This window comes from Phyllostomus discolor, chromosome 7 (genome assembly GCF_004126475.2).
Source record: "Phyllostomus discolor isolate MPI-MPIP mPhyDis1 chromosome 7, mPhyDis1.pri.v3, whole genome shotgun sequence".
In the NCBI taxonomy this organism is placed as follows: domain Eukaryota; kingdom Metazoa; phylum Chordata; class Mammalia; order Chiroptera; family Phyllostomidae; genus Phyllostomus; species Phyllostomus discolor.
The window spans coordinates 37,364,887-37,653,244 of record NC_040909.2 but is presented as its reverse complement, the minus strand read 5'-3'; the positions used below and the strand labels follow the sequence as shown (position 1 = coordinate 37,653,244).

The window sequence follows — 288,358 nt, the reverse complement described above, 5'->3', positions numbered from 1 at the left end:
AGTCCCAAATAAAACGAACCTAAAGAGGCCCACACCAAAACACAGCATAATTAAAACACGAAAGTTAAAGATGAGGAGAGAATCTTATAAGAGGCACCAGAAAAGCAGTTAGTTATCTATAAGGGAGCCCCCATAAGACTGTCAGCTGATTTCTCAACAAAAACTTTGCAGGTCAGAAGTATTCAAAATGATGAAAAGCAAGGACCTACAACCAAGATTACTCTACCCAGCAAAACCTTCATATAGATAAATAGCTTCCCAGATGAAAATTAAAGGAGTTCATCACTACCAAACCAGTATATGAAATATTAGTCTTCTTTAAGAAGAAAAAATGATAAAAAATATGAACAATAAATACTTACCTATCAACAAATGAATCTAAAAGAACAAAATAAAGAAGCAGAACAGAAACAGACATATACAGAGAATATTTTGACAGCTGTAATATGGGGGATGGATGGAAAAGGTGACAAGATTAAGAAGTACAAATTGGTTGTTACAGAATAGTCATGAGGATTAAAGTATGGCAATATAGTCAATAATATTCTAATAACTACATACGGTATACATCTCAAACTAATACTGTAAGTCAACTGTAACTGAAATATAAAAAATGACTTAAATAAAAAAACTCCATGTAAGCATTGAAAAAAGTAAGGATTTATATGCGGTCATGATCAATAACTTCCAAGGAAGATTAAGTGAAATAGAAAGGTGCTCAAAAATATTTATAGCAAGATCCCATTCTTTTAGAGATGGTGTATATAGTGCAAACATATACATATGGACATAAATATAAATATATACATGTGAATATACAGAAAAGATCTGAAAAACCAGAGACCCAGTTTTTAATAGTGGTTACCAGCAGAAGAAATGGGATTTCACCTTTTACTCTACATACTTCTGCGCTGTTTAATTTTTTTCCACAAGAAAACACAGATCTATGTATATGTCAGTAATTTAAAGAACATTTAAATAAAAGAATGGAGACACATTATTTGCAAATAGAAGTAAAAAAACTAAAGAACAAATTCAAATTTCTGTTAGGAAAAAATGTTAAAAATATGAATAAATTAGTTTTGACTTACAGAAATACAGGTGACCTTCCACCTTGCTATGTTCTACATTCAAAATGCTCTTCCACAGTGGACATTTTCTACATTTGAAGGGCATGAGAGTAGGGGGAGATGACAAGAAAATCATCTGATTTCAAGGTAATTTAATAAATTTACTTACATGTAATCTACCTCGAAGTTCTCTGTCATTTCTCATTTTCACATAAATTCGCTCATCCAGGCTGAGCCTGATTAGATCCAGGGGCTCTTCTACGGTGTTGGTAGTTTGTTGCTGATAAAAGAAACAGGCTTAGTAATATAATTACTAGAGAGAATGTAGTGCTCAAATCAATGCTATGCTGTGTGCCTGGGCAAATAACCTAACACCTCCATGTAGGAGTCTCATAGTTTGTAAAATGTGGATTACAATAGTACACACCTCATACTGCTTGTTGTGAGGCTTAAATGACACATGAAGAGTACCTAGCACAAAGTAAATGCTATCTATACAAATGAGAGCTGAAACACACACACAAGGAGTTATACAGCAACATAATGACTGGACTTTGTTCCCTGAAAATCCAAACTTCCTGACCCAATTTCAGGGTATAGGGAGTCACTGTCAGGGATGTTAGCCTTATCTCAAATATCATTTAGTAATTCAAAAATATTCACTTAATGATTAGTACACACTAGCCAGATTGCTAAGCAGAGATGGAGGTTTGAGGGAAGATTATGAGTTCAGTACAGGGCAGGCTGACTTTAGGGTGCCAAATGGCCAATAAGAAAAATATATTCATCAGGCTGTATAGAATACTGGCCGAAAGCACTGGTTTGGGAGTCAGGCAACATGAGGGCAACTCCTGACTCTGACATTTATGAATCAAGATTAAAAATTATGCCATCTCTAGTTCTGAGTTTTCTTGGCTATAAAATGAGGAAGCCACAATCTTCCCTTCATGATTCTTAGGATTAAATTAGCTAACACTTAATGTATTTAAAATAGTATCTGGCAAAGAGTATGTATAAATGATTGTTACTGTTTATATTAAAGAATATTTGGAAACAGGTGTCAGATCAGGGCCAGGATGACTTGGGGTCATCCATGTGGATGAGATAGATGGTTGAAGGCAGGAGAGTTGATAAAATTATTCAGAGAGAGCTTCTTCAGTGAGTACAGGAAGCCAATGGAGGAAGGTGACTGAATATTACAGGCTCTACAGCCTTAAAAGGCTAGGTGAGAGGAGGAAAAAAAAAAAAACACTGGACTCAACTGGTCCCCATCCCTAGTTCAACCGGTGTTTGTTAAGGACCAACTAGGTTACAATGATACAGAAGTTACTCCCTGCCCTCAAGGCTCATTCTAGTCCAGGGAGGTATATAAATAATTATAATGCTATAAGAATACACACATGATAGAGGCCTACTGCTCCTTTAGCTTGTCTGGGGTGCCCCCTCTCTACCCTGACCTGTAGCTTTAAATATTCCTTTGCAAAGAAGCCTCCTTGATCACCCAATTCATTCACTCAATAAATGTGCTGAGTGTTTCCAGCCCTGTTCTAAATCCCAAGGACAGGAACAGTGCACAAAACTCCTGTTCTTAAGAAATGCACATTCTGGGAGGCAGGAGCAGGAGACAGACATTACATAAAGCTTGCACTTAATATGAACGAATAACGTCATGAAATTAAAAAAAAAAAAACAGACTGGGGACAGTTCTATTTTATGTAGGAGGCCAAAAAAGTCCTCTTTGATGAGGTGAGATTTCAGTAGAAATTGTGGCCTGAGGCACAACGATCAACAATCTGAGGAAGAGTATGTTGGGAAGGAGGAAGAGTAGGGAGAAGCCTGTAGGACTATCAGTTCTCCTGTAAACCAGTTCCTTGTTTGTTGTCTTCATACCACATCTCAGTTTCTACATATCGCACATATTTGCGTTTACTTTTTATCTGTCCTCCACAGTACAAGATCCAAGTGGGGTCAATGTCGGGGTCCTTGGTGTTTAGAACCGTATCTAACCATACAAAGCTGATGTTCACGAAGTATCTGTTGAAGGAGTAATAACTGTAGCGCTCAGTAATGACAAAACTCCGTAACTTTATTATCACGCTAGTAGAATCCCGACAGTTCTGTGAGGCACGCATGGAGAATTCCCATTCTGTAGATAAAGGTGAAACTCAGAGAAGGGAAAGAGCGGGAGGAGAAACTAGTTTTCAGGCGGACTTCTAAAAAGACTTCCCGGCCTGAGGCAAAATTCAAAGCCGTAACGACCCAGAGACAAGCGGCAAGATAGACTACCTTCTATGAACTTGAAGAAAGCAGCCCTAGTATGCAAAACCGAACAGGGCCAGCTGGGCGTGAGGACGCCGCTATCCTACGAGCAACTCAAGAAGCACTCACCTGGTCCACGTCGTCCGCCATGTTTCAAACCCTGCGCCCTTTCCCGACTCTCGCGTTATCACTCGAGCCTCCCCAAGCTCGGAAACGCGAGAACGCCATGCACCGGAAGTAAAAGTCTGTTTTGCCCCTTCTAGCTTCCAGCAGTTTGCATTGCTTATTAGAGGCGGAACTTCGTCTTGGGGCGTGGCTTAGGATATAAAAGACAGGGGCGTGGTCAGGCATCTTCCCACCTCGGGGCGTAGCCGGACCTCAAGCGGCTTCCCGCAGCCTCGTGCGTCACTCGAAAAAGTAGTTTTGCCTGGGCAAGATGGCCCGGAAGCGGGCCGTCTGCAAAGAGTCGAGTGGGCACGAACCACGCAGCCAAAAGGCCAAGGGTAGGAGCACTGTCCGGCGTGAAGAAAAGGAGGCAGGTGAGAGCGAAGCCAAGCTGGGCTTAAGGGGGAGACGCTGAAGGAGATCCGGCAGCAGGCCTTGGGTTCGGGGAGTGGGGTGATCGACCCGGTGGAGATGTAGAGCAGAGGCTGCGCCGCGCACATCTTTGCTAAGGAGCGGACGTTACCGGAGGCAGGTGTTTGTGCTGCTTCCGGCTCCTCCCCGACGTCGCTCTGCCTCTGTCCTCAGGCAAGGAATGATGCTCTCTGAGCGGTTACTAACCACGAACTTCCCCTGCTATTCTCTTTTCTGGTCTTTGTTTCCCACAACATAAAGCCCGACCTCCTAGTAGATGCAAAGGGCTGAATAGAAAAGGGATTTGCAGCTGTTTGTGTCCTCAGAAAACAGTGGACCAGGACAATCAGTGCTGTTATTGTGCTCACTCCCAGAATAATATCGTCAGCTAAAGCTCACCCCATACTTTCAGATTTGGATCCAACCTGACTTTACGTGGATATCAGATAGGCTTCTTATTCTTATGTTTGTCATGGGCAAAGCAAAACTCTTGGTGTTCCCCTTTCAACTTGCCTCTTCCCCACCTCAATAAATGATCCCATCACCCACTAGTTAAAGCAAACACCTCCTTTTCCTTAAACGCAAACATCCAGTCCATCAGCAAGTCCTATCACTTCAATCTCAGAGCTATATCTCATTTCTCCACTTCTATTTATTTCCATGACCCCGGCCCCTGCCCAAGCCATCACTTTGTTAGTTGAACGACCACAGTTGCCCCTTTACTGGTCTCCCTATTCCCATTCCTCCTCCTGCAATAAATAGTTCACACAGCAACCCAAGTGATGATCTTAAAAAAAAATCAGATCATAACATGCTCCTACTTCAAACTTTCTGTGACTTCCCATTGCTCTTGACACAAAATCCAAATTCCTCATCATAGCCTGCAAGTCCCTGCATGATTTGGCTGTTGCTACCTCAATAATCTTGTTGATTTATTTGCTTCCTTTTTGATTGCCCATGTTACTAGAATTTAAGCTTAAGAAAGCATCTTATTTTTGCTATTGTCTCACCCCACATATACTAAGTGCTCAGTAAATATTGTTAATAATTGCAAAATGCATGCTGTGGAGAGATTAATGAAATAACTAGGTAATGGATTAGACTAGATAACCAACAGGGGTGCAACATTTGAATATTTTCAGAGTACCAGCTGTGTGGTATACACAAACTAGGTGACATGGAAGATTGAGATTTCTTGGAGGAGCTTAAAGTATAATAGTGTTGACATTTACAAAAATACCCAAGGCAGAGTGTGATATCATGGGAGAAGATACAGGGCTTTGTGGCTTCCAAAGGAGTAGTCAGGTGTGACTGAAGATAGTATTGGGAAATGCTCTCTGAAGGAGTTGATCTGTGACTTTAAGGTGGGTAATTTAGCAAGAGGCTGTGAGAGTGGGGGTGGTATGCTAGTAAGAATTCTAAAAGGAATGTATTCTGAATATGTGATAATTCAAAAATTAAAAATCTTAATCTGGCAGAACTGCTACCTGCTTGGGTAGCGTTTCTTTCAGCTATACACTTTACCTGGGCACCAGCTTGGTATAGCTCCACATTCAGTCATTATACGCACTTGGAAAAATTATTTTAGACAAATAATTTAACCTTTCTGAACCCTGTCTGTGAAACATAATACTGTCTTGCAAAGTGGTTGTGATTTTTCAGTGAGATAGTATATACAGTTCTTGGCATGGTCCATGTTAGGTAGTCAGTTGGGCTAGCTCATATTAGTTCAGTTTAAATGTAGGTAAGGATGTATCCAAGCTTAACTCGTACTCTGCTAGCCAGCCCTGGCCGATGTGGCTCTGTTGAAGCATTGTCCTGGAACTGGAAGGTTGTGGGTTCAATTCCTGGTAGGGCACATACCTAGGTTATGGGTTCTGTCACCAGTCTGAGCGCATATGGTAGTCAATCAATGCTTCTCTCTCGAATTAATGTTTCTCTCTCCCTCTCTTCCTTGCTCTCTCTCTCTCTAAAAGCAATGGAAAAAATGTCCTTGGGTGAAGATTAATTTAAAAACAAACAAACAAAAAAAAACCTCTGCTAGCCAAAGGAGCTAGTAGTAATTTCCCAAAGCAGCTTCTAGGATCTGAAGAGCTAGAATCTTTGCTGGGATTGGAGTTTGCTGTGGTTGTGTTTTGGACTGTTATTTCTAATAGCTCAACAGTGTAGGTTTTAATAGCACCTCAGTGCATGCAATGAAATTACAGTAATGAACAAGACAGGCAAAGTTCTTGCATCTCAGGCAGCTTGTAAACTTTGTGGGGGAGGTAGGTAGGACAGACAGTAAGAAGTTAAAAATAAATTTCCATGATGATAAGAGCTATGAAAAAAGCAAAACAGGTTATTGTCATAAAACTGACATGAGGTTGAGGAAGAAGCAGCTAAGTCAGAATCAGTGGTCATGAAGGCTTCTGTGAGGAGGTGACATTTTTGAGCCAGTTATTGAATGTCCTGGAGGAGCCATTCATAGGAAGCTTTGGGGGAAAAGAGATCCAAGCAGAGAGAACATTTAAAGATTCTTAGGTTGCAAAGAATTAAGACTTGGGATGGTGAAACACACAATACAATATACAGATGGTGTATTATAGAATTGTACACCTGAAACCTATATAATTTTAATAACCAATGTCTCCCCAATAAATTCAATTCAAAAAAATTATACAAACAAATATAAATAAAGACTTTTAGGAAGGAATGAGCTTGGCCACTTGGCTGGATCAGTGAGTAAGGGGATAAGGAGCAAGGATTGAGGTGAGGGAGGTGGGCATAACCCTTAGTTTGGAGAGCAAGCTAAGGAATTTGTATTTTATACCAAGTGCTATGAGAGGCAGCTGATAGGTTTAAGCAGGTGTTTTTCTTAAATCTCCATAGATGGCCAAGCAAACCACAGTGGTAATTCCTGCCTTGCTAAAATAACCACATTGAGTTCAAGGGGGCTGCTTATCCATATTAGATAGCCCTAGATCATGGAGAGTCCTGGAAAATAGCCTCTAGAATCTCTGGGACCGAAAAACCCTGCAAAGAATAGAGAGCTCTGGCTGGTGTGGCTCAATGGTTGAGTGCTGGCCTGTGAATCAGAGGTTGCAGGTTCGATTTCCAGTCTAGCGCACATGGCTGGGTTGCAGGCCAGGTCCCCAGTAGGGGGTGCTCGAGAGGCAACCACACGGTGTTTCTCTCCCTCTTTCTTCCTCCCCCTCTGTCTAAAAATAAATAAGATCTTAAAAAAAAGAATAGAGGAAAAAATCATCTTTATTTCTACCATGCAGAAATAACCACCACTAAATAATGGTATTGGGTTGGCCAAAAAGTCCATATGTTTTTCCCATAAAATAAAAGACATATTTTTCATTTTCACCAATAACTTCATTGATTTGGATATTTTGAGTATGTTGGCTATCTCCCAAGTGGTATAACACTGATTGCTCTCAATTAATGTCTGGATTTGATGGCTATCAACTTCAAATGGTCTACAAAACTATGGAGCATCATTCAGCAAGAAATCTCCAGCACAAAACTTCACAAACCACTTTTGACATGTCAGTCACAGCACCTTTTCCATACACTGCACAAATCTTTTTTTGTGTTTCAGTTGTGTTTTTACCTTGCTTGAAATAATAAAGCATAATATGCTGAAAACATTGTGTATTTTTTCCATCTCCAATAAATGGGTACTCAAAAATTCACCAATTTTGGTAAGTTTTTTTAAGTTCATGCTGATATGACAGCTGTCACAATACAATCTAACAAAATTGTTTCGAATGAAGTTTAAAACAAACACTACTAGAGCCATCTTATGGGAAAAAAACAAACTTTCTGGCCAACCCAATATATTTACTTCTGGTTTGTGTTGTTCTGTATAGTAGAATCCATAATATAAAAACATCTTTGCATAGTTAACATTTTGTCCTAGGTCATATTCCTTTGTCTTAACAGATAACCAAATTATATTTCATTGTGTGACTGTACTGGAATTAATGATTATCTCATGGTTAGACATTTGGATTTTTAAAATACTGAGATACTATGAATAATGGTATTATGAATTTTTTTTTATTCAGTTTTTTGTTTCCTTTTCCCCACTTTTGACTCTTCTACCTCTCTCTTCAAAGCACAAAAATACACAGCACCTTTTAACCAATCAGATAAGTTTGGTGAGGAAGGAAGAATGCCTCTGAAGTATCTTCCCGCCTGCATTTTACATCAGTAAAAATGAAGTACTTTGTATGTTTGCTTATTAACAGAGGGCTAAAGACTATTGTAAGAGACAGAAGTCCTGATTTTAAGGGTACCCTACTGAAACTGTCGAGCCATAAACTTTTAAGCAGCTTCTGGCCTTGGACTAGGAAATCTGTTTTTAGATTCTGCATAACTAATTTTGAAATATTTTGTGTTTTCACTGAAATGTTTAAAACATGGGAGTGCATAAATTCCTTCTATGAAACATTTGGAAGAAACAACTGGGTCAGTGATTTTTATCTAGCATTGAAACAAATGCCCCTGTAATGTAAAACTTACTAAAATGAAGTTATGATTTTATCGGGTTTGCCCAAAAGTCCATTTGTTTTTTTCCTTAAGCACATTTTTCATTTTCACCAATAACTTGATTGATTTGGGTATTTTGAGTATGTCAGCTATCTCCTGCTATTGGCATCTAGTGGGTAGAAGCCAGGGGTGCTGCTAAACATCTTCCAATGCATACAACAGCTCCACAGCAAAGAATTATTTGACCAAAATGTCAGTAGTAACAAGAAGTTTTGCTAACCAGTTTTGACATGTTCGGTCAGTCGCAGCACCTTCTCCATACACTGCACAAATATTTTTTTGCATTTCAGTTGTGTTTTTACCTTTCTTGAAATAATAAAGCATAATATGCTGAAAATGTATATTTTCTTCCATCTTCAATAAATGGCTATAGAAAAATTCACCAATTTTGAAAAGTTTTTTTAAGTGCATGCTGATATGACAGCTGTTACAATGCAGTTTAACAAAATTGTTTTGAATGAAGTTAAAGACAGCTAAGCACTACTAGAGCCATCATAAGGAACAAACTTAGCAAACTTTTTGGCCAACCCAATATTTAGCTCAAAGTGGAGAGTCTTTTTCCCATGCAAAGGTATGTTCTTGGGGAATATAAATAACCCAAGAAAGTCAGCAGGACAAACCATAAATGAAAGGAATGAATTGATTTACTATCATAGGTTAATATTGCAGCTCCCTTGGAACCTCAATTTAGGTAAAGTATTTTTGTTTTCCAAAATTAATTGAAGCAGAGTCAGGAAAAGGCAAAGGAAATTTATTTCAGATTCAAGATTTTGTTTTGTATGAATAGATTTGCAAAATAGAAAAGGTCCTTTTCTGCCAAGTTATTTAGAAATTATTTGCTCATTAAAAATTAATATATTAATAGACAAACCATAGTTTAGATACCCTAATTTAACTAAAACCAACATCTTATGCATTTTTATATTTCTCTTCAGCAAAAAAAAAAATAATTATTTTAAGAAAGTAGAGGTAATCACTACTATCTTATTCTGACCCTAAGCTTGCTGAGGTGGTTAGTGTACCAGGTGCCATTTGGGTTAGATTGGAAAAGTTTTTTAAAAGTATTTGTTCTGAGCAGAGTTTAATTTTTTTTTTTTTTAAATCCTCACCAGAGGACAGTTCTTTCATTGCTTTTTTTAGAGAGTGAGGAAGGGAGAGAGAGAAACATCAGTGCTAGAAAGAAGCATCAATTGGTTGACTCCCTTGCACGCCTGGACTGGGGCTCAAACCTGCAACCTAGGCACCTACCCTGACCAGGTATTGAACTGGCCCCACAACATTTCAGGTACGGGACAACACTCCAACCTATTGAGCCACACCAAGTCTGGGCCAGAGTTTGATTTTGAAAGATAGTGGAAATACATATTTGTAGAAATAAGATTGTGGTAAAACTTGGTTGTATTTGTGAGCTCAGAACATTTCACTTAATAGGAGAAGATTATCCCTAAAATTAATAGTCTTCGCAGGTAGTAAATAAGCAAGGGGTTAGTTGATGGATTGGTATATTTTTCTTGTTGGATATTCACAGAAATTTAAGATTTGGAAGTTAGGTTTTATTTGAGTCATATGGGAGCCTCTCTGTGGTCTTAGGAGGAGTAGAATAAAATGCTGATGAAGGAAGATCATCAGGTTTTTGCTGGGAGCACAGTGTAGGCTGGACTGAAGTTGGGAAGAGGCTGAAAGCTGGTTGTTGACCAGACATGGCATGGTGAGCTGGTAATGAAGATTCAGTTTGGAGGGAAGTTACAGAACAGGAGTTTTCATGACCCTGCCCGTGAAACCACTCTGCATCTACCTTTCCTGTTGTCCCTTACCTGTTCTTACTGTCCCTTACCTGTCTCGTGTGGTCATCTAGATGTCTTTGAAGATGAAAAACCCCCCAAGGAGAGTCTGCTCTCAAAAGCCTCACAGGGGAAGAGGAAGAGGGGCCGTGGTGGTCCTGGGGGCCCAGCAGATGCTCCAGCAAAAAAGAAAGTGGCCAAGGTGACTGTGAAGTCTGAAAACCTCAAGGCTGTAAAGGAGGAAGACTTCAGTGATGGGGAAGATTTCAGGTGAGAGGTCTTGATTGTTGCCATCAGGAAAGTGTGATTAATAAAACCTACTCTTTGTGCTCATCACTAGGGTCCATGGACAAGACTGGATCTTTTTTTTTTTTTTTAAGATTTTATTTATTTATTTTTTTAGAGAGGGAAGTGGGGGAGATAGAGAGAAAGATCAGTGTATGGTTACTGGGGGTTATGGCCTGCAACCCAGGCATGTACCCTGGCTGGGAATCGAACCTGCGACACTTTAGTTCGCAGCCCACACTCAATCCACTGAGCTACACCAGCCAGGGGAAGACTGGATCTTTAAACTCTTCTAGATAGAGCTCAGACTGCTAGTAACAGCTAGAAAGAATCTTAGTGATTATAGATTTTTACCTCCCAAACTTTTCAGGTGAGGACAGCGACAGCTTACAGAAAGTGATTTATTTGTGGTTACACAGGTAGTGGGAAAAACCAGGTGAGACCCAGGTCTTTGATTCCTGGTCCTGTGTTCTTCTGTTACTCAAAGATACTACATGTAAAATATATTTACCTGCCATTCCAGCTTTCTCTCATACCACTCTCCTCAAGCACACTCTACCGCCCAGCAGGACTTCTACCATCATTAGACCCATGATCATACTTTCCCATCTCTGAGCTGTGCTCATATACTCCTCCTACCTGAAATGCTTTCTTTCACTTTGAAGGTGAAGATCAGAAGCCATCCACAGACTTAAGATATTTTCTTTTTTTGGAAATTATTTATTTAGTTTTAGAGAGGGGGGAAGGTAAGGAGAAAGAGGGAGACTACATCAATGCACAGGAGAAATATTGATTGGTTGCCTCTCACATGCCCCCAGCCAGGCACCTGGTCTGCAGCTGGGTGTGTTCCCTGGTGGAGAATGGAACTGGGGACCTTTCAGTTTGTAGGACAATGTCCAACCTACTGAGCCATACCAGTCAGGGCCAGACTTAAGATATATTCAACCTAAGATGGTTTTATTGGGAAGCAACCCCATCATAAGATGAGGAAAACCTGTATTGCACACTAGCCACCATTTAGTCTTGAACTGATGTGCAGCTAACTACTTATCTACTTACCTAGCTAGGTATCCTGGTTTATGTTGTTATTTATGACATACCTATGTACAGTCACATCCCCACTTTTCTGTAAATTACACTTCTACTTCAGTCTCCTTATGTCATATTTCCTGGGGCTGGGGGACCTCCTGAGTTGGCCCGTAGTAGGATCAGCAAGTGCAAATTACCATTTCTTCTTTCTGGCACCCGACTGTATATACACACACATCACAGCTTTTACTTCTGGAATTCATGTTATATTGTGTTTTCTTGTAGCTTTTCCTATCCCATTTCCAGACACAGCTAAGTTTTCCTTCACACAGCTCTAGGCTGTAGGGTTACAGGGCTCTTTCTGTTTCGCCAGCACGTCTGTCTCAGACTGACCTGAGCACATCTTGATGAGAATTTGAGGCTCATGCTGATGGAGCAAATGAGGCTCTGAGCTCACAAGTGATCTTTAAATAGTTGCATACAGATATAGTTGCAACAGGTTTTCAATAAATAGAAGTCCTTAAAATTCCATGTAGTTTAAGTGTAATACCAGGATGTTTGCACCTTCTTCATTCCTTCCTGTGGTCTTCATACAGGGACTTTACAAGTGCCTGCAGGAAGGGGCACCATCCGCAGAGAGAGGCGGCCGTGGACAAAGACAGCCACGAAGGAGACGACGAGGAGGAAAGTGAAGATGACTGGGAAGAGGTCGAAGGTGAAGTATCTTTCTTTGCTTTTGGAACCATCTGATCCTAGTTTTCTGTTTAATTCTGTTTGGAGTCATGTCACTGATTGCTATCCTGTTGTTTTCTTTAGAAACTTTTTAAGGTCAAAGATAAGGTTGTAGTAGGGACTTGCTTTTGATATAAGGAAAAATTCAACACCAGGTTACTAGAGCAGGTTGAATATGCTCTTCCTTTGCTGGCTGTTAATGGAGTGGATTATGAAGTAAAGAGGCAATATAGCTCTACAAAGAGTAGAGGCTTAAAAAAAACCACACACACGGATTTTTAAAGAGTTAGACCTGGGGTCAGAGCCCAGCTTTTCCCCTCAAACAGCTGTGCGAGGAAGTAACTCCACCTGTCTGAGCTGGTTTTCTTCATGGTTAGCATTCAATGAACACTGAATGCTTACTATGAGCAGGCTAGGCTCTGGGCTTGTGGGAGGGGTGGGGGAGTTGCAGATGTAACAGGCCTAGTGCATCACGTACTCACATAACCAGCTGACATTATCATCCCTGAATCCTGTTGCCAGGCATGACCTTTTCCCAGCTGTCTGTTTGAAAAATATTCAAACCTACAAGAAAGTCGAAAATATAGTATATATACTCTTCATCTAGATTCACTAACTAACATTTTGCCATCTTTCAGTAAGTATGTGTTGTAGAAGCATTTGAGAGTAAGTCACAGACATTTTGACACTTCATTTCTCAATAAATACCACACCGTGCATTTCCTAAGAATAAGACCTTCCGCTACACTGTAAAATACCATTGTCACTCCTAAGAAAAAGAAAAATCCCTGGCTGTTATAAAAATACTCTTTACAGCCGTTTTCCCCCTTTTGTTCTAATCTAGGATCTGTTCAAGGTGTAAGCCTTGAATTGGTTGTCTCTTTAGTTTCTTTCATTCTAGAACAGTACCCCCGCCCTCCATTAGTGTCCTTTAGTTTTCCATAACACTGCCTTTTTGACTGAAGAGTTCTAGCCTCTTGTTGTGTAGAGTATCTCAGGCTCTGGTTTCATCTGATGAATCATTAGATATCTAATGGTGATGTCACACTTGTTTCAGTGTCCCGTGTATTTCTTATAAATTGTGAATTAAATCCAGAGTCTTGATTGAATTTAGGTTAAACTTTTTTTAAAGATTTTATTTATTTATTTTTAGAGAGGGAAGGGAGGGAAAGAGAGAGAGAGAGAGAGAGAGAAACATCAATGTGCGGTTGCTGGGGGTCCTGGCCTGCAACCGCAGGTTCAATTCCCAGCTCATGTGCCCTGACTGGGAATTGAACCTGCGACACTTTGGTTCGAAGCCCGGGCTCAATCCACTGAGCTGTATCAGCCAGGGCTCAGATTAAACTTTTTTAAATTATGTTTTGTTATGCTATTACAGTTGTCCCAATTTTTCCCCACTCTGTCCCCCTCCAGCCAGCACCCCCACTCCCTCAGGCAGTCTCCACGCCATTGTTCACATCCATAGGTCGTGTGTAGGTTCTTTGGCTCCTTTGTTACCTATATACTGTACTTTACATCCCCGTGGCTATTCTGTATCTATTTGTACTTCTTAATCCCCTCACCTCTTCACCATTCCCACACTCCCCCTTCCCATCTGGCAACCATCAAAACGCTCTCTGTGTCCATGACGCTATCTCTGTTCTCCTCCCTACACTGTTGTCCACATCTGTGTGTCACCCATACATGCATACATGTTCTTTGACTAGTCCCTTCCATTCTTTCCACCGTTGCCTCCCTCCCACCCCCCTCCCCTCTGGCTGCTGTCAGTTCGTTCCATGTTTCCAGGTCTCTGGTTCTGTTTTGCTCGTTAGTTTATTTTGTTCATTAGATTCCTCTTGTAAGTGAGATCATATGGTATTTGTCTTTCACTGCCTGGTTTATTTCACTTAGCATAATGGTCTTCAGTTCCATCCATGCTGTCACAAAAGGTAGGAATTCTTTCTTATTTCTTTCTACTGTATAGTATTCCATTGTGTAAATGTACCATAGTTCTTTAATCCACTCATCTACTGATGGGCACTTGGGCTGTTTCCAGCACTTGGCTATTGTAAATAGCACTGCAATGAACATAGGGATGAATAAGTTCTTTTGAATTAGTGTTTTGGGGTTCTTAGGGGATGTTACCAGCAATGGAATCACTGGGTCAGAAGGCTGTTCCACTTTTAATTTTTTGAGGAAATTTCATACTGTTTTCCACAGTAGCCACATCAGCCTGCGTTCTCCGGTGGTGCCCCAGGGTTCCCTTTTCTCCACATTCCCACCAACTCTTGTTTGTTGATTTATTAATGATGGCCATTCTGACCAGTGTGAAGTGGTATCTCCTTGTGGTTTTAATTTGCATCTCTCTGATGGCTAGTGACATTGAGCCATTCTCCCTTTCTAATAACTATCTCTGGGGTAATGCTCTGATTCTCAGCAATTATCTTGTTCCCCAATAATTTTTACTTAGCTGTTTTAGAATGCATTAATGATCATGACTAGATCAAAAATTATTATATTGAGGATTGCAAAACGATAATTATTGGATTCTATCATTTTATATACATTTAATACCTGAGTGATCTGTAAAGGAGTTGTATTATTAAAGTTTTTTTTTTTTTACAAATTATATATATTACCAATTATCTTTTTAAGCTTCAGGTTGTCCCAAGTTCAGCTAGTGAAAGCCTCGTTAGGGTAGCTTCCCTACCATGCCTTTATGACATGGCCTACTAGTTTTTGAGAACATGTGTGTTTTCTGGCACAACAAGGTGTTCTAGGCTCACTTTATACTTTCCTTGTTCCAGACCTGGAATCAACCTTGTTTCTCTTGGTTCATTTCAAGAAGCCCTGGTTCATTTTAGTGAGGACTGGTATATAGAAACCAAAATCTTATCATTAGGTGTGTTCATTGCAAAACAGGTGTTACTGCTTCTGAGCCCAAAGCTTCTTTATAAGAGCCCTTTGCTACCAAAGTGCACAGATCCATTTCAGCAAATTCAGTTTATTTCAGCTAGTGCTGATGAGCAGTGAAGGGGATAAAGAGATGAAAAAGATGCATTCCTTGTCATTACAAGTTTGTAACTAAGACTGAAAGACACCTAAATCATTACTTCATACAAAGTAAATTGTACTGATATATAATAATGAAAAGATAGGAATTGTTCTCACTTGCCTTTTTTTTTTTTATGAAAAGAGTAAGTATCTACTAAAACACACAAGCGTCAGCTCCTTGGTAGCAGGGGCCTGTATCTAATTCAACTCAATATCTTTGTGACTTTGTTTCCTCCTTCTGTACTCTCAGGACTACTTTTCTCTGGGTTAAATGAAACAAATAAATGTAAAACTCTTAGCACAATGCCTGGCGGTGGGGGTTGTTTTTATTCTTGTTTTTTAGGTATTCAAAGTATAGAAGGAGTACTTATTTTCTCTAGTTGTCAACCTTGCATCTATTTCTCACTTCCTCCTTCCCATCAGAACCTCGATTTTGTTCATTACAGTAGCCATTATTATTATTGTTGTTGTTGTTGACTTTTTAAATTACTGTTGATAGAACTTAGTGAGCCTGTGCCAGGTGGTGTGGGAGAAAATGCAGCCTTCTCTCAGTCTGTCCTGCCTATGAAGCCAGTGGAGATAGAGATTGAAACACCGGAGCAGGCGAAAGCAAGAGAAAGAAGGTAAGATTGGGCACTTGCTTTTAGATTGCTGTCACTTATCATTGGCAACAACTGTTACTTAATGAAAACTTCTGAGAGACACTAGGAAGTCAGGGCTGAGTAGCAAGGTGGGAACCTCGGGTGGGAGAACCCTGGGCTCACCTTTATGACTTGAATGAGAAACCTTCATGTTCTGGCTGGGGCAGGAGACGAGGAGGGAAAATGCCTCTGTATTGAACCACTTCTCTGTGACAAGGTTGTCCTTATCTTACTCAGTCTTTAAAGCAGTATGTGAAGGAGCCAGAGGCCCAGAGAGGTTAAATATAATTTCAGGAGTCATTCACCAGTAAGTGGATGAGCCAAGCTCTAAGTCCCTGTCAGGCTGACTCAGGAAGTCATGCTTTCCTCACCACGTCACTCTCCAAGACTTGAAACAGTGCCCTCTGTGGTAGGGAGCCCCCATTTTACCCCAGTGTCCCCAGTACCTCTGTATCTTCTGGCGGCTTGGGAACATGGAGCATAATACCTGCTAGTTTATTGGTTAAAGGGTTCCACTGTTTGATGGGCATGTTATTAGCCATGTATAGGGAAGATAATAGAAGTCATTCAAGAAGCATCGAATTTTCTTAAAGGTGAGTGGGACACAGACATGAAAGAGATTTTACACCAGAATAGCATAATACAAATGAGTATACATTAACTGAATATAAAGGTGGTGTTTGCTAAGGAGGGACTGGGTAGTTGGAAAGTCAGACAGTCAGAGAAGACTTCCTGGAGGGGGTGAATTTTGACTCATGTTCATGAGTTATGATTTGGGGCAGGTTTAGAGGAGGGCAGTATGGGCAGAGCTAAATAAATTTAATAATAATTAATTTAGTCCTGAGCTAAAATTCGCAGGTGAGAAGGAGCAGAAAGGTATGCAGAAAAAGGGTAGCTTTTTAAAAATTTACTCAAGTATCACAGCCTTGGGTAGGAAAAAAAGGAGAACAATTCATGTGCCATTATAAATAAAAGGAATTAACTGGGGGATGGAGTCAGGTTCCAATTCCCCAGTTCATTCTCAGATTTTTCAATGTTCATTGCAGTGAAAAAATACAAATGGAGTTTGAGACAAGTCTTCGGAGGCTGATGAAGCGTTTCAGTAAGGAAGTCCACGAGAACACACACAAGGTGAGGGCAGGAACGACGGGAAAAGACAGCATTCCTCTGTGTTGGGGCAGGATGCTGTGGCGGGAAGAACTTGGGTTCCCAGTCAGTGAAACCTAGGTCTTATTTCTGAATCTCCTACTCACTATGTGACCTTGGCAAGTTTCTTATTCTCTCTGAGTCTTAGTTCCCTTATCCTTGAAGTAGGGGGTAGCCGTAGTGTCTTTCCCGGAGGGTGGTTGTGAGGATTAAGCAAATGACACGTGTAAGGTGCACAGCGCAGTACCTGGCATGGAGCAGGGGTTAAATAACAGACACAGTCCATCTCTTCTTTCAACTATTTAATAACACTAATTCTGATCTCAGCTGAAGTCTCTGGCTTTTGACTTCATCGTAGTTATTAAACATGTTTTATGGACCTAGCAAGGTTCTTGGCATATGGGGAGAGAGACTTGTATAAAGTTTATTTCCTTCTATTAAAGGGTTTCTGATCTCACAAGATGGAACAAAAAAGACCTCAAAACAGAGAAACTCAAGACTTGGAAGAAAGAAAGAGATTAGTGTGGGTGCAGATAGCTGAGGAAGGCTTTATTTAGGAGAAAGGACAGCATGTTGAGATGGGAGAGGACGGAGTCTAGGAGGATCACTCTCACCAAGTTCCAGAGGGGATGGGGCGTGGGCAACTAGTTTGCCCACATCTTGGAGGATGTGTGTGTTGGAGGCCAGACAAGAGCGCGGCCAGGGAGGACTTTGGTTTTTCTTCCAGTTGGCAGTGGGCAGCAGAGAAGGTGGTGACAGGATGGATGGAGGAGACACTCCACAGCAGCCACAGAAACCTAGAGGTGAAATGTGCACATAGCAAGAACAGAGAGGAGATGAGACGGGAACTGGCGTGATGCCCTCCTCACAGCAGCCTTGGGGAGTAAATGAGATAGCTGTGATTCTCGTACCTCTTGATATTGGAGAAGAAAGAAAGAGACCAACATTTGAAGCTTAAGTGAGGGGCGAAGGGCAGTGCCATTGATTGAAATAGGCAGGCTATGAGTGGGAAGGAAGACCAATTTTGAAGTGAAAATGATGCAGATCTATGTGTGAAAGAAGGAGACGACAGTCACAGGATGATTTCAGTAGGTTGAGGAAGGGTGGGCATGGAGGTCAGATGTGAGACTGGTGCGGGATCAGAGCAGAGCAGGGTGGGTTCAAGCACACACAGAGGTGCCGGCAGCTGTGCAGTGAGCCCATGCTCTCCCCTGGCTTTGACAGTTACTAGCCCATGAGCAGTCCTACTGTTCTTTTCCACTACTCAGTTTCCACTACTCCCTGACACTCCTGAGCAAACCCCAGACATTGCAGCATTTCATCCATAGTCCCTTCGGTATATATCTCTAAAACACAAGGCCTCTTGGAAGAAAAGAAGTTTGTATTTTGAACTTTGAGATTCGGGATTCTTTGAGGGAATGAATCTCTAGATAGAAGAGGGGGGGAGACAAAAATCTTGGGAAATGGCCAATGTTAGTATTTTTACTTTTTTTGTATGTAGAAATGACAACAAATATTTCCTGTCCACAAAATGTCTTTTAATTTGGCAGCAAAAATCCACCTGATTTTTAGCCTTTCTTCCATGTCTTCCTTTTTGTCTTTCTTCCCAGGTTCACCTTCTGTGCCTGCTGGCAAATGGCTTCTATCGAAATAGCATCTGCAACCAGCCTGATCTGCAGGCTATTAGCCTCTCCATCATCCCAACCCACTTCACCAGAGTGCCTCCTCAAGACATGGATATCTGCTACCTGTCAAACCTGGTGAAATGGTATGGCCTCTGGCCTGTGTGGCACTGCCTTTGTGTAGGATTTGTGTCTCTCTCAGAGGCTGGGTGCAAGTCATTTCCACAGATATCCCCTGAGGTGATCCTGTAAGCCAGACAGTGGGCATAGCATTGACCGTAGAGAAATGTCAGGCATGATCTCTGTCCTGGAAGAGCTCCCAGGTTGGTCAAGGTGACAAATACACCCAGTTAATTAGAGTAGTGACCAGTGCTCTGGAAGAGGTATGCTGGGGACTGTGGGCACATGGAGCTGGGACACTTATCTCAGCTGTGGGGTCTGGGAAGCTCCTGGGAAGGTAGAGTCTAAATTGGGTCTTCATTGATGAGTAGGAGTTAGCCAAACAAGGTGGGAAGAGTAGAATAAAGGCAGGGGGGCTCACAGTTCCCTTCCCAGACTTCCCCTTCTGATTTTCTTGGTATAGAGAACAGAGTTCCTCTTTGCTCTGGCCTCTCACATGAAGGAATGCCTGGCTTCTCTCCAGGTTCATTGGAACATTTACAGTTAACTCTGAACTTTCAATCAGTGAGCAAGACAACCTACAGACTACGCTGGAAAGGAGATTTGCAATTTACTCTGCACGAGATGATGAGGAATTGGTCCATGTGAGTGATTCTTCGTGGCAGCACTATTTTTATTAGACCTGTTAGCAAATGACAGTGAAGTCGTGTGCCCGATGTTGTTCCAGGTGTTTTACATGTTTGTCCTTATTCGGTCCTCGTAAAATAAAGAATAAGTACTGAAGCTCAAAGAGGCTAAGGTAAGGAACTTCCTTAGGTTCATTGACTTGGCAAGCATTGGAATCAGGGTTGGGACCAGTGTGAGTCGAAGGCCTACACTCTTTCCTTTCTGTTACTTGGTGGCCTGAAGTGTTAAAGCACTGGATTTTTGGTCAGGCGCCCTAGGATTGTTTCCATTAACTGTTCAGAAATTGTGTTCAGAAGGTCTAAGGAAATGTTTCATATTGGCTGCTGAAATCCTCAAGGAAGTGTTTCCATGTCTTCTAGTTTGAGTGACAGCATTGGCAGGCAGCCAATGCAATTTTGTGTCTACCAAAAGCAGTCCTGGTGAAGAGCCCTTATTATGTAGACAGGCTTTTTCAAATGCTTGAGAATAACCTCAGGTAAGGCTCTGAATGAAACAAAAATAGAGGTAAATATATGGAAGATACATTCCAGGAATCTGTCCCTGGAAGATTCCTGTGAATAGACACATTTGTGCCTGAACCCCAGATTCCCTGTTTGTTTAGGGAAAGAGGCCATACTTCTTGTATCTTCAGTGGCTAAATGACTGGCATCTTTACCCTCGCTCCTTCTAATTTGGTTTGATAAAGTCTGGCCAGTAATTATGCTGTAATACCACCATCTAGAGAGAAACATTAATATCCGTGTACTGTTCTCCAAGATTTGTTCCTGTGCATGTGTTTATATACCTTTATTTTCATTTGTGGTTCTTTTTTTAAGCAAAAACATACAGGTTTTTTTTTAAGTAAACAATTCAGTGACATTTAGTGCATTTAGAGTTTTGTACAACAACCACCTCTATTTCCAAAACATTTTTGCTACCCTGAAAGGAAATCCTATACCCATTACACAGTTACTCCTTATTCTGCCTCTTCCACCCCCTCAGGCACGTATGAACCACCAATATGCATTGTCTAATGGTTTACGTATTCTGGACATTTCATATAAAAGAAATTGTACATGTGATGTTTTGTTTCTGCTTTCTATCACTTAGCATATTTTCAAGGTTCATCTATGTTCGCAGATTGTATGAGTACTTCATTCCTTTATATGGCTGAATAATATTTCTTTGTATGGAAAGAACCACATTTTATTTAATTATTCATTAACTGATAGGCATTTAGATCGTTTCCACCTTTTGGCTGTTGTGAAGAGTACTGCCATATACATGTGTACATGTATTTATTTGAGTGCTTGTGTGTAGTTCTTTTGGGTATATACCTAGGAGTGGATTTCCTGGGCCATAGGGTAATTGTAGGTTAAACTTGACTGCCGCGTATTTCCACAGCAGCTGCACTATTCCACTAGCAATATCCAAGGGTTCCAATTTCTACAAATTCTCACCAACACTTGTAATTTTCCATGTTTTTTTAAAGATTTATTTATTTATTTTTAGACAGGGGGAGAGAGGGAGAAAGAGAGTGAGAGAAACATCAATGTGTGGTTGTCTTTAGTGCACCCCAACTCGGGACCTGTTCTGCAACCCAGGCATGTGCCCTGACTGGGAATCAAACCACTGACCCTTTGGTTTTCAGGCTGGCACTCAATCCACTGAGCCACACCAGCCAGGGCTGCATGTTTTTATTCTAGTCATCCTAATCGGTATGAAGTAGTATCTCATTGTGATTTTGATTTGCATTTCCCTGATAACTAATGATAGCATATTTTCATGTGTGTATTGGCCATTTATATATCTTCTTTGGAGAAACGTCTATTCCAGTCTTTTACCTATATTTTAATTGAGTTTTGTCTTTTTGTTGTTGAGTTGTAAGAGTTCTTTATATATTTTGGGTACCAGACACCAATCAGATACATGCTTTGCAAATATTTTCTCCCATTATTTAGGTTGTCTTTTTACTTTCTTGATAAAGTCCTTTGATGTAGAAAAGTTTTAATTTTGACAAAGTCAAAATTTTCATTTGTTCCTTATACTTTTGGTGTCATATCTAGTACTCCTTTGTCAAATCCAAGGTCATAAAGATTTCCTTCTATATTTTCTTCTAAGAGTTTTACAGTTTCTAGCTCTTAGATATAGGTCTTTTATCCATTTTCAGTTAATGTTTGTATGTGATGTGAGGTAGGTGTTCAACTTTATTCTTTTTGCATGTGGGTATCTAGTTGTCCCAGCACTATTTGTTGAAGGACTAGACTCTTTCAACTGTTTGTTGAATTATTTTTTCTACTTTTTGAAACAAGAAATTTTTCAATGGGGATTGAATGGTCTTGGCACTCTTGTCCAAAATCCACTGGCCATAGATGTATAGATTAACTTCAGGCTTCTCAATTTTATTCCATTGGTCTACATGTCTCTCTTTATGCCAGTACCACACTGATTGCTATAGCTTTGTAGTAAGTTTTGAAATTAGAAGTATGAGTGAAACTTAATTCTTTATTTACAATGTTGTTTTGGCTATTCAGGGCCCCATGCAATTTCACATGAATTTGATGAACTACTTTTTCATTTCTATTATAAATAAAAAAGGCCATTGGGATTTTGATAGGGATTACATTGAATCTGTTGATTGATTTGGGTAGCGTTGCCGGCAAGACAGTGTTAACGTCCTCCAGGTCACTAACATGGATACCTTCCATTCACTTTGTGTCTCATTTCTTTATGCTGTATGTTGGTGTTTTCAGTGTACTTGTCTATCACTTCAGTTAAATTTTTTCCTAGGTATTTTTTATTCTATCATAAATAATACTGTTTTCTTCATTTCCTTTTTAGATTGTTCATTGCAGGTGAATAGAAATGCATCTGATTTTTTATGTTGATCTCATACCTTAAAACCTTGCTAAATTCACTTGTTAGCTCCAGTAGCATTCTTGTACATTCTTTCATATTTTCTATGTATAAGATCTTGCTATCTATAAATAGAGATAATTTTACTTCTTTTACAGCTTGGATGCCTTTTGTTTCTTTTTCTTCTCCAATTCCTCTGGCTGCAACTTCCAGTTCAGTTTAGAATAGCATTGGTAAACACAGGCATCCTTATCTTGTTCCCAGTCTTGGGGGTGGAGAAAGCTTTCACTCTTTAGTGCTGAATATCTTGCTAGCTGTGGGTTTTTAATCAGTTTTCTTTGTTGTGTTGAAGTTTCCTCCTATTTCTTGTTTTTTGAGTGTTTTTATCATGCAAGTGTGTTGGATTCTATCAAGTGCTTTTTCTGCACCATTTGAAATGATTGTGGTTTTTTTCTTTATTCTATCAATATAGTGCTTTGCATTGATTGATTTTCTTATATTAAACCATCCTTGCATTCCTGAGAATAAATCCCACTTTTTTATGGTGTATAATTTTTTTGTAATGTAAACCAAATATTTATTCTAAAATGTATATTAAATCTAAAGAGCACACTAAATTATAAAACACAGAATACCAATATAATTTTATTGAATAAGAAATACTCAAAACAGAATACAACTGTATATTTTTGAAACCTTTTGAATCAGAACAAAACTGGATATAAAATGGCATATTAAAAAAAGGAAATTAAATACAGGTAGACTTTATTCCATATATGTCAACATTCAGATTTACTTGATATAATCCACTATATCAATAGACTAAAGAAAAATAATTGTATGACCATATTAATTGAAATAAAACAAGCATTTGATAAAGCCCAATACCCATTCATGAAAGAAAAAACATGTATGTTGTAATTGAGGATTGGAGGATAACTAACTTAACTTAATGAAGAGTACCTAATAAGAACCTACTACTAAGATTATACTTAATAATGAAATACTAAATAATTTCTTCCTAAGATCAGAAATAAGACAAAGATATCTGCTGTAATTACTCTTATTCCAAATAGTCCTGGAATTTTTAAGCAGTATCATAAGCCAAGAAAAAGAAATAAAAGACACGTTAATCAGAAAGAAAGAAAGAAAGAAAAACTGCCTCTATTTTCAGATGACATTGTTGTATACATAGAAAATCTCAAGACATCTACAGAAAAAAAACCCCGAAAATCTCTTAGAACTATGTAAGTTCTTCTTATGTACTTCTTTTGTACTTCTCTTAGAAATACGTAAGTTCATCAAGGTCATGGTGTACTGCTAGATCAACATGCAAACATCAGTAAATTTTTAAAATATATTTTATTGATTATGCTATTATAGTTGTCCCATTCCCCTCCCCCCCTTTATTCCCCTCCACCCTTCACCCTCCCTCCCACCCACATTCCCCCCCTTTAGTTCATGTCCATGGGTCATACATGTAAGTTCTTTGGCTTCTACATTTCCTACACTAGTTTTAATCTCCCCTGTCTGTTTTCTACCTACCATCTATGCTACTTATTCTCTATTCCTTCTCCCCCCTCTCTTCCCCTCTGCCCTCCCCTGCTGATAACCTTCCATGTGATCTCCATTTCTGTGATTCTGTTCCTATTCTAGTTTGCTTAGTTTGTTTTTGTTCTTGTTTTAGGTGTGGTTGTTAATAACTGAGTTTGTTGTCATTTTACTGTTCATAGTTTTAATCTTCTTTTTCTTAGATAAGTCCCTTTAACATTTCATATAATCAGGACTTGGTGATGATGAACTCCTTTAACTTGACCTTATCTGAGAAGCACTTCAACTGTCCTTCCATTCTAAATGAAAGCTTTGCTGGATAGAACAGTCTTGTATGTAGGTCCTTGCCTTTTGTGACTTGGAATACTTCTTTCCAGCCCCTTCTGGCCTGTAAGGTCTCTTTTGAGAAATCAGCTGATAACCTTATGGGAAGTCTTTTATAGGTAACTCTACTTTTTTCTTGCTGCTTTTAAGATTTCCTCCTTATCTTTAATCTTGGCTAATATAATGATGATGTGCCTTGGTGTGTGCCTCAGTGTGTTCCTCCTTGGGTCCAACTTCTTTGGGACTCTGAGCTTCCTGGACTTCCTGGAAGTCTATTTCCTTTGCCAGATTGGGGAAGTTCTCCTTCATTATTTGTTCAAATAAGTTTTCAATTTCTTGATCTTGTTCTTCTCCTTCTGATACCCTATGATTTGGATGTTGGAATGTTTAAAGATGTCCTGGAGGTTCCTAAGCCCCTCCTCATTTTTTTGAATTCTTGTTTCTTCATTCTTTTCTGATTGGTTGTTTCTTTCTTCCTTCTGGTCCATTCCATTGATTTGAGTCCCAGTTTCCTTCCTGTTACTGTTGGTTCCCTGTACATTATCCTTTATTTCACTTAGCATCGCCTTCATTTTTTCATCTAATTTGCCACCATATTCAACTAATTCTGTGAGCATACTGATACCAGTGTTTTGAACTGTGTATTTGATAGTCTGACTATCTCTTCATTGCTTAGTTGTATTTTTTCTGGTGCTTTGATCTGTTCTTTCATTTGGGCCATTTTTTTTTTGTCTCAGCAATAATAGGAAGAGCCTTAGGTGTTCACCAGGGCAGGGCAACCCACATCACTGTATGTGGGGAAGGGGTCCTAGAGGGAACAATGGCACTTGCTGTGCTCTCTGCCAGTTTTGAGTCACTACCCACAAGCAGATTGGGCCCTTCTGGTGCTGATTCCCCAGTGGGTTGCCTTGTATATGTTCTAGGACCCTGTGGGTCTCTCCAACAAACTCTCCTCTGAGGCTGGGAGTCTCTCCCACTGCCGCCTCAACCCCCCAGGTGTTTTCCATCAGCGGTTTGAGGCTTTATTTCTCTGCACTGGACTTTTGGGTTGCTTCGGTCTGTTTTGCTCCCCAGTTGTTCCTCCCAGTTTATCTGCACATGAATGTGGGACTACCCGCTCCACTAGCCGTTGCCTTGCCAGGTCCGCCAGCTGCAGCGTTGCCCTCCCTGGCCCTCCAGCCACCACCTTGCCTAGAGTCCCCTTGCCTGGCTGCCCGTCTCCTCCCCTCCTACTGGTCTGGATGAATGTTTCTTCTTTAACTCCTTGGTTGTTGGACTTCCATGCAGTTCAATTTTCTGTCAGTTCCGGTTGTTTTTGTTTTTAAATTGTTGTCCTGCTTTTGGTTGTGTGAGGAGGCACAGTGTGTCTACCTACACCTCCATCTTGGCTGGAAATCCAATTTTTAATGTGTTACTAGATTTGGTTTGCTAAGTATTTTGTTGAGGATTTTAGCATCTGTATTTATAAAAGATATTGGTCTGTAGTTTTCTTGTGATATCTGGCTTTCACGTCAGGGTCATGCTGGCCTCACAGAATGAGTTAGAAAGTGTTCCCTCTTCTATTTTTTGGAGGAGTTTGAGAAGGATTCTTGTTAATTCTTCTTCAAATATTTGGTAGAACTCTCCTGGTCCTAGACTTTTTTGATGGGGGGCTTTTTTATTTCTGTTCCAATTTCTTGTTAAAGGTATATTCAGATTTTCTGTTTTTTCTTGAGTTATTTTTGGTCATTTCAGTATCTTTAGGATTTGTCCATTTCATCCATTTATCTTATTTTCTGTATAGGAATTGAATGCCTTTGCATCTTAATTTTTTTCCTCTTGGCACCAATGTACACTGACAGATTACTTATTAAAGGTGATGACCATGCATATTTGTGTAGCGCTGGATTCCTTCTAGAGTGTTATCTTATACATGATCTTATTTGTAATCCTGTGAGGAAGACATGGCAGGGGTTATTACAAATGAAGAAATGTAGGTTTAGAGCTACTCAGCTAGTTGAATGCTCCAGTGAATACTCAGTTAAATCTAGGTAAGTACTCAGTTATCCAGACTTTTACATATGTGCTTCTGTGCCATGCTGTACACAAACTATTATTGGTACAATAATAATTATACCAACTTATTGATTGTATGTTGTCAACTGAACTGTAGCTATTATTTAGATTTTTCAAGGTTTTTCACTAATGCCCTCTTTCTGTCCCAGGGTCTAACCCAAGGTGTTGTGTGGCATTTAATCATCACGTCTCCTCAGTCTCATCCACTCTGTCAGTTTCTCAGTCTTCCCTTGTCCCTCATTACCTTGATGGTTTGAAGAGTGCTGCTTAGGAGTGTTATAGCTTGTCTCTCAGTTTGGGTTTCTTTGATGTTTTCTCCATTCTTACCTCCAGAAAAAACAAGGCAAAAGTAATTTTTTCTTTTTTTTTTTAAGATCCTATTTATTTATTTTTAGAGAGAAGGGAAGGGAGGGAAAAAGAGAGAGGGAAGCACTGATCCGTTGCCTCTCGCACACCCCAACAGTGACCTGGCCTGCAACCCAGGTGTGTGCCCTGACCTGGAATCGAACCAGTGACCTTTTGCTTTTCAGGACAGCACCCAACCCACCAAGCCATGCCAGTCAGGGCAATTATTTTTTTCAATATAATGTGGCTTTTCATAGAAAACCTGCCTTCTTATTTTTCCTTTTCACCTTTGGCTTTCTCAGTAGGCCTGAGAAATGTTGGGAGCCTGAGATCTGTGTAGGAAGATCTTGTTCAGGTGTTTTATCACTGTTGCTGTGTTGGAGGTTAATTCCCTGGAGGAACCTCCCATCCTTAGAAGTTAGCAGAACGTTTAGAAATGCAACCTCTATCTCTGGCTGGTGTGGCTCAGTGGATTGAACACCAGCCTGCAAACCAATGGGTCACCAGTTTGATTCCCAGTCAGGGCACATACCTGGGTTCTGGGCAGGTCCCCAGTGGGAGGGCACGTGAGAGGCAATCACACATTGATGTTTCCCTCTCTTTCTTCCTCCCTTCCTTTCTTTCTAAAAGTAAATAAATAAAATCTTTTTTAAAAAATAATAAAGTATATATGAAAAAGATCTTAAAAAAAAAAGGAAATGTAGCCTCTAGTTGAAAGATTCATTGTGGGGAAAATATAATATAGGAAGTAAACTTTGGTCATCTGATGGTAATGGTGTTTTATATTTTTTTTTCTCAAAGTGGTATTTTATTATTTTAATCACAGACATAACATATGTTGAGTACAGAAAGGTAAGCAGAAAAAACACCACATATAAACAGCCATAACCCAATATATGGGTCCTTTTACAAATACACATATATGTTTATACAATTTTTTTCTTAAAAAATTAACATTGCACATTGAAAACACACTTTTCTTTTTCTTCAATAGATGGTGAACATTTTCCCGTTTTTCTACAAAGACAGATCTCTTCTGCATCATTTTTAATACTGTCAAGGGTTCCAGACTCCTATTTTTAGACAGCTTGGTTGATTCTAACTTTTCCCTGTTATAAATAAGCACCACAATAAGCAACATTTAAGTAAACCCTTAATCCTTCTCTGGGAATAAATATGTAATTCTTTTTCATTATAGATACTGTTACTGATTCTCCGGGCCCTACAGCTTCCAACCCGACTGGTATTGTCTCTCCAGCCAATTCCTCTGAAGTTATCAGCAGCCAAGGTGAGGTTCTTGGGGCTTCCAGAGAAAAGGGTAGTTGGTCAGGGAGAAGTGAGAAGTTACCAGACTTTTAAAAAATTGTTCATTAGACTGTTTTTAAAGGTCAGTATAAAATAGAGCATGAATTCCTTTGCACCTGCCTTGCACATACCCTGTGTTGGCAGATTGGACACATGAGTGGATATTCTAGCAGCCTGATCTCTGCATGTGCAAAAGGGCCTGCAGGAGGTCTTGGCTCCTCAGTGTTGTAGTTTCTGTCCTGGAAAACAGTGGGATGGTGCCTGTCCTCACCAGCAGTGTGGCCGATGATGGATGAAGGGCTTTGAATTCTGTAGTCTTCAAAGAAGGAGGCTGAACACTGTACTTACTGGGGTGTTGGCATTGTCTAAAATTTGATGGCCCAAAAATCTATTTTAATAATTTCTATATTAATACCATAACTTTATTAAAGTCCATCGATATTTGTTTGCAAAATGCATTAAGTGCAAGGTGAATAGTATTGTTGCTGAGGAAGTTGAGGCTCAGAGGTGACATAATTTACCTAATTCATGTAACATGAGAAACAACTTTATTTATTTTTTAATATATTTTATTGATTATGCTATTACAATTATCCCATTTTCCCCCCTTCACTCCCCTCCACCCTGCACACCCCCTCCCACACGCATTCACCCCCTTAGTTCATGTCCATGTGTCATACTTGTAAGTTCTGTGGCTTCCACATTTCCCATACTATTCTTACCCTCCCCCTGTCTATTTTCTACCTACCATCTATGCTATTTATTCTCTGTACCTTTTCCCCCTCTCTTCTCCTCCCCTGACTCCCTTGTTGCTAACCTCCCATGTGATCTCCATTTCTGTGGTTCTGTTCCTGTTCTAGTTGATTGCTTAGTTTGTTTTTGTTTCTGTTTTAGGTGTGGTTGTTAATAACTGTGAGTTTGCTGTCATTTTACTATACATATTTTTTATCTTCTTTTTCTTAGATAAGTCCCTTTAACATTTCATAAAATAAGGGCTTGGTGATGATGATCTTCTTTAATTTGACCTTATCTGAGAAGAACTTTATCTGCCCTTCCATTCTAAATGATAGCTTTGCTGGATAGAATAATCTTGGATGTAAGTCCTTGCCTTTCATGACTTGGAATACTTCCTTCCAGCCCCTTCTTGCCTGCAAGGTCTCTTTTGAGAAATCAGCTGACAGTCTGATGGGAACTCCTTTGTATGTTACTGTCTCCTTATCTCTTGCTGCTTCTAGGATTCTCTCTTTCATTTTTATCTTGGCTAAATATAATTATGATGTGCCTTGGTGTGTTCCTCCTTTGGTCCAACTTCTTTGGGACTCTCTGAGCTTCCTGGACTTCCTGGAAGTCTATTTCCTTTGCCAGATTGGGGAAGTTCTCCTTTATTATTTGTTCAAATAATTTTTCCATTTGTTGCTCTTCCTCTTCTCCTTCTGGTACCCCTATAATTTGGATGTTGGAATGTTTAATGATGTCCTGGAGGTTTCTAAGCCCCTCCTCATTTTTTTGAATTCTGGTTTCTTTATTCTTTTCTGATTGGTCGTTTCTTCCTTCTGGTCCACTCTGTTGATTTGAGTCCCAGTTTCCTTTCCATCACTATTGGTTCCCTGTGCATTTTCCTTCTTTTCTCTTATCGTAGCCTTCATTTTTTCATCTAATTTGCGACCGAATTCAACCAATTCTGTGAGCATCCTGATCATCAGTGCTTTGAACTGTGCATCTGATAGGTTGGCTATCTCTTGGTCACTTAAAAGTATTGGCTCTGGCGCTTTGATTTGTACTTCCGTTTGAGCCTTTTTTGCGGGGGGAGGGGGTCTGGTCTCTCCTGTTATGTACTGAGGGGTGGAGCCTTAGGTGTTCTCCAGGGCAGGGCAACCCAGTCGCTGTGGTGTGATGTTGTATGTGGGATGGGGTCTGAGAGGAAACTATGGTGTTTGCTCCTCTCTCCATTGGATTTCAGTCCCTTCCGCTGCTTCCCCCAAGCTAACTGGGCCTTTCTGGTGCTGATTCCCGTGTGGATGGGCTTGTGTATGTTCTAGGACCCCATGGGTCTCTCCAACAAACTCTCCTGTGATGCTGTGAGTCTCTCCTGGCACGTCAACCCCCACAGGTGTTTTCAATCAATGTCCCGAGGTTCTATTTCCCAGCACTGGGACCCTGAGTTGCGCAGTCTGTCTCACTGCCCATCTTCGCCTGGTTTATCTGCGCGCAAATGTGGCCCAGACAGCCAGGCGCCTTGTGTGCAGTGCCTCACTTTACAGTCGCTGCCTCACTGGGTCTGCCAGCCCCCTGGCCCGCTTCCGTCTTGCACCCAGGATGCCTTACGCACCCAGTGCCACCACTTTTTGTGCCATGACCCCTCTCTGCCCGGCTGCCCAACTGCCCCTCCTGACTCCACCCCTCCTACCGGTCTGGGTGAATGTGTATATTTTAACTCCTTGGTTGTTCAACTTCCATACGTCAGATCTGTTGTTATCTTGTTTCTAAATTGTTTCTGACCTTATCTTGGTTGTGCAAGGAGGCATAATGTGTCTACCTACACCTCCATGTTTGCCAGAGAAACAACTTTAAACCCAGGTTTGTCTGTTTCCACATCCTGTGCTTTTCCTCGTGCCACACTTGAGAGTAAAGAGACTTATATTGTGACCTTACTAAAGGTGCTGTAGATTTTAGCAGATATTTTCCTGTGACCCAGAAGGATAGCCAGTTGATCTCTGTCTGAGTTGGGGACAGCTTGTGTCCACTGGTTCTCTAGCCAGTGACTCAGGCCTGTTAGGTTACAGGGTCTGTAGCCTATCATTAGCAAAAAAGAAAAAGCAAAATTTCTGTTCTGTTTAAGGGAAAGAAACCTAAAGAGAGATCCACAGAGGGTCCTGGAGGCTCCTCAGAAACTTCCAGCCTAGTTTCAGAAAACCAGACCAAACCGAAGAGCAGCAGAGGAACCAGAAAAAAGAACACTTCTTCTAAGGACGCTAGCAGTCCAAGTGCCAAAGGGAAGAGGGGCATGGCAGCCACCATCAGGAAGAAGCAGAGAGAGTCCTCCTCCAGTGGGGAAGAGGAGGGCCAGGCGGAAGAGCAGGAGGAAGAGACCCAGAGACACGTTCGTGGCCGGAAGCTGCGGGTGGCCTCCAGGGTGTCTTATAAAGAGGAGGAGAGTGGGAGTAACAAGGCCAGCAGTGCCTCTGACTTTGAGCTCTCCAGTGGGGAAGCTCATCATCCATCTGATGAGGATTCTGATCCTGGTCCTTCAAAGCAGAGGAGGGCTCCAGCCTCTCAAGGGACAAAGGCAGGATCGAAAAGTAAATCCAGGACCCAACATGGAAGCCAACATAAGCGCCCTGGCTTTCCAGCAGCATCTACAAACTCTTCGAGCACTAAGAGTAAGAGAAGCAAGAAAATGTCCAGCGATGGTGAGGGGACGGAAAGAGAAAAAGCAGCTGGTGTGGACCAGTGGCTAGAGGTGTTCTGTGAGCAGGAGGAAAAGTGGGTGTGTGTGGACTGTGTGCATGGTGTGGTAGGCCAGGCTCTGACATGTCACAAGTATGCCACCAAGCCCATGACCTACGTTGTGGGCATTGACAATGATGGCTGGGTCCGGGATGTCACCCAGAGGTATGACCCAGCCTGGATGACAGTGACCCGCAAGTGCCGAGTTGATGCCAAGTGGTGGGCTGAAACCTTGAGACCCTACCAGAGCCCACTGGTGGAAAGGGAAAAGAAAGAAGACTTGGAGGTAAGGCCTCGGCTGCCACAGGCTCAAACACCCATTGAATTGTTAAAATTATTTCCATATTTGAGCACTGTATGTATGCCCAGCCTGTGTTTGGTATTTTTAGTGTTTATCTCATTAGTTGTTATTAACACTGTAAAGCTGGGATTATTATTGCTTTAATTTTACCAGTTAAGAATTTAGGATCCAAGACATTAACTGACTTGGTATTTAAACCCAGATCTGTCTGGGTTTTTTAAGATTGTATACTTCTGGTTATCGCCCAGTTATAAATTTAGAGCTTTAAAATATTTATGAAGTCATACAAGTCATGCTGAGTGAAAGAAGAAAGAACTCATTAATATGATCATTCCCCTCCCCCATCCTCTTTTCTGGCTGTGTGCACTCACACAAGCACATACACAGACAGCCCTCCCCAGATGTAGAACACTCATCTCCTGGGAAGGGAGGGACTGAGAATGAGGCGTACCTTCCGTCTGTGGAGGGGCCCACTGGGAAGCCAGCTCCTAAGCTGAAACAGAACAGTGTTGTCACTTGGTTTCAGGAGGGGAGGGCCTGGGCTGCTTGTGCACAGCAGTTGTGGTGTTGGTGGTGCTTAGCATCTCCACATGGGAATATGCCCAGATTTGCCAAAGAATTATGCCCAGTCCCTCAGGATGGGTGGAGCTTGGGTTTATTTAGCATTTTCTGTAGCAGTGTGGTTCATCCTGCACTGAGAGTTTCCTCTGGGGCTGTTCCCAGATCGTGTTACTGAAAATGGCTGAAGAAATGGGAATTGTGCAGATGGCATTGTGACCAGCCTAATTAAATAAAGTCTTTGTCCTGGGAGCCAACCCCAGGGAGGGTCTGGCCTACTCCTGGCTGTGCCACATTGCAGGTCCTCACTGATGCATTGGAGGGTTTTCAAGAGCTGCTAAGGGGCAGGGTAGGAGACCTTGGTGAGTAGGATGTGAATTACAACCGCGGAATTGTCCACCGGAAGATCAGATTCCTCAAAGAAGTGCTAAGAGAATATGTATCAGAGGAGACTCAAAACAGTCACAGGGTGTGAACATCATTTTGCTGTCCTGTGAGAGTTGTCAGGGAAACCCACGTTGCAGAATAGTGATGTCACTTTGAGATAAGGCCTCTTTCCTGAAGAAAACTGTTTTTTTTTCTGTGAAGCTCCTTAAAAGGGTGGAAATTCATCTGCTAAGGCTGGCTAAGGAATAGGTTAGATGAGTTTGCAAAGTTGCTATGAGCCACAGAAATACTTGATTTTTCTTAGCTTTGATTTATCTAAAACCTACCTAACACCAGAGCTACAAAGACAGTGTTACAGGGGTGTTTTTTTTGTTTGGTTGGGGTTGGTTTTGGGTTTGTTTTGGGGGGGGGGTTGTTTGTTTGTTTTTAATTTTTTAAAGAGAGGGGAAGGAAGGGAGAAAAAGAAACTCAGTGTGTGGTTGCCTCTCGCACCCTACTACTGGGGACCTGGCCCACAACCCAGGCATGTGCCCTGACTGAGAATCAAACCCTTTGGTTCACAGGCCAACACTCAGTCCACTGAACCACACCAGCCGGGACAGTGTTACAGTTTTGGGTGCTTAAGAAACCTCTGCTCCACTGTCTCTTATCTGAACAAGTTGGTCTGAGGATTGCCCACTTCAAACCTCACTTCCTCTTATAAAACACATGCTCAACATTGTCTCTCTGGCCTTTCCAGTTTCAGGCAAAGCACCTGGACCAGCCTTTGCCCTGTGTCATTGGCACATATAAGAACCACCCTCTGTATGCCCTGAGGAGGCATCTCCTGAAGTACGAGGCCATCTATCCTGAGACAGCCTCGATCATTGGATATTGTCGTGGGGAAGCTGTCTACTCCAGGTGCGTGCGGTGGCCTGGCGGGCTTCGTGATGGCCTGGGACTATCAGCCACCTTCTGGGGCAAAGGGCTGATAATAGCATTCATCCCGTTTGTCATATGGAATGAGCTTTGTTGTGTGTTCATGTGCTGTTGTGCGGGGGTGATGTGTAGAGGAGAGTAAAGCTTGGAAATTAAAACAACAAGGATTAAAAGATAAGTGGCGTGGGGGTGTTGTAGGGGAAGTATAAAAAGTGGACAAACAAGGTTTACATAGGACAATGTAAGCACACCCCTCAAATACAAGCTAAAAACATACAAAAGGAAAGAAGAAAGGATTTGATGAAAGTTAGTTATTGGATATTTTAATGTATGTATAGCTTCTGTTTGGGAAGATGAGAAAGTTCTGGAGATGGATGGTGGAGATGGTCGCACAACAAAGTGAGTGTCCCCAGTGCCACTGAGCTTAAAAATAATTATGATGACACATTTTATGTTGTGTATATTTTATCCAGAGTAAAAAGTAATTACCAAAGAAGGAGTGAAGGAAGTAAAAGTAGAAAATGAATATAAAATACTTATAAAATTAAAATGGAAAAATTTGTAATATAAATTTAAGGTGAGGAAAAAATAAAAGTAGAAGCAGAACTTTTAAGAAATAGCAGTAGAACTCTGGCTAATGTAGCTCAGTAGATTGAGTGTTAACCTGCAAACCAAAGGGTCGCTGGTTCGATTCCCAGTCAGGCCATGTTCCTGGGTTGCAGGCCAGGTCCCCACTGGGGGACACATGAGAGGCAACTACACATTGATGTTTCTCTCTTTCTTTCCCCATCCCTTCCTTTCTCTCTAAAAATAAAATGAAAATTTTTTAAATAGCAGTAGAAAGAAAACTGATCTTTTTTAAAAACATTGGAATACAAGGTGAAAAAATAGATGTTCTTAAAAAAAATGGGAAAAGAAGGAGGAAAAAAAGCAAATAGAGGAAAGTCCCCGTGAATAGATGGTTTGAGTCCTGTGACCCTGGACTACTTTCTATATGTCAGTCCTGCAGGACTCAGGCTAGGTGCCCTGTCCAGGGTCTCTGCGGGCGCTTTCTGGTCCACATCAGAAAGCATCACGCCGGTCACGGGCCTCGGCGGCCCACAGGCAAAGCCTCCAGAGCCCAGGCCGCCTTGATAGAGGAAAAGGCACAGGCTTACTCAGGGGGGTGGGAGACAGGAAGTCTGGTGGGAAGAGAATGCCAGGGTGGTTCACAGGGATCAGGTCAGTCACAGGGGGAAGCATTATAGGTGAACATTTTTGAATGTAGTAAAACATGTAACAAAATTTACCATTTAACTATTTTGTGTGTACAGTTCGGTGGCATTAAGTACACTGGCACTGTTTTGCAACCATCGCCACCACCCATCTCCAGAACTTCATCTTCCCAAGTAAAACTCTGTGCCCATTAATCACTAACTCTCCAAAATTCCCTCCCCCCACCCCCTGGCAACCACCATCTCTCCTATCTCTGTCTCTGTGAATTTGGCTGCTCTAGAGACCTCATGTAAGTGCACCCACACAGTGTTTGTCATTATGTGATTAGTGTCCATGGGTGGACACTGGTACTGCCTTTTCTTTTTGGCCATCGTGAGTAACGCTGCTATGAACACAGGAGTATAATATCTCTTGGAGACCCCGCTTCCAGTTCTTTGGGGTATATGCCCCAGAAGTGGAATTGCTGGATCATAGGTAATTCTGCATTTTACATTTTGTAGAACTGATGTACTGCTGCTCACTTTATAATTCTACCAGCAGAGCACAAGGGTTTCCATTTCTCCATATCTGTAACCAACACTTGCTTTCTGTTTTTCTGGTAATAGCCATCCTAATGGGTGTGAAGTGATTAGAAGTGGAGATTTACTCTGAGAGGTGTATGTCCACTTGCCTGCTGCTTTCCTGGGGGATGTCCACTCCTCCCTGACGCCCATAATGTAATTACTGGTTTGGGTGATCAGGCGTGCAGTCTGCAGTGAGAGCGTGGCTAGGGTGCTCAGCTTGGACAGTGAGGCTGTGGGCAGAGAAGTGCTGCTCCAGCACCTGGAAAGAGTCTGGTCCTCCCAGCAACCTTGTGAGGCAGCAGGACGGAGCTCATTATCCCTGAGTGTAGAGGAGGGTTCTGAGGCTTCAGAAGGGAAAGTGACTTGTCCATGGTCACCCCACTAGGAGGTGGCACAGAGGTGGTTCACCCAGGGCTGTGGTATTATGCTGAACATCAGCCTCAACTAGCAGGTAGGTGAAGGGCCTGATTTCTGCACTAGCAGGAAATTTAGTGCCCGTGCTCCATGGAGCCCTGCTCTCTGGGCAGAGAGAGTTCAGGGCTACAACCTAAAGAGATGGGTGTGCAAGTAGAATTGCAAGGCTGGGGCATATCTCATAGCTGTGGAAGGAGAGTAAAGCTAGAGAATCTTTCCCAATAATCACAGGGTGGCAGGAATTACTTGACCGTTCCATGAACATGAACCTTAGTTCCATGATAATTTACTAATGTAATTATAATTTGTATATAGTCTTTTGGGTTCACACCTCTTCTCTGGACACTCCACAGTATTTAGCAGCAGACCACACCTGGGCAGACACTTGCTCAATGGTAAGGATCTGTGTCTGCACTGCTGTGACTTTTACCTCTCCCCCTGCAGGCTGCGGAGGGACTCTTACTGTGAGGGGGTGAGGGTGAGGGTATGGCATGAAGCCCAAGACAGACACAGTAACTCCATTTAGGTCAGGGTTTCTAAGTGTACTCACACCTGCAAAGACAGGAAGTCCCAAGTTAACTGTCTGAGGCAGGTTCTCTGGTTCCCTGAGGAGCAGAGCCTGCTCCAGGGTGTGAAGCAGAGCCTCAGAAGAGTATCCCAGGCTGTGCTCTTCCTTCTGGGAGGTCATATGAGCACCCGGGTACTTGGGATTCCTCCCCATACTGTGCTCCATTAGGCAGGGTATGAACTGAGTTTGTCCTTTGTCTCCCTCTGTTGGCTTCGGTAGGGATTGCGTGCATGTCCTGCACTCCAGGGACACATGGCTGAAACAAGGAAGAGTGGTGAGGCTTGGAGAAGTGCCCTACAAGGTAACTAGAGCTGCGGGTGGGGGGCGGTAGGGGCACCCTGAGGGCAGTGGGGAGGCTCGGGACCAAGGCCGAGTGGAACAGCTCAGGGAAGAGGAGAGGGGACTAAGGATTGCCGAGTATGTGCCCAGGATAGGAATCCAGGTCTGCCTTTTCTAGCTTGAGAAGGATAAAGGAGAAGGAATGCATATAAATTCTTACTTTAATAAGGAATTTGTAAGAAATGGATATTCCAGAGCATGCCAGAAATCAGTCAAAAAGCAGCCCTCAAATTCCTGGTGTGTACTTAAGCCCTGTGTAGGTAGGAGCTGTGTTACTGAGTTGTTTTAAGAGGCCGCAGCCCTGCTCTTTGTGGACACAGTTACCAGTCGTCAACATCATTCCACTTCGTAACTTACCATGCATTTTGCACGTATACATTCTCTACCGAGTCTCAACAGCCATAGAGTTAGCATTATGATGCCTATTTTACATATGAAAACACGGGAACTCAGAAAGGGGAAGTCACTTGTCCAAGGTCTTACAGTTAGGGGACTGGCAGCACCCAGACAACAGTCCCAGGCCCTGCCTCTGCTCCAGTGTTAGTTCTCTCCCACTGTACCACTGCGCTAAGTCAGGTCAGCTGCCCACAGGACATGATTCAGTACAGTACCACAACAGCTTATCCCGGGACACCCAGCCCTATTTAACCAGGGGAGAAAAGTGGCCGGTCACAGAGACACATTTGTTCTTTTTTGTCAGACCCCAAAAGGAGTCCTTTGGGTGGTAAGGCTCCGGGACGGGAGTAGAGAGGCCTCAGTTGGGTGGGCAGGGGCTGCAGGCATTGGGCGCCGATCATGCCGGAAGCAGGTTGGGTGCTTTGTGCTGCCTGCTTGGACCTGGAGGACCGCTGGGGTTTCCCACAGACCTTCTCCTTTCTTCTGTGCTCCTCATCAATAACCAGTCTCTTCATCCCGGAGTGGCACTGTCTGATTGAAATACAAATTTAAATTTTTTACTAGCCACATTAAAATCTTAAAATAGAAACAGAATTTTAATATGCTCACATATTTTCAAATAGATCAAAATTACAACTAAAATATTGAACAACCTCACTCAAAACCGTCAGAAATCTAGTAGAAGTCTGACAACTGCAGAATTAAAGAAACCACACCCATCCAGACTGGCAGGAGGGGCGCAGATGCAGAATGGGCTGATCCCATGCCCACATGTGGTGGATAAAAATTCAGGAGGGATGTCTCGGGAGTGAGGAGTCCCAGCCTCACACCAGGCCCAGGTTCCAGTGTCAAGAAGATAAGTCCCCATGACTTATGGCTACAAAAATCAGTGGGGACTGAGTGAGTGGAAGAAATTTCTGAAGCCCCAAGCAGTACCTCTTGAAGAACCCAGACATGTACTTACCTGCTCAGACTCACGCCGTCTGAGCTCTATTATCAGGGTAGCAGCTTGAAAGGCACCAGGGGCATACAGGGTGAAACTGAAGTGTGTGGCATCGAGGCAAACAGAGGCCAGTGTCCCTTTTCTAAACACCCCACAGAATCGGTAAACTGGTGCCATATCTGAGACTCCATCAACCTGGTTAACACTGTTTGACCCACCTTGTAGATCCCTAGAGACTCTGCCCCACCCAGACTGCTTGTCCGTATGAATGGCTGGTCTTGGCTCATGCTTCACAACTTCCTAAATCCTATCAAACAAGCAACAGCTGGCCTCAGTGAGCCCCAGGCCCGGCACTAGCAGCAGCCAGCCTAGATTCACAGCTTGGCTTCCCCTGGGAATCTCCAAGCCAAGCACAAGTAGCAGCCATCTCAGATTGCTTTATAACTAAGGCAGGGTGCCCCAGGCAAAACACAGGTGGAGGCTGACCTTGGTCTGCACCACATGAGAAACCCCAGGGCCAGTGCATCAAGGGGACAGCTACAGACCACATCAGACCATGACCACCCTGCCCCTACACAGCTGAGCCTCCATGGAGGGCAGAGTTTGGTGGTCAATGGTCACAGCTAGCCCTTACAGCTGACTGGCCTGGGCAAATCCCTCCCATTAACCTGCCAGCAGCAACCAAAGCTCAACTATAAGATGGGGGAGTACTCAGCCCACACAAAGGGCACACCTTGAGTACCCAGCCTGGGTGATGGGAAGGCTGTGGCCTTGGACTCTACAGGACGCCTACTACATTAGGCCACACTACCAAGACACAGTCACAACAGATCTACCTGATACATAGAAACAAACACAGGGAGCCTGCCAAAATGTGGAGACAAAGAAACATGACCAAAATGAAAGGACAGCTCAAAACTCCAGAAAAAGCTAAATGAAATGGAGGTAAGCAACTATGAGATGTAGAGTTCAAAACATTGATTATAAGGATGCTCAAGGAGCTTAGTGAGGACCTCAGCAGCATAAAAAAAATCCAGTCAGAAACGAAGGATTCACTAATTGAAATAATTTACAGGGAAATGACTGTAGAGTGGATGAAGCTGAGAATCAAGTCAATGATTCGAAACATAAGGAACCAAAAAACAATGAATCAGAACCAGAATAAAAAAGAATCAAAAAAACAGGAGGATAGTATAAGCAGCCTTTGGGATAACTTTAAGAGGTCCAACATTTACATTAGAGGGGTGCCAGGAAGAGAAGAGAAAGAGCAAGAAATTGGAAATCTATTTGAAAAAAACTTCAAAATCTAGTGAAAGAACTTTCCTAATTTGGTGAAGGAAGTAGGCATGTAAGTTCAGGAAGCACAGAGAGTCCTAATTATGATGGATGCAAAGAGGCCCACTCCAAGACACATCATAATTAAAATGCCGAAGGTTAAAGAGAGGATCTTAAAAGCAGCAAGAGAAAAAGCAGTTACCTACAGGGGAGTTCCCATAAGACTGTCAGCTGATTTCTCAAAAGAAGCCTTTCAGGCTACAAGGGATTGGCAAGAAATAATGCAAACCAGGACCTACAGCCAAGATTGCTCTACCTAGCAAAGCTATCATTTAGAATAGAAGGGTAGATAAAGAGCTTCCTAGACAAAAAACTAAAGGAGTTTATCATCACCAAACCATTATTATGTGAAATGTTAAAGGGACTTAAGAAAGAGGAAGATCAAAACTGTGAACAATAAAATGGCAACAAATACATGTCTCTCAGCAGTTGAATCTAAAACACAAACTAAGCAAACACGAACAGAGACAGAATCATGGATACAGAGAGTGTTTTTGATGGTTGCCAGATGGGAGGGGGCTGTGGGGGAATGGGTAAAGAGGTGAGGGGATTAAGAAGTACAATCAGGTAGCCACAGAAGAGCCATGGGGATGTAAAGTGCAGCACAGGAAAGGGAGTAGCCAAAGAACATACACATGTGACCCATGGACATGAACAATAGTGAGCGTATTTCCTCAGGGAGTAGAGGGTGCTGGGTGGAGGGGGGCAGAGGAGGAAAAATCAGGACAACTATAATAGCATAATCAATAAAATATAATTTAAACATTTGTCAAATATATTTGAAATATTGTCATTTCAACATGTAATATTTTGGAATGTTAAGATGTTTTACATATTTTTCCTTCTATTAAGGCTTTGAAATCTAGTATTTTACTTTCAGTGCATCTCATTTGCTGTCAGGCACATCTCAGATGTCTGGTGGCTATCATGTTAGCACAGTTCTGGTATAATCCCCAATCTCAAGTCTTCCTCTTGTTCTGAAACCTGCTGTCACAGCTCCCAACTCTTGCCTCATCTTCTCTTGTTTGAATTACAGCCACCTGCAGCCCTTCAGTTCATATCCAGTATGGCCATCATGGGATCTTTCTGAAACACAGAGTGCATGTGACACCTCCCGGGTAGCCCACCTCACCCCACCCAGAGTCCCACATCTTGCGTGTGTCACGGGACCTGCGGTGCTCCATTGCCCGAGTTTCCTCCTGAGTGCCAGAGCTTCCACTGTCCTGATATGCACAGTACCAAACACCTCACTTGCTCCATAGCCCATTTCACTTGAACAGCCAGTCTTAACCTCCCCATCTCAGGGTGGTGAACATCCTCCTCTGAAGAGTAAAGGGATGAGCCCTTTACTCTTCACTCTGACTTGTAATCTTGTCTCTCTTGGCGCTCCTTAAAAACAAAGACTGCCCCTGTGACTGGTGTCGTTGTGTGGTCTGTAGTAGGTACACATTGGGTCTTTCCTGAACAGCACTGGATGGATGGCTCCCTTAGAAAGGGACTGAGCCGCACAGTGGTGACAGGTGGTGTGCCCAGAGACCGTGGCAGGAATGGCCCCTAGAACAGTGGCCAGAAGTGTACAGCTCACAGGTCACATCCAGCCTGGGTCTTGTTTTCATGGGGCCCTTAGTCTCAGAATGCTTTTTCCATTTTTTAATGGATTTTAAAAAGAGAGAAATAAAGAATATGCTGCATGTGACCCTGTGACCCTTTACAGAAAGGGTTTGCCAACCCCTGTGCCAGAGGCAGCTTAGGCCCAGGAGCTAGTCCGTAGCCCACGCTTGTGCCATGCCTCCACGTAGAAGTTCCACCACCTCCTCCTCGCCAGTCCTCCATCCCTTTTGCCCTTCACTCCCCAGGGAGAATTTTGGCATTGGCCGTCAGACAGCTGTAGGGGTGTGCTCGGCATTTCAAACTGCCAGGGTACGTGGCACAGTTAGTTTTCTGGAATGGAACCCTGGCCCTATTGCTCACCTGGCCATGAGATCTTAAGTGACATCATTTTCGAGTGTCAGTTTCCCTTTCAGTGATGAAAGTTTAGAACAAAGAACCGTAATCTCTCCTTGTCTGTTGTTTTGCTTTCTGCTGTTTCATTTACCTGCAGTCAGCCGCAATCTCAAAATACTAAATGTGGAGAGGACTGAAAACCGAGCCTGGGACAGGGAGCACTCTTGTCGATGTCAGCTACAGCGGGGCACTAGCTGGGGGTAGTAGCTCTAGTATTCATAAAGGGAATAAAATGCGCCCCCATCTCGGGTTTGTCTGCTGTTCATTTTGTAACAGGTGCAGAGCACTGAGCACAGTGCCTGCCATACTGTACAGTCAGCACTCAGGACGTGGTAGCCTCTGTTGTAAACTGGCTGTTCCCTCTGGTGTAGATGGTGAAAGGCTATTCCAACCGGGCCCGGAGAGCCCGCCTTGCTGAGCCCCAGCTGCAGGACCAAAATGACCTGGGCCTGTTCGGCAGGTGGCAGACAGAGGAGTACCAGCCACCCGTGGCCGTGGGTGGAAAGGTAAGGGCAGCGCTCAGTGGGGGCAGGACCAGGCAGCTTTATTCTGCAGCTGGCCAGACCTGGCATGCTACCCTCTGCAGGTCCCCCGGAATGAATTTGGGAACGTGTACCTCTTCCTGCCCAGCATGATGCCCGTTGGCTGTGTCCAACTGAATCTTCCCAACCTGCACCGTGTGGCTCGTAAGCTGGGCATCGACTGTGCTCAGGCCATCACTGGCTTCGATTTCCATAGGGGCTACTCCCATCCCATGTGCGTGAAGCGTCTTCCATGGAGGCTGGAAGGAGGGGCGGGGAGGTGATGGTGAAGGGGGCGGGAAATTGATGTGGGGTTGGTGGGAGTTGAGGCCCAGTGGGTCTCATTTTCCAGGTTTTACTCTGAATTTGGAAAATGAGCCTTAACATTTTACCTTTTACACTTTTGACACCTTTACTCTGGCTTCCATTCAGAGGCAGAAGAACCAGTAAAGCCATCATCTAATCATGTTAGATTAAAACACTTTTCTGGGGGTGGTCATAGGTGACCTAGTAGGGTCAGCATTATTCTTGGTTAGTGACCTTTGCCTGCGTGGGGTGGGGGTGGGGAGGGGCTCATCCCAGTTTGCAGGCAGTGCCAGTGTCCACAGGCCTGCCTTCTGCATGAGCAGTGTCTGTGAGCAGCCGTGTCCAGGACTGTGGACCAGCTGACACAGGGAATCCTTCAGAGCTTAGGTGCGGCCCACTGTCCTCCACAACGGGAGGAAGAGAGGCCAGAGCAGCAATCAGGCTCGAAGAAGACCACCCATGTTGCCTCCCCACAGAACTGACGGGTATGTAGTCTGCGAGGAATACAAAGATGTGCTCCTGGCTGCCTGGGAAAATGAGCAGGCACTCATCGAAAAGAAGGAGAAGGAGGTGAGCAGCCTGGCCAGGGCTGGCCTGGGCGGGGCTTGAGGTGGGGAAGCAGAGTGGCTGGGGAAAGTGGGCACTCAGGGGAGACAGGTGCCTCACTTGGAACTGCTATAAAAGGAGAGAGTCCATGTACTCCAAAGCTCGCTCTGGCTCCGTGACTGCACGGAAGGCACCACAGAGCACCAGCACTGGATAAGATGGCCCCGCCTACACCTCAGAGCCCACTGTCTACCCACATCTATTGCTTGTCAGCTGTCTGGATCCCAGCTGCAGGGACAGCTGCCCCACTGCTGACACCTGCCTCTGTTAAAAGGAACTGCCTGTGGTCCAGGTGTGGAGAACCTCTTCCCCTAGGAGTTTTAGAGTCGGAAACAATTACAAAGAGGCTTTTGTCTTTGATGCCTTTCATGCCTCTTATAAGTCACTCAAATTTTAAAACTGAGACTTGGTATAGTTAAACTTTCTTTTAACCTAAAATACTTTATATAGATATATATGTACACAGGTTCCATCTTGATATTTTTCCTGAAAATGGCAGTACTGAACATTTTATGCCTAACCTGTTTCTGCTGCAGAAAAGGGAGAAGCGGGCTGTAGGGAACTGGAAGCTGCTGGTTAAAGGGCTGCTCATCAGGGAGAGGCTGAAGCTGCGCTATGGGGACAAGGTCAGTGTGCGTCCTTTGTAAAGAGGACAGCCTGGGGTGGGGAGGGCACGACTCAGCAATCCTGGCCCACATTCTGCCTGGACATCGCCGTAGATCCATCAGCTTTATTTTTGAATGCCACAGACCTGTCCCTCCCAGGCTCTGTGTCCTTACTTGTTGGCAGAGGTGTCCCTGGAGTCAGCCTCAGCTGCCGCTTCTGGCCCCTGGCCCTGCCCCAACACCCCCTTTTCTGCCTCTGTCTGCCATGAGTGAGTGAGTGCCTAATGTGGCACTAACCCTACAGGAAGAGATGGGTTCCTGTATTTCTGTGTTTGACCCACCATTCTTAGCCTTGTGGTGTTCCCAGTGCCTGCGATCATTCCTGACGCCAGAAATACTCTCACAGCACCTGCCATTTGGCAGGCCAGCCTGTGGACACAGGCATGAATTTTTCACATAGGCCTCACACAGAGTGATCGGTACGGGGTCAGAGACAGCAGAAATGTGTTCCAGAAGCAGCTGTGACCACACCTCTCCAATGCCACATGGTGCCTGTTTGCTTTTAAAAAATATGCTTGTCGTGCTCCTCCCCCAAATCCCTTCATTGACCCCTTCACTTGGCTTCATGCCTCACTGTTCCTTTCACCCTCTGCATTCAGCTTCCCCGCCCCAGCCGGCCCAGGGAGTGCCTCCTCAAAGCACTGGGCACAGTGATCTTCTCGATTTGATTGTACACTCCTGGAGGGTAGTTTCCTGCCTAGACATCTTGGCATTCCCTCAGCTTGTAAGTTACCAGTACCTGCTTGGGTGAGTGAGTCCCCAGTCTAAGGAAGACACGAAAAGACAGGCCTTGGATCTCCTCCAGCCCCACGCAGTGTCCTTGTCCTTCCAGAGCCACACACCTCCAGGCAGGCCATTGCTGGGAGAGTTAATGTCTCAGGTAGGTGCTTCCTCATATCTGCTGAGTCACTGACCTGTGGCCTGTGTTTTCCCTCCACTGTCCTCACCTCTTCAGAGTGAGGCAGCAGTTCCCCCTGCAGCAGAAGGTGGACTCTCTTCTGATGAAGAGGAAGGAACCAGCTCTCAGGCAGAAACGGCCAGGATCCTGGCTGCTTCCTGGCCCCAAAACCGAGAGGTTAAGGAAGAGCAGAAGGCAAAGTGCCCTAAGAAAACCAGAAGGGAAAAGGCGGCAGCTTCCCACCTGTTCCCATTTGAGAGGCTATGATGAGTGGCAGCCTCGTGATAGGCTCTGCCCCGCGGGCCCCACACGTGCTGCAGGGAATGCCCAGGCCCAGAGCTGGCGGCATCTCCGCTGAGAAGGCAAACAGGCATTGGGTGGGGCAGACAAGGATCCGAGAGACAGAGGGTCAGATTGAGGTGGGGCTGCAGGTCTGGTCTGAGCCTAGACCTTATAACCACTCTTGATAGGGCGGGCCTTCGAAGCTTTTTGTCCCGTACCCTATGCCTTGAGCTACAGAACACTACCCTGGAGAGACCCTCCTGCACCTAGACTTGGTTTTTCCCATTTTTGGAAATGAGGTTTTTTTTAGAAACAACTGGGAAATTTTCAGACCATGGCCCATGAGGAATGCACCAGTCCTTTTTTCCAGGCAGATCTTCATCTGTCAGATGTTTGTGCTCTTGCCTGTCTTGCAGACTTCGGACCCTCTCTCTGCAGGCCAGGCCACTCGTTTTCCCTTGGTCAGGTGCACTAATATTGCTGAATGCTGTCCCTTATAGTATGGCGAGCACAGGTCATCTCAGATTGTGGCATTGTTGGGACCTACTTTTCAAAGCTACATTTCATGACAGAAGACTAGAATTAAGAACCAAAATCAGGAAGATCAAAAAGGCAAACCTCTCAGAATTAAAGCAAAGTACTAGTAAAAGTGGATCATTGTTAAAACAGAATCTGTTCATTACTGGATCAATTTCATAAAGCTCTATGCACTATGGATATTCAGGAGAAATAACATTTTGAGAAAAAAATAAAGCATTTATCTAAAAAGGCTCAGCTGTACATTTTCTTTCAGATTTTATGTCAGCTAAGAAAACACGATAGTGATTTGTACACACATTGAGACTACATTAAAGATAAGATTTTGTTTTCACGTAGGCTGGGAGCTTACTATACACACAGAGGTTTTTTTTTTTTCTTCTTCTATGTTTAAGCAAGGAGATACTATTGCATCATCGACAGGAGCCATTATGAATCGGTTTTATCCCAGGGAAACAAACAAAACACTTGGGGTGTGACTCATGCACAGAAGCCTGGCTGGACGCTCTTGTTGAGAAACAAACGGGTTGCCATGGAAACTGCAGCACTCACTCTTCCTGCACTGGAACCCTTCTAGAAATAAGCGACTTGTTTCCTGCGAGTTCAGTCGAGCATCACCCTGTCTGCAGAAATAACTTGTTTTTCAGGCAGATGTCAGCCCTAGGGGGCAGTATTGAAGTCAAATAAAACATTGGGTTTTGAGAAATAAAAGAATAGGTTTTGGAAAGTTACCACCTGCTTCAAATCTTGTAGCAAAAAAAAAAAAACTATTCAAATTGCTAGTTTGAGTGGACGATTAGCAGCAGTTCACTGCTGCAGAACAGGAGGCGAAAGGAATGAAAATGTGTCACGTGTGTTTGGCGTTTCATGGGTTTTCTCCCAGTTAGTCCTCACAGCAGACTGGTATGAGCAGGATGGCACTGTCCTCATTTTACAGGTGTGGAAGCAGGCTCAGAGAGCATTGATGTTCCCAACATCACACAGCCCATGGGTAGGGGGCTTGGGGTTGGAATTCAGGTCTGCGCCAACCCAAAGCCAAGGATGCCGTGTGCGCCACACTGGACAGTGGTTCTATCCCACGCCTTTCTTGTAGCACATTCTGAGGATGGGTGAACTGTGAGTCATTCACTTTAACTCCATCCAAAACACAGTAGACTTTGGTATTTAAGACTTCTAAATGCTAGAAACATCGAGTTGCCTTTTTTTAAATCTATTTTAACCACTAAAAACAACTTACAACTGAGTCAAATTCACACAGTTTTTACTAAATTTTATGGCTGAATTCTTTACAGTAGAAATTTCAGAAAGAATACAAAACCAAAAGGGGTAATGACAAGGTCCAATAAAAGACATTTAGAAGTTTATTTTGATTTCCTATCAAAAATACAAAGGGAATACAAATTTCACAATTTTTCAAAGGCATCAAATATTAACATTATTTTGCTCCTGAAGAACACTTGAAATTGGCAGTAACTTGGAGCCTGTGCTGGGAAGAATCACAAAGACCAAATCCCACGGCTTTGTGTGCAGCCATCATCTGGTTTCCAAACGCAGCCTGTGAGGACTCAGAGATGCACTGAACAGGCCGTGGTGAACAGCAGTGGTGCTATTTCAGTCTGTAAACACAGAAATCATCTCTGGGCCCTGCTGTCTTAGCCACGAAGCATCTCAGTTTGTGGCCCAGATACACCAGGACAACAGGAGAAAGTATTAGGTTGCTATTCAACTACCAAGTACTTGCTAAAGCAACCACTCCCAGCAAGGCAGAACAATTTCCAAATAGTGAAAAGATAAAAGATAATACAAAGAACCTTTCAGGACATCAAGGTTACAATATAATCTTCCAAAGGATATGAGATTAATTGGGAAACTTAGGAAATATGTGAATTGAGTGTGGGTAGGTTTTGCTTTGGAAGAGCAATATGGTGGACACGACAGATAAAACAAATCCCAGAAGCAGCCCCTGGAGGCCTGGCTGCTCCTGTCAGAAGTACTCTCCCGATGAAGGGAACAAGGCCAGACAAGCGCATTCAAATCCACAGCAAGCCTGAGGCTGCTAAGTCTTGATTTTGACTGGGGGTCACTAGGAAGGAATGTAGGATAAGATGCTTCCAACCTTTCCCCACCCTTTTTTCCCAGCCTTTTCCTTTGATGGTTGACTAAAAACTCAAAACTATCTTCAAGTACATAAGTATAGTGTCTGATGCCAGAGGATGAAAGGAAACACTTTACTCTGTAGAGATTCCCCACCTTCTCCCAGAGGGAAAAAGCCTTTTGCTAACACTTGTTTCAAAAGCGTCTTAAAGCTTCCCAGTGACCCAGAACACTGACAGTGGTAACGTTTTCTCGTATTTAAGCCAGATAAGTCACACCCCCATTTAACACTTCTGTGATCTGAATTAACTTCAGCTAACAGGTTAAAGGGTGTCTTTTTCTATAACAGTCTGAAATGTTCATCATTCAGGTTTTCTGTTTTGCTTTTCAAATCTTATTTCAAACGACTCCCTCTTAGGGTAGACGAAGCGACCCTGAAGCACACACGAAGTGAAGCCACGAAAACTCAGGGCCTTTGGAGATCCCGTACACTGAAAAGATTCTGCCAAACCATAAAAAGAGTATAAAGCCGACAAATGTCCAAGTTTTTCCACATCTCCAGTGGATTTTCTGTTTGAAAAACCGAATCAAGTTCTGCCCACACACTGGCTTTGGAGGACATGGGCTTAGTCTCCCAGCAGTCCAGCACTGACTGGAGACAGCTGATGACACAGGTGGCCCTGTAGCATCCAGGGTGCAGCTGGCAGCTGTGGCAAAGCCCCAGCACTCATCTCGGGTGGGGGCAGTAAGGAGTAAAGCAGCAGGTCTGTGTCGTCTTGACATCTGCAGACATCAGCTAAATGAAGCACAAGAACCAGCCACACACACAGTCCCCAGAGAAGGGGAGGAAACAAGTAGGAGAACACTTGTCATGCTGCCAGAGAGAAGCTGCCTTCTGCCCATCGAAGCTGTTTACTGGCAAGAAAGGGGGTGAAGAGACGTTAGCAGATGGACACCAACCCAACATGAGGGCACACCGCCAAGGCTGGCTCCTTGCAGAGCAGAGCAGAGCAGGTGCAGAATCCAAACCCAATGTGCACTCGTGTGCTGGTGTGCAGCAGGGTCAGGGAAGTGGGGGGCACGGCAGATCCTGAAGCTCACATGGATGTTTGGTGGGTGCCAGGTCCTGTTTCACTCGAGCTTTTTGGCTGGCACCCGTGTCCGAGCAACGATGATGGGCACCAGGGCCAGGCAGCCAAGGAAGAGGGCCCACAGGGGCCGGTAAAAGAGCCAGCCGGCAGCTATGGTCAGCAGGGTCAGTGAGGTGGCCATGCAGAAGGCAAAGGCCTTCAGGCCAATGTTGACCAGGTCGCGGAAGACAGGAAACCAGTCCACTGTGGGAAAGAAAAAGGCAGTGAGATTTCCGAGAACACCATGCTCTACGTCTCAAGTCACCAGATGGTCCCTCTCTCTAGACAAGGGTGGGCCCTTGCTGCCAGGTGAGGACGGAGAGAAGGTCAGTGGTGGGTGGCAAAAACACCCTGCCGGTGAGGGCTGGGAGATCCAAAAGGCCAGGAGCGCTCACTCCTGAGCTGTGTGGCCGTGCACCGCCCCAGGGAGAAGGCATCTGCAAGTGCTTGGGAAACGTTAAACTGTACGGCAAAACCAGCCTGAGGCCAATATAAAAACATTCGACTACAGCAGTGACAAATGCCATTTGCTGTACACAACACAGGAAATGGGACAGACCATTCTACGGATGCCTATTCGGGCCCCTTGGCCATTCCTGGAGGTGTTGGTTCATCCAAGCAGCAGGTCATTACTGATTTCCTACGTGCCAGCTCTGTGCAGGGACGGAGGGAAACAAATTAGCCTCAGCTGCACCACCCCCCCAAGGATCTCACAGGCCACTGGCCCCACATGAGGAAGTCTAGGATCCAGGTGGATCCACTGCTGTCTCTGACCTGTCTCACCTCCAGGATGGCACCCCGTGACTGCTGTCTGCTGGGGAAATCTTCACTCAGTTCTCAGGAGGCCCCAGTGGGCTGGTGCCATTGGGTTTGCAAAGCAAGCCCAGGTGCCCTGCTGTGGCTCCAGCGCCCTACAGGCCACGTCATAGCTCACCTTTGTCTACTCAGGGAGCAAGCACCCCACTTAGCCCTCGTACTGAGCAGAATTCGTTTTTGAGGGGTGACCAGGTGTCAGACACTGTGTGCACCGTCTCATTAAACCCTCAGGCCCATTCTGTAAGGCCGATGCTATTCTTCATCTCATTTTACCCACAAGGTCACCAAGGCCCAGGGAGCTCAACTCACCCAAAGTCCTACAGCTAGAAAGCACAAGAGCCAGAATTTAAACTCAGGACTGTCAAAGCCCAAGGCCTGAGCTCTAAGCCATTGCTCTGAGCCCTGGAAGGACAGGGGCCTTGTCCGTCCTGCTCACTGTGTGGTCTGCAGGGCTCAGAGCAATGCCTGGCACGCACCGGGCATGCAGTAAGTTCTTACTGAGTGAATGGGTGCTTTCATTGCAGGTTCTGAGTCACTCAACCTGCACTTCGGGGCTCCATGCTCTGAAGTCTGTTCTGAGTCTGGAATGTCAGCATTCCAGACAGGGGAGAATCAGAGGATCTCAGGCAGTCAGAGGTTCAGAGAAGGGCCATCTGAGATAGACTCCAACCTCCTCATCTTAACAATGTGGACGTGAGTCTCCGAGAGGGGAGACAGTCTGTCCAGATCACACAACCGAGATGGGCTCAGCGCAGAGGAAAAGGATGGAGGCTTCTGTTCAAAGTCAGATCTCCCAAACGGTGCCCAAGATATAGCTGCCCTTCCTGAGCACGGTTCAGCTACCCAAAGAAAACCTCGGGGAAGTGTCCTTCCCTTCCCTGCACCTCAGTTCTCCCATCCATAAAATGAGGCGGGTGGCCCTCCCAGCTCTGAGAGTCTGGGATATGTGTGGCCGGACCTCTCCCCAGCTGGCATGGGTAAGTGGGGGAGAGGTTTGTTGGGGCCCAGAGAAGGCTGACAGGATCACCTGACTGGGCAGAGACACAGTGGGGTAAAGGCTCAAATGGAAAGTCCTCTGAAGCCCCAACCTCCCGTTGCAACAGTCTCACCCAGCCCTTACTCAATCAGCCTGGACGCTCAGTCCTGAACCAGCCCAGGGCGCTTGGGCAACTACAGGGCTCACTGGTGCCAACCTCGGGCCAGGGGAGCAGCCCAGCGAACTCTCCCTTGTGCCCCAGAATTGCTGGCTAGCCCAAATCTAGCCCAGTTTTTCAGGTGGGGAATGAAGTATAACAATTTTTAGTGATTCCTATTTGCCAAACCTTTCATATCAGGTGAGATAACTGAAGCTGAGACAGGACAGAGGATGGCCCAAGGGTTCAGAGCTCTGACGTCAGATTTCAGGCCCGGCCACTGCAAAGGCTGGCCAGCCTCCTCACCGTGGCTACTCAGCCGTGGGATGAAGGGAGGCAGGAATGAGCAAGGGAGTGGACAAAGCAGAGCCAGACCCCCAACTCCAGGGCGAGGCCAGCCTCACAGGATCGGCATCCACTCAGCCCTCACCCCTGAAAACATCCTGTCTCTCCTGCCTGCCTGCCTTTGCTCATCCAACTCAAGGCTACGGAGTGGGGACTGAGATGGACCAGAGGCCCAGTTGGGGCCGCAGAGCGCACGCCATCGGGGAGAAAGGCTCACAGAGGATGGTGTGAGAAGCCTGGAGGACACCCGGGGCACTCACAGAGAGCGGGTGAGGCTCCCCGCCCGTCCCTTCACGCCTACCCAGGGTGTAGAGGATCCGCGTCATGAGGCTGAGCCCCGTGAACATGGCCATCCAGCCGGCAGCCCGCAGGCCCCACGTCTTCATGGAATTGCTCTTCTGTTCTCTCAGAAACACCTCCTGCAGGACAAGGCAGGGAAATATGGTGTTACATCTCCTGTCTGAGGGGGTCACTGGCCTACCCAGCTGGCAGGCCAGGTGGCTGGAGGCCACGCCACCACAGCAGACACTGGGCATTTCTGAACAGACCAGAGGAAGATAAGGGCACAGCTCCCACCCAGGTGTATGTACCCCCCCAGCCTAGCACAGGAGGGCAGGGTGTGCACACAGATCGTGGAAGACATGGGCCCTCCTCAGATCGCAGCCCACCTCCTTCAAGAGCCCTTAGCCCAACATCTTGTCCTGGCTGGTGTGGATCAGTTGGTTGGAATGTCGTCCCATAGACCAAAAAGTCATGGGTTCAATTCCCAGTCAGGGCACATACCCTGGTTGTGGGTTTGATCCCAGGTCAGGGCATGTATGAGAAGGCAAACCAATCGATATTTCTCTCCCTCCCCCGCCCCCCTTTCACTCTTAAAAGCAATGAAAAAATGTCCTTGGGTGAAGATTAAAAAAAAAGTCTTTAGCAGAACATCTGGAAGGAACTTAACTCTCCCTGACACTACAGCAGTACCTTTCTGGGGTCATTGACCAACATCTATGACTGCAGGGACATCTGACTGTGTCTGCCAGGCGCTACGGAAACCGCTTCGAGTATGGTACCCGACTTAATCTGGGACGCTGCTCGTGGCATGTGGGATGACCCTCTCCTGTTTTCCCTCCTACTTCTCAGACTGCTCCTTCTTAGTCTCCAGGGCCACTCATTCCCTATTACTGTCCCCTAAATGCTGAAATTCTCCAGCTGCCTCAGTCTACACTCTCTTGCCAGGAAATCCACCCATACATCAGTGCCTCTCTTAGGCTGCTGCCATGGCACCTCCCTGGTCGTCCCCCCTGTGCCCCACCCCCCGCCTGTGTGACATCTCCACTTCATGTCCTGGCACATCCAACACTGACTGACACTGGAGCTTCCACCCCAACCTGTTCCTCCATGCCATCTCCATCTCGGCAGATGGTAGCACCCACCCACCTGCACAAGCTGAAATCTGGGTGGCAAATTTGGCTTGTTCCTCCCCTCACCACCTCCCATCTAGGCCATCGGCAAGTCCTGTCAACCCTGGTCCCCATTTCCTCAAACCCTCTCTCACCACGGTCACCGCCTCTCACTGGGACCTCTGAGGCAGCCTCCTCCCCACTGGCCTCCCTGCTGCTGCCATCGCCACCACCTTCTTCACGCAGCAGCCTGCCAAGCCCTGTGCCCCAGCCCCATGGCTGCCTGTCGGAGACCAAGTCAAGCATCCTCCTGCCTCGGGAACTTTGCGCATGTGTCCACTGTGCTGACAACACACGTGCCGACAGCCATGCCTGGCCAGCTCCTGCACATTCTGCCAGCATGGGCTTAAAGGACATTTCTTCAGAGAGCCTACCTTACCGTCATCTGTGGTAACAGCATGAGAGCTAACATTCACTGCTTACTATTTATCAGTCACTGTCCTAGGTGCTTTATAAGTAGTATTCAATCCTCGAAATGACTTGAGGTAGGCAACTTACTTCACTGTACAGATGAGGAAACTGAGGCTCTGAGGGGATAAGTAACACACCTTGGGGTCTCACCCCAAGCAGTTAACCAAGCTACAAGCCTGAGAGCAGGGATCACGTCTATTCTGTCCCTAGGTCCCTGGTGCTTGGTAAAAACACGCAGAGTGGATAATCTTCGCAACAACCACATAAGGTAGGGATAATGGCAATAATCATCTCTCTTTTAATCTCCAATTTACAGAGGGGGTCAGGCTGAGAGGATAATAACTGGCTTGAGGTCCCACAGCCAGCAGAAGGCAGAGCAGGGCTTGAGCGGGGGCTGTCTCCAGTGCCCCTGCTTGTCCACAGGGCACTCTCCTGTCCCCAGGACTGAAATCTGGACCTCCTGGCTCACAGGGTTGGGGTTTCACAGGGCCCTGGGCTGCCTCCGTGGCCCCTCACTCGGCAGAGACCCCGGAGCCTGGGCTCGAGGCGCAGGGCGATCAGGAAGCTCTGCCCATCTGCTCTGTCACAGCCTCCCCTCCGGGGGAGGGACCTAAGCCATGAGCACCGCCATGCCTTTCCAGGGGGACAGCTCTGAGTCTCAGGCCTCTACCTGCAGGAGGATGGAAGCCTGGGGATGGAGCTCGAGCTCTGGGAAAGAGGGAAAGGCCTGGACAAGGCCTCCTAATTTTAGAAATGCCCCAGGTGGCCCTGAGAGCTGCTGGAGGGAAGGGTGACTCATGCCCTGCCAGGCTGGGAGGTGGCAGCCCCACCCTGAGATTGGCAAGCGGGCTCCTGGGCTGCAGCCCAACCATACTCTGGTCCTGCCTAGAGAGGGCTGGGCCCAAGCAGCACGCCAGGGCTGGGGGCTAAAGTGAGAGGGATGACTGCTTGGGGCCTAAGAATAGGGTCAAAGGGTCCCAGCTAAACCCTGACACGTCTGCTGCCCTTACCCATTCAAACCCTTCTGGATGCAAAGCCCAGCAATCCTATTGAAAGCAAGCACAGAATGTACCACGAGTGGTACACTGTGTTCACCAACAGCGTAAAAGTTGTGTGTTTCTATAAAGGGTTTCCTGCCTGGAGAAAGTGGCTAATTTTAGGCATGCAATGGAGCTAATTGGTACATCTTTGTACCCCTTCTCCTTGCAACTCAGGTGATGTGTGACCCTCCCTCTCCCCTACAGACGGGAACAGGGGTGCCCACCCTCACCCGGTCCTGGGACTCTGCTCAAATCCCTTTACTGCCCCCCAAATGCTGAGGGGCCCCTGCCCGCTCAGCAGCCTTGCTTCCCAGACCCCTCTCTCTGGGCAGTGGCCACACGGACACTCCTGATGCCCCAACAAGGCGAACTCTGACTTGCCTGGACTAGTTCCAGCACTGGCCCCTTCTCTTCACTTGGCACTCAGCAGAAACGTTACTCAGAGAGGCCTTCCCACTGCCAGCGCAGATTTCCTATGGTCATGCCTGTTTATCCCAGATCATCCGTCTCTCCTTCGTGACAGCCAGTGCAAATGCCCTTACCTGTTTTACTGCTGAGTGTCTCTCCCCCACTAGACCGGAAGGAAGCCTTTTGCCCACTGTTGCGCCCAACACAGCCTGGCACACAGGGAGATGCTTACTCCTTCTTCTTCTCCTTGCCTCCTAGCACTGGCTATGACCGCTAATAGTAGGTACATATTAAATAACCACAGGAGGGAAGTGCCAGGGAGGGAGACACCAGTCCTCCATCACAGAAGTTGGCAACTCACCTCTGGTGAGAAGTCCCCGTGGTGCAGGAGAAGCAAGGTGTCCCCAGACTTGGTGGAATATGGGACTAGCTGGTCGCCCCGCTGCCGGGCAATCACAGTGACCTGGTCAGGGAATTCAGCGTTAGAGCTGAGGGGGTGACCAGCCCACCCAGTGCCAGCACCCCTCGACACTGTGTGTCTGACAGGGAAGCAAGTGAGAGGCCCAAGCCATCCCTGAGCCTCTCACTCCACACATCGGCCTGGGGTGCTACAGCTCCTGGAGCTCCCACAAAGTCGCTCCATTTGCAGCCCCACGAAGGGCCCTGGGCAGGAGCAGGGTCTGGCCGGGGTAGAATGTACTCAACAGGGTCAGGAATGTGACAGCAAGCGTGTAGAGCAAAAACTGGGGGCTAGTGGAGGAGGAGCTACCTGTGAATGGGAGAACTCTCATCACACATCATTATGAGGTCCCCCAGAACTACAGTTCTTAACGTGGGGTCAACTGATACCCATGGATGGCTTCAGGGGACACACCTCTCAAACTGCCTAAGGTCACGCCTAACTGGGTGAGTACGAGCACATGAACACTGCTCCCAGAGGGAGGGTCCAAAGCAACGTTCACAACACCATCCCATGTCCCTGCCCAGGAAGAATAGGAAGCCCTGCCTTGGCCTGCGCTACAGAGGCTACATACCACATGAGCCGGGCCCAGGTCAGGGTCGTCGCTGCTCAGCCCCGCATAGGAAAAGGAAACTCGCAGGTCTCCGACCTGGGGGTGGAAGAGAAGCGGGCGGGTGAGGCCAGGAGCAGCCAGCCTGTGCCTGGGTCCATGGCACTGTCGACCCCCCTACGCCTACCCCTCTTCCCACCTCCACAGCTCTGCCCGGGTGGTTCCATCACCTAGAATGCCCCCCCCCCTCTGATTTCACTTGGCCAAGTGCAGTTGTGGGCTCCACTGAAACAAATCAGAGTCTTAAGCCAGAATTTGACCGCTGTGTATGCTGGGGAATGGTGCTCTGAGGGGCCTGACTGCTCTCCAAACTGCCCAAGCCCCTCGGCACCTCGGGATACTTGGGGTTTTCACTATGGTAGAAATAGTCTCCCCGGCGAATGATGTCCACATGCGGGTCCTCCAGCTTGGACAGGCTCAGTGGCTTGAAGTTGTCGACTTTGTCAATGAGGCCTAAGGGGAACAGGGTGGTCAGAGACAAGGTGTGCAGTCTGAGACACCCCTGACCTGCAAACCCCTCAGCCTGGCATCCTTCCCACCGCACCCTCCTGTGGAACTGCGCCCCTCCTGGTTCAACCCCCTCGGGGCCTTCACACACACAGCCACACACACAGTGACCTTCTACAGCTCCGTTTCCTCGGCTGCTCCTGTGCCAGCCCCACTGCAGTCTCCACCTCCTCCAGGAAGCCTTCCCTGTCCTGTCTCCATCCAGTCAGGGAATAGAGACCACGGCTCTGGGAATGGTCTCAGCCCTGCACCCATTCTACCTTGGGTCCGCTTATCTGTGTGCAAGCCTGGCCCTCAGCTGCATGGAGACCACTTGAGGCCAGGGCTGGCTGGCACAGCAGGCACTGGCTGAGCCACAGAGCAGATGGCAGACAGGCCAAGCTCTGAATCGCCGGCCTCTACTCCCTCACCTTGGCTGTTTGGGCCCTTAGTGTCTTCTCTCCCACCTTCCTGGGTCAAGTTCAGGGACAGAGCCCTAGGAGGTCCTGTGGCTGGTGATACTGCATTGTCCCTTGACTTTGAAATAACTTGGGGGGTGGGGGTTAGAATGAACCACCTACTACCTGACTCAGGCTAGATGCCATACGGGGCTCAGCAGTGGAACCCCAGGGGAAGCCTTGTCTCTACAGCTGGCTCAAGGGGCGCTGGAGGAAAGGCCCTTGGTTTTGTCTGGTCAGACAGGGACCAGCACCCCAACAGTGACTGGCAGTCATTCTCTGGAATAATCCAGGTGTCAGAGGAATCTGCCCAGGGCAGGGGTGTTCTACATGAGTCCCTGCCTCCTAAAGATTTGCCTTCCCTCTGGTCCCAGCCCAAAACATGATCCTTGGAAAGCTGCTGGCTGATCCCACACCTGGGGCAGCGGGGCCCCTGTACCCACATAAGGGCTGAGTACGAGAGGCACCAGCTGCTGGGAGGTGACCAAATGGAAGCACAAAGGCTCTGGGTTGGCAATGGCTCACCTGAAGGGGCCAGAGACTTACCTGCGGAGAGGAAAAACCTGCCAATCTGGACAAAGGGGGCAGTTGCTGTGAACGACTCCACTGCCATCGCACTGTGGGCGAGAGGGAGCTGTCAGTGAGGCAGGGCCCCAGGTGGGAGCTGTGTGGGTTCCTCTGGGTTGTGCTTGGCTGGGTCCCTGCCCAGGGGGATGCTGCAAGTCCAGACCAGCCCAGGCACTGCAGACGTCTTGTCGTTACGGCAACTCCTTACCCTGAGTGCTGGAGTCCCTCTTCCCTGGATGGCGCACCCTCATTCTGTTTCCTGTCCCCAGAGCTTTACACCCTCCTGCCCAGACCCCTACCAGCCTGTCCACCCCACCCTCAGGCATCAGATGGGCCTTCCATGGACCTCCCGCCTCCCTGACCCTTCCTGGCTTCAGGCAGTACTCAAGCCCCCTGTGTACATTCAAGGCCCTTGGGCACACACAGCCCACCCTCCAGGCATGCTCCAGCATTAGGCCTGCTCCAGCCCCATGTCCCTGAGTGAACCTCCCTCTGCCCAATTCTTACAAAGGCCCAGATCAAATGCCACTGCCTGCTGAAAGACCTTCCTGATTATCCTCCTGCCCCCACGGCAAACTGCTGCCAGATGCTTCCCTGGTGCTGTACACGCACACCCCTGCAGGCACTTGGTCCAAGCCTTATATTCGTGACTTGTTTGAGGGTAGCATGGGTCTTGCCTCTGTGTTCCCGGCACCCGACACAGGAGCTACCCACCCCGCATCCAGACTTGTGCCAGGGAGAGCGTGGTCATCACAGGCCATAGTGTGGCCCACACATCCAACACTCTAATCAACTCATAAAGCAGGAGTAGCTCAACCCCATTACACAGATGAGGAAGCTGAGGCTGTATGTGGGCCTGGGGCGAAGCCCTCACCTGGGGTTTTTGTGGCCAATCTCTCGGTCGAAATTTCTGCTGTTGACGATTTCTGACCTCCATTCAGGGTCTGTTGTGGGAAAAGGGAACAACTCAGCAACCGTGGCATGAGTGGTCACATGTCCAAGGCCTACCGGCCCCTCATCCTCTTATCCAAGCCCATGACCACTCCATGGCTGAAGGGGCAGCTCCTGGAGCCTCACTGGATGGATGGGAGAGCAGGGCTCTGCAGACCAGCACCTGGGGACCCCAATACCTGGTCCTGTGCCCTTCTCCACTGCAAGGATGTGCCCACCATCTACCCACAGGCCTGGGGCGTGGCCCTTGAGGATGGGGGCCCATACTCACTGTAGGAGTACCTCCTCTCTGTCTTCACCTGGCCGTCCTCAGTATACTCCCTGCAGGGAAAGCACAGCAGCCCAGAGTCAGCCCATCACTCCTGAGGCATTCCCATCTCAAAGCGTCTCCAGCTGGCAGCAACTTGGGACTGCCCCATCAAATGGTCCAAATGGCTCAGGCCTTATCTACACCAGCCCAGAGACACGGTGCTCACTCCCTGGCAGACAGCCAGCTCCAGCCCTCGAAGGCCCTGATTGGAGAAAGTGCTTTCTCCTCTGGAGCTGAAATCTGCCTCCACCTGCTTGCACAAAGGATAGCAGCCCGCACCCTGGGCTCATAGATCTGGCTGTGCCCTCTGCCCCAGGACAGCCCCATGGGGGCCCCTCTGCAGCTGCCCTCCTCCAGGGTGAGCTGCCCTGGCTCCGGGGCCACCTCCCCACCCCTCAACTCATAGTCCATGTATCTCAGGTGGGGCTGACCCCACCCTGGCCAATAAGAGCCTCCCCTAAGAGGGTATGCAGGGTGGAGGGGGATGGTGGGGGAGGTATTGGGACAGCTGTAATAGCATAATCAATAAAGTATTAAAAAATAAAAATAAAAAGAGCCTCCCCTAAGACTTGTTAGAACTGACAGAATGTAAACCTGGAGGCCACTTCTGTCCCCTTATGGGAGAAGAGGTGGAATTAACACACGGGAAAAAATAGTGGCCTGGAACCAGTAATATCTAAACTCAGGCATCTGTGGAACTTTCCAGATAAGGGAGCTAATCAATCCTCCCTTCCTTGGGCCACTGTGCATTGGATTTCTGCCCCCTTCAAACAAAAGATCATTCACTAATAACTTCAGGATAAACTAGACATTTCTCTGACAGTAAGATTTCATACTTGAAATTTCAGAAATGTCAAAACAAAAGCCACCTGTGTTTTATCCCAACATCTGCACCCCCTCTACCCCCAGCTGACTGCCACTCTCTGGCACCTCACCTGGAATCCTCGGTTTCCACCCACTGGTACATCTCCACTTGCCGCCGCAGCTTCACAGCTGGAATGTGGACCCCATAGTTTGGGTCAGACAAGAGCTTCAAAAAGAATCAAACAAACCAAAACCAAATAAATAAAGAACAAGACTCACACCAGCACAGAACGCCCAACTCAGGGGAAGCTGGACTAGAAAAAAACAGGTACAGAGGACAGGGGCAGGATGGAGAATATTACAGCCACTTCATGTGGGAGAATCAGGAGAAGCTGCTTATCCCAAGTTCTGAATACCCAATGCCTGTGACATGTGCCTCCCAGGGCAGGCTCAAGCTGCAAGGCCCAGTGGCACGGTGGCATTGGTGCTCAGTGCCACATTTAGTGCTCAGACAGGAAAGGTTGAATAACCAGAGTACCTTTGTACCCTTGAACTAGACCACATGCTAATCATAATCATTAATGCACCTATTTGTAAAGCTCACGCCACATGCCAGGCACAAGGCCAGGATTTCAGCTACTTAATCCCACCAAATCTTCAAAACTGGCCCCCTAATTTGTTACAATTATTCTCCCCATGAAGACTTGAGATTTACGAGTTACAGGTTCACACAACTTCTGAGTGGTGGAGACGGTAATCACAGCCCTGTGTGTCCATCTCCTAGGTCCATGTTTTCAAAATCCTCAACCAAACAAAATCTAGTGACGTGCTCCGAGCCTCCAGCAGGTCAGCGACCATCGCCAAACACACCTTGGATGTCCGCAGGGCCCCAATGATGTGCACCAGCTTCCCCTCGTTCTCAGGAGCCACAGTGTGGATGCTGTCGGGGGACACCACGAGTGAGAGCCCCTCCGCCAGGGAGGTTGCCGTCTTCAATGCGCGACCCTGTGAGCAAAGGGCAGTGAGGGTTTCAATAAGTCAGGCACAGCCTGACACAGTGTCTCAGGGCAGAATGGGCCTCAGAGAGCACTGAGACCACGCTTCCCATTTTACGGTTGGAAAACTGAAGTCTAGCAAGTGGCAGAGTTAGGACCGGAACCCAAGATTCCTGCTTTCCCAGGCAGACCTCCCCCCATCACCCCACTGCCTCCACACTGGACTGGCTGATGTTTTGTCTGCCCTGTATCCCCTCCCCAATTTTCCTCTGTCTTCTCCTCCCCTCCCCTACTCTCAGTCCATGTGATTTATATGGGCCAATCAGTACTTTGGTCCAAAGCATATGACCCAGGGCCTAGCCAATCAGTACATGTGTTCAGTGGCCACAGGGACTGGTTGAGAGGAGTGAGACCCAAACCAGGACTCAGATCTCCCTGCAATTGTTGCTAAATTCATTTAGAAGGAGATGGTTCTTTTGTTCTCTGTGGCTGCTAAGCTGATTGGATATGATCCTGGAATTCCTTAACCAACAAAAAGAGTCTCCCAAAGGAAAACCCACAACAGAGAAACACAGGCAAGAGATGGAAAAATGGAGATTTCTGGTGACCCAACATGAATGCGTGGATCCAACCATACCTGAAGTTGGTGTTACCCCCAGAATTTCAGGTGTGTTAACCTATCCACTCACTTCCCATTATTTCACATAGTTATATGTGTATGTGGGGGGCGGGGGAGGAGTCACAACAGAAAGATTTCTGATTAATTCAGCATATCCCTCTCTCTTTTGTAAAATCTACGCCCTTATTATTAAATCCAGGCTCTGGATTCAATAGCCTTTGCTCCCTGGCGCTACAGGGACCCTCATTCTGCACAGTGGGACCCTAAACATTTTACCTCATTGGTAAAAATTAAGTAGAAGGCGAGCAGGAAGGTCATGAGCCCCACAACCATTCCACCCGAGGTCTCGCTCAGCCGCTGTAGGAAGCCTGGCTGGGGGTCAGTCGTAATTTTGACATGTTCTCTTCTGTTACTTGTATTAGAATACTGAAGGAAAAAAAAAAGGAAATTAGTTTCTTTAAATAAATTAAATTTCACTATTTATATTGTTTTCATTTTAATTATATGTGGTAAAAACACACAGATGTTAAGTGTGCAGTTTGATGGATTGTGACAAATGTAGATCCCGCCTGACCAGCATCCTGACCAAAGCACAGAACATGTCCATCACCCAGAACTTTCGGTTCCCCTTTCCTGCCAACACACCCCTCTCCACCTCCCAGAGTTAATAGCTATATCAGTACGATGGGTAGTAGCAGGACACACCCAGTCCACATTCTGAACCAAATTCCCAATAAACAGGATGATGGAGACTCCCTCTGCCCGTTCCCCACTACCCACCCTTACACCTCCCCCAGCCCGAGGGGCACCCTCCTGAACCTTTCTTCCTTCCCTTCAAGGCCATCTTGATGTTGGCTACATAATGTGTGTTGAATACCTTTATGTGTCCCCAGTGACACGTACCCTCCCAGTCCCAGCACTCTGGGCTCAAAAGTAGTAAGAGGTGGGAACAGAGGTCAACCCATAGGCCTGAAAATCACTTGCTGTGAAACCCTGGGTAGTTAGTTGCTCTATCTCCCTGATCCTGTTTACTCACTTATAAAATGAAGACAGTAAGCTGTGCCTGTGACAAGACAGTGATTACACTGATTAAGAATTCTGTCACCTCCCTGCTCCCCCACCACCAGGGCTGGGTGGCTCCTCCCCTAAACACACACCCAGCTACTAGATGAATCAACAAAGACTTGGCAACAGAGGATACCCAGATTCAATTGCATTCCTTGGCAAAGATCAGGTCCCAGCATCCTAAGATGGTCTCTGCCCACCAGATGGACCATCCATGTTAGAGTGTGAAGATGTTTTTCATGTATTAAGTACCCACTACACACCAGGTACTGCTGAAAGCACAATTTCCCTTAAACTTCCCATCCCTCTAGAGATTAGAACCACACAACTACAAAGAGGAGGAAGTGGATTTGCCCCCAGGTCTGCCTGACTCCCACAACGTAAGCTGCCAACCTGGCTGCAAGACCTGGGCAAGTGCCTTCCTCTGCTAGGGAAATACCCCATCTGTAAAACAGGGTGGTGGTGTGGAGGGCAGACAGGAGTTCACCTTTGGGAGCAAGCCAGTCTCTCCTGACTACCCTCTCCCCTGGCAGACCCTGGGTCTCGTGGACCACCTCTGAGGCTTTTCTAGGTGCAGCAGTCAAGGCTTTCAGCCCTCCAACACAACTCGAACCTGGGGCAGAGTGCACTAGGGCTGTGGGTGACACAAACTCTGACTTTTGAAGGGTGTGGGAGGCAAAGGGGACCCTCAGAACAAAGAAGGGGCCTGGAAAGAGGGTTTAACAAGACAGGAGAGAGTGAGTAGAGCACTCCACCAAAGCGGGAGGGAGGGAGGGAGTGTCTGGAGCTGGCAGGGCTCCCCAGCTGGCTCCAGAAGCACTTTCATACAGGAGGGGAGTGGTGAGTCACTGGCTTCTCCCATATACAGCACCCTGGTGAAAAGGGCTACTCAGTTTGCTAAATGAATGTTGGGCTTAAGTTGAAAGATTCCTGAGAAAGGCTAGCTTCAGGGACAAGAAGCCAGCAACCTTTTGAAAGAAATCACCTTCAGTCAAGATCTCTCTAACCAAAACCACGCTAGGAGGATGAGAAGTCCAGTAGTAGGTAAATGTTTACAGACGTCCTAACTCTTCCTCTCCCAAACAAACCTGAGCCCCTTACACACCCACCTAGGGCGGGGAGTTCACTGACTGCCCGGAAAGCCCTGTCTGTCCCCTGCTGGACAGCTCCACCTGGGCGGTATCGGCTTCCCCCAACTCCCACGGACTGGCCCCCTCTCTGAGGTTATGTCCAGCTCCGCAAATTTTAAAACTCCAAGGGCCTAGGCGGTAACTGGGAATGAACGGAAGGGCTGCCGACAGGTGCCGAGCACAAGTAAATCCCATGTCCGGAGCAACACCTCCTGAGTCTCCCTCTCCACAAATTAGCGACCCGAGGAACAGGTGGACCAAGGAATACGGACAAAAGGAGTCTGGACAGGCTAAAACAAATTAACAGATTAGCTGCTAAAAGGCATAGACACAGCATGCAGAGGGAAGCGGGGGGGGGGGGGGGGGCAGCCGCACGGACGTGGGTCTGACCAGCAAAATAGACCTAGGAAGCTCCGAGGGGAAAAGGAGGGCCCGAGATTTGGGGAAGCCTGGGTGTGGCCCGCCAGACCAGGAGACACTCACATTCGCGGCCATGGTGAGACCCCGCTGGCCGGCCGTCTTGCTCTACTTAGGGACGAAAGGAGTTTACGGCCAGAGTGCGGAGAGCAGGGCCCTCTAGACTGCCTGAGCTGCGAAAACCCGCGCGTTGCCCAGAACTACAGGCGATGTGCCGCGACAACTCCCTGCGGTCTCCAGCTGCTCTGCTCAACCGCGCCGCAAGGTCTTCTGGAAAATGTAGTATATGGTTAGGTGCTTTCTCCAATAAGTTGCAAAAAAAATCCGGTGTATGTAACTGATGCGCCTGCGCATTGCAAGACTTTCTGGGAAGCGTAGTCTTCCTGAAGACTGCCAGATGAGCAGCCGGGCGGAGCGCAGCCTGTTGGGAAATGTAGTTCTTTGCTGAGGGGGGTCCCTAGGCTGGAAGTGGGAAGGCGCTGAGGCAGGCGCGCGGCGGACAGGCCTGGAGGGGGCGGGTTCGCGCGCGCCTTGGAGCCTTCCGCCCTGCCAGAGGAGAGGTCACGGCGTGGAGCCGCCGCTGCCGCCGCTACCACAGCGAAGTGTGAGCCCTGGACTGCGGTCATGTCCTACTGCCGGCAGGAAGGTAGGGAAGGTGAGCTGCCATGGAGACCGGCCTACGCGGGCCTCTGTGGGGTCTCTGCTGCCCCGCAGGCTCCGGCAGTCAGGGGCCCCACTGCAAGTGTGGGCAAACCGAGGCAGCCCGGGGTACCTTCCTTGGGACCTTTGGAGCCGGCTAGGCGGCGGGGTTGCCACCCCCGTTTTGCAGATGAGAAAACTGAGACTGAGAGATGAGGCTGGTCTAAGGTCATGGTGAGGCGCGAACCCGAACCTCAGAGGTACCAGCTCATGGTAGAGTTTATGAACTAGACCGGAGCCGGTAAGGGAAGTGCTGAGCACGTTTCCTCTAGCTCGCAATTTGGAATTTATTGACACTAATTATTACCGTCGCTCTTCCCACACACCACGTGTTACGATTTGCACGCACCTTGTAACTCCTGAAAGGTTGCCACTCGGATTAGGTGTTGTGCTAGAGCGGTACAAATACCAACAAAAAGAACATTTATTGAGTCCCAGCTACTTCTATGAGGCACTCTTCAAGGAGTTTTACAGGGCTTATCATTGATCTCATAGAGACCTTTGTAAGTCAGGCCCCGCTTAAGACCCAGAGTGACTTGGCTAAAGCCACGCGATCCGGTAAGTCGTGGAGCTGGGGTCTGAGCCCTAGTAGTCTAGTTCCAGGACTGCACTATCCAGTCTGGCGCCCAGTGGATTCCAGGGAGCAGCCCTCTTTGGGAAGACCCCGCCCCCCACCCCACAGACACACACAAAGTTGGGCTCGGTTAGTTCAGAAGCTTCCAGGACTCAGTTTCCAAACTTGTAAAATGAGAAGTTAAAAGTAGTTGGTCTTAATTCATTCAGCAGATATTCTTGAAGAACTTTCTGTGTTCCAGGTAGCAGGGATAGTGGACCCCTGGGAAGCTACCTGAGAAATTCTTGGCTGAATAGTCCAGCTCCCTGAATTTAATTCAGGCAATCTGAAGCCCAGAGAAGATGACCAACCCAAGGTCATACATCAAGTTAGGGAAACAGCTTTCTAAAATGCTAAGCTTTTTCCTCCACCCAACCTTGATTTCAAGATTTCCTCTTTCTTTCCTGGGTCATAAATCCACCATACTTAATTAGTTGCTAATGAGTACTGTTTATGTTGATTAACACTTAATTGTGCTGTGGACAAAAGTCTTCTGCCCTCTCCACTTTGTCAGTCAGTAGGTCTCTTGTTTTTAATTTTCTTTCTCTGAGTCTCTAATTTACTTTGTCATTTAGCAAGTAAATTTGAGCCTTTGGGGTATAATGAGGCTGTGCAGATAAATAAGACTCTCTCCTTGCCCTCGGGGATTTCTAGGCGCCGCAAGTTCTCTGGGAAGGAGAGGCAGGCCCTGTCTTCCACCAAAGCGTGGATCTTTATCTTTTCCTGGTTCAAAGATCTTTCTCAGTTTAAGGATGAGATTGAAGTGCTCACTTTCAGACCTTCCCTAGTTTTCATCTTATCCATACCTTCTGTCCCCTAAGTCCCCAACTTTTTGTTTTTCTACCCAGTTTTTTTTATGTTTCTCATGGGACTTAGAAAAATTATCACAAACCCCTTGTCATGTAAGGAAGGGCTTATATAATAACCCAGCTCCTGCTGGATCTGGCTCCAGCCTGATCTCTAACCAGTCTGTCGTTGCTCAGCCACACTGGACTTTCGGCTCTTCCCTTTGCCTGGTGCATCCTTCAGCTTTGCCCACGGCTGGCCCTTCATCCGTGAAGGTTCAGCTCACACGTCACCTCAGAGAGGTCTTCCTCTCCTTTGGTGTCTTTCATATCCTAAATTTTCTGACATTACCTTGTTTATTTTTTTTAAGTTTTATTGATTTGAGAGAAAGGAGAAATATCAAATCTGTTGTTCCACTTGTTTATGCATTCATTTGTTGCTTCTTTTTTTTTTTTAACTTGCTATTTGTAGTTATCAGAATATGGTGTTTATTGGACTTGGGAGATAAAAGTATTTCAAACATTTTCAAGTTTAAGATAAAAATCTTAGTAAAATTTTAAAAATCTGATACATCCTTTGCCTCATTCCTAATTCTATTGTTCCTTCACATTGGTTGCTTGTATGAGCCCTGGCTGGAGATCAAACCCACAACCTTGGGGTATCAGGACGATGCTGTAACCAACTGAGCTACCCGACCAAGGCCACCTGGTTTATTTTTGTCATCATATTTCTTGTCTGTCTTCTCCCGCTGAACTAAGAGAACTAGATGAGCCATATTCCCAGGATCTAGCCTACAGCCTGGTCTAATGCGCACTCAAATCTTTGTCAACTGAACTCACACACATACCTGAACTCTGTTCTGCTGGAATCACTTGCCTGTGTAAATTTAGCTCAGGGGTCCACCCACCACCCAGCCTCAGGCTAAAGGTCTTAGCTCAGCATTCAAGGCATTCCACAGCAGGGCTCAGCCTTGCTCCCTGGTGTTGGGCTACCCACACTTTCCTATGTCAGCGTTTCACTGTTGTGCCTTTAGTTTCCTCCTTTTCCGATGCTGAGCCTGCTCTCTCCTATTCAGTCAACAAACATTTATTGAGCACCTCTGACATGCCATCCACCATGCATATTATTAGTGAGCATAGGCGACAAAGGCTGCCCTTGTGGCATGGTGGACACTCCTGGGTTGTATGAGCTCAGAGATTCTGAGGGGTAATGACCCCATGCACGTTCATGTTCTCCTTTCTGGGGAAAAAAAATGAGACCACCCATCCAATAGCATTCTCTAACACGCTTAATGGTGATAATCGTTCCGTCTTCCTGCCCTTCTGCTGTATGTTCCCATCCAGAGTTGAGTTTCTCCACTCACTTGTCCAAAAGATATTGATTACCCACTATGTTCTGGGCACTGTTCCGGGCTCTGGGGATACTGCAATGAATGAAAAAGGCAAACCCTTGTCTCTAAGGAGCTGACATTTCAGTGAGGGAGATGAGCGGTAAATAAATACATAATATGTTAGGTGAGAAGTGCCTTGGAGAAAAATAAAGCAGGGTGAGGGAGATGCCGAGTGATCCAGGAAGGAGGCACCTGAGCAGGTGGTGTGAAGGCACCTGAGGAAGAGTGCTGCTGGCAGAGAGAGCAGCCTATGCAAAGGCCCGAAGGGAGGCATATGCTCGGCATGTTCAAGTAGATGGAAGAAGGTGCTGGAAGGGTGGGAGCAAATAGTGGAAGATAGGGTCCTGTGAGGGATACAGATCCTTCTAGACGTATTTGAAGCTGGAGCCAACCTGATTTGAGGGTGACGGTGTGAGAGAAGAGGATGGCTGTACAGAGAATAAAACTTCAGAATTGGGGGTGTCTTGGTATCTTGCTGCTCAATGAGTCCTCTGTCCTCAGCCCCACTCCAGAGTCTTTCCCAGAGGCCTCTGGGGCCTTGGATGCCCACCCTTAGCAGGGTCCTGGGTTGGGACTGATCTTCTAGTTGACGTCCCCTCCTTGAGTGCTTTGGGCTCAGCATTCTCCATTTGTTATGTCAAAGGGCACTCTTCTGTCGGCCTTCCCCCTTCTATAACTTGATTGAGATCTTTAGCCTCTGGTTGTCTCTTTTCTTGGCCATTTTATCCTTGTCATTGGAGCCATTTGAGCAGGATTTCAGGACAGAGCAGAAATTTGTTTCACTTTCTTTGTGTACCGTGGTAGGCAGGCTGAGCTGGTGGGGGACCTATTTTTCTGAGACCTGAAGAAGGTGCCTGATTACCCCACTAGCTGGCGTTCTTAGGACTAGTTCTTTCCTTCACAGTTAGGTCTTTTAAGAGTAGATGAGCATTGTCTTTCTAGTCACTTTTTTTAAAGATTTTATTTATTTATTTTTAGAGAGGGAAGGGAGGGAGAAAGAGAGAGAGAGAGAGAGAAACATCAATGTGCGGTTGCTGGGCGTCATGGCCTGCAACCCTGGCATGTACCCTGACTGGGAATTGAACCTGCGACACTTTGGTTCACAGTCCACGCTCAATCCACTGAGCTACGCCAGCCAGGGCTCTATTCACTTTTTTTTTTAGGTTTAAAAAATTTTTTTATTTGAGAAAGGGGAAAGGAGGAAGAAAGAGAGAAAGACATCAATGTGAGAAAGAAACATCAATTGGTTGCCTCTCATATACACCCCCAACCAGGGATGGAACCTGCAACCTAGGCACGTGCCCTGACCAGGAATTAAATCGGTGGCCTTTTGCTTTGGGGAACATTACCCAACCAACAGAGCCACAGCAGTCAGGGCCTTCTCTTCACTTTAAAATATTTCAGGAAGCAAAGGTGTGGGAATATGTATATTTCTTATTATAAATCACAATATCACATTGTCCATCAAGTATAACCTCTGTAAGAGGGATGTCCAGGAAGGTACTTGAGAAGACTCAGCTCTGGGAGGGACCTGGAGCATTCTCAGTGGGATTGTGCCAGGCTTGTGATTCCCACACCTGGCTGTGTATCACAGCTATCTGTGAAGCCAGTGAGCAGTGTGAACATACCAGAGAGCTTGATTTAATTTTGGAGTGAGGCCAGGCCTTTGGGCCTCATCACTGGTCTGGCCTAACTGGGATTTTGGTAAACTCAACTGTCAGAGCTGAGCTGAGAACTTCCCTGTCGGCTTACTCTGCTTAGCATGCAGCATTTTTGCAGATTGCTTTCGAGTTCTCTGAAACTGGCCAGGATCACCAAGGTCACTGGTTACTCGGACGTGCCCTGGCTGCCTGGCCCAAATCCTTGCCCAGGCCACGTGGGGAAAGCAGTCTTCCCTGAGGTAAAATGTGCTTCCTGGGGGCAGAGACCAGCTCCGGGCATGGAAACCTCAGATGCGCTGGAGGTCTGGTCCCTGTGCATGCTGACGGGCACCTGTCATTACCATCGCCCAGTGTGGAAAGGGCATGAAGCACCAAAGTGACTTCTCTCTGCCCCTTGACTGTCCTTTTCACTGGAGGCATCATTCTGGTTTTTGCTGTCACCCCCATGCTTTCCCCAAGCTGCTTCCTTCAATAAGGCAGCCCAAGCATGGGCCCAGCATTTTTCCCTTGGTTTCCATTAGCCATACCTGTGACTGAGCTATCTTAAACACAAAGGGGGGCGGGGAGTATGAAATAATAAGAGAAAACAGTAGCAGCTCTCAGCCACACTTCTGCAGACCTGGCCTCTGCTCCCCCAGCAGCTCATTCACTCCAGGCCACTGACTAAGGCCCTGTTGAAGGGCACATTTGGATGGTGCCTGGAGAAGCCTTAAATACCAGGCATCTCCCAGCCCCTTCTAGATGAGAGCCCCATCATCCCAGATCTCCTGGGTCAGAGAGGGTGGTTAGTAGGGCTGTAGAATGTGTCTTTCCCTTCATGAGGTAGGTACCAGTAGCTTAGAAGAAACCTTCTGTTGATGCACTCAGCAAACATTTCATTGACTTAATTCTAAGCTGCTTGGTCAGGGATTGGGTCAGTATGTATTACACAGACCATTTATTCCTGCCCAAAGCACACAATAGTGTCCTACTCTGTGTCAAGCTGTCATTATTATTTGTGTGTGTGTGTGTGTGTGTGGTGGGGGCAATGTGGGGGTGTGGGGAGGATCTCCGTAGATGGCCTTTGCAGTCTCCGAGCTGGGTTCAAATTCCAGCCCTGTGTGAGCCGCCCTCTTTCCAGAACCTCAGGCTCACCACTTAAAAGTGGGTCTCCTGCTGTCTCCTGTGAGAGCAATGACCAAATGGCAGGAGCTAACTGACACACAGGACCCAGAGAGGGCAAGCCCTTTAGGGACTGCAGGGGGCACTGACGACCCTGTAGCATGTGTGTTGTTGAGGAGAAGGTGCTCCCACCCACAGTGGGAATATCGTGCACATACCTGCTGTGCGGTGAGCTGATGGCCCCAAAGTTTAGGAAGCGAAAGTGTAGGGGAGAATCCAGGAGGGAATCCAGTGGGTGAGGTGCCCACTTGCATTTCCAGTGGGCTGATTTTGAGTCACCACTCTGGGCCTTGTTCTTTATGCTGTGTAAATGAGGGTGATAAGACTTTAGAGGGTCACTGTAAGGTTAGATGTAGCGAGCTGTGGAATACATCCTTCCTGGTTCATTCAGTACTGATTCCATTTTCCCTGCCTCCTATGAGGAGAACCTCCTCATATAAAATGCATCTGGCGCCCACCACCTTGCTTTCCTGGAGGCCCCGAACCCTCTAGCAGCCAGGAACATGGGGCTGTGGGCGCTTGCCCTGGCTGCGCTGCCTTCCTGATGCTGGTCTTTGGAGGACAGCAGTCCTGACCCTGATGCCCAGCCTATTATTCTAAAAATAAGAAGCTGCAGAAGTTAATGACACCAGCACTTTGGTGAAATACCCCTCCTCCCCCAGGCGCACTTGTTGGGAAATTGCCCCCAGCCCTCATGGACTCTTGGGAACTTCTACAGTGTTCCCCACCATCTTGATCTCTCCTCTCTCCCAGCCACAATTATGAGCCCAAGATGCCTAGAGGGAGTCTTGACCTGGGGTACTGTCAGACCACCTGCCTTCCAGAGGCAGGTGCCTGGGATGTTTTCCCACAGGACAGCTTCTTGGACACACGGAAGTGGCTGCACCAGCTGAGCGGCTGCAGTGGGCTGCTGGCCGCACTCACACCGCCATGCGCTTCTCCCCTCGCACAGTGCTCATTCCTGCTCAGGCTTTGTGTGCGTTTTGAACCCTGCGGGTCAATCCCTGGAGAGCTGGAAGTCATCTTTTTTTTTTAATTAAATTCAATTAAAACAAACATAAAAAAACGCTTAACTTCTTTCACCCCCGTCTCCCCTGGCAACAACAAATCTATTCTCTATATCCATAAGCTTTTGTTTTGTTTCAGATTCCACATACAAGAGAGATCATACAACATTTGTCTTTCTCCATCTTACCTCAGTTAGCATATGCCCTCAAGGCCCATCCATGTTGTTGCAAATGGCAAGCTTTCATTTTTATGGGTGAATAATATTCCATTGTATATACACTACAATTTCTTTATACATTCATCAACAATAGATACTTAAGTTATTTCCATACCTTTGCTATTGTAAATAGTACAACAAACATAGCATATATCTTTTCGAGTAGTGTTTTTGTTTTCCATGAATAAATGACCCAGAAGTGGAATTGCCAGATCATAGGATAGTTCTATTTTAATTTTTTGAGAAAACTCCATGCTGTTATTTTTTTTTAATCCTCGCCAGAGGACATGTTTATTGATTTTAGAGAGAGGGGAAAGGAGAGAGAGAGGGAGTGAAACATCAATGTGAGACAGAAACATTAATTGGTTGCCTCTCGTACATGCCCTGACTGAGAATCGAACCCTTGACCTTCAGTTTACAGGACGATGCTCCAAACAACTGAGCCACACCAGCCAGGGCATCACTGTACTGTTTTCAGTAGTGGCTGTAGTAGTTTCTATTCCCACCAACAGTGCACTAAGGTCCCTTATCTTGATATCCTCATTGACACCTGTTATTTCTAGTCTCTTTAGCAATAGCCATTCTGCCAGGTGTGAGGTGATATCTCATTGTGGTTTTGATTGCATTTCCCTAATGATTAATGATGTAGAATATCTTTTCATATACTAGTTGGCCATCTATACATCTTCTTTGGAAAAATGTATATTTAGATCTCCCCATTTTTTATCAGACTTTTTTATGCTATTTGTATATCACATTGACATATTTTGCATATTAGCCCCTTGTCAGATACATGATTTACAAATATTTTCTACCATTCTGCACCTTGCCTTTCATTTTGTTGATGTTTTCTTTTTCCAGGCAGAAGCTTTTTAGTTTGATGTAGTCCCACGTGTTTACATTTGCTTTTGTTGCTTTCGCTTGTGGTGTCCAACTTTAAAAATCATTGCCAAGACCTATGTTAAGGCACTTACTGCCTGTTTTCTTTTAGAGTTTTGTAATTTCGGATCTTATGTTCAAGTCCTTAATTCATTTTGGCTTAATTTTGTGTGTGCTATAAGGCAGTGGTCCAGTTTCATTCTTTTGCATGTGGCTGTCCAGTCCCCCCAACAGCACTGGTTGAAGAGGTTGTTCTTTCCCCATCGTATCGGTATTCTTTTCTTTTTAAATATATTTTATCAATTATGGTATTTCGGTGTCCCATTTCCCCATCTTCATTCCCCTCCACCCTGCACACCCTCTCCCACTCACATTTCCCCCCTTTAGTTCATGTCAATGTGTCATACTTGTAAGTTCTTTAGCTTCTCCATTTCCCATACTATTCTTACCCTCCCCTGTCTATTTTCTACCTACCATCTATGCTACTTATTCTCTGTACCTTTTTGCCCTCTGTCCTCCTCCCACTCCCCCTGCTGATAACCCTCCATGTGATCTCCATTTCTGTGGTTCTGTTCCTCTTCTAGTTGTTTGCTTATTTTCTTTTGGTTTTGCTTTAGGTGTGGTTGTTAATAATTGTGAGTTTGCTGTCATTTTACTATACATTTTTTAAAATCTTCTTAGATAAGTCCCTTTAACATTTCATAAAATAAGGGCTTGGTGATGATGAACTCCTTTAACTTGATCTTATCTGAGAAGCACTTTATCTGCCCTTCCATTCTAAATGAAAGCTTTGCTGGATAGAGCAATCTTGGATGTAGGTCCTTGCCTTTCATGACTTGGAATACTTCTTTCCAGTCCCTTCTTGCCTGTAAGGTCTCTTTTGAGAAATCAACTGATAGTCTGATGGGAACTCCTTTGTAAGTTACTGTCTCCTTATCTCTTGCTGCTTCTAGGATTCTCTCCTTATCTTTAATCTTGGCTAATGTAATTATGATGTGCCTTGGTGTATTCCTCCTTGAGTCCAACTTCTTTGGGACTCTCTGAGCTTCCTGGACTTCCTGGAAATCTATTTCCTTTGCCAGAATGGGGAAGTTCTCCTTTATTATTTGTTCAAATAACTTTTCTACTTGTTATTCTTCCTCTTCCCCTTCTGGTATCCCTATAATTTGGATGCTGGAACGTTTAAAGATGTCCTGAAGGTTCCTGAGCCTCTCCTCACTTTTTTGAATTCTTGTTTCTTCATTCTTTTCTGGTTGTTTGGTTGTTTTTTTCTTCCTTCTGTTCCACTCCATTGATTTGAGTCCCAGCTTCCTTCCCATCACTATTGGTTCCCTGTACATTTTCCTTTATTTCACTTAGTGTAGCCTTCATTTGTTCATCTAATTTGTGACCAAATTCAACCAATTCTGTGAGCATCCTGATCACCAGTGTTTTGAACTGTGCATCTGATAGGTTGACTATCTCTTGGTCACTTGAAAGTACTGGCTCTGGGGCTTTCAATTCTGTTCAAGCCATCTTTTTTCTTTCCTTTGGTCTGGTTGCGCCTGTTATGTATGAGGGGCGGAGCCTTAAGTGTTTCCCAGGGCCAGGCACCCCAGTCGCTGGTTTGTGATGCTGTGTGGGGGGGCGGGGTCCGAGAGGGAACAATGGCACTTGCTTCACTCTCCATGGGGCCTCAGTCCCTTCCACTGCTTCCCCCAAGGAAACTGGGCCCCTCTGTTGCCAGTTCCCATGTGGGTGGGCTTGTGCACCCCGTGGGACCCTCCAAGGACCTCTCCTATGAGGCTGGGAGTCTCTCCCTGTGCCTGAACCCCCACAGGTGTTTTCAATCAGTGTCCCAAGGCTCTATTTCCCAGCACTGGGATCCTGGGTTGCATATAGTGCCTTGCTTCACAATTGCCACCTCTCTGGGTCTGCCGGTTGACACCCCTTGGCCAGGGCCTGCCAGCTGCCGCTTGCGCGCTCAGGATCCACCCGCTGTGGTCTTGTGCACTCCGGATGCCTCCCGTGCCCAATCCCAATACTTTCTGCTCTCCGCACCGCAACCCGCGCCCGGCTGCCCGAGTCCACCCCTCCAGCGCCCAACTGCGCCCCTCCTACCGGTCTGGATGAACACGTCTATTTTCTTGGTTGTCCACCTTCCATTCAGATCAGTTTTCTGTCAGTTTTGGTTGTTATTCTGTTTCTAAATTGTTGTTCTCTCTATCTTGGTTGTGCGAGGAGGCACAGTGTGTTTACCTATTTCTCCATCTTGGCCGGAAGTAGCATAAATGGGTGTTGAATTTCGTCAGCTGCTTTTTCTGCATCAATCGAGATGATCACGTGATTTTTATTCTTGTGTGTTAATGTGGTGAATCACACTGATTTGCAGGTGTTGGCCCACCCTCCCACCCCTGGAATGCATTTCATTTGATCATGGTGTATGGCCCTTTTAATACATTGTTGAATTTGGTTTACTAGTATTTTGCTGAGGATTTTTACATCTATGTTCACCAGGGATGCTGCCTGTAATTTTCTTTTCTCATGGCATCCTTGTCTGATTTTGGTATCAGGGTAATGCTGGCCTCATAAAGTAAGTTTGGAAGAGTTCCCTCCTCTTCAAATTTTTCTTCTTTGAATGTTTTGTAGAATTTACCAGTGAAGCTGTCTGGTTCTGGACTTTTGTTTTTTCGTAGGGTTTTGATAACTGATTCAATTAATGATGTTAATATGGTAATTGGTTAGTTCAGATTTTCTCTTTCATCATGATTTAGTCTTGGTAGGTTGTGGGTTTCCAGGAATTATTCATGTCTTACAGGTCATCCAATTTGTTGGTGTATACTTGTTTATAGTAATGTCTTATGATCCTTTGTATTTCCATCATATCAGGCATATAACATCCCCTCTTTCATTTCTGATTGTATTCGTGTCCTCTCTTTTTTTCTGGGTGATTCTAGCTAAATGTTCATCAACTCGGTTTTTTGAAAGAACCAGTTCTTAGTTTCATAGCTCTTTTGTATTGTCTTTGTAGTCTCTATTTAATTGACTTCTGCTCCAATCTTTGTTATTTCCTTTCTTCTACTATCTTTGGATTTCATTCTTTCACTAGTTCCTTGAGGTGTAAAGTTAGCTTATTTATTGAGACTTTTTTAGTTTCTTGAGGTAGGTAGGCATTTACTGCTGTGAACTTTTCTTAGAACTGCTTTTGCCGCATCCCCTAAATTTTGATACTTAAATTTCCATTTTTGTTTCTCAAGGTGTTTTTTTATTTCTCTTTTGATTTCTTCGAATCATTTGTTGTTCAATAGCATATTGCTTAATCTCTACATGTTTTTGAATTTTTCATTTTCATTGTGTCATTAATTTCTGATTTCATACTGTTGTAGTCAGAAAAGATGCTTGATATGATTTTAATTCTCCTAAATTTATTAAGACTTTTTTCAAGTATATTTTATTGATTACGCTATTACATTTGTCCCATTCCTCTTTTTCTCCCCTTTATTCCCCTCTGCCCAGTACCCCCATTCCCTCCAGCATTCCCCCTACTTAGTTCATGTCCATAGGTTGTACATGCAGGGTCTTTGGTGAACTCCTTTAACTTGACCTTATGTGGGAAGCACTTTATCTGCCCTTCCATTCTAAATGATAGCTTTGCTGGATAGAGTAATCTGGATTGTAGGTTCTTGCTTTTTACAACTTTGAATACTTCCTTCCCTCCCCTTCTTACCTGTAAGGTTTCTTTTGAGAAATCAGCTCATAGTCTTATGGGAACTCCTTTATAGGTAATTGTCTCCTATTCTCTTGCTGCTTTTAAGATTCTCTCCTTATCTTTAATATTGAGTAATTTAATTATTATGTGCCTTGGCATGTTCCCCTTTGGGTCCAACTTGTTTGGGATTCTGAGCTTCCTGGACTTGTATGTCTATTGCCTTTACCAGATTGGGGAAGGTTTTTTTTATTATTTTTTCAAATTTTCAGTTTCTTGCTCTTCCTCTTCTCCTTCTGGCACCCCTTCTGATTCGGATGTTGGGATGTTTAAAGTTGTCCCAGAGGTTCCTAAACCTCTCCTCATTTTTTTGAATTCTCGTTTCTTCATTCTGTTATGGTGGAATGTTTATTTCTTCCTTTTGTTCCAAATTGTTTATTTGAGTCCCAGTTTCCTTCCTTTCACTGATTGTTCCCCACATATTTTTCTTTATTTTACTTTGTACAGCCTTCACTTCTTCCTTTATTTGGCGTCCATACTCAATCATTTCTGGGAACATCCTGATTACCAGAGTTTTGAACTCTACATCTGATAGGTTGGCCATCTCCTTGTTGCTTAGTCCTTTTTCTGGAGTTTTGATATGTTCTTCCATTTGGGCCATATTTGTTGGTCTCGGCATGCCTGTTACGTTGTAAGGGGCACGGCCTTAGGTATTTACCAGGGCAGGGCAACCCACAATCCTGGGTTGTGGCACTGTTTGTGGGTGAGGGATCAGAAAGGGAACAATGCTAATTGCACAGCTCTCATCCCATTTTCAAGAGACTGGCAGTTTTTCCCACCACCACAACCTCCACAGGTTTTTTACAGTCAGATGTTCTGAGGCCTTATCTTGCCAGTGCTGGAACCCTGGGTTGCATGGTCTGACTCACTCCCCAGGTGTTCCTCCCAGTTTATCTGCACACGAATGTGGGACCGTCCAGTCTGCACGTGCCACCTCACCCACCCGGTCCGCCAGCCACCACTGAAACCTTGTGTCCTCTCCACCCCCACTGCCCATCTCTGCCCCTCCTACCAGTCTGGATGGATATTCCTTCTTAAACTCCTTGGTTGTTGGACTTTCCTACACTTGAATTTTCTGGCAGTTCTTGTTGTTTTTTGTTTTTAGATTGGTTGTTTCCTTCTTTTGGTTTTGTGAGAAGGCAAAGTGTACCTACCTACACCTCCATCTTAGCCAGAACTCCTTAAATTTATTAAGACTTGATTTATGGCCTAACATATGATCTATCTTGGAAACTGTTCCATATGCACTTGAGAAGAATGTGTATTCTGTTGTTCTGGATAGGATGTTCTGTAAGTGTCTTTTAAGTCCATCTGATATAACATGTTGTTTGAGGCCAATGTTTCCTTAATTGATTTCTGTGTGGATAATTTGTTTATTGATGTAAGTGGGGTATTAAAGTCACCTGCTGTTACTGGATTGCTATTTCTCCCTTTAGGTCTCGTAATACTTGCTTTTTATATTTAGGTGCTCCTATGTTAGGTGCATAAATAATTATTGGTAGGTTTGTGCTTACTGCATTTTGTTAATTGTTTTCTGACAGTTTTGTAGTTTATCTCTTTCTTCTCTTGCTCTCATGGTTTGATGACTTTCTTTAGCAATTTGCTTATATTCCTTTCCCTTTATCTTTTGTGTATTTGCAGCAGGTTTTTTCTTCACAGTAACCATGAGGAATACATGTAACAACTTACATATATTGTATATAAAGCTATTTTTAATTTGATAACAACTTACAAAGTTTGATCTCATTGTAAAGCTCAACATTATTATTCTCTCTTCCCTACATTTTGTTTTTAATGTCACATTTTACATCTTTTTATTTTGTGTATCCTGTAACTAATTATTGTAATTGTAGTTTTTTTACTTTTATCTTTAAACTATCTACTTGCTTCTGTAAGTGTTTAATCCACTACCTTTGCTATATATTTCCCTTCCCAGTGAAATTTATTCTTTCATATATGTTCTTGTTATTAATTTGCACCCTTTTTCCCCTCAACTTAAAGAAGTCCATTTAACATTTTTCATAAGGTCAGTTTAGTGGTGATGAACTCCTGTAGCTTTTGCTTGTCTGGAAAACTCTTTTTCTCTCCTTTATTTATTTTTTTTTAAGATTTTATTCACTTAATTTCTGAGAGAGGGGAAGAGAGAAAGAGAGGGAGAGAAACATCGATATGCAAGAGAAACATCAATCAGTTGCCTCCTGCACACCCCCAACCCGGGACCTGGCCCACAACCCAGGCATGTGCCCTGACCAGGAATCGAACTAGGGACCCCTCGGTTTGCAGGATGATGCCCAACGCACTGAGCCACACTAATCAGGGCTCTCGTTTATTTCTGAACGAAAACTTTGCTGGTTATAGTATTTCTGGTCGGAAGTTATTTTTCTTTTAGTACTTTGAATGTATCATTCCACTCCCTTCCAACCTACACAGTTTGTGAAAAAATCTGATTGTCTTATGGGGCTTCCCTTGTATTTAACAAGTTTTTCTCTTACTACTTTTTATATTGTCTCCTAATCTTTAATTTGTGACATTTTAACTATAATTTGACTTGGTGTGGGTATCTTTGGGTTCCCCTTATTTGGACCTCTCTGGAAATCCTGGATCTGGATATCTACTTCCTTCCCCAGGTTAGGGAAGTTTATTTTGGTTTTGTTCTTTGTTTTTTCCTGAGTTTTAGCTGGGTTTTTTTTGTTGTTGTTCGTTTTTAAAACATGTTTCTTTGTTTCTTTACACTGCTTGACTCTCTGTGTAGGTTTCTATGCATTAGATGAAACAACCTAAGCCTTGAAGAAGTGGCCTCATGTAGGAGGTGAAACTTGTGGTTCATCCCTGCCCCAGCCCTTGCATGTCAGTTTTTGGACTTGGCCAAGCAGCCTGTTGTATTTGCAGTAGCTCCCAGTAGTGGAGGATGTGCCAGAACTGGCCGTGTCTGAAAAGGGAAAGTCTTAGCACCTAAATTCAGGTTTGCTGAAAGATAGATACTTAGGCATCAACTTTTTGTTTTTAAAGGTTTTATTTATTCATTTTAGAGAGGGGAAGAGAGAAAGAAAGGGAGAGAGGGCAACATCAATGTGTGTTTGCCTCTTGTGTGCCCCCTACTGGGGACCTGGCTCACAACCCAGGCATGTGTCCTGACTGGGAATCAAATCGGTGACCCTTTGGTTCACAAGCTCGCACTCAGTCCCCTGAGCCACACCAACCAGGGCTCAGGCATCAACTTTTAAAAGTTTACAAATCTCTACAGTCTTGTGGGACTACAAGCCTATAGCCCACTGGCCACCAAAACCAGGCAATCTGGAGGCATCCCTTGGGTGACAGTCACTGCAGACAAATGTATAAGCTATTTTCTAGGTGACACCAGAAAGCTGGAGTATGGCAGAGGGAGAACACCAATTTGGCCTCCACAGTCTACATTTCTGGAGAGCAGTCCCATAAGCCACTAGATGTCTGCCCGACCTAAAGTCTGCCACTTACGCCAAAATCTAAACGAGTAAAGACCTCCTTAACAGAAAGACTCTCGGGTGGGAGATGATTACCTTAGTCCACTGTCGGTGCAGTTCCATGGGGATGGCTGCCTCCCAGGAGCCATCTCTTTGCTTGCCACAGCCTTGTGGGACACCAGAATATAAGCATCCTCACCAGAGCCAGGCAATCAAGGGGTGTACCCTGGGTGGCAGCCACAAAATCCAGGGCACCACACATATGGAATCCTCTCTGAAATGCACTGGCTGTCTGGAGCACAGCAGAGAGTAAGCTTGAAGATCGCACCCGCCCCCTGAGGTCTCTGAAAAGGACTGCTCCTTTCTTGATGGAAGGAAGACAGACTCATTGCACCAGTGGAATGTCAGCAAATCTGGGAACTAAAAGCAGCTGCATTTGGTAGAGCTGGGAATCTCATCTCCCATGTGGAGGGTACATATGGTGGGCAGAGTGTGCTGTCATCCTACTCACCTAAGACCTCGGTGGAGTTTTCGTTCCAGCCACAGGCGCTCAGTGAAAGTGGCGGCTAAACCGTGTATCACGCAGAGTCAGGGATTCAGCCCAGAGAGGGCAGTTTGATGGTCACCTCACTTTGGGATTTCACTTGGGACAGTCTTCAAACTTGGTTCATCTTACCGTTTTGGCTTTAAGGCTGATTCACTGCTTTTAAGTGAAAGGTATCTTCCTCTGCCCTCTAAACACTAGGGAAGGATCGAATCATATTTGTGACCAAAGAAGACCATGAAACTCCAAGCAGTGCTGAGCTGGTGGCCGACGATCCCAATGATCCTTACGAGGAGCATGGTAAGTGACATGGGGCCTCCCAGGGGCCCACAGACATGAACTGGGGGAAAAGTTCAACATTCACATTTTTTTCCCCATTTGGTCCTTGATGAGGCTGGGTTTTCAGTTATGCATCTCAGCCATAGACCATCTTTCAGGACAGTGAGTTTGTCTCCCTCAGAGGTGTAAGGGGCTGTTTTGAGGCCCTCATTCTGATACACGTCCCTGGCCATGTGGCTAGAACCTAAGAGGTTCTCCTTACTGAAGTCTTCTGCCTCTTTTTCTTCTGAATTTTTGCATTGGCTTAAGCTGCTGGTCAGGTGCTTCCCAGTGATGAAGGAGGCTGTCAGTGGACCTGAGCAGTTCCAGATAAGGTAACAGGGATCCTCAGTTCAGTCAAGTTATGGGACATAATTCTGCCACATCTGCAGACTATCAGTAAGCAGGCACCTAAGAGCCACACACCTTGTTCTGTGAGGTGCTTCCTCCTTGTAGTTCTCCAGCAGGCACCTTGCAAGAAAAGCACTCACTTGAGATAGAGGGAGTCTTCTAGCAGCAGGATTCAGCTAACCTAGTCAGAACTCACAACAACTCAGTTAACAGTCACCTGGACCTAAGGCACCACTGCAAAGGCTTTGGACTGTTGGATTCACTAGGAGGTGCCCGGCCTGTGCAAGGTGGCCGCATGTATGCAGTGTTCATAAATAGTCCATATGTCGTAAACAGTACTGCCTTCACCAGTAATCTAAAGACTTTTCTGACATCCATGATAATAACTAACAAGCCTTCTGGTGCTCATTGGTAATTAATGTGGTTGAAACACCTTATAGGAGCTGCCTATAGAATATGGGCCCCTGGTTGAAATTCTTCAAATGATAACTAAAGTGTATATTCTTTTTTTTTTAAAGATTTTATTATTTTAGATGGGAAGGGAGGGAAACATTGATGTGCAAGAGATACATTTGATCAACTGCCCCTTGCAAGCTGGAGACCTGGTGCACAAGCCAGGCGTGTGCCCTGTTGGGAATCAAACCAGTGACCTGGTTCACAGGCCAGTGCTCAATCCATTGAGTCACACCAGCCAGGGCTAAAGTGTATATTCTTAAGTAGGACACTGTCTGCTGCTCATAGGGATTAAAATAAAGCTCAAAAGGCATGTGTAGCACTCTTCGGAGGACAGTGGGAAGTGCAGACGTTGTACAAGTGTTGGATTCCTTAGAAGGACGGCTACAGGAGTGATCTGTAATCAACACTCTTAAAAGAAAAGTAAATCACATGGAAATTCTAGTCCTTTACCTGCCCTTAAGTCCATAGTAGCTAAGCACGTTTCTTTAATGGGTTGAGACTGAGGCCTGCCGGACAAATCGTCCCTCGTTTTGTCTGCCCTGTCCTATTTTTGTAAAAACTGAGTGTGTTTGCCTTGAGGCTGTGCCTTCTCTCCATTTCCTGCCAGTCGTTATCATTCCTCTTGATTTTTCTCCTACCTGCTTCTGTCACGTACAGTGTATCTGCTTGGACCTTATGGGCATTTGCCTTTGCAGCCCCTTCTTGTGAGTGATTATAGTGGAGAAGCATATTAAACAGAACTCTGGGACCTAGGTTCTGAACGCTCAATTGCAAAATTACTAGTTTTAAGACATTCTGCATCTGAGCTTAATTGTTTGAAGCCACCATCGTTGTGTTTTACATTGTGCCCCTCAAGTGCAAGCTGGCTTCATAGTGTTCTCTGTGAGGAACTGCCGCTTTCTCACTCACCTTCCTCTGATAGATAGTGACACAAGGACTCCTGCAGATCTGAACTATTACTTTTAAATGTTAGCATTACAATGTTAATTCTTTTGGAAACTGTTTGTGCAGGTGTATTAGCAGTGTTGGGCCTCCAGGGGGCAGCATTTGCAAATGCTTCCAGCACTGAGATGGGTTGTGAAGTTGGGAGAGATGGTGAGATGTGGAGCAGATGGGCTCTGGGAATGCTGAGGGTCCTGGCTATAGTCCCAACCTGGACCCCACTGAACCCCAGAAACCTCATTTGTAAACTGGGATTAGCAATACCCACTGCAGAAGGCTGCTGAAAGGATTACATGATTTACCACACACAAGGATGCACGAGAACGGGCATTGCAGTTGTCAGCGGCACCAGTGGGGAACTGCCTGCCCGTCTCACCAGTGAGTGACCGCACCAGCGGATTTGTCGATCCCTGAAGCTTCCTAGGCTGGAATGAAGGGACAGGGTTCAGCCCAGGCCGAGGACTTTGGACGCTAGCTCAGAATGCCAGGCGCACATATTTCCTGGGGGTGAAAAATCACGTGTAATTTCACTAGGCACTTAAGAGTCTTTCTTTCTTTTTTTTTTTTTTTTTTTTTTTTACTTTACTACATTTTATTCTATCCATATTCTTTTTTTTTTTTCAATTTTTTTTTTATTTCAATCATTGTTCAAGTACAGTTTTCTGCCCCCTACTCCCGTTCCAGCCCCTCCACCCAACCCTCCCCCCTTCCCCCCATTACCCCCCACCCTTAGTTTTTGTCCATGTGTCCTCCAAATTTGTTCCTGTAATCCCTACCCATTCCCCCCTGAAATTCCCTCTTCTCTCCCCTCTGGCCACTGTCAGACTATCCCCTATTTCAGTGTCTTTGGTTATATTTTGCTAGTTTTTTGTTTTGTTTTGTTTTGTTGTTTAGATTCCTGTTAAAGGTGATATCATGTGGTATTTGTCTTTCACTGCCTGGCTTGTTTCACTTAGCATAATGCTTTCCAGCTCCATCCATGCTGTTGCAAAGGGTATGAGCTCCTTCTTTCTTTCTGCTGTATAGAATTCCATTGTGTAAATGTACCATAGTTTTTTGATCCATTCATTTACTGATGGGCATCTAGGTTGCTTCCAGCACCTAGCTATTGTAAATTGTGCTGCTATGAACATCGGGGTGCAAAGGTTCTTTTGTATTGGTGTTTTAGTGTTCTTAGGATAGAGTCCCAGCAATGGAATTGCTGGGTCAAAAGGCAGATCCATTTTTAGTTTTCTGAGGAAGTTCCAAACTGCTTTCCATAATGGTTGTACCAGTCTGCAGTCCCACCAACAGTGCACTAGGGACCCCGTTTCTCCACATCCTCTCCAACACTTGTTGTTTGTTGCTTTGTTTATCATGGCCATTCTGACTGGTGTGAAGTGGTATCTCATTGTGGTTTTAATCTGCATCTCTCTGATGGCTAGCGATATTGAACATCGCTTCATGTGTTTTTGGATTTTCTGTATGTCCTCCTTGGAGAATTGTCTGTTCAAGTCCTTTGCCCATTTTTTAATTGGGTTACTTGTCTTCTTAGAGTGGAGTCGCGTAAGTTCTTTATATATTTTGGAGATTAAACCCTTGTCTGATTAAGAGTCTTTCTTAAAGAGTGCGCTCAGTCTCTGTGGTCGACGTGTGTTAGAGAATTCTATGTGAATCATATTTCCATCCACGTCTGCCACAAAGCTGAACATGAGCCATCTTAAAAGCATTTTAGAAAACCGGGAAATACTATGTGGATGTGGACAAAGTTCAAAGATAAGAAAAAGTGTAAAATTCGAAAGGTGGGGGCCTATATAACATTGAAGTGAAAATCCATCTGAAAGCCTAGCCCCTCCCTAACACATATGTACAGTGTAGCACTTGGGTTGACATGGTTAGTCTCCTTCCAAATTTTTTGTTTTTATAAGAATGGAACCACACCACTCCATATGCCATTGCCTTTTCCTTGTAAACATGTCTTGGACATCTTCCTCAGCAGCACAGAAGGTCAGCCTCCTCGCTCTCACCAGTCTTCACACTGTGTGGCTTCTGAGAGCAGCTGCGGAGCTCGAGGGGCTTGAGGAGCAGGCAGGCAGCAGAGGTTGGAAGGAGGAGATGGATACCTCAGCTTCTTCTTTTTTTTTTTTATGTTTAATGATTTTAGAGAGAAAGATAGAAGAAAGAGAAAGGAAGGGGGAGAGAGAGAGAAATATCGATTGGTTGCCTTCCATACACACCCCCGACCAGGAATGGAACCTGCACCCTAGGTATGTGCCCTGACCAGGAATCGAACCACCACTATTTTGGTGTGTGAGACAGTGCTCTAACCAACGGAGCCACACCGGCCAGGGCAATACCTCAGCTACTTCAGGTGTTTGGGCTTTAAAAAGGTTCTTATTAACCATCCAAGTGATGGCTTCTACTTTGGACTAAATGGATTCCAGCCTGTAGTCCTTAGGACACAGTCAGAGCACTGGGAGGCAGTTTAGAATATAAATCAGTGTTGCTCGTGGAGACAGTCGCCAGTGGGGGCTTCTCTGCAGTCGAGCCAGGAATGCTGGCTGTTCCAGGCACCCGAGCCCAGTCTAAGGGGTAGGTCCACAGGCAGGTGCTTGCCGGGCAGCATTTCATACTGTTCACCTCTCAAGTGGCCCATGAAAGCTGGACTTTGTTTTGCTTTTCTTTCAGCATTAGACAGCTCCTCTCACGTTTTCCTCGCCCATCTTCCTATTCCAGGATTGATCCTGCCCAATGGAGACATTAACTGGAACTGCCCCTGCCTTGGGGGCATGGCCAGTGGCCCCTGTGGGGAACAATTCAAGTCGGCCTTTTCCTGCTTCCACTATAGCACAGAGGACGTCAAGGGGTCAGACTGTGTGAACCAGTTCCGGGCCATGCAGGAATGCATGCAGAAGTACCCCGACCTCTATCCCCAAGACGAGGAGGAGGAGGAAGAGAAGAAGAAGCCAGGAGAACATTCGGAAGAGGCCGCTCCTACCGAGGTCACCGCAACCAAAGAAAAGGAAGGCTCGAGCTAATAAAGGCTGAGCTGCCGCACCAGGCTCTGGGCCTTTCCCCTCAGAGTGATATGGACCTTCAGCAAAATGCCTTTCAGTCACTCTCCAAGAAAGCGTCTTTTTCTCTATTGTTCTGTGCACTGTAATACAAAAGTAACTTATTTTGATGATCAGGGGTTTTGGCCCTTTGACATATACACTGAAAAAATAGGGTTTATATGTATGTGTGTCTTACATGATTTTATCGGTGAATGTAGCTGCCTCTTTTGAAATCTCTTCTTCAAATAACCTCAGATTTTGCCACTTTGAAATAATGTGCTGAATATTCTCAGCAACCAAAAATCATTATCTAGGAGTGTCTTTTATGAGTGAGCTGATTTATTCTGATTCATTTTCTTCCTTTTAGTAGATTTTATATCTGTTTGGAAATGAAATAGAAACAGAAACATCTTCCTGTAAAAATGCTGGAAGGGGGCCATTCCTAACACAAGAAGCCAGGTAATCAGATACTTATTTCTCAGAAACCACCTTCACCTTGAGTATATGAGGAGGGTACTATGCTTCATTGCTGATACATTTTGGTTTCCATTTTTACATTGAGCTCCAGGTTTTTCTGTTTAGAAAGTGGAGCTTTGGACCCTCCGATTCATAGTCCCTTTCCCAAAGGAAAAGCTGGGTTTTGCTGTTCTTCCAAAGGCCCTGGTTTGGGGCTTGGTGTTCACACTGGCTCTGTCTCAGCCTGCCCAGATGCAGCGTTCTTGAGAGGTGGGACCTACTTCTTACCAAAGTAGCAGCCGAGAAGGAAATGTGAATTAAGTAGTCAATTAAAAGAAAAACATGGTTTTTACCTGAGTTTGAAGGTGTCCTTTCATTTTACTAATTAAAAATGTTTTGTGTAAGGAAATTGGATCACATTTTCTATGTTGTGTCCACGTCAAGCTGTTGTTTGGGAGCAGGTGCCTTCAGACTGACATCGTAACCCATGAGGTGGGGAAGGCTCTCCCCACGTGAAGGGAAGGAGCTGAAGCCCTTGCAGGTTAAGATACTTGCCCAGGGGAACTGCTAGACAGTGCTTAGGCGGTGATGTAGTGATGCCTCGTTTGTCCCAGGTGTACTGGTCCTCTATTGCTGTGTAAAAAGTTACCTTCACACACAGCAGCTTGAAACAGGCGCCTGTTGTCTCACAGTTCCTGTCAGTCAGGATTCCAAGCCTGGTCTGCCTGGGCCCTGTGGCTCAGCCTCTACACTGTGAACATGGTGCTGGCGGGCTTTCCAAAACCACTCGGGTGGTTTCAGTTCCTTGTGGTTTGTTGGATTAAAGGCCTCAGTTCCTCACTGGCTGTTGAACTAAGTCCTCCCTCAGTTCCTTGGCACGTGGGCCTCTCCCTAGGTCAGCCCCCAACATGGCGGTGGCTTCCATCAGAGAGCAAGATGGAAGCCAGAGCCTTTTGTAAATTAATCTCAAATGACATTCTCCCCGTTTACCAGTCTATTAGCAGTGAGTCACAGTCCTCACTTGAAGTGGACTCTGACCGGCGGTGTCCTCAGTGTTGTGGATGCGAGGAACGAATTCATACGGACTGCATAAGTCCTGTGGAGAAAAAGGGATGGCATGGCCACTCTCTGAATGAGAGAGCGCCCTGACCCCTGCCTGGACAGGCTTTTACTGCTTTTCTGGGAGCATTACCTCAGGGAAGGCCCTCATTCATCATTGTCAGGCAGTAAGGATCAAACAATAGATAACATTCAAACAACTCTGAGGGCCTATTTTGAGTCAGGGTCAGATAGCTAAAGGGCCATAAAACTTTGGAGAATGAACTCACTTCACGCTCGGACCTTTATCGTTTAAACTGAGGGTATTAGCAAAGCAGATTTCACAGGATTTTATGCATTCCTTCTTAGGCCTGATTGCCCTAGGAAACCCGCCCTTTCCAACACAGGGCTGAACCGCCCTCTGGCATTGTTTCAGGCTTAAGTCAGGCAGGGGAAGTAAGGCAGCCAAGAGATTAGGAGACTTCTCACAGACAGAATGAGGACTCAGGCCATGTTAAAGAAGAGAGGCGAGGGTTCATCACCCCCTTTTTCTATAGCCCCCCAAGTCCTTATCTGAGGGCCCTTTCATGACCGTGCCTGTCTTAAGTCATCCCTCCCTCAAGGAATCTTACCCATCCTTGTCTAACCAGTCATCCACCCGGGGCCAAGCAGAGTGAAGTAAAAGGGGGCAGAGGAGGTGCTCCTGCCAGAAAGATAAGCTTTGTCTCCTTAGTGGGTTATGGTCCTAAGGTCTCTTACTCAGCCTTAGCCATGGGGGGTTACAGCTTCTGAAACCAGGCAGGGCGGTTCCCAACACTCACTCAAGAGAAGGGGCTCTAGGCGTGAGAACCAGGAGGCTGCCTGCAGCACCAGAAAGCAAGGTGACGGCACATCAAAGCAGGAAAGCACGCTTAGATGTGAGGGACTGGGGTTCTGCAGTGTGAGGGAGGCAGAGAACCATGGTGTCTATAGACCAAACTTGGTAAAAACCAAGAACCTGGAGCTTCCCGAGTTTGGGAGCTAGGACAGCCCTGTGAAGGTCCCCATGGCTTCGTTTAGCCTCCTAAAGGGCCTTGCACATTCAACAAACATTTCTCAGTTGAAATTCTGATCACAACCAAGGTGCTACTAATTCGGGAACATGCCGTGGATCCCGTTCATCTGACGCATTTAGGAACTTATGCAATTCCAAGTCCTAAGGCCAAGGAAAAGTGAGTCATCCAGGTAACCATCTGCGTGAGGTCAGCATGTACCAGACAGCAGGAGCGGGCGGGCGTCACACGACGGCGCTGGATTCTCAAGGTGAACTACTTTCCTGTAGCAGCGGCCACTCTTAAAACAGAGACTCTCCGGCCAACTTTGCCCAAGCCTGGTTGGTTAGACAAAAGTTTCCATCATTTTCCTCTTTTCACTGGAACAACAACTTGGTGATAAGAAAGTGCCCCTACATAAGCAATGGCGTGTAGGTGAAGGTTATGCATTAGAATTGAGGGGTTGAATAATTCTCTCTTTTTTTTTACTTAAAAATGTTGATTTATTTTTATTTTAAAATTTTATTTATTTTTTTAGAGTGGGGGGAAGGGATGGAGAAAGAGGAGGGGAGAAACATCAGTATGTTGTTGCCTCTTGCACATCTACTACTGGGGACCTGGCCTGCAACCCAGGCATGTGCCCTGACTGGGAATTGAACCTGGGAGCCTTTGGTTCTCAGGCCAGCACTCAATCCATTGAGCCACACCAGCCAGAGCTGATTTATGTTTTAATAATTTTGAAGATTACAGTTGACACTATTATTTGTTTCAAGCGTACAACACAGTGGTGTGACACACAACTTTCGGAGTGACCTCCCCGTTTAGACTGGTGCCCATCTGACCCACACATCAGTATTACAGTATTATTGACTGTATGCCCTAGGCTGTGTTTTACATGCACGTGATTTCTATAGCTGCCAGTTTGTACATCTTAATCCCCCCCCCCCTTTTCCCTCCCAACTCCACTCCCATCTGGCAACCATCAAAATGCTTTCTGTATCTATGAATTTCTTTCTGTTTTGTTTGTTCATTTGTTTGGGATTTTAGGTTCCATGTATAAGTGAAATTATATGGTACTTGTCTTTCTCTGCTTATGTCACTTAACATAATACCCTCCAGGTCCTTCCATGTTGTCACAATGGCAAAATTGCATTCTTTTTTTTATGATTGAGTAATATTCCTTTGTATACATGTACTGTCTTTTCTTTATTCACTTGTGTATTGATAGAGACTGGTCTTTTTATTGGAGCACTTAAACCATTTACATTTAAAGGAATTATTGATAGGTGTACAAGCTGGGTGGGGGAGAGCCAGTGAAAAAAACAGTGGCTTCTGCCCACACTTCTGTCTGGGAGGATGCTGCATCTCCAGCCCTTGCTCTGAAGCCAGAGAATGCAGTTCCTCCCCGATGTCCCTGGTGATTTGCAAGCTCCTGCCCCAACACTGCAGCACCAAGCAAGTGAGTCTGCCAGTGAGGAAATCCCTGCACTGGCCCCTCAAGGGGAACACCTGGAACTCCAGCAAGTAGCCCTCCCACCCAGCCAAACTCCCTGCTGGCTTTCACAGCCAGAAGTTCTGGGGATTTTCTTCCTGGCCCTGGGATCCCTCCCTCCCGGGTGGGGGGCACTGCAGCCCAGATACCCCACCACCACTCTTTCTTAACTGCTACACTGTGAGTATGGCACCTGCCCCTTCAGCATCTGCAGACCTCCTGCCAGTATCAATGTGGCTTCTTCTGAATATCCTTAATTATATGGGACTTCTGTTTAGGTAGACTTCAGGCTGTTTCCAAATGGGGTGGTTCTGCAGTCTAGTTGTAAATTTTGACGCACTGGGGGAAGGTGAGCATAGCGTTTGCCTGCTCTGCTGTCTTGATGAAAATTTCTCCCTTGCAATTTGTGTGTGGGGCGGGGGGCGGGGGGAGGGGCGGGAATCACATCCTTTGTCCTTTAGTTTTGTTTCAGAATTTGCTGATTGCATTCCACAGTGTCATTTCACATGTGACTTCACAGAGTGGGAATGATAGGCCCTTTCTAATACAAAATTGAAAACCAATTTATATCAAAATGACATAAAATGGCACCAATTAACACACTCCTCTCCCCCTTTAAAAGGCAATAATGACAATGCTAGCACCACGAAAGGATAAGATGTGGGCACAGAAGCAGCCCAGGTGGATAGCATGTCAACACTATGGAAAGGTGTCATTAAGGGATGATGTGGCCCTGACCAGTGTGGCTCAGTTGGAGCATCTGCCTGTACACCTAAAGGTTGGGGGTCCTGTTCCCAGTCAGGACACACACCCAAGTTGCAGGTTCAATCCCCGGTTGGGGTGCTTATAAGAAGGCAACCAATCAATGTTCCTCTCTTACATCTCTCTCTCTCCCCCTCTCCCCACACCTCCTAGAAAGAAATTACATTTCGGGCTCCCTTTGAGACAGTGTCTCCTAGAACTTCCTACCAATGACATAACTTTTTAAGGAGGCGGATCCCTGTTGCTGGCCTTTAATAAGCAAAGATGGGACATTCATTTGCTGAGGCTGCTGCAAGGCGGATGTGCCCAGTAGGTGGATTTCCTACACTGCTATTTTACAAGTTGGGTAACCCCAGCTGAGAACCATAGCACCTTCTTTTGCTCCTAGGTTGTCTGAATTAGCGTGGTAGGTGTTAGGACAAAGTCAGAACTAATTAGAGATCACTACCTTTGGGGAGAGGTAGGAGGTAAAATGTGGGGAGGAGAGGGGTCTGGAGGAGGTTTGTCCTGGCAGGTGGGCTGGCATGAGACCACTCAGATTCTGCAAGGCTTCAGGGAGATTACTTGTCTGGGGGCATCTCTCTGATCTGGTGGGGGTACCAATACCTCCTCAGGACCGGGTTGGACCTCTGAGGAAGTCAGAACAGCATAGACGAATGATTTATCCACTTTAGAGGGCTTTTAACTCACCAGGTGATTTCACAACACAATTTAAAAATACCTGACAGTGAATTCTTGGGCCAACCCTCACACAGCATCGGATCTGGGGTGGAGCTCACACGCCTGCCCTTTAACAGGCTTCCTGGGCAGCTCTGACCCAGCAGTCCATACAGAGTGACCAAAGTACTGTCTAAACTGAGTGGCTTTTGAGAGTCAAAGTGGGCAATATGAACAAGTGTAACAGGCACAGCTGTGAAAAGGACTATTCAAGGAAAACAGAGATACATAGTGGTTCCATAAATGAATTGCGATGGGCAAGCTCGCATGGTGGTGAAGAACATAGCCCTGGACACAGACAGACCAGATTCTGACCTACTTACCGTGTGACTGAGCAAGTCCCTCCATCCCTCTAATCCTCAGTCTCCTCACACAAAAAAGCGAGCTTCGCTGTACATTTAGTGCAATATTCTCTTCTGGCAAAGGTTTCCCTGGGCCCACTGTTCTCTACAACCTGACCCTTTTCAGTGTGCAAGTATTTCCAAGTTGTTTCGTGGACTGTGATATTTGACCCTCAACTATTCGTTACTTCAGGCGGAGCTTATATAATGTTGCAGAGCCTGGAACCTAGGAAACAGTTGGAGGATGCTATAGGCTTATTTTGCTAGTGTGGTAAAACACTGTAATCCTCTCTCCTCTTTCTCCATCACCAAGAGATGGGGAATAAGGCAGAGGTTGGAAATGCTCGCCAAGCAATACTTCTGTGTCAGTCAGCCTTTCATTCTTTTGCCAGTTCTTCCCAGACCGATTCCATCAACGGTGCACAAGCTTTCCATGGGCAGTTTTGGTGAAGGAAATTTCTCTCTACTTGTAGTCACATCCCCTTTCCCTTCTCATGGGGTCTGAAAGGATGTTTTGAGGGCAGGAAATAATATCTAAATGTTTACAAATTGAAACATCAATTGAAAGAGCCTTTGTCTTCTGTCTTTGGTGTGGTAGTTTGGAGTGCGAGTTCTCTCAATCCAGTGAGTGCTGCAGATCAAAACCACAACACGATGTCACCTTAAAATGTTAGATATCGCCTCATACCTGTTATTTAAAAAAAAAAAACAAGAAGCAAGAATTAACAAGTGTTGGTGAGGATATGAAGAAAAGGGAAGTACCCTATGATCCAGCAATTCCACTTCTGGGTATTTATCCTAAGAAAACAAAACACTAACTCAAAAAGATATATATGCACCCCCACATTCAACACAGCATTGTTTACAATAGCCAAAATATGTAAACAATGCATCTGCCCATCGATGAGTGAACGGATAAAGAAAACGTGGTATGTATGAGGCCTGTTCAGAAGGTATTCAGCCATGTAATATGAAAAATAGAGACTTTTATTAAAGAAGATACAAAAAAACATTGTACATAGGACAATGACACTTCAGTACCTTTCAAAGTAGACACCTTGGGACCTCACACAGTTCTCCCAGTCACCATCAGCTGTCTTGTCATATTTTCCTAAATCTCATCGATGATCTGAAATTTCTTCCCTTTCAAAAGCAATTTTAGTTTTGGGAAAAGCCAGAAGTTACAGGACATCTAATCTTGGCTGTAGAGGGCTGAGTCACCTGGGAGATTTGATGACATTTTGCCAAAAATCTCTACATGAGATGTGATGCATGAGCAGGTGCATTGTCACGATGAAGCTGCCAATCACCAGTTGCCCATAACTGTGGTCTTCTGAGTCATCCGAATAGTTTCAAGAGAGGAATGTTCAAGCTTAACACAAAATGTGATGCAGATTTGTTGCTCTACTAGCTCAGTCATTTTGAAGGTGATGGCCACACAGTACACATGCTCACTCAATAGTGTATACGACCCCCACTGACTAGAACAGTGAAGTCTGCATTGTTCACACGTATGCGTTCTCCTTGGCTGCCAGGGTTACATGGATATTATGCAACCCATTCTCGTTGTGTTAACAATGGCTGGACTTTTTCAATACAGACCGCGTATCCTCAGTGGAATATTATCTAGCCACAAAAAGAAGGAAATCTTGCCATTTGTAATGTGACTGAATCTTGAGAGCATTATGCTAAGTCATACAAGTTCAGACAAAAACAAATACCACATGGTATCATTTCTATATGGACTCTAAAAATGAAAAACCAAAAAGGAGCTCAGGATACAGAGAACTGATTGGTGGTTGCCAATGGGGTAGGAACAGGCAAAATGGGTGAGGAGATTAAAAGGTACTAACTTCCAGTTATAAAATAAATAAAGCATGGAAAGTAATGTACAGCAAGGTGACTATAGTTAATAATACTGTATTGTATAGTTGAATTGTAATGTTGCTAAGAGTAAATCTTAAAAATTCATCATAAGGAAAAAAATGTGGTAAGCTTGTATGGTGACAGATGTTAACTAGACTGTATCGTGGTGATCAGGTCACAATACATACAAATACTGAATCATTATGTTCTATACCTAAAACTTATATGTCCAGTATACCCAAATAAAATAAAAATACATACAGACAAATCACTTCCCTACCATCCTATTATGGTACCTCACAAAGTCAACAATATCATAAATTACCTATCATGTTCAAAATTCCCTGACTGCCTGATTTTTAAATAATTGATTTAAATTATGTAGGTAAGACTCCACACACACACTCTATTTGGTGGTTATATCTTTTAATTCATGGGTTGGTCTTCCTTTTTTTTCCTTGCTAGTCTTTAAAATAATTTTTTATTTTTTAAAGATTTTATTTATTTCTATTTAGAGAGGGGGAAGGGAGGGAGAAATAGAGGGAGAGAAATATCAATGTGTGGTAGCCTTTTGTGTGCCCCTACTGGGAACCCAGCCCACAACCCAGGCATGTGCCCTAACTAGGAATTGAACTGGTGACCCCTTGGTTCTCAGGCTGGCACCCAATCCACTGAGCCACACCAGGCAGGGCATAAAATGATTTTTTATTTTAAAATACAGTTGACACATAATATTACATTAGTTTCAGATGTACAACCTCTGTAATCTTCCCCATAAGTCTATCACCCATCTGACACCATTCAGAGTTATTACAATATTATTGACTATGTTCCCTAGATGTACTTTATACCCCCTTGACTAATTTTATAACTGGGACTTTCTTCGTTACTTCTTAATCCTTTTACCTTTTTTCCCAGTACCCCTCCCATGTGGAAATCATCAATTAGTTCTCTGTATCTATAAGTTTGTTTCTGTTTTGTTTATTTATTTTGTGTTTCAGATTCCACATATAAGTGAATCATATAGTATTTGTCTTTCTCTGTCTGACTTATTTCACTTAGCATAACATCCTTTAGGGTCATCCATGTTGTTGAAATGACAAGATTTCATTTTTCTTATGGCTGAGTGAGCTCTGTTGTGTATATGTACCACACTTTTATCCACTCACATATCAGTGGACACTTAGGTTGCTTCTGTATTCTTGGCTATTGTAAATAATGCTGCAATGAACAAAGGGGTGCTTATGTCTTTTCAAATTAGCATTTCAGGCTTCTTCAGATAAATACCCAGGAGTGGAATTGCTGAGTCATATGGTAGTTCTATTTTTAATTTTTAACAAATAGTGGCTACAGTTAGAGTTTAATATATTTTTAAGTGGTATAAAAACATCTCAACAAAATTGCTGCTCTCTGTGGCTCCTGGACTACAATTGTAAGACCCCTCATTTCTTACTATATCGGAGATCTCAGGTACACACGGGAGACCAAGTGCTAACATGGAGGCGTGAGTGTTTAAGTGAACGCAACGAAACTAAGAGGTGGAGGAGAGACAACTATGAAAACTTCCATTGCCAGCCTTGAAACTAGGCAATCATCAGGTGAAATACAATTCAAAATCCTTTAGTTAAATAGGTCAAGTAGAGCCCTGGCTGAGGTGGCTCAGTGGACTGAGCGTCAGCTCGTGAACAGAGAGGTCGCTGGTTCAATTCCAGGTCAGGTCACCTGCCTGAGTGGGGGGCTGGTCCCTAGTTGGGGGTGTGTGAGAGGCAACCATTTGATATTTCTGTCCCTCTCTTTCTCCCTCCCTTCCCCTCTCTCTGAAAATAAAATAAGTAGGTTTTAAAAACCTTTTAAAAAATAGGTCAAGTAAATAAAGAAAGGAATAACATACATAAAAGCAAGAAACTTGGCAATGGATCCTTAGACTTGACACCAAAAGCAAAAGTAACAATCTACAGAATGTGAGAAAATATTTCCAAATCATATACCTGACAACAGTCTAGTATCTAGAATACCTGAAGAACTCTTACAACACAGCCCTCGCGGAAAAAAAAAAAAAATGACAACCCAAATTAAAAATGGACCAAGGTCTTGAATGGTCTCCAGAGGAGATATGCAAACAGCCAAAATGAAAAGGTGTTCAACATCAAGTGGACAGTAAGGAAGCGCATGTCAAAACCACAGTGAAATATTACTTCACCCCTACTGGGATAGCTATGATGTTTTTTAAAGGGGAGTGTGAGTAAAGATATAGAAAATTCTGCAGAGGTTTTTCAAAAAATTAAACATGTACGGTTAGCAGAGCCGCAGTCCAGAAGGCAGCGCGTGCCCTGCCCCCCAGCCGGAGGCCGCAGAGCCCAGCCCGTGCCTGCCCCAGCCGCACAGCCTGGCCAGCTGGAATGCCTTCACGGACACCCCCTGGGGGACCTGGCCTGTCAGGACATGGCCATCGTCGGCTATAAGGCCTTATCCTCTAGCTGGGCCGTGGTCCCCAGGAAAACCTTCCTCAGCTTCACGCCAGCTGAGGCTGGTGCCTGGTTGGCAAAGACTGGTCAAAGCTCTTTTGTGAATGGTCTGACCCTTGGGGGCCAGAAATGTTCTGTGATCCCGGACTTACTGCTACAGGATGGGGAATTTATCATGGATCTTTGTGCCAAGAGCACAGTCGAGGCCTGCACCTTTAACATCGCTGTCACTGTGAATGCCAAGACGCTAGTCGCACTGATGGGCAAAGGTGCCCATGGTGGTATGGTCAACGAGACACATGATAAAATGCCTCCCCTCTGTGGCCTTCCCAATTCTGATGCTTGTGTTTCCCTTCCTACTACCACCCCCGCAACTGGTTTGCAACCCTCTCCTTCCCAAACATACACACATACACCATTTTTATTGGGGGACCATCACCCATACCCCTTATTGCCACCAAAACCACATGGGTTGGGGACAGGCCTGGATGGACAGGCACCCCCCCCTACCCGTAGCCCTCCAGTGTGGGGTTGGAAAACTTTGTTGGACTTTTTTCTGGATAAAAAAAATTCTACAAAAAAAAAGTAAACAGGCAATTGGCGTATTACCCCACAATTCCACTCTTAGGTATATACCCCCCAAACTGAAAACAGGTAGTTACTTATTCATGAATGTTCATGGCTGCATTCCTCACAGTAGCCAAAGTTGGAAACAATTCAAATGCCAGTCAATGGATAAACAGATAAACAAACTGATATATATATATATATATATATATATATATATATATATAATGAAATATTACTTAGTCATAAAAAGGAATGAAGTACTGAAACTGTATGACAGGGACAGACTTCAAAAACATGCTCAGTGAAAGAAGCCAGACCCAAAAAGGTCATGTGTTGTGTGATTTCTTTTACATGAAATGTCTAGAAAAGGCAGATACAAAGAGTAGAAAGCAAATTCGAGACTGCCAGGGGGAGATGGGAGTGATTACGTAATGGATACATGATGTTTTGGGGAGACAAAAAGTTTTGATGCTGGAGACAGAGGTGATGTTCACACAACATTGTAAATTCACTAAATATCACCAAGCTGTGCACTTGGAAACAGTTGTGTGTTATGTGAATATTACCTTAATTTAAAAAATAGAATTACAGAAAGAAAGGAATCAAGTATAAATAGTGCATATTCAAAATGGTACAAACATTTTGGAAAATAATTACATAATTTTTTAGAAAGTTAAATGTATACCTACCATGGAACCCAGGCATTTCATGCCTACCTATTTATCCAAAAGAAATAAAAGAATATGTCCCTATAAAAACTTGTACATAACTTTTCATAGTAGCTTTATTTGTAATAACCAAAAAAACCTGGAAACCACTAAAAATCCACGAACGGACAAATAGACAAACAAATGAGGGTGTATCCACACAACAGAGAACTCGGCAATGAAAAGGGATGAAATATTGACACACAGGACATCTACAAATATTGCCTGAGTTGAAGAAGCCAGATAACAAGTAGATTCTATGTGATGCCATTTCTTTTTTTTTTTAAGATTTTATTTATTTATTTTTAGAGAGGAGAAGGGAGGGAGAAAGAGAGAGAGAGTAACATCAATGTGTGGTTGCTTCTCATGTGGCCCCCACTGGGGACCTGGGCTGCAACCCAGGCATGTGCCCTGACTGGGAATCGAACCTTTGATGCTTTGGTTTGCAGCCCGCACTCAATCCACTGAGCTATGCCAGCCAGGGCTGATGCCATTTCTATAAAGATCGTATGGAGTGTAAACAATGACAAAGAGCAAATCAGCGATTGCCTGGACGCGGAGTTAGATCAGCAGGGAAGAGAGGATTTGGGAGACTTTTGGAGGTGTTGATATGTTCATTTTTTTTTTTAGATTTTCTTTATTTATTTTTAGAGAAAGGGAAGGGAGGGAGAAAGAGAGGGAGAGAAACAACAATGTGTGAGAGATATATCGATCATTTGCCTCTCACACGCACCAAAGTGGGGACCTGGCCCAAAACCCAGGCATGTGCCTGACCGGGAATCAAACTGGCAACCTTTTGGTTTGCAGGCCAGTGCTCAATGTACTCAGTCACACCAGCCAGGGCTGTTCATTTTTAATTGTGATGGTTTCATGGGTGTATATAGATGTCTAACATGTACAGTTTATGGTGTATCAATTATACCTCAACAAAGCTAGGATTTTTTTTACAAGATATTTTCTCTTAGTAAAGAATAAAAACAGACAGAAATAAATCAAATACACCTAGATATTTTTTAAATGGAACACTTAGAAATATGAAAAGATAATTGAAAAGAAAAACTCAAAATTTTGGGATCAAGTTTAAACTGGTCACATCACCAATGGCCAATGATTTAATCAAGTGTGCCTACATACTGGAATCTTCATAAAATCTCCCAACAGTGGAGTGTGGGGAGTTTCCAGACTGGATGAGCTAGGAGGGTGGCTCTACCCAGCTCCGTGGGAACTGTAGCTTCTGTGGCTGGGACGCCTTCAGACTTTGACCTATGCACCTCTTCATCTGGCTGTTCCTTGTTATCACTTATAATGATAAAATATCCTTTATAATAAATTAATGGCAGTAAGTTTTTTAAAAAGTTTAAACTGTTTACAATTGAAGGAAATCAATTTGAAGACAGTACTTTACCAAAATGCAGCATAGTTAGCCCTGGCTGGTGTGACTTAGTGGATTGAGCACTGGTCTGTGAACCAAAGGGTCACCAGTTCGACTCCCAGTCAGGGCACATGCCTGGGTTGTGGGCCAGATTCCCAGTAGGGGGTACACTAGAGGCAACCACACATAGAACTTTCTCTCCCTCTCTTTCTCCCTCCCTTCCCATCTCTAAAAATAAATAAATAAAATCTTTAAAAGAAGAATGCAGCATAGTCACATACACAAATATTTTTAGAGAACTATTAGATATTGAAAATATAGTGGGCAATTTCAAAATAAGTCTAATATGGACCTAAAAGAAATTAGAGAATAAATAATGGGGAGAAATATACAGAGACAATTGCTGAAAGACTTTGTCCTCAGGTAGAAGCCGTACCCAGTGGAGAAGCTACAGATAAATCAGAGATAAAGGAAAAAACACTATATAGCTATCTACCAGAGAAAGAGACAACTTTTCTAAAGTGAATGTGTTTCATTTTGTTACAGTAAAATTGTCACTGGATCCTCATCAGCAAAACAGATGACAGGAAATAAATTGAGCAATACCTTCAAAATGCAGAGTATGTGGTAGTCCCAATAGAACCTATATAATTAAACTACTAGGGACAAAAAAAAACCCAAGAATATTTGCAAATATACAAATAATATGAAATCTTACTCCTTATAGAGCTTGTTAGCAATTTAAAAATAAATTTTAAAGGACTTTTTTCAACAAAAAGAAAAATTTATTTAGTTAGAGGCAGCTTCTTAGCCTGCATGTAAGTCTGTAAAACTTCGTGGCTGTAGTTTAGAGCTGGCTCTTTAATGGCAGATCAAACCACCACCAACTGTGCAGTTTGCCACCCGGTCCCTCCAGTTCCGTGTCACACTGTGGCACTAGGTGCGGGGATGTGATCTGGCCTGAATCCACTTTGGCTTGTTGCATCCTTATGGAAGGCTGACTGTGGGGGTATGGGAAGCCAACCTCACAGCTGCAGGAGTGACCCCGGCGACCCTGCGATCCACCATGCTGCTGCTTAGGGAATGCTCAACAGTGGGCAATAAAGAATGACAAAAGGTTATTGTAAGTAGAATCATGTGGTGATGAAATTTGTAACTACGATTCCAGGCACCAGGGTCCTGTGTGCAGGTGACCGCCAGTGGACCTGAGGCAGCTGTAGAGTGCGGTATGAGGGTGTTTGATCCAAGCAGATGCTTTATTCCAATTGATAATAAATTTTTTTGTAAGTTTGCATTTAGATGGCAGGGTTGATGATTACCTTTCCCATCTGGCCTTATGCTATATCCACTCTCCTCCTCTCTGCTGTAATATAGTCTGGGTGAACTTGATCACCTTTATATACCCCAGATCATTACATTGGTTCCTGACACCTTGCTAATGGGATCTGGTGAGCAGATATTAGAAGCACTCTAGCTGTCTTATTGAGACAATTGACTTCCAGTCAAGATGGCAGCACAGGTAGACATGGCTTGCCTCTGCACAACCATATCAAAATTACAACTAAAACAGAGAACTACCATCACTCAGAACCATCAGAAATTTAGTTGAATGAAAGTCTGACAACTACAGAAGTAAAGAAACAATATCCGTCCAGATTGGTAGGAGGGGCACAGATGTGGAAGGGGCTGTTCCCATACCCACATGTGGTGGATAAAAATTTGGGAGGGATAGCTCTCAATTGAGGAGTCCCAGTCCACACCGGGCCCTCAGCCCAGGATTCCAGTGTCAGGAAGATAAGTCCCCACAACTTCTGGCTCCAAAAACCAGAAGGGATTGAGGTGATGGAAGAAACTTCTGGAGCTCCATGCAGCTTCTCTTAAAGAACCCATACATGGGCTCACCTACTCAGATTTATTCCCTCTGAGCTCCAGCACTAGGGTAGCAGCTTGAAAGTCACCGGTGGCATACAGGGGGAAACTGAAGTGTCCGGCACCAAGGCGAGCAGAGCCCATTGTCCCTTTTTTAAACCCCCCCCCCCAAAAGAGCTGGTAAGCTGGTGGCATATCTGAGACTCCATCAACCTGGTTAACACTGTTTGACCCACCTTATAGATCCCCAGAGACTCTGCCCACCCAGCTGCTTTTCCATATGACTGATCTTAGTTCATACTTCACAACTTCCTAAATCCTATCAAACAAGCAACAGCTGGCTACAGTGAGACCCGGGCCTGGCACTAGCAGCAGCCAGCCTAGGTTCACAATTTGGCTTCGCCTAGGAATCTCCAAGCTCATCACAAGTAGCAGCCATTTCAGATTGCTTTACAGCTCAGGCAGGGTGACCCAGGCAAAACACAGGTGGAGGCTGACCTTGGTCTGCACCACACAGGAAACCCCAGAGCCTTCGCACCCAGTGGACAGCTACAGACCACACTGGAGCACTCTGACCATGCTCCAGTAGAGCTGATCCTCCACAGAAGGCAGAGACTGGTAGTTAAGTGGTCAAAGCCAATGTTTGCAGCTGACTGGCCTAAGTAAATCCCTCCCATTGACCTGCCAACAGCAACCAAGGCTCAACTACAAGAGGAAGGTGTACTCACCCCACACAAAGGGCCCACCTTGAGTACCCAGTTTAGGTGATATAGGTGAAGTTTTGCCCCTGGACACTACAGAACACCTACATTAGGCCACACTACCAAGATAGGGAATTTAAGCAGCTCTACCTAATACATAGCAACAAACAGAGGAAGTCTACCAAAGTGAAGTGACAAAGAAACAGGGCCCAAATGAAAGGACAGATCAAAACTCCAGAAAAAGAGCTAAGTGAAATGGAGATAAACAACCTATTGGATGCAGAGTTCAAAACACTGGTTATAAGGATGCTTCAGAAACTTAGTGAGGACTTCAATAGCATAAAATAGATCTAGTCAGAAATGAAGGATTCACTAATTGAAATAAAGAACAATTTACAGGGAAACAACAGAACAATGGATGAAGCCATGAATCAAATCAATGATATGGAAATAAGGAACCAAAAAACAATGAATTGGAACAACAAGAAGAAAAAAGAATCCCCCCAAAACAAGGAGTATAAGCAGCCTCTGAGACAAGTTTAAGAGGCCCAATATTGGCATTATAGATGTGCCAGAAGGAGGAGAGAAAGAGCAAGAAGTTGGAAATCTAATTGAAAAAATAATGAACAAAAACTTCCCTAATTTAGTGAAGAAATAGACATGCAAGTCCAGGAAGCACAGAGAGTACCAAACAAGATCGATGCAAAGAGGCTCACTCTAAGACACATCATAATTAAAATGCCAAAGGTTAAAGATAAAAAGAGAAACTTAAAAGCAGCAAAAGAAAAGAAATTAGTTACCTGCAGGGGAATTGCCATAAGGTTGTCAACTGATTTTGCAAAAGAAACTTTGTAGGCTGAAAGGGACTGGCGAGAAATATTCAAAGTCATGAAAAGCAGGGACCTACAGGCAAGATTGCTCTACCCAGCAAAGCTATCATTCAGAATAAAAGGGCAGATAAAGAACTTCCCAGACAAGAAAAAACTAAAGGAGCTCATCCTCACCAAACTATTATTACATGAAATGTTAAAAGGACTTATTTAAGAAAAAGAAGATCAAAACTATGAACAGTAACATGACAAAAAAATACATATTTATCAACTATAAAATCTAAAAAACAAACTAAGCAAACAAGAACAGAAACAGGATTGTGGATGCGGAGAAAGTTTTAATGGTTGCCAGATTGGAGGGGGTTGGGGTAGACTGGGTGAAGAGGTGAGGGATTAAGAGGTACAGATAGGTAGTTACAGAATAGCCATGGGGATGTAAAGTACAGTATAGGAAAGGGAGCAGTCAAGGAACCTATGCATGAACCATGGATATGAACAATGCTGAGGGAATTGCCTGAGGCAATCGGGGGTGCTGCGTGAAGGGGAACAAAGGGGAAAAAATTGGGACAACTGTAATAGCATAATCAATGAAATATAATTAAAAAAGACAATTAAGTGTGGCATATAGATCCTGTAAAAGTTCAGTGACATTGTCAAAGATGGTTGGGGCATCTAAGGGTCTCAAATTCTGGAGCATGTAGGATAGTCCTGAGAGATCAGTTGCTTCATTTCATTTTATCTGCAGCAAAGAAAGAGACATAATCCGGGTGGGCCTCTTGAGGCTTTGGAGGCAACATATTTCACTGGGGGACATGCAGTGCTGGCAGTGCTGACCTATTTACCAGGTAATCTGCAAGGCTGCCAGTTTGGAAGAGCACTCAGAGCAAGCAAGTTCTCTGCAATAGGAGCATGCCGTGCCAGGAAACCGAACTGTCTTAGAGTTGCCTGTGGCCGACAGACTGCTGCAGGATTACGATGACAAATCATACAACAGAATCATAGTGTAATGCTGGCAAACCATGAAAATCCACTTATAAATCAGGCCCTGGGCTTTTCCCCTTACCGTTCGCCGAGCATAAGGAACTCCCCATGAGACTCTCGGTGTGAACTGACGAACAGCAAGTAAAACAGGTAAGATATGAGAAAGAACCACGATTGTCTGAGCTCCCAGCCCAGGAAGTTTACTTATGTCTTTCAGAATGGCATGGGCCCAAATTCGTACATGCCGAACCAACTTGTATTTCTTTGACACGCAGTTTTGTGGTTCAGTGGATCCCATCATACCCATTTCATGACGAGAAGTTCAGGTCACCACTTTCCCATGATCAGGCACTTAGTCCCTCCCAGTGTTCACAGGGAACAGTAACGACTTAACATGCAGAAGAGGGGACAGCAAAGAAAGGCTTGCTCTTTGTAGTGGGGAAAAAGATGATATAATTTGTCACAAAAATATACCATCTTTTAAAATATTTAGATTTAGAATAACTGTGGGAAAGATAATTTCAAATATGACTATGATGGAATTAGCCTGCAGCTATTAAAAATCCCTTCTGAAAATTATCATATAAACTTGTTTGGGAAACTACAAAGAAACAGTGAATGATTGAACTATATGTATTGTGTATAAAGCCATTTTTTTCTGATGTGTTTCTGCTCACTGCTTTGGGCTTGCACAGACACAGTGCCCTCCGTGTGGTAGAAGCTCCAGTCAGACCCTGGGATTCTATTCCCTGACCGTAGGGGAGCCTATTACTGTCTCTAAGCTCATGGTATCACTCCATAGTAGGGAATCTGAGGGACCATAAATATCAAGTTACTAGATGAGAGAGATGGTTTTGGTTTTTATATTAGTTGAAAGTATATTAGTCTAGCGAGAAGGACAAGGAAAAGGGAGGTATGATGGAGATACTGTGGAGCTGACTTTCCTGAAATTTACCTATCTAATAGCAATATTGTAAAGAATCTGGCTTATGTAAAAGCAATTGTAGGAAAAAGGAAGTGGGGATAATATGGAGTAATACTGGATTTTTCACTATTTAGAAAAATAAACAGAACCTATTAGGAGGTGGAGATTTTGCCATGGCTGGTATGGCTCAGTGGATTGAGTGCTGGCCTGCAAACTAAAGGGCTGCTGGTTCGATTCCCAGCCAGGGCACATGCCAGGGTTGCAGGTGGGTCCCCAGTGAGGGGTGCACGAGAGTCAACCACACATTAATGTTTCTCTCTCTTTCTCACTCCCTTCCCCTCTCTCTAAGAATAAATAAATGTTTTATTTATTTCTAAAAAAATAAAAAGAGATTAAAAAATATCTTTAGAGATCAAAGGTGGAGATTTCAAGGCACATACATTTGCTAGGTTCCCTTCCTCCCCCCACCACCACCTGACCAAGAATATTAGCTATTGAATCCTAGGGAATTCTCATTTCATCCAGCCAGTCCTTGTCCTATCTCTCTCAGCACCCTAGCTTCATCACTAAACACTGTAAAAAACTGACAGAAGTCTGAAAGTTTACTCTTCTTGGAAACTAACAAGTTAGCCTTCCGCAGTTCCATGGGCCCTGGCAGAAGATATGAGACTCCTGGACCAGAGATGAAGGACGCAGTTACTCATGGCACAGCGAACATTAGGATCTTCACACTTGCCTTGGTTCCCCTTGCCTCTCAACTCCTACCCAGAGCAGTCCAGGTTGATGCTATGCACACAGTAAGTCTGCAGTGCAGCTAAGAAATCTCAGGCTTAGGAAACCTGAGTCTTTTGTAGTGGACTGCAAGTTAACCTGCCCAATGTTTGCTACAGAGGACATTGTTTTTATTATGTTGGACAGTAAACAAAACTGCCTTCTACTCTGGAAGAAGACACTATCTCTATTTTATGAGAAAGGCCTCAGAGCCTCTGCTTTCAAGACAAACAGAAATGAGAGAGCCATGTGGAGTTGTCTCTCAATAAATTTGTTATCTTGATTGTGGTGATGATTTCATGGATATATGCATATGTCAAAATTCATCAATTTTTTCACTTTAAGCCTGCTTACTTTATTGTATGTCAATTTCACCTCACTACAAGGGGAGGAAAAAGAGTCTTCCTACTCAAATTCCTGCTGTTGGGCAGTAGCCTCACTGCCATCAGAGTGCTTTTCAAAAAAGCAGTATTTCAGGCCTCATTCCAGAGCTTCTGAATCAGAACTTATGTTGTTGTTGTTTTTTTAAATTTTATTTATTTTTATAATGAGGGGAAGGAAGGGAGAAAGAGAGGGGAAGAAACATCAGTGTATGAGAGAAACATCGATCAGTTGCCTCTGGCACCAGCCCATCCGGGGGCCTGGCCCACAAACCAGGCATGTGCCCTGACTGGGAATCAAACCAGCAGCCTTTTGGTGCACAGGCCTGCACTCAATCCACTAAGCCACACCAGCCAGGGCAGAATCTGTGTTTTAATAAGATTCCCCTGTAGTTAGTTTTTACATTTTTTATTTTGAAATAATTTTAGACCTACAGAAAAATTATAAAATAGTACTCAGAAATTCCCCTTCATCCAGCTCCTCCTGATTGATCTCTTACACCACCACAATATAATTACTGAAACTAGGAAATCCACATTGATACAACAGTGTTAACTAATCTATAGACCTTATATAAATTTTGTTAGTTTTCCAACTAGTGGCCTTTTTCCGGTCTAGGAGTCAATCAGAATCCCAAATTGCTTTTAATTTTCACATCTCCTTAGTTTTCTCCAGTCTGTGGCCATCCCTCAGTCTTCCTTTTATGACGCTGGCACTTTAAAAGAATACTGGCAGCTCTTTGATGGAATGTCCCTCCATGTGGGTTGGCCTGACATCTTCGTGTGATTAGGTTAAGGTTCTGAATTTTTGTGAGAAAACCAAAGTGATGCTGTGGTCTTCTCCGTGCCTGTTGGAAAGACGCACCAGTATGTCTTCGTATTGATGATGTTAACGTCGAGCCCTTGATTCAGGTGGTGTCTGCTGGTCATTCCATCTTAAGGTCACTATTTTCTACTTTCTGGTTAATAATGAAGAGACATTTTTAGGCCATATAAATATCTTGTTTTCCATCACACTTTTACTCACTAGTTTTCACATCCATGGATGCTTCTTGCCTGCAGCAATCATTCCAGTACTATTTGCCTAATGATGGCGATTTTTAATTTCTATTCTTTCTTCACATTTATTCCCTGGAATTCTACTGCAAGGAAAAGCTGACTCTCTCTTATCCATTTATTATTCAATTATTTATATCAGCGTTGGTCACCTCTCGCCCCACTTTACATCCTCTTGGCCCAGCTTTTTATTCCAGTTGTTGCAGTAATCAGAAGCTCAGGTGACACCTGACAGCAGCTTCTCTTTCAGTGGCTCCTGTTTTCTGAGCTGGCATTTCTCTGCCTCCCGTTTGGAATACTCATTGGAACCCACTCTGTCATTTTCACCATTGTTCAGACCTGGAAGTGCTCCAGAGTTGATACCTGTGGTGTGACTTTTAGACGATGGGAATGGGAACCAGTGTGTAAATGCAGCCTCTTCTACTGCTTGAATGGCCGATACTGAGGTGTGCTCTTCATGGCTCCTCAGAGTGTCTCCTGCACCAGGAAGCCTCAGCAGTCTTCAGCAGCGATCATTTCAGCAATGTGTCCCTGGTTTAGCTTTTCCGCCTGCATGCTTCACTCTGTCTAGCACCTACTCTTGTTCATTGAAATCACTCTCCCAAGTGAACTACCTGCATGTAAGAAGTTGCCTCAGTCTCAGTGGGGAAGGAGAACAAGCAAAGATTGTGTAATTACCAGCTGTTAAATATTTTGATTCCCATCGTCGTACATGACTAAGATCCTATGGAAACTTTCACATGTACAAAGGGGAGGTATACGAGAATATTCCTAACAGTGGGCTAGAAACAAACAAACAAAACTCAAACTTTACCAATAAGAGAATGGACTATGTGGATTTTGTTATTTTTACATCAGTGACAATAAATGAACTATATCCATCAAGACAGATGATTCTTTCAAACAATATGTTGAGTGAAAAAATAGTTTGCAGCCCTGGCCAGTGTTGCTCAGTTGGTTGGACATCATCCTGCAAACCTAAAGGTCGCGAGTTTGACTCCCAGTCAGGGCACATGCCTAGGTTGCAGGTTTGGTCCCCAGTTGCAGTGCCTATGAAAGGCAACCAGTCAATGTTTCTCCCCTACATTGATGTTTCTCTCCCCTTTTTTCTCCCTCTTTCTAACCCCTCTCTCCCTTCCTCTCTCTCTTTAAAAACAAGCAATGAAAAAAATAAGAAAATAATTTGCAGGTGAATAATAAAGTTTGAACCCAAATATATGTAGTATAAAAACATGCAAAACTAGGCTTGGCTGGTGTAGCTCAGTGGATTGAGAGTGGGCTGTGAACCAAAGTGTCACAGGTTCGATTCCCAGTCAGGGCACATGTTTGGGTTACAGGCCACGGCCCCCAGCAACCGCACATTGGTGTTTCTCTCTCTCTCCCTTTTTCCCTCCCTTTCCTCTCTAAAAATAAATAAATAAATAAAATCTTTTAAAAAACATGCAAAACTAAGCAATATATTGCTTAAAGTTACATACACGTGTGTTAAAGTTATAAAGAAATCCAAGGAAATTATAATTTAGGACATGGTTGTCTGGGGAGAGAAAGGCAGAGAGGCACGTTGGGAAGAACACCCAGAGCCCCAGCGGCATTAGGATTCTATTTATTAAGCTGGTACTTGAATGTTTATTCATTACTCATTCCATATACATTTCCTTTATGTTCTTAGGATAAATAAAATATTTTATCATAGAAGGGTTTTAGATTTGACATTAAAAAGAGGTTGCTTTTATTAAGGGTGACTGTGAACCCTTTTCACAACCCTGACAAAGTCATTCCCATGATGAACTGAGGAGAAGGAGGGTCCCTTGCTGAGGAAGGTCCCAAGCTTTGATTCTTCTTTGCCCTACTGATGTGACTCAGCTGCACACAGCAGGACTGTCTCTGGAAGACCAGGCCTTGATTACACACAGTTTTCTTTCTTTTTTTTTAAGATTTTATTTATTTATTTTTAGAGAGGGAAGGGAGGGAGAAAGAGAGAGAGAGAGAAACATCAATGTGTGGTTGCTGGGGGTTATGGCCTGCAACCCAGGCATGTACCCTAGCTGGGAATCTAACCTGCGACACTTTGGTTCACAGCCCGCGCTCAATCCACTGAGTTATGCCAGCCAGGGCTTAGTTTTCTTTTTAAGTATTATTTCTTTCTTCAGTCACTGGATGAATTAGGTGTGAAAACTGGAGGCTTTTTTTTTTTCTGGATGAATTAGGTGTAAAAACTGCAGGTTTTTTTTAAAAGTCACATATATAACTCTTTGGATAACTACAGATTGTTTTGTTTGTATGATAAAAAATGCCACTAACCATATGATTTCATTCATACATGACATATAAAACTAAAAGCAACAAATGAACAAACAAACAAACACACATAGAAGAACTCATAGACACAGATGACAGCGTGGTGCTCAGCAGAGGGAAAGGGGGTGGGGGCAGTAAAGGGTAAAGGGGGTCAAACAAATGGTGACGGAAAGAGATTTGACTTTGGGTGGTAAACACACAATGCAACACACCAATGATGTATTGTAGAATTTTACACTTGAAACCTATATAATTTTATTAATCAATGTCACCCCAATGAATTTAATTTAAAAAGTAAAAAAAAAATTCAAAGTGTGCCATTAAGTAAAGGTGCTAGTAAGGACTTTGTTACTCAGACTGTGGACAAGCAGCACCAGCACCAGTTGGAAGCTTGTTGGAAATGAGTCTGAACTTGAATAAGATCTCTAAGTGACTGCTGTGCATGTTAAAGTTTGACAGGTGCAGGAATCCAACGGCTTCACCTACAGAGAGCAGCATTTGGGCCCAGCAGAGCGGCAGCACGTGGAAATCCCTCGGGTTTTAACTACAACAGATCTTCATGGCCCTCTCTTTGTAGGCCTGCACAGTTACAAGTAGAGACTTTCTCCTCTCTCCAGCTGTTCTGGGCTGTGGCATTCTCATCCATTCAGTAAAAACTTACAGAACTTCTCATAAGCACTGAGGACAGTGAACAGGATGACCTGGCTCTGGATCTCGAGGAGCTTGCAGTCTCACAGGATACAGATACCAAATGAATAACTACAAGCTTGATGAATGTTAGAAAGGCAAACACAATTTAATGGGAAAAGAGCTGGCGATGGAGAGTGAGAGGATGCGTTTCTGGAGAAAATGTTGTTTAAGCTCATGTAAAAGCACATGTCGGTGAGGTGTGGGTGAACTGGCAGATTGTTCCAAGCACAAAGAACACCACCCAAGAACAGAGTTCTCTGGACGTTTATGTTTGTATTTCCAATGCCTTGCACTGTTCTTGGCATACAATAAGTGTTTGCTGAATCAATAAGTGTTCTGTCGTGTTTCAAACATCTACTCTCTGGCACTGGAGATGGTGGGAGCTTTCTTTTTCTATTCAAAGGAAATAAGATCCCTTAATGGGGAAATAAGAAGGAAGAGAGAAAGCTGACTATTGTGCAAATTGCTAAATTGGAACTGTGAGTGGGAATGAAAAATTGATTTACATAAATTTTCCTCCCTGAAGCAACTTGACAATTTATTCTGTTCTGGAGTAGTTTCAGTTTTTTACTTCAAAACCAAGCTGTTTCTTATTCTAAAATTCTTGGCCTGCTGTGAAACTAACATTTAGTGTCTTTTACAGCATGCTCTGATTAGGTCATGGAAATTCACAGCTAGATCAAACTGGAAAACATCTAAATCAAACACAGCTAGATTAAAATAAAAATTTGGAACTTTCACTGCCCATTTTACTTGGTGCATAGTGTTGGAAGGTATTATAAAACACTGGCTTTTAAATCATTTTTTCAAAAGAAATATCAAGTTATAATAATTGCCATCATTTATTGAACACTTATTATATGCATTACATAGCAAAATCCTCATGTTAACTCTAAGAGACTAAGCTGAGTCAAATGAAAATTGCCAAGTATTAGCAATTTCATATGGTTCAACCGAATATTATCCTCAGACTTTCACCTTAGAAACTTGTGAGAGGTCAGAGAATCCCTGATAGCGTAGCCTTACTCCAATATTTAGTACTGAATTTTCTTTATAGACAAAGAGATTCTGAGAAAATTATAGCTCCTTAATAACACCCCTTACCCCCCTACCCTTATTGGCTCAAGTGCTGTGCCTACTTCTATTATGGTTGCTTATACTTGTACTCAGGTGGTTTACAATCCATCTCCCTTGCTAGGGTTGAGTTCCTTGAGGGTGGAGGTTTTGTCTGTCTTGCTCACTTATGTATCTTTGTCCCTCGAGTGCATGAACAGTAGTTGTTACCATAAAACCTTAACAAAATTTCTGTGGAAACTAAATAAATCCTATTGATTTGTAACTGCACAATGTAAGGTAATCAATTATTTTAGAATCAGTGGGAAAGTGCTGCATCTGGCATTCTTGAACTCCTAGGAACTATTTACATACAATGATGCAGGAATTGTCTCTCCACCCACCCCAGAGAAAGGTCCAAAGGTGCTTTCTAAGACTCCCTCATCCCCTTTAGGTATTTACTTAAATGGTACCTTTTCTGCGCCTTCTCTGAGCACCCTATTTAACAGAAGCCATCCCTCAAACACCCTTTCTGCTTACATTTTTTTCCTATCAAAATGTATCATAGTTTCTATTTTACGTATTTCTTTTGCATATTGTCTTTTCCACTCCACTAGAATGTAAGCTTACACAAGATTTTTCAGAGGCACATAATTAGTAGACACGCATTTTAATATTGAACTAACAGACAGGTATTGGGGTTACGTGTTGCGATTTTTGGTTCAGCTTCCACGTGACATGGTAACTTGGCCTGGTTTGGATCTTACTTGCCTGTCCAAGAACCCACATCCCCAGTGAGTTCTAATCCATTTTTTGAATAATCACAGGATGCCCCACACGTGGTCTCACAGCCACTTGTTTCCGTTCCGTTTCTAGTTGCTCCCAGGGGGAGGCGCATCAAAGGCCTGGGGACCAAGAGGTAACCGCCTAGTTACCCTCTTTCAAAAGAGATGGGGTTTTCCTGTTTCGAGCCTTAGCGATGGGGGAGGATGGAAAAGTCAAGCCTGGGGGAAGGGAGAATGCAAAGGACTGGTCTATAAATTTTAGGCCTAGGGCCTGCAGCCCGCCTTGCAGACGGCTGGGAGGCCAGGTGGCAGGGGCATTGCGGGGCACTCCTTGGGAATCTCCGCTGAACATACCCGGGTTGCAGCACAATACCCCTTCACCTCACGGCCCCGCCCCTTCACCTCTGGGGCCCCCTCCTCTCTTTGGAAAGCCTGGAGGCGGGGTTTGTTTACTCCTTGCACGCACTGCCGACTCGGCCAATCCGCGGGGGGAAGCGCCTTACGTTATTCATTCTCGGGCCAATCGGTTCTCACTGTGCTGCTCCACCGCCAAAGCTAGCGCCCGGGAAGCGGGACAGTGGCTGGGCCGGGTGCGGGCGGACACAGCCGCTTGCGATTTCGCCTGGGGCGGCTGCCACTGCTCGGCGCCGGGTGTGCCCCGACCCTTCCTCTTTGGGCAGCGTCGAGGGCGCACACACAGTCGGCGTCCTGGGGCCTCGAACTCCAGGGCCTTGACTCGACAGGCCGCGAATCTCCGACCCCTGCCCCGCTAGCGAGTCCGCCCGGACCGGGCCGCCGCCAAGCACGGGTGCCCCAGGCTCGGAAGAACACCGCTGCCTGCCCACCTGATCTTCTGCAGCCTTGTGGGGGTAAGGTCTGGGGGAGAGGGCGCGGGCACTGGTGCCGAGGGCCTTTAGACCCTCCTAGGCAGATTTCCCTCCCTGCGCCTGGGGGGGGAGGGGGCCCTTGTCACCCCGAGTCATATCTGTTTATAACCACGCATCCTTCCAGACCTGGCCAAGTAACCCTTGATTGTGTAGAGGAAAGCATCCCCCCCCCCCCCCGTCCCCCCCCCCCCCCACACTGCACTTTGCCGGGAGGCAACGTCCCTGAGTCAACCTCGTGCAGAAGAGGAAAGGCTAGCTGCTTTCAACTCTCCCTGTCTCTTAATGGGGGAAGGATGGCTTCTAAGTCTTGTTTTCTGTCTTGTCTTCCTTTCAAGATCCACACATCTCCATCAGTCTCTACTAGATGTTTTTCAGAGTTACAAAGCTTTGTGCTCTTGGAAGAATCTCATAACCTCCATAAAGGAACTTTGCTCTAAGTCTAGGCTCACTTTTTTGGGCCTAGACTCCTGTGAGAAATTCCAGAGAGCCTGTCCCCTCTCCACAAAAAATACAGAGGTTTTTGTAAGCTCTCGCAGAGAGACAGTTTAGCTAAGTGGATGAGCGCTCAGCCAGCTTGTGTTACCTTGCATTGTGTGTGGTCTCAGTTTCTGCATCTGTAAAATAGTAGTATCTGCCCATTCGGGCTGTTATGAGGAGTAATGGACAAATCTGTGGGACGCATGTGGAGCAAAGCTCACAGCATATTAACTGCCATGCATCAGTTTGGCATTTTTTTCATTGACTACCGTGAATGCTGGTTAAGGAAAGTGCCTTGTATTGTTTCTCTTTTCTCTTGAAACAGTTAACAGGCTCATCCCTTTCCATATTTACTGCTGAAGCTCTCTTTAAGCATTTGAATACTTTTCTCTTCCTCATTCTATCTCAGAGGGCTCAGAGTCCTGATCCTACATATTTGCTCTCTTTTTAGTCAATAGCTCATTCTCTTCCTTTCCCCTTCTCCCCTAAACTATAGTGTTGGGTTGTTTTTTTTTTTCATTTGACTTCTACAGTCTAGTATTTCATGGACCACTTTTCTCTTAATGTCTTGAAATCATCTTCACTTGATAAATATAGCTGAAGTTATTCATCTGTTCTCTACATGGTGTAATCATGAACTGTCCAAAATTAAATATAAAATAATTCAGCTGAAAGGAATTCACCATCACCAAACCATTATTATACAAAATGTTAAAGGGACTTACTTAAGAAAAAAAAGATAAAAATATGAACAGTAAAATGGCAATAAATACATATCTATCAACAATATGAATATATATGTATCAAGCAAACAAGAAGAACAGAGATAGAATCATAGATACGGAGAACTTTTTGAAGGTTGCCAGATGGGAAGGGTTGTGGGGGAATGGGTGAAGAATTGAGAGGGTTAAGAAGTACAAATAGGTAGTTATAGAATAGCCATGGGGATGTAAAGTACAGTATAGGAAATGGAGTAGTCAGAGAACTTATACTCATGACCCATGTACATGAACAATGGTGAGGGGATTGCCTGAGGGAGTGGGGATTGCTGGGCGGAGGAAAGCAAAGGAGGAAAGTTTGGGACAGCTGTAATAGCATAATCAAGAAAAAATAAAATAAAATAATTTAGTTGGTCTGATAGTGCATGTTGCTTTTCCATTTCATTGGTTAGCCTATAATTTAGCTAAATGTTTATCACTATCCTATGACTAGAATAAACTTTTAATAGCAGTGTCCACTTTGAAGTAGCACCAAAGGGAAAAATCAAATGTGTAGAACCTGGATTCTCTCAGGCTTGTGCGCTGGCTCCCGATGCATGTGATTTGTTGGAACATCTTGTGCCTGGATCTTGAGTCTGGTGTAAGGGCACGCACGGCGTCTGCAGTGCTGTTCTGGCAGGACAGTTGCAGTTTCAGCAGTGTGGCATTTATGTTTGTTAGTAAAGGCGCAATAATTATTCAACTCTTAACTTTTTAGTTCTCTTTATTTCTAGTGGTTTAAGAGAGGAAATGGATTTTTCAAGCAATGATAATACTTTATGACTATTTTGTGGTAATGTAACTTTCCTTTTGTGTAACTGTAGTTTACTGGCACCTTCAAGTTTTTCCTTTGTAGCCAAAATTCTTAACTGTCTGAGCTTTGTCCTCTCAATATAACTTGAGCTTGACTGTACAGATATGTTTATTATTTTTTTATAAATGCTGAAACCATGCAAAGCAATCTTTTTTTAAAAGATTTTTAAAATTTATTTTTAGAGAGAGGGGAAGGGAGGGAGAAGGAAAGAAACATCAGTGGGTAGTTGCCTGTCATACACCCCCTACTAGGGACCTGGCCTGCAACCTGGGCATGTGCCCTGACAGGGAGTCCAACCAACCGGTGACCCTTTGGTTCACAGGCTAGCACTCATCCACTGAGCCACAGTCACCAGCCAGGGCACCAGATATGTTTATTCTTAATGTGGAAAGTATTTGTGGATGAAAATTATACATTAAAATATGCGCTAAGGAGACAAAGATTGCTTTTTATAATTAGGAATTGAAATGTGAATATTTATTTGCTTTTTTTTTAACTTTATAGAAAAGACTGGCTTTATTTTCTTGCTGTTGATAATTACATGGGTTATTTATATTTACATAGCACCTCACCATTTTAAAGTCCTTTTAGATATATGAGAATTTTTAGAATGTGATGAGGCAATGGACTAAGCCAAAATTAAATTCAAAGGTAGTAAATTAGAACCTAAGTATTCTGACTTCTAGCCCATTGTTTCTTGGTCTGTTTTTCTTAACAGTTAACCAGGAATGACAGGTGGAAAGGGAGAATTTAAGATGAAGTTTTAAAAGCGGAGGAGGGAAATTTCTAATTTGGACATTAAATATTAGATATTGAATAGTACATTAGCATTTTTTATCTTTAAATGTAAACATATTTCTTTTAAAGGTTGAATAATGAGCCCTAGTATTTTGAATTTACTCGTAGTTTATATTGTCGCTTGGCAGACTTGACTTTTTTTGACTTTGTCATATTTAAACTGTTACTGCAATATGTATCATCATGAATCTCAGAAGAAACTAGAAAGCATAGAGTTGAGAATATTTTTAGATCACAGAATTTTAAGGTGCATGAAATTTTAAAGATTATTATTACAATATTATTTTGAGAGTTGGGAGCAAGTTTTATTTAGGTAGAGAAAAAGAGACAGGCCAGGACTCGGGGTCCTAGGGGTGACAGGATCAGGGGCAAGCCTGGGGCAGACCGCTGCTCCCCGCTGCTCCCCGGATGCAGTTTCTCACAGGGCACCACTGAGAAAGCAGCACATAGTACACGTTCAAGTGGATGTGTGCGAACTCGAGAGTGAGTTGCTAAGGATTATTGAATATCCTTGTCTTTTTATCCTTTACCTTTCCATTTTACTCTGGGGTACTTGACTCTAGGGGCAGAGTATGAGTAGATTTAAAAGTAGAGTTTGCACCCTTGCAAATTTAATGCAAAATTATATGTCTGCATATTTTTTTCTGGAGAGAAGATTAATAGTCTCATACTTCCTAAGGTGAAGATTTTTGGACAATTCTGATCTTTATAAAATTATGTCTTTTAGCTTGCTTCGGCGGCATATAGACTAAAATTATTCCTTTTACCGAACTAGAAGTTATATTTTCACTTGTTCTGGTACTCTCCTCTGTATGTGTGCTTTCAGATATTTGAAGATACTTGTATTCTACTGATTGTTTTCTTCTCTAGACATAATCTTCTCAGTCTTTAACTTCCAATAATTTTGTTTTGATTAAGTGTGGTTCCCAAAATTAGGTACTAACCTATAGAGAAGATTTTAAAGCATGCACTTTCAGATTAAGAGCAGACTCTCCCTAGCCTGGTGGCTCAGCTGGTTGGAGCGTCGTCCCATACCCCAAATGGTTGCAGGTTTGATCCCTGGTCAGGGCACATACCTAGGTTCTGGTTTTGATCCCTGGTTAGGGCACCTGTGGGAGGCAACTGATTGATGTTCCTCTCTCTTTCTTTCCCCCACTTCCTCTCTCTCTAAAATCAATAAGCAGCCTTGATGAGTGTAGTTCAGTGGATTGAGTGCTGGCCTGTGAACTGAAAGGTCACCAGTTCGATTCCCAGTCAGGGCATATGCCTGGGTTGTGGGCCAGGTCCCCAGCTGGGAGCGTGTAAGAGGCAACCAATCAATGTATCTTACACATTGGTGTTTCTTTCTCTAAAAATAAATGAAATCCTAAAAAACTAAAATAAAATCAAATCTATAAACATATCTTGGGTTAAGATTTTAAAAAACTTTTTAAATAAAGATTGAGTAGACTTGCTAGTATGAACTAAAAGGGGGTCTGTGGAAGGTAACCTCACAGAGTGATCTGACCTTTGACTCCTAACTGGGCAGGTCATGGTGGGTAGTCATGCCCCAAACCTGTAACTTCTTTAGTGAAAAATTTTATGCCAGTTCTGTCTATTGTTGTTGTGCATCTAGGTCAACACACCTTTGAAATGCCAGAAATAATACTCCTAGAAGGGGATATGAATCCTCAAGAGAGCATATAATCTTACCTGTCCTATAATCCTATCCCTGCCTTGCTTTCTCCCACCAGCATGTAATCTTCTTTACATTCCCTCCTTAAGTTTAAATGCATAAAAGAAGCCGCAAAATTGTTATTCTCTGGATCATCTGAGATCTTCTCCCCCAGCATATGTTGTCAGTTTGGCTCAACTGAGCTCATGAAAATTCTCTACATGTTTGGATGTTTTTACGTCAATACCTCTTTGCAACCACATCACGCTATTAACTCATAATAATGTCCTAGTTGAGGAGAACTATGGGACTATCCTGCTTGGTTTTAAATTCTGACTCTGGTTTATTAGCTGGGTGACCTTGAATAAATTAAGCACCCATTTTGGGCCTCAGATTTCTCATCTGCAAAATGGGGTTTTTAATAACACCTATCTCACATGGTTGTTAAAAGAATAAATGAGCACTTTCATGTAAAGCATTTAGAATAGTCCCTGACATTTAAGTGCCATGTGTGTTACCTTTTATTATCGATTTTATAATCAGCTAAAATTCTTGTGTTGTTTTGTCCATGCTCTTTCAATTTTTAACTCATGCTTTACCAATTCTTTAATAGAGTTTTTTTGGTAGGACTTTACATTTATCTGTATTAAATTTTATTATATCAGATTGGTTCTGATCTGTTGACTTTGTTGAGGTAAAACTGTCCAAATCTGTAGAGAATTTTTATAATAATTTATTTGAGCCAAACAGAGGATAAGTCTAGAAGCAAGATCTCAAGACATAGGAAAAGACTTCCCAGAGTGGCCATTTGCAGCTTCTTTTATGATTTTGGAACTAAGGAGGGAAGGAAGGGAAGATTCCATGAGGGTGGCAGAAAGCATGGTGGGGATTAGATTACAAGGTAGTTAAAAAGATTATGTGCTTTCTTGAGGGTGGTTCTTTGAAGGAGATGAAAACAGGCATTTCAAAAATGTATTAACCTCCATGCACAGAAGCAAGGAACAGGTCTTGCTTATGTCAGAGATAAACTTTTTACTAAAAAGGTTACATGCCTGAGAGGTGACTACTTACTAAGGCCTGCCCATTTTGGAATTTGTGGTCAGATCACCTTCTGAGGTAACTTGCCATAGAAACCCTTTTTTGTTCTCAACTTAAAAAGAAAATCCTGATTTGGTCATTCAATAAATAGGCTTATTTATTTGTCCATAGATTTAATGAACTACAAGTTTGATAATGCTGACATTGTCTTCATGCAAATCTATCAAAATGTTAACTAGGCAGGATTAAGAGCTAGAGACCTCTTTTAACATGGATAAAAAAACAAAAACAACAACAACAAAAAACAACTCACTCTGCCTGGTGTGTCTCAGTACTGGTCTGCAAACCAAAAGGTCACTGGTTAGATTCCTAGTCAGGACACATGCTTGGGTTGCGGGCCAGGTCCCCAGTTGGGGGTGTGCAGAAAGCAACCGATTGATTTATCTCTTGCACATCGATGTTTCTCTCCTCCTCTTCCTCCCTTCCTTTCCATCTCTCTAAAAACAAATACATAAAATCTGTAATTTAAAAAAAAGCACTTGAAGGTAGTGAGTAAACATGGCTTGCCTCCTCACACAACCACATCAGAATTGTGATTAAACTATAGAACAGCCATCATTCGGAACCATCAGAAATCAAGCTGAATGGAAGTCCTACAACTACAAAATTCAAGAAGAAGCTACATTGAGACTGGTGGGAGTGGTGCAGACACAGAATGTGCTGGTCCCACATCCATGTGTGGCAGATAAAAATTGGGGGGATATCTCAGGAGTGAAGGGTCCCAGCCCCATACCAGGCACCCCCAGCCCACAGTTCCAGTCTCAGGAAGAGAAGTCGCCATAACTTCTAGCTGTAAAATCCAGTGAGGATTGAGACCATGAAAGACAGAAACTGCTGGATTCCCCAGCAGTTCCTCTCTTAAAGGGCCCATGAAAAACTTACACAGACTCAGTCCCTCTGAGCTCCATTATGGGGGTAGCACCTTGAAAGGCACCAGACATGCATGGAGGAACTGAATTGTCTGGCATCAGGGTGAGAGTTGGGAGGCAGCTTTCCCCCAGACAGAAATGCTGGTAGAGGCCATTGTTTCCTTTCTGAGCCCTCCCTGCACAAAGCCACAGAGCCTACAGGGGGGCACCAAATCTGAGACTCTATGAACTGGACCCACACTGTTTGCCCCACCCTGGTGATTCCCTGGTGAGGCTCTGCCCCACCCAACTTTCAGGTTCACCCAAGTTGTTTCTAGTTGCTTTCCCAAATGAATGACCTATCTTAGCCCATGCTTCAGATTTTCCTAAATTCTCTCAAGCAGATCTGACTTCAGTGAGCGCTGTACCTCTCACTAAGTCATCCCAGGCCTGGCATTAGCAACAGCCAGCCTTGGTTTACTTGCAGGGGTGTCCAATCTGTGGCCCAAGATGGCCATGAATGTGACCCAATACAAAATCATAAATTTATTTAAAACCTTTTATTTTTACTCATCAATTTTCCTTAGTGTTTGTGTATTTAATGTGTGACCCATGACAACTGTTTTTCTTCCAATGTGGCCCAGAGGTGCCAAAAGTTTGGACACAGCATGGTACAGCATGACCTCACCTGGGCACCTCCAAGCCCAGCACAAGTAGCAGCCATCTACAGATCACTTTGTAGCTAATGCTGTGTGACCCCGGGCAGAACACATCTGGTGGCTGACCTTGGACGGGCCAACAAGCAATCAAGGCACAAACACAACAGAAGAGTAAACGTAGTTCACACAAAGGAGTGCACCACAAGAACCTAGCTTGGGTGATAGGGGAGGCTGTGCCACTGGACCCCACAGGACACCTATTACATCAGACCACTCTAACAAGTCTGGGAGGCACAGCAGCTCTACTTGATACATCAAACACAGAGAGGCTACCAAAATGAGGACACAAAGAAACACAGCCCAGATGACATAACTAAACAAAACTCCAGAAAAAGAGCTAAACAAAATGTAGACAAGCATGCTACTAGATGCAGAGTTCAAAACAGTTTATAAGGATGCTCAAGGAGACTTTCAGACAAGATGGAGTCGTAGATAGACACACTGTGCCTCCTCGAACAACCAAAAGAAGAATGACAACAACAAATTTAAAAACAAAAAGTAACCAGAACTGACAGAAAATCGAACTGTAGGGAAGTCCGACAACCAAGGAGTTAAAGAAGAAACATTCATCCAGACTGGTAGGATGGGTGGAGATGGGCAGTGTGGCAGAGAGGACTTGTGGCAAGGTGGCAGCTAGAGGACGGGGCAGGCAAGGTGGTGGCTGGAAGAGCAGACAATCGCACATTTGAGTGTACATAGGTCGGGAGGAACAACCGGGGAGGGAGACACATCACACAACCCAGGGTCCCAGCGCAGGGAAATAAAGCCTCAAAGCTTGACTGAAAACACCTGTGGGGGTTGAGGCAGCAGTGGGAAAAACTCCCAGCCTTATAGGAGAGTTCATTGGAGAGACCCACAGGGTCCTAGAACGTACACAAAACCACCCACCTGGGAATCAGCACCAGAAGGGCCCAGTTTGCTTGGGGGTAGTGGTGGGAGTGACTGAAAGCCAGCGGAGAGCAGAGCAAGCAGCATCGTCACCTCTCTGACTGCTTCTCCACATATAGCTCCACAATGCAGGGATCAGTTGCCCCTTCCTGGCAAATAACTAAGGCTCCGCCCCTTACTACGTAACAGGCGGTGGAGACCAAAAAAAAAAAAAAAAAAAAAGGCCCAAATGAAAGAACAGACCAGAACTCCAGAAAAAATATAACTAAGCAATAAAGAGATAGCCAGCCTATCAGATGCACAGTTCAAAATACTGGTAATCAGGATGCTCACAGAATTGATTGAGTATGGTCAAAAAATAGAGAAAAAAAATGAAGGCTATGAAAAGTGAAATAAAGGGAAATATACAGGGAACCAAGAGTGACAGGTAGGAAACTGGGACTCAAATCAATGGTTTGGTGTTAATGAACCAGATAGACCAGATGGAAGAAATCAACATTCAACCAGAACAGAATGAAGAAACAGGAATTCAAAAACTGAGGAGAGGCTTAGGAACCTCTGGGACAACTTCAAATGTTCCAACATCTGAATCGTAGGGGTGCCAGAAGGAGAAGAGGAAGAGCAAGAAATTGAAAACCTACTTGAAAAAATAATGGAGAACTTCCCCAATCTGGCAAAGGAAATAGACATTCAGGAAGTTCAGGAAGCTCAGAGAGTCCCTCTAAAGAAATTGGACCCAAGGAAGCACACACAGAGGCACATCATAATGACATTATGCAAGATTAAAGACAGGGAAAGAATCTTAAAAGCAGTAAGAGAAAAGGAGACAATTACCTTCAAAGGAGTTCCCATTGGACTATCAACTGATTTCTCAAAAGAGACCTTGCAGGCAAGAAGGGGCTGGCAAAAAGTATTCAAAGCTATGAAAGGCAAGGACCTACACCCAAGATTATTCTATCCAGCAAAGCTATCATTTAGAATAGGGCAGATAAAGTACTTCCCAGATAGGTCAAGTTAAAGGAGTTCATCGTCACCAAGTCCTTATTATATGAAATGTTAAAGGGACTTATCTAAGAAAAAGAAGATCAAAAGTATGAACAGTAAAGTGAAAACAAACTCAACTATTAACAACCCAACCTAAAAAAAAATTTAGAAAAATAACTAGAACAGTAACAGAATCACAGAAATGGAGATCACAAGGAGGGTTATCAGTGGGAGAGGGGAGAGGAGAAGAGGGGGGAATAAGTAGCAGAAATGGTAGGTAGAAAATAGACAAAGGGATGTTAAGAATACTATAGGACACAAGTGGCAAACACAAGGCCCAAGAGCTGAATCTGGCCCTCCACCTTGTTTTGTCCAGCCCTGCACCTTGTTTCTGCCCAGTGGCAGTGCTGAGCTTCTCACCCCTAGTTAAGTAGTAGTTACATTTATACAGTCCTAAAATTACATTCAGCCCTTTGAAGGCAACCGTGAGGCTATGTAGCCCCCGGTGAAAATGAGTTCGACACTCCTGGCATAATCAATAAAATATATTTTTAAGAAAAGGTTGTTTAAGGAACTTATCACCTCAACAGCATAAAAAGGATCCAGTGAGAAGCAAAGAATACACTAATTAAAATAAGGAACAATTTATAAGGACTCAACTGTAGAGTGGATAAAGCTAAGAATCAAATCGTTGATTTGGAATATAAGGAATCAAAAAAACAACCAACCAATCAGACCAGCAAAAAGAAAAAAAATATCCAAAAAATGTGGATAGTGTGAGGAGCCTCTGAGACAACTTCAGCTGTACCAAATTCACATCATGGGGGTGCTGGAAGGAAGAGAGAGAGCAAGGGAATGGAAACCTATTTGAAAAAATGGTTTTCTTCTCTAACTTGGTGAAGGAAATGTCTATTTCCAGGAATGGCTACAAGTCCAGGAAGTACAAAAGGTCCCAAACAAGGTGAACTCAAAGAGGTCTACACCAAGATATACGGTATCATAATTAAAAGTCTAAAGGTTAAAGACAAAGATTAAAAGCAGCAAAAGAAAAGCAGTTACTAAGGGAGTTCCCATAAGACTGTCAGCTGATTTCTCAAAAGAAACTGCAGGCTAGAAGGGATTGGCAAGAAATATTCAAAGTGATGAAAAGCAAGAATCTACAACCAAGATTACCCAGCAAAGCTGCCATTTAGCCTGATAAAGAGTTTTCCAGGTAAATCCTGGCTGGTGTGGCTCAGTGAATTGAGCACCAGACTGTGAACCGGAAAGTCACAGGTTTGATTCCCAGGGCACATGCCTGGGTTGCAGGCTAGGTTGGAGGTGTGAGGCAACCAATCAATCTTTCTCCCTCTCTTTCTTCTTCCCTTCCCCTCTCTCTAAAAATAAATAAAATCTTTAAAAAAAAGTGAGATTCTCAGATAAGAAAAACCTAATGGAGTTCATTAACACCAAGCCAGTATTATATGAACTGTTTAAGCATTTTCTTTAAGAAGAAGATAAAAAAATATGAATAATAAAATGGCAATAAATATGTATCTATCAACCAAATTTAGGAAAACAAAATAGCCCTGGCTGGTGTAGCTCAGTGGATTGAGCACTGGCCTGCAAACTGAAAGGTTGCCAGTTTGATTCCCAGTCCGCGCACATGCCTGGGTTTTGGGCCAGGTCCCCAATGTGGGGTATGTGAGAGGCAACCACGCATTGATGTTTCTCTCCCTCTCTTTCTCTCTCCCTTTGTCTCTCTGTAAAAATAACTAAATAAAATCATCAAAAGAAAAGAGAAAACAAGCAGAAGAGAAACAAAATCATAGATACAGAGAACATTTTGATGGTTGCCAGATGGGAGGGGGAGGGGGAATTAGGTGAATAAGGTGAAGGGATAAAGAAGTACAAGTTGGTAGTTACAGAACAGTGATGGGGATGTATAATACAGTACAGGAAACAAAGTAACCAAAGAACGTGTATACATGACCCATGGAGATGGACAGTGGTGTGGGGATTGCCTGAGGGAGTGTGTAGGGCTGGGTGGAGGAGGACAAAGGAGGAAAGATTGGGACAATTATAATAGCATAATTAATAAAATATAATTAAAAAAACATTTTTTGGTTCAAGTTTTCAGCCAATTAGAAGCACAGCTAATTTATTATTATCTGTCGAATATTTCTAAGTTTTCACAAGGAATATATAAGGAACTTTAACAAAACTTTAATGCCTTACTAAAAATCAGACACTTTTCTATAGTTCAATTTTAAAATCCTATCAATTCAAAAATTGTCAGGAAAAGTGCATTAATCTGTCATTACTTGTCTTTCATGAAACTGCACTGGTTTCCAGGAGCATATGTTTGCTATTACTTTTTTCTGTGCTCACAAACTTTTCTCAGTAATGATTTTAGAATCTTTTTTTTAAGATTTTATTTATTGTTTTAGAGAGGGAAGGGAGGGGGGAGAGAGAGAGAGAGAAAGAGAGAGAGAGAGAGAAACATCAATCTGCAGTTGCTGGGGGCCGTGGCCTGCAACCCAGGCATGTGCCCTGGCTGGGAATTGAACCTACGATGCTTTGGTTCGCAGCCCATGCTCAATCCACTGAGCTACGCCAGCCAGGGCTCTGATTTTAGAATCTTGTCTAGAGTTACATTTAACTTTACTGATCATATGTTGGGAGGATCCCTTTTCTCTTTTTTTGAAAAACAGTACTATATTTTCCTGTTTCAGTCTTCTAGCAACTTCTCTTATTCTCTGTAGTTTCTGAATAGTTGCAAGCAGCTGCATAGAAGTTTCATCTACAGCTCTGTAACTTGCTGAAGATTTTCTTAGAGGAGTTAGGGATTCTCTTAAATTTTCTCATCCATAGTGAGCATTGGTGTCCATTAATTCACTGATTAAATTTATCGAATGTCCATTTTGGGGCAGGATACCAATGTTTGTTTCACCTATCCAATCTGAAGAGAACTTTTCTTGGTAGAGATTCTTGAAGCAAAGAGGTAATCCACATCCATTTTTCTCCATTCCTACTGTTGCTACCATTAACAGCAGTCTGGGCCTCCAGTCCTTCTTTTTTTTTTTAAATATAGTTTATTGATTATGCTATTATAGTTGTCCCATTACCCCCCCCTTCATTCCCCTCTACCCTGCACACCCTCTCCCACCCACTTCCCCCCCTTTAGTTCATGTCCATGTGTCATAAGTTCTTTAGCTTCAACATTTCTCATACTATTCTTGCCCTCCACCTGTCTATTTTCTACCTACCACCTATGCTACTTATTCTCTGTACCTTTCCCCCCTCTCTCCTCCTCCCATTCCCCTGTTGCTAACCCTCCATGTGATCTCCATTTCTGTGGTTCTGTTCTTGTTCTAGTTATTTGCTTAGTTTCTTTTTGTTTCTGTTTTAGGTGTGGTTGTTAATAATTGTGAGTTTGCTGTCATTTTACTGTACATGTTTTTTATCTTCTTTTTCTTAGATATGTCCCTTTAACATTTCATAAAATAAGGGCCTGGTGATGATGAACTCCTTTAACTTGACCTTATCTGAGAAGCACTTTATCTGCCCTTCCATTCTGAATGAAAGCTTTGCTGGATAGAGCAATCTAGGATGTAGGTCCTCGCCTTTCATGACTTGGAATACTTCTTTCCAGCCCCTTCTTGCCTTCAAGGTCTCGAGAAATCAGCTGACAGTCTGATGGGAACTCCTTTGTAGGTTACTGCCTCCTTATCTCTTGCTGCTTCTAGGATTCTCTCCTTCATTTTACTCTTGGGTAATGTAATTATGATGTGCCTTGGTGTATTCCTCCTTGGGTCCAACTTCTTTGGGTCTCTCTGAGCTTCCTGGACTTCCTGGAAATTTCTTTCCTTTGCCAGAATGGGGAAGTTCTCCTTTATTATTCAAATATTTTTTCTACTTATTGCTCTTCCTCTTCTCCTTCTGGTACCCCTATAATTCAGATGTTGGAATGTTTAAAGATGTCCTGGAGGTTCTTAAGCCTCTCCTCATATTTTTGAATTCTTATTCCTTCATTCTTTTCTAATTGTATGTTTTTTTCTTCCTTCTGGTCCACTCCATTGATGTGAGACCCAGCTTTCATTCCATCACTATTGGTTCCCTGTACATTTTTCTTCATTTCACTTATTTTAGCCTTCATTTGTTCATCTAATTTGCAACCAAATTCAACCAATTCTGTGAACATCTGATCACCAGTGCTTTGAACTGTGCATCTGATAGGTTGGCTGTCTCTCGGTCGCTTAAAAAAAGTGGCTGAGGGGCTCTCAATTCTGTTTGCGCCATCCATCTTTTTTTAGTCTCCCCTTTTGGTCTGGTTGTGCCTGTTACATATGAGGGGCGGAGCCTTAGGTGTTCACCAGGGTGGGGCACCCCAGTGGCTGGGTTGTGACATTGTATGTGGGGGTGGGGTCTGAGAGGGAACAATGGTGCTTGCCCCACTCTCCGTCGAACCTCAGTCCCTTCTGCTGTTTCCCCCGAGCAAACTGGGCCCCTCTGTTGCCGATTCCCATGTGGGTGGGCTTGTGCACACCATGGGATTTTCCAAGGACCTCTCCTGTGAGGCTGGGAGTCTCTCGCTGCACCTCAACCCCCACAGGTGTTTTCAATCAGTGCCCCAAGGCTCTATTTCCCAGCGTTGGGATCCTAGGTTGTGTGCAGTGCCTTGCTTCACAATTGCCACCTCTCTGGGTCTGCTGGTTGCCACCTCTTGGCCGGGGTCTGCCAGCTGCCGCTTGTGTGCTCAGGGTCCACCTGCTGCGGTCTTGTGTGCCCCGGATGCCTTACACTCCTGGTCCCAATGCTCTCAGCTCCCCACACTGCACCCCACGCTGCTGCCTGACTCCGCCCCTCCTACTGGTCTGGATAAACATGTCTATTTTAACTTCATGGTTGTCTGACTTCCATACAGTTCAATTTTCTGTCAGTTCTGGTTGGTATCCTGTTTCTAAATTGTTGTCTCTATCTTGGTTGTGCGAGGAGGCACAGCGTGTTTACCTATGCCTCCATCTTGGCCAGAAGTCCAGTCCTTCTTTCAGTCTTTTTCTGTCTCCGGATCTTAAGCATTGCAGCCAGAGTCACCTTTGTTTTTATTTTTTTGTTTAAGATAATTCTTTTTAAAAAAAGATTTTATTGGCCCTGGCTGGTGTAGCTCAGTGGATGGAGTGCGGGCTGGGAACCAAAGTGTCCCAGGTTCGATTCCCAGCCAGGGTACATGCCTGGGTTGCAGGCCATAACCCCCAGCAACCACACATTGATGTTTCTCTCTCTCTCTCTCTATCTCTCTCCCTTCCCTCTCTAAAAATAAATAAATAAAATCTTTAAAAAAAGATTTTATTTATTTTTAGAGAGAGAAACATTGATGTGTAAGAGACATGTTGATCAGTTTCGTCTTGTACATCCCCAGCTGGGAACCTGGCCTGCAACCCAAGCATGTACCCTGGCTGGGAATTCAACCAGCGACATTTCAGTTCATGACATTTCGGTTCACAGGCTGGTGCTTAATCCACTGAGCCACACTAGCCAGGGTGATAATTCTTTTTTTGCTGTTATTGTTAATTTATTTTATTTGTGGACAGAGGGGAAGGGAGGGAGACAGAGAGGGAGTGAAACATCAATGTGTGGTTGTCTTTCACACACCCCCTACTGGGGACCTGCTCAGAACCCAGGCATGTGCCCTCACTGGGAATCCAACCGGTGACCTTTTGCTTGGCAGTCAAGCGCTCAATCCACTGAGCCACACCAGCCAGGGCTACAGTCATCTTTGTTTTTAAAATGCATGTATCTCTTAATGTCTTTCTTCCCCACTGGAATAATCTGTAATGAGCTAATTATATTTTTATTTTGAGTACTTTCCAACTCCCTTATTCTGTTTTCTGTTTATCATCCTTTTAAATTCAAGTCCTCCTGCCCCCTTTACCTTCCTTGTTCTTAAGGGAGGTTGTGAACTATCAGCCAGATAGTAAGCATGGCGAGATGGTGACTCTGCACCAGCTGGTCTTTGTGTGAGTCAGCAGACAGGCATGGAGGGCTCCCTGTGTTACAAGCACTGTGTCAGAGTTGACAGAGGGGTACAACATAGCCTCAGCACGTAAAGAATTCTAAGTGCAGGGAAAAAATAGGGGAAGGTAGTTTGGAGAAGCTAAAAATCTTTTTGTTTTTAAATAAATTATTCAAAAGCATAAAGTTTATTAAACAGATACCTTTTACAACAAATATGTTGTTGTTGAAGAATGCGTTAAAGTGACTAATTCAGTTTTATTTAAGTAAAATCAACTTGTAAAATAACCAACCTATAAATGTGGAAAAATAATATGTATTTCAAAACTGCTAAAATAAAATGTTTAATCAAAACTCTAAGCACTAGCTTCTCTTTTACAGTCCATTCCACATGAGAGTGGACAATCAAAAAACCAATGTACTCCATGGTAAAATTTTATTTAAATTACATTAAAATTATGTAAAAGTTACGTGCATTAAAAATTCTCTGTATTTCTTGCATGAGATGAATAAACTTAACTGAAAAAACAATCTGTTAAAGTTTTCATTCATAACATCTTTGAAACTGTGGGGTGCTTTAAAACTACATGTAAAAGGGAAGGGTTCGTTCAGTGCTCTCAGAAGGTTAGGGTGAGAGAGAGATGGTGGTGATGATAGTGTGAACATATACAACTAACAAATGTCAGCCAGTAAAATGATTTTTAGGTTAATAAAGTTTGGAAAACCTGTCAGATAAATAATTCTGCACTAATTGATACATTTTTAGTTCTAAAGTATTTACAAGTAGGAAAAATTTTTGAGTATAGTGATTATGTATTTTTAAGTTGAACAAATGAGTATTTGAAGATAACAGAATACATTGCCTGCACAGGCATTCTAAGAATGAATGAAAATCTGTGTGAAAAATTCCATCATAAATGAAAAGCAGTAGAATACCTGCTGATGTTAACATTCCACCTACAATTTTTCCATGAAGTTCATGCTCTCCAAGACATACTATATCACAGTCATTGTAAAAATAATCACTCAACATAGATCTTGAAAGGAAATAATTTGTGGAAATTAACAATAGTGGTCAGAAAAATTATTTTAGAAAGTTTTCCATGAGTACTTAACTATTTTTGATCTTGAAAAGCTTACTTGAAAAGCTTTAAAATGGGTAGTTTTCAAATACAGACTTTCATAAGAGAATTATTTTGCTTGAGAAAGAGATGGATAAGAACAGCTTAAATTCTTATCTAATACAGATTAATTACATCTCTGGCCAGGTAGCTCAGTTGGTTAGAGTGTGGTCTCAACCAACCATGGTTGCAGGTTCGATCTCCGGTCAGGGCACATACAAGAATCAACCAAATGTATGCATAAGTAAGTGGAACAATAGATCGATATTTCTCTCTTTCTCTCACTCTCTCCCTTCCTCCCTTTGTTTAAAAATCAATATATAAAAAAATTAAAAAGTCAATTACAATATGAATTTCTTGATTATTACATGGAAAAAGAAGCATGAGCCTTGTCGATCTCTCAAAACATTTGTGCTGTCATAATAAAAACTTCAGACAGATAATATGTCAGACAATTAAGGTAACTTATTAAGCTTATTTTATCATTGTAAAAATGGAGAAACAAAAGGCAGAGAATCATCTCACTTCAGTAAAGGTAACCAAAATGCTATTTGTTAATCAGAGGTCTTTGTCTTTTTTTCTTTTTAAAGTGAAATGTTTAGTGAAGCTTTAAGACAACTGGAGTAGATGCAGCTGTTTAGATTTAAAATATAAGAAATTCATGGTTTGTATAGAGGTGCTGTGCTTCTGTGAAGCCTCAGCTTAAAGCTGGAGCTGTGGAAGGCAGCCCTGAGGAGGATTCCTGTGGAAACAAGTAATGTGAAAACATCACCAAAGAAAAACGCAATACTGTAATACTCCAGTACTATCAGTGAGTTATTTTAAACCTAGAAAATGCTACAATACACATTTCCATTAGGGGGTACCGATATTGATTTAGCAGATAGCAGATGTTGGATTATTTTCTAATTCATATCAGAATGATTTTTGGTTTCCATTAGGGGGTACCGATATTGATTTAGCAGATAGCAGATGTTGGATTATTTTCTAATTCATATCAGAATGATTTTTGGTCTGTTAGTAGTAAAAACTTCTTCAATGACCTTGGCAAGTTTGAGCAAAGGCTTGTTACCTTAATTATTGTAAACCAGTTAATTACAATGTAAAAGCACCTAAATGTTTTAACTAATGAGCTCTCTCTGAAAGAACTAAAAATAGTATTCCTCTTCCCAAATCAAATTATTTTATTGTTTTTGTATCAGATTTATTTGATAATATTCTTGGGATGATTTGGACTTTCACATACTACAGCTGTGAGAAAGATCTCTTCTGAGTTACTAGTTTTCTAAGCCGAAGTTACACTCTGGATAAAGAGTTAAAGACAGTTGAATTTCCTCTCTTTACATAAAAGAAGAATAAATTTCAAGATACTGAAACACTAATCTAAAGCATGTGAAACTAATGCTAAAGAAAATACTTTTTAGAAAGGGGTCACTACATACAAAACCCTTCTTCCCCATAACAGAAATTCCAAGATGAGAGAGATTGTAGTAAGTAAAGAAGATAAAGAGATTCTTTTATATAAGCAGCTCACTGGAAAAGAAGTAAAAATCTGTTTACAAAGCTGTTCTTCTGTAACCCACAAAATGGAAAAACAAAACACCCCCCAAAAACATTTGCCAGGATTAAGTAACAAGATAAAGATCCATAATCTGAGTATTTCACATTCATAATGGATTTCTAATGGCTTCCTTCATCAAACACCTGCGATGTGATAAGGGTATCGCGTAATCCTCCCCAAAGCATGTAAGGCAGGATTTATGGCTTTTCATGTTGAAGTTCTGGACACGAGTTGCTTTCACTGTGAAAGACAGCCGTGGCAGAGCTGGGGCTCCAGCAGGAGTCTGTGTGACGGGAAGTGCTATCTTGGGCCTCCAGCATTCATGCAAGAACCCCAAAATCTTCAGAGTGTCTTCTTAGTTAGGTCTTCCTAGTGTAGTTTTTGTTTCATCTGGAGTGTTGTGAATTCACTGCACCATGTGAGGGATTTGAAAATTAACCTCAGATTTTGATTGATCCTCCTTTCACTAAGGGTAATGTTTACTATAACTTCAAAAATAGATAATTTCTGTGTAATGTGTGTGGTATTTTAAGTTCAGCTGTGTTTCAGTTAACTAGTTAAATCCTGACTGTGAGCTGACTGTGTGAATCCATTGTGCACTGACTAGTTTACTGTGAACAGAAACAAGTACATACTCAAGATGTTAACCTAACTTGTTTGTCACAAGTATTTTAATTTTATTGTAAGGTGTATGTTATATGCTTACCTGTCCTTTTGACTTGTTCAAAAATTAAATATATATATGTAAGCTAAAAGAAAATATAATGAAATGATGTCAAATCTTAAAGTTGTGATGAAAGAAGAGAAAAAGGCTAAAAGTGTTCCAAAAAAAAAACCCCACAAAAAAACAAGAAGGATAAACATATAATAACAGCCCTAGCTGGTAGTTCAGATGGTTAAAATGTTGCCCTGATACACCAAGGTCATGGGTTCAATCCCTAGACAGGGCACATGCAAGAATCAACCAGTGAATGGATAAATAAATGGAACAACAAATCTATGTCTTTCTCTCTCTCAAAAAGATTATATATATATATATATATATATATGTATAATAGTAAATAATAGTGGCATTTATTGTTGGTCACAGAGTAGGAGCACCATGTATTTCAATCAAAGATGCTGTGGTTGATGATGTTGTTATCAACAGGGGTGTGGCTGTGTCTGCTAAGTTGAATATGCAACAAGAAGATAAGTATTTGAAAATAAGAATGATGGTACATGTTATTATCAAAGAGAAAATATAGCACAAAAGTATTTTTTTCTCTTCACCTTTAACTCTGGATACACCAGTGTATTGAAGCATTCCAGCAAACTGCTCGACAGAGCTCGACTGGCTGCCTATCTCAGTAGCAAAAGTTTCTGACTTATTTACTACTTCCCTTTGTGTAAAGTTTGCTCCAGTATTTTACCTTGGAAAAAAACAATTCAACTCAGATTGGCCTTGAGTGAAAACAGAAGACTATTATCTTAATTTGACTTACTAATTTATATAAAACTTTTTCTCATTTTTTACCATCTTAACTACCTCAAGGATAGAGTAATTCTCAGCCCACTATCAATTTTTCCTGTTGCGACTAAGCAGCTTTGATAAATTTTGCATAGTCCACATGTGTCCTAAGTAACCAGTCTTTGCTAAAATTTTATGTTCAGTATTGTAAGCTCTGACAATTTACATTTTCTTGTGCTTAATATATGTGAACCTTACTGTATCTGATACTCCCAATTAAGACACTCCCTACTCTCAGTCTTAACCCTTGGTCATCTTGCACAAATCCCACACTTCCTGAAAAGGAGTAAAAAGACCAGGTGGCAAGGGTGAGGAGATAAAGGAGGCCAGCATGTTTTCCCGGATTCTTTTGGGCTTACGGTCCCATTTGCCTTTCTGACTTCTTGTGTTAATATTCAACTATTACCAATTTCAGAATTTTCTAGAGTAAAAGTCTTCCTGATATTTTCAGTCCCACTCTCCAGAGGTAAAACCATGTTTTAAAAAATGTTTTTAATTGAAAAATGATTCGTTTAAAAATTGCACTTAATTTTTACTCGATAAATAACATCTGTGTAACCAGCACCTAGATCCAGAAACAGACCATTACTAGATCCATGAAAGACCCATACTCTCAAGGTGACCCCCTTTTCCCCAAGGGAACTGTTTGACTTCTAACAGCATGAATTGGCAAAACCACCTTTAGCAGTATCTACTTTGAGATACTTAATGATATAATTGTTGGTTAATGATACAATAATTGCTTCATTTCTTTTTTTAACTTCCTATTTTGAACTAATTTTAGACTTTTTCTTAGATTTTTAGGAAATTTGTAAAAGTTGTACAGAGTTTAATTATATTCCCCAGCCCATTTTCCCTAATGTTAACATTTTACATAACTATAGTGTGATTATGGAGAGCAAGAAATTAACATTGGTACCATGTTATTGGCTGAACTCCAGACCTTATTGGAATGTCACCAATTTATTCACTAATGACATTTTTCTGTTCCAGCATTGTATTCAGTTTCCCACATCGCATTTAATTGTTATCCCTCCTTAGCCCTCTCTATTCTCTGATAGCCTTCAGTTTTTCTTTGCTGTGTGACCTTGACACTTCTGAAGAGTGCTGACCAAATGTTTTTCAGAATGTCCCTCTGTTTGGATTTTTCCATTGTCGTCACTGATTGGACTGCGGTTATGGCTTTTTAGTAAAAATATCACACAAAAAAAGAACGTTGTGTCTTTGTGTTTTCACAGGGCATTGTGTCCAGGGGTTCATTGCATTGTTACATTTTGTCATTGGTGATACTCATGTTCATCACTTGGTTAGGCTGATGGCTGCCTGGTTTCATTTTTTTACATTTAGATCTCTGATCACTTGGAATTTATTATTTTTGTGTGGTGTGAGATATGGATCTGATTTTATCTTTTTCAAAATGACCACCCAGCACCGGTTATTAAAAAGTCCATATTTTCAATTGATGCAGAAAGCCTTTGACAAAATTCAATGCCCCATCATGATAAAAACACTCAGCAAACTAGGAGTAGAAGGAAACTACCTCAACATAATAGAGGCCATGTATGAAAAGCCCATTATTTTCACCATTATATTCAGTGGTGAAAAACTGAAAGCTTTTATTCTAAATTCAGGAACAATACAGGATGTCCACATTCATCACTTCTATTTAACACAGTACCAGAAACCTTAGCTAGAGCAATTAGGCAAGAAAAATAAATAAAAGGCATATAAATTGGAAAGAACCAAAATTATCTCTGTTTACAGACATGTCTAATATGTAAAAATCTTAAAAACTCTACATATAAATATTTCATTTATTTTATTTTATTATTATTTTTTATCCTCACCCAAGAACATGCCCACCAATTTTAGAGAAAGGAGAAGGGAATGGGAGAGAGGGAGAGAGAGAGAACTCTCCATCTCCATGTGAGAGAGAAACATCAGTCACCTCTTGTAGGTGCCCTGACTGGGGACTGAATCCCCAGCCTCGGCACGTGCCCTGCCAGAATCAAACCTGCAACCTTTCAGTTTACAGGATGGTGCCCCAACACTCCAACCAACTGAGCCACACTGGCCAGGGCCACAAATCTGTTAGAACTAATAAACAAATTTAGCAAAGTTGCAGGATAAAAAAGCACAAAAATCAGTTGCATTTCTATTCACTAACAGTGAATAATCTGAAAAGGAAATTAAGAAAATTCCATTTAGGATATTATGAAAAAGAATAAAATACTTAGGGATAACCTTCACTAAGGAGGCAATACTTGTACACTGGAAACTACAAAACATAGCTGAAAGAAATTAAAGGAGACACAAATGTACAGTTTGTGTTCATGGACTGGAATCACCAATATCGTTAACATGTTGATGTTACACAAAGAAATATACAGATTCAGTGAAATCCTTATCAAAATCCCAACGATTTTTTGTTGTTGCAGAAATAGAATAATTCATCCTAAAATCTGTATAGCATCTCAGAGGACCCTGAGCAGCCAAAACAATGTTGAGGGAGAACAAAGCTGGAGGACTCACACTTCCCAATTTCAGCCCTTATTACGAAGCTATGTTAATCAAACAGTGTGGTATCAGCATAAGGACAGACATATAAATCAGTGGAATATAATAGCCCAGTGGGATATAATGTAATAGAATAAACCCTTGCATATGTGGGCAAGTGATTTCTGACAAGGGTGCCAAGGGGAAAGGACAGTCTTTTCAGCAAATGATCTTGGGGAAACTAGATGGATATCCACATGAAAAAGAATGAAGTTGGACCTTACTTTATACCATATATAAGAATTAACTCAGTGAATCGAGGCCCTAAATTTTAAGAGCAAAGAAGAAAACACAGGAGGAAACTTAACGACATTGAATTTGAAGTCCTATTTGTCTACTCTTTTTTTATTTGTTCCTTGTATCTTTGGTGTTGTTCTCTGCTCTTAAGATCTCTTTATTTCTAGTGTTTTACTGTGTCTGGGTGAGGGTTTTTTGTTTGTTTTATTCTTTATTGAAGATCATTGTGACATCTGAACTGAAGATATATTTTTTAAAGATTTATTTATTTATTTTAGAGAGGGGAAGTGAGGGAGAAAGAAAGAGGGAGAGAAACAGCAATGTCCGAGAGATTCATCAGCCAGTTGCTTCTCACATGCCTCCAGCTGGGGACCTGGCCTGCAACCCAGGCAGGGGCCCTGACCAGGAATTGAACCAATAACCTTTCAGTTCGAAGGCCAGCACTCAATCCAGTGATCTACACGAGGCAGGGCTGAATCTGAGGATTTTCAGAAGATCCTTTTTCCCCACTCTAACTTGCAGAGTCCAGAGCTAAATAGAGACATTTTCTTGTCTTTTCTTTGATGGTGGTTGATTCCTCTTCCTCCAACCCCACACACGCCTTTAGTTCAATTTTTCGCTAAGAATGTGTGAAAGGAGGTGGGAGCCTCAATTCCAGTTCTTTATGACCTAACGCGGTTCCCAAGGCCTTGTCTCTTGTCACTTTAAAGCCATTAAAAGCCAAGAGTTTTGGTTACATTTTTGTTGTTATTGACAAATTCCTCCATGGCAGCAGGAAGTTTTGTTTTCTTGTGAGTTTAGCATTTGAGAGAGTATTTATTTTAATTTATTCAACATTCGTAGATGTTTTGTTAAGATAAAGTTTACACATTTAGTTCACTATGTTGCCAAAAACAAAAAATGTCTTTTTTTTTTGGTATAATTTCCTTCCCTTTTTTTTTTTTTTTTTTTTTGACTCTTCCTCTTCTGGAATTCCTTTTTAGTTGGACCTTCTATATTTTGGTGTTACAACTTTTTTAAATTTTTCAAAAACTTTTTGTTCTACTCTGTGGGTGATTTCCTACCTTTCCTTTGCATTCTTGTTCTCTCTCCCTCTTCCTTTTTTTCTTTCTTCTCTTCCTTCTATTTTGTTTATTAGTTTGGTCTGCTCCTGTTTTGTAAGTTTGATCTCTTCATTTCATGATTGAGGCTTTCCTCAATTGTTCCGTAAACTTGGGCCATCTGGTCAGATTAAAGAGTAAGGCAGTAAAAAGCTGAGTAGAAACTTTGTCCATGGGGAGTTGTTAACTACGTCTTTTTTTTTAATTAAAAAAAATTCAATTAGATTTGACATTCAATATGATTAGTTTCAGGCGTACAGCATAGTGGTTAGACGTTTATATAACTTAGGAAATGATTCCTCCTGATAAATTCCGTACCCTGCTGACACCATACATAGTGATTACAACATATTGACTGTTCCCTGGGCTGCACTTTACATCCCCAAGACTGTTTTGTGTCTGCCAATTGGTGCTTGTTAATCTCTTTACCTTTTCACCGAGTTCCCCAACCCACCTCCCATCTGGCAACCATCAGTTTGTTCTCTATCTGTGAGTTTGTTTCTTTAACTGCAAATCTTAACTCAAGGTGATTGAGTGGTTGTAGGTCTTTTCTCTTGGGTCAGATTTCCCACGGAGGAGTGTCCTAGCCCTGTTTGATTGGCCTGTGTTCTGGAAGCTGATTTGAGAAACAGAGGTGAGGGTCCACTGCCCAGCATGTAAATCTTTATTTAATCTCTCTGTGGTGTGGTGTGACAGACAACCCCCGTGTGTACCTGGTTCACACATCCCGTCAGGCTTAGTGTGTTAGGAAAGTAAAACACTTGTCTCTCCTGGTGTACACAAGGGGCAGTTTCTTGGATACATGGTAAGGCTTCTGGGTGAAAACTGTTCCTTACAAACATATAGCCACTGTTCCTACTTTCAGACCAACCCTGACTCACACCTTCAGATTCTTGAGCCTTTCTGTTGTGCTTGCTACTTGACTGGTTTTATACCCATACCTACCCTCACATGCGTGGCATTGGCTTGTTTTACCAAGGCAACTACCACTCGGCAATCCTCTGTCTGGCTTCAAAAAGTATTATATTTGTCTCCCTCATCAGCTGTTGTCTCCTTTCTTTATATATACATGTGGTTTTTGATGAGTTTATTCTTTTTTCTCCCTTTAGCATCATTTTAGTGTCATTTCAGGAGAGGATGGATATAAACCAGTGTTCATATTTAACAAAGAGAATCTTACACTTTTTAATTATATCCATTTAGAATAGTATTGTTATAAATTCGGGATTTCTTCTCTCTTCCCTTTCCACTAATGTTTATTTCAGGTTTATATCACGGGTGAGAAGTAGGATAGGCAAATATAGGAGGGAATGGAGAAGGGCACAAGAGACACAAAGAAGAGGAAGAATAGGCTCCTGCTGACAAAGGATGAGGCTTGGACATTGGTACCAAACAGACTGTCATAAAGTAATATCGCCATCTTCTGGCTTTTGAAAAACTGTTAACTGGAATTTTATTGGAGAATGTGAGTTTCAAATACTTTTTTTTCTAGTTGATTTTTATGATTTGCATTGAGGTACTCTCTTTAAATGAAAGAAAGAGTACATATGTATGTATATGCACCAATTTGTACTCATACCAGTGTTTTCCCATTGATGGCTTCTGGGTTTGGATTTAGAAAAGTTTTCCACAAACAAAGATTAAAAAGTCTAATTCCCATGTTTTCTTCCAGGAACCTAAAAAATTGCATTAAATTATTTGATCCACCTGAAGTTTATTTTGAATGAGGAGTAAAATATGGCTCCAATTAATTTTTTTTCAGATGGTTACTTAATGCTCAGTGCCAATTATTGGAATAACCCACCTAAACCAATTATACCCCAGTGATTGAACTTTGATACTTATTAAATTTTGTTATGGACTTGGGACTGTTCTTGGGCTTGTTTTTTTAGTTCATCAAGCTATATGCCTTTTTCACATAGCATGTATAATACTTCAATTATCATAACTTTATTTATAACTTATTTAAATAATTGGGTGGAGCTAATCCTTACTTTATGTTTCCAGAATTTGTGTGGCTATTCTTGCTTATTTTTCCAAATAAACTTTTTTTTCTTGCTCTTCCCCTACTTTATTTTCTGCCCATTAAAGAAAAATTTTATATTGTAATAATTACACATAAAATTGATCACTTCAGTCACTTTTTAAGTGTAAAATTCAGTGGTATTAAGTATCCTCATAATGTTGTGCAACCGCTGCTGCCCCTGCTATCCCGTGGGACCTCTCATCCTGTGGGACCGAGCCTCTCCCCACTGAAGAGTAACCCCACTCCCGTTCCTTGTCCCCCAGTCCCTGGCAACTACCATTCTGCTCTCCTTTCTGTCTCTGTGCTTGGGTCCACCCTAAGCACCTCATATAGGTAGAATCACACAGTATTTGCCCTTATTGTGGCTGGCTTATAACACTTAGCATGCTGTCCCCAAGGTTCACCCATGTTGTTGCACGTGTCCGAATTTAATTCATTTTAAGGCTGAATACTATTCCATGATGTGTATATACAACATTTTGCTTATCCATTCATCAGTCTATGGGCACTTGGGCTGCTTTCATGTGTTAGCCATTGCGAACAATGCTGCCGTGAACATGGGTGGGCAAGGATCTCTCCGAGACCCTGGCTTTACTTCCTTTGAGTATGTACCCAGGGGTGTAATTGCTGGATTATATGGTAATTGTATTTTTAACTTTTAACTTGTTGAGGAACCGCCGTACTGTTTTCCATAGTAGCTGTATTGTTTTACGTTCCCACCAACACTGCACAAGGGTTGCAGTTTCTCCACATCCAGTTTCTGGGATTTTTTTCACAGTAGCCATCCTGATGGGTGGGAGGTGGTGTCTCACTGTGGCTTTGATTTGCATTTTCCCAATTTTATGATGTTGAACATCTTTTCATGTGCATAAGCATTATTGGCCCTTTACAATTTTCTTCGGTGAAATGTTTATCAAATTCTTTACCCATATTTGAATTGAAGTGCTTGTTGGAATTTTGTTGTTGAATTTTAAGAATTCTCTAAATGTTTTGAATTTTGATCCCTTATCAGATATGTCATTTAAAATATTTTCTTCCATTCTGTGTCTTGTACTCTGTGTGCAGTGTCTTCATGCACAAAAGTCAAATTTTCACACAGCCCCTTTGTCTGTTTTTTTCCTTTAGCTGCCTGAACTTTTGGAGTCATATCCAAAACATCATTGCCACACCCATTCTCACGTGACTCCCTGCCTATGTTTTCTTCTCAGAGTTTTATGGTTTTAGGTCTCACATTCCATATTAACTTTCAAATCACTTGATCTAATTAGAAGGAAAAGATATTATTAATTTTGTGACACATTATATGTAGAATAATTTGGGGGCAGTTGATATTGTTAGAATTTTGTATTTTGTTCAAGAACTTGACTTTTTTTTTTCAATTTTTTTACCCCTATATATTTTTCACTGAGTTTCTTCCTAGTTTTTTTTATTGTCATTGCTTCTGTAAATAGGGTAATTTTTCCATGATTTCTTCTAACTAGTGGTTATTAGATGACAGTTTTAATACATAAGAAAGCTACTAATTTCTGAGTATGAGTTTTATCAGCCATATCACTCAACTCCCTCCTTGTCTGAAAGAGCTTTCCAGGTGAGTCTCTTGAGGCTTCTCTGTAAACAGTCAGAATCATTGGTAAACAATGACAGTTTTACCTCTTCAGTTCCAATATATACACTTATGTTATTATTTTTTGTTTAGTTACATTGGCTGGTATTTGCAGAACAATATTAAATAATAATGCTGAGTGATAATAATAGATGTTCTTGCTTTTTTCTTTAATAGGACAGTTTCTTTAATAAATACTTAGTGAAAAGTATATCTATAGATGCTGAAAGGGCATTTGGTAAAATTCTATGTGCATTCTTCATAAAATATGAGTATAATCTCATTAAATATTCATAATTTTCTGTTTTTAAACCAGCACATTATTTATTCAAACAGCTAAACGTATAACATATCTACATGTGTATATACAAATTGGTACACACTTTCTTTTCTCCCTTACCCTACTCCTTTTTAATTTTTCAAATACTATTCTCAAATTTTATTTTTATCAAGGCTATATTCATGCATATAAAGAGTAAACTAGTTCTACCAGATTGAAAAATAAAATTCAGTCCTTTTAAGAGAAAACCATTTAGCTCTTTCATCTGATTTATTGAGTATTCCCTTCTTTTTATACTAAGTGCATGTTTTTAGGATCTGGTACCCTTTTGCTATGGCTCTTTTCTGCTTGGGTCTTCTTTATCTCCTTGCCTCCTCCCACACACAGACACCACTCCTGATAAGGCCGTGTTCCCGCTGAGTCTAATCAGTACTTGGTGTCAGTGCTGGTGTTACTCTACATCTTATTTCAACTTTGCTCGGTCCCTTAACTTTCCCACACCCCTCAGTACCATTGCAAATCTTCTCTCTCTCTGAACCTCTGACATCTTCTCCTTAGTTCTTACTTACAAGTGACCTTGCTTCCTGTTTTCCTAAGAAAATTGATGTAAGTAGGAGAACTTTTACAAGCTCTGAGATATGACACATCTTTCCCCCATTCGCCATGCCTCTGCCCTGTCTCGTAAAGACAGATGAGCCATCTGTGCCCCTAACTAATGACTGCATGCCAAAATGAAGAGCCAGGGGTGCAATTAGGAAGCCGTGGAGGAAAATAACATTGCTGTTTTCTCTTTCATTAAACATTTATAACAAGAATTTAGCAAGACTGTATTTTATAATGGATACATTTCAAGTCTTGTCAAGTCCTTTAAAAGTGTGTTTTAGCATTTGATTAAAAAACATTAGTAGTTAAAATTAATAATTATTTTTAAAAATTAACTATTACATAATGAAAATTTTTTTTTGCTTTTTGGTAGAACTTACCTGAGAGAGCATATGGCCCCAGTTGCTGTTTACATGGGCCGCCCTTTGACAGCTTTATTTTCTCTGGAGTAACTTGTCAGCTTCGATTTTCTGTTTCTTCTGGAAGAGTTTGGGTAACATATTCTTCTGGAAAATTATCCATTTTCCCCAGTTCTCAATTTATTTGCCGCAAGCTGAACAAAGTAGCTTTAATGATTTTTGGTTTCTTTTGGTTCTGCAATATTTTTTTCCTTTTATCTTTTCATATGCTGTGTGTTTGTGCTTTCTTCATTTTTTTTCCTTATTAAGTTTGCTAGTAGTTTATCAGCTTATTGTTTTAACAGATGGGTCTTGGGTTTGTTTTTCTTTTCTTTTCTTTTTTACTCGAATGTTTATTATAGCTGAGATACACAAATAATAAGTATATGTAACCTATAACTCTGCTTATACAATCCAAAATGTAGCTGGAGCCTTCTCCCTTCCCCAGCTTAAATGCTTTCCTTCTCTGACATGGAGAAGAGAAATTTGGTATCTATTATTCCCATATGCTTCTTTTTTAAAATAACTTTTTAAAACTTTATTTTCAGAATGAAGGAAAAGAGAAAGAGAGGGAAAGAAACATCAGGCAGTTGCCTCTAGCACGCCCCTAACTGGGCACCCAGCCCGTGACCCAGGCCTGTGCCCTGACAGGGAATCAAACCGGCAACTTTTCGTTTTACAGGCTGGTGCTCAGTCCACTGAGCCACACCAGCCAGGGCTCCCATGTGCTTCTTATATTTTTACTTTTAATTGTATGTCTTTAAGAAATATAAATATTATTTTGCATGCTACAACTTTATGTAAACATAATCACGTTGTGTATATAAATATTTTTAACCTAGTATTACATTTTTAAGGTTCATCCACATTGTGGATATTACTCTATTTTTTTTAATTTAATTTAGTTTTACTTTTAAACCACAGTTTCCTACCCTTCCACACCATTTTCAGATGTACAGCAAAGTGGCCAAAATCAATTACTTAATTGTTATTGCTCTAGTTGTAGTGGGTACTCTGGTACTCTGCCCAGACCTTCCCTTCAGAACTGAACATGCATTCTCCACCCACTCAGCTGACAGCTGGTAGCTGCATCCCTTACTGGGACTTGCTCTTCACCCAAGACACTGTTCTACCCAAGGTTGTGCTCCCTCCCAGAGGAGTGCTGTGAGAGCTGAGTGCTGCAGGGATATAAAATCTACCCAACCAGCCTTCATTTTTTTATACAACTCTGAAGAACATCCCAGTGCTGGAGCTCCATGCATTGTCAGCTGAGGCCCCAGTTGTGACCTCATTGGGCCAGTTTCTCTCCGTTCCCAATTCTGCTTCCCACACTCACTCACAGGTGTGTTTCCTAGTAGCATTCCCTAGGAAACTTCCTGCACTCTATTCCCTCTTTTTCCAAGGAATGCATTTAAGACAGTTGGTATATTCTGCGTTTTTTTTTTTCAGATGGATAACCAGTTGTGTAAGTACCGTCTATCAAGTCAATCAACTCCTATGTGACATAAATACAGTATATTATGTACTTATAGTGGGACATACTATTTGTCATTATGGTGTGTATTATGTTACAGTTACTGTTTCTCTATATGTTTTCTTGGCTCTTTTAAGCATCTCTTTTGATATTTGGGAAGGTTTATATCTTTATTCTAATGGTACTGTTTTTCTTACTTAACATTTGATCAGTTTTAAATGGTATTCTGCCTGAGCAATGTAGCTCAGTTGGTGGAGCGTTGTCCCACGAAGCAAAAGGTTACTGGTCTGATTCCCTCTCCGGGAACTCCCACACCCCTCCGTTTTGGGTTTGGTCCCCAGGCGGGTCAAGTAGGAAAGGCAAGTGATTGATGTTCCTCTCCCACATAGATGTTGCTCTCCCTTTCTTTCTCCCTCCCATTCCCATCTCTAAAAATAAATAAGTAGATTTTTTAAAAGATTTTATTTATTTATTTTTAGAGAGGGAAGCGGGGGGGGGGGGGAGAGAGAGAGAGAAACAGAGAAACATCAATGTGCGGTTGCTGGGGGTTATGGCCTGCAACCCAGGCATGTGCCCTGGCTGGGAATCGAACCTGGGACACTTTGGTTCCCAGCCCGCGCTCAATCCACTGAGCTACGCCAGCCAGGGCAATAAGTAGATTTTTTAAAAAATGGTATCCTTTGACTCGCACCTGTATAACAATCAGTGGTCTTACTCTACTTTCCTCCTTTTCTCTCCTTCCAATTTTTAGTTGTATTCTGTCTACTTTGTGAGAAGATGTAATGTTTATGTATTATTCTTCCCTCCATGACCCCAGTCTTGTTTGAGTTTTACCTCTACAATTCAATGTATGCAATGCTGTCAGCCCTCTTGCAGAATTGTCCCAGGCATACTTTGGTTGGATGAAGCTCATCCTGTAAAAGAGTCCTCAGAAAGGGCACACATCCATAGTGTTCCCTTGAGTTTTGCCATATTCAAAGTGGGTGTTTTACTTTTTAGTTGTATTGATAAAATTGATATATGACATTGTGTGAATTTAAGGTATACAATATCCTGGTTTTATACATGTGTATATTATGAAATGATGACCACAATTAGCTAAACATCCATCACCTGACATATTTAAAAACATTTAAGGGCCCCTTAGCAGCTTTAATATATGTAATATATAAAATATAAAATACTAACTGCAGTCACCATGATGCACACATTACATCCCCACACCATACCTTATTTTTGGAAATTGGTACCTTTGGACCACTTTCACGCAATTCCCTCCCCCCACTTCTGGCAACCACCAATCTGCTGTTTCTCGGTTCAGTTTTTTCAGATTCCATATGTAAGTGAGATCATGTTGTGTTTGTCTTTCTGATTTATTTCATTGAGCATAATGCCCTCAAGGACCACCATGTCACTGGAAAAAGCAGAATTTCCTTTTTATGGCTGGATAATGTTCCATTTTGTGCATATGTTTTTAAATATGTATGTGTTTAAAAAAAAATTCAACCAAGTAAACTTGAAGATCAAATTGGCTTTATTCGTGATTCATGAATTGGCCAGCATCCTATCTAGCAACTAGAAGGGTGCTCTGAGGGGTTGACCAAAGGGCAGGTTTTTATAGGGAGAAGGGTGGGACAAGGAAGCTATTTAGCAAAAGAAAGGATTAGTTTGGGGCCTGGACATCTTTGTTGGGGAGAATAAATGGGAAGAGGCAATGTATAGTAGACTGCCTCTCCTTTCTATGGGGTCAGAGAGGGCCTTTGTGATAGACTACTGGTGTGACCAGGAAATTCCAGACTGGTTGACTAAGGTTATATTTCTGGGGATGAGGTGTTGCAGAATGGCACCTGAAAATTACTTTTGTTAACAAGTGTCACCCCGATAAATAAAAAGGGGAAAAAAAGATTACATTTCTGTGAAAGGTTGAAACTGCTATTAGACTATTAGATCAGGTTGATTAAATCTTGGTTTGGTGTCATGGGCTTTTTAGCATGAGTGACACCATTTTAGGCCTGTGGTTTTTCATATATATGTAAATATATATATGACATCCTCTTCATCCAATCATCTTCAATACACTTAGGTTGTTTCTTCCATGTCTTGGTTATCGTACATGCTGCAGTGACCATGGGGGCGCAGCTCTCTTTTTGATATAGTGAGTTTGTTTCTTTCAGATTTGTTCCCAGAAGTGGAAATGCCGGATTGCGTGGCAGCTCTATATTTAAGGTTTTGAGAAGACTCCATACTGTTTTCCGCAGTGGCCGCACCAGTTGACATTCTCTCGAATGGTGCGCAAGAGTTCCCTTTTTTCCACATCCTCACTAACACTTGTTCGCTCTTATCTTTTTGATGACAGCCATTCTGACAGGTGTGAGATGATATCTCATTTGGTTTCGATTTGCATTTCCCCGGTGATTATTGATGTTGAGCACCTTTTTTTCACATACCCGTTGTACATTCATATGCTTTCTTTGGAAAAATGCCTGTTCCGTTTCCCTATTTTTAATAGGATTGTTTGTGGAGTTTTTGCTGTTCAGTTCTATGTGTTTTTAAAAATATGTTTTGGATATTAACCCCTTATCAGATATATGAATAGTAAATATTTTCCCCATTCAGTAGGTTGCCTTTTCATGTTATTTATGGCTTCCTTTTCTCTGAAAACACTTTTTAATTTTTTTTATTCATTGATTTAGAGAGGAAGGGGAGGGAGGAAAGTATGGGGGAAGGAAGAGAGACATCAATTTGTTGCTCCACTTATGTATGCATTCATTGTTGATTCTTGTATGTGCCCCGACTGGGGATTGAACCCACAGCCTTGGTGCACTGGGACATGTGCAGAAGCTTTTTAGTTTGATGGAGTCTCACTTGTTTATTTTTGCTTTTGTTGTCTTTCCTTTTGGTGTGTCAAATCCAAAAAATCATCACCGATACTGATATCAAAACTCTTTTTTGATGTCCTTAAAACTTGAGGTACAGCTTGGCAGGGTATAATATCCTTGGTTTACATTTTCTAAAGTTCCTTGAAAATTCTGTTCTACCTTTGTCATGCTTATGTGTTATTTTTGAGGCATCTGACGCTGTGTAATTCCTTTGCCTTTGTGAAATATTTTATCTTTCTGCTGGAATGCCCTGGGTTTTGGGGTTTTTTTTTCCCCTTCTTCATAAACACCCTCCTCGGATATACATCACAGTTTATCATTCTGGGTCAATTTTCCTAAGTAGCTGGTAGGCCTTTTCAACATATAGATTCTTTATTTCATTTTCATTCTCTTTATTGTTTTTCTGCTTTTAGGATATTGAAGGTTTTTGTTTGTTTTTTAACTTTTAAAAATATGTTTATTGATTTTAGAGAGCGAAGAAAGGGGAGAGAGAGAGAGAACCATCCATGTGAGAGAGAAATATCAATTGGATCAAACCCGCAACCTAGGTATGTGCCCTGACCTGGAATCAAACCCCCAACCTTTTGGTGAATGGTACTACATTCCAACCAACCGAGCCACACCAGCCAGAGCCATCTTGAGGGTTTTAAGGACTGGGAGTTTAGGGGAGGGCTTAGGGGAGGATCTCAAACTGATATACTAGGGAAGATAGGATTTTGTGATTTACTAGATGGTTGTAAATGGCTTAGCCTTTTAACTGTTTCAGTTTCCTTATTCTACTTCTTGTGGCTCACTAGCCTGTCTCACAACTCCCCAAACTCCATGGCCTCCTTAAATCAAATCATTGTTAGAGGCAGAGGGAGGGGGCTCTGCCCCCAAGGTTCTTTACAGATTCTTAAGGCAAAGGCCAGACAGATTGAAAGAGGGAAATGAGGCAGGTAGGCCCTTCAGCCCCCCATGTCTCACCACCTTTCCCTGAGGCTGGTGGTAAGAGCATTGGCTGAGGGTCAGGCCCAAACCCAGCCCCACCAGGAACGGACCCAGGAGCAGGAGGAGTCAGGTCATACTGGCTTTGTACTGGCTGAGTCCCCATCCTGGGGCTGGCTATAGTCAAATGGGGGAGGAAGGGGAAGAGCCTGGTTTCTGGTGTGGGCAAGGCTCTTCCACACTGACCATGGAGCTAAGGTCCGGAGAAGGATCTGGTTTATAATGCAGCCAAGGTAAACAGAGTCCTGCCTGGGCCTGGGGGACACTCAGTCCTGTCCATGCTGCAGTTGGCACCTGGCCAGGTAGTCAGTGTGAGAATTCCTGGCATGTCTGACAGTCCTTCCTATCCTCAGAGTAGTCCTCAGTCTGGACGGTCATGGTGTGGAAGTGGAACTTTCCCTGTAGGCGGGTGCTGGGTGTCAGCACAGCCTGGGCATCTGCGTCCTGAGCGATGGTGATGTGGACAGACAGCACGGGCTGGGCCACAGTCAGTGCCCAGATATGCAGGCTGTGCAAGGCTTCCCACCCCCTCCGCTGACAGCAACAAGTCCTGAACAGTTGTGAAGTCCATGCCCTTGGGGGTGTCCCTTCCATTAGCACCAGGGTCATCATCTCTCAGGGTGGTCAAGGCTGTCCCCAGGACCAGGATGGAGAAGAGGAAGGTGCAGATGGGGTCTGTGTACTTGTACTCGGGCTTGAAGTGTAAAATATAGGCTACCACCAGGATGCCTAGGCTTTGCAGCAAGCCTCCTATCGCGAATAAAGGCAGCTCGGACACTGGGGTTCTTCTGCTGTTGGCTGGTGTCAGGGCTATGCCATTGGCCAGACTGCTGAAGAGCCAACCCCATTATGATGTTCACGGCCACAGCGCAGCCTGCAGTTATCAGCATGGTCCTCTCCTCAGTCCCCAGAGATCAGCCACTCCACTGCCTGGTACGCCAGTACCCCAGTCACGACACAGATGGACAGCACAGAGAGCAGGGTTCCCAGGATCTCAGCTTGCTGTCAGCTTAAGTTCATGGTCTTGGTGGCTGGCCAGGAGGACATCCAGAAAGAGAAGGGGCTGATGAGCATGCTGGCAAAGCCAGTGAGTAGATGGGCTGCATGATTGCCCAGCTCCGTGCTAGGTACCCACCAATGATTTCCCCAGACATGAACACCAGGCAGATGGCAGCAGCCCGAGAGAGCTGGCGACATGCCCGCTGTTTCTTGGGGTTTCTTGGGGGCTGCAGTGACTGCCAGGACCCTTCTGGGCATGACAGTAATGGTTGCTCTCCACAGCCAGCTCAGTGGATGACAACTCCGAGTCAGGTAGGGACACAGAAATCCAGCCAGCCCCATCCTGTCACGGACATCCGTGTAAGACCAGGCTCCGGGCCTGGCGTCCAACAGATTCTGTTCATCTGTGGCCTTCTTGCGGCCCCGTGTGCCCCACACTGGGTCCAGAGGTTGCTCGCCAGACACTGCGCTGCACGCACCTGTGGGGAGAGCCTGCGTACTTCTCCCATCCCTCCTTGTGCGCCTCATGCTCCACCCTCCGCTCTGAGCACTGAGCGCTTTATCTGGTCCTCCCCACCGGGTATGAAGCAGCCTGCTGCACACCATGTGCAGAAGACCACAGTGAAACAGGAGGGCATGGGTGGCCTCAAAGGATGCCTGGGAGCTGCCCCGGAGCACCTCTCCGCTGTGTCCCTGGGGAGTCTACCTGGCTTGCAATGAAAAGCGTAACCGCCTCTACGAAGTTAGGGCTGAGCGAAGGCTGCACGTGCTCTTCCCGGGGAGATCTGGCAGCGTCCCACCGAGAAGGCCTTGTGTCTTGGTTTGTAGGAATTCACTTTTGATCCCCTAGAGCAGGGATCCCACTGAGAGTGGCTCCTCAGACCACAGTTGTGGCTTCCCCTCCTTTAAGTTTTTATTGAAGTCTCTTGTCCCTGTGTGCCTTATAATTTAGTGTATATTTCACATGTGATTTTGCCTTTTATTTCTTTCTGTAGCTCAGTTTTGTTTAATTTCTTTTTCTGTCCACTTTGGTTCTTAGTTTTGCTATTTCTGACCCAGGGTGTTTTTTTCCCCCATATCTGCAAATTATTGTCTGAGAATATTTAATTCAGTTAGAGGTGTGTGTTACGGTTCTTTCCAACTTCATGGTTGGTTTTGGGGAAGAAAACTATCAACAGGAAAGCTTTCGTGTATTTGTTTTTTGTCTTTGTGCGGTACTTCTGAATGCACGTGGTCTGCTTTTGTTGTTGTTGCATCTGTTCAGCTGGTGGGCAGAGTTCCTAGTTTGAGAGTTCTGTCACTCCTCCCTCTTCTGTTCAGTTCCTTCTATGAACTGGTGGTATTGACGGTGAGGGGTGAGGGAGTGGGGTAAGGATTGGTAGGGCTTGTTTTTACTTTGTTTCCTCGGATCTTTACTTTCCTTCTTTCTTTCCATTTATTGCTTTGTCTCCCAGAGGTATGGTCTGTTGTCTGTCTCTGTGCCTGATTCCCCCTAGGAGCACTTTTTCTGGGAGGCTGCAGCCGGCTGGTCCAGCAGTTTCTAGTCCAACTCAAGGTCTTTAGGGGAGGATCCTTTCTTGCCTCTTCCAGCTTCTAGTGACCCCAGGCATTTCCTGTATTTGCCGCAGCACAGTCCAATCTCTGCCTCCATCTGTCGTCTTGTGCCGACTTCTCTGGTGTCTTTGTGTTTATCTTTTCTCTTCCAGTAAGAACACCAGTCCTACTGGGTTAGGGCACACCCTCATTTCGGAATGGCCTCACCTTAACTTGATTATATCTGTAAAGACCCTATTTCCCAATAAGGTCGCATTCACAGGTTTAGGACTTGAACATACCTTTTTGAGGGGCACAATTCAACCCATAGCACCTATATAAGGACAAAATTTTAAATACCCCTGAAGGGCTTACAAGTAAATTTGAATAAATGAAAATGTATACTTTGTTCTTAGATAAGAAGACTCAATATTTTGAAGATGTGAAACTTATAAATTAAGTTAATTTAGGGAGGATTGGTATGGTCCAAGAAAATCACTGGCAGGAGTTTTGTTTTTGCTCCCCAACCCCCCCCACCCCCCCAGAATGGGAGGTGCATATTACAAAGTTCAAATGAAAAAGTACACAAGTAACACTCTGAAAAAGAACACAATAAAGTTGCAGGCAAATGCCATTTTAAAAACCTATGGAATAAAGACACTTAAGAAGCCTACTGCACTGGGGCGGCTGTGTAGAAATAGCTACTTTGATGTGTGACTGGTTGGAGTGCTAATTTCCTCAGCAGCTGTAGGGGGCAATGTAGCAATATTTCTAAAAATGCATATATCATTAGATGAAACAATTTCATGTGTACAGTTACATATGTATAAGGGTAGTCACTGAAGCATTGTTTATAATAGCAAAAGATTGGAAACCCACATTCTGACCGGAAGGAACTGGTTGAATAATGGTGTAGTCATATAACAGAGCATTAGGCAGCTATAAAGGGGAATGAAGATACTGCCGTTCAGTAAATTGCAGTATAAAGATGTGAAGGTGTGGGAAAAAGTGAAGAAGTTTCCTACCTACTCAACAATAAAGAAAATTTAAATTTAATACAGAAACCAATTTTTTAAAAAACTTTCAGAAAAAGTTTTTAAGTGAAATTAAAAATTTAAAATAAATTAAAAAAGTTAAAATCTGATCCAGTGCTATATGAGTTGTCCTATATGAAATTCTGAAGACTTCTTTTGGTATAATGTTATTCTTTTATATGGTTTATTGTAATAATTGCATGTTTTCTTATACTTTGAGGATATAGTTATTATATCTGAACTCAGATATATTTGGAACTTAGTACAATACATAAGAGCATGTCTGCTAGTTCCTAGGTTGATATTCTGTCATTGCCATTTACACAGTTGGTTAATTGGGCAGATTACTTCACCTGTAAAGCTCAGATTCTCATCTATAAAACATGAATAGTATAGCATACAGGGAGGAACCTAATACATAGAAACAAACACAGGGAGGCTGCCAAACTGAAGAGACAAAAAAACATGGCCTTAATGAAAGGACAGATCACAACTCCAGGAAAGGAGCTAAATGAAATGGAGATAAGCAATTTATCAGATTTCTGGTAGAAATTATGTGAGATCATACACATGAAACACATAGGAAAGTGCCTAAGTAGGTATGTTTCCCAAACTTTGAAACATGTATTTAAAGTTAATAATGTCTCCCATATAAATAAGCCTTTGGACTTCTGGTCAAGATAGCAGCATAGGTAAACACAGCTCACCTCTTCACACAACCACATCAAAATTACAACTAAAATATAGAATGACCATCACTCAGAACCATCAGAAGTCAAGTTGGATGGAAGTCTGACAACTTCAGAATTAAAGAAATCACATCTATCCAGAGTGATAGGAGAGGGGAGATGTGGAATGGGCTGGTCCCACAACCACGTGTAGTGGATGATAATTGAGGGGGGCTGTCTCGGGAGCGAGGAGTCCCAGTCCCACACCAGGCACCCCCAGTCCAAGGATCCAGTGCCAGGAAGATAAGTCCTCATAACTTCTGGCTGAGAAACACAACCAAAGTAGAGTAAGTAGAGAAACTTCTAGAGTCCCAAGAAATTCCCCTTGGAGAACCCACACATGAACTTACTCACATTCAATCCCTCTGAGCTCCAGCACTGGGGTAGCAGCTTGAAAGGCACCAGTAGCATACAGGGAGGAACTGAAGTGTCTGGCATCAAGGTGGGAGCTGGGGGACAGCCTTCTCCCAGACAGAAAGGTAGGCAGAGGCCAATGTCCCTTTTCTGAGCCCTAATCCCCACAGAGCCACAGGGCCAGCAGGTGGGTGCCATATCTGAGACTCCATCAATCTACTAGATAACACTGTTTGCCCTGCCGTGAAGATTCTCTGAGACTCCATACCACCCAACTTACATGCCCACCCAAACTGTTAGCAGTGACTTTTCCATATGAATGGCTGGTCTGGGCTCATGCTTCACAACTTTCTAAATCTTATCAAATAACTAACAGCTGGCCTCAGTAAACCCTCAGCCCCTGAACCTCTTGCTCAGTGGCCCCAGGCCCAGTACTAGCAGCAGTCAGCCTAGATCCATAGTTTGGCTTTGCCTGGGAATCTCCAAGCTGAGCACAAGTAGCAGCCATCTCAGATTGCTTTATAATTCATGTTGGGTGGCCCAAGGGCAGAACACAGGTAGGGGCTGACCTTGGCCTACACCACCCAGGAAGCCCCAGACCCTGCACACCCAGTGGATAGCTAGATACTACAATAGAAAACCACCACCCTGCTGCCACAAAGCTGATCTGCCACAGAGGGTGGAGATTGGTGTTCAGTGGTCACAGCCAGTCCTTGCAGTTGACTGGCCTGGGTAAATCCCTCCCATTGCCCTGACAACAGCAAACAACAGGAGGGTGTACTCAGCTCACACAAAGGGTTGCACCTCAAGTACGCAGCTTGGGTGGTAGGGGAGGCTGTGCCACTGGACCCTGCAGGACACCTACTACCTTAGACCACTCTACCAAGACATGGAGTCAAAGCAGCTCTACCGAATACAATAGAAATAAACACAGGGGAGCTGCCAAAGTGAAGAGACAAAGAAATAGGGCCCTAATGAAAGGACAGAACAAAACTCCAGAAAAAAAGCTAAATGAAATGGAGATAAGCAATCTATCAGATGCATAGTTCAAAACACCGGTTATAAGGATGCTCAAAAAATTTAGTGAGGACCTCAACAGCGTAAAATAGATCTAGTCAGAAATGAAGGATTCACTAATTGAAATAAAGAACAATTTACAGGGAAGCAACAGTAGAGTGGATGAAGCCAAGAATCAAATGAACGATTTGGAACATAAGGAAGCAAAAAACAGCCAATCAGAACAACAAGAAGAACAAAGAATCCAGAAAAACAAGGATAGTGTCAGCAGCTTCTGGCACAACTTCAAGCATTCCAACATTCGCATCATAGGGGCACCAGGAGAAGAGAAAGAGCAAGAAACTGGAAATCTATTTGAAAAAAAAAAATGAAAGAACACTTCCCTAAATTGGTGAAGGAATTAGACATGCAAGTCGAGGAAGCACTGAGAGTCCCAAACAAGATGGATGCAAAGATGCCCACTCCAAGACACATCATAATTAAAGTGCCAAAGGTTAAAGATAAAGATAGGATCTTCAAAGCAGCAAGAGAAAAGCAGTTAAGTTACCTACAGGGGAGTTCCAGTAAGACTGTCAGCTGATTTCTCAAAAGAAACTTGCAGGCTAGAAGGGACTGGCAAGAAATATTTGAAGTGATGCAAAACAGGGACCTACAACCAAGATTGCTCTACTCAGCAAAGACATTATTTATAATCGAAGGGCAGGTAAAGAGCTCCCCAGACAAGAAAAAACTAAAGGAGTTCATCACCACCAAACTATTATTAAATGAAATGTTAAAGGGACTTATTTAAGAAAAAGAAGATCAAAACTATGAACAATAAAATGGCAATAAATACATATCAATAATTGATTCTTAAAAAAACTAAGCAAACAAGAAGAACAGGGACAGAATCATGTACACGGAGAGTGTTTTGATGGTTGCCAGATGGAAGGGGGATGGGGGAGAATGGATGAAGAGGTGAGGGAATTAAGAAGCTCAAATAGGTAGTCACAGAATAGCCACGGGGATGTAAAGTACAGTGTAGGGAATGGAGTAGCCAAAGAGCGTATACGCATGACCCATGAACATGAACAATGCTGTGGGGATTACCTATGGGGGGTGCTTGGTGGAGGAAGGCAAAGGGGGAAAAATTGAGACAAACTGTAATAGCATAATCACTAAAATGTAATTTAAAAATAAAAACAAAAAATATACTGCCTTTGCTGAAATTTAATTTTAGTAGCATTTTTTTCAGCAGCATTAGAAAGTCTACACACTCTGATTCAATGATGTTAATTCTACAAATTTATTTATAATCATACTTGCTTTTCCTTCTTTGTATTTGGATTACAGTTGTACCACTTTAAAAGCCTTTGTGGCCAGAGCTGCTGACTTATGATTGGAAAGGAAAAGGGTTCACATTTTGAGACCATCTGTGGGAGTTACATTGTCTGAAACTGACAAGAGATCATGGCAGATGGTGAGGTCACAGAGATTGACTCTTTGAGCTTGACATAATGTGTTCATGAAGGTGGAAGGAGAAATCCGATTTATTTTTTTAGCCAACAGAAAACTTGGTGACAGGAAGAAGTGCACAATAATTGACTCTGGGTAAAACATAATGCATTGGCGCACATGACCGGCTTATCTTTCAGAATGGCAATTTCTTGAAACATTTGGTGCCATGTTTATTTATTTTCTAGACACTTGATTTAAGTCATATATTTCAAATAATTTGTAGCTTAAAGACAATGTAAAAGAAAGAGAAAAGCTTTAAAAATACTTAGAAATGTATATTTTTAAATTAAAGGGTCATAAACTCTAACTCAAACCTGGTACAGCATCCTTCTTCATTTTTAATTGAATGAAACATATCTCTGTTACAATCCTATTTCCTTCTGTAATATTTATCTTACTGTGAGTTTAAATTACATTTGAAGGTTTTTGCTATTTCTCTCATTCACTGGGGTATCTCCCAAACCTACATTAGTGCCTTATGCATAGCAGGCATTCAGTGTTTGTTGGATGAATAAATAAATGAATGAATGAACTTACAACCGAATCCTGTTAATTTTAGAAGTTTTTCTTAACAATTAAAACCATTTTTGCTGTTTTAAATTGGATTTATGGTGTGGCATTTTTCACTTACACTATGTATGAATTCTGTATTATTTATTTGTGAGTAAGAAACCTTAATTTGTCATGAAATAGCAAACTGCTTTTTTACCCTAACATTGGTTGAGTGCTAACCTTGTGCTAGGCAGTATCTTAATTATTTTTCATGCCTTGACTCATTTAGTTAAGTAGACATACTATTACTGTTTTGCAGATGAAGAAATTGAGACACAGAGACATTAATTTGCTCAAGAAACTCATGCACTTTTGCTCTTTCAAACGTTTTTCATTTAGGTGACATTTAGAGGTTCCAATTTGTGCTAGCTCTGGCGAAAAGATACAAAGGAAATACTAAACAAAATTTTCTTTCATCAGGCTCCTTCATGTGGCTACACAGTATTGTTATTGGTAGCCTATTGTCACAGTGTGCTGAAATAGTAACACTGTTCATTTGTTTTGTTTGCTAGAGTAGCACATGCCACTCAATAACAGTCCTTAGGAAATATAATACAAGATGGAATACAAAATATATTAATGAAGCAGATGCATGGAGACAGGCTTCTGTTGCCATCACACTCATACTCTGGACATGAAAAAATGGGGAAAAGGGCAAAAAGAGTAGGCAAATTTGGTAGCTCCACCCATCAATGTCTGCTTATATTTCATTGGCTGGAATTACATCACATGGTCAGCCTGTCTAAGGGGGAGACTGAGAATGTAGTAATTTTAGTTGGACACATTTCCACCTCCAACTTCTCCTAAGGAAGAAGAGGAAATGATTTTGGGTAGGCAACAATATCTGCTCTAGGTAGATGTAGCAAGTTTCTGAAACATAACAGGTATTTTGGATTGAAAAGACCTTCTTGTCCCAGGTTCTTTGGATGGAAAAGACCTTATCATCTCTGTTATAAATACATTTCAGTCATTCATAAGGTAATCTTGAAAATATTTAAAATTGATTTTTTTGTGTGGTTAGGAGTGGTTAGTGTTTATAAGCCGCAGGGCATTTGGCACATTAACTGGTGGATTTGATGATTTTCACTTTGACTGTATCAAACTTTCTCCTAACATAACCCTAAAAAACTCAGTATGCCTCTTTTCCAGATGAGGACACTGAAGCTCATGGAGCTTCCGTCACTTGGTCAGGGTCACACCAGCTAGTAAGTTTCAGAGCTGAGACTGAGCCTAAGTTTAGAAAAGAAACCATGCCCTTCCACTCTGCAAAACTGCAGCTTTATTTATTACATAGGGCACTTCAAGCAAGGCACTTAGAACCAGTTGTTGTTTTGATTTTTTTCTATTTCATCAGTTCTTGTTTTCTTCTTCTTTTGAGTTCCCACTGATCTTTTTAAACTTAAGTTGGTTGCTTAATGAATGAAAAGAAATATAAATGTACTTCTAAGTTAGCATTTTAGCCACACTTTATAGGTTTTCTTATTTTCATTGTTGTTCAGTTCTAAATATTTCGAATTTCCTTCTTTAATTTGTGGGTTGTTTGAGCGATAGTGTATTTTTATTTTCTAAATATCTGATTTTAACTTTTTTAAAAATGGCTGATTCCTAATTTAATTGATTGTGGTTAGAGACCACAAACTGGTAATATTGCCTCTTTGGAATTTGTTACTACACACAGCATTTGTGATTTTGAATGTAGACAAATTTTGTAAATATGACCTCAGGTATAGAGTTCTGTGTAGATCTGTTATATCACATTTGGTGAAAATAGTAATCTTCAAAATGAAGTACTTCTATTTTAAAAAGCCTTAAATTTCTCTTTGTAACATGTCGTGTGATTTGGTGAATGGGATCTCAGGAATGAGTGCTTTATTATGTATTTCACTTACAACACTGCAGAGGAGATATCAAACAACTGACGAATGTGAAACAGTTCCACTGTAGGGACTTGATTTTCCTATGAGGTCATGATAGACATTGTGAACCAGCCTGCAGTTACAGTCGCAAAGCAAAAATCCTCAAGTGTCTCATTAATGGTTTAATTTTGAAATAATTTTAAAATAAGAGAAAAGTTGTAAAAATAGGGCAATGAACTCTTGAATACCCTTTTCCCAGATTTACCAGTTGTCAACATTTCACCATCTATGCTTCATCATTCCACGTGTGTGTGTGTATATAAGCATATTTTTTCATCATTTGAAAGTAAGTTGCTGCTATCACACACCCGTTCATTCCTAATATTTTGGTATGTTTTTCTAAGGACAGGACGCTCACTTAAAAAAACCCCGTAATACTGTCACTGAACTCAAGGGGTTTGCCACTTGGGGTGTTCTATTCAAGAATGAGACATGGTTGTAGCAAGGTTTTACTTACTTGCACCAAGAAGAGATGGGGTTCACATCCAAAGCTCTGTCTCCCCAAAGAGGCTTAGCCAACACTCATCCATGTTGATTTCTTTGCTGTTGACTACTTTACCCAGTTGAGTTCCTGTCAAGCTCATCCTGTTCACCGCTGCATCGGCAGAATACTGGGCTGCACTTTACCATCTAGACATTTAGCAAGAATAACTTTTAATAAGAACAGCCCAGACCTTGAAATATTTGTCCTACCTAACTGATCAACAGCTGGAAGTACAATATTAAAACAATACTATTATACGGTCCGTGGACTATATTTCGATTTGTCCAATTGCTCCAATAGTGTTCTTTGCAGCAGTTACTTTTCTGGTCTAGAGGCCAGTCCAGGAGCATGGGTTGGATTTAATTTTCATGTGCCTTTAGCCCCTTAAAATTTGGGATGTTTTTCAGGCTTCTTTCATCTCTAATAACACCAACATGTTAGAGAAGTCTAAATTATTTTATGGACTGTTTCTCAATTCTCTGATTTTTTAAAATAATTATATTATGCATTTTGGGCAGAAAACCTTGGAAATGACATTTTATCCACCTCCATGCACTTCAGGAGATGCAGATGTTGGTTTGTCCCGTTGTCTGCGATCATTTGGTGGCTCCGATCACGTTGGCTCAAATGATGCATCTCAGAGTTCCTCACTGTAAAATTCTATTTGATATGTATTTTGTGAGGAGATGTTTTAAAAGTATATAAGTATAATTTTTCTCACCAATTCTCATCCACTAGTTTTAGTATCTATTGATGATTCTAGCCTAAACCTTTATAGAAAACCATAAATTGGAAGTTCTCTACATCATTCCTTTATACAGGGAGTGGCAAAAAGGTAGGTTTACAGTTTTGAGTACACAAAACACAGTTTCTTCTTGTATTATTTATTATTATATTTTCCATACAAATAACTGTAAGCCTACTTTTGCCCCACTCTGTATTAGTTGGCATTGTATTACAAGAAGGCCTTTCTCTTTCTCCTCATTATTTGTTCATATCAGTATGGTCTCCTGGAATATTATTTCATTTGGGGGTTTATAGTTTGTTATATTTGTTACTATCAATATGTACTTTGGGCCCTGGCTGGTATAGCTCAGTGGATTGAGCATGGGCTGTAAACCAAAGGGTCGCCAGTTCGATTCCCAGTCAGGGCTCATGCCTGGGTTGCAGGCCAGGTCCCTAGTGTGGGCCATGTGAGAGGCCACCACACACTGATGTTTCTCTCCCTTTCTTTCTTCCTCCCCTCCCTTCTCTCTAAAAATAAATAAAATATTTAAAATATATATATACTTTGGTGTTTACTATCCAGTTGTAGGCCCTTTAAGCTGCTTCCTGTATACATTTGATACAGGTCCATTATTTCTTGAGCCCTTCCTTACTTTAGGTACAGTAATAGGTTCTAGGTTTATCTCGCACATTTCCCACCCCGGCCCTGGAACTGGCTGTTTTTCCAAGAAGCCCTGATGTCTCCTTCAGTGGGTTATCTGAAGCAGCATAATATAATATTTCAAAGCCCAGGCTCTGTCACTTGTTAGCTGAGTTGATTTAGTCAAAGTATTTAGCCTCACTAAACCCCAATTTTTATCTGGGAAATGAGGATTAAAATGGTACATATCTTGTAGTTTTGTTGTGAGGAGTAACTTAGATAATTCACTTAAGGAACAATGCATGTCACATAGTATATATGACATAAATGTTGCCTATTATTATTATTATTACATTATTCCTTCTTTTCTTCTTTTTTAACAGGATGTATTTTAAAGAATTATTGAAGATGAAACACTTTATTTTCTTTTTTTAATGGCTTTAGAGAATTTTAAATTGAATACAATTTGACATGACGGCAAAAAATGTAAGTATTTGTAAATTTTTTAATGTGTTTTTAAAGTGAGTTGTACTTTTTCCCTCAGGTCTTTTATTCACCACTCAGATTAATCAAATTCAGTTTACTGGTATTAGTTCAAAATTGTCTTTGTTCATGCAAAGAGTGAGACAGTGAACTCCAACCCTATTGAATGCAGTACGCTAATGGGCATGGGAGCGTTCTTAAAAATTGCTGCTAAATGGCTCCTCCTCAACAGCTGCACCGTAGCTATCTCCAGACAGTCCCCCCACCCCCACCGCTCCTTTGTTGGGTACTGTAATAAATTTGTTTTGGTACGTGCTGGAGAGTTTCTTGCCCTTACTGTTTTCTTTGGTTCAATTTTTTTTTTCACTCAGGGAAATGCATATACTCAGAAGTCATTCAGACCTTGCTCTCCCCCATGGCATTGATTCTTGACATTACATTAGACCTTAGATGTTTTGAAGAGGTTGCTCATTTTTTGTTGTTGTTGTTGTTCAAAATTGTCATTTCTGGATCCACTTTCTTTGAAGTTACACCCTTATTGTCACTCTGTATCAATGGATTTGTTTCCAGTTAATGGTAAAGGATTATGCCAGGATTATTATGTTGGAATCTTGATTGCAGGTTACAGAAACTACCTTAGACTACCTTAAACAAAAAGAGAATTTATTATAAAAATACAAGGATGTCTCCAGGAACTTGAATCTACCAGGAATTGAGGCAGTGTTTCATTTCCATTAATCATTTCTGCTTTTCTCTGTGCATCTGCCTCATTACTCTGTCTCTCTGCAAATCTTCCTCAGTTCTCCAGTCAGCATCTCAGTCACCGTGTTATAGAACCAGCCTGTTCAGAGAGAGTGGAGTGTGAAGGGAGGGGCAGAGGCAGCCTGACAGATTCTCAGCTCCAGTTTCAGGCTCCTTGGGAAGGACTTGGCCTTGCTCAAGTCTGAGATCCACTAGTGATTTAGTTAGTTGTCATCAGGAGAGGCAAACATGATATTGAGTAAAAAGTTCTTCTTATGAGCCAGACAAATAGTTCTAAATACTACCATTAAACATCTAAAGAATAGCAGTAAGAAATAAACTCTTATACTTTTCTCTGTTTTTTTAAAAAATATATTTATTTATTTTTAGAGAGAGGAAGAAAGGGAGAAAGAGAGGGAGAGAAACATTAACGTGTGGTTGCTTCTCACACGTCCCCACCTGGGGGATTGATCCGCAACCCAGGCATGTGCCCCGACTGGGAATCAAACCTGCAACCCTTTGGTTCACAGACTGGCACTCAGTCCACTGAGCCACACCAGCCAGGGCTGTTTTGCTATTATTAATCTTGCTTTTAGCATGCACTACTGGCTCTAAGCCAGATATTTTGCTTCATTAACATTTAGTTAATTTTGCTGGGATAAATTACCAGGAATAGTTCACTGTCATCTAGGACTCTTATGTATATTTATTAAAGTGTCATTTGGGGAAAAGAAGAGAAATTTTAGTCTTCGTATTGGGAATTTTCTTACAGGATATTACCTTGATTTTCTCTCCTTTAGAAAGAAGGAGGATGTGAAACTTATCCTGAGCAACAAAATGGTTAACACTTAAATAGCAAAAGTAAATTTTGGCTTAAAATGTACCTTGAATCAAATACAATCTTCCTAGCCATGTGCACAGTTTGCTGGTTAAAAGTTGTTTCCCGAAAGTAACATGAAGCATCTGAAATTACCAGTGCTAATTATACCACATTTATGTTGTGTATATCTTTGGATGAAAACAATGACCAACATGTTTTACCCACGTGTGGTGGATAAAAATTCAGGAGGGATATCTCAGGAGCAGAGTCCCAGCCCCACACCAGGCCCCCCAGCCAGGGTTCCAGTGCCAGGAAGAAAAGTCCCCACAATTTCTGGCTGCAACTACCAGCAGGGATTGAGACAATGGAACAAAACGCTAGAGTCCCAAGCAGTTCCCCTTAGAGAAGCCACAAATGAACTTACTCAGATTTACTCCCACTGAGCTCCAACACTGGGGTAACAGCTTGAAAGGCACCAGTGGTATACAGGGAGAAACTGAAGTGTCTGGCATCAAGATGAAAGCTGGGGGACAGCTTTCTCCCAGAGAAAGGCGGGCACAGCCACAGAGCCCGCAGGCAGGCGCCCTATCTGAGACTCCATCAACCTGGCTGAAACGGTTTGCCCTGCCCTGATGATCCCATGAGACTCCCACCCAATTTACAGCTGTTAAAAGTGGATTTTCCATATGAATGACTAGAGTTGGCTCATGCTTCACAGCTTCCTAAATCCCTTCAAACAAGCAATAGCTGGCCTTAGTGAGCCCCCAGCCCCCATACCTCTTACAAAGCGGCCCCAGGCCTGGCACTAGCAGCAGCCAGCACAGATTCACAATTTGGCTTCCACTGGGAATCTCCAAGCCAAGCACAAGTAGCAGCCATCTCAGGTTGCTCTATAGCTCAGGAAGGGTGGCCCCAGGCAAAATACAGATGGGGGCTGATCTTAGCTGCACCACCAGGGAAACCCAGAGCCTGCACACCCAGTAGACAGTGATAAGCCACATTGGAGCACCACCACCCTGCCCCTGCACAGCTGATCCTCCACGGAGGGTAGAGGTTGGTGGTCAGTGGTCACAGCCAGTCCTTGCAGCTGACTGGCCTCCCATTGACCTGCCAATAGCAACCAAGGCTCAACTACAAGAGGAAGGGGTACTCAGCTTACACAGAGGGTGCACCTCAAGTACCCAGTTTGGGTGATAGGGGAGGCTGTGCCACTGGACCCTGCAGGACACCTACTACATTAGACCATGCTACCAAGACGGGGAGTCGTAGCACCTCTACCTAATACATAGAAACAAACACAGTGAGGTGGCCAAAATGAGGAGGCAAAGAAACATGACCCAAATGAAAGAACAGAACAAAACGCCAGAAAAAAAAAAAAACTAAACAAATGGAGATAAGTAATCTACCAGATGCAGAGTTCAAAACACCGGTTATAAGGATGCTCAGAGAACTTAGTGAAGATCTCAACAGCATAAAAAAGATCCAGTCAGAAACGAAAGATACACACTAATTGAAATAAAGAACAATTTAGGGAAACAACATTAGATTGGGTGAAGCCGAGAATCAAATCAATGATATGGAACATAAGGAAGCAAAAAACAGCCAATCAGAACAGCAAGAAGAAAAAAGAATCTGGGGGGAAAAAAAAGGATAGTGTCAGCAGCTTCTGGCACAATTTCAAGCATTCCAACATTCACATCATAGGGACACCAGGAGAAGAGAAAGAGCAAGAAACTGGAAATCTATTTGAAAAAAAAAATGAAAGAACACTTCCCTAAATTGGAGAAGAAATTAGACATGCAAGTCGAGGAAGCACTGAGAGTCCCAAACAAGATGGATGCAAAGATGCCCACTCCAAGACACATCATAATTAAAATGCCCAAGGATAAAGATAAAATCTTTTTTTTAAGATTTTATTTATTTATTTTTACAGAAAAGGGAAGGGAGAGAGAAATAGAAGGAGAGAAATATCAATGTGTGGTTGCATGTCATGTGTCACCTACTAGGGACCTGGCCTGCAACCCAGGCATGTGCCCTGACTGGGAACCGAACCAGTGACCCTTTGCTTCATAGGCCTATGTTCAATCCACTGAGCTATACCAGCCAGGGCTAAAGAGAGAATCTTAAAAGTAGCAAGAGAAAAGCAGGTAGTTATCTACAGGAGAGTTCCCATAAGACTGTCAGCTAATTTCTCAAAAGAAACTTTTCAGGCCAGAAGGGATTGTCAGGAAATATTCAAAGTGGTGCAAATCAGGGACCTATATCCAAGATTGCTCTACCTAGCAAAGATACCATTTATAATGGAAGGGCAAGTAAAGAGCTTCCCAGACAAGAAAAAATTAAAGGAGTTCATCATCACCAAAGCATTATTAAATAAAATGTTAAAGGGATTTATTTAAGAAAAAGCAGATTGAAACTATGAATGATAAAATGGCAGTAAATACATATATATCAACAATTGAATCTAAAAAAACAAGGGAACAAGAACAGAGACAGGATCATGGACACAGAGAACATTTTGATGGTTGACAGATGGAAGGGGGCTCTGGGGGAATGGGTGAAGAGGTGAGGGGATTAAGAAGTACAGAATAGCCATGGGGATGTAAAGTGCAGTATAGGGAATGGAGCAGCCAAAGAACATATGCGCATGACCCATGGACATGAACATGGTGTGGGGACTGCCTGAGGGAGTGGAGGGTGCTCAGTGGAGGGGGGCTGAGGGGGAAAAATTGGGACAACTGTAATAGCATAATCAATAAAATATAATTTTAAAAGATGAAAAATAAATATATGTCAGGCCATGATAAATGTTATGAAGAAAAAGAGGGTAAAAGGAGAGAGAGTGGTGGGGATGAGGGGGCACCCTTTCATCTTGGTGTCCAGAAGAGTCCTTTTGAGAGGAAATGTCATTTAGACAGAGCAGTGCTCTTAAGTCTCCATCCAAGAAGGAGCCAGCCATGTACTTATCTGGGGAAAGAGCATTCCACATAGAGGCAGGTGACAGTGTAGCTGTTCATGGAGCAGGAAGATGGTCAGTTTATAGGTGGAACAGAGTAAGCAAGGGAGAGTGATAGGAGCCAGATCGTGTGGAGCCTTGAAGACTAGGTGAAGGATATGATTTTAAATGTCAGTGAGGAGCTGTTGGGGGTTCTGAGGATAGTTGTGTGACCTGATTTAAAAGTTTAAAAGGTTATTCTGGCTACTGAGCGAATAGACTGAAGAGGGGCATAGTAGAAACAGGGACTCATTTGGGAAGTGTCCCAATAGCTCAGACAACAGAGTGTGGTGATTTGACTGGGATGATGTAATGATCTGTTGCAGATGGGGAGAAGTGGCTGCATCTAGGATGTATTTAAAGGGACAGCCATCAGAACTTACTAACTAGGATACAGGGACAGGGAGAAGGTAAGGAAGACTTCGCAGTATTTGGCTTGCGTATCTCGGCAAAGAGGACCTCTTGGGGTAGTGCAGGATTTTGTGGCAAACTCCAAAATTGTTTTGGATATATTAAATTTGAGGGACCTGAAAACATGCCAACAGAGATACTGGCTAGGCAGTTCAGTAAATGACTGGAGCTTGTGGAAGCTCAGGGCTGGATATAGAAATTTTTGAGTCTTTTCCTATTAAATCACTTTAAATTGGAGGCACTATATGAGATTATGTAGTACGTGCACGGGCAGAGAATACCTGAGGACTAAGGAGACTGAAGGGATGGCCAGAAAAGTGAGAGGAAGTGTTACCTTGATTCCAACACAGAGTGAGGAAGGTTTCACAAAGGAGGGATTGATTGATTGATTGTGTCACGTGTCACTGAAAAGTGATTCTTTGATGTGGAAGAGATTGCCTGCTCTTCAGGAGTTATCCTTAAACATATGCATATATTGTTCTTTACATCTTTTTTTGTTTCCCATTTTGCATTTCTTTTATGAGAGCTGTTTTTTGTGGACTTGCTTTTGCTTTGTCTATGCCATACTTACTTTCTTATGGTTGCAAGCAATAGAAAGCCTATTCAAAATAGCTTATGGCAAAAAGTAGCACGTATTGGCTCACATAACTGAAAAGTCTGGAGTACTCGGACTTCAGACACACCTGGATTCAGGGGGTCACATGCTGGTGTCAGGGCTCTGTTTCTCTTTTTCCATCTCTGGGCTCTCTGTGGCTGCATAACAGGCTACATTGGCCTTGGAATGTTTATCTCAGAGGAAGAGAAGGAAGTTTTCCTTGTTAGCATTTGTATTTCAAATTCCACGCAGAAGCTTCGGCTGACCCTGCTTGGCCTACATGCTTAGACAAGCCAGTGTGAAGGAGGAAGTGGGGTACCACAAATGGCCCGCTCTGGGTCAGGGTCCACTTCTGCTGCTGGGCACAGCTGGGGCTCTGAGATGAGATGAGCAGTCCTGCCTGAACCACATGGGGTGCAGGATGGGTCACGTTATAAAAGGAAGCTCGGCCAAGAAGGCCATATATTCCTTGTATCTGGGATAAAATTGTTATCCAATAGTTTCTAGTATCCAGTGGTACTCCTCGAGACCCAAAGTGCAGGTGTCTACCTTAAGCACACTCAGTATACAATAAAAAAATTAAAAAGTTGATTTGAGGTGGTTTTTCTTTTGCCCTGTCAAGAATCCTTTTAAAAGTATATAAGACATAATACTTACTACAGAAAAATTAGAAAATACAGATAATGAAACTAGCCTAGAGATTATGAGCAAAATTTTGCCTGATATATTATATACAGGTGTGTATATATATAAACCAAGTATATGTATGTTATATATTTTTTAATAAAAATGAGGTCACACTTTTGTAACCTACTATTTGGCTTAATCTCTATGATTAATGTCTTGTCTTGTTATCTGCAACATCATTTAAATGGCTGTTTTGTGTTGTCTGTTATATAGACATTACACTGGTTTCCTAATAGTAGCCATTAAATTATTTCCATTTTTTTCTTAAAATTTTTTAAATGTTTGTTTACTTTTAGGATTATTTCCATGAGTCATACATAGTCTTATGAAATTACTGGCTCTAAGGGTATGTGCTTTCTTTGGGGATTTTGGTTCATGTTGCTAAATTGCATTTCAGAAAGATCACACCAGTTTATATATTCACCAGTGGTATATCAGAATCCCATTTTCATTTATTCCTTTGTATTCTTTGCCAATCTAATCAGCAAAAAGTGATATGTGACTTACTACATTTCTCTGATTATATTGCTAATTAGGTCAAACTGTATTCTGTATGTTTATAAGTCATTAGCATTTCTCTTTTATAAATTGTCTGGTCAGTGTTAAAGTATCAAAAGCCACTGACATTGAATGACAGTCCACACTTGAGTATTGAGTACTTGAGTATCACTTATGTGAACATATGTTCACATAAGTTTTAATTTCCAGGAGCTCTCTGAGTTTTTTGTACACGTGTGCTATCTGTATTTTGCAGCTACTGTTCCAAGACCACCTCGCTTGTGAATGATAGAGCTCTGGATTCTGTTTCCTTTTAGTTTATCTGAAATGTTATGTATTAGTGAAATACAATACCATTATTGGGGAATATGGTTTGAGCCTTAAAAATTGGGCTTGGATATTTTTTACTCAATAGGCAGTTGCTTACAGTATGCAACACAGTGTTTGAATGTCCAGATAGAAACCTTTTCTCAGGACCTCATTAGATGAAAAATTTTACATAAAATTAGTTCATTTTTTTCTCTTGCTCTGTGAAACATTATAAGAAGATCCTTTTTAAATAAAATAAGGAAAGAATAACTAATGCTTTTAAAAGCCTTTCCTAGCAACTTTTTCTACTCTCAAACAATCTAATTTTTCTTTGAGTCTTTAAATTGTAAAGTGTTTATGAAGGCAGAAATTAGTACATTTCGAAGTTTTAATTAAGTAAATTTTGGTAGTATTTATATAAGCTCTAAATACAAACACCTTCCCTTCATCTGTGAGACCAAAATTAGCAGACAATATTGACTCATAGTTGACTTCCATCTTTGTAGAGTGTAATTTGTTGATTATTAAGGTGCAGGTGTGCAGCTGCTAAAAAAGTTTCTAAATTCGTTTGCTGCTTCACTCTGCAGAAGTTGGACATTAAGAGCAGGTGTTTGAACATAACAGTAACCCAATAACTGTGAACTCTCGGCTGTGAATGTGTGGTTTTAGCTGAGGTTTTTGCCGTTGTCTTTGTATAACAAAAAGGTATAAAGTGATGCTTTTGGGGTTATTGTAACACATGTACTAAACAGTCCCAGTGTATTAAGCATGGGATAGATTAGAGGCTGTCTTAGCCTTCTTTTTACAGAAGAACACCAACAGATGTTTTGTCTTTCTTTTCTTTTTATAGCAGAAGAGTTTAAAAAGTAGAGGCATGTTAGTGATGCCACAATAAACTCTTGGCATTTGCAAATTGAACACTTACCATTAGCACTCATGAGCATTTCTGGAGATCCACGTAGTGGTAATTTGCAAATTTTGTTGCAGAGGTTTTACTTCTAACAGAATACTTGTGAGAAGCTAGACAGAATTAAGTATCTATACCATAGTCTACATAGAACTGAATAGCTATGTTTTATTTATTTATTTGATCCTCACCCGGGGATATGTTTATTCATTTTAGAGAGAGGTGGGGGGAAAGGGGAAGAAAGACAGAGAGAGAAAGAAACATCAGTGTGAGAGAGAAACATCGATTGATTGCCTCCTGTACACACCCTGACCGGGGACTGAACCCACAACCTAGGTATGTGCCCTGAATGGGAATTGAACCTGCAGCCTTTTTGATGTATGAGTATGGAACAACGCTCCAACCATCTGAGCCACCTGGCCAGGGCAAGAATCCCTGTATTTTAGATGTCTTCATCTCAGCTTGTGTCATAAAAATTTAATATTAGATGCCAGCAATAGATGTGTATCAGAATTACTTTTCCATAATATGAATGATATTTAAAAATATTTCTCATAATATCTCTTAAAAAAACAAAAACAAAAAAAACAGCTATTGATAGAGCATTTAATTACCAAATAAGGGAATGAATAGCTAAGGTATCAAATGAGTGCTTATGGTAGGATATATAATGTTAAAGTAGTGGGTAGTTTAAAGGCATAAGGCAAGTGTGCATATATAAAGTGATAAAGCTTTGTGTGCTTTGAAATCCTGTCTGTGTGATAGTACTTTGAAAGGATATTTAAGGCACCAAATTAGCATCAGTGTTTGAGGATTACAAATCTACAAGGATTAAAACAATAATACGATAGTAATAGTAGAACCATTTATTGGATGCTTGCTCTTTGTCAAGTTTTCCAAAATAGAGTTCCCTACCCTAGACTATAATAAATTGAAAAACTGTGTTTGATGATACTACTGTATTCACTTTTGATTCCAAATAGTCCAGTAGGTAGCACATTAAGTGAAGTAAATTGTCTGAAGGTGAGTCCATAAACATACTTCCTCAAGTACCATACTAACAATGAATGTTAACTTGCATTGAGCACTCTGTGGCAAGCACGGCGCTATATGCTTTGCATGAATTATCTTTCTTACTCTTTCTAACCACCTGCATTGGTAAGTACCCTGGCACCCTCCAATTTACAGATGAGGAGGCAAAGTAGACAGAGCTTGTGGGACTTGACCACAGCCACACGCATGGCAGGCTCGCTGAGCCAGAGTTGGAACCTAAACACTGGCCTCGAGCCAGTGAACTTCACCTCTGCGTTGTGTTGCGGTTATTTTTGGTAACTGTTTTAAACAGAGAAAGCAGCATATTCCTTGGGGAAAGGCGAGGGATTGAGAAGACAGGCCCTGGGTAAAAACTGTTCCGACAGCACCTGCGGTTGCACGGCCTACCACACCCCGCTGGGGCAGCTGTGTTCATGGGCCGTGCCGCGCTGCTCCAGGTCCAAGTCACAAAAGTCTTCCAGCTTGTCATGAAACAAGTCCCGCTCAGAATGGTCTTTGTCTGACCCATTCCAGGTCACAATGTTGAAAGCATTATAGGCAGCAATTTTGAACAGAAAGATTAAGGGCAGCGATGAGGGTGAGAAACTTGGGTGACGTCATGGCTGGCGCAGTACTTGTTTTTAAAAAAGTCAGTAAATTTTGTAGACCTAAGTTCTGCCCATAAAGTACCATGTTATTAATTTCACTTTATCTGAACCATTCATATTTTCCCCATGCCAAGTAATATGACAACATTTTCTTTTAAATCCTCCTATAGTTGTTAATTAATTCATTTTTATGTGGCTATATGAACATTTGATGTGGACCTCTGGTGGAAGGTATAAAATAGCTTGTTAAGTGATCATGTAATACTTTAGATCTTCTTTTTAACTTTTAAAACTATTTTATTCAGGTTGGTTTGAGTTCCACAAATACAGAATTAAGAGGATTTATAGATCAGAATCTCAGTCCAACAAAAGGTAAGGACAGTTGAATAAAAAATTTTCTGCATTGAGCCAGTTGTATTGCATTTGTTTTATAAAACATGAAGGTACATGCATTATTTTCTGTGTAATAATACATATATACTGTTACCGCGTTGTTATCATACACCAAATAACTTGTATCAGATGAAAATTAGTCACCTCTGAGAGGAGGAGAGAGTGTGTGACTTTTCTCCATCTCTTTCCTAAGAAGTCTCTAAGACCATACTCAATCAGTGACCCTATTACAATGAAAACTAACTAGTTAACTCCTTTTCTTCTTGATTTTCTTGTTTGAGAGTCCTCCTTAGTGGTTTAACTTGTAAGGAACTACAATAGAATGACCGAATGTATTATAATTCCTGTGTCTAATGTATGGCTTACTGGAAGAGTCTTTAGGAAGATTCCTTATATCAGACACTGACCCACCGGTACAGGAACTTATGCAGGAGGTATCTTTCCACAGTATCTTTTGGTATGTAGAGATAACATACTGAAATATTTATGATTGAAATGATATGATGTCTGAGATTGGCTTCAGAATAACACACTGGGGGAAGAAGAGTAAAGTGGGTAGAATTATAGATAAAACAAGTTGTCTATGAGTTGATTCATTGTTTAAGCTGGGTGATAGCCATATGCGATTTCGTTATTTCTATCTCTCTTCCTTTGTATATATTTGAAATTTTCCATTTAAACTGGTAGGAGCAAAATGTATGCCATTACAACACAAAGAGCTATGAGAGAAACATCAGCTTCCTCAAAGTGTTTATGTCTCAGGTGAGCTCTATACTCTGGAGAGAAGGCTAGAGAAATCTGTATTTCAGTATAAAAATGTATGATTTAATTTGATGATCTGTACAATTATTGAGTTTAAATATCAATTTTGAAGCAATTAAAGAGATATTCAGTATGTCAAGCATTGATACTTCTCAGTTTTTTCCCAAATGTTTTACTGTGGTAAAGTACATGTACCATAAAATTTCCCACTTTAACCATTACTCCGTAGATGGCTGGTGGCGTGAGGACACTCGTGCTGTGCAACCATCGTCACCATTTATCTCCATAATTCTTCGTCTTGCACAACTAAACTCTTCCCAAGACACAACTCCACATTTCCCCTCTTGTCAGCCCCTGCAAACTGCCATTCCACTTTCTGCCTTTGTGATTTTGACTATTCTAAGTAGCTTGTATAAGCAGAATCATACAGTACGTGTCTTTTTGTGACTGGCTTATTTCACTTAGCGTACAACCTCAAGGTTCACCCATGTGGTAGCATGTGTCAGAATTTCCTTCCTTTTCAAGGCTGAATACTATTCCATTGTACATATATACTGCAGTGGGCAAATGCAGGTATACAGTTGTACATATGGAAAGTGATACAATAATCAATAAATAATAACACAAGAGGAAACTCTTTTTTTTGTACTCACAACTATAAACCTACGTTTGTCCACCCTGTATAATAGTCTACACCTTATCCACAGCGTGTTTTGTTACCCATGGTCAACCACAGTCTGAAAATATTAAATGGAAAATTCTAGAAACAAACACTTCGTAAGTTTTTAATTGTGTGCTGTTCTGAGTAAGACGATGAAATTTCATGCTGCCCCATGCAGACGTGAATCATCCCTTGTCCAGCGTGTCCACGCTGTAGGTGCTCCCCACCCTTCAGTCACTTAGTAGCCACCTGGATTATTGGATCAGCTATCAGTGTGGCCGTGCTTGTGTTCATGTAACCCTTATTTTATTTAATAATGGCACAAAGCACAAGAGTAGTGATGATGGCAATCCAGGTGTGCCAAAGAGAAGCCACAAAATACTTCCTTTAAGTGAAAGGGTGTGTACAATATCTATAGGAAGAAAATTAGTTGCACGAAGGGTTCAGTACTGTGCACAAGTACACACAGGGTTCAGGCATTCATCGGGGGCTTGGAACATATCCCCCTTGGGTAAGGGGGGACTACTATACCACATTCTGCTTACCCATTCATCCATTGGTGGACACATGGGGTGCTTTTTTGTTGTAGTTCTTGTGAATAATGCTGTTGTGAAGATGGAAGTACAGCTGTCTCCTCCTTACGGCACAGGGAATGTAGCAACAGTGTTGCAATAGCTGCATGTGGTGTCACACTGGTACCGCACTTAAACCAGGGTGATTGGTTCGTGGGTTATATAAATGCCTACTTACTGTGTTGTACATCTGAAACTAATAGAGTGCTGTCAACAGTAATTAAGAAATAAAATAATATTTTAAAATATGTATCTCCTCAAGACCCTGTTTTTAAAAATTCAAGAGCCTGCTTTTTATTCTTTTGGGTATATACTTAGAAGTGGAATTGGTGGCAATTGTTTTTACTATTTTGAGGAATTGCCATTCCCATTTCCACAGCAGCTGCACCATTTTACATTCCCACCAACAGTGCTCAGGTCCTCCAATTTCTCCACATCCTCGCCAACACTTGTTACTTTCTTTTTAACAGTGATCTCTTAATGGGAGTCAGGTGGTATCCCAGTGTGGTTTTGATTTGCATTTCCCTAATGATTAGTGATGTTGAGCATCTTTTCATGTGTTTATTGGTCATTTGTGCATCATCTTTGGAGAAATGTCTGCTGAAGTGCTTTATATGCTTCTTAGTTTTTTTTTTCCACATTGTGGCATGAATAGAACATTTATAGAACATTTGTTAACATTTGTTAATAGAACATTGATAACATTTATAGGATGCACTAGGGCTAACCAAATGAGGTGGCTTAAGGTCAGAGGTAAGCTAGCCAGGAGCTCCAGCTGCCCCAAGGCTGAGGGGATCGGTATCTTAGTAACCCATAGCCTCTTCACAGCACAGAGTGGGAAATCTCTGCTCTAATGAATTGTACTACTCAGGTCTGGAGACGGAGCTGGGAACCGTGAGCTCCCTAGATGTGGAAAACTCTGCTGCTGACTGGTGGGACAGAGATAATGGAGTAGTGCAGTGATCTTGAAAATAAGGAGGGAGGGGATACTGAGTCATGAAAGGGAAGGGTGGCACAGGAAAAGGCCTTCGAAAGATAGACGACAGAGGAAGAGAGTGAGGGATGAGGTGAGGCAGATCGTCTTTGATGGTACGTGAGGCATCCGAAGGGAAGAAAGACAGTCATGAAGATCAGCCATGAATGTATGTTAATAACACCAGGGAGGCTTAGTTACAGGTAAAACCTCCTCAGTTTGTTTAACTTGATAGAACAAATGGAGAAGATGGGGACAATCTATTATGAGGCAAAAACTAAAGAAATCAGGTTTAGAAACAGCTATTTGTTTAAAAACAAAGGTGTTCCTCTTCCTTGAGCTGTTGGCTGGTGGCAGCAAAAAGAACTCCAAGTTAAGTAAACCTATAGGATTTAGAAAAGTGTCTTCTTTTAATAATTTTTTAAATTGTTGAAATTCAGTTAATATTTATTATAGGCCTAAGGTGAGAATTGTATTGGAAATAAGGTGTAGAAAAGTGTAGAAGAGTATTTTACTTAATTGAAATGATGATATAACAATATTATAGAAAAATTTGAAAAGTAGTAAAAAAAATTGTTATCATCTGACATAACTTTTTTTCTTTATTATTTGTTATCTATTACTGATATACTTATGCTTTATAGTTACAAAGCTAATATACATATAATTTTCCCCTGATTTTTGACCAAGTACAGAAAAATGCTTATATTGACGGTCTTCATAAATAGCATTTTTAGAGTTTCATACTATTTCATTGTGTTTTTATGAATCATAATTCATTAATCATTTCCCATTTTCTTATTGCTGGATATTTAAGTCTTTTTTGGTTGGTTTTATATATGGTGTGTATATATTTACATATATATAAACACGTACGTAGACATCCATATCATTATATAGCTGGGACACTGGACAAAACAATTAATAATTTTAGTCAGCTAAGTTTTTGTTTCTCTTAATTTATTTTTTTAATATACTCAGTACAGTTACTAGGTCATTCCCTTGCTTAAAACCTTTCTAACAGCTTCCTATTTAAATTAAGATAAAATCCCAAACTCCTTACCTACAAAATCCTGCGTTATGTCCCTACACGTGACTTCATCCTTATTTCTGCTTGTGGGTGCTTGTCTTTGTACCCATTATACTTCAGCCACACTGGTGTTTCTTTTGGGAAGTTTGCCGTATCTATGAGGAGATTAAAAAATATTGGCTTCTTTTGGCCATGGAATCAAGCTTTTAAGAGTCTGCATTAGGGAAATCATCTTAAATATAAAAAGATTAACCATATATATATATGTTTTTGGTTTTCAGCATCGGACTGTGATGTGCATGGGTGTGGTTTTCTTTGTGTTTATTCTGCTTGGGGCTCACTGAACTTCTAAAGTTACATCTTTCACCAAATTTAAGAAAGTTTTGGCTATTAAATTTGCAAATTTTTTTTTCTACAGGAGGTTCCCCCTTTGTAACTTCAGTTGTGTGTATGTTACATCTTTTGGACTTGCTCTGTGAGTCCTCAGGTTTTGTTCATTTTTTTTCTCCCAACTTTTTTTCTCTGTGTTCTTCACACTGGAAATTTTCTGTTAATCTACGCTTTAGTTGACTTACTTTTTTCTGTTGGCATCATTCTGCTGTTAATTCTAGCCAATGAATTTTTAATTTCAGATACTGAAATATTCAGTTCTAGAATTTTTATTTTGTTTTACTGAGAATTTCTGTCTTTTTGTTCATTATGAAACTATTTTACTTTACATTCTTAAAATACAGTTATAATAGCTGCTTTAAAATTCTTCTCTGTTAGTTCCAACATCTGAGTCATTACAGGGTCAAATTCATTGATTGCCTTTCACCTTGAGAATAGGTCATCTATTTTTCATATGTCAAGTAATTCAGATATACAAGGCCTGTCCAGAAAGTATCCAGCCGTGTACTATGAAAAATAGAGACATTTGTTGAAAAAGATACAAGATGCAAGAAACACTGTACATAGGACCATGATGCCTCAGTCCCCTTCAAAGTAGGCACCTTGGGACCTCACTCAGTTCTCCCAGTCGCCATCAGCTGCCTCATCGTGTTTTCCTGAATCTCATCAATGGTCTGAAATCTCTTCCCTTTTGAAGGTGATTTTAGTTTTGGAAAAAGCCAGAAGTCACAGGGTACCAAATCTGGGCTGTAGGGGAGCTGAGTTACCTGGGTGATTTGACGTTTTGCCTAAAACCTCTGTATGAGACATGGTGTGTGAGCAGGTGTGTTGTCACGATGAAGCTGTCAATCACCAGTTGCCCGTAACTGCAGCCTTCTGAATCATCTGAATAGTTTTCTCAGGAATTTTCAAGTTTAATGCAAAATTTGATGTGGATTCATTGCTCTACTTGCTCAGTCATTTTGAATGCAACAGCCACACAGTCCACATGCTCACTCACAGGTATCTACCGTCCCCACTGACTAGTACAGCGAAGTCGTCATTGTGCACACATGCACATTCCAGTCCACTCTCCTTGGCTGCCAGGGTACACTGATGTACCACAAACCGTTCTCATTATATTAACAATGGCTGGACTTTTTCCGGACAGACTTCATATCCAGTAAATTGTGAATGTGTTGTAAAGACTCTGGGTTTGTTTGTATTCTCCCAAGAGTGTTGTTCTTTTTGTTTTAGTGGGCACTTAGCTTCACTGGACTCTGCACATTCTGTCTTCCCGGTGGTGGAATGGCACCGCGGGTGATGCTTAGCTGTGATACTTGGTGCCCCATTCATGAGTGCTTCAGAAGTCAAAGATTTAGACAGAATTTATATACAGAATTGGGGGTTTCCTCTGTCTGGGCCTCTCCTTCTCCCAGTTTCTCTCCTTTTCTGTAGTTATCTTTATCCCAAACTCTGTTATCTGGTTCTTTAAGCCAGTAAGGTTGTAGGTTTTTCCTGTGGGAGTTTTAGCACCCTGCACAGCACAGACTGGTGCCTTCCCTCTAGCTAAAAGCCATGGAAAATGGGAAACTCTTCTGGCCAAACAAGTGTGACTCTGTTGGTCCCTCTCTTGCTTTGAGATAGTTATTTTTTAGTTTTATATCCAGAATTTAGTTTTTATCTACTAAACAGCTGGTTCAATAGGAGCTAGATGGTTATAACAGGAGCAGAACTAGACAGTAATTAAAAATATATTTATTGTGCCGTGGCTGGTGTGACTCAGTGTATTGAGTGCTAGCCCACAAACCAAAGGGTCACTGGTTCAATTCCCAGTCAGGGCACACACCTGGGTTGTGGACCAGGTCCCCAGTTAGGGGTGCGCAAGAGGCAACCACACATTGATGTTTGTCTCCCTCTCTTCCCCTCTCTCTAAAAATACATAAATAAAATATTTAAAATGTATATATATATTTATTTATTTATTGTTGTACCACTTATCAGTAACAAATAAAGGTATTGTCTCACAGTGAGGGAATGGATAAGTAATTTATAGTATTTTAACTCAATGCAGAATCATATAGCTATTAAAATATTTGGATATAGCTTATAATAGAGGGGAACTGTTTGAAGTTTAAGGCAAGTGAGAAAACAAAGTATAGAAGTTCACTAGTAGTATGATAGTGTCCCAGAATAGCCAAAACAATCTTAAAAAAGGAGAAAAAAGTTGGAGGACATATTTGCTGTTTTCAAAAGTTATTATAAAGCTATTGTTATAAAGACTGTGTGATACTGCCATAAGGAAAAAGAGAAAGATTGATGGAATAGTATTGAAAGTCGAAAAATAAACCCTCACATCTTCATGGCCAATTGTTTTTTGGCAAGGGTGCCAGGACAATTCACTGGGAGCAGAATAGTCTTTTCAATAACTGGTGCTGGGACAACTGGGCATCCACATGGACAGCAGCAGGCTGGATCCCCATCTCTCCCTATAGAGAAATTAGCTCAAATTGGATCAAAGACCAAAATGCAAGAACTAAAACTATGGAACTCTTAGAATAAAGCATAGCCATAAATCTTTGATAATTTCTTAGATAAGGTACCAAAAGTATAGTAATAAAAGCAGGAATAAATTGGGCTTTATCAAAATGAACGACTTTGGTGCTTCAGAGAACACTGCGTCAGTCAGTTTGAGCCGCCATAAAAAAAACGCCACAGGCTGGGTGGCTTAAACAACAGAACTTTATTTCTCACTCTTCTTGGGGCTGGGAAGTCTAGGAAGACTCGGGGCACGGGAAGTCTTCTTGCCGTGTCCTCACGTAAAGGAGAGAGTGTGACAGCAAGCTCTCTAGTTCTTACAAGGGCATGCAACCCATCGTGAGGCCCCACCCTCACAGCCTCATCTAACCCTGGTTACTGCCAAAGGCCCCTCTTCAGGTACCATTGCATTGGTGGTTGGGGCTGCAACTTAAGAATTTTGGGGGGACATGAACATTCAGTTTATAACACACACTGTCAAGAAAGTGAAAAGAAAAAAGATAAATGCCCACTTTAAAATAAGGCAAAGAATTTGAACAGACATTTCTCCAAAGAATATATACAAATGATTGATATGCCCATGAAAAGATGTCAACATTATTGGTAATTATGGAAATGCAAATCAAAACCTTAATGAGATACCACTTCACCCATTAGGCTTGCTAGAAAAAAACGACAGATGATAACAAGTGTTGGAGAGGATATGAAGATTCAGAACCTTCATATATTGCTAGTTGAAATGTAAATGTTTCAGCTGCGTTGGTAAACATTATGGCTTTTTCTCACAGTTACACACAGAGCTGCTATATGACCCAGCAATTCCACTCCTAGGACTACCCAAGAGAATTGAAAACATGTCCACCCCAAAACTTGTACATGAATGTTTCCAGCCAAAAACTGGAAGCAACCCAAATGTCCATCACTGGAAGAATGGATAAGCAAGATGCGGTCTGTCTATGCAATGGAATATTAGTCAGCAATAAAAAGGAATGAAGTACTGATACCTGCTATACCGTGGATGAACCTTGAAAGCATGCAGAGTAAAAGAAACCAGGCACAGAAGGCCAAATATTGTTTGATTCCTTTTATATGGAATGTCCAGAACAGTGAGTGGTTGCTGAGGATGGGGCTGGCAGTGGGGACACACAATAGGGAATGACTGCCAATAGCTACCATTTCTTTTATCATAGTAAAATATACATGTTTATCATTTTAACCAATTGTAAGTGGTTATCCATTGTATTCAATCGAAGGGCATTAATGCATTCACAGTGTTGTGTAATATAGCCTTCACTACTCTTTATACTCGATGCTTTGCATCGTCCCCAACAAAAACTTTGTGCTCAGCAACAATTTCTCCCCTCTGCTCAGCCCCCAGTACCTCCTGACTGCCTGCTCTAGGTACCTCATGTGAGTGGAATCATACAATATTTATCATTTTGTGCCTATCTTGTTTCACTAAGCATAATGTTTTCAAGGTCTATCAATATTATAACATACAACAAAGTTCCATTCTTTTTTTCCTACTAAATAATATTCCATTCTATCATTCTATTTATATACCAGTTAGGGTTATCCATTCATCCACTGATGAATAGTTGAGTTATTTTTACCTTTTGGCTATTGTAATAATGCTACTGTGAACATTGATGTTATACATAGAGTACATAGAGCCATCTGAGTTCCTGGTCTGTTTTTTTTTTTTTTTTAATTATAGCCATTAGATGTGAAATGATATCTCATTGTGGTTTTGATTTGCATTTCCCTAATGACTAGTAATGTTGAGCATCTTTTCATGTGCTCATTGGCCATTTGCATATCTTTTTTGGAGAAATGTCTATTCAAGTCCTTTGCTCATTTTTCAGTTGGATTGGTGGTTTTTAGGAATTGAGTTTTATGAACTTTTTACATATTCTAGATACTAATTCCTACCTCCCATTTAGCTGGTTGTCTTTTCACTTTCTTGATAGTGTCCTTTGATGTGCAGAAGTTTTTTATTCTGATGAAGGCCAGTTAAACTTTTTTGTCATTGGGCTTTTGGTATCACATCTACTAAACAGTTACCAAGTTCAGTGTCATGAAGATTTTCATCTAGATTTTCTCCTAAGGATTTTATAGTTTTAAGTCTTCAGTTTAGGTCTTTGATACTTCTTGAGTTAATTTTTGTAAGGTAAATTGGAAGGCATATGGGTGTCCAGTTTTTTCATCACTATTTGTTGAAAGACTGTTCTTTTCCCATTGAATGGTTTTGGCACCCTGGTCAAAAATCAGTTGTCCACATATGTGGGGCTAATTCTGGGATTTTTATTCTATCCCGTTGGTCTATATGTCTATATTTTAGCGCCACAATGCTTTCAATACTACTTTGGTGGTAAGTTTCAAAGTTGAGAACCCTGAGTTCTCCAACTTTATTCTTCTTTTTCAAGATCTTTTGGCTGTTTAGGACTCCTTGCAAATCCACATGAATTTGAGGATCAGCTTTTCCATTTCTGTGAAAATGAAACAGAATTTTAATGGAGATTTCATTGAGTCTGTAGATCACTTAAGTTTAATTGACATTTAACAATGCTAAGTCTTCCTATTCATGAACGTAATCTATTTATTTAGGTCTTCTTTAACTTTACCATTTCTTTTTGAGGTAATCAGAATATTCTAGAAATAGTGGTGTGGTTATACTTTGTGAATATACTGGAAACTACTGAATTGTACACTGTAAAAGGTGAATATTTGGGTATGTGAATGATACCTTGATTAAAAACAAAACAAAAATCAAACCCCCTTTCTTCACCTCAATCTCTACTTCCAGCTCTGATCTGTTCTCATCCTGCATTATCAGACTTCTTGGAAGGAGCTGTACACTCGCCCTCTCATTCTAACTTGCATTCCGTCTGCTGCCCGGTGTAATCTGGCTTTTGACTGCATTGATCCACTGAAACTGCTCTTGGTCTTCGTCTTTCATCAGCTTTTGACACTGTTAATGTGCCCTTTAAAAAAAAAAACCTTTAAATTTTAGAATAATTGCCCTGGCTGCTGTGGCTCAGCGGATTGGGTGCTGGCCTGTGAACCAAAGGGTTGCCAGCTTGATTCCCAGTCAGAACACATGCCTGGGTTGCAGGCCAGGTCCCCAGTGCAGGGCAGGTCCCCAGTGCACGGCACACGAGAGGCAACCACACATTGATGTTTCTCTCCCTCTCTTTTTCTCTCCCTCCTCCTCTCTCCAAAAATAAATAAAGTTTTTTTAAAAATTGTAGAATAATTTTAGGTTTACAGAAAAATTACAAAGATAGTAAAGAGTTTTCATAAACCCCTCACTTAATTTCTCCTACTATTAACGTTCTATATTAGTCTAGCACAGTTTTTATAATAAATGAGCCAATATTAATACATTATAATCAACAGAAGTCGGTTCTTTATTTAGAGTTCCTTAGTTTGTAGCTAATGTCCTTCTCTGTCGCAGGATCTCATGCAGGATGCGACATCACATTTCATGAGCATGCACCCTTAGTCTCCCTTTGGCTGTGACACTGCCTCAGACTTACTCTGGTTTTGATAATTTGACAGTTTTGAGGCATAATGGTCAGGGATTTTGTAGAATACCCCTCCAGTTGGGATTTTTCTGATGTTTATCTCATGGTTAGATTGGGCTTAAGGTTTTTGAGAGAAAGACTGCAGATAAAAAGTGCCATTTTGCCCTGGCTGGTGTGGCTCAGTGGATTGAGTGCAGCCCAGTGAATCAAAGGATTGTTGGTTCGATTCCCAGTCTAGGGCACATGCCTGGGTTGCAGGTCAGGTCCCCAGTTGGGGGCACATGAGAGGCAACCACACATTGATGTTTCTCTCCCTCTCTTTCTCCATCCCTTCCCCTCTGTCTAAAAATAAATAAATATATTTTTTTAAAGTGCCATTTGTATCACAGCCCATCAAGGCTGCACACTGTCAACATGACTTACCATTATTGAGATGAACCTTGATCACTCAGCTGAGGTAGGGTTTATCCTGCTTCTCTGTGGTAAAGTGACTCCTTATCCTCCTCCCCCGCCCCCCCCCCCCCCCCCCGCCCCCCGTCCATACCATAGTCTTTGGAAGGAAGTTGTTATGTGGGACCTGCATTTGAGGAGTGGAGAGTTCCATCTACCTCCTTGAATTCTTCTGCATCCTAGATTTGCCTTGTCTGCATTCATTCATTCAATATCAGTGTGGACTTATAGATATTCAGTTTATGCTCTGAGTTAAAGTTCAATATTACATTATGTTGTTGTTGTTGTTGTTGCTTAAACTGTTACAACAATGGCCATTGGGAGCTTTGGTTTTCTGTGTACCCTTTAACATATCCCCCTCACAGTGGGGTTGTTTATCATTTTCTTTCTTTTTATCACTAAGAGATGCTCCAGGTTCATTCTGTGTATTTCATGCCCTCTCCACTGTTTCCCAAAAAGTCCTGATTCCTTTTAATGGAGAAAGTTATTGGAAACCAAGATCTTGGTGCTACGTGAGCTCATTGCTACTGGGATGATGTCTTTTGAATTACTGTTTTTCTTTGTGTCTGTGATACCACACTTTTAAGTCTTAAAGCAGAGCAACTCAGCTGTTAAGAAAAAGGGCTGTGGAGGGGTAGGGTGTAATCTTGGTTTGCATTTCTTATACCCAACCAAATGGGTGAAACTGAGTGAGTTTATCTCTCTAATCCAAAATGTCCACATCTATAATGATGCCAATAATAAGCTACTCACTTATAATATATATAGAAGTCAGAGGCTGTCTTATTTATCATTCTGTCTCTAGGACAGGTATTTCAAAGTATCTGTCCCATAGTGTCTGTCTCAAACTAGGAACCTTATTGAAAGAATGTTTGTCCTTCTTTCTGTCTATAATAAGAGTGTGTAAGGATTAAATGGCTTAGTGTTTATAAATCACTTAGTATAACACCTAGCACATAGTAAGCATCATTGCTCTTTTTCTTGTTAATATTTTCATCTTCCTTTTTTTGGCTGTTCCCTCTCACTTGACTCTCCTAGCTATTTGTCTTCTAAATGTTAGTATTTCGTGGAGTTTTTGTCTTAGATTTTCTTCTCACCTTGTACATTCTCCCCAGGCAGTTTCATCTATTCATATTAATTTAGTTATCATTTACTTCATATGTGGATAATTCTCAAATCTCTATCTGTGGTCCAAACCTTTTGTCTTGAGTTTTTGCATATCCAGCCGCTTACTGGACATCTTCATTTGAATAACCTACATGCATCTCAGACTCAGTCTGGTCAGAATTAAAGTGATTATTTTACCCTCTCAAAAATATGCTCTCCCCTTTTCCTTACTATACCCAATAGCAGTACCATCCACCCTTTGCTCAAACCAGAAACTGAGGCATCTGCCATCTTTGATTCGTTTTTCTTTCCCTCTACTTCCAATCAAGTCAGCGAAAAGGCTTGTTTCTCCCACTGCTTAAATCTCTCAACCCTCCCCACCATTTTCCCTGTTTCCATTACTGTCTTAGATCAGACTACTAGAAAACCATTGTCTGGATCACGGCAGCTGTTTCATGTACTTCCAAATTTATTTCTTTCTATTTTATTTACCATATTATAGCTACATACCTTTTTCTCAAATACAAATCTGAATAAGTCTTTTCATGCTAAAACAAAACAAAACAAAACCAAACCACATTTAGCAGTTCCTTATTGCTCTTAAGATAGAGTCCAAACTCCAGTTTAAAAGATCCTTCATGTTGTGGTTCTTGCTTTCACTTTAGCCTTATCTCAGACCCTGTGCCTCTGGCATGCTGAGCCGAGCCACATTTTCTCTCTCTCTCCCTCCCTCTCTCTCTGCCTCTCTCTCTGTGCTCTTCTTTGTGCCTGGAATGTCATGCCTCCCAGACACCGTCCTCCACTCCAACCCTGATGTGCACATTTTCGCCTGCCCAATTTCTGTTCATTTCTTGCATCTATGTTTAGGTCTTATTTCTGCTCAACCTGTAAGCCTCTGGTATCTCTACTTACTTCTGTTGTGGAATATGTCACACTGTACTGTAAGTACTGTTTGCTTATTGGTCCCCTCCTGCCTCCATGAAGTCAGAGACTTTGTCTTATTCATCATTGTTTCTCTAAGACAGGTATTTCAAAGTATTTGTCCCATATTATCTGTCCCATATTTGGAACTTTGTTGATAGATATTTCTTTCTATCTACAATTCCTTCGACCACTGGGCAAATTTCGATTTACTCATTAAGATCCAGCTGACCATGAGTTCCACTGTACCTCTTTGTTATGGTGCTATCTTCGTTTTAACCTTTGGACCCTGTACCTACTGTTATTGTCCTGATCACATTATATTGTATTTCTTTATACAGTCATCCCTTTATTTTAGTAGACTGTGAGCTCCTTGAAGGCAGGGTCCTTTTTCATGTTTTTGTCCTCTAACTCTAGCTGGATGTCTAACACATGCTCAGTAAATACTGAACTGCAGAGGCTTGTTTGGCCATAACATTCCCAGACTTTTAATCAAAATGTGTATTTGTCTAGCCTTTGAGAAGCATGTAAAGAAGGAACTTATCTTCAGTGCCTTTGAAAACAAAGTATTAAGGTATTCAGTAAAGGTTTCTGAGCTTTTTGTCTTCAGACATATATCTTAAGAGTTGGAGGTTTAAAAGTTTTCTTCCTTTAATTAAGAGAAGAAAATCCTGGAGATGATTATTCAATCATAACCAAGGGAGTAGTAGAGAATTTAGAAGCAGTTGAGTATTTACATATCCTTGTCATAAATCATGTAATTGTGCTTTATTAAGAAAAATGTAAGATAAAAAAATGCTGTAACCGAGGGCTTTATTATGTGTGGTGTGGAAAGTTCAGCAGGACCCTTGGTCAAGACCAGGGTTCCTCAGTTGTCCAAGAGGCACGTGCTGTTGGGCGGGCTGTGCCTTCGGGTATCTCTTGCAGGTGAAAAGAAGCCGTGTGTGCCTGCAAGCTGTGTGCAGTCTTCTGGGAAGCTGCCTGGTCAGCAGCTGTTGGAAGGGTTGCCCTTCGGGATGAATTTGCTGGTGTCCTTGAGGGTACAGGAGGTCTGCTGAGCAGCTTCCACTTCTTCCCTTATATCCCCATCCACGCAGTTCCGCTTTGACAATTCATTCATTGCTTGCACTTCAGATGTAAAATATGCATATATTATACTGACTGCCAGTTCCGCATTATCCAAGAGATTTCAATAGCCTCCAGCTATGAAAATTACAACCTATTAAAATGAATTCAGCAACTCCAAAGAGGGTGTATCATTGAATAATCAGTTGTTCCTCCTGTGGAGGGAGAACTGATGGGGAAGATGAGAGAATGCCGTGAGGGGGGAAAAAAGGAACAAAAACTCTTGTCAAGAGGATACAGTTGCAACCCAGAAAACGTTGTTTTGGAACTAAAAATACATTCAGAATTTTTAAGTCTAAGACAGATTGAAAGTAAGAAATTGCCGAAGATGAACTGAGAGCAAAACAGTATTGATATCAAATAAAACATGCTAAAAACCTCAAGGCATCCAAGGCACGCAGGAGCAGTGTATGGTGATAAAAGGGACCATCAAGCCAACAATCCAATTTTAGAAAATGGGCAAAACTTATGAATAAACAGTTCACAGCAGAAGAAATACTGATAGTTCTTACACAAATGAAAAGGTGCTCTACCTCATTCACAAACATGTACCTTGCCGTTTTGCACTTGGTAAGACTGGCAAGTGTGGAGGCGTTGGGTAAAACACTCCGAAGGGTGCAGCGTAACGTGTGTGCTGTCTCGTCCTGCTGGCGGGAACGGCACAGCCGGCCGTCCTGGCGAGCCATGTCACCGTGTTCATTGATTTAGCGTTCACATTTCCTATGACGCAGCAATCCCAATTGTAGGGATGTATTTTATTGATGTGCTTATAAATTTGGGAGATAAAGTTTAATCTTTCCAGTATTGCCTGTAATAGCAAAATATTTGAAACTATAAATCCATTGGTATGATCTGGTTAGATAGTGTTCAATACATGTAATGGAGCACTATGCAGATGTAAAATTGGGTATGCACAAATATGGAGTGCATAAAGACACATTAAGTTAATAAAAGTTCAGCATATGCTGAGTATATAACTCTCTTTAAAAACAAGTGAAGAATACACGTACCATATGATTTCACTTACATGTGTGATCTAAAGAACAAAATAAACAAAACAGAAGCAGACTCATAGAGAAGAAAATGGGTGGTTTCCAAATGGGAAAAGGATTGAGGGACTGGATGAAAAAAGGTGAAGGGATTAAGAAGTACAAACAGGTAGTTACAAAATAGTCACAGGGATGTAAAGTACAGCGTGGGGAATTACAGTCAGTAGTGTCGTGATAACTGTGTGGTGCCAGGTGGGTACTAGAGTTACTGGGGCATCACTTCACAAATTACATAAATGTTTAACCACTGTGCTGCATATTTGAGACTAATATATAATTGAATGTCAACTGTAATGGAAAAATAAAATAAATTTTAACAAAGAAGTTAGGGATAATGTCACATATATATAGACATAACAAGAACAAATAATATTTTTTAAGGTACACAAAGACTATTGGCGTTCATTATCTGGTGGTAGAGAAACAGTATCTTCCACAGAGAAGTTTTTAGCTTTAATGAAGTTCAACTACCAGTTTTTTCTTTTATGGGTAATGTTTTTAGTGTTGTATCGAAAAAGGCAAACCTAAGGTCATTTAGATTTTCTATTTTTCTTCTAGGAGTTTTGCAGTTTGCATTTAGTTCTGTGATCCATTTTTTTTTAATCCTCACTCAAGGATGTATCTATTGATTCCAGAGAGAAAGGAAGGGAGAAAGAGAGAAATTTCACTGCGAGAGAAACATCAGTCAGTTGCCTTCCGCATGTACCCCAACTGGGACCAAACCTGTAGCCTAGGCATGTGCCTGACTGGTAATCAAAACGTCAACCTTTTATTTGTAGGATGATGCTCCAGCCGACTGAGCCACACTGGCCAGGGCAGGTCTGTGATCCATTCTGAGTTAATTTTGTGACAGGTGTAAGGTCTGTGTCCAGATTGATTTACTGGCTGATTTCTGCATGTGGATGTCTATTTGTTCCAGCCATCGTTTGTTGGAAAGACTTTCCTTTCTCCGAGTTGCCTTTGCTCCTTTGTAAAGTCGAGTTGCATATATTTGTGTAGGTCTGTCTCTGGGCTCTCCATTCCATCAACCTGTTTTCCTTTGCTTTTGCTGCTACCACACTGTGGATTTGTAGTGAGTTAGTGAGTCTTGAAGTTGGGCCATATCAGTCCTCCAACTTTTCTTCAGGATTGCTTTGGCTATTCTGAGTTTTTTCCCTTTCCGTAAAAATTTTAAAATCCCTTTGTTGACATCCACAAAATAATTTGATGGGATTTTGATGGAGATTGCATTGACTCTGTACCTCAACTTGGGAATGACAGACATCCTGACAGGAAGTGTTCTGTGGACAAGGTGGTAGGGACAGAAGGAATTCAGAGTTCTACCGAAAGTGTCGCTGAAATGGCTCCCATAGGACATTTCTGCATTATTATGTGATAACTTGGCATGCTTGCTGAGAAAAAGTTTAAAAGAAGCTGAAAAAGTGAAAGAGTAGGGAGTTGGTGTTAGAGATTATTTCAGTGTTCAAAATCTTAAAAATACAGTGGCTTATAAATTTAGAGTTGTACACTTAATTAAAAAGGCTGCTAACGTTAGCCCATAGTCATTTTCCCACCCTGGATTTTGCTTTACATATTTGTCCTAAAATATCTAGTAGGCTTTTGTTTTATTTTATATTACTTTGAATAGTAGGTATAACATTTTTTTGGCATCTTTCTAAATCCGAGGTCATCTTAGGGTGAGTTTGGCCTCTCTTACTGTGCTAGGCTTAGTGAGAGATTATATTTAAATAAACATAGTGAATGGTTCTGGCTTTGCCTTTTGGACCTCGGTTTGGTTTCAGGTTATTTAAAAATAGCTTAGTGACTTGAACATAGACAGCTACCCCCTTCTACAAACAGTGTCATTGACCTGTTCGTTCCAGTAGCTTGCTTGCTTTTCCTGAAGAACCTGTGCCATCGGATCCTCTCTCCTCCTGTGTTTATCTGTTCATCTACAAGATGCTTTATGTAGATAACAGTGTTTAGTTTACCACATTAAATAATTAAATACTGGAATTAAATAAGAATTGCTGTATAGAAATAAAATTTAAGGAATTCCTGATTTAAAACCAAAAATAAAGGAAAAATTAATGTGTTTTAAAATAGGCCGTAGTTACCACATCTCTTGCCTTCCTGTTAACTGCTTTCACAATTTATACTGTGGTTAGGCAGAATGATGTAACTTGGCTGTACAGTTTGATTGCGTGTTATAGATTTATAAATAGTCTTGACGATGCAGTATGTTTTACCTAGAGCCACAATGAGATGGCTTCCCCCCCATTTTTAATATACATTGTTATTCTCTATTCTCATTCATCTAAATTACTTTATTACAAAGAGTATGACACGATGATACCTATTTCAACAGCTGTTGAGAGAACCAGTTACTTCTTCTTGGGAAAGGTCGATACACGGATAACAGTTCTTTGTGGAGAGAAGGAGACCTGCAATCTTGTTTCTGTGTTATTTCAAAACTCATTTTCAGTGAATCAGCTTGGGACTCAGTTGGCAAAGCAGAATACTGTTGAGATTACAAGTCTGTTTTTATGTAATTTATTTGCTTAGTATTTTGAAATGGAATTTATCTAATTGTCTGTTTTTATGTTCTATACCCATGTGGCCTATCTCTTCTTACTCTTGATAACTATTGGTACTGGTTAATTTCAAACCCACAGCACCAGAGAAGATAATTTTGTTTGTCTTTTGAAATTTAGTTCTAAAATCAACCTCTTAAATGTTCTCTTTTTTAATTTCTTTATTTAAATTTGTCACGTCATGAGCAACATAAAATTTGCATAAGTTGCCAAATCCGTAAGCAAAATGTCTAAAAACATGCCATAAAGCTGTTTAACAGCTTTATTGCCAAAACAATGCTTTTAAAATCAAATGTAGCAATTTAAATCACAGCTGTTTATTATTCAGGAGAGATTAAATTGTCCATTCTCGTATTTAATGTGGTTTCTCCTCTTCTTTTTTAAAAGGATTTTATTTATTTATTTTTAGAGAGAGGGGAAGGGAGGGAGAAAACGAGGGAGAGAAACATCAGTGTGTGGTTGCCTTTTCTGTGCCCTGTACTGGGGACCTGGCCTGTAACCGAGGCATGTGCCCTGACTGGGAATCGAACTGGCGACCCTTTGGTTCACAGACTGGCTTTCAATCTACTGAGTCGCACCAGCCAGAGCTCTCCTCTTTATAAAATACATAGTAAGTAAAAATTAAAATGGTAGCTAAAACAGTTTTTAAAAACTGTCTTTAAAAATTACTAAATAGAAAACTATTAAAAGTTGCTAAAATTTTGCTAACTATAGGTCTTTAGGAGTTTTTTTTATTCACACTAATGAAAATACATTGTGGTTTGCTTCATGTTGTAAAATAAGTTTGATATATTTGAAAAGGCATAGGTTTAGGAACTATAGAAGCACAGGTTCAAATTTAGCTTTGCTATTTACTAGGTCTACAATTTGTAACAGAAAATTTATGTTACTAAAGGTCTCTTTGTCTGATGTTCACATTTGTGTTATGGAGATAATAACACCTACCTCATAGAGATTATGTTTTCTCACTTAACCCTCACTTGTAAAGCTTTATGCATAAAACTTAGCATGTTGTTGACATTAAAAATAAATTTTAAATAAGAGAACCACTTATTTTACCAGCAAAATGGATTTATTCAGAATAATTAGAGGAATTGCAATTCAGGAAAAGCAAATGATGGCTGACCACAAGCAAGTCCAAAGGACAGAGGAGAGGACAAAAGAACTTACTTTCTAGAGGGGAAAGAGAGGACTTCGGGAGGGGCTGTGTGGAAGATCAGGGTGTTTACAGCTTTTCCTTGTCTGAATGCAGCAGTTTCTCATTGGGCAGGCTGTAACCCAGAGCCCAACCCTGACGGGCAGCCAGCTGAAGAGGTTCTGGTAAGGACTGGGGGAGGTGGAGGTCTTTGGTTGGACACGGAAAAATTCCTCCTTCCAGTGTGGGGTGCCCTCTTATTTGTGAGGGCTCACCCTCACAATGTGAGAGCTCGCCCTTCATGGCTTCCTGACCCCATTTTAAATAAAATTTTCTTTATCCTTTTTGTTGTTTTTTCAAATCATTGTCTTCATTTATAGCTATAGTTTATCTTCTACCGACTTTAATGCAATAACATTGGCTCCTGTAATTCGAAAAATTAGGCATCTCTCCTAAGGAACTAAATTTTGACATATCATTAATAAAGACAAAGACAGAGATATTTATTGTAGCATGATTTATAAACAGCAAAAAAGTAGCTTCTGCACAGAAGTGTACTGCCAGGTGATTTTAAAGTAAATTGTGCATGTGTATGTGAGAGCTAATTTTGTACTCAAATTTTGCTTATGAAAGGAGACTCTCTATATTTCAAATATAGAGAATGCTTAATACACAATAATTATTTTATTTAGGGATGTTTTGATATCACTTAACAGCTCAAATTTAGGTAAAGTTGTATGATATGTTCTTAACTGTGTGAAATTTATTATAGAAAAAATTAGGAAGTATGTCAAGTTACAGGTATCTGTAGAAGATGAGGTTATGTGTGACTGGTACTCTATATTCTTTTCTGTATTTTGTAATGTATTTATAATGGGGTTTCGCTTTTATAATGAATGTCCATGCCATATATTTATATATATGTAGATCTCAAGTTTTAGTTGAAGTAGAGGAAAGTACACATAACAGCGTACAGCTCAGCAAAGGTTCACAAACCAGCACTCATGTCTAGAGGCAAAGTATTACCAGCACCCCAGAAGTTTGCCTTGTGCACCCTTTCAAGGGTAACTGCTATCTTGACTTCCAACAGCAAAAATTATTTTTATCTGTTTTTGTTCTTTATATACAGGATCATACAGGAGTACTTATTCTTTTGTGAATAGCCTTTCTTTTTTAAAGGTTTTATTTATTTTTAGACAGAGGAGAAGGGAGGGAGAAAAAGAGGGAGAGAAACATCAATGTGTGATTGCCTCTCACGTGTCTCCTACTAGGGGCCTGGCCCACAACCCAGGCATGTGCCCTGACTGGGAATCAAACTGGTGACCCTTTGCTTCACAGTCCAGTTCTCAATCCACTGAGCCACTCCAGCCAGGACTCTTTTGTCACTAGCTTTTCTTTGTCAATGTTATGTTTGTCAGATTTACTTGAATTGTATGTAGTTGTAGTTGATCTTTTCTCCTTGCTACCTAATATGCCAGTAAGTTGTTAGTTACTGTAATGTTATTGGGCATTTGTGTTGTTTTCAGTTTTGTAGTGTTATAATTAGTAATATAATGAACAGTCCAGTCTGTGTTCTTTGGTGAGTATATTCGTGCATTTCTTTAGGGCTTATACCTGGGACTGGAATTATTTGGTTAGAGTATAAATATGCTCTGCTTTAGTAGATACTTCCAAATGACCTTATCTACCAGCAATGAAAATTCCTTGTTGCTCATATCTTTGCCAATACGTGGTATTTTTCATCCTTTTTCTCACACTCAGCCTGGTGAGTGTGTAATGGTAATTGTGGCTTTAATTTGTGTTATCCTGATGATGTGTGAAGTGAGAAATCTTTTCCATATTTTTGGTTGTAAATTATGATAAATCATTGTTTTGCTTGCAGTTTTGTATCAGATATTCCTTTATTTTAGCTTCATTCCAGGGAGCTGAATTACAAGAAGTATTTCACTAGTATTTTATGTATTGAATGATACTATAATTTGAACCAAGGTCATGGTTATGGATCTGTGGATCTTAAAATAGCATACATTTAATAATTGAAGTAAGACTCAAGTGTTTACATAATGTCCTATAATATGACATAAAAGGGGGACCCCCCAAAAAACCAGAATTATCTTCTGGAGGGCAGGCCCCTTGTAGTACAGGCTTCCCCCACTTATGTGAGTGTTCTAGGAACCCATCTGTGTCAGTGTGCTAGCTGGCCTCATTGTGAGAGGCTGTGAGAGGCTTCAGTGATTTTTTTTTTTTGAAGACTCTTTCAGCACGTTTGCCTGTTTCATGATGGACGATATACGAGGGCACCTGCCCACACCATGATGAGTGTTTACCAGTTTTTGACCAAAAACGACAGGACTCCAGTGCCTCACTCTCCCCATTCACCAGATCTTGCCCCTAGTGACTTTTATTGTTTCCCTGGATGAAAAAAGTCCTCAAAGGGAAATGTTTTGCTGATGTGGAAGAAGTAAAACAAAAAACAGTAGAAGTACTAAAAGGCATCAAAACCCACGAGTTCAAAAACTTTTTTGAGCAGTGGAGAAAATGTCTGAATAGGTGTATTGCATCAAATGGAGAGTACTTTGAAGATGACTGAAGTTTAAACATGTAACAATAAATACACAATTTTTATACCGTTGTGTTTTTTGGGTCCCCCCCCCCACTTGTATAATGAGATTGGGTGTGAGTCTGTCAAGTCTGTCTTTGTAATTGAATTTCATTTTCCTGTTGCCTTCAGTCATAAAATTGAAGATATGTTCTCATATGAAAACCCTTCAGTAGACGAGTTTAAATATTTCGGCAAAAACAAGCGAGTTGATAGACTCTCTTGGCTGTTGTAATCAGGGAGGTTGCCACTCAAAATATTTACAAAGCACTACACAGATATTTGCATTACTTTTAGAGCTTTGATAACTTTGAAATGTTCTTAACATCCTGGTTTTTTCTTTCTATTTTATCCACTAATAACCTGATTCCTTACTCCACACAGGTATTTCTCAGAATACATCCTCTTCTTTTTACTGTGTGAGTCTTCAGAACAAGGGGGAAAGCACAGAGCAATTAACAACTCTCTGCAGAGAAGCTCAGTGATATATATATATGTTTATACATACATACATGTATATACACATAATATATTTACATATTATGTATATAATTTTATTCGCCTTGTTGCTATTTTAAGGTTCTTTCATAATGACAGGCTCTTGAGACAAGGTAGGACTTACACCCAGCACGGACCTGACTCATAGGGTCTGAGTGTCTGTTTGTGGGAGGGGTGAAACAATGACAAAATTCTGCCGTCAAGTTTATTTGTCCCCCACTCTTCAATTTTGGATCTTTCACTTTAAAAAGGGTATTTGAAGCCCTGGCTGGCGTAGCTCAGTGGATTGAGCACGGGCTGCGAACCAAAGTGTCACAGGTTCGATTCCCAGTCAGGGTACATGCCTGCGTTGCAGGCCATGACCCCCAGCAACCACGCATTGATGTTTCTCTCTCTCTCTCTTTCTCCCTCCCTTCCCTCTCTAAAAATAAATAATAAATAAAATCTTAAAAAAATAAAAATAAAAAAGGGTATTTGAGATGAATAAGAGAGAGTTGTTATTAGCAACATTTTTCAAAATGGAACTTTCTTTCAAGATTACTCCATAAAGACAAAAAAAAAGGAGAAAGGTAAAATTGTGAAATCACTAGAAATATTATGCATTTTAGTGATTATTTTGTAGTTCTAATTTTTGAAGAATTTAACTATTTGAATTTCCATTAAAATAAAAAACAAGTTATTATCTTTCTTTAATGAACATGTGTCAGTGACACAAATTCTGCATACTATAGGTTACTATGAACAAAAAAAACTATAAAAACAGTGGTGCTTTAGGAGAGGGAGAATGAAAGAAGTTTATTTAATGAAATAAAATAGGAGGAAGGAAAGCGGAGGCAGAGCGGCGTGGAGCTGTGGAGCTGTCTGAGCCGCGGCTTCGCACCCAGGGTGATGTCAGAGGGTTTCGTGTTGAACATTTTTCTTCTCAGCTCTCTTCCGCTCTGGATCACAAAATTTTACAGTGTATTGTTTAGCTAGAAAAGAAAGCTAATCCTCTAGAAATTGTTGATTATTTTGCTGGATGGTTTTTAAATCTTTCCTTAGTTTTTGGTTCCAGATCTTTAGACTATGAACAATCCAATTGTTAAGAAACATTGAATACAGTCAGTGGAAAATTTTAATGATATGTATTAACACGGCTGCAGAGAAAATGCACAGAGCTTAGGCCTGAAACTTCAGGGCTTTGTTTAATATGTGTGTCAATTTTATATAATTGATCAAAGCAAACATATAAAACCCCTACCTCATTCTGTAGAAAAATAGCTGAATAACTGTTGCTTTATTCTGTAGTAACAGGTACCTCAATTCAAAGGTATTTTAGATTTTGTTTTGATCACTGTGTTTCTCTTTGAATATCTAGCATCAGTATACCATGGTGATTTTTAAACAGGTTGCATATTTTAAAAATGAAATACTTTAAAATATTAGTTTACATAAAATTGTCTAGAAAACTTGGGTTAGATCAGACTTCACTTACATCAGTGAATTATACTATCCTAGTGATGTCAGCCCTTTAAAGGCATGTCTTCATCTCAGTTTCTATGAAATTTGAATTGGGGATCTTGTCATCGTGACTGTTCTACAGGCAATAAGGAGAAAAATGAATTCGGACATATCTGAACACAAAGATAAACACACACTAAGCTCAGCTGGTAATAAACTGGCTTGGGGAAAAATATACCATAATAGCATGACCCCTGAGAAGGTTTGGATAGAAAACTATTGTACAGTCAAGGGGCTGAGTCTGGGGGCCGTGGTCAAAGAAAACTTCTAGCATCTCCCTGCCACCATATTGGGTTTATAGTTATTACCTACTCCTTTCCAACTCATCTTTTATTTTGGCAAAGGGAGAGAAATGTCTTTCTCTGATCATATTGAATAGTTTGAATGCAGTTACTTTTGCTTAAACTTAAGCTCTTGGACTGAAATAATTTACGGAATTTATGTTCTCTTAGAAATTCTGCATTAGTTGATTAACCGTAGTTCATAGCTCTTCAGTTGCACATTATCCTTAAGTGTCAGAAATTTGTTTCTGAATGGGAGAGGCAAAACAACCCAGGAACACTTGTTTTCTTGGTTGGCAGAGCAATTCTTAGCACTCATGAACTCGGGCTGAGAACCACAGCTAATCCACGATTTGGGATTTTTGTAGCTCTGCTAATTTTCTCTATTAATTTGCTCATATTTCTTATTCTCACACAATTCTCTTTAACGATTAAGCTGAACAAAGATAATTTTTTTAGTTTCTTTTAAAAAGATCTTACTTTAATTATTTTATTTCAGAAAAGAATGTTGTTAATAAACTTTTTGTTGTCCTGCAGCAACCAGGAAATACACCATTCAGACCTCCTGCGGGTGAGAGGCATAACTGACTGACAGGTGCAGCTGTGGCCCCTCTGGATCCACCACCTCATTCTTGCTTAGGCCGCCCACACTAGCCGTGGCCGCTAGCAATTAACGAGCATGATGGGGTAATAGCGTAGGCCCACTCTTCCAGGATACAGAACTCCTCTACTGGGCAGAGTATTACTTATCTGTTGGTGCATTAAAAATTCCCAACCGCTTCAGACAACAAACATTTATTATCTTGCTGTTTCTGTGGGTCAGGAGTGGCTTAGCTATGTAACTCAGCCTCAGGGGCTCTTGTTTATTGTAATCGAGCTGCCGGCCAGCACCGTATCACCTGGGGGCTGGACTGTGGCTGGAGGTCTGTTTCCAAGAGCCCTCAGCTCCTTACTGGCTACTGTCAAGAGGTTTCAGATTCAAATCCTTGCCACGTTTGTCAGGGACAAGCACTCATTCAGTTTTCATATTAGGTGTCATTTCCCCTGAGATGCTTTTCTAAATATCATCCCTACCTAAGGTTGCCAGATACAGAAACGGAAGATACAAGACCATATCTGGCACATACTTATACTAAAAAAGAACTCATTGTTTATTTGAAATGTAAACTTAACGGAACGCCCTGTGCTCCCGTTTCTGCATGACCACAGTGCGTTTTCACTGTCTAGTTAGTTGTCAGGATTTTCCCCCTAGAGTGTAACTTCCCTGTGGGTAGGAACGGTGTCTTGTTTATTTTATTCACTGCTAGATCTGCAGTGCCAAGCATATTTATTTATACTCAGTGAATGTGTGCAGTCTACTCAGAGAAGGAAAACACTTGGTCTTACAATTGCATGTCCTTTTCCCCTGCCTCCATCTTTTCTCCTCCATCTTCCTGATCATGATAAATGTTGGAGGAATGCTAGTGTAGGTGGGTAAATGGCTAGGAATTCCACGATTTAAAAACTTGCCTCATCACTTTTTAGATAAGTGTCAGTTTCCCCTTCTGATAGCTGGAGGTAATACCTGTTTCCACCTACCTCAGATAGTAGCTTCCTCCTTCCTGTCTGCCACGAAAGAAAACCAAATATTACTATGCCTATTATTTTCTAGGAGCTGTGCTGGCTTTCATCATTGGAAACTGGGCTTTTTATATAGTGTTAATAAGTTTTGAGTAGCCGTCAAGATGTGGCGTTAAATAGCTCTGACTTTGAATCTCAGCCTTGTCACACAATAATGGTGACTGCTTGGACCAGTTGTTTAGCCAAGGTTCTAAATGTCAGTTTTCTCACCTCAAAAACAGGAAAATAATCTCATCTCGAAAACAGCTACCTCATAAGGGCCCTTGTGAAGATGAAATGATAAAAACTATGACCTTGCCTAGCACAGTGCCTGTTTTTGGCACATGGTAGGCACACAGCAAATCCCTCACGAAGCTTCTTGGCCCTGTCAATCTCGGAGAAATTCTGGCTTTTGATTCACAGGCATTCGTAACGCTGCCAACCGTAGATTCTCAGCCAAGCACATACACCAGACATCTGAACCTGTGATTTCTGTCTTACCAAGATGAATTACTATGGCAACAACATATTAGTAGAGTAAAACTAACCTGTTTATATCAGTCTAAAATAGCTAATTATTCCTTTGCAGGGGTGTCCAACTCTCGGGCCGCATGAGAGGACTTTTCACTTATCTCTGGTGGTGGATATCACAAAAATTATGCACAGACCTTTGTTTTGCTCATCAGTTTTTGTTAGAGTTTGTGGATTTAGTGTGTGGTCCAAGACAACTCTTCTTCCAGTGTGGCCCAGAGATGCCAAAAGTTTGGACACCCCTGACAGAACTTGTTGAAAACTATTCCCAAAGATAGGAGGAAACTACCAGGGAGGATCAAAAATGGATGTTTCAATTATTTGTTTTCTGCCACAGACCAGTTATCCCTGTGGTAACCTTTCTGATATCTCCTGCTTAAAACCCAAAAGATAAAAAGGCTCATAAGATGTCACTTTCTTAGTCTGTATTTCTTCTGAAAAATCAAGTTGAGTTATAACAGATTTATTGATAGTGTTACATGTATCAGTAGTTTTTTTTAATTTTTATTTATTGATTTGAGAGAGAGAGAGAGAGAGAAACATTGATTTGTTGCTCCACTTATCCATGCACTCACTGGTTGATTCCTGTATGTGCACTGACTGGGATCGAACCTGCAACCTTTGTGTATCCGGACAATGCTCCAACCAACTGAACGTCCTGGCCAGGGCAGTAGTTCTTTTTATTATTGCCTAGTATTCCATTGTATGGATATACCACAATTTGTTTACCCATTCATGAGCTGATGAACATTTGTGTTGTTTCCTGTCATAGGCTATTATGAATAAAGCTGCTATGAGTATTCAATACAAACTTATGTGTTGACATAAGCTTTCATTTTTCTAAAGTACCTAGGAGTGGAGTTGTTGGGTCATATGATGAGTATTTGTTTAACTTTATAAGAAATTGTCAAACAGGTTTCCCAAAGTGTGCAAATTGGTATTCCCATCAGCAATGTATAAGAGTGCTAGCTGCCCTCTGTGCTTGCCAGCAATTGGTATGGTCAGTCTTTTCTGATTTTAGCTACTCAGGTGGGTTTATGTGGTATCTTTGTTGTGGTTTGAATTTGCATTTCCCTAATGACTAAATAATGATGTGCATACTTCCATCAGCATATCTTTGATGAATTAATTGTTTAAATTGTTGCCCATTTTTTAATTGGGTTGTTTGTCTTATTAGGTTATTGTCTTATTCTGGATACAAGTCCTTTATTAAATATATATTTTACAAATATTTTCTCTCAGCCTATAGCTTGTGTTTTTATTTTATTAATAGCAAATTTGGAATGGCAGATATTTTATATTTTAATGTGCAATTTATCAATTAAAAAAGATAGTTTGCACTGTTTTTTTTACCAATTTGGGTCATTGGTACCTTTATTTTAAAAATTTTTAGGCTTTTTATTTTTAATTTTTTAAATTATAGTTTATTGATTATGCTATTATAGTTGTCCCAATTTTTCCCCTTTGCCTGCCTTTACCCAGCACCCCCACTCCCTCAGGCAGCCCCCACACCATTGTTCATGTCCGTGGGTCATGCATATAAATTCTTTGGCTACTCCATTTCCTGTACTGTACTTTACATCCCCTGGCTTTTCTGTAACCACCTATTTGTGCTTTTTAATCTCCTCACTTCCTCACCCACTCCCCCACATGCCCCTTCCATCTGGCAACCATCAAAATGCTCTCCATATCCTTGACTCTGTCTCTGTTTTTCTTGTTTGCTTAGTGTGTTTTTAGATTCAGTTGTTGATAGATATGTATTTACTGCCATTTTATTGTTTATACTTTTTAAAAATTTATTTATTTGTTTATTTATTTTTAGAGAGGGGAAGGGAGGGAGAGAGGGAGAGAAACATCAATGCGTGGTTGTCTCTCATGTGCCCTCTCCTGGGAACCTGGCCCACAACCCAGCCATGTGCCCTGACTGGAATCGAACCAGCAACACTTTGGTTCACAGGCCAGTGCTCAATCCACTGAGCCATACCAGCCAAGGCTATTGTTTGTAGTTTTTATCTTCTTTTCTTAAATAAGTCCCTTTAACATTTCATATAATAATAGTTTGGTGATGATGAACTCCTTTAGGTTTTTTTCTTGTCTGGGAAGTTCCTTATCTGCCCTGTGATTCTAAATGATATCTTTGCTGGGTAGAGAAATCTTGGCTGTAGGTCCCTGCTTTTCATTACTTTAAATATTTTTTACCAATCCCTTCTAGCCTGTAGAATCTCTTTTTTAAATATATTTTATTGATTATGTTTTTACAGTTGTCCCAATTTTCCCCCCTTTGCCCTCCTCCACCCAGAAACCCCCATTCCCTGACAATGCCACCCGTTAGTTCATGTTCATGGGTCATGCATATAAGTTCTTCGGCTTCTCCATTTCCTTAGTGTTCTTAACATCCCCCTGTCTATTCTGTACCTACCAGTTTGTGCTTCTATTTTCCCCCTTCCCCCTCCCAGTCGGTAACTACCCTAATGATCTCCGTATCTGTAATTCTGTTTCTGTTCTGCTTGTTTGTTCAGGTTGTATTTTAGATTCAGTTGTTGATAGGTGTGAATTTACTACCATTTTAATGTTCACAGTTGTGACCTTCTTTTTCTTAAATAAGTCCCTTTAACATTTCATATCATAATGGCTTGGTGATGACGAACTCCTTTAGCTTTACCTTGTACAGAAAGTACTTTATCTGTCCTTCAATTCCAAATGATAGCTTTTCTGGATAGAGTAATCTAGGTTGTAGGTCCTTGCTTTTCATCACTTTGAATACTTCTTGCCAGTGCCTTCTAGCCTGCAAAGTTTCTTTTGAGAAATCAGCTGACAGCATTATGGGAAGTTCCCCTGTAGGTAACTGTCTGCATTTCTCTTGCTGCTTTTAAGATTCCCTCTTTATCTTTAACCTTTGACATTTTCATTATGATGTGTCTTGGTGTGGTCCTCTTTGTATTCATCTTGTTTGGGACTTTGTGCTTTCTGGACTTGTATCTGTTTCTCTTGCCAAATTAGGGAAGTTTTTCTCATTATTTTTTCAAATAAGTTTGCAATTCCTTACTCTTCCTCTTTTCCTTCTGGCACCAATATGATTCAAATGTTGGTACATTTGAAGTTATCCCAGAAGCTCCTTACCCTGTCCTCCTTTTTGTTTTTCTTTTTGTATCATGTCTTCTTCTTGCTGTTCAGATTGAATTTTTTTTCTTCCTTGTGTTCCAAATCATTGATTTGATTCCCAGCTTCATCCACTCCACTGTTGATACCCTGTAAATCATTCTTTATTTCACTAGTGTAACCTTTATCACTGCCTAGGACTTTTTTATGTTGTTGAAATACTCAGTGAGGACCTTGAACATCCTTATAACTGGTGTTTTGAACTCTGCATCTGATAGATTGCTTATCTCCATTTTGTTTAGTTCTTTTTTTGGAGTTTTGACTTGTTCTTTCATTTGTGCCAAGTTTCTTTGTCTGCTCATTGTGGCAGCTCCCTGTGTTTGTTTCTATGTACTAGGTAGAGCTGCTATGACTCCCTGTCTTGGGAGCATGGGCTAAAGTAGTAGGTGTCCTGTTAGGGTCCAGTGGCACAGTCTTCCCTATCACCCAGTTTGGGTACTCAAGGTGCACCCTTCATGTGGGCTGAGTATATCCTCCTCTTGTAGTTGACAGTTGGTTGCTATTGGCAGGTCCATGGGAAGGATTTACCCTGGCCAGTTAGCTGCAGGGTCTGGCTATGACCCCTGACCACTGTGGAGGATCAGCTGAGCAGGGGCAAGATGTGGTGCTCTGATGTGGCCTGCAGCTGTCCACTGGGTGCTCTGGCCCTGGTGTTTCCCTGGTGGCACAGACCAAGGTCAGCCCCCACCTGTATTCTGTCTAGAGTCATCCCGCCTGAACTTTAAAGCAGTCTGAGATGGCTGTTACTTGTGCTGGGTTTGGAGGTTCTCATGCAGAGCCAAGCTGTGAGTCTAGGCTGACTGCAGCTAGTGCCGTTCCTGGGGCCACTTTGTAAGAGGGTGGTGGCTGGGGGCTCCTGTGGCCTGCTCTTGCTTATTTGATAGGATTTAGAAAGCTGCCATTCATATGGAAAAGTCACTGTTAACAGCTTGGGTGGGCCTTAAATCGGGTGGGCTATAAATTGGGTGTGACAGTCTGGGGATCTTCAGGGTGGGGCAGTGTTAGTCAGATTGATTATGTGGGTGGAAGATTCAGAAAAGGGACATTGGCCCTGCCCACCTTTCTGTCTGGGAGAAGGCTGTCCCCCAGCTCCCACCTCTTTGCCAGACACTTCAGTTCCTCCATGTTTGCCACTGGAGCCTCTCAAGCTGCTACCCTGGTGCTGGAGTCAGAGGGAGTAGGTCTGAGTAAGTCCATGTGTGAGTTCTTTTTTTTTTTTTTTTTTTAAGATTTTATTTATTTACTTTTAGAGAGAAGGGAAGGAGGGAGAAAGGAAGGGAAAGAAACAGGAGTGTGTAAGACATATATCCCTCAGTGCCTCTCTCACACCTCCAATCTGGGACCTGGCCTGCAACCCAGGTATGTGTCTTGACTGGGAATCGAACCAGTGACCTTTCAATTCACAGGCTGTCACTCAGTCCACTGAGCCAAACCAGCCAGGGACATGTGTGAATTCTTTAAGGAGAACTGCTTGGGACTCGAGAAGTTTCTTCCACCAGCTCATTCCCTGCTGGGTTTTGCAGCCAGAAGTTTTAGGGACTTACCTTCCTTGGCACTGGAACCCTGGGCTGGGGTGCCTGATGTAAGTCTGGGACTCCTCGCTCCCAAGATATCCTGATGTTGTATCCACCACACATGTACGTGGGACTAGCCTGTTCTGTGTCTCTGCCTCTCCTTCCAGTCTGGATGGATGTGTTTTCTTTAACTCTGTAGTTGTCAGACTTTTTTTCAACTTGATTTCTGGTGGTTGTTTTATAGTTTAGTTGTAATTTTGATGTGGTTGTGCGAGAAGGCAAGCTGTGTTTACCTGTGCCCCCATCTTGATTGGAAGTCCATTTGCCCATAAGGTCCATTCTTTATATCCATATAAGAATCTTTGCCTAAGCCAGGATTACTAAGATTTTCTCTCATATTTTTTTCTCAGAGTATTATAGTTTTGGCTCTTAAATTTGTCTGTAAAAACTTTTGAATTAATTTTTGTGTATTGAATGAGGTAAGGGGTTTGGTGTATATGAATAACCAATCATTGCAGTATCATTTATTGAAAATGTTACCCTTTCCCATAGAATTGCTTTATGCCCTTGGCAAATACCAGTTGATTTATAGTCGAGGATCTATTTCTAGATTCTATTCTGTTCCACTGAGCTAAGTGTCTGTGTTCACATCAGTTACACACTACTTAATGTAGCTCAGTTGTCCTCAGTGATGGGCAGTAATGCCCCCCAGGGGACATTTAGCAGTGCCTAGAGACACACTGATTATCACAACTCTTGGGGATTTGCCTCTGGTAAGGTGGAGGCCAGGGCTGCTGCTAAACATTCTGTTGTGCCCAAGAAAATTTCCCGTAACAAAGAAATAGCCAGTCTGAAATGTCAGTAGTACCAAGGGTGAGATACTCTGCTCTAGCTGTATATTAAGTCTTGAAATCAAATAGTGTGTCAGTTCTCCAACTTCGTTCTTTTTCAAAGTTGGTTTAGCTACACCAGGTCTTTTGTGTTTTTATATAAATTTTAGAATCAGTTTGTAAATTTCTACAGCTGCCTGTTGATATTTTTACTGGGATTGCATTGAATCTGTAGAGAAATTTGGGAAGTGTTGACATCTTAGCAGTATTGAGTCTTCCCGTTTACAAACATAGTTTATCTGTCCTTTAAATCTTCTGTAGCTTGTCTCAGCAAAATGTTGTGGTTTTCATTGTACAGAGCTTGCACGTATTTTGTTAAATTTGTCCCTGAGTTTTTCATATTATTGATGTTATTACAAATGATCTTTTATTCAATCTCTGATTTTGAATTGCTGTAATATAAAAACACAGTTGATTTTTATATATTGACCTTGTTTCCTGTATCCCTGCTAATAAACTCATTACTAGTAAATTTTTATAGGTTTCATAGGATTTTTCACACAGACCAACATTTAGCTGTTTTACTTATTCCTTTCTTATTTTTATGCCTTTTTGTCTTTTTTCTTGACTTATTGCATTGGCTTAGACTCCTATTCAATGCTGAAGTAGTAGAAGTGGACATCATTGTCTTGTTCCTGTTCTTAGGAGGGAAGCATTCATTTTTTTACCATTATGTATAATTTTTAGCTGTAGATACCCTTTAGCACATTGAGGAGGCTCCCATCTATTCTTTATGTGCTGAAAGTTATTATTGTGAGTGGTTTTTGCATTTGGCCAAATACCTCATCTGTATTGATCAAGATGATAGTGAAGTTTTCCATTTTTATTCTGTTTATACACAATGAATTATATTGATTGATTTTTCTGACATTAAACTAACATCATATTCCTGGGTAAACCTCACTTAGGCATGATATATTATCCTTTTAATGTATTCTTGGATTCAGTTTGCTAAAATTTTGTTTAGGAGTTTTGAGAGATATTGATTGGTAATTTACTTATAATGTTTTATATTTGTTTGTTTGTTTTATTTGTTTTGATTCTTTTTATGAAGCGCCTCTAACCTTAGTTGCTACCTTGTTTTATCTCAGCATTTTCAAGGGATTAACCTCTGAAAGAGTTTCCACTTACTTGTAAAAATTCTGTTGTGTTTTGAGTGCTGTTTGCCAGGAACTGTGCTAAGCTTGTTATGTTTCTTATATCATATAATCCTCACAAACTCCTTGCAAGAGAAGTATTGTTAATAATCCCATGTTAGAAACAAGAAAACTGAGGCTCAGTGCAATTAACTTTCCCAAGTGGCAGAGATGTTTCAAACCCTGTCTTTCAGATCGGAGATCAGCCTCCTGAGCCTCCGATCAGAAGTTATTTCTTCAACTTCCCATAGGTTGCACATGTGCCAGTTTATTTAGGACCTTTAATTTTAGCCTCAATAATTCAACTCTGGGAAGCCTGGGGTGAGCTTGCAGCCAGCTAGTGGGACCCAACTTAATACCTCCTGTTATTCCGTTGTCAAACAGACGAAAGTATGACACAGAGAAGCAGATTTACAAATGGAATGAGAAACTAGAACTATAAATTAAAATATGCCAGGCCTCAGGAAGATTTTCTGTGAGTAGAAGTAAAGACAGATTTTCGAGACTGAAGAGCAGGGGCAGGCAGGAGAAAAGTAGATGTTCTGCGCATCTATGCTGCATCCCTACAATTTAAGGAAGCTGGATCTTGGCCAACCAGAAACTTGGCAGCTACCCACTGTGGTGTTGCAACTGCTATCTGCACTGTCCAGGGCTCTTTTTCTCCCTCCCATCTCTCTTATCATTACCTCCCCGCTCCCCTCGGCGACCACAGTTCTGTAAAGCCAGGGGCAGGAGTGAGCTGGTTATGGTGCATTTCCAGATGTGAAGGGAATAGCAGTAGGAAGGAGCAGAGAGAAGAAAATTTGGGGAAATGGTATACATTTTTCAGCCCCTACTTCAAAGAAACATACAAATTAAGCTTTTTATTATGGAAAATTTCATATACTTAGAAAAGAGAACATTCTAATGAACTTTCTCATACCAATCACCAGCTTAAACAACTCTTGGTTTGGTCCTACTTTTGACTAGGAAAAACTGGATTCTGTTTCAAAGTGTCCGGGATTAAATAACCAATCACGTAATGAGACAAGAGGAGCAGGAGAGTCTTTTTTAGTTCCTCAGAGCCACAGTTAATCAGGGGCTTCTTAACCTGGAATCCACGAATTGACTTCAAGTTACAACAGACTGAATTGGTAAGCAAAATTCTATGCTCTGGAGAGAGAGTTTATAATCTTAATGGGGTCCCAGCGAGATCCTTAATCTCCTAAATAGATGAGAACCATGATATATATGACTGCTCCACACCAGAAATTTGACTGAGAGGTCTGTGATTCTATCCTTTCCCCAACTTAAGAACTGAGAGTTAAAGTTAAATATTACCCATGGGTACTGTAGAGGGGAGAGGTTACCTAGAATTTACCTGATTTTTTTCTTAGCGAACACCAAACCTGGACACTTTTTTCAATTTTCTAATAATGGCTAGTATTTTTTTAAAGCCCTCATTGGCATATTAAAAATGCTGCAAAGTAAAAGAAGAAAACCTCATACTAAAGACACAGAGGAAAATCATACTTGGAAAAAATTGAGAAAGGAAACAAGGTAATATTAGATGGTGTTTGCTTTCTTCTTGAGGTTACTTAGTGAAACTGAAATGGTGTTTACAAGACAATAGATTGCCACAGAAGGGAACCAACGGAGGTAGTGGCAAAGATTATTGTAATAATAGCTGAACATTTACTGAGTACCAGGTACTATATTAAACCCTTCATGAATTAGTTAATTGAATTTAATCAAGTGATTATTCCCAAGAAAGGAAGTAAATTGGTTAGATCACTTCCCCAAAATTATACAACTAGTGAGAGGTGGGTCTCGGATCTGACCCTGGATCGAGTGACTCTAGGGCCCTGAACTTAGGGGAAATAAGGGTGATTACAAAGGATCTTGAATCGTTACTTACACTTTACTGTATTTTAAAATTTCTTCAAGACACCTCGAAACCCACAAACATAATAAAATTCCAGGTACTATTAAAATCCACAATAATACCCTGGCTGGCTAGCTCAGTTGGTTAGAACCTCACCCTGATATGCCAAGGTTACAGGTTCAATCCCTGCTCAGGGCTCATAGAAGAATCAACCAATGAATGCATAAATAAGTGCAACAACAATTTGGTGTTTCTCTCTCCTCCCCTTCTCTCTCTAAAACCAATTTAATTTTTTAAAATAAATACAATTTTAAAAAATCCACAGTAGAGTCAAAAGATAATCAGTGTTGAAAATCCAGTCATCGATGTACAAAAGAAGTTGAAGGTCTTCAATATACAACAGTGGAAAAAGATCCAAAACATGAAAATGATAGGTACAGAGCATAAAGAGTATGTAGATAAATAGTACTCTTGAATAAAGGAGAATAATAAATAGAAGAGAAGCAATAAGGAAAGGCAAGATAGAAGACAACATCCTTGAAGTTAAGAAAGACCAATGTTTACAGTTTAAAGAATTTCACAGATATATGGAGAATACTGGATATATGTCAGGTTGAAATTTTTGAAAATTAAAAGATATAAGCATCCCAGAAAGGGATGAAAAGGAAAGCGCTACAAAAATGCTATAAATAAAACTAATCACAGATTTTCTGTCCACTAATAAAGAGCAAAAACAGTGGAACAATATTTATAGTGGTCTTAGGAAAAGGAAAATGTCTATGGTGTTATTAGCAAAATGCAGAAAGTGAAGGAAGTAATATCAAAGAGGAGCAAGAAATACAGTGACAGAGTGTAAGACTACCTTATCGGTAATTAGAATAAAAATGAATATTTTAACATAGAAATGTAAAAGACAGACTCAGGATGGGTGAAAAACCAACACCCAAGACACACACTAACTGATTTTGAGGCTGCCGTAAAGCTACAGTAATCAAGACAGTACAGTACAGAACCCCTGTCCACAGGCTTTGCTTTCTGTGGATTCAGTTACCCACAGTCAGCTGCAGTCCACAGATATTAAATGGAAAATTTCAGAAATAAACAATCATAAGTTTTAAATTGCATGCTTTTTCTAATGAAATCTCACACCATCCCACCTAGAACATGAATCATGTTTTTGTTGAGCATATTCATGCTGTGTCTGCTACCCACCAGTTAGTCACTGTCTCAATGAACAGATCGACTGTTGAGGTATCTATCTCAGTGCTTGTGTTCAAATAGCCCTTGGAGTAGTTGAACGCTGTCACAGTGCCTGTGTCATTGTCCTCACATCACTCATCACACAGGCGACGTGTCATTTCCCATCACAAGAGGAAGGGTGTGTACAGTACAGTGAGGTATTTTGAGAAAGAAAACACATTCACATAACTTTTATTATAGTATATATATTTTTTTCTATTTTATCATTGGTTATTGTTAACCTCTTACTGTGCTTAATTTATAAATTAAACCTTAGGTATGTGTGAATAGGAAAAAACATAGTATATGTAAGATTCTGTACTATCTTCGGTACAGTAGGCATCTACTGGGGGTCTTGGAATGTATCCCCCCTGATAAGGGGGACTACTGTATTCAGGAAGGAGTGGATAAATAGTGTAGCAGAGTAGCTCAGAAGTAGACCTACATAAACATAGTCAGCTGATCTTTGACAAAGGAAGAATGGGAATTCAATGGAGAAAGGAGTCTTTTCAACAAATGAGGCTGGAAGGAACCATTGAAGTTCACATACAAAATAATGAACCTAGACATAGTCCTTATACACCAAAATAGACCACAGACATAAATGTAAATCAAAAAGATAAAACATCTAGAAAAAAATAGAAAATCTAGGTGACCTTGGCTTTGGCAATGACTCTTTAGATACAGCGGCAAAACACACCTGATAAAGGACTTCTCGAAGTTGTCCAATTGCCCAGTTAGAGAGCGGTGCACAAACAGCTGCCCTCGCTTCGCACACCAGTTGCCAGTTCAAGGGTCTCCAAAAGCACCTTTAGGTTTGATAATTCTGTAGAAGGACTGACAGAATTCATTGAAAGCTGTCGTGCTCACAGTTATGGTTTACTGCCGTTGAAGGATACTGATTTAAATAAGTCAAGTGAAAAGACACATAGGCCAGAGTCCAGAAACATGCTCACTGTGGAGCTTCTGGTTGTCCTTTCCCCATGGAGTCAGGTTCAGCTTTACTTTCCCAATACTGATGTTCGACCACACGCACAGGGTGTTGTCAACCGGAGAAGCTTACACGAGCTTTGGTGTCCAGAGTCTTTGCAGGGTTCAATCATGTAAGCCTGACCAGGTACTCCTGTGGCTGATTTAAGACCCTCGGAGGTCGAGCTGATTCCACGTGACTCAAATGCCCCCTCCCCTAAATCTCATTGTTGGTGTGACTCAAAGCCTCCACCCTAAATCACATTATTACTCTTTGCTTGGCCCAATGCCTCCAGTTAAATAAAGAAACTTTTATCAGGCACAACATTCAAAGGATTTAGAGATAACTCCCAGGAGCTAAGGGCAAAAGCCAGAAGTCTCTTTGGGTAAAATGTAAATAGTATGTAAATATGCATCCAAAATATAAAAAGAACTCAAGAAGTGGGCAAAAGACCTGAACAGACACTTCACCAAAGATTATATACAGAAGGCAAACAAGCATATGAAAGATAACTCAATATAATCGGTCATTAGGGAATTTCAAATTAGAGCAACAATAAAATAGCCCTCACACATTTAGAATGGCTAGAAGCTAAGACACTGACAATAGCAAATTGCTGACTCGAATGCAGAGCCGCAGACTCAGTCACTGTTGGTGGGAATGCAGAATGATGCAGGCACTTTGGAAGACAGTTTGGTAGTTTCTTGTAAAGCTAAACGGTCTTCTAAAAGAAGTCCTTCTGGCTCCTGTTATTCTTTATGTTTCCTTATGCGATTCATCTCACACATACAGCCAACTCCCCATCTCTGCCACCCTCCAGGTGAACTTCTCCTCACATTACTTCAGCTGCAACACTCAGTGCCTTGCAGAGAACATCCCTCTCAGGCATTCAAGGGTAACCATACTAGAGAACAGAAGAATGCCAGTATTGTCTGTGAAGCAGTAGTTTAATAGATCCTTGTATCTGGTCACATTGCAGCAAATTTTGAAATTAATGCTGGAAGCCCACTTTTTCCCCAAATAGCTCTTATGTTGAAGCAGAACCCTAACATGCAATTACTTATAAATAACAAGAAATTATTATTTATGTGTGTGGGGGGGATGCAAAGTTGTGTATATGCTTTTATTATTTTAAAATGGAAATAAACAATTTGCCTCCCAAAGTTAGACAGAAGTTAGAGGAGCAATATAAAAATTTAAAAATTGAATAAAATCAGAAGATAGAAATAAGGTAAAATTGGAAAAGCTGGCAGATTGATCATAATAAACAAACTCTAGAAAGTCATTTAGCAAAATGTTGGAAAATTAGGAACATTAAAAGAATATTGGATAATTTTTTAATATAGAAATTTAAAAATAATCAGATTATCATGCAACAGTTAAGGAGTTTGAAAATACTGCTGAAATAAATTATTTAAGGGAAATTATATTACTAAGATTGATTTTTTTTTAAGTAGAAAACTCACCCTGGCCAGGTTTCTTACTTGGTTGTAGTGTCATCCCTTAATACCAAAGGTTGCGGGTTCAATTCTGGGTCAAGGCACATACCTAGGTTGTGGGTTCGATCTCTAGTCAGGGCGCATACAGGAGGCAACCAATTGATGTTTCTCTCTCCCACCCCCTTCCTCTCTCTCTAAAATAAGTTTTTAAAAAAGCATATTCTCAGTCAAAGATTTTTTTAAAAGTAGAAAACTCAAAAAGTCTAATATGTTGGAAGAAGTAGAAATTGTTTAAAAAATTACTTTAAAAGGATCTCTCCTCCCGAGAGTTTTATGGATAAGCTTTTTCCTGTTTCTATGAATAGATAATCCAGGCAATTAAATACACAGAGTATAAAACTGAAGGTTTCCCAGCACATGGAACAAAGCTGATTTAACTAGGGAATAAAAATTAACAGTACAGAAAGTTATAAACCAGTCACATACTATAGAAGCAGAAACCTAAGTATTAGCAAATAAAATTAACATAGTGAGAGAACTGTTGGGTTGGCCAAAAAGTTCATTTGGTTTTTTCCTTAAGATGGCTCTAGTAGCATTTAGTTGACTTTAACTTCACTAAAGCAGTTTTGTTAGATTGTATAGTGATAGCTGTCATATCAGCATGCATTTAAAAAAACATCAAAATTGATGAATTTTTGCGTAGCCATTTAAATATTGAAGATGGAAGAAAATATGTAACATTTTCAGCTTATTATATTTTGTTACTTCAAGAAAGGTAAAAACGCAACTGAAATGCAAAAAAGATTTGTGCTGTGTGTGGAGAAGGTACTGTGACTGATTGAACATGTCAAAAGTGGTTTTGCAAAGTTTTGTGCTGGAGATTTCTTGCTGAATGACACTCCACATTCAGGTAGAGCAATTGAAGTTGATACCAATCAAATTGAGACATTAATTGAGAACAATCAACATTCTACCCTGTAGGAGATAGCTGACATACTCAAAATACCCAAATCAATGAAGTTATTGGTGAAAATGAAAACTATGTCTTTTATTTTGTGAAAAAACCATACAGACTTTTTTGGCCAACCCAATATATACTTGAACCAAGTAGAATTTGTCTCAAGAAAGTAAAGATGGTTGACTTAATATTAAGAAATGACCAATAATATGTTTACCCAGGTAGAGCAAAGAACCATATTTTTTTAACATTTTTAATTTTTAATTGGTGTTCAAGTACAGTTTTCTGTCTTTTACTCCCATCCCAGCCCACCCCCCAGTGCTCCCCACCTCCCTCCCATTTCCAGCCCCCCCCCCCCCCCCCCCCCCCCCAGTTTTTGGCCATGTGTCCTTTATGCTTGTTCCTGTAAACCCTTTCCCTTCTCCCCTGAAATTCCCTCCCCTCTCTGCTCTGGTCATTGTCAGCCTGTTCTCTATTTCAGTGTCTTTGGTTATATTTTGCCTGTTTGTTTATTTTGTTGTGTAGGTTCCTGTTAAAGGTGAGATTATATGGTATTTGTCTTTCACCGCCTGGCTTATTTTGCTTAGCATAATGCTTTCCAGCTCCATCCATGCTGTTGCAGACTGGTACAACCACTATGGAAATCAGTATAGAATTTTCTCAGAAAACTAAAAATGGATCTGCCTTTTGACCCAGCAATTCCACTGCTAGGATTATATCCTAAGAACCCTGAAACACCAATTCAAAAGAAACTATGCACCCCAATGTTCGTAGCAGCACAATTTACAATAGCCAAGTGTTAGAAGCAACCTAGGTGCCCATCAGTAAATGAATGGATCAAAAAACTATGGTATGGCCCTGGCTGGCGTAGCTCAGTGGATTGAGAGTGGGCTGCGAACCAAAGCATCACAGGTTCGATTCCCAGTCAGGGCACATGCCTGGGTTGCAGGCCATGACCCCCAGCAACCTCACATTGGTGTTTCTCTCTCTCTCTCTTTCTCCCTCCCTTTCTCCCTCCCCTCCCTCTCTAAAAATAAATAATAAAATCTTCAAAAAAAATCTATCTGCTTAAAAAAAACAAAACTATGGTACATTTACACAATGGAATTCCATGCAGCAGAAAGAAAGAAGGAGCTCCTACCCTTTGCAAGAACCATATTTCTGTATCAAATAATTTTCATGCTATATTTAAATTTTTTTGAAAAAAGATCTTACAAACTAGTAATTAAAAGATTCTTTTAAATATATTTTTAAAAGCCAGTTATTGTTATTAGCCAGTACCATATTTAATTCTTTTTATTAGAAGCAAACATTCACATTTAAAACAGGAACAAGACACAGGGGTCCACTGGCACCACTATTTATTTAGTTTTCTGTTATTTTGTTTTTTAATGTCAGATTTATTGAGGTATAGTTTACATGCAGTAAAGTTTACTCTTTTTCAGTGTTTTTTGTATAATGTATGTATTGAACCCTGCTACCATGTTAAACTCATTAAAATTAAAACATTAAAAACTAATGTTTACGAAAATTTATTTCTTTTTATAGCTCTTTATAGATTCTTTTGGATTATCTATGCCAACCAGCATTCTTTGGCTAGATACCACTTGCTCATAATGTATTATCCTTTTTAACCTATTGCTGAATTCAGTTTGCTAACATTTTGTTAAGAATTTTCTTCATGATGTGTGAATCCTGCAAGCATTGGATGAGTATAAATTTTTAGGAAATGAACAAAGCAATTATACTTTAAAATATAATGCTATGAAAATCAGGCTGTTACGTGACAAGCAGTACTGTCTCCGTGTATCTCTTGTAGAGTAATATAAGGAAGCAAAACATTCGCCTTATCTCAAAAAAGGCAAAACTTGAAGCTTTGGTATTTCACAGGCACCCAGTGCTTCTGCAGAGGAAAGAGGAGGTAACCTGTGCCTAGTAGGCAACAGTACTCAGCAGTACCTAACGGGGGCCTTTATTGGGGGATGTAAAACCTAAGGCCGTGTTTCTTGAGCTTAGATACACACTGGAACGACTTGAGACCTTTTGATGCCTCATCCCACTCTCACAGATTCCAGTGGAGTTGATTTGAAATGTGACTTGGACATGAGATTTTTTAAAAAATTTTATTGATTGATTTGAGAGAGAGAGACATCAATTTGTTGTTCCATTTATTTATGTGTTCATTGGTTGATTCTTATATGTGTCTTGACTGGGGATCGAGTGTGCAACCTTGGCGTGTGGGGATGATGCTCAAACCAATGGAGCTATGCAGCCAAGGCGACGTGAGAGCTTTAAGCTTTGCAGTTGACTCTACTTTGCAGCCAAGGCTAAGGGTCACTGCTCTATAGGCTGACAGAAATCCTTGCAGGCTGTTGGGAGACTTTGTGAGGTCTGGAAGATTTGCATTAGCAGATGGAGGAAATATCAAGTGACATTTACATTATTATCACTAAGATATTCAGAAAAAGCAATTGTTTTATTGTGTACTAAGAAAGATAAAACACAACTCAGGAAATGAAAATCATTTCATATTCCTGGAAGAGAAATGTAAGTATTTAAAAATTGACAGTTCTTTCCAAAGCAAATAAAAATTATGTAACACCATTTCAATCAAATCTTAATAGAGTTTTTAAAAACTATTAATGTCTCCCAGCACCCAGATCTTGGTTTCCAATACTATTCTCCAACAAAGGGATCCAAGGCTTCTTGGAAAAATAGCTAATCTAGTTTTGGGGCAGCAAATATGCAAGCTAACCTGGAGTGTCTTGTAGTACCAAAAAATAAGAAAGTATTATTAGTAAAAAAAAACAAAATGGTGGAGAGTGCCAAAGCCATGCAGGAGCCAACCCGAAAAAGCTCCCAGTGGCCAAATGGAGTGATCTGAGCAAATAAATAGATAATGTAACGTTGGGTTTTAACCTAAAGTATAAAATAAAAATACATCAGTACATATTTATCTAAATAAGACTGAGTAAATATGTAGGGGAAAGAGACAGTCTCCCATAGAGAATTCCAAATAATTTATGGAGATAAGACCCCCAGGGGCCGAAAGCTTCATCCTCCAACTCCACTTGAAGGTGTGGGCTGAGTGTTGTGCGGCACTTCCAAAGAGGAGCTCGTGGAAACACTGGGTGGCTGTGGAGGAGTAACTTCACAGTGGAGAAACCTAGAAAAAAACACCACCTTGGCCAGGTAATCCTTAAGGTTGATTTCCTCAATCATAAATCAGATTGATAGCTTATACCCTTGATATGATGTGATGAGGTCTTCTTCTCATGACCCATAGAATCCTAGTCTAGCAATGAGAAGAAAGATCAGACAAATCCAGGTGGTGTGGCGTTCTACAAAATACCTGACCAGGAATTCTCAAAGCTGTGGCAGACATCAAAAAACCAGGCATCTGAGAAACTGTCATAGACCAGAGGGGGCTTAAAACATGATAACTACATGTAATACAAATAAATAAATTGAACATTGGCATTGCAAGAAAAAATGGGGTAGCAGAATGGGATATTCACAAAAGAAGAAATGCAAATGGCTAACAAAAATGTGAATATGTGTCCAATTTCACCAGTAATCAAAATGCAAATTTAAATGACAAAAGTTCAAGTTTGCCGGTCACATTTAGCAGAGGGATCTATTTATTTATTTATTTTTGTTATTATCCACTTGAGGGTGGTAGGAGAGAGTATGGGACCTCACAGAGTGATACAACCTTTCTGGAGGATAATTTACTCATACATATCAAAAGTCTTGAAAATATGCATACTCTGACTCAGCATTTTCTCTTCTGTGGATTTATCCTAATTAAAGAAGGATCTGTGGGAAGATTTTAGCAAAAGATAGTTTATATTCTTTGACCCAGTAGAAACCCCTTTGGCATGTTGTGATTAGAAAAGAATGAGAGATTTAAGTGTAGAAATGTTAATTATGTAATTATTTATAATGGCAAAACATAGAGACTGTGTAAATACTCATTATAGGGAAATAAAATACAACACACGTTCATGACTGTGTTCAACGAATATTTATTGAGGTCTGATAATCCTTGTGTTCCATTTTAGGCGTCTGCTCAGAATGGCATCCATGCTGCTGGTTCTTTCCCTGTGTGCTTTGCTGTAGCCCCAGATAAGGAAACAGAAGTGGGTTTCTTCTACTATTTTGTGTACATAACCAAAATTACTTACTTTTTTTCCATAACCATTCCATTATGTGTATTTTATTTGTTGTCCTCAGTGTCAATGTATTTGCTTTATTTTAGTTATGGGTATTATGTGAGCCTTTTTGCAATTCTGTTTTTCTGCTTGAAATGCTCTCTTCCCCACTTTATGGCTGGCACCTCCTCATCTTCCAGGTTGCAGGTTAAAATCACTCCCCGGAGAGAGATCTTCCTGGACCATCTTGTCTAAAACAGAGTACTTGTAACACCCCTTCCCAGCTTTCTGATGCCCCCTGGTTTCTTTCTAGTGAACACAATAGATATTTTTGTGTTTGTTTACTTGCGTATAGTGTTTCCTCCATTAGACTGTAACTTCCTGAGGCTAGGGATTATATCTTTTCCTTCACCAGTGTATTTTTAGGTCCCCTTCTAATGTCTGGCACATTGTCAACTTTACTAAATATGTGCAGATTGGGCGACATAGTTAACTTTGCAGCTTTGACAATAATAGCTCATCAAGAATTTATCACAGACTACAGTGTGGTGATGGCCAGAGGAAACGTGGCCAGGGGCTGGGTGGAGGTGGGCAAAGAAGGAGAAATGGGGATATCTGTAAGAGTGTCAACAATAAAAATAAAGAAAAAAAATAACCATGTAGACTGTGGTCGAGTAGCTCAGTTGGGTTAGAGCCAAGGTTGCAGGTTCCATCCCAGTCGGGGCACACACAAGAAGCAACCAGTGAATGCATGGCTAAGTGGGGCAACAAAATCCATGTGGCTCTTTCTTTCTCCTTTCCTTCTTCCCTCTCTAAAATCAAATTTATCATGTAACTTAACTAGAAGTTTTTGTAGTTTAGATCATAACAAGTGTATTCTTTAACACATTTAATGTATCTTGTCTATATTGGTCTTGATATTTTAGTGTATTTTATGTAGGAATGTAGAGGAGGGTGGTTAGGTTAGACCATAGAGACAGGGGGAAGAGCAGCTCTTATATTGGAGGTGGAACTACTTCTGGATGCTGAGGAGTGGGTAGACTTTGAAGAGGTAAAGAAGAGGGGGAAGACATTTTGGACTATTGCTGTATGTGGCTTTATTTTTACAGATTTTTTTAGTGTAGTTTTAGGTTCACAGCAGAATGGAATAGAAGGCCCAGAGATTTTGCATACTGTATACACCTTCTGCATTCACTACTGCATGAGTTTTTAGTTTTTCAATTTTAAAAAAATCCTCACCCAGCCCTGGCTGGCATAGCTCAGTGGATTGAGCATGGACTGCAAACCAAAGTATCACAGGTTCGATTCCCAGTCAGGGTACATGCCTGGGTTGCAGACCATGACCCCGAGCAACCCCACATTGATGTTTCTCTCTCTCTCTCTTTCTCCCTCCCTTCCCTCTCTAAAAATAAATAAATAAAATCTTAAAAAAAAAATCCTCACCCGAGGATATGTTTATTGATTTTTAGTCAGGGGGTGGGGTAGGGGAGAGAAAGTTAAACATCAAAGTGAGAGAGATATGTGGATCACTTGCCTCCCATATGTGCCCCAGCTGGGGATTGGACCCGCAACCTTCTGGTGTATGGGGTGACGCTCCAACCAACTGAGCTACCTGGTCAGAACTTCTGAAATTTTTGTACTGTGGTAAAATACACATAACAAAATTTCTCATCTTTGCCGTTTTAAAGCATTCCAGTTCAGTGGTACGGAATACATTCATCGTGTTATGCAACCACCATGCTCTACATTCCCAGAACTCTTTGCGTGTTGTGGAACTGAAACTCTACACCCTACTTGCCCCTACCCCTAGAACCTGCCTATATGATATTGACTGCTACGTATCTCATGTAACAGGAATCATACTGTATTTGTCTTTTTGTTTGTTTGTTTTTGTTTTTTAAAGAGGGGGAGTGGAACATCAATGTGTGGTTGCCTCTCATGCATCCCCCACCAGAGACCCGGCCTGCAACCCAGGCATGTGCCCTGACTGGGAATCAAACCAGCGACCCCAGTTCACAGGCAGGCACTCAGTCCACTGAGCCACACCAGCCAGGGCTGTATTTGTCTTTTTTGACTGGCTTACTTCACTCAGAATAATGTTCTCCTGGTTTATCCACACTGTAGTATATGCCAGAATCTACTTCCTTTTTAAGGCTGAATCGTATTCCGTTGTGTGTATATTCCACCCTTCTCCCCCCCTACAGCTATCAGTCTGTTCCATGTTTCCATGTCTTTGGTTCTATTTTCTCATTAGTTTATTTTGTTCATTAGATTTCAATTATAAATGAGGTCATATGGTATTTGTCTTTTGACTGGCTTGTTTCACTTAGCATAAGAGTCTCCAGTTCCATCCATGCTGTTGCAAAAGGTAGGAATCCATTCTTTCTCTCTGTTGCGTAGTATTCCATTGTGCAGATGTACCACAGTGTTTTAATCCACTCATCTACTGATGGGCCCTTGGTTGTTTCTAACACTTAGCTATTATAAATAGTGCTGCTATAAACATAGGGGTGCGTAATTTCTTTTGATTTGGTGTTTCAGGATTCTTAAGGTATATTCCCAGCAGTGGAATCACTGAGTCATAAGGCAGTTCCATTTTTGTTTTTGTTTTTGTTTTTTAGGAAATTCCATGCTGTTTTCCACAGTGGTTTCACCAGTCTGCATTCCTACCAATGGTGCACCAGGGTTCCCTTTTCTCCACACCCTCGCCAGCACTTGTTGATTTATTAATGATGGCCGTTCTGACAGGTGTGAGGTGATATCTCATGGTTTTAATTTGCATCTCTCTAGTGGCTAATAATGTTGAGCATTTTTTCATATGCCTGTGGGTCCCCTGTATGTCCTCTTTGGAGAAGTGTCTATTCAGGTGCTTTGACCCTTTTTTAAAAATATTTTATTTATATATTTTTAGAGAGAGGGGAAGAGAGGGAGAAAGAAAGTGAGTGAAACATCAGTGTGTGGTTGCCTGTCATGTAGCCCCTACTGGGAACCTGGCCTGCAATCCAGCTATGTGCCCTGACTGGGAATCAAACTGGTGACCTTTTAGTTTGCAGTCTCACGCTCAGTCCATTAAGCCACACCATCCAGGGCCTTGCCCATTTTTTAATTGGATTGTTTGTCTTCCTGGTGTTGAGTCGTATGAGTTCTTTATATATTTTGGAAATAACCCCCTGTTCATTGTATCATTGGCAAATATGTTCTCCCATAAGGTTGGATCCCTTTTCATTATGATGATGGTTTCTTTATCTGTGCAGAAACTGTTTAATTTGATGTAGTCCTTTTTTTATTTTTTCCTTTATTTCCCTTGCCCTAGGAGATATATACGCAAAAATATTGCTATGCGGGATGTCTGAAATTTGACTGCATATGTTTTCCACTAGGACTTTTATGGTATCATGACTTATATTTAAGTCCTTTATCCATTTTGAGTTTATTCTGGTATATGGTGTAAGTTGGTGGTCTAGTTTCATTTTTTTACATGTACCAGTCCAGTTCTCCCAAAACCATTTACTGAAGAAACTATTTTTATTCTATTGTATGCTCATGTCTACTTTGTTGAACATTAATTGACTATAGATACTTGGGTTTTTTTCTGGGCTCTCTATTCTGTTCCCTTGACCTATGTGTCTGTTCTATGCCAGTGCCAGACTGTTTTGATTACTGTGGTCTTGTAGTGTAGTTTGATGTCAGGTATGGTGATCCCTCCTACTTTGTTCTTCTTCCTCAATCATTGAGGCTATTCGGGGTCTTTTTTGGTACTGTGTATATTTTTGGAATATTTGTCCTAGATCTGTGAAGTATGCCATTGGTATTTTCATAGGGATTGTGTTGAATCTATAGATTGCTTTGGATAGTATACACATTTTAATGATGTTAATTCTTCCAATCCATGAACACGGTATATGCTTCCATTTATTTATTCTTCATTTCTGACTGGTTCTTTTTTATGGTTTCCTAACCCTTTCTTGCAGTCTGTGAGCTAGTTGAACCAACTAATTTCCTTGAAAGTCAAACTAGTTTGATTGAGTTTCTATCCTTTATAACTAAATCAATACCTGAATTTGGATCAAGCATTCTGACTCCAATGTGTGTGCTTTCTCCAAATGTTTTGTATCTACAATGTCCAGTATAGTAGCTGCCAGCCACATGTGGCTGTTCAGGCCCTAACATGTATCTAGTACAATTGGGAAATTGAAATTTTTTTTATATTTAACTTAAATCAATTTATTTTTAAAATTTTTTTATTGTTGTTCAATTACAGTTGTCCCCATTTTCTCCCCATTACTCTCCCCTGCCCTACACACCCTCCTCATTCCACTTTCAATCCTACCCCTGCCCCCGCCCCCCTGGAACTTTAATTAATTTAAACACATGTGGTTAAGGCTGTACTGAAGTTCTAGAAGGTCACCGGAATTTCTTCATTGAAATTTCTTTTGTCTTTTTTTTTAGTTTTTTGTCTTTTTTTTTAGTTTTTATTTATTGATTTTGGGGGGGGAGGGAGGGAGAGAGAGAGAGAGAGAGAGAGAGAGAGATGGATCGTTCCACTTCTTTATGCATTCATTGGTCGAATCTTGTATGTGCCCTGACCAGGGATGGAACAGGAACCTTGGCATATCAAGACAACACTCTAACCAACTGAGCTATCTGGCCAGGGCTCTTTTGTTTTGTTTTAAATCAGGGAAGTGCGGTGTGTTTTAGAAAAAAACTGGAAACATGACTAGGTGTTTTACTAGAAAATGTGAACACGTTTAGGAAATCAACAGAGCTAATTTCCATTCCCTCATAATATGGATCTGGTAGATACATTTAGCAGAAATGGGACAAATAAAAACTATTATCATGTTATTATAGTGTCATTTCTGCCTATAGAGAATATCAATGGATTCATTTGTAAACTGTAGTAAATATTTGGTCAGGTTACCAAGAAACATAGCCAACTTTAGTTCAAATAAATGAGCATATAAGTCTAGAGGAGAGAATACCTGGCCCCACTTTGGTGTTTCCTAGATGATCAATAGCTATAAATAATATTTTGCTTATGTGGACTTTCTATGTAAGATTAAAGAGAAATTATTTGAGAGGACCCACATAAAATGCATTCTTTGATGCCAGTGGGAAGGCTTGTGAATTTCCCCTCAGTTGCCCTGCACGTTTTGGGGAGAGAGTAGAGGAACACAGGGGCAGCGGCCTGCTCGCTGCCTGCTGAGCAGGGCTCGCAGTAGATTTGAAGGGCGGTGTGAGGGGAGAATTGGCACTGGGGAAAGGGCACTGCCAAGAAAGGCAAACAGGGAGGAGGAGGTATCTAGAAGACTGAAGATAGGCTTATCACCAGGTCTGTGGAGTGGACAGTAGAGGGCAGGCCAGTTTGCTGTCTAGCTCAGTGCCTGGTGCTTAGCAAGCTCTTGTTAGAGGAAAAAATGAATAGAAGGAATAGAAGAATTGCTAAGGAATAAAGGAATTGCTCTTGTGGGAAAAATGGAATCCTACTTTGGCCCTACCTTTTTTTTTTCAAGATTTTATTTATTTACTTTTAGAGAGAGGGGAAGGGAGGGAGAAAGAGAGGGACTCTCATACACGCCCCAAAAAGGGACGAACCCACAACCTAGGCCTATGCCCTGACCAGGAATCGAACTAGCAACCTTTTGCTTTGTGGGACAACGCCCAACCAACTGAGCCACACTGATCAGGGTGGCCCCACCTTATTTTTATCTACACCTGACCTCAGCCATCACATGTTTTCCTGACCTTGGGTTGCTGTTGGATTTATTGTTAGAACATATACTAAATGCATGAATGTTATAGTTGAACTTTTAATCACTGTCCAGCTCTGAGGAATCGGGGTGGGGTGAGGTGGGTTGGGAGTGCTGTGCTATTCAGAAGTGTGGTGAGTGTACCTGAGCACTGGGAAGTTTAATTTCCTTCTTTTCTAAGACTGTGACAGAGTAGGTGTGACCATATCTAGTCTCTGAATCCCCTGGCCCTGGGTAACATGGTGAGCACTTCTGGCTGATCTGATAGGTCAGAGGTATGTGCTTGTTTCTCTATGTGGTTTGGGGAAGGCAATCCGGATGATCAGAAGCAGAATGGAGAGCTTAACATTGTTTTCAATAGGATATATAAATGGATGTATACATGTAAGATTTTAATACACAAAACTGATCGGATGCTGTGTAATTTCTAAGTTTCTTCTTTTTTATTCAAAACCCCTCTGAAATCTGATGTTCCATAAAATCTTTGTGTATAGAATTTACCCGATTGCTTTACTCAAATATTTTAATGAATTCCGCATCTGATAGTGAAAACAGATTTTAGAATCTGAAAAGATACAAGACCATATAGGTTGTATTTTCAATTTTTAAAAATCATTTTATTTGTTTACGTATTTACTTTTAGAGACAGGGGAAGAAGGGAGAGTGAAACAGAGAGAGAAACCAGTGTGAGAGAGATGCATCGACAGGTCGCCTCTCATACACCCTCATCTGGGGACCTGGCCCTCGGCCCAGGCATGTGCCCTGACTGGGAATTGAACCGGTGACCTTTTGGTTTGCAGGCGAGCACTCAGTCCACTGAGCCAAACCAACCAGGGCTGTGTTTTCAATTTTAAGTGACTATATATTTAAAGCGCAATTTAATTTGCACCTTTATTATATCATTTTTGACACATCTCTGTAGGCATGTAAGTGTAACATGGTACCTAGGCTGTTTGCAGTGTTTGACTAAGAAAAGGCTCTCTTTGATCTATTTCATTCAGTAAATGTTTATCTGAGTGTCTAGCAGGCACTGTTTTAGACACTGGAGACGCAACCCTGAAGAGAGGACGACTCTCCTGGAGCTGATGTGAAAGTGTACTTTCAGAGGGGCATAGTTCAGATTAGGTGGTAACTAATAAAATAAGCAAAGGTACCTTAGTCACCTAGGAGGGTTGTACAGGGAATTGAGATATAAACTAATAAACTCACCGAAGACAGAGATTTTTGTTTCGCTTTTGTCTGCTGTGTTCACTGTTCTATCCCCAGAACCCCAAACAGTGTGTGGCTCATAATAGGCATTCAGTAAATATATGTTGTTGATTGGAGGATTCATTATTGTGAATTTGTATAATCACAGACATATACTTCAGTAAATACTTTTTACGTTTAACTAGTTGAAAATCTTCTAATCTCAGTTACCTTATTTTTATGTTACTACCTTTTGTTTGTTCTTGTGCCCAAATATCAGTGTGCAGGAAAACCTTATTAAGTCCTCTCGTGATCCGGTATTGCAAAAGATAGACAGATTTGGAAAGCAACTGAGGAGGTCATCTTTTATTCGACTTCCTGCCTAGGAAAAACTGAGTAAAATGGTTATGTACGTAGTTTTAATTAATCACTAAAAAAACTAGGACAACATAATTGGGTTCTCTCTTGGGCAAATGGAGAAAGGTACTTAACCCTAGGTATAAAGGTACCAACCTGAAAATATTAGAACTTCGAACTGTGTGGGAAAGTGAAAAAAAAAATCAAGCACAACTAAGCTGCTCTTTGTTGATATCAGAAATGGGCCTGTCACTCATTTTGGCATTGAAGCATAGCCTCCTATCTCAGGGGGCAGGACCAGGACTTTTTCTTCCTCCCCGGAGAGCTGGACAGTTATTACAGGTTGAAAAGCCCTGAGCAGTTTTTCAAGAGTTTCTCCTCCTTTTTTTTTCCCCCTCTGAAACTCATGGTGCTTTTGCTCTGCTTTCAAGATGCATTAAGATCTGCTTTGTGACTGCTTTGGAGCCAGCAAATACCCTGACATGTATAATTCGAATTATGCAGGTTTCATGAGTAAGTTTAATCTTATTTTTTAGCTAGTTAAAATTCAAGTGCTCTTTAGAAAAATGGGGTTAGGCATTATAGCGTTTCACCACTTTTATTTCAGGCATATTTTAAGCAACCTTTACTTTTAAAAAGCAAGATTTTACATAAAAAGGTCCCTTTGTCTGTCAAGACCTGCACTTTCAGTTTCTTTTGAAATGTCGTTGCATTAGATGGTATTCATACGTCTTCTGAAAGACAATTAACTCACCAGTTTTCTTGAGCACCTTTTTAGTTTTACTGAGAAGTATTTTAAATTGAGCTTTCTGAGCTCGATTACTTATGTCTGACACAGTCTCAAGTTTCCAGTGAATGGTAACAAAGACTGTGGAGTGTTGTTGGTACTGCAGTGAGAGGCATGCTTCTTTAGACCAGGTAAGAGAGATCATTTTGTTTCTTACTGCTGGGTGAGTTTTACAGCGCTTATTTTATATTCTTTCAACAGCAGCAATATCAAATTGATAAATAGCCAGAGGCACGTTGAATTCAAGACGTCCTTGCTTGTTGCAGACAGGAAAACTACAGAGTATGGGGGTTGGGGTGGGTGGGGGGGAGGGGTAGAGTAAGCTTAGTTTATCACTCAGTTACTTATATAAATCAATTAAAATGTGAAAATAATTCCGGAGCTCAGTTTTCTTCATTCAGGAACTAAAGAAGCAGTTGAGGAAATGCATAAATTTAAAGGTACTTACTTCATGGTTATTACTTGTAAATGCAATCCAAATGATAGTATTTACTTTCATTTCTTTCCAGTAGTTAATAAAATAAGCTTTGCTCTCAACTGTACATTTTTTTTTCGCATTCATGAAAACTTTTAAATTGTCCACAGAGAAATATGTTCCCTCGGGATCCTGGGAATAAACCTGACACTTAAAAAAAAAATTCAGCTTATAGCTGTTTCATTCCTTTTTCCTTTTTTTTTCCTAGTACATTTTTCTTAAAAAGTATTTGTGCTTTGAAAATGTCAGCTGTATTCTAATGAAGCCCGGGCATTGTTTGCTCATAAAGGGGCCGGTGCATTCCACTGCTTTATGGTTTATTATGAGGCACAGTGTGCGAGTGTGGGTGGCACCATTTGGTGTCTGCCTCTTGGGGTAGTGACTGCCATTATGTTAGTGTTGGATTGGCAAAGAAAATACAGCATGCAAGATCCTATGTGAATCAGCGAAGAAAATCTAACCCTAAATAATGGTGAGCAAGCCAGGAATGTGTGACAACTTGAGTTGATCATTCCAAGAATACTCTTGAAGTTTTAGTTACAATATTTACCAGTCACATCCCTTGGTTTTTGATGTATGTAACACTTACTCATTCTTTGAACTTTAATAAAGAAGTCATTGTTTCTAAATAAACTATGACATTTGAAGTAGATACAGTAAAATGTTAAAGAATACATTTACTTGCAAGTTTTAAGCAACTTAGTGTGGGTGGGGAGGGCGGGTGGGAGAGGGAGAGGTCAATCAGAGAGCTTTTCTTTCAGTTAGGAAAGCCCTGGTGAAGGAAAAAAGCAACAGATGTTTCTTCTGTTACAATTGAGGCTGTTTCATTCAAAATTCACAGTAGCTGAAATGGGGAGGGGAGGTCATAAATCTGACTTAATCAGTGAATAAATAAAACCTAATCATTTAAATTTATTCTTTTATATTCAGGAGTTGAAAATCAGTATAGGTAAACATATCCTGAGTAACATACCTTTTAAAGAGGCTTTTTTAAAAAAATCTTAAAACATTGTGTATAATTCATGGAAATGTGAGAAAGTTAATTTTAGTGCATAGAAGTGGTCATCAAATTATACAGAATATTAGGGGAAGCTAAGCCACATACACATGTGAGGAATACTGAGGTTGCAACAGTGTGTAATTGCACAACGGGCGCTAAGGCTCAGAATGAAATCGCAGTATCCTGCGCACATAGTGTTAGTTCATTTTATCTTCAGTGAGGAGCTTGAGGCTTACTTCAGATCTTTGAATAAGAAATGTGGGAGAAATATGTTGAGCTTATTTGAAACGATGAACACCAGAGGAACCCTGGTGTTCCAGGGTGCCTCTAAAAAGAAAGATAGCCTGGATTTGGTTGCTGCTGGAGAGAGGGGAAAGGGGGCTGTTTATCTGCTCAAAGAGTGGGAAGGAAGAGCTTGGAAGCCATGTGCATGCCCTGAGAGCAGTCAAAATCTAAAAAAAAACCAACAACTTTGAATCTGTGGGATTCATAATGAATAAAAACCTTCCCTTTTGCTAGTAACACGAAGAGGAGTTCTGTGCTCTTGGAAAGTGTACATTTAATACACATTACAAAACTTTATGCAATTTCTTAAAAGTTAACTCTTGTAAAACCAGGGTGGCAGATCTTTCACATATTAGGCACTAATTAAAAATTTGGCATACCCTACACTGTAAAATTAATAATAATATGTAATAGCCAAAAAATTATTTAAGTCATATTTCAAAATTTAGCTATGGAGAAAATAGTAAATTGGTTTTCTAAGTGTTTAATTGGTCTAAGGTAAAGACTGTAAAAGCTGTGAACTTTCAAAGAGATTATTAAACATTTCCCTTGCTTTTAACTAGGATCTGTGGGCTACCCTGAAGATTTTCTTTGCTTTAAATAAGAATACCAGAATTTAAAGATTCTGAAGCTTTTCAAATCATTGTTTTAATTAAGATTAAAACAAGATTCTAAAATTAATCTAATTACCTTTGACTTTTTAAAGGAATAACATTATGTAGCAGTTGAGGGTTTTCTTCCTCTTTCAGATAAGTAAAATAACTTACATGGGGTTTACAGTGGATTTATAAACTATAGATTTGACTAAAGGAAGAACATTTACAATTTTGACCAAGAAATATGTAACTGATAGAACAGACAGCCCCAGACAGTGTTGTGGACCCCAATGGGACATGTGGCTGTGGTGGCATCATGGGCTGCACTTACCAAAAGTGCATGTCACTCACAATTGGGGATGTGGCATCAGTTACTTCACAAAGAATACGAGAGTTGGCCGCAACAGTGCAGAAATAATTGAGACTGTTGACCCTTCCAACTAAGAGCAATATATACTGAAAGAAGATTTCTGGGGTGAGGTACCTGTGGTTCTTGCCTTATGTATGAACTCTTCAGCACAAAGCTGAGGTTTGGGAAATCCGAGCCTGAACTCTAGTCATTGTTCTGCCCGTCAGAACCCCCAGAGAGGGACCGATCGGGATGTTCTCTCTGCTTGCAGATGTGTGCGCAGTTTGGAGCGGTCTCTGGGGTGGAAGTCGGAAGATTTGTCTGATGCCTATATTTTTTTTTTAAAGAAAACTTTTATTATTTAGGAGCAGGTAAAATAGTATGTGTATTGTGCTCTAAGTATATATACAGTCATACCTCAGTTCTCGTCGGCTTCAGAACTCGCCAAACCCTGTCCTGTCACATTTTGATGAGAAAAAATATTTCAGCGCTCTGTGCTTGCTCAGGACTCATCATGCTTGCTAGGACTTGTATGAGTCACGGAGCCGACCTGCGAGATAAAATGCTCCATTTTTCGGCACTCGTCACGAGTTCCAGGACGAATTAACGAGTACCAAGGTACCACTGCTTTTAAGTATATTAATACTATTGTACTAACAGGTCCAGGAACCTATCATGTAATAGAATTACTTCTTTCTACCAAGTTTCAAGGAACCAATTTTCAAATGAACTTTTTGGATCTTGACTGTGAAGCTAGACATCATCAGCAGGGGGGCTTTCTTTTTGGCACTCAGCTCACTTGTGTTGCAAAGTTTGGCGACTCTCTTGGCAAATTTCTCTGACAGAACAATAGACTGTTAACTGAGCACTTACTATGTGCCAAGTATACCCAGTTGAATTTATAAAGGTTTGCAAAATCTTTTAATGGATAAAATTTTAATACAAAAGATTTTGTTGATACTGATGTATAACTTTAAGATTTCTTTCTCTTCACAATATGATTTAAATGTAGCTTCAATATTAGCTCTTCAGTCCTGGCTGGTGTCGCTCAGTGGATTGAACGCTGGCCTGCGAACCAAAGGGTTGCCGGTTCAATTCCCAGTCAGGGCACATGCCTGGGTTGCAGGCCAGGTCCCCAACAAGGGGCACATGAGAAGCACCCACACATTAATGTTTCTCTCCCTCTCTCCTTCCCTCCCCCTCTCTCCTCCAGTGGAACATGTTGAAATGAGAATATTGATAACATCGCTATTTTGAATGAGTTGCTCAGTGTAGTATTGTGGAATACAGTGATCCCTTTTCTTTTATTTGCTAAGGAATAGAACTGCTTTGAAACTTTAAATCATAGGTCTTTAGTCTTTCTGAGTTTGTGTCTAAGTTTTAAATGTATTTTAAGAATGGAACTGTTAAATTCTAGATCTGTCTGTAGTCTTTGGCATCTTTTATAAGGATTAGAACAATACCTCTTGACTGTAAATTTAAAACGATTTCTTTGTTAACAGTGTCTGGGGCAGGGTACCATTTCAGAGTGGTTGTGAGCTTCTTCATGAGAATGATTTCCAATTAAGAGCCCTTGGGTATTCTAATGCTCGTAAATTCTGGTCCTTGTGGTTGTACCCAGCTGCCTTGATCTTCTCCAGCCAATACGGTGGCTGCTGGTTTAAGATAAAGTGAGCTTTCAGCTCACTCTCTTTCACTGGGCACCCGGACAGTGTCTGTGTGCCATCTGGTGGGTGGGCTGGCTGCGGTGACGGGACTGGAAGTAGTGGTTGAAAATAGTTAAACATTGAAAAGATGTAACATTTACCAAAAAGAGATTGAAGCTCTTTCTCTTCTTAAAGTGAAAATAGAAATAAGTATAGTAGAATCTAGTTACATCATACTTCATTACTTCCTTCCCTTGAACAAAGAGAAAAACTTGCAGCAGTCTTTCCCAGTCTCATCTGATCATAAAAATCACTTGAGGCACTTGTTGACAATACGCTTTCCCAGCCCTGACTGGTGTGGCTCAGTGGGTCATCCTCAAACTGAGAGGTCACAGGTTCGATTCCCGGTCAGGGCACATGCCTGGGTTGCAGGCCGGGTCCCTGGTTGGGGGCATGCGAGAGGCAATGGGTTGATGTTTCTTTCCCTGTCTTTCCTGCTCCCTTCCCTCCTTTTGCCTCTCTCTGAAAATAAATGCATAAAATCTTTTTAAAAACTAAAAATAATTTGCATTCCTACTTATCTGCAAAATTTTTAGGTGCCAAGTGGCATTCAAGAATGTGTATTTTGAATAAGAGCGACACTACCCTCTCCCACTCCTCTCACATCCTTTGCGTTTTCTAACCAGGTACCCTTGGGAAGAATGCTGTGAAGGACTGGGAGAACCATGGTATTTGAGGCCATGTGGTAAACTTACTTAGTTATTAATCAGAAGGTGTATTGTCCTAAAATGGGGAATTCTAATTAAGCAGGTGGAAGAGAAATGAGGAAATTAAGAATTAAAAGGTTTCCTTGACTAAGCAAGATAATAGAAAAAGGACAAAATGACGGGTTTTAACTAAAGATAGAGAAGCCGGTGAAAAGCAGCAGGATCACTTTGTAGATGAGGCTAATGTTTTTGGACAGATATTGAAAAAATAGTAAAAGGGAGAGATGTTCTACTAAAGAAACCTAGTGAGAATGAATTAAGTGAATTCTAAGATCTTTCAGCTTTGAGCTTCAATGAACTAGCTAAATGAAAACAATTGTAATGGTCCAGATACCACAGCTAGAATTAAGGAGTTCATTTAAGAAATGAAGAGGTATTGTTTAATCAGGTATTGTCCTGACATGTGGGAAGATGAAGAAAGAATTTTTTTTTCTCCTTTCAAATTGAAGAATTCAGGGCATTTATGGTTCTGGATACCAGATAAAGGAGTTTCCTGATCATTTTAAAAGATGTCCTCCAAGGAAAAATGCTTATCAGAGCCAAGGGAACAGATTTAATCCTCCAGGGAAAGTATGCAGGAAAGACTGACAGAAGAGATTTATTGACCTATTTAGGAGTATGCCCTTAGGGCTGTAGAGCTATTTCTTGTTAGGGCCATTTCAAGGATCTTTTCTTTGGTTCCTGGGAAGATTTTGGTTAGGTGGTCCCTTTGGGGGGATCCTGGGAGTCCTGTGTTCTGACAGTGGCAGAAACATCGGGGCTTTTGCTTCCGTGCCTGTGGTCTGCAGGAAGGTGCATTTCAGATCTGTCCTTACCTATGCAGTAGAGGATGTTGGATCTCTGTGTTGGAACCAAATGCACAGGGGGAGATTCTGGAGGCCACTTTAACTGTCGTGCGAGTACTTTGGAGATACTATGAACTTTCAGCCTGTTTCTTACCCCTCCCATTGATAGTGGTATTGTGGTCGCCCAAGTTAAAAGTTTAATAATGGTAACAGCCTTTGGATTTACTGTTAGGAAATTTGGTGAACATGATTGAGCATAAGTGCAATGAAATGTAACATAACAGGGTTATAATATGCAGATAAGTAATGCACATTATAGCTATACTGGTCGCTAGCTGTAAATGGAATAAAAACTTAAAAATTTGAGTATGTTTAAATATAAAAATGGAGTCAGCCCTGACTGGTGTGGCTCAGTTGGTTGGCGTAATCCCACAAAGCGAGAGGTCGGTGATTCAGTTTCTGGTCAGGGCACATGTCTAAGTTGTGGGTTTGGTCTCAGGTTGGGGTGTATACAAGAGGCAGCTGATGAATATTTCTCTCTCACATTGGTGTTTCTCCCTCTCTCCCTCCTTTTCCATCTCTCCAAACATAAATAAGTAAATAAAATCTTTTTAAAAAATGAAGGAAGTCAGAGTAACTGCAAGGTTTATTTATTTACCTTTAATCCTGACCTACACGATGCATAAGAATAGGCTATTATACTTACGATTTTTGTATTTCCCATTGGATATGCTTTCTTTTCATATTAACTATAAGGTATTAATATGTGTTTCATTTATGAAGGTAGTGCTGTCGATCCGTTGGACCTGAGTTATTTATTTTTTTAAAATAAAGGTGATAAGCTATCCCCTGAGCTATCCATACCATTTCTCTCGACCACTGTCTTCCATGACATACACTGTTTTCCAGATGGCTGGTTAAAAAGTATGGAATCTTTTCTCATCGCAAAATGAATTGGCCTATTCCAGAACCAACCTGTGACTTGATCTCATTGGTAATATATTTGAAATGAACTGGTAGTCCTTTACAACAGGTATCAACAGGCAGTTAAAAGGATAGTCTGGGAAGAAGTGTTTGACACTTTCTGACTACTTATTTTCTGGTGGACATGTTAATCACTAATGAAATAAAGCATGTGACATCGTCACATGAGTAGCAGATCAGTGGAGCAGAATAGAAAGGCAATAAGTTAATCCAAATAAGTAAAACAATGAAGATAGCATTTTGTATCAGGGGGAGGGGAGTGCATTATTCATGAAAGTAGCCATCTGGGAAAGAAAATCGGATTTTGCACATCTCACATCAAATAATTTCAGTAGGATCAAGGGGGTAAAATTTAAAATGAAAACATTAAAGAATCAGAAGAAAACATGGGGGATATTTTATACCATCTTAGCATATAATTAATGATAATTAATTTCAAAGAGCAGCATATCCAGCTGGAAATACCAAACCTGGAAGATACGTAAAATGTGCACAGCATGTCCATGTATCATGCGTGCCTCTAGGGTGGAGAGCAAAGATAAACTTGAGAGTAAATCTTACTTCCTTTATTTTTATGTTTAAACATACTCACAAACCCTCTTCTATATGATGTAAAAGTCATGAGAGGAAAGAACTTTAAAGTTGACTGCGTTTTTTAAATGTGCACATAAAATCATATAAAAGCAAAAGACAAATATGAAATTGGTAAAAATATTTGCAGCGGGTATAACAAAGAGTATACTTACTCCTTCAGTATTATCTACTAATAAAAAAAATCACCCACAGTCAGTAGAAAGATGGGCATAACTCTCAGGAAGGAACATTTTGGTGACTTTTAAACAAAACAAGTCAGCTTTATTCATAATAAAGCCGAAATAGTCAAATCAGACACTGCTTTTCACAGGAGTAAAATCTGATGACACGCTGAGTCGGTAAGGAGATGTGGGTGTGAGCACTCCCATACTCTGTGATGGAGGGCGAGTCGGTGCGGTCATTGTGTGTAAAAGTGTGTGTGTGTGTGTGTACACTCATTGCAGTATTACTTTCAGTAGTAAAAGATTTTACTTTTAAAGATGGTTGTAATACTTAATCCATTCCTGAGGGACTTAAATAATCTGTTATAGCCATAAAAAGAAATAGTATGTAACTAACAAAGTAAATACTCAGGCAAACTACATATACAGGTATGAAAGCCATCTAAGATAAATACCTATTATTAAGTGGGAGGAAAAAGCAACATGCAAACCGATACAGTACTCGACCGTATATGTAAGAGAAAAAAGGTATTTATGCATATATATGCATACATATGTCTATGTATGACTGGAATGTTTCTGGAAGGTTATAAAGGAACTGGCACCAGTGGTTATCACTAGGTAAGGGAATGGTTAAGTGGTAGTTGGTGCTGGGAGGATACCTAGTTTTTACTGTATGCTCTTGTCCCATGAATTGATATATTGGCTTCCATCATTTCATTCATCCACTCATTCATTCGCCCAACAGATATTTGTGGAACCCTGCTATGTTTCCAGTACTGTGCTAGATGTTGGAGATAGAGCAGTGAATGAGACAGCAGAGCCCCTGTCCTTGCAGAGCTTCACATTCTGAGAGTGGGTGGGCTGTGGACAGCTACTGATTGCATAAGCTGGTAAACACAAATATGCCGCTTGTCCATGAGAGATAAGTACAGGCATACCTTGTTTTATTGTGTTTAGCTTTATTGTGCTTCACAGATGCTGCTTTTTTTTTAAACAAATTGAAGGCAAGACCCTCCACCAGCAAAAAGATCATAACTCACTTTACTGCAATACTTGCTCTATTGCGGCGATGTGGAATGGAACTCTCAATATCTCTGAGGTGTGCCTGTAATCTGGTGAAAAAATCATAGTAAGTTAGGAAGTGCTGATACAGGCTGCTCAGGCATCTCTGACACAGTGATGACTGAGCAGAGACTTGAAGGAAGCTGGGGAATGAGGCGCAGATAAATACCTGGGCGGTGGAGGAGAGTTACAGGCCCAGGGAACTAAGGGCAGAGGCCATGAGCCATAAATTCACTTAGTGTGTTTTGAGGAACAGCAAAGAAGTCTGTGATTGCAGTGGAATGAAGTAGGGGAGACGGACAGGTGATGAGGTCAGAAACGAGTGTACAGGTGACAAAGAGCTCTTGAAAGCGGCGTGAGGATTTATGCTGACAGGTGCAAAGCCAGCTGGGGTTTTGAACATGTGCGCCCCACGTAGCAGGATTACTCTCAGTGCTGTGTGGGGACGGAACAGCACTCCTCACTGGTACAGTGTGAGCCAGTTACACAACGTAAAATTTCTAGTAGCCACATACAAAAAGGTAAAAAGAAACAAGTAAATTTAACATCAGTGACAGATTTCATTTAACCCAATATATCTGAAATATTGTCATTCAACATGTAATCAATATAAACAAGTCAAAGAGACACTGTGCATGTTTGGGGTGCTTAGCCTTCAAAATCTGGTTAGTGCTTCACACTTAGCGCACGTGTCAGTTTGGATGCTGAGTTTTCAACAGTGAAGGTGAAGTGTAGTACTGCCAAAACAGTACAGCTGTATTTAAAGGAAAACATTTTATATTGCTTTGGTTTTTTAACTTAAATTAATTAAAATGAAATAAATGTAAAATTCAGGTTCTAAGTCTTACAGGCCACATTTCAAGTGCTTAACAGCCACATGTGTCTAGTCACTACTGGATGGGACAGCATGGGACAGGACGGGGGGTTGGCAATGCAGAAGCAGGTTGATGAATCAGTAATTTAAGCAAGAGATGGTGACTTGGACCAGAGTGATAGCAGTGGGTGACATGTGATTGTATTCAGGATATGTTAAACCTAGAGCCAACAGGATTTATTATTGGATTGAATGTAGGATGTAAACAAAGGGAGGAGTCAAGAGATTTTTCTTTTTTGTCCGAACAGTTGAAGAATAGAGTTGACATTTATTTTTATTTTTTATTAATTGATTTTAGAGAGGGATTATCAATTTGTCGTTCCACTTAGTTACACTCTCTCACTGGTAGATTCTTGAATGTTCCCTGAGCAGCCATCAAACCTGAATGAAACCTTGGGGCATCAGGACGATGCTCCAACCAATTGAGCCCCTCTGACCAGGGCCTGGAGTTGGTATTTGCTAAGGCAGAGAGAGAGAGAGATGGGAGATGGAGGCTTCTGGGTGGGATGGAGAGTCACCAGGAGTCAGATTTTGGGTGTTAAGTTTGAGAAACTTACTGAGCATCAAAACAGAGGTACAAGAAATGGCAGCTGGATATGTGAATTTGGTGTTCAAGACAGAGGTGTAATCTGGAGAAATACATGTGAGAGCCGTCGGGTCACCTAGTAAGGGGTTGACAGGGAAGAGTTGGAGGGCCAAGCCAAGGGCCTTCTGAATGTCTTTAGAGAGGAGGAGCCCAGGAGTTGGGAGAGCCGATAGAAAGTGGTAGTCTGGAGGCCAAGGGAAGAGTGTCTCAAAGGGAGGTGTGATTCTCTGTGTGTGTCTAAGGGGGCTGGTAGGTTAAAGGAGGCTGAAGATGAGAGTTGACTGTTGGACTTAACAACATGAACATGATCTTGACAGGAGCTATTTCGGTGGGAGTGGGTTAGAAAGAACGACGGAGAAGTGGACATAGCAAATGTTGGCAGTTTTGTGACTTTTGCTGTAGCGTGCATGGCAGCCAGAGAGCAGTGCATTGTTTGTTTCTCAGACGGAAGAAGTAATGCCTGTTTTGTGCTGGTGAGAATGGGTTAGCAGGGAGGGAAGGACGGTGGCGACTCAGGAGACTTGACAGAGACAGCAGCTTGAGGTGTGTCATCTAGACAAATACATGAACTACCTATTTTAAAAATAAAAATTTAAAAAACAGCTCCAATTGAGGTAACAGCAGAGGAAAAGCAAGAAGGCTGTATCATCTGCAATTAGCCTCTTACTAATAAATGTAAAATTGTGTTGGTCACTTTTCCCCATCATTTTTTTTAAATTAAGGTGTAATTTATATGTATCGGGTAGAATTACATTTGACAATCACACACCTTTCCACAATCTCGGTCAGTTTAAAACTTTTATTTAGGGCCGTGGGTGAGCTTGTCCTGTGAAGCTGGGCCCGGTGCAGACGGGATATGCTGCTACTTCTGCTTTGACTTATTTATGAACCTGTAAAATGGGCCTATTCTTTCCTGCAGTGAGTTGACTAATTTGGTTCTTTGAGGAGGATGTGATACAGGCTTGGGTTAAGAAGGTTTTTCCAAAAGCTAATTCTGGCAAAAAACAAAAAATTTTTTTCCAGAAAATTGGTGCTGTGAAAAATAATTTTACAATGGCATCATGTAGATAAGCCACAGTTATCTGAATTTTGTTTTTCACTTTAATTTCGCATATTGAAGGTGATTAACTGGAACTGGAAGAATTATGAGTGAAAGAAATCTTTGGTGTCTAGACAATTCTAATGGAAAACAGAAAGATTTCATTTACTCAAGAAATTGAAATAAGATTTGAGCCAAAATTTTGTGCCTGCGCCCAGATTTGGCATAAAGTTTACCTTTTTCTCCCTAGCCACTTCCCTAGGTGAGTGATCTCATTTAGTTAATTCAGGGAATTTCAGGAACCAAGATCCAGGCAGATCTTTCAAGTTTTGTTTTTAGTAAATGCATCAAGTGCCAGGACTTGGCTTCTGTACAGTATTGGGCCCCCGTTCCAAGAAGGTAGGAACGAAGGCCGTGTACTTAAGAAAAATTGTTTAGACTTGGTTTGGTTTACTTTCATAACCTGGCTGAAATTTCATGTGACTAGATGTTCGTAACCTATTTAAATATTTCCTTTTGAGTCAAAACCTTGTATTTCTGCTGCTGAACTTAGTTTATTCAATGAAAATAAACTGTCTAAAGACATATGTGGCTTTTATTTCTGAATATTACAATTATTGAAATCCCAGTGGAGTCCCTTTAATTGCTTCTAAAACAGATTTTATTTTTACTGATTAAAAAAATACAGATACCTCATTTATAGACCTTCATCTTGTTTCAGCAACTGTAGCCGATTGTCTCACTTCCTTCTCTTTTTTTCTTTAGAATGGCAATAGCTTTTTAAATGAGAAAACAAGTGCATGCACGTTTACATAATGTTTTTTTCAATAATAAAAAAGTATTAAAACAAAGTAAAACATCCCTCCACCACACTCACCAGAGCTAGCCTCTGTTAAATTATTTGCTGTTTATCTTGCCAGACTTTTTACACATGTGTAAACTTATGAGTATACGTAGTTTTTAAGATAAATGGAATCATACTAATTATATTCTTTTTTTTTTTTTTTTTGAAGATTTTATTTGTTTAGTTTTAGAGAGAAGAGAGGGAGAGGAACATTGATTGGTTGACTCTCATGCACCCCCCACTGGGGATCTGGCCCACAATCCAGGCATGTGCCCTGATTGGGAATCAAACTGGCGACCCTTCAGGTCACAGGCCGGCACTCAGTCCACTGAGTCACACTTGCCAGGGGCTATATTCTCTTCTAATAAGAACATTTTTCCCTGGCAGTACATACATGTATTTTGGGGGGGGGGGGGCTGTATAATATTCCATTATATACATATACCAAAAGATGTTTAAACATTTAAATTGTTTCCAGGTTTTTGCTTTTATCCATAGTGCTGCAATTCTCAGTCATGTGTAATTGTTCTATCTGCTTAGTTGATTAGCATGCATATCCAGCAGAGGGTACGCCCCTTGTTCATTGTGATGTGGCAGACAGAGGCCAGGGATCAACTTCTACGTAGGCAATGGTGGGCAGTTGAAAGGGTATTTGTCGAGGTAGAAAGAGGCTTTAAAATGTGTATAATTGTTCTTAAAGCACTTACTTTAAATTGTGTACTCTGACACACAGTTCTATCATTCCTCTAACTGTGCTGTTAGACCGCCCGCCCCCCAGAAAGGCTCTCCAATACGCCCTCCACCTACTGAGTGTGTGAGCCCCTTGAGTGCAGGGGATGGTGCCGCCTGCATTGAATGTCCGCGATGCTCAGCGTTAGTATTTGACATGCATGTAATGTCGTAGGTGCCGTCCTAGGTGACAAGTAAATATTTTTTATATGTACCAATTTTGCCACATCTTTACCAACTCAGGGCATGATCAAACTTACTATTCTTTATCAACCTGGTAGGTGAGAGAAGTTGTGTTTTTTTAGGTGTTAATTGTTTTTATTATTAAAGTCAAGCATTTTTCCCTGCTGGTGTGGCTCAGTGGATTGAGTGCTGGCCTGTGAACCAAAGGGTCACCAGTTTGATTCCCAGTCAGGGCACATGCCTGGGTTGCAGGCCAGGTCCCCAGTGGGGGACTAGCAGAGACAACCACACGTTGATGTTTCTGTCCCTCTCTTTCTCCCTCCCTTCTCTAAAAGTAAATAAATAAAATCTTTTTAAAAAATCAAGCGTTTCTTTCATATGATCATTGGACTTTTACATTCATGTAATCAGCTTATTTTTATACTGAGGTGTTATTGTTATTGATGTATTTAATAACTGGGAAGTTAAATAAATGAAAGTTTTAGGGACAGTAATCTAATGACCTATATGTGTTGTGGATTTATTTACCAATTCTGAGATTTGTCTTTTAAATTATTGGGTCTTTTGTCTAGAAAATACCAGTACTAGTTTTTAGGTAGTCACATCTGCCCATTTGTTTTCACTTTTGAGTTTCTAAATTCCGTAACATGCTTGGAAGGGCCTTCCTCATCCCTGCATTATTTTTTAAAAATGGTTTCATTTCTCCTAATACTTTTAGGTTTTACTTTTCATACTTAAATATTGTATCTTTCTGGAATGTATTTTTGTGCAAGATGAGAATTATTTATCTGCTTCTTAGCCAGTATCACATTATCTCAGTCACTGTAGCTATGCAGTAGTTGTGAAATCTGGAAAGCTGAAGTTCCCTTTTTTTCCCTTATTCCTTTTATTTTTTCCCCCACATTCCCTGGCTGTTCTCTGCCTTTACTCTTCCACATGCACTTTAGAATCAATTTGACAAATTTATTAGGTTCCCTCTAAATTCTTTTGGTATTAAGTGTCCTGACAGGACTGGCTTTAATAATATTTAATAATAATATTCCAATTTTCTATATTCTTAATTTTTTTATTGTTAGGTTTAAAATTAGAGTCAACCTATTTTCAAACCTTAATTATCTTTTTTTGTTTTTTGCAAGGTTTTAGCTTTCGCTTCTACCACAGTGCATCAGAGACGATTTCTTCTTAAACATGTGGCAGGATTAAGGTCATTTTTAAAATCCATCTGAGAGCCACACTTCCAGGGCCATGTTTGTCCTCACATGGATCTGTGGTGTGTTCTTCTTCCTGGGGCTGAGTTCATGGCTTCTGTCTGTCGGTCACAGAGCCGATTCTCCCCTAGAATCATGGATTGTTATTCTCCAGTTTGGTGGATTCTTAAACTAGTGGATAAACCATAGTTAGGGAGTTTTGATAATAACTGTACTCTTTAACAGTTAATAAGGTAGGTTATTAAAAAAAAATCAGTTGCACAGTACAGAGTCAGGAAACTTTATTTCATAATACTGGTTGTTCAGTCATATTTTAAAAATAATAGAAAATAAGGATCTGGTATTTAAATTGACTTCACACTTAGTGTAAGTCATGGTACCTGTTAAAAATAAAAAAAGCTATAATGTCGGCTGCATTACAGGAAGTCTGGCATTCAGATTAGGAAAGGTCTATGCTAATCAGTTTTTATAGTTTCATGCACCGATTATGTACCCAGGACCAAACCAGGTGCTGGGATGCAAAGCCAGAGATATGGACACCCTATCGTAAGACTGCAAGTAAATGATAATAGGCTTTGTGAGAAGCCAGAAGAGGGGTGCCTGAGACCTGGACCGCAGAGGCTGGGCACAGCTTTCGGGGAGGGGGCAGCCCACAGAGCACAGGCAGCCAACCGAGCTGGAGCCGCGGCCCTCACCAGCGGTGAGACCAGTGCCAGTCTTTAGCCTCACTCCACCTCAGTTTCTTTTCTTTTCTTTTTTTTTTTTTTAAGATTTTTATTTATTTATTTTTAGGGAGGGAGGGAAGGGAGGGGGAGAGAGAGAGAGAGAGAGAGAGAGAGAGAGAGAGAGAGCGAGCGAGCGCGCGAGAGAAACATCAATGTGCGGTTGCTGGGGGTTATGGCCTGCAACCCAGGAATGTACCCTGGCTGGGAATCGAACCTGGGACACTTTGGTTCCCAGCCCGCGCTCAATCCACTGAGCTACGCCAGCCAGGGCTCCACCTCAGTTTCTTCACGTGGACATCAAGGTCAGTGATGATAGTTCACACTGTTGTCCTGAGCCTTAGTGAGATGATGTGTATGTGGGAAGCCTCTAGAGCAGACTCTGGCCCGTAGTAATAACTCAGAAGATGGTATGAAGCCCCATTTTGAAGTGTTAGGAGGTAGGAGTTGTCTCAGCAGAAGGAACGGCATACACCAAAGCCAGGGCGTATTTGAACAGGGCCTTTATGGTCTGCAACTACAGCATTTTGACTGGATTGTGGGGTGCATGTGGGGGCACAGCTGAAGATGCAGCTGGGGAGGGAGCAGGGGTGAGATCTCCAGGCAGGAGCCTTGTGTCACGTCCAGGAGTCTGAACGGCGGCGGCGTTTAGGAAGTGTCATGGGGTCTTGGAAGGCCTTAAGCGTAAGGGGAGTGGCCAGAAGAGTCTCACCAGTTGAAAGACTGGTTTGTTATCGATGTGCGATGTGCGGAAGGGCTAGGAAAGCCATTTGAAGTAGGATATCCAGTGAGGGCAGTGGTGCCTAGCCCTGGCTCTACCCTGGAAGCATCTGAAGAACTTTTTAACAGTCGGGTGCCCAAGTTGACTGCATCAGTTATATGACCAGCCCTGAGGGTAAGACCCAGACGATTTTAAAACGTGGATGTTGAGGGGAAACAACATACGACAAATGGACAGAGAGGGAAGCTGAAGGGGAGGAGCCATGGTGTCTTTGAAAACTCAGGGGACAGAGTACGGAATCCATGGCTGAGATCCTTGAGGAGTCGGGAGATGTAGAGCAGACATGAAGGAAGGCATTTGTATGAGAATTTCCACTCAGAAATAAGTACAAATATGCGGGTGCATGTCGATAAGTTCACAGGTTGAGGCAGAAGAGCTGTAACTTAGCCCGATGGTCAGATACCCTGACTGCAGGAGATGTGGGTGTCTGCTGAGAAATAGGAGGTGAGAGTGTGGGCAGGCTCTGGGAGCTCGGGACCGGGAACGTCTGAGGGAGGAGATGGAGACGGAAAAGGAGGTGTTTTTGTAGTCCTGCTCGTAAACTCTGTGTTCCCCGCCAGAGTTTCAACGTGGCTCCTTCGCATGCTTCCTGGGTGATCTCCTTTGTTGTATCAGATTACAGTTACCTTCCAAGAGAAACATCAACAAACTGAAGTTTTTCTGGAGCAGTTAATGTGGTAGTTCCGAAGATTATTTATTGGTTGACTTTTTTTGGTGGGGGAGGGTGCTCTGATAGCTTAATTTAAAATTTAAAGTGTCAAAATCACTTGAACACACTGTATAGATCCCACAATTTCCAACATTATTAACCCGAGTAGAGTCCTATTTTCTTCTCTGTTGTAATAAAGCCTCAAAAAACTACCAACTCAGTATTTTGAAAACATGTTAGCTTTCGGTATAAATATTTTGTATTTATACTATAAAGAAATTCTAACACATTTTACTTCATGCATTTTTTTGTTCTGTGATGTCTTATAAAGGTCTAACTGGATTTCTCAACTCTGATGTAAACTGTACTTTGAATTATGTATTCTCTAAATATTTTTTTTCTCTAGAAAACTGATGTATCTCAGCTACATATCCAGTGGTTAATTGACAGATAGACTAAACTATTTTATTTTACAGACTTCCCATTCAGCTGAACTAATTGTGTTCACTGCAACAAAGGAGTCATTGGTGTGGCTTTTCAGCAAGGCTTCTTGTTTATAATTTACTTGTAAGATAATTATAAACTACTGAAACTGAGCTAGGATCAGGACCCCGGAGTTAGAAGGTGGCCTTGATATCGCAGAGCATTAACCCAGCATTTTGATGCCATTTCAGGTAACATTTCATTTGTTGCATACCCAGTTTCCAGCACCAACTCACCAACGAAGATTTTACCAAAAACCTTAGGACCAATAAATGTGAATGTTGGACCCCAAATGGTAAGAAAATCATCAAGTCTTAGAATTTGAAACTTTGCTTAGGTAAGACTAATATAAAGAACAATTGCACTAAAGGTAGTTGATTGAATTTCCTGTTAATTTCTTATCTCAATCCATTTTTTTAAGTTTTGTTTTTATCTGAATGTAACTGATTAAGTCTTAAGAAAAAGGCATGTGTCCTTTTCCTTGAGAAAAAGAAGGTGTGAAATTACGTTTAATTTTTACGCATTTGACTGTGGATTCTGGATGTGTGGTAAGGTTTTTGCTCTGTGAGGCTTTTTTTGTTTCTTGTTTGATTAAAATTGATTTGAAATCTGTTACGTTTTTTATTCTCTTCCCCTCTTTTTGACTTAGGATCTTTTCCGCCCTAAACTGTGCACTCTCACATAAATTCAGCATGACCCTTAGTTAATCTACATCTGGAGCTATTAGTCTGATATCTTTGACTTAAGGACATTTGGGGAGAAACAGCATGCCAATTCATTTTAATCTTTAACAGTAGAAATAATGGATGAAAATGGGAAATAGTTAACTGTTTCTCTGATAGTATTTCATTAATTTTGTTAGAGCTTGAAGTGGATAGCATTTTAGAAAGCCTATCAGCTGAGTTGCATGTAACTACTCTAAAAACTGCCTAATCTCAATGGCTTCACCACCATCAGCAAAACTTCGTAAACACTTGAACAGCAGCTCTTCCTTGTCAGTGCTTGCACATACTCATCAAAAAGCAGTAAGGATAAAATTTTCCTGTCAGGTACAGTACCGAGGACTCTGTTAAACACAAAAGTATTTACACAAAAACATCTTTTAACATACCTAGTGGCTCCAGAAAGTCTGAGATTTTAAGGCATTCCAGGCTTGACATTTTTCCTGATTGCTTGAGGACTGTTAGTTATCTACAGAATCCCAGCCAAAGGTCTCGCACAATTTACTATAACTATGTGAAGAATGTAACCTCGCTCCCAACCTCACAGAAACTGAAGCTTAGGTAAGTGTTTCCACTTCAAGGTGGTTCGGGTGTATTTTCCAGCTTTTGCTAGCATTTTGCTGCTCATCAGCCATTACAGTAGGAACAAGCAAGATAGGGCACTTGACTTTAAAGTCTGTTTTTTGAACAGTCTGTGATTCTGTGAACACCAAAATTAAACAAGCATAACTGAACTATTACGAGTTTGGCCCTTACAGTACTCCTCTGTTTTGAAATACTGTTTTCTGTTGGTATTTTACTGATGCTATGAAGTTCAAATTTCTCTTTTGGAAACATGTGATTTCTCTCTCCATTTTCAATTTGATGTACATGGAAGTCTTTACACATTTCAGTTCTGACGATGATGAGGAATTAAGTAGAACACTTACCTGATCACTGCTGACCTCAGAGTCAGCAAAAAAAGGTCAGACAGAACGGAGACCTGGGGCTCTCCCTTCAGCCAGGCTGGCCCCGGGGCCTCGATGGGTCTCCCGAATTCTCAGGTGTTTTCTACTTCCTTAGTCTTGGGCCAGAGTCAGCGTTTCCATTTTGATTCTCCTGATTGATGTAGATCCCCAATTACAGCCATTTCTTTCTTCTCCTCTTGCTTGCCTCTTTTGAACATTGTCCCTTTGCCTTCAGTTTCTCATGATTAAAAACAAGTTTGTTTAGTTAGGAATTCTTGAATAAAACCTCCCTCATTTCCTTTTATAGCAAATTTAAATTTCATGTCTTTTTGGAAGCCAAATCTTAATGGTAGATAGAAATTTCAAAAGCCCCAGAGAAAAACTTGTTTTTTGTGTTTATAGAAACTAGCAGTAACTGTTTTAGTTTAAGAAACTTACCCTTTTCTTAAAGGCATCTGTATGTGTATGTGAGTATATACATGTGCATATATATTGTATATATATTGGAAATATTTACTATTAGGAGTATATACATGAGTGTACATTCTTATGATTATCTTTATTTTAATATGATTAAAACTGTACATTTCTGATATTGAAAACTAGAATTTTATGAAATCCTTTAAGGTAACAACACTTCATAATTGTCTAGATTTTTTTTCCTTTCAGAATACAGATGCTGCCTTGGCCATTTCTTCCTGTAGATGGCAGTAGTGCATAAGACATATTGACTGGGGGCAGAAAATCTCTAGAATGAGCTTCCATTGATGGCATGATTTTCATTGCCTAACTGTAACCTATTGTCAAAGAAACCACAATTACATTTACATTAAGGTTGCCTTTGTTTTGTTTTGGGGGGGGGGCAGTGGTAAACTTTTAAGTGTTCATTTTCCTTATCAGATCAACTGAATATTAGAAGTAGTTGCCTTGAATTATCACTCATTTTAATTTGGGATTCAAAATTAAGGTTCAGTTTTATAAGCGTGTCTGACTCATCACCTACATAGGCTTCCTATATTCAGTGCTTGATCAGTTCAGTTGATTTTCCTTTGGTTTGTTTCTTAAGACTCACTGTCTGTCCTAGTTTAAAAACTCATTGCATCTCACATGAGCTTCCAAGTTGTCTTTCCAATTCAAGTCTGTCATCTCCAATTTACTCATTCAGGAAACATTTATTAAGAACTTACTATGGCTCTGGCTGATGTGACTCAGTGGATTGAGTGCCAGCCTGCAAACCAAGGAGTTGCTGGTTTGATTCCCAGTCAGGCCACGTGCCTGGGTTGTGGGCCAGGTCCCCAGTAGGGGGTGCATGAGAGGCAACCACACTTTGATGTTTCTCTCCTTTCTCCCTCTCTTCTTCCGCTCTTTAAAAATAAATAAATAAAATCTTTAAAAACAATAAGATGAAAAATAAAAAAATTAAAATTATATGTCCATGTTGATGCTTTTCTCTCTTAATTGGAACACAGACAAAACCATACTATTATGAAAACTTTCCGAAGTATGCAAAATAGAGCCCTCTGCCCAGCAACTTTATTAACCATTTCAGCTATTATCCATATGGGGACAGTCTTGTTTCATTAGTACACCTGTTCCCTGGAGCATGCATACCCTTATTTTTTCTTTTTTTAATGAAAACACTTTTAAAGATTTTCCTAGAACACCAAATTGTTTTTGTATTAATTACTATAAACATTTGGGGGGCATGTTCTACTTACCAATGAAGATTAGGAGACCTGGAAAGCAATTTGGTAAGACATACCAAGGAACTTTTTGAAGTTCATGTCCTTAGTTCCATTCATTCCTTCCCTGGAGTCTTTCCTTAGGAAATAGAAATTAAGGCCAAGATCATTGTACAAAAAGGTTTATCACAGCATTGTGTATAATGTTGAATAATTGGAATATCTATAGTGTATAGTTGAATAATATATAATAAATAGTAAATTTACATAATGGAACATAATATGTCTTTGAAGAAAATTTAATGACACGAGGAAATAAATGTTCTTGAAAAAAGATAAAACTGCATCTGTACAATAATCCAAAATGTATCATGTCTTTGCATATATTTTGGATTATGAAGATCTGATTACTCTACCCCAGTTCTAATACATCAAGCTTGACTAGAATTAGGTTCTGTAGTTTCAAAGAAAGCTTTTCATTTTTCTGGTTTTTAAAACATTGTCGGTTGCCAGCGTAGTCCGTCCAGATTGCTCTTCACGTGCTGAAGCCTGCGCCGAGGCCTCATGTCAGTGCTCAGGTGCCGTGCTTCGATTCAGACAAAGGAGTCAGAGCTGTTGCTCATATTTTAGATCATTAATATTAAGTGCTTTTTAGGCAATAAAGTTGCCTCCTTGTATGTAGGTTAGCAGTCAACATTATTTTGTACCTGCACACTTTGCTTGATAACTAAGAATATTATTTTCTTTGTCCCAATGTCCAGATTATAAGCACACCCCAGAGACTAGCCAGTTCCGGAAGTGTTCTGATCGGGAGCCCGTACACCCCTGCACCGGCCATGGTCACGCAGACGCACATAGCAGAAGCCACGGGCTGGGTCCCGAGGTAAGAGTGCCGGCACAAATTAACATTTTTAAAACTTTTTTAGAAAAAGCTCTAATGTTTTTCCTCACCACCCTGCCCTCTCTTCTTGTTTTATATTAGTCTAGTTTTTAAAGATGAATGTGTTTCCTTTAATTTTATTTCACTTCATATCTGAGATATGAACCATTTATGGAGCAACCATTTTAAAAGAGAGAAGAGAGTATAATAACTTGTGCCTGAATATTCTGACTTTTTTTCAGCCCTGAAAGAGAACTTACTTAGCTGCTTTGAAGATGTCAAAACTGTATTTTATATTGTTTAAACAAACATAAGAAAAGATATATTAAGTGTTGGCTATATTCAGAATTTCTTCTATGAATTACTTCCTTAAAAACTAGAAAAGGAACTAGAGAAAAGAGACCAAGTATATGTAACTTTCATTGAGTTTCCCCTTGGTCGTTACGAAACACTGGGCAGTGAAGTCAGTATTTCTTCTGTGTTCCTCAGTGGTATCAAACCTTCACATGTTTCGTCTTTGCCTGTAACACACCCTTACCCAACCTTTTTCCACTACTTATTTTAACATCTCTTGTTTCCATAAAAGAGAAAGACATAGTAAAAACTAATGACTCAAAACTTCATTGTCACTTAAGAAGTGATTTAGATTGTTATTCAAATACTGGACTAGTAGTTCTATCTTTGACTTAGAACTGTGAGTTCTAGCCACCAGACAATAAATCTCAGTTGCGTAAAAATCTCCTTGCTTCAAGAATATTGAATGAATTAATGGAATAATCCAGGCAAAATGTTTTAAGCCATATACACGTTCATATACCTACACACACGCACGCATACAGAAGCAGAAGAGTTTTTGTGTGTTCATACTTTTCCATTATCAGATGAGAGGAATAACAGAATCACCTGTGCTTCCATGGCCTTGGTCCAGTCTTCCTGAGCACTCTCATGTGGGTGTGAGAGTCACTGGATTTCTGCACAGCCCTGAGAGGGCACGGCATGAAGGCCGTGCGTGTGCCAGTGGGGTTGGCCCGCTTTGGAGAGGACCAGGGTTTGAATGTTTCTGGGGCCCCGCTGAGCTTTCCACTGGGGGTGGTGTTTTAGTCAGTGATTTTATAGTCAGTCGTCCCAGAGTAAGTAAAGCTTTTCTGTGCCTTATCCTTTGTAAAACTGCAATGTTTTCTTCCTTAAAGGTTCATTGAACTCATTTGAAACTAGATTATCATGTGATTTCTTGGTTCTTTGATAAGATTTAAGTTTTTATTTTATTTCTATATCTTTAATGACTAGTTAGTTTTTGTGTTTGGTTATATTTATTGTAGAATTAGACAGATTACAATAAGTTATCCATGAAATAAAGTAGTGGTTATATGTGTTCTTTTTATGCTTTTTTTTTCTTTTTAGTGATAGAAAACGGGCTAGAGAATTTATAGACTCTGATTTTTCAGAAAGGTGAGTATGAGTGTGAGTATTTTGTTTTGGACATGCTCCCGTGCAGAGGGGTTTAGTGTCCAGACTCAACGTTAGTTTGAGTTAGTGAGATGTTTTTATTCCCATAACTTTGACTTTGTTGAGTGTATCATGCCCCGTTATTTATTTTATTTGTGTGGTTTCAGAAGACATTATCCTGTGATAATTGGCTATTGGTAATATGTCATTTTGCTTCCTTCCTCCTTTTGGGAGACAAAGTGGTCTACCAAAGTGAATGCTCCCCCTTACTTCAACGTGCCCCAACTTTTTACAAACAAGTTTTACCAAACACATTTAAAGATCATTGTAAATTCTTACTTCTTTCTTAACTAATACATCAAGTATAATGTAACCTTTCCTTAGACTGGTAGGACAGTGATTCTCTATTCTCTGTGTGCATCAGACTCACCTGTGGTCTGTGGAGAAATTATAAATGCCTACCTACCAAGTGTGAAACTCCAGGATTGAAAATGGCCACTTTCTGGTCTTTTTTTTTTTTTTTTTTTTTTTTTTAAGATTTTATTTATTTATTTATTTTTGAATTTTTTAGAGAGAGGGGAAGAGAGGGAGAGAAACATCAGTGTGTTGTTGCCTCTTGAGCACCCCCTACTGGGGGCCCTGGCCTGCAACCCAGGCATGTGCCCTGCCTGAGAATGGAACCAGCAACACTTTGTTTCTCAGGCTAGCACTCAGTCCACTGAGCCACACTAGCCAGGGTACTTTCTGGTCATTATTGAACTTAAGTTCAGTATTCTATGCAAGTCACTGTACTAGGTACAATATGAATATTTCACTGTTAAAATAAGATGCCTGGTCTTAGAGGCAGTTGAATTCTGTAAGATTATTATGGTTTTAAATAAAACCTTGCCGGTTATGATTTTAAATTTTATTTTTGATTCTAAGATTTTGTAATTCCTTTCTTCAATGGTATTTCAGTCTCCTTTCTCCTGTTAGGTCATCTGCTCTCAATATAAGAGTTTTGTGCCTTTTACATTTTCTAGTCCGCTGTCTCTGACTTGCTGGGCACTGAGAAACTCCATGGCTAATTGTGTTTGAATCCAGCCTCAAACAAAAGCAAATGGGCTCTGAGCAAGCACCTTGGGCTGTGTGTTTTAAAAGTGTGTATCTTCTATTGGTGTGGCTCTCTGCTTTAGTTCCTTGGTGGCCTTTGCTGCTTGCTTCTTGGTTCTTAACTGTTTTGAACACAGAATCATTTCTGAGGAACTGCTGAATCGTATAGAAATATATGACAAAATTTTCTTTTCTCTCTAATGGAAATTATACTTTCCATCTCATACCAGTCTTCATGTTTACCCCAGGAAAGGGTAGGAGTGTAAGTTCTACAGATGCATTTAGCAATGTGTAAGGACTTCAAATAGAACTATTCATTAGTTGTGGTTGTTGGCACCTGTGTACTGCAAACAGTATAAAACTAAGATTCTCTTTACTTTCTCCATAAGAAAAAGGTCTCCAAGGCTCACATTAAAAGTGCTACTTTAAATTTGTTGGTATAACCATTAATTCAACTTTGTCTTTCTGCATCTGATTCAGTGGCTTTTTTTTTTGTTAGTGGTTTTTATTATTCTCTTTTTGTTTTTTAATATAATTTTTCTGTAATGAGTTCATCTCCCCAATCAAACCACAAAAATCACTACATGTGGTTTTTATTGTTGTCCTTACAAATGTTTATTTTCCTTCAAATTTATTGTATCTTTCTATAGTACTAAAGGGAAAAGGCTTTGTTTCCCCTCTCCCAAGTATTCAGGTTAAAAAAAGCCAGCCCTCAACCACAGACTAATCTTTATTTCTTCAGTGTCTCATATGCAGATTTTAGTGTGATATGTAAATGTTTGTATCAGTTTTCCTCAGGGATTTATACATCAATATATGTAGTATATATGAGCTTTTTATCCCCCTCTTACCACTTGACAGTACAGCTTGAGGCATGCTTTGCACAGCTGTGCCTTGATGAAGGGCCTTTGCAAAAGCAAGTCGGTTTCTGAAAAACTTGTTTGGTGGGTGCAGCATCCCTTGAGAGGTTCTCATCAGTTTTCCCCTGTAGTCTGAGCCCCTGCACTTCTGCTCAGAGTTTGTGGCAGAAAGAGCTGTGAACACTCCCTTTCTGGGAGTCTTGCATGAGGCTTTGATCCTGAGCGATGTTCACTCACTTTCTCCTTTTACCTGTGGACAGGATCTGGTGGTGTCTTCTAAATGCATCTCTTCCAAATAGGTCTGCTTTCACTTTGGGGCTTCCACTGGTCCTTAATATCTTTTTTCTGTTGGAATTCTTCTAAAATTTTGTTTATCTATGATATACTAAAGTAAGTTAAACTATAAGCTAATAATCAAAACCTGTATAGTTAATATCCATACTGCTTAATGACGTCTATGAAGTTTGTTCATTCAACGCATATTTTGAAGATCTGTTCAGTGTTGCTGTGTGCTAGGCATTGGAGAGAATAATAAATAAGAGAGAAAAGTCTGCCCTTAAAGAGGTGATACGGGGGTGGGCACTAAACAAGATTGCTGTAGACTGGGATGGGTGGTATGGAAAAAATAAAAGGGTGGTTGGTGCACCACTGGCGGCATGGGGCTGCCTTAGAGCAAGCCTCTCTAAGGAGGAAACATTTGATACAAAACAGTTGGGCCTGTAAATAGCCTCATGTGAGGGAGCCAGGGGTTCCATGCAGAGGGAGTAGCAAGTGCAGAACTAAACAAGGAACCAGGTTGATGTACCTGGGGAAGCACAGGGGCTTGGAGACAGTAAGAAAGGCAGAGTGGCAGGAGCTGTGGGTGGAGAGGTAGGCAGCGGTCGGATGGGGAAAGGCCCTGTCGGTCACAGTAAGGAGTTTGGTGGTTATTTTTAGGGACCGTTTTAACAAGAGAAGTGACCTGATCTAATTTACACTGGCCACTGAAATGGATCCTAAGGAGATAACAGAAGCAGGGAAATCTATTAGAAGGCTATTATTGTAGGGAGAGGGTAGTGGCTGGTAGAATTAATGTTAGAGGGAGAACCAACAGCATTTATTAACAGATTTAGTGGAGGAAAGGCAGCAATAAAGGACAGTTCTTTTTTTCTTTTCTTTTTTTTTTTTTTTTTTGCATGAATAGCTGGGTGAGTGTTGATGCCATTTACATTTATTGTTGTTAGTAGGTTAGGTTTGGGGAGGGATTGAGTTTTGTTTTAGACATATGTTCAAGAAGCTCATTAGTTATATAAATGGGAATATCATTCGTAGATAAGTAGTTTACCAGCATGGAAATGGCCTTAGTCCTGGTGACATACCCGAGGCAGGAGAGAGTAAAGATCCTTAAGGAACAAACGTGTATTTTCCATCTCAAGTCCTCCCCGCCACCCTCTAGCCACATATGCAATGGTGCATGTTTACAGGAAAGTGAGGGTTTTTCCCTAAATTACTTTATCAAATTACTGAATTATCTTGCTGATTTAAACATTCTGGTCAACTCCATTTTAATGAGAAGTAAATAAGGTGTTTACTATATATTATATATAATTTATTAAAACGGAATACATTTGTTACAACTTATACCTGGGGTATACTGTTTTATACTACAAATTTTAGTTTTATATTACTTTTGTAAATGAAAATAAATTATTAGGAAAATATGAAAAGATAGTGGTTGTGAATTCTAGTTAAGGGCTTTTTCTCTTATTCTTTGGGCACAATTCTTTTGACTACTTTAAATTATTATGAAAATATAGCCCTGGCTGGCGTAGCTCAGTGGATTGAGTGCGGGCTGCGAATCAAAGTGTTGCAGGTTCAATTCTCAGTCAGGGCACATGCCTGGGTTGCAGGCCACGGCCCCCAGCAACCGCACATTGATGTTTCTCTCTCTCTCACTCTTTCTCCCTCCCTTCCCGCTCTAAAAATAAATAAATAAAATATTTTTTTAAAAAGAAAGAAAATATAACATGCTTTTCAAACTGTACTATATTATTTGTTTTATTTCTTATTTTTTAATTTCTTAGTTCGGTCTCATTTGGTAGAGAACACTTCCTGCTGGTTTTTTTTGTTTGTCTGTTTGATTTATGGTCACAGCATTTACATCCTGCAGCCAAATTTGGTGTCTTTTAGAAGGAGGGGATCTTGGGGTCTCAAAGAGCTCAGGTTCTACAAAAGTGTGGAGACTACCTGTCTGAGATTTAGATAGGAAGATTTCAGTTAGAGATGATGAGCTAAACACTGCGTTTACACCTCCACCCCGAAAATCCTATTGACATTTTCCTGTAGAAATAATATATCTCAAAGTGCTATAGAAAGTGGTAGAGATAATAGATTTTTCCAGTTGGAAGATGAAAACTAGTGTGATTATAATGAAAGACAGGTGAAAGTAGAGAAATCCACATCCCAAAACAGGCTTAGAAGTCAGAATTGGAGGTGGAAGTCATTCTCCCGCACACTGACATGGAGAGGCTCAGGCTTAGAGTTGAGAAGTATATAAAGCAAGGATGACTTGGCAGAGGAAGTCATGAGGGCAATTGAAGTGAAAAATACCCAAGGAGGACCTGGGCCCACTAAACCTCCCCAACCCTCCAAGTCTCCTTGTACCTCCCATCTCATCTCTACACAAAGAAATTAGACTGAAGACAGTTCCTCAGGCTGAAGCTTGGACAGTTAATCTCAAGGAAACAGGTCCCCTGCCTTGCTGGAGTTTGTGGTGACTGGCCTTTCATTTAGCTTGATTCAAGGTTCATCCTTGTTGTGGCATAAATTAGAACTTCATTCCTTTTATTCCTGAATAATGGTTCACTGTGTGGATACACCACATTTTGTCTATTTGGACATTTGGGTTGTTTCTACTTTTTGGCTGCTATGAATGATGCTACCATAAACGTTTATGAACAAGTTTTTATATGGATAAAGTTTTTATTTCTCTCTTGTATGGAATGGAATTGCTGGGTCATGTGGCAATTCTTTGGCCTTTTGACTAACTGCCAGACTGTTTTCCAGAGCGGTGGTACCGTTCCGTGTGCTCACCAGCAAACGGTTCCAACCTCTCTGCATCTGCCACCCCTTCTCTGTCTCTGTTACGTCAGCGTATTTCATCAGGGTTTGGATTTCCGTTTCGCTAATGGCCGCTGGTATTGAGCAATTTTTCATGTGCTCATTGGCCATTGTACGTCTTCTTTGACCAGTATCTGTTCAGATCCCTTGGGTTGTCGTTTTGTTATTGAGTTGTCAGAGTTTGTTTTTTTTTTAATGTACCATAGATACAGGACACTTACCAGATACATGCTTTGTAAAACACTTCTGTTTTGTGGGTTGGCTTTTCACCTACTTGATGGTGTCCTTGGAAGCACAAAGGGTTTTAATTTTGGGTGTGTTTAAGTTATCTGGTTTTCTTCTTGTATTACTTGTACTTTTGGTGTCATACTAAAGAAAAATGGCCAAATCCAAGATCACAAAGACATATGCCTGTATTTGTTTTCTGAGAGTTTTGCAATTTTTGCTCTTGCACTTCTTCAGTGCCTTTTGAGTTAATTTTCATAACTTGTGATATTTTATGGTTAATTTGTCTAATGTAACCCAAAAACATATAGATGTATGAAAATGTAGGCATTTTTGGCATTTATTTTCATAACATTTTCACAACCATTTTAATTTTTTAAACAAGTCTGGTATTAAGTTTATTTAAAATTATTAGCTAAATTAGAAAAGTAAATTTTGTATTTTAAACTCTTATTTTTCCATAGTTACACAAGCATTCCTGAACTATTTTTGTCAAGAAAAGGCACACCTTTTCTTCTGGGTGTGGCAGCAGTCATAATAAACTAGATGTGACAGTGGAAGTGATTTAAAGAATGAAATACAGACTTTTTTTGTTTAGAAACATGACCCCTTTTATATTGAGTTTGATGGTTTAGCCATAATTAGTGATGAAATGCTAAAGCCACAGCACCTTATTTATAGAGGCATACTGGCCAACAAAGCCATAAAACCATCTGCATTTAAGCATGAAAAACAACAGACATAAATAAGTTCAAAGCCAGAAGAACCACTGAGAGAATAAGTTACTGTACAACTATCACCATGCTCCACCTGCAGAACTCTCTGGCCATCCCATCCGGAAACTCTGTGGACCATTAAGCAGTCACCCCGCTTCTCTCAGGTCTGGGAACCGTTTTTTGCTTCCCATGTCTTTGACGTTGACTGTTCCAGGCAGAGGAGTTGTATAGCACTTACCCTTTCCTGCCTGGCTCATTCCACTTACAGTCCTTCAGGGTTCGTTCATGTTGTAGTTTGTTTCAGAATTTCATTCTTTTTTAAGGCTGAGTAACATTGCATTATATATGTATTGCATGTACCACATTTTACCTGTTTATCTGCTGGTGGATGTTTGGATTGTTTTCCCCTTTTGGCTGTTGCGAATATTGCTGCTATGACGTGGACACACAGGGATCTCTAGGAGTCCCTACTTTCGGTTCTTTTAGGTGTAGACCCAAAAGTGGACTTGCTGGATCCTATGGTAATTCTGTGTTGGAATTTTTGAGGAACCACCATAATGTTTTCTACACCCTTTTTACATTCTCACCAGCAGTGCACAGGATTCCAGTCCTCCCACATCCTCACAACACTTCCTGTTTTCGTTTTTGTTTTTGATGTAGCCATCCTAATGGGTGTGAGCAGTGTGTCCTTGTGGTTTTGATTTGCATTTCCCTAATGGTAGCGATGTTGAGCATTTTTATGTGCTTGTTGACCATTTGCACATCTTTTTTGGAAAATGTTATCAATTCATGCACTGAACTCATGTTGTAAAACTCTTATACACGTAGTCTTGTATTTATGTTTCAGGGATGTGTTCTTCAGTATTTAAAGTCTAGTTTTTCTTATTTAGGGACTGTGTTTACTATTCTCTTTAAATATCATCCATGTGTGACTGTGGAGGATAAATTAGCCAAGCAGTCACCTGAAACTACCCTGTGACTATTTTATTGCTGTTTTTTCTAAAAAGACTAGAATAACATGAAAAACAACAGCCTGTTTTCCCCTGGCTTTAAGTATATAAACACTAGTAGTCAAGAATTTTATTTACTTTAAGCCATTATCCAGTTTTTAGCATAAATATAAAACCCCATACACAACGTATTTGCTGCCAAATAACTCCTGTGCTCCTATTTTTAGCACTTCTTACTTACTTTTGCCACCTGACTTGTGTTGATGATGGGACTCGTGTGACGAGCCGTTTGTATCTCGGTGCACCAAACTCAGGGTGCGCCAGCGTAGAATGGGCCTCGAGTGGAAATCTATATAGCGAATGGGAATTGGCAGGTTCTTTCCCAAAATGAAATTACGTCGAACATTGGCACTTACCTAGCATTCAAGAAGCATTTACTATTTACCACCACCAGCAGCAGTTTTAAACCAAATAGGAACGTGATCAGATTTATTAGAAAGATCCCCGTAATGGCCGTGGAGGAGGGATTGGAATGCCTCTCGACAGCACAAGGGGAGCCAGCTGTAAGGTCCTCAATGCAGTGTGAGAGGGGTGTAAGGGCCTGAAGTAGGGCAGCGTGAACAGACAGAAGAGCTTAAATTGATTAGATTTGATAGAATTAGATTAATTAGGTAGAAAGGGAATAAGAAGAGCATTGGGGGAGTCTGGTGTGCTGGCTTGGTGATTAGATTAGATGGCTGGTTGTCACTCAGCCCTTGTGGATAAGAGTGACAGTAGGTTGCAGAGTTATGTATCACACAGGTTGAGTTCTCCTTTGTGCCAGTACAGTGGTGTCATGTGTGGGGACCCCTTCCTGAGAAGGCTGGGCTGAGTGTAGGGAACTGGAAGGCTAAGGATTAAATCTGAGTAAACAATCAAAGGTATGCTTGAACTATTGTTTCTTTTTTTAGTTAACTCTTTATTTTAGAGAATTTTAAATATGAAAGTAGATGGCTCATTTATAAACCTCCTATGTCCCCATCTCTGAATTTCAACAATAATCAGTTTATGGAATATCTTATTTATATATACCCACCTGTATATTTATTTTAAAGCAAAGCCCAGAATCCTATCATTTTCATCATAAATATCTCAGTGCTTATGTCTAAAGAGATACCTTTTTTAAAACATTTTATTTATTTTTAGAGAGAGGATAGTGGAGGGAAACATCAATGTGTGGCCACCTCTTGAGCACCCCCTACTGGGGCCCTGGGCCAAAACCCAGGCATGTACCTTGACTGGGGATTGAACCTACGATCTTTTGGTTTGCAGGCTGGCACTCAGTCCTCTGAGCCACACCAGCCAGGGCATAACCTATTTAGCTCTTATTGTAGGTTTCTTGCACTCACCTGGTATTGAAGAGGGTGAAACTCCTTGATTCATTGCTGCTCTTAAATTGGTCTACAGTGCTTTCTAATAAATCCTTATTGGCTGTTTTGGGATTACCAGTTCTCATTTCTGTCTAATACAGCCCCACTGAGGACAGCTTATTCTGCTCACCCCAACACTACTGTGTAGGCCTTTGGTTGTCGGTATTGAATTCTAAGGTTTGTTGAGGATACTGTGTGATTTAGTTTTGTTGTAAATGTTGTCATGGGGTTTGCGTTTCACTGTCTAGTTGCTCTCTGTTTTCATCTGGGGATTTGGAAAGTTTGAAAACTGTGCTCCCATCTTGCTATCTTCCTTGACCTCCCCCATTAACTGGTGTGTGTGTGTACAGTCTGTTTGAATCATAATTTAAATAGTAAATTGATGTGTTTTCTACAGTCTATGAAATGTTTCTTCTCCACCTCTTCCTCTATGTTCCCCCTCCCTCCTCTTTTCCCTTTATGATTCATTAATTGAAGAAACCACATTGTGTGTCCTGAAGAGAGGCCCTCTGCTTATTGTGTCCGTGTGGTGTAATGCAGCACGTTCTTCTGTTCTCCGCATTCCCTTTAAACGAGGAGGTGGAACTGTAGTCCTGATCAGATTCAGGTCCCATGATAAAGTTGTATATTTAAAAAGAAACCCCAAGCCCTGGCTGGCATAGCTCAGTGGATTGAGTGTGGGCTGTGAACCAAAGTGTCACAGGTTCGATTCCCAATCAGGGCACAGGCCTGGGTTGCAGGCCATAGTCCCCAGCAACCGCACATTGATGTTTCTCTCTCTCTCTCTCTCTCCTTCCCTTCCCTTCCCTCTCTAAAAAATAAATAAATAAAATCTTTAAAAAGAAACCCCAAACCAAAGGCCCTGAATGGAACAGCTTGAAGAGAGGGAAGAATACATAAATAGAAGCACTGGAGTGAAAATTTCAGTTGGAGAATTTGACTGGGAAGAACAGGCAAATCCATAGGAACAGGGAAAGTAGTGGTTGTGCAGAGCCAGGGGCCCAGGTAATGAGGAGTGACTGCCAGTGGGAACAGGGTTTCTTTTTAAGGGGAAGAAATTAGATTGTGGTGATGGTTACATAACTCTTAAAACCACTGAACTGTGTATTTTAAAAAGGTGAAGTTTATGGTATGTGAATCATATTTCAATATAGCTGTTTTCTTAGAAAAGGGACTTAGGATTTGAAAAGGAAGAAGGATACCTAATCCTCTGAGGCCGATAGGAAGGCAGTTGGCGTGGGTGCACGTGAGGATAAGTTGTGAGTGATCTCTCCCAGAGACGGTAGACTTACACAGCCAGTTTTCTGTTGGATATGATATCTGGTATATTAGGAGCCTCTATGGGTATGTCCATCTCAACATCATTGCTGCCCGATAGAAATGTAATGACACCGCCTATGAATTTCAATTTTCTCGTGGCCAAATTAAATTTCTAATAGCCAATTTAAAAAGTAAAAAAGAAATGTGAACTTAATTTTTATATCTTTTATTTGATCCATTCTAGCTAAAATATTTCAACATTTGTCCTGGCCGGGTAGTTCAGTTGGTTGGAGTATCATCTCCATACACAAAGGTTGTAGGTTTGATCCCTGGTCAAGGCACATACAAGAATCAACCAATGAATGCATAAACAAAGGAACAACAAACCGATGTTTGTCTCTCCTTCCCCCCCGCAATCAATAAATTTTAAAAAATGATTTAATAAAAATAAATATTTCAACATTTAATTAATACAAAAATTGTTCATTAGATGTTTTACACACATTCCTCATTCAGGTTTTTGAAATTCAGTGTGTATTTTACATTTACAGACTCCCCACATTTCAAGTGATTGACAGCTACATGTGGGCTATGCCTAGGGTATTGGACAGTGCAGATGAGGAGGTTTAGAGTGGAACTCATTAACTTGTTCCAATCTCCTTGATCTCAGTAACTGACCCCTTTTTCTAAGGGTCATTCTCCTATGTCCTACTTCCTTACCATCCACCTCATTCAATCACTCAGTTCTACTGATCTTTATCTTTAAAAGTTTTGTAAACCTGTCTCTTCTTAGTCGACCCCACCGACGCCCCAATTTCAGAACTCATCATTTCTTGCCTGGGCCATTGCCGTAGCCTCTCAGCTGGTCTTCACGTCTCTACTTTCACCCCCCAATAAATCCATCTTCTGCTTTGCAGCCTAGCTGAAAATTATGCCATGCTGCTCCCTGACTTACTGCCACTCCGCAGTCCCCACAGCATTCCATGGCAGCCCACGACCACCGTGTGTCCACAGATGGTGTGAGAATTTGGGCCAAAGAAAGTAGATATCGTTCTCTCTCATTCTTTTGAAAAGTTTGTTTAGTGTCTGTTTCTTAATGTATATGACACAGTAGGACACGTAAAAATTTATAAGTGAATATACTTACACTATGGAATATGATGAAGTCCAGTTCCTTTGCATGTTGTTAGGGGCTGGGCCCCTTCTCTGCCTTTCTAGAAGCCTCACCTTTTGCCTCGCACTTCGTAGTCTGGTGACACCGTGCTGTGTGTTTCCATCCATCTCTCTGCATTCGTCACCCTTACTCTCTTCTGTGTGTTTACTGCTGCTGCCTCTCCTGCCTGGGTTCCCTTCCTGACTTCCTGTGCTTGACTAATTATCTTGTTTTGTTGTTTGGTAAGAACATTAATGTGAAAATCTACCCACAACAGATTTGTAAGCTCACAGGACTGTTAGCTGCAGACACCGGGTCGTGCGGCGGCAGACCTCTGGGGCTTACTCACCTTGCTCACCTGCGACTTCAGGCCTGTCAAACAGCCATCTCCCTTTTCCCTCCAGCCCCTGGCAAGCACCATTCTGCTCTCTGCCTCAACGAGTTTGACTATTTTAGGTTCCTCCTGTAAGTGGGATCATGCATTATTTGTTCTTTTGTGTCAGGCTTCTTTCCTTAGCATAATATCCTCCAGGTTTCTCTTTGTTGTAGCATACAGCAAGAATTCATTCTTTGTTGAGGCTAAATAATATTCCATGTGTGCACATATTTACACCACACTTTCTTCATCTACCCACCTACAGGCATTCGGTTGTTCCCCTGCAGTGGCTATTGTGAGTAATGCTATATGAACACGGGGTGCCGATCCCTGTTTCAGATCCCGATTTCAGGTCATGGGGACTGATACCCAGACGTGGGGTGGCTGGATCATAGGGCAGTTCTATTCTAAATATTGGGGGGAACCTCTGTACAGTTTTCCATAGCAGCTGTACCATTTTACACTCCCACAGTGTACAGAGGTTCTCATTTCTCCACACTGTCACCAACACTTGGTATCATTTATGAGTATGTATATAGTGGCCACCCTAACAGGTGGGAGGTAATACCTGGTTTTGATTTGCATTTCCCTGATGATTGGTAACATTGAGCATCTTTTCATATGGTTGTTGACTCTTTGTAAGGTTCTTTGGAAAAATGTCTGTTGGTGTCCTTTGCCTATTTAATTGGGTTATTTGGTGGTGGTTTTTTTATTGAGTTGTGGGAGTTTCTTGGATACTTTGGACATTAACCCATTATCAGATAAAATAAGGGGGTTGCAAATATTACATAGGTTGCCTTTTCATTTTGTTGGTTGTTTGCACTCGGACTCTTACTCCAGCAAGCCTTCCTCCTGCAGGTTAGGCTAGATGCCCCTCTCCCCAGGTCCCACAGAACATTGTGAGTGACTCAGACTTGACACTGACCTTGTTATATTGGGTTGTTCATCGTCATTGGCCTGTTCTGTCTCTTCTCTCCCCACCCCTCACCCCTGCCCATGGCTCATTGAGGGAAAGGATTTTGCCTCGATTATCATTTGTGTACTGCTGATCACTAATACGGTTCTTGGCATATAGCTGGCAGTCAGATTAGTACAGCTAAGCTGAACCCCTGCAAATTTTAATGATTATGTTATCAAAGTTTAGACCTAGGCATTAACCAAATTTGAAATAACTGAAGGTTTAGATCTATTATTAATACCAATAACCTCTGTTTGAAAATTGAGTAGATAAATGAAACAAGGAATAGTGGCACTTTTAATTTTAGGTGAAAAAGAACTATAAGTATATAAACAGGTAAGTATTGACCTGTATATAAACTTCCAGGGCAGAGTTTTTATCTCTTCTTCTCAAGGGTTTATTCCTACTGTGTAGAACAGTGCCTGGCACCCAACAGTAAGTACCTGGCCAGTAATATTTGCTGAATAAATAGATGATGTGCATAAGAATAGCAGTCTGACCTCATATTCTATTAGCCTTTTAAGGTAAAAATTAAGTTTGGAACATTTCCTCATCTCCAATTAAAGCTTACCACTTAAACTAAATCAAATGACTATCTTCTCACTCATTTTATAGTTTTATAAAGGAAGTTTCTAAGTAATTAAAATGGAGTATAATTTTTTTCTCTTTTAGTAAACGAAGCAAAAAAGGAGATAAAAATGGAAAAGGCTTGAGACATTTTTCAATGAAAGTGTGTGAGAAAGTTCAGCGGAAAGGTACAACATCCTATAATGAAGTGGCTGATGAGCTGGTATCAGAGTTCACCAATTCAAACAACCATTTGTCAGCTGATTCGGTAGGTAGATCATGCACTTGACACTGACTTTTTTTTAAAGGTTTTATTTATTTGCTTTTAGAGAGAGGGGAAGGGAGGGAGGGAGAAGGAGAGAAACATCACTGTGTGGTTGCCTCTTGCACGCCCCCAACTGGGGACCTGGCCCACAACCCAGGCATGTGCCCTGATGGGGAATCAAACCACAGACCTTTCAGTTTGTGGTTTGACTTCCAACCTGCTGAGCCATGCTGGTCACTGCATATATCTTGGAGATTTTCTTAACCACATATAAATCACCCATTTTTTCCAATGGAGATAAAATTACATACAGGGAGGGAAACATACATGTCTTGAGGGTGCAATTAAAGTATTATCTTCCCCCTTATTTATTGTGGAATAGTTTACATACAATAAGATGCATTATTTCAACTAAAATTCGATGAGTTTTTTTAAAGGTTTTATTTATTTATTCCTAGAGAGGGGAAGGGACGGAGAGAGGGAGAGAAACATTGGTGTACGGTTGCCTCTCGTGCATCCCCCATGGGGGACCTGGCCTGTAACCCAGGCATGTGCCCCAACTGGGAATCCAGTCGGTGACCCTTTGGCTCAAAGGCCTGCACTCAAGCCACTGAGTCACACCAGCTGGGGCAAATTTGATGAGTTTTGACAGTTGTGTGCACCTGTGGAACAACCACAGTAATCAGGATACAGATTATTGTCATCATTCCATAACGATTCTTCTTCCTCTTTATCATTATAGATCAGTTTACATTATATTTAAATGTAATGATACTATGTATACTCCACAACAATATTAAGTAATAGTAACTCTAGTCATATTGAGTTTTTAACTCTTATTCTTAGTGGAAAATACTCATAGTATTTCAACTTCAGTTATAATAAAGCTTTTAATTTTTAGATTTAAAAAACTTTAAAAATGAATATTTCTTTTTTCTCAATTTAAAAAAATTTGAAATTGTTGTTGTATTTATCAAAGTCTGGATAGTTTCCTAAAAAATTGGGATTTTTAAAGTCCTGGCTGGCGTAGCTCAGTGGATTGAGCGCGGGCTGGGAACCAGTGTCCCAGGTTCGATTCCCAGCCAGGGTACATTCCTGGGTTGCAGGCCAGAACCCCCAGCAACCGCACATTGATGTCTCTCTCTCTCTCTCTCTCTCTCTCTCTCTCTCTCTCTCTCTCTCTCTCTCTCTCTCTCTCTCTCTCTCCCCCTTCCCTCTCTAAAAATAAATAAATAAAATCTTTTAAAAAATGCTTTAAAAAAAATTGGGGTTTTTACACTGATAGTCATGAATGAGACTAGGGGGTTTGGTTTTGTTTTGTATTTTTGTTTTGTTTTTACCATCTTTGTAATGTGATTAGTAGTGTTATGCTAGCTTTACAATATGAATTTAGAGGCTTTCTTTTTATCTTTCTCTTTATTCCATCACAGGTTTCATAGTATTGGATGTCTCTTTCTGGTCCCTGAAATTTTATGGGAATCACCTGTGCCACCACCCAGGCCTGGTGATTGGGTGGGGGGTGAAGTTAGATAGGTATTTCCGTTCCTTCTTTGGTGACTTGTTTGTTTAGAATTTCTGTTTCCCTTCGCTTAGTATTTTATGGTTTTTAGAAAACCCTCTATCTCATCTGGATTTCTTTGTACTGACCTATTTTGCAGTCAATTTCTGTTTTTATCTTTATTTAATATTTTCCTTCTTATAGTTACTTTTGGTGTTTCTCTACACTGCAGGTGATGATTATACGTTATTTACTTTTCTTATTTTTGTTCAGTGATGAAAGCCTTTGTGGCTGTGACTTTTCCTCTTCTGTACTGCTTTGGATCCCACTGATTCTGATGTGATGTTCTTCTTCAACCTAAGAATTACATTAGAAAGAGTTCTTGCAGTTCCAGGTGATAGGGCTTTTGTTTGTTGTTATATTTTTTTACTTTTATTACCTATGAACTATTTTTTTCCACTGCTTTGAGATGTTCCTTGTCGGCCATTATATGGTGGTTTTTTTCTTTGAATTGGAAAAAAGACTATGGCATTCCAATTCTGAGTCAAAGCCATAGTTCTCAAAATGATCTGCAAGACCCCCTATACAGCCTGGCCAAATATTACTGCTCTGATCTCTTCTCCTACTGTGCGCTCCCCCGGTTACTGCGCATGTTGTGAATATGCCAGATAGGGTCCTTGTCCACCATTGCTCTTGCTGTTTCCTATGCCCGGAGCACTCTTTGCCTAGGGGTCCATATGGCTTCTCTCTCCCCTCCATCTAATTTTCACTCAGTGTCACTACACTAAGGCATTACTCTAACCACTTTTCAGAATCTAACTTACGTATTAAATGGCCTCATCCCCACCCCCGGGTATAAGCAAGAATTGGGTTTTTTCCTGGTTATTCACTGCTGCTATTTTTCTGACAATTTGGAAGGTTTATAGTCTTTAGTTCTCTCATTGATTATCTTTATAACTTTAAGTAACTTCAGTATTTTTGTTTCTTGAGTTATCACCCATAAACCAGTATCTGTTGATTATGGAGGGAAAAAGAAGTTCATAAGCTTATATTTACTCCCATCTCCCTTCATTCCCCTCACCACAGGATTCAGATTGCATATGTAAGTGGTAGTTGTTAAAAGAATATTATTATAGTTGTTTTTATGATTAAAAAATATACACTATGCCAAAAGTTTTATTATTACTTAGCTCATCTATTTTGAATAGTTCATTTGCTTCGAATCCATATCCTTTCCAATATGCAAGAGGGGAAATCAGCCAACCAACTTTGTTGCCTCCTCCTGATACTTGCTATTATATTATCATTTCTACACTTGATCTTAGCCAAAAGGCCGAGGAGCGACTGTATTGTCATTTAGTTCTGCTTTTAAACAGGTCCACTGTTCTGCACCATCCTTTATTATCATTTATTAGCACTTGATTGATTGGGTTTTGTTCTTAGGAACTATCCATCCTCAGTAACATAAAGGGCTTCTTCCACAATGTAAGTTAACACAGTTTCCTTCATCGAGAAAGTCTTGCTACCTGTCCCTCCACCCTGCCCAAAAAAAGAAGTTACCTGAACTCAACAGTGTGCTTTAGTGATCTACATGGTGACGTTTTGGTGCAAATTCCCTATTTTCATTATAAGCTACTGACGATTTGCAGATCAGTCCTAGTCCATGGACCACATTGTGAGATGCACTGTTTACCTGGAGCTTGACACAGGCATCCTTGACTTTTCAGAGTCTAATATGCTCTCAGACAATGCAAGGCCTAAGCCCGCTTTAACTCCATTACCCCTTTCTGATATATATATTTATAATTGTCATGTATATTAGTTCCATATGTATTCTAGACTCCACAGGACATTCTTGTTTTATAGAGAGTGTTAATTGAGATATCCCCACATAGTTACCTTTTGAGGTGGTCTTCATTTCATCCTACATTTCCAAGCTCCATCTCAGATCATCTTTCTTTTCCCTGAAGAAGGCCCTTTAGAATTTTTTTTTTAAGAATTTTATTTATTTTTAGAGGGAGGCAAGGGAGAGAGAAAGAGAGGAAAAGGAACATAATGTGTGGTTGCCTCTTGAGCACCTCCTGCTGGAGACCTGGCCCAAAACCCAGGCATGTGCCCTGACTGGGAATCGAACCAGTGACCCTGTGGTTCACAGGCAGGCACTCAATCCACCAAGCCAAACCAGCCAGGGCAGAAGGCCCTTTAGTATTTTTCAAATTGAGATTTGTTGGTAACATAATCTTTATTTTTTTAGATTGTTTTATGTTTTAGATTGTTTGAAAGTATCTTTAGTTCATCTTTACTTATAAAGGGTAGTTTCACTGGGTATAGAATTCTTCAGCACTTTGAAGATATAATAATAGTATTATTTGTTAAATATTTTAATATCTTGTTACTGTATCTTAACCCTTTTATCACTAAATAAAAATATTTTTTAGCAGGCTTATGACCAAAAGAACATTAGGCGAAGAGTTTATGATGCTTTAAATGTGCTAATGGCAATGAACATCATTTCAAAGGAAAAAAAAGAAATCAAGTGGATTGGCCTGCCTACCAATTCTGCTCAGGAGTGTCAAAACCTGGAGGTAAGCAAGGAAAATCCATTCATACAAAATAGTTTGCTTTATTTTACATCAGAGGCATTTTAATTTAGGTGTGTAGTTACACAACAAGAAAATATTTCTAATTGTTTATGTATACTATGTCATTTTTTAGGAATACACTGTTCTATGTAGAGTTTTAGAACTGGAAGGAACTTGAGAGATATGTAGTCCGGCTGATGTCCTGGTGCCGCTGAGAGACATAGACACTAAATGACTTGATTTTTACTGTTTCTTAGAGAAGATCTTTATTCTAATTGAATTCTGAGCACTCATAAATTTTTGGTAACTTGTATAATAGAAATAATATCTTATTTGATGTAATGTTTGCTGTGTGGGCCCAAAAAAATGGATTCAGCTATTTCTCGTGTTTAAACGTTTACACTGGCCTCTAGAATCAGTGGCAGCAGAGTAGTATTTCACTCGTATCTTTGTCAGAATGGACAGAATGTGTAGCAGTTACATGAATGTGGACATGATGTGTGCAGAAGCATTTTTTATTCTGTTAGCTTGCATCGTTACAGAAAATCTTCCTTGAATGAACATGCATCCTGACAGACTCTTTCCAAACTGGACGTAACTTTACCGTCCTGCCTGGAACGGGATAAACTGGGGTTAAAGATAGCTTACGGAGACAAATGTGGTGGATCTCATGTTTTTCTCGTTGTCTGATACCAGTATACTTGTGGCTGAAGGGCAAAACCAGACATTCATCATAAGTTATAGGATGATTATATTTATTTGCTGCAGTAGAAATGTCTTACTTTTCTCCTCCAATAAAGTGGAATTTGAGAATCATTTTAATTACCAGTAATATTAAGCTGATAAGTTAACAGAAATCTATTAGCATCTGTTATGTGCTTAACCAAAGATTATGCGAGACAAAATTTCTGATTCCAAGGAGCTTTCATTCTAATTGAGAGGAGAAGTGTAAAAGGAGTTACCAAAAATGTGATTACTACTATGAAAGAAGTATGTGCAGATTTTTGGAAAGGGAGATGAGGGAGGACTTTACCAAGAACCAAAGCCCCTGAGCTCAGTCAGGAGGGAGGAGTAGGGGTCTGGGGTGTACGGAGGACCTTTAGGGCTGGTGCTATGCCTGGGCTGTGGCCGGCAAAAGAAAGCCTGTCCACCACCGGGGGTGGCCGGAGTATATATAGGCAAGAAAAGGGGGTAGGGGACAGAAGCAACTGGGACCTGATCCTATAAACTGGGAGAAGCTACTGAAGACTTGAAAGAGGAAGGCAGATAGGATGTGTTCTGAAGGGTCACTATCCTCATGGGTCGAAGTCAAACTGGCAGGAGGATGAGGGGGGCGGGTGAGGGGATGGGCTGGAGACCCCTGCGTGGAGGAAGGGCAGTGAGGGTGGGGCAGTGTGCCCCAACAGGGCAGAACACTTGGATGTGGGACGGGGGGGCGGGGGGTAGGGGGGCCTGACCTGTCACAGCTTCAGCCCCTAAATGTGGAGAGCCACACAGATTCTTCGGTCAGTCTGAAGTGGTTTAGGGTTGAGTGTGGCAGCGGTTAGAGGGGCAGTGAGAGGGAACGCCTGGTACAGACCACAGTGCACGGGCAGCAAACAAGAAATATTATCTTGGGGTAGACAAGAAACATGTCTTTTCTGGCATCATTGACTTTTGCCCACATTGGGGTAGGAACTCATCCACAAGGAAATTCAGACCCAAATATTCATTTTCTAAGTAGTTGTAAGAGTGAGGAAAATGAGAGTCCTTTGAAGCTGGGGAGTTTGTGCTGTAAGCTTGTTTCTTACTATGAGGAGGAATTGTGTATGGGATATGTAAGCTAGCTGTATTAGCAGCTGTGCTTATTTAAGTCAGTTAAAATACACCATTTTTACCTCAATAATAAAATAAATAAAAGAAGAAAAGGAAATAAGGAGAAGGAAGGAAAAGGAGAGAGAAATCTGGCATAATTTCTATGATCAGGAAAGGGATATTTACACATGTGAAGCAGAAATGAGAGCAGGTAGTGCAGGGTTAAAAGTTAACTTCTGCATCATCAGGGCAAGTAGGAGAGCATTAGAAGGGCCAGTGCGCCATCTGCAAAGAGAGTCTCGTACTGCCTGAGTTATTGGGAAATACCCATACTGACGAGAACACAAATTAGTAACTTTTTTTTAGAGAGGATTCTGCCTCCGAAGCCCCAAAACACTATGTGTATTCTTTGACCTGGCGGCAATCAGCCAGGTTGTTTCTAAGAGGGAAAAAGAGAATCAAATAAATTAAATCTTTAAATAAATAAAATTTAAAGTAAAAATAAGTCAGTCAGACTAAGAGCTTAAATGAGGCCTTACCTCATTCTGGGAGGTGGGAGTGTAATAGACCAAAGTAATTAATATCAGGGTCTCTGGAACCAGACGGCTTAGGTTCTTGCCAAGCAATAAGCCGCGTGCCCTTGGGCAGTTCCTTAACCCTCTGTGCCTCCAGTTCCTTACCTGCAAAAGTGGGTTACCGCAGGGCTCCCACTGCCACAGGCTTTGTGAAGATGAGTTAGATAATGTGTGTAAAGTGCTGAGTTGAGTGCTGGCTGGTAGAGTAAGTGTTCCTAAGTGTAGCTCTCACTCTGTTACAAGTTAAGTATAGTAAGTAGCCACGAGCACCAAATACCATGTATTCATTAAGTGGATGGATTTCACTAATGACAACAGTTGGCGCAGTTCTGCTGCTTGCCCGCTCATTTACCCAAAGCCCCCCCCCCCCCCAAAGAGGTGTAGTTTGGCTTTATTGATGTTGGTAGTCAAAATGGGTTGCATTTTTCTAAAGAAAATTCTTAATTATCTCAGAATTGGGACCTGGAAATGAGCTGTACTTTATACTCTACATATGTTCATGTTATTTTGTAACCTGTGTTTTAAAGATAGAGAAGCAGAGGCGGATAGAACGGATAAAGCAGAAGCGGGCCCAGCTGCAAGAACTTCTCCTGCAGGTAAAGATGCCAGGATGTTTTCCCAATAAGAAAATAAAATAAAGAAAAGACAAGACACAAAAGGAAGGAAGGAAGGAGAAAGAAAGAAAGAAAAGGAGAGAAGTCTCTATTCTGCTTCTCCACTTACTCTTTTAGAGTCAGCATTTTCTGCTTTGGGGGCCTTCGAGGCAGTACCCGGTGGGACCACAGCAGGGCAGCCTATGCCCCGCCGAGCCCTTGCCGCCCGTGTGCTCTGCCTTTAGCTGGTTCCCACCCACCATCCTCAGGGCCCACAGCCACTCGCCTGCCCTGTGTGAGACTCCTGCTACACAGCAGTGTACTTTTGACATTTATCGTTACTCCGACCAGAAACTCTTCGTGTGTGTGTGTGTGTGTGCGCGCGCGCGCGCGTGTGCATGCTAATTTGGAATACCAAGAAGTAAAGCTAGTTAAACTGTAGGCATGTTGAGTAAGATAATCAAATCCATTTGTAATACTTATTGTCCGTAAGTAACAGCATAATATGCAATGACTCAGCTTTGTAAACATACCAAACCTTCAAATGCATTTCTGTTTAAATGAAAATTAAATTGTATGGTATAATAAAGATCCCTATATTAATACTTTTTTGGATAACTGCCTAGAATTGGGATGATTTTAAAAAGTATAATAGAGCCTTTGTGTAAAATTTCATGAGGTAAAATCACAGGGTGAAAGGACTGTTTCCCACTTTTGGTGACTGCAGTGGGTGTACAGATTTACTGTGAGCTCCATGGCGGAGCTGTTTTCAGTCCAATCAAAAAATTTTGTAAAATGAGTCAGAGTCTTTATGTATTTGCTTTTATCAGCAAATTGTCTTTGTTTTGAAAAGCTTTCAACCAATCATAAAATCAGCTTTGATTTGAGTAACTGTAGGATTTAACCCGCAGCTGAGGATATGCTTATTGATTTGAGAGAGGGGGGAAGAGAGGGGGGAGAGAGAGAGAGAAAGAGAGAGAGAGAGAGAGACGGAAACATCGATTGGCTGCCTCTATATGTACCCTGACCATCGGGGATCGAACCCACAACCTAGATATGGGCCCTGACCAGGGATCGAACCTGCAACCTTTTGGTATACAGGGAAGTTTTGGTGTGATCCACTTATCAGAAATAAAGATAGCAGAAAGTTACCAAATATTATAGCATGTTTTTTCCTAAAATATTCACCTTGTCTAATGAACAGAATATGTTAAGTATTCTTAAATATTCCAGATTTTTGTTTTTCACTTTCTAGATGCTTATATTACGCTTTCTGTTTTTCTTTTCCATTCATGTGTAAATCAGAGAGGCAAGAGCAGGCTGTTTACCCTTGCAGAGATCTGTGTCTGATCCGAGAGGGAAGCAGGGCCAGGGCAGAGGAGCAGCCGCAGGTAGAACAGAGACTTTGCAAACAGAGGGAGCCCCAGCGAGGGTGTTCCCCACCTAGGACATTTCTCCTTCTTTTCTGTGTTCTGTGTCTGCTTTTCACACCGAAGGACCCTGGAACCTCCCTGAGGAGCTAGCACTGGAGGAGGCATTTTGTGCATTTTTCCTATTGGATGGCCAGATAAGATTTTGTTTGAAGAGAGTGTTCTGTAGCTTTATTAAAAAAGACCTTGAAAGCTGACCGTTCGCTCCTATCAGACAGCTCCTCCTTGTGGGGTCCTGCATTCTTGCAGAGCTGGCCCGCCAGGCCCACATACTGTGGCCCCTGCACTGTCTCCGTCTCCCCCGAGCTGCCGCTCTCTTGTCCTGGTCCTGGCTCGTCCTGGCTCAGTCAGCTGCGGTGTTCCCTGTGAACACGTGGTTCCAAGACCCTGCAGAGCCTTCCTCAGAGTTCCGCGTGGGGTCGTGGACATTTCGGGGCTTGGTTTTGGGCATTTTATTTTATTTTATTTTATTGTTTTTCTTTTTAAGGGAAAGAAGGGGGATAGAGAAACATCGATGTGTTGTTCTGCTTATTTATGTATTTTTCTTTTTTAATTATATTTTATTGATTATGCTATTACAGTTGTCCTGATTTTTCTCCCTTTACCCCCTCCGCACAGCACCCCCTACTCCTTGAGGCCATCCCCCTCCTTGTTCATGTCTGTGGGTCATGCATGCAAGTTCTTTGGCTACTCCATTTTTTATACTATACTTTATATCCCCATGGCTATTCTGTAACTACCTATTTGTGTTCCTTTTTTTATATAAAGATTTTATTTATTTTTAGACAGAGGGGGAGGGAGGGAGAAAGAGAGGGAGAGAAACATCAATGTGTGGTTGTCTCTTGTGTGCCTCCCACCAGCAACCAGACCTGCAACCCAGTCATGTACCCTGACTGGGAGTTGAACTGGCAGCCCTTTGGTTCACAGGCTGGCACTCAATCCATTGAGCCACACTAGCCAGGACTACCTATTTGTACTTAATCCCCTCACCTCATCACCTATTCCCCCAGACCCCCCATCATCTGGCAACCATCAAAACGCTCTCTGTGTCCATGATTCTGTCTCTGTTCTTTCTTGTTTGCTTAATTTGTTTTTTAGATTCAATTGTTGATATATATGTATTTATTGCCATTTTATTATTCATATTTTTATCTTCTTAAATAAGTCCCTTTAACATATCATATAATAATGGTTTGTTGATGGTTAACTCCTTTAGTTTTTTTCTTATCTGGGAAGCTCTTTATCTGCCTTTTGATTGCAAATGATATCTTGTATATAGGACCCTGCTTTTCATTGTTTTGAATACTTCTTGCCAGTCCCTTTTAGCCTGCAAGGTTTCTTTTGAGAAATCAGTTGACAATATTATGGGCACTCCCTTGTAGGTAACTAACTGCTTTTCTCTTTCTGCTTTTAAGATTCTCTCTTTATCTTTAACCTTTGGCACTTTAATTATGATGTGTCACTTATTTATGTGTTCATTGGTTGATTCTTATATGTGCCCTGATCAGGGATCAAACGTGCAATCTTGGTGTATTGGAACAATGCTCTAACCAACTGAGCCACTCAGCCAGGGCTTAGCATGCTAGTTTTTAAATCCATTTCTCAGTATACTTGTAATTATTTGTTTATCAGAAAGAACGGTGCTTGGCAGGATCACTCTCATATATGTATTTTTTCAGTGCTAAATTTCTGTTCCTCTGTGGTCTCTCAAACCAAATATTTATGGAGGATTTCAACCCTGGGCAACCTAGCTGTCAACATTTATAAAAACAAGTCTCTCTATTGAAATAAAACCCAAAATATAACGGAAAACAACTACTTTTGCTCAGAAGAGTAAAAGAAGGTAGACCTATAACTTCTTTCCTCCCAGTGGTTTGTTTTTCTTTCCTTCATTGAATAACACTGATGAAGCTGTTATAGAAAGTAAATAAAACAGCCTTTGCTGGCATGGCTCAGTGGGTTGGTCATCGTCCCACAAACTGAAAGGTCACCAGTTCAATTCCTGGTCAGGGCACATGCCTGGGTTGCGGGCCGGGTCCCTGGTTGGGACATGTGAGAGGCAAGTGATTGGTGTTTCTTTGGCACATCAATGTTTTCCTCCCTCTCTTTCTCCCTCCTTTCCCCTCTCTCTAAGAATAAAGAAATAAATAAAGCAAATTAAGCAAGTTGCCCACGAACACTAAATTTGCCACGCTAAGCTAGCTTAGTTTTTTTTAATAATGTCACAATTCACCACATCACATGGCAGAGGTAAGGTTCACATACATGCCACCACCTCCTTTTTGTTCTTCGTAATGTGGGAGAGGAATGGCGTGAGTGGGTAGCACCTGCAGACAAGCCAGGCTCCCTGCTTACATCTGTGTGATCACCTCTTCCAGCTCTTAAGCCTGGTCCAGAGCGGCTAATCAGCTAAGCTGAAGCCGTTGAAACAGATGTTAATGAGCCTGGAAAATAACGAAAAGCCGAAGGAAAATTAAAGGACAGCAAATAAGGAAATCAGTCCAAAACCAATGGGAGGGGATGTTTGTTTTTACTGTCAAAATAACATTCTATTCAATGTATGTTTTTACTGCTCCCCTTGTCCTGAAAAATCACCACTGCTGTTTGTTGTGCATAATATCAAACAGTGGGCCCTAAACGTGTAAGAACTCTGAGCTGTCACTGTTCATTTCCATCCCCACCCCCTGCACCCAGGTCCTCACGTGGCACCGTGGCCACGAGGCTGGGCGAAGTACGGGAGTATCTCCCAGGGCTCTTTTTCTGCTGGAAGGGAAGAGAAGCTGGGCAGAATATTTAAACAGATGATTCTTTTTATCTGTTTAAATACTTTTACAGTTTCAGCATGTTTTCCCTCAGTATTAAATGAATTAAGCAGTGTATGTACGTATAAACTAGCTTGTTCTTTACCAGCAGAAGATAACAGTATGGCCTAAGTAATATTTGATAATGGTACTGCTAGCAATCGTTTTTTGATAGTGATTTTGGACACATTGTTAAGGCTACAATAAGCTGGTGTCCCTTCTGTTTTACGCATTTTAAGAGAGTAAATGTTCACTTTATAGAGAGCTAGTACCCAGCCATTTTAAGTTAATGATGATCCTAATCAAACTTTAGTTAAGACCCAGAACCTAAAATAAACAATCCTAGGATAAGATTGCCAAAACACAGAAAATAGCCTAAATTCATCGGCACTGGGGTTGGGTGGGGTACGGGGGGACCCGCTGGTGAAAGGGAATGAGTGGCCCTTTAATCCACTGTCTCACGAGCTGATGAAAAACTTGCACTGTGTGAGGTCTCTCTAGCTGTGGAACCCTGACGCATTTGCCTTGGGCGGGGGTTACCTGGCTAGGTGCCTCAGAAGGTCGTGGGTTCAATTCCCGGCCAGGGCACATATGGGAAGTAACCAATTGATGTTCTCTCACATCAATGTTTCTGTCTCCCCCTCTTTCTCTAAAATCAATAAACATATCCTGTGGTGAAGATAAAAAATAATAATAAAGTAGCAGCAAGGTTCACTGTAAAGATTCAGGCCCTGGTATATTTTGTCATCACTGCCAAGCCTCAGTTTCCTCATCTGGGAGATATCAGGTGGGGAGAGGGTTGGACCAGATTCCCCTGTGCCCTGAGGACCCTTAGAAGCCGTGAAGGGTCCTAAGGGGTGAAGGAGGGCACCAGTGGCTGGGCTCAGGACACCTGGCGCCACTGCCGCCAGCAGAACGACACTGCTCTCATGTGTCTCATGAAGTAGATGTCTCATGAGATTCCATCTGAAGACAGGGCTCTGTGGCTTTATGAAGTTTGCATGTCACTGGGCTGGAGATGACCTGAAAGATGGATTTACCCGTCCAGCTCAGTTGATTGGAGCCCTGGTAGTGCGTGTATGGGAGGCAACCGATCAATGTTTTTCTCTCACATCAGTGTTTGTTTCTATCTATCTATCTATCTGTCTGTCTCTAAAGGCAATGAAAAAGTATCCTTAGGTGAGGATTTAGGAAGAAAAAAAGGCGCATTTAACCCTTGAACCCTCGGGAGTCTGTGTTAGCTAAATGGAAACATGAGCTCGCTTGGCGTTGCTTCCCCATGTCACTCTGAGACGATCTGCAGGAGCCACCGGGCTCTTGGAGTTGTACGATCTCGTTTCCATGGGCGATGGGAACATGGGCCCTGCTATTCACATAAGGATGATGTTAGACACCGTTTAAATGTGTATTCTTTCTTGACATATATTTATTGAGTTGGACCATTCTAATTGTTTCCTTAACTGTTTAATTCACTTATAGGTGGAAGCCCTTTTAAACTTTCTAATTAAACTATATTTTAATTCCAAGTCACTTATCCACATTAAATGACTGTGTATGCTTTTCATCGATCGTTACAGCAAATCGCTTTCAAAAACCTGGTGCAGAGGAATCGGCAAAATGAACAGCAGAACCAGGGCCCTCCAGCTCTGAACTCCACCATTCAGCTGCCGTTTATCATCATCAACACGAGCAGGAAGACAGTCATAGACTGCAGCATCTCCAGTGACAAGTGAGTGAGAGCGGGGGAAGGTGGCAGGCCGGCTGAGTTCAGTTTTTTGAGATGCCACGTCTAGCCGAGGTCTACCTAGCAGAGGTATTTTCTCTGACTTACCTCACTTAGCATAATGCCTTCAAGGTCCATGCATGGTGTCACAGACGGCAGAGTTTCCTTCTCTTTTTATGGCTGAACATTTCACTGTGTACATACCTCATTTCCTTTATCCATTCATCCACCAATGGACACTTAGGTTATTTTCACAGCCTTGGCTGTTGTGGGTAACGCTGCGGGGAGCATAGGGGTGCACAAATCTTTTCAAAAGAGTAATTTTGTTTCCTTTGCATATATTCCCAGAAGTGGAATTCCTGGGTCATATGGTAGTTCTATTTTCAATTTTTTAAGCAACCTCCGTACTGTAGTAGTAACTGTACCAGTTTATAATCCCACCAACATATTTTTGCATTTGAACTAAAGTTGACGATAATACTCATCACAGCAAGTGAAAAGGAGCAGTTTTGAAAATAGAATGAATGTGTAATTTATTTTATCCTTCATGAAAATAGCTCATGGTATTGGTCAGCAGGCTGTGCCCAGGGTCATGAGACAGCTGGGGGGTGAGGGTGCAGAGGGAGAGGCCGGCCCGGGCGTGCATCATGGTGCCCCGCTCAGTTGCTGCAAAGCTCTGTTTTCCGAAGAACCGGCGGGCACGATGCCAGGGCCTCCATTGATTCCTAGCCTTGCAGTGAGGATTAAATGAGATTTAATCCTGTAAAGTTGGGTTCAAGCAAGCACTTTATAAATGTTAAGTGCTTTTATAAAGGGCCAGCGTACAAGTTATCAGCCACTTTGGAATACATTTGCAAGCGAAGGGGGCTCGATGATTACACAAGTACCCAAGGCTGAGCCCATGCCTGTTCCAGGGGCCAGAACTTGCGGCTCCTTAGAGCCGCCACGTTGCCCTTGGGCCTCACTCTCCCGGGTTTCTCCCAGTCTTTTCCCTGGCAGTGCTGCCTCCCGTACCTGGATTGCAGGCAGAGGTGCTGGGCCACTTATGTGAGAAGTCACCAAGAGAAAAAGAAGAAGAGAAACAGTGAGCAGGGATTTCAAAAGTATTTGGTAATTAAGACTATAGACACAATTAGAAATAGTGGAGACTGTCGTAGGCTATGAAGTCGGAAAATCTGTATAGTTTCTTAACCTCTCAAAGACCTCATTCTCTTCTTTATAAAAATATGAATTACAGTATTTAAGCTGCTGGTTTACAAAAGTTGTAGATGTATTCCCAAAGGTCCAGCCCTGCGGTCAGTAAATGGTAGATGTCTGTGTTGTTACTCACACACTTGCAAATTCTTTACAGAAGCCTTTGTCTGAAAGAACTAACATTAAAACTGAGAATTCTAGAGAATGGTTAACATATTTTCCAGAGGAAAAATGCCTATTAGAATTCTAGGTGCTTTCTCTAGCTAGTCTCTTGTTTTGTGGGGAACTATTAAATTCTCTTCTTTGGTTAGTTTCTATGTCTAAAAGGGGTCGCAGGAAGTCTGGGAGCCGTTTTCCTCAGGGCTTTGCAGATTCTCTTTGCCCCTTGTGCTGGGATCTAGTCAAGTCTCCAAGTTCCCATCCTCCAGGGTGACTAACTCACACTCTTTCCCGCCTGCATAGGGGGCGGGAGACTCTGAGAAGCTTGTAGGAACTTGTTGTTCAAGGCAGGTCCTAAAGCCTCATCTTTCAGTTACTTTGCGATCTTTTCCCATTAATCAGCCAGGCAGCTTTCCCACTATGCGGATTAAATTTACAAAACCCTTCACTTTTTTATAATTTATTGATATTTTTTAAAGAGAGAGTAAGACATTGATATGTTTTTCCACTCATTTATGCATTTATGGGTTGACTTCTTGTATGTGCCCTGACCAGGGATCAAACCTGCAACCTTGGCATATCAGGACGATGCTCTAACCAACCAGGCCAGAACCATCTGCTTTTAATGTGTGATTGAAACCATCTTTGCGGAAGGCACCCACTTCAGATATTTGTTACTTGTTTGTTTTTATCCTGAAAATGTGTTAATGTACTTTATTCAGATGTACAGACTTAATTATTTAACATGGCTTTTTACTTCATGTTATCATTTCTGCCTTTATCTAAGATCCAGCAGAAAAAGTTTTAGCCTGACATGATTTTAATAGATTCATGCCCTGACCACTGTGGCTCAGTGTGGGCACTGTCCCACCGGGCAAAGGGTCACTGGTTCAGTTCCCAGTTGGGGCACACGCCTTGTGGGTTCTGTCTCCTGGCGGGGCACATGCGAGAGGCGCCTATCAGCATTTCTTACGTTGATTTTTCTCTCTCTTTCTCCCTCCCTTCCCCGCCTCTCTAAAAATAAATTTAAAAAAAAATTTTTTTTAATAGAATTTCATAGCCCTGGCTGGTGTAGCTCAGTGGATTGAGCTCAGACTGCGAACCAAAGCATCGCAGGTTCGATTCCCAGTCAGGGCACGTGCCTGGGTTGCAGGCCACAGCCCTCAGCAACCGCACATTGATGTTTCTCTCTCTCTTTCTTCCTACCTTCCCTCTCTAAAAATAAATAAATAAAATCTTAAAAAAAAGAAAAAAGAAAAGTAAAAAAAAAATAGAATTTCATGACACTGTGAAACCCCTACTGTCTCAGAATATTCACCTTCGCTCTGTCCCTGCCAGTCTGGGGCCCGTGGGTGGCAGAGCCCCAGGGCCTGGTCTGGAAGTCAGCAGGGACTGTTTCTCCCTCCATCCCCTCTTTACCTGAAAGCTTGTGTGGAGCAGCTGGGCATCCTGATTGGGTATTTTTCAAGAACATTTGGAAATACGCTGTGTATCACACGTGACCCTTTTTTTTTAAGACATTTCACTCCTTAGTCCCTCAAGACAGGACTTGGGGATTGGCTAGTTGGTGAAAAGTTTTCCATTCATTGCTTAACAGCTTTTTAGCTATAGCTAACACCTGACTCATGAGAATAATGAAGTGAGCATCCAAAATGTTTTTTCCTCAATCCTAGTAGGCCAACTCATAGGAGGGTTATATAAAACTGGAAGGCCTTCTTAATATTTTATTTGTTGTGACAAAGTTGTAGACAGCTTTGAGAAGTATTGGATTTAGATCAGAGTTCCTTTCTCCAGTTTGTGACAGCTTAATGAGGGCTAAGGTGGTATGGACCCCTTTTGCCTGTCCCAGGAAAGTTGTTTTAATTAGGAAAGTAGCACATTTGAGATGTTGTCTCCTGAGTCCAGCAGAATGACCCTTGTTGCTGTAAATGACAATTTCTAGTACCATAGCCGAACGCCGCATTCTTCCATGCAACACGCAGGATGTAAAACCCTTCAGCCCCCGGCACCACGGGAGACCCCACGCCAACTTTGTTTCCCCGTGCAGGTTTGAGTACCTTTTCAATTTTGACAATGCCTTTGAGATCCACGACGACATCGAAGTTCTGAAGCGGATGGGGATGTCCTTCGGCCTAGAGTCAGGCAAGTGCTCCCTGGAGGACCTGAAGCTGGCAAAGTCGCTGGTGCCGAAGGCGCTAGAAGGCTACATCACAGGTATGTTGCCCGATGCTTGTACGTGCTATCCCTGATCGATGTCAGACCCTCCACAGGGGGTCCAACCCTTTGACGTCTCTGGGTTACACATTAAATACATTGTGACACGTAATCACAAAGAACTCTCCTAACCTTTTAAGTAAACTTACAATGTTGTATTGGGATGCATTCACAGCCATCCTGGGCTGCAGGTTGGACACCCTGCAACATGCTAAAACCTTCTCCAGTTCTCACAGAAAATGAGTTCGGGTGCACTGTCCTCCCACCCCGGTCCTGAATCTTTCCCGCTTCTTTAAGGGCAACCGCTCTCTTGGGTTCCCTGAGTGTCGTCACCTGCTTTTATTTAACATACAGAGTAAACTGGAATCATGTATTTAGTTTTGCCTACCCCTGACCTTGACTTAAGTGGAATCATAGTGATATGTTTTTTGGTGATTTGATTTTTTTTACTCACTTCTTAAGATTCACCCATGCGATTTAATGTGGCTGTGATTCATACATTTTTACTGCTGCATAGAATTCTATTATGTGAAAATTTCACAATTTCTTTGTTCATTGTACCAGTGATAAGCCTTTAGTTTGGTTTCCTATTCCTTAATATTAAAGAGCATGGCTACTTTAAACATCCCTCCAGTCACCTCCGAGCTGTGCTGTGCGGAGTGAAGAGTGACATTGCGGGGCGCCAGCTGCACTGACGATGGCCGGAGTTCTGTGTGTTTACACTCTCACCTGCAGGGTGCACCTCTGCAGAGTGCAGTGGTGGGCGCATCCTATTTCCCCAGTCAGGTGGATGTTGAAGTAGTATTGTGATTTTATTAATTGACATTTAATTAACACGCCATAAAATAGACTGTTTTTAAGTGTATAATTCGGTGGCTCTTAATATATTCACAGAGCCGTGCCATTATCACCACCAACTCTAAAACATTCTTATAGCCCCCAAAAGAAATCTTGTATTCTTTAGCAATGACTCCCTGTCCCCCGACTTCCTCCCAGCTTCTGGCAGCCACTGACGTCCTTTCTGTCGCTGTGGGTCTGTCCATGTGGACAGTTCAGGTAAATGGATGCCCACAGTACGCGGCCTCCGTGACTGACCGCTCGCTCCTGTCTTACACAGTGTGTCCAAGGTTCGTCCGAGCGTCGCCCCTTTTCCACTGCCATCACACGGCCACACTGCAGTCTGCTCGCCCGTTACCGGGAGGACGTTCGGACTGCCTCTATTTTTTGGCTATTATGTGTGATGCTACTATGAATATTCTCGTACAGGTTTTTGTGTGAACATAAGTTTTCCGTTCTGTTGGGCATATACCTAGAAATGGAATTGGTGGATCATATGGTGACTTTACGTTTAACATTCTGAGGAGCTGCCAGACTATTTTCCAAAGAGGTTTTACCACTTTACAATCCTACCAGCAGTGTGTGAGGGTCTCCATTATTCCCCATCCTTGTAAACACTTGTTATCTTCCACCTTTTATTATAGCCATCCTAGTAGATGTAGTATTTCAGTGTGGTTTTGATTGTATTTCCCAGGGGACTGATGGTTTGAGTGGTTTTTCATGTGCTTTTTGACTATCTGTATGTCTTCCTTGGAGAATGTCTATTCACATCCTTTGCTAGTATTTAGGTTGGGGGTTCTTTATCTTTTTGTCATGAGTTATAAGCGTATACTGAGTATACTTGAAAACACTATGTTTCACATGTTCTGTAATTCAGATTTTTTTTCTTCACTAATTCAGAAATCTCTATGAGTATCCGAAGTTAGTAACATTATGGGATATTCTGCACATGGATTTTGGGTGTAGAAATAGTGCTTCCGCCTTTGCTTTGGGCAGTTTCCTGCATTATAAGTATCAGCCTCTAGAATTTCACATCACTTTTTAAAGGCATTTAATAAGTTCTAAGGTATGTTAAATCACATATAAACAAAGAAGTCGTTTTATTTTGTTTTGTTTTATGGCACTTTGGCCCCAACACAAGTGTCTGTTGAATGAGATATGGTTTCTGTTGAATTTAGTTCTTAAATTGACATCATCCTCCTCTTGCCCCTCAGCCCATGTCCCACCCCATTCCCCACCTGCCTGTCCCCCCTGCCCTCCCCCACCCCGAGCAGGACCTGCTAGTTTGTTAACAGTCCGGTCCCACGAGCAGTCCAGCAGGGCCTGCTCCATAAATCACTGCGACTTCATTTCAGCCTGTTCTCCTTGGAAGAGCTCGGGGCCATGAGGCAGGCTCAGCTCCGTGGCTGTTACCTCACTGGCAGCCTGGGGTGCAGATTTTCTGGGTAGTTCAAAAGCAGAAATGTGTGCCTTTAGTGTACAGAGGGACAGAGGGGCTCTTGAATACGATGGAGAGAACCATGGTGGTTTCTGTGATAATGTGAAAGAACCTTGGGCTTTCTAAAGCCATTCTAAAAAGATAATTTAATGTGTTCTGCTCACAAACAAGTAAATAGTGGTGCTTTGACAGAGTGTCCATATGTGCTCATTAATATTCAGCACAGGATTCTGGCTTTAATTTTATTGTGTACAGATTTGTTATTCAATGTTTTTTAAAGTCGGATGTTCTTAGAATTGAAGTTTTGTTGTTTTTTTTTATAGCTGCCTTCATTAGCCCATGAAGAAAAAGGTCCACAAGGCCATTCTAAACCAATGGAGGCATTTAGATTACTTTTTTCCTGCACAGGATGCCTCTCACTTGGTCCGACAGGGTCTGAATAGCAGTTTCCAGTCCCAACACACAGTTTTATATTTTTTGCACAGTGATTATAAAACTATTTTGATTGCCCTAACTGATGTGGCTCAGTTGGTCATCATCCCACAAAGCTAAAGGTCACTGGTTTAATCCTGGCCAGGGCACATGCCTGGGTTGTGGGTTCATTCCCTGGTTGGAACACAAATGAGAAGCAGTTAATCGATGGTTCTCTCCTTTTCTTTCTCCCTCTCTCTAAAAATAAGTAAAATTGTTTTTAAAAAATTAACAAAGCTATTTTTTTATTAGTTATGTTTTAGTGTTACTTTCATTTCACCCCAAGCATCACTCGGCGTGTGAATTTTTGTTTTAAAGATTTTTTTTTTTACTTATTTCTACAGAGAGAGGGAGGCAGGGAGAAAGAGAGGGAGAGAAACATCAACATGTGGTTGCCTCTTGTGTCCCCCACGCCCACTGGGGATCTGGCTCACAACCCAGGCATGTACCCTGACTAGGAATTGAAACGGTGACCCCTTGGTTCTCAAGCTGGCACCCAATCCACTGAGCCACACCAGCTAGGGCTTAAAAAACTTTTTTTAAAAAAGATTTTATTTATTTATTTTTAGAGCAGAGAAGGAGAGAAACATCAATGTCTGGTTGCCTCTTGTGCGCCCCTTACTGGAGACCTGGCCTGCAACCCAGGCATGTGGCCCTGACTGGGAATCGAACCATCAACACTTTGGTTCACAGGCCTGCGCTCAGTCCACTGACCTACACCAACCAGGGCTAAAAAAACTATTTTGATTAATTATAATAAAAGCTCATTTTGGCAAATCATGTTTTTTTAGTATATGTTTGATCTGATAATATAGTTCAGAGGGTTTCTTTTTAGGAATGTATTTAGATAGATGATAGATAGATAGATGCATGCAAATATATGGACTCCTACTTTGTAAACTCACTATGGAAAGAGACTGTACTCATTCATTCGGAAACATTTAGACCTTATATGTTCCCATCACTGCCTTCTCTGAGCCCACATTCTAGATAAGGAGATAAGTATTAAACAAGTAAAATTACAATAATAATGGATCAAGGAGATATAGAAATATAGTGTATCATAGAAAGTACGTTGAAAAGATATACTCAAAATATGTCATGCCAACCGAACCAGTAATGCCTGTCTCACCCTCATTGGAAGCATGACTGTTTATGACCTTTAAAAATAAGGGCTTGTCTGAGTTAGAAGCAAAAGATACGAGGAGACAGAAGAGATCTTTGATGACTAATAGCACTGAGTTCCCCAGGGGGTACTGGAAAAGGTGGTGCAGTGGGGGTTGTCCAAAAATGTGTATGTCTTTCATACCTGTGATATTTCCGACCTGACTCTCTTCACCCGGCCCAGGTTCTGGCTGTCAGCACAGCCGGTGTCCTGAGTCCTTGAGGTGAGGACAGCAGGCGTCCCGGGTAGTGCAGTGATCGCATCCTCAGTGAGCTGCCCCCTGGAGGCCTCATTTAGGAAAATAGAATGGGGGTCTGCAGTTGGTGTCATTTGAATTCCTTCTTGCTGTAGTCTGCTTCCCCGGGGGTTGTTGGTTTTGTTTGTTTGTTTTCCCCTGCTCTGATGTTTTAGAAATTCCTTTTTTCCAAGCTGAAAAACTCTGGGTTTTTCCCAGGGCAGGAAGCTTGTCTAACTGTCCTTTAGAGCTGGCTTCTGCCCTCACTGGTCAGCGTTCTTCACACCTCAGCAACATCAGCCACAGAACTTGCAGAGCCCACATCTTCTGTTTTTGTTTTTTCCTGTAGATATCTCCACAGGACCTTCTTGGTTAAATCAGGGACTATTGTTGAACTCGACCCAGTCAGTTTCGAACTTAGACCCGACCACTGGGGCCCCCTTGTCCCAGTCAAGGTACGTACTTTCCCGGGGTGAGAAAGGCCAGTCGCCGAGCCCGGCCGGCTGCCAGGGCGGGGCCGGCGGGGCGCTGCTGCCTACGCCTGCGCAGACGGTGGCAGAGCTCACCAGTGGCGCCACCTTTCCCATGCTTCGCTCCTGAGCTTCACAGAAAACGCGCATCACATTAACGAGCTGTGTGTTTTTAATTGTTCGCTAGTGTAAACCAGGGCTTGTGCTTGGATGCGGAAGTGGCCTTAGCAACCGGGCAGCTCCTCGCCCCCAACAGCCACCAGTCCAGCAGTGCGGCCTCCCACTGCTCCGAGTCCCGAGGCGAGACGCCCTGCTCGTTCAACGATGACGACGAGGAAGAAGAGGAGGACGACTCCTCCTCCCCGGAATAAAGACAGGACGAAACCCACATTTCAATGTTTGATGCTCATGTGTGTTTGTAGTGCGAGCTCTTGTTTTGAAATGATTGCTTCAGCCCTTGCCTCTGTCTGCACTGCGTCCGGTGACAACTAGGGAAACACAACCAGCGACTCACGTGCAGGCTGACCCGACTGAGATGACAGTTACCACAGTGTGAGCGACCACCGCGCACCGCCGCGCGGTCGGCCACCTCTCCGACACCGCGAGCTTTCCAGGGTGTCCTTGGGGACAGTCCCGGGAGAACTGGGCAGCATGAATGAAGCCCATTTGTCTCCCATGAGGTGGGTTCTGCCCGTGCCCCAGTCCCACGCGACCCTCCTCCTCCCCCTTACAAGGCACAGTGAGCGCGGAAAACTCCTGCGGGGCTGAGCTGTGCGGTGGCGGTGCGGGTAGCGACCCTGTGTCCTGGGCGCGCAGGTGGAACTGCTGAACTAGGGGAAAGTCTAGTTGAGGTGCTTCACGCATCGGCTGCCTTAGATGGCTTCTAGAGAGGAGCGAGCGCTAATTCTTAAGTACTTAAGTGACACTTAGAATAATTTATAGTGAAACCGAAATGATCATTATTAGCCAATGCATTGGTGCATAGAATTTTTTAGGGCTACTTCTGGAAGCCAAAATAGAATAGCATTTCCACGTGCATTAAATACTTTGCCAGCACTGCCTTTTGCCAGCATTCTAAATCTGGAGTTTTACCAAGAAGGAAATTGTATCTATAGTTTGAATCAAAGCTATGCATTTCATACAGCGTTTTCATTTAAAACAAAGAAACAAATTCCTTTGACTGAATTGCTTGCTTACAGTTCCCTGCAGTAACTGATTTCACCCAGTGTGCAGTTGCTGAAAATGAACCAAATGTCATTACTTTTAAAAGAAAAATCTATTTCCAGAACATGAATAGCAATGTTTTCCTATACATGTCACCTTTTATACATTTTTACTCATCAAAATGACCTTACTGAGTTTATGCCTGGGTGAACTGCGTTGTGGACTGACCTGATGTAGGGTTTCACAGAAACCACCAATCAGCAGTGAGCTCTCCAGACGGCCGTCACAGCAGTGCGGTAGCTGGCGTGTTGTTTCACAGCCAAAGACGCCACCGGGGACACTGCGCTGGTGTGTTCACAGCGACCGCTCCTCTGAACTGGGCAGTGTGGAAACATCTGCCACGGTGGCCACATCCCAACATAACTTCACACTGAGGCCTTGAAAAGGAGTGAATAAGAAGGGAAAATGACTCTACATCTTTGCCTGGAGCCATTTGTATTTGGCCCTAGTTTATGCATCTAGCACCGGAGGGCCCAGCGCCGAGCTCAGCCCAAATCAGCCCTTCTCTAGCCCCCACGGGTGTGCAGATGCCTCGTGCTGCCTTCCCACAGCTCTGCCCCTGTGCTCTTCGCAACTCGGTGGTGATGGACCGGCTGACCTCCGGGTTTGCATAAGCCGTAGAAACGAATACACAAAAATATACGACTTTGACTTAAGTTTCTTTGAGACTAAACTCATTCCGTCAGAAATAAGCTACTGCGCAGGCTCAGTGTTCGAGGGGGTAGAGAGAGAGGCGGGGTTTGGAGAATACTGTCTTAGGCCAGGCGGTGGAGCCTGAGACTGCAAAGGCCGCAGCAGGTCCACGTGGGCCTCTGGGAACCACAGGCTGGGAGGTTGCCAGCTGCGGGCAGGTCAAACCCGGCTTCCTTCTCAGCCGTCCTGTAAAAGGCTGCCTCCTCCTTTACTAAGCCCTGCCTTTCTCATCTCTGTACTTGCAGAGGCACCTGGAGAGGCCAAGAGCCACCACAGCTAGCCTTTTAGTCTTCAAAGTCCTGTGCTACAGTGTCCATCAACGTCCATGACAGGTGTATCAGTCCTAACCTGTGCCCCACCAAACAGCGAACTCCTTGCTAGAGTGTTTGGGAAACTGCTCTCTTTCTCCTCTCCTCTCCTGCTACTGCTGCTATAGTGTTAAATTGATAAAATATAGGTTTAAAAGAAAAAGCAACCAGACTCATTATTGCCGGTGCCCCATCACTGGCCATCCGAGCCCTAGGTATGGGGTTGGGCCAGAAGTGGCCTCTGCCCTCAGCGAGGTGTTGGGTTGCTGCCTCGGACTTCTGACGGAGTCCCCATGGTCATCAGCACTTGCCACTGGTTCAAAAAAGCCTTGCCTGAGCAGAAAACTGGGCCGAGATGTTTAGATCTAAAGATAAACCCGGTTATTCTACATCTCCCCTGAAAGATTACCTGGGTCTAAAGTTCAGCATTCAGACACCATTTCATGTGGAAGCCCAAGTGGAAAAACATGAGGAAATGGTGATTACACCATCCAGGCGCCTTTATAGGAGCACCCCTTGGGTCAGGTGTGCATACACTTGGACACCCTCCCAGGGGACGCAGGTCACACGTGGATTTGGGGGGCAGTTTGAGAGGCCTTTCCCCCTTGGTCAGCTTATGTTCCCCTTGCCACTGCATGCTACCCTTCAGCCCGTAAGTTCAGGCTGTTAGTCCCTGTGTGGGTGGGGCGGTGCTGGAAGCGCCCAGGCACCTGCCTGCCCCGGCTTCTTTCTCTCCCTTCCCGCTGTGAACCTCCTCATCCCCGTACTCGGCACAGAGGGCAAGGCGGTGAAAGCACCTCCAGGAGGTGCTTGCATAAACTGCCCTACGGTCCTGGGGGCCATGGTGGGGCAGTGGGGAAGGAGCGGCCAGCGTGATTCCTCACCCCTGTTGATGCCCGCTGGCCCTGGGAAACTTGACAAGTGGTGACCGGATGTTTTGTCTCCCATTCAATCCTGTGTAGGAGTGCGGAGGAAACGCGATATCCTTTCTGCCCTTTCACAGGATGAAAGAGGCTAACTTCCCTCCTCAGCGAGGATCACAGTGGCAACCACACTCTGCCATACTCGAAAAGTAATGTCAGGGCCAGTCCTCAAACACAAGTTAGCCGCCGCTCCCGCCCCCATGGGGTCATTCAGATGGAGGTGTTTCACAGGGGAGGACAACGCCTGGCTACTTGGGTCATGGGGACAGCAGAGTTGCAGGAGCATCGTTGTGACTTGGGCGCCTGGGGTGGTCAGAACACAGTGCAGGGGGGTGGCCAGGGGGGCGGGGTTAGCCAGGGCCGGGAACTGCCACCGCTGCCTCTGCCTGGGCCACACGGAGGGAGCGCCCTATTCCGCTTCCTCAGGGATTCACCTCAAGGGCTCTTTAAATACCTCTCTAGCAGCATACAAAAGTGTGTCCGTGCCCAGGAAAACCTATGGGGTGGACATCAGGGCTGTGCTGCCACAGCAGTGAACATAAAGCCTCATCCTAAATGTTGAGTGGACACAACAGAAAAGCAGCTGGTTAGTGCTGCGGAAACACAGGGCAGTGGCTGGGGCGGGGTGGGGAAGTCCTCCTGGAGAAAGGGACACCCCCGCCCTGCACCAGACCGTCAGAAGACATGTCTCTACCTTCTCTCTGCGACACACTGTCCAATAACAAGCACCTGGCACCTCTGCTTAACTGTAAAGGCCCCAGTGTTCCGGTTGTAAGCACACATTTTGGCGTGTGTGAAAGAATTGTTAGTATTTAAAAGAAAACCAAACTCAGCTACCCACAGTATCCATAAACCAAGAGAAGATTCTAACCAACCCACGAAGTTCTCATTATCAGCTTCATGACCTTCCGATCGAAAGGTGGAAAACTAACCACTTTTCTAGGTGTTTTCTTGTAGTTTGACAAGTTCCTGGATACATAAGGATCTACTTGTTACATGAGACACAGAAATGGTCACCTTCCATTCTGCCTGTGTTCGGGCGTTGGTGGAACCAAAGGCTGCATAAGGACCATTTTCCCCAGTAGGTTCCCCATCTTCATGTACCCACAGTAGTGGTCCCCAAACACCGATGCGCAACCACACGGTTGTGCTGAAGGCCCCAAGGGCCCACTGTGTGTGCGGGGGATGGGGGCTGTCCCCGAGACATTGGACCCTCAGAAGTGTGCCTCTCTGCACTCCGATGCACATTCATACAAAGTGTATACAACGTTCTGTTAGTTGAACTCTCACTCATGCCAAACACTCTACTAAGGGAAAAAGTCTTGATGTTTGCTTCAAATTTTACCTTTAAAAATTGGGCTAAATATTCACATACATTATAATACTTCTCAGGAATTAGCCCCTTCACACAACCAAGATAATCTAAATATTCTGCATAGGTAACCTCTGGGACCCAGTTTTCCCACACACCCTACACGTACACAATGCTAAGGAGGAAAAGTGGGGGGCACAAAACTGACCCTCCAGTTGTGCCCTGGGAACTCCCAGCAAGTGGGGAAGTTTAACTGGCAGCAGGTGTCAGTCTGTCCACCACGTTGTCGGTGCAGGAGCAGGCAGACTCACTGATTCTGTCTCGTGCTGTGGTTCTCTCAAGTGAGGTAAATTCTTGTTTCATTATTACATGGCCTTTACCTTCCAAAAGGTGTGTGGAATTCAGTGTTCCCTCCGCCCCTGCTATCCAGCATATCAGACTTGGGACCTCCCTGCGTATCAGCTGCATTCGAAGTTGTTGTAGCTGAAACACAGGCAGGACTCACCCCTTCTCCTCCGAGGGCCTCAGAAGGGGAGAGGACGTCTCCACCCCACTCCATGCCATCACTGGTCCAATGTCCCTCAGCCTCTGTGGGACAGGGCACCACAACCCAGGATTCCTTCCTCCTGCAGGGGACCACTGTCCTGGAAACCAGGCCCTCCCCACAGTCCTTCTGTCTAGATGGCTTGGGATTAGCATCGGCCCCAACACACCACGTGCCAAGCAGCCAGGAGCCGAAGTGGGACTTAGCTCGTGAGGCTGCAGTGCCTGCTTCGGGCCTCTCTCAGCAGACCCCAGGTTTACAGAGTCGCATCTGGGCAGAAACTCCTCCATGGGCTCAAGACTGTCGAGCACCCTGCTCATTGGGAGGAGGCTTGAGGTTGAGTGACCAGCTACCCTTCTCCACCGAATTAGCTTGTTTCTGTTGGTGTCTGTCCCAGTGGGACAAGGAAGCTTCCCCAGATGATGCCTGGGTTTGCAGCCCATCATTTTGTCCGTGACACATGTCATCTTCACATGCCCGTCACAGTCTAGCGGCAAACGGCCTGATTGTGCTTGTTCGTGGCTGAAGTCAGATTTGTGTTCACACCAAAAGGTCTCTGAGGACCTTACGGCTAAAGCACATCTGAGCCTTGCAGCCCGCTGGCTCGCTCGCTTGCAGTGGGACAGGGCGGGGCCAGCCCTGCACTGTGCTGGGAGACGGGACTACCCGCTGGCCAACTGACTGGCAGCGTGCAGGCCCGCATCCTGAGGACACAGGTCAGGTCTAAGTTCCTCGAGGTATTTTGTTCGCCACCATCGCACTTGACTTTTAGATGAAAAAGCAAAAGGCTGTGAGCTCAAAGCACCTGTCGGTTCACCTTTTCATGGGGAGATACTTTACTTTGGTCGTGTGTTCTTAGGTTTTCTTCCCAGGAAACGCAGTTCTGCTTTTTTTCTGCATGAAGCAGACATACGGCGCCGCAGGCTGTGAGCATTAAACAGCAAAGTAAGGGAAAGTGAAATGCAAACACCACATCTGACCTGCCTAATGTGGACTTCATGAGACTGGAGTACTAACCTAATACGATATGTTCTTTTGTAGTATCTCAAACTTTGTAAGTAAATACCGTTATTTTTATATGGAAATTTTATAGAAGAGCTATTTCTGTATACGTAGTTACTCCTGGATGTTCTGCAGTTGCTCCCAGTAGATGGCTGCCAGGTCCGGAGCAGGGTCCCTCTGACGAAAGCTCGGGGACCCCCACGGCAGTGCTGGTGGGGCGGGGGAGATTCCGCGTCCCCACACCTCGCCCCAGGTTCTCGAGCTCTGGAGCAGGGCCTGGGGAGCTACACTTCTAATAAACTCTCAATGATGCTTCTGTCCATTAAAGTGTGAGAACCTTTGTCCACCTGGTAAGAGTAAAAGAAGGAAAGAAAGAAAAGGCGTCAGAAATGAATTAGCAGTTGTGCTTGAGGGAAAAATGTATCAAACTGTTGTGTGATTTGAATGAGATGTACTATAAAAAATAAACAATTTAAAACGATGTTGGCCTCGTGATTAGTGGGTAGATGGGGGTCAGCAGACATTGTGGTGTACTGCCCCACTTTAGGGCTGAGACGCCCCACCCCCCACAGCTGAGTCCCTCCCCCAGGAACTGCAGCCAGGGAGAGGGAACAAAGCCCAGCCTCCTGGCCCCAGTTTGGGGTCTCTGAAGGGCCACCCCAACTTCAGAGCGCCTCCTGGAGTAGTCCAGTTCCCCTGGCAATGGCATTGCGCTTCAGCTTCCTCCTCCACCCCACCGTGCTGCCCTCGCACTCAACAGGTGGTGCCCCCAGGAGCACCCACCAATACAAAGACATCCCTGTTCCACCTGTGATGGAAATAGTTCAACTACGTACAAGGCTTGCCACACTCATTCACAATGACTGTGCGCCCCTCTGTACACTGCAGCATTATTCACAACAGCCAGGATGGCAGGCAGCCTGCCCGCGTGTCCTTTAGCGGACAGTTGGATAATGATGATGTGGTTCGTATATATGACAAATACCACTCAGCCAGAAAAAGACCAGTTTTTGTGACAACGTGGATGGATCTTGAGGGTATTGTGCTAAGTGAAATAAGTCAGGCAGAAAAGGACAAGAACCATATGGTTTCACTTGGATGTGGGTTTTAAAACCACAACCTCACAGATAGAACAGAATGCTGGTTAGCAGAGGGGGCCGGAGAGGGTCGCCCGCAAGTGAGGGGAGGAGGCCAGACTTCGTGGTGAGCACACAGGAGGAGGATGCGGGTGTAGTATAAAGAAGCCCGGCTGACATTTACAGAATGTTATTAACCAATTTACCCCCACTAAATTTATTTTTAAATGGGAAACAGTTTTCTGAGTTAGAAGCCTATGACTTTATAACTTTTCCAGGTCAGTTTAGAAGGTAACATAAAGAATGATGTCTTTACAATCTGAGAAACAACCAGCCTGAACATGAGTTGTGCACCAAACCTGCACCTGAGAGCCCGGCAGGGTGGCACGCCATCTCAGGCAGCACCTGCCTGCCCCAGGGACCACGGCGCTGCCACAGCACCCCAACCCACAGCCTCTGCCAGCCTCAGGGACAGGAGGAAGCCCCTGAAAACACGATCTCCCGTGTTCCTCCAACAAGTTGAGTGGGGTGCACAGTGGACCTGAGGGCTGTAAGAAGGTACGGAGGGTTTGGAGCAATTTGGGAACTGTCCAATGGGCTCAGGTCTTGAAGATACACTAGGACATGACTCAGAAAGCATCCCTTGAACCTCAGTGTCAGTAAAGGCAGCATCTTCACAGAAGACTCTCACGAGTTCCACAGATAAAGTACATGACGGTGGTGCTGCGGGGTGTCCAGCGTGGCAGGGGGGAGCCCGCGCCCACTCCCTCATCCCAGGGGTGCACCCGAGCTGGTGTCATGTCCTCCTGCTCCTTCTGTCCCATGGTGCCATTTGGTGAATGTGTCCAAGGACTCATGGGAACAACACTGGGTCATTTGGTCATTAGAAAGTCTTTTGCCGTTGAGACCATGTGGGAGATGCTGTGAGGGACAGCTGGGAGTGTCGCTGGAAGCCATCAGCACAGCCACTGGACACTGTGCTGACCAGGGGAGCTGTCTCTGGAGCCCAACAGCCATTCACTGGAACACCCAGCTTCCGGAGCCGAGCTCGGCAGAGGTGACAAAGCACCCGACAGAAGACAGCCTCAACCAAGGAAGCCTCAGGGGACAGGACCCAACCGACAACCAAATTTGAGTTCCCACTTCCAGAAGCTGTTTTCTTGCCCATTTCTTCTGACAGGTGAACTTCCACATCTGTGTCTTCATCAGTGTGCTGGCTCCTCTCACCTGAAGACACCTCCCGCCTCCCTGAGTTCTCGTTTCACCTGTTCTCACTGTGGACTGTGGCCAAATGCCTGGGAGCTCGACCTTCCTCCTGGGAGGGCTTTCCAGCTTCTTACTGGAACTTGCTTTGAATTAATCTTCTCTGAGTGCAAACTGCGGTGTGGTAGGGGAGGGCCTGCATCCAGGTAGGAAAACCAATCCCGGTTAATGCAAAGCAGAATCTGTCGTAACCACGTTATCACTTTCACAAATCACTTCCTGACATTTCTGGCGCTGGGCACAGGGCCTGCTATCCAACCACTTCCTGTGTGTTTGCTTAACCCCTACCTCGTTCATGGGACCCGAAGTGCTCTGACATCTACTGTACCATGCTCGGGAATTTGTTTTCCTCTTCCATGCCCTCGCACTTGGCTGTGGCCCCCAGAGACCAAGCTCAATTAGAATTTGTGAGAAGAATGTGTGCTAAAGCCTGAAAATGGTGGTCCTGAAAGGTCCATCTGCACAGGACTCATTTTCAGGTTCTGCTAACAAATGAGCAGGTATGCTTTTAAACCCCCGGGGAACACGGGTTAGTGGGTCTTGAAGCCGAAAACAACGGAAGGCACTCTCGCATGCTGTTTTGCTGAAGCATCAAGGTACTGTCAGCAGAGACAAGGCCTTTCTGCCAGGAGAGGGCTCCAGCCCATCGGACAATCACCTAAAAAAGTGGACAGTTTCCTCAAGCTGTGTCAAAATCCAGTTCACGGGCCCTGGCTGGATGGCTCATTGGGCTGGAGTGTCCTCCTGATGCACCAAGGCTGCGGGTTCAGTCCCCGGTCAGAGCGCAGGTGAGAAGCAGACGCTGAGTGTGTAAATAACTGCGACAAGCCAACGTCTCTCTCCCTCTCCCCCCTTCCTCTCTCTAAAATCAATCACTTCAGTGAACAGTTAAAGATGGAAACACAAATAACAGATTTCTATCGCCATAAATACTTCAGGAAACTATTTTTAAGAACTAAAGCCAATACGAGCACATTGGACCCCCTCGGAGGTCGGAGAAAGGCCCGTGAAACGTCGCAGACCAGCAGAAGGCCCGGTACAGGCGCTTGGCATCGCTCCATTCTCCTCCTCGCCTCAAACACACCAGCCAGGGCGAGTGAGGGGGACCTGCTAGCTCACGATGGCGTTGGCTCAGACCCGGGCAGCCGGGCCGGGAAGGCGGGCAGGCAGCTCCCACAGTCCCAGGGCTGTGGCCTCAGCCCTCCCGGAGAGCCCTGGAGACAGCCCGCTGGAGGAGGGTCTGTCCGCACAGACGGCGGCGTTTATCGCGGGGCCGCAGCGGCTCCGGGGCTTCCCAAGGCAGTTTCCCAAACATGGTTCTGAGACGACTAGGCTCGGGTCAGCATCTCAAGGGCAGTTCCTACCTGCCTTTGGGGCTGCACAGGGAAGCGCGCCTCTGCGTAGATTATGCAGATGCACAAGGTCTGACCAGGGAAATCGGGTTGCTGAGGAAACGGAGTTCCTCTGGTTACCCCCCAACCCCCACTTCCTCACTGCATCGCCTCCGAGAGGTAGCTCAGAGCCTGGAAGACCAGAGCGTGAGCAATCGCAGGGGTGGGGCTGGTCCAGGCGGCTGGTGCCTGCTGGGGCAGGCTGGGGCCACTCCCAGTCATCCTGACAAAGGACTGACACAGAGCGGATGGGAGAAAAGGCTGGGAGAAATCCCGTGGGCAAAGAAAGCACACAGGTGAAAGTTTCAACACCTATATGGTGTCCCAGGGCCAAGGGCTGCCAGCCAGCCACTGGCCTGTCTTCCTCCAGGTGCTGAGGGAGGGGCGAAACTTGAGCATCAGCTGCAGCGGTTGGTCAATAGAACACAATCTCTTTTGTGTTGTTGTTGTTGTGTTTTATTTCGATTTTTGTTTGCAAGACTCAACAAATACCAATTAATGCACTAGGAGTCCCTGATTCAGTTAAAGCCCTGCTGGCTATAAAGGAATGATTTCTATTCATTGGATAACCTTGGATGAACTGCCATTTGAGGAATTCATTATATATATGAGGTCTGTCCAGAAGGTATCCAGCCTTGTAATACGAAAAATAGAGACATTTATTGAAGAAGATACAGGATACAAGAAACATTGTACATAGGACAATGATGCCTCAGTCCCCTTCAAAGTAGGCACCTTGGGACCTCACACAGTTCTCCCACTCACCATCAGCTGCCCCATCATATTTTCCTGAATCTCATCAACAGTCTGAAATCTCTTCCCTTTCAAAGGTGATTTTAGTTTTGGAAAAAGCCAAAAGTCACAGGGCACCAAATCTGGGCTGTATGGGGGCTGAGTCACCTGGGTAATTCGAAGTTTTGCCAAAAAACTCTGCACCAGACGTGATGCATGAGCAGGTGCATTGTTCTGATGAAGCTGCCAATCACTAGTTGCCCATAGCTGCAGCCTTCTGAATCATCCGAATAGTTTCTGCAGATGAATGTTTAAGCTCAACACAAAATTTCATGCAGATTCTTTGCTCTACTCACTCATTTTGAATGCTAGGGCCACAGCACACACACTCACTTACAGGCACCCACCGCCCCCACTGACTAGTACAGTGAAGATGTCATTGTTTACACACATGCATCCCAGTCCATTCTCCTTGGCTGCCAGGTTACATCCATGTTGTTGAAACTGTTCTCATTACATTAACAATGGTTGTATTAGAGTAGAATAAGCAGCCACAAGGGAAATAAAGGCAGGAAGGAGGGAAGCTCTTGAAATTCTATATATTGTTCCCACTATCTGGGAAAGAAAGCTTTTGAAACTGTGCTTTCATCCCAAGGCCTGAAAAGCCAAAAAGGGCCCACAGTGCCCAAAGGAAGAAGCTCATTAACACCTTTGGGTATTCAGCGGCCCCCAAAGCTGGCACCACATTTACCTGTCAGTCAATATGTAAACTCCTTACCCCTGACCCCACCAACTGTGTAAGTCCTTAGAACAAACTACTCAGGACTTGGCGGGCTTGGGGACTTACCATTCTTGGCTCTCTGGCTGCCTGGTCTCAGGCCACGCATGTGCTTGCCACCCGCACCCTCACCACCCCTGAGCTTGCCACCCTGGCCTGTGGCCACCCTTGCTTTCACCACCATTACCCTGCTTTACCTTGAACCTATGCCTTTCAGCCCCCCACCCCCACTTTATCTTAGCCCATTCTCTTCCATGAGAAGGGACCACCAATAAACCCTGCTTGCATACTAATAGATTTGCTGATCTGCAATTCTTTACAGCATTGGCAAAAAGAACCAGTTCTCACCCTGGCTGGTGTAGCTCAGTGGATTGAGCATGGGCCTGTGAAGCAAGGGGTCACCGGTTCGATTCCCAGACAGGGCACATGCCTGGGTTGTGGGGGCTCCCAGTGGGGGGCCTGCAATAAGCAACCACACATGGACATTTCTCTCCCTCTCTTTCTCCCTCCCTTCCCCTCTAAAAATAAATAAATAAAATCCTAATAAAAGAAAAAGAAAAAAAAGAACCAGGTGTCTCCTGGTAACAGCTGGACTTTTCCCCAACAGACCACATATATATTCATTCTAAATCCCATAAAATATTTCCTATGCATCATCTTATACCAAAATCCCAATTTTTTGTAGGGTTTTGTTGTGCTGAATCAGCAGTACTAGAACACAGTCTACAGTTGACAGTCTGTTCACTTTCTTGACAAATCTGTAACTGGAGACAGACATCACTCTCAGTGGGGAAAGAAAGGGAGTGAGTACACCACGCACACCTTCCCCCATCTCCCTCCCTCCTGTGAGATCCTGTGTGTGTGTGAGCCAGCTCGAGCTCCAGCTGCTGCGCAGACACAGTGGGCGGTTGAGGGCACTGGAAGGGAATCCCTTGGAAGAGGAAAGTCACTGAAGCTCATGGGCATGGGCGTGGGCGCCACCAGCCAGCGCTCGCCCGATTGGGGAACTCGCACACTCCACTGCCAGTCAGGGGGAGACCAGTGAGGATGTTTTTCATTACCTACAAGTAGGAACTTGTTTGTTATACGTGGACTTCCTTTCGTCTTTGTAAATTCAGGATCTGGTATAGCAGCTGATATACAATGCTAGGTTCTCAGTCTTTATTGAATGAATGAATGAACGAATGAATGAATGAGTGAACTACATCCTCTTTCAAAGTACGTTGACCTTCTGGCTAGTTTAGCTAATCAAATAGTTCTCTCACCATCAGCACGGACGACCTGGCCAAATCCTGGGCAAGCCTGAAAAACTGTCCTTTGCTACTGTGTGCTCTCGTTTCTGCTGGACTGAGTCAAGAGAGGACAAGATGGGGAAGGGTGAGAAGTGGCAAAGGCATGGCATTTGCCTGGCTTCAGGAGTGAGTGGGTGGCAGTGGAAAATAAGCCAATTCAAGCAGAAAACACCTGCCTCTTAGGAGGAGGGAGCTGACACTCGGTCACTCCCGCTCTGGGCACTTGCCCAGCAGCCCACTGAGCTTCCAGTCAGGCCAGGCCCCTGCCGACTGTACCCTTTTTCTCTGCCCCCCACCCCACCCCCAGGAAGCTTACTAGTTTCTTTTCCATAAGCTAGGAAGAGACCATGGACACACGTAAGGGCTGCATGTCTTTGGCAGGCCCCAAAGCAATATGGTCTGTGTTTCCGACCTGGGAAGGCTGTTGCACGCACGGGCCCCCAGCCCAGCACCAGGGGGCTCTGTGTGTCCCCAGCTGCCATGAATGCGCTTGTTCTGACCAGCAGCTGCTGGACATCTCCATGCCCGAGTGAGGGCAGCTGCTAACAGGACACATGCCTGGGGGAGCCAGGGAACCTGGGGAAAGAGCTTTTTTACAGTCAAAGCCAGGTGACTGAGAACGACACCAAGAAGTCCGGAATTCTTGAGGCTGCTTCCCACGTGAAATGCTCTGCAATGGCTCCTCCGCAGAGATGCCCGCAGTGCAGGAGGACAGTGACCTCCCTGCCATCATAAAACCACCAAGTCACTTGCAGAGAGAGGATCCTGATTCCAGCCACAGCTCTCCCCTCCCCGTCTCTGTTTCCCGGGAGGAACAGGCCTTAAATGCCAGAGAAGCCAACACAAGGCATCTGAGCCTGAGTTCTGGAATGTTCACCCCCACCCCATCCTTAAGTTCAAAGGCAGTCATGTTTGAGACCTCTGATGGAGTGAGATGCCGCTGCTCCACTACTCCAGGGAACGGCCACAAAGCTGAGCGAGTCCCCTAAGCTGCAAAGCTGATGGCAGAAGTGAGGGCACAGAAGAGGCGCCTGGGAGGATGGGACGCCTGTGGCTGGAGTGTGAAGTGCAGGAGGGAGAAGAGAGAAACTGTTCCCAAGTAACTGCTCCTTTTCAAACAATGATGATAAGCCGCTAAAACATAATTGCCAGGCACTACTATTCTAAGCACTTATTCCTATTAACAAACTATTTAACAAACAGAAACTCGGAAACAGAGAGGTTGTTATTGTCCAAGGACACACAGCTTGAGCAAGGGGCAGAGAAAGGATTTAAAGCCAAGCAGCCTCGCTCCAGAGTGTGCTCTCACATAAATCAGTTGATCCAAGCCCCTGGAAGGCAGTCTTCACATCTGATAAGTGTATGGCTCAAGTTCTACACAAACAAGTCCAGGTCAAATGGGTCGTCATTTGGCACAGAGTTGGTAGTCGATGTGGGAGGGTGGGCAGCTCTTTGGGTTCAGAGGAGGATGATGATGATGAGGAAGAGCGTGAAGAGGACTCAGAGGAGGACATGGATGAGATGAGTGAGGACAATGAGTCACCTGAGGATGGAGACGTCAAGGAGGCGGACACGGAAGGCGATGAATGGACAGGACCAGGACCACTGGACGATGTAGGTAGACGAGGCAGGGTGGCCTCAGGGAGATTCCAGACCGGCCCGGACTAGCCAGTCCTCCCGGCAGAACCAGCCAGTTGTCCCAGGGCCTGAGAGCGTCCCCGCAGGCCCCTGCTCAGCTGCCGCCGGGCCCTGGTCTCCCTGGCCCCTGCCCGGCCATCAGCCTGCCCTGGAATCCCCAGGGCCTGAGCCCAGCCCACCTCTCCGGCCAGTACCTCACCCACAGCTGCCAGGGGTAGTGTCCTTCTAGCTGTCTTTAGTAAAAACACAGGACTGATTTTTTTTAAATTCCAAGGGAAACCCCTAAGGAACTAGAGCAAACATAAGAAATCAGGACCGGAGGGGACGTGCAGGCACCATCTGAGTGGGGGGGACCAAAGGCCACGAGGGTGCGGTGTCTGCCGTTGAGGGGCTGGCAGTCACAGCTTCACAGACTCCATAGGTCAGTGTCACAAAACAGCAAGAACGATCACGTCCGGACTGAAGACAGTAGTACCGACCCACAGAGGGCTACCACCTAGACACTTTGAGCCTCGTGTCTCTGGGGCAAGACAGCCACTCCTGGCAGGTGGCTGGGACAGTCAGAGCCCAGCAGTGCCAGCGGGCCCAGTGGATGCAGGAGTCACACAGAAGAGGGCAACATAGCACGTGGAGGGAGGGTAGAAGGGCGACAGGCCGTCGTCTGAGGCCGGGTCGTCTGAGGCCGGGTTGTCTGCTCCCCGGGACAGCTCAGAGAACAGACTGCCATCTTCTGCTCTGTCCTGGGCCTCCCTCACCAGAAAGTGTCGTGGAAAGACATCCATGAAAACCCACTCTTCCAGAGAAAGTGGGCCAGTGGCCGCTCTTTGCACCTGCAGTCTCTTCTACTAGTTGGGGTTCCTCTAGTAAAGCAGCCCCAGAGGTCCGGGGATCCCTGAACTGGGCTGACGTTTGGGGTCTGCGACGTGCAACC

The 288,358-nt window shown here is 42.2% G+C and overlaps 6 protein-coding genes and 1 pseudogene across 16 annotated transcripts in view; 4 read left to right on the top strand and 3 right to left on the bottom strand.

Moving 5' to 3' along the window:
* The window catches only part of LSM3 (LSM3 homolog, U6 small nuclear RNA and mRNA degradation associated), a 21,543-nt gene extending 17,956 nt beyond the window's left edge, over positions 1 to 3,587 (bottom strand). Inside the window, exons 1-2 of the mRNA XM_028518434.2 lie at positions 3,459 to 3,587; positions 1,240 to 1,350 (exon numbers count right to left, since the gene is read on the bottom strand). Of these exons, the coding sequence (XP_028374235.1) occupies positions 1,240 to 1,350; positions 3,459 to 3,479 (132 nt within the window). The 5' untranslated portion in view covers positions 3,480 to 3,587. The remainder of the gene's footprint in view (positions 1 to 1,239; positions 1,351 to 3,458) is intronic.
* Positions 3,588 to 3,646: 59 nt separating this feature from the next.
* On the top strand, positions 3,647 to 45,372 carry XPC (XPC complex subunit, DNA damage recognition and repair factor). 2 transcript variants are annotated; one of them, XM_028518663.2, is made up of 16 exons: positions 3,647 to 3,868; positions 10,303 to 10,498; positions 12,139 to 12,257; positions 15,807 to 15,930; positions 16,995 to 17,079; positions 18,705 to 18,862; positions 19,360 to 19,480; positions 27,832 to 27,921; positions 30,778 to 31,671; positions 33,371 to 33,531; positions 36,529 to 36,610; positions 41,698 to 41,832; positions 41,913 to 42,082; positions 42,630 to 42,723; positions 43,296 to 43,385; positions 44,380 to 45,372. In XM_028518663.2, the coding sequence occupies exons 1-16, from the start codon at positions 3,766 to 3,768 to the stop codon at positions 44,587 to 44,589; spliced, it is 2,832 nt and encodes a 943-aa protein (XP_028374464.1). In that variant the 5' UTR covers positions 3,647 to 3,765; the 3' UTR covers positions 44,590 to 45,372. The 2 variants fall into 2 exon arrangements, with proteins under 2 accessions (XP_028374464.1, XP_035886637.1); XM_036030744.1 differs by having other exon boundaries at positions 3,659 to 3,868; positions 10,315 to 10,498.
* A 1,015-nt stretch (positions 45,373 to 46,387) lies between these two features.
* TMEM43 (transmembrane protein 43) lies at positions 46,388 to 63,149 on the bottom strand. Its single transcript, XM_028518858.2, has 12 exons — positions 62,908 to 63,149; positions 60,506 to 60,655; positions 59,486 to 59,620; positions 58,747 to 58,841; positions 57,773 to 57,822; positions 57,425 to 57,494; positions 56,530 to 56,600; positions 55,371 to 55,492; positions 55,004 to 55,078; positions 54,331 to 54,432; positions 50,961 to 51,078; positions 46,388 to 48,569 (listed from the first exon to the last, which is right to left on the bottom strand). Exons 1-12 carry the CDS (start codon positions 62,917 to 62,919, stop codon positions 48,367 to 48,369), a joined length of 1,203 nt encoding a protein of 400 aa, XP_028374659.1. The 5' UTR covers positions 62,920 to 63,149; the 3' UTR covers positions 46,388 to 48,366.
* Positions 60,178 to 84,899, top strand: CHCHD4 (coiled-coil-helix-coiled-coil-helix domain containing 4). Of its 3 annotated transcripts, none has more exons than XM_036030745.1 (3): positions 60,178 to 60,277; positions 79,186 to 79,284; positions 83,767 to 84,899. In XM_036030745.1, exons 1-3 carry the CDS (start codon positions 60,193 to 60,195, stop codon positions 84,066 to 84,068), a joined length of 486 nt encoding a protein of 161 aa, XP_035886638.1. In that variant the 5' UTR covers positions 60,178 to 60,192; the 3' UTR covers positions 84,069 to 84,899. The 3 variants fall into 3 exon arrangements, with proteins under 3 accessions (XP_035886638.1, XP_035886639.1, XP_028374166.1); XM_036030746.1 differs by lacking the exon at positions 60,178 to 60,277 and adding an exon at positions 63,273 to 63,496; XM_028518365.2 differs by lacking the exon at positions 60,178 to 60,277 and adding an exon at positions 63,274 to 63,487.
* A 9,332-nt stretch (positions 84,900 to 94,231) lies between these two features.
* LOC114501327 (profilin-1-like) lies at positions 94,232 to 104,956 on the top strand. The gene is made up of 2 exons (XM_036031655.1): positions 94,232 to 94,535; positions 104,886 to 104,956. Exons 1-2 carry the CDS (start codon positions 94,232 to 94,234, stop codon positions 104,954 to 104,956), a joined length of 375 nt encoding a protein of 124 aa, XP_035887548.1.
* A 38,072-nt stretch (positions 104,957 to 143,028) lies between these two features.
* On the bottom strand, positions 143,029 to 145,506 carry LOC114501326 (annotated as a pseudogene).
* On the top strand, positions 143,040 to 275,795 carry TFDP2 (transcription factor Dp-2). Of its 8 annotated transcripts, none has more exons than XM_028518273.2 (13): positions 143,040 to 143,057; positions 155,360 to 155,462; positions 165,368 to 165,434; positions 233,657 to 233,760; positions 237,578 to 237,699; positions 239,098 to 239,145; positions 251,913 to 252,075; positions 256,012 to 256,155; positions 259,049 to 259,117; positions 264,923 to 265,074; positions 268,469 to 268,635; positions 273,131 to 273,236; positions 273,439 to 274,563. In XM_028518273.2, exons 2-13 carry the CDS (start codon positions 155,448 to 155,450, stop codon positions 273,620 to 273,622), a joined length of 1,341 nt encoding a protein of 446 aa, XP_028374074.1. In that variant the 5' UTR covers positions 143,040 to 143,057; positions 155,360 to 155,447; the 3' UTR covers positions 273,623 to 274,563. The 8 variants fall into 8 exon arrangements, with proteins under 8 accessions (XP_028374074.1, XP_028374073.1, XP_035886633.1 ...); XM_028518272.2 differs by having other exon boundaries at positions 256,009 to 256,155; XM_036030740.1 differs by lacking the exon at positions 239,098 to 239,145 and having other exon boundaries at positions 256,009 to 256,155.
* Positions 275,796 to 288,358: the final 12,563 nt, after the last annotated feature.

Coding starts and splice junctions, on each gene's coding strand:
- TMEM43 (XM_028518858.2), bottom strand. Junction 59,621..60,505: donor ACTTAATTTTTACCAATGAG/GTAAAATGTTTA, acceptor CTTTGCTCACAG/GGTCGCGCATTGAAGACGGC. Junction 56,601..57,424: donor ATTGGCCACAAAAACCCCAG/GTGAGGGCTTCG, acceptor TCTCGCCCACAG/TGCGATGGCAGTGGAGTCGT.
- CHCHD4 (XM_036030745.1), top strand. CDS start 60,193: ATGGAAAAATGGAGATTTCTGGTGACCCAACATGAATGCGTGGATCCA. Junction 60,278..79,185: donor TGTTACCCCCAGAATTTCAG/GTGTGTTAACCT, acceptor TCTAAACACTAG/GGAAGGATCGAATCATATTT. Junction 79,285..83,766: donor TGATCCTTACGAGGAGCATG/GTAAGTGACATG, acceptor TTCCTATTCCAG/GATTGATCCTGCCCAATGGA.
- TFDP2 (XM_028518272.2), top strand. Junction 256,156..259,048: donor AGGAGTGTCAAAACCTGGAG/GTAAGCAAGGAA, acceptor TGTGTTTTAAAG/ATAGAGAAGCAGAGGCGGAT. Junction 265,075..268,468: donor TGCAGCATCTCCAGTGACAA/GTGAGTGAGAGC, acceptor TTCCCCGTGCAG/GTTTGAGTACCTTTTCAATT.
- XPC (XM_028518663.2), top strand. CDS start 3,766: ATGGCCCGGAAGCGGGCCGTCTGCAAAGAGTCGAGTGGGCACGAACCA. Junction 27,922..30,777: donor TGAAGTTATCAGCAGCCAAG/GTGAGGTTCTTG, acceptor GTTCTGTTTAAG/GGAAAGAAACCTAAAGAGAG. Junction 36,611..41,697: donor TTGGAGAAGTGCCCTACAAG/GTAACTAGAGCT, acceptor CCTCTGGTGTAG/ATGGTGAAAGGCTATTCCAA.
- LOC114501327 (XM_036031655.1), top strand. CDS start 94,232: ATGGCCATCGTCGGCTATAAGGCCTTATCCTCTAGCTGGGCCGTGGTC. Junction 94,536..104,885: donor GGGCAAAGGTGCCCATGGTG/GTATGGTCAACG, acceptor ATGGCTCCTCAG/AGTGTCTCCTGCACCAGGAA.